The following is a 288,358-nucleotide window of genomic DNA, read 5'->3' as shown; positions in this document are numbered from 1 at the left end:
ACGCAATAATTATAATAATTATTCTCGTATACAAGAGATTAAAAAAAAATGTATACTAAAAGTTTTCGAGTTTATATAATATTATTTCGAGATTAGAAATTATTCTTTCGGACTTTCTAAATATTCAAGATTAATTTCGACATTCAAAAAAAAAAAATTATTTTCACCTTTTTAATATTATTAATTTATTATAATTTTTTTTTAAATCTTTTTTTAATTTATTATAATAAATTAATAATATTAAAAAGGTGAAAATAATTTTTTTTTTCTTTTTTGAATTTTTTTTTACTGGAAACAATTTTGAATAAAAAGAATTTCGTAGAGAACTGATTGATTTAAATGTAAATTGTAAAAATAGGGTTAAAAGAATATTTATCACATGCTAAGAACGAACTTCCTGATAGATTAATAGTGATGCTTGTGCGTGATCCTAAAATTGGATGAGACGAACCCTTTCGGAAAAAATGTGGTTTTTAAACGTGACTTTCTAAAATTTTAACCATAAGATAAAAATAAATCCAGTACATTTCTTTTTTCATTCTGTTAGGCACTGAAATATATTTAATTTTTGTAAAAATTTGATTAAAAAAAACGTAAGAATGCCAAAACTGACAAATATTGAATTTGTACTCTTTAGTATTTTTATTACTTACTATTTTCACTCTTTAGATTTTTTAATCTTTAAATTTTTTCTTTTTAGTATTTTTACTCTTTAGTATTTTTATTCTTTACAATTTTTACCCTTTGCTATTTTTACTGTTTAGTATTTTTACTCTTTAGTATTTTTATTCTTTACAATTTTTACCCTTTGTTATTTTTTTTCTATTCTTACTCTTTAGTATTTTTACTCTTTACTATTTTTTTCTATTTAGTATTTTCACTCTTTAGTATTTTTACCATTTAGTATTTTTATTCTTTACAATTTTTACCCTTTACTATTTTTACTGTTTACAATTTTTACTATTCTGTATTTGTATTATTTACTATTTTTACTATTTAGTATTTTTACTATTTTCTTTTTTTATTATTTACTATTTTTAATCTTTAGTATTTTCACTCTTTTCTATTCTTCCTCTTTAGTATTTTTACTCTTTCCTATTCTTACTCTTTAGTATTTTTACTCTTTACTATTTTTACTCTTTAGTATTTTTATTAATAACTATTTTTACTATTTAGTATTTTTTATTACTTACTATTTTTTTCATTAGTATTTTTATTAATTACTATTTTTTACTTTTTAGTACTTTTACTATTTTCTATTTTTATTATTACTATTTTTACTATCTAGTATTTTTATTACTTACTATTTTTACTCTTTAGTATTTTACTTACTAATTATGTTCATTTGTCATTTTATTTATAATTTTTATTCTAATTAACTATTTATTTAGAACATAATTTATTTTTAATTAATTTCGATGTGGTAATTAGAGTAATTTTAATTAATTAGAGAATTATAGTTAAAAACCAAAAAAAGAAAAGATCTTTTTCACTAATTTCTCACTTTTAGAAAAATTTGTTATTTCATCATTATAATAGAAAAATTGTTTAAACAAGAAATATACACATTTCTTTGTCACACTTCTGGAGTTACAATCTAAACAGATAAATGTTTTTCTTCTTTTCCATAAACGCAAAAAAAGAAGTTCCCCTTATAGAAAAAATCTTTCTATTTCACTGAAAATGAAGCGTAACAAATGTTTAAAGATATATCGTCCTTGTGTTGGGACCTGAGTAAACATCTGCTCCACAGATTTATCTATAAGTGTGCGCAGCCCTTTGGAATTTCAGAACTTAAGCAGCCCTCTTGTTATAATTATCATAGACTCGTTGTAAAACGGTAGTAGAAAGATTCCTCTCAAGTCGACCTGTCTTGCGTCACGTAGACATTTTTCCTTTTTTACTTTCCAAAAGGAAATAATTTTGAAGAAAAGACATTTCCCCCTTCTTTGTCTCTTTTTTTCCTTTTGTACTTCTCTTTGATAGAAATAAATGTATTTTCTTTTTTAAAGTTTCCTTTTTATTTCCATTTTATAGAAATAAGTATATTTTCTTTTTTAAAGTTTCCTTTTTATTTCCATTTTATAGAAATAAATATATGTTTTCTTTTTTAAAGTTTCCTTTCTATTTTTATTTTATATAAATATGTAAATAAATAAAAAAATAAAAAATTTTAAATAATAAAAATTATTATTTACTATTTTTTCATTTAGATTATTTTTTTTTATTTCCAACGATTTTTTCAATTTGAAAAATTCAATCCTAATTTGACAATATTTTTGTAAATAGAGAAAGTAAAAAAAAATTTATTGTTTTAATTTTCTAATAAAAAAAAAATTTGACTCGAGTTTTGTATCTTAACCGTCATTTCCTGTTTGACGGTACAGGAAATTTGTGCTTTGACTCTTTCCTTTGTGAATAGGGAAACGGAACAAAGACATGAACAACTGCGTCAAGTTCATTCAAACCAACAATCGTATTACACGCATAACTTGAATAAATTAAAAATTATTATAAAGAAAAGAAAAATCACATTAAAAAATATGAATCATTCAATATAATGCGAATTGAAAAGAAAACACATTTTCAAATTAACTTTTCTAACGTAGTGAATAATAAAAAAAATAATAATTTTTCTTTGCGATTTTTATTTTTACCCCTTTTTTTATTTCAATAAATAAATAAATAAGTAAATTAATAGTAATAATAATAAATATAATAATAATGTACATCAAATAATACAAAAATAGAAATAAGAAAATAATTTTTTTTATTTGCCCTATTCGTAGATGTTTATAAGTAAATAAATAAATAATAATAAAAATAAAATATTGCTTTGTCCCTTTTCTATAAATAATAAATAAATAAATAATAAAATACAGTAAAAAAATTAAAAAATTAAAAAAAAATTAAAATAATAAATAAAAAAATTAAATATTATAAATAAACAAACTAACTCTCCGAAAGAATGAAACAGTGATTCTCTCATCGCGATGTAACGTCCCGATAACAATAAAATATACCTGAAAAAAATTTTTCAAATTCCATTCGACTTACGTTTTTATTATCCAAGGAACTATTTGTCATAAATTTTGCAAGGAGTCATTATTTTTGAGAAATTTCAAAGGTCAAATGAAAGCAAAAAAAAAAAAAAAAAAAAAAAAATGTGCAATAATCTCGAGTTGTAGTGCATTGTCAAGGGAGTAGAAAAATTATAAACTTACGTCACTTCCACTTTAAAAGTGAATCAGTTAATTGAGGAAGTTAATGGAGCTTCCACTTGCGCAATGCGATTCCAAAAAGAGAATAATCGTTAAGCAGAAATACATATTCAATTGTTGCAAAAACTTTTTTTTCTCCCTCTCGCATATAAATATAGACAAAAAAAATCTTGTGTTCTCATATTCATAACTATGTTGGTAATTAATTTGCTCACTGTTGTATGAATGTGTGTATTCTTTGTTTGATTTCTTTTTTTTATTTAGTGCATCAAGTTGATTGTAGTAATTGTGGGATTTATGCTACTATTTTACTACTAGTTTGATACTATTTTGGTTTTTTTACTATTTTTTTACTATTATATTTTTACTACTATTTTACTACTAGTTTGCTACTATTTTCCTACTGATTTACTATCAGTAATATTATCAGTATTTACTATAGTTTGCTAGTAGTTTCCTACTATTTTAGTTTTTTTTACTATTTTGCTCCTATTTTATTACTAGTTTGCTACTAGTTTGATAGTATTTTTCCTACTATTTCGCTAACAGTTTGCTACTATTTTACTTTTTCTACTGTTTCGCTACTGATTTTTTTTACTATTTTACTACTGTTTTACTACTAGTTTGCTACTATTTTACTACCAGTTTGCTACTATTTCCTACTATTTTGCTATTAGTTTGCTATTATTTTACTTTCCTTACTATTTAACTTTTACTACTATTTTGCTATTATTTTACTACTAGTTTGCTACTATTTCCTACTATTTTGCTATTAGTTTGCTATTATTTTACTTTCTTTACTATTTAACTTTTACTACTATTTTGCTATTATTTTACTACTAGTTTGATACTATTTAGTAGAAAATAGTAGCAAACTAGTGGCAAAACAGTAGTAGAATAGTAAAAAAAACTAGTAGGAAAACAGTAGAAAAAGTAAAATAGTAGCAAAAATACTATCAAACTAGTAATAAAATAGTAGCAAAATAGTAGTAAAAAAAAGTAGTAGTATTTTACTACTATTTATCCTGCTTTAAATAAAAAAAAATGTTTGCAACTTTTAAAAAATTAGATGAATTTTTCTATTTAGAACAAGTTTGTATTGAATTTTATAATTTTATAATTTCCCACTTTTTTTATTGTTAACAAACAACAGGAAGTGTTTTATCAAAACTGTTTTCCTTTGTTTTATGAATGATATATTGATATCGTTTTTCTTGGAAAGAAATAATTTACCGATGTACTTTTAATTTCTAGTATAGTAATGAAATGCATATTTTGTTTGATTATTCTAAATTTTTTTATTTCTTTTCCTTTTTGAAAATTGCAAAAAAAAGAGTAAAAAAAAAATAAAAGAGAATTATTTTATAAACTAAATAAAAATATAGAAAAGGAAAAAAAATTAAATTAAAAATAAAAATGGAGAAATAAATAAATAATGAAAATTTGTTTATAAATTTATAAATTTTTTGTTTTATATTTATAGTAAAATAAAAAATAAAGTTATTAAAAATAAAAATAAAGTATTAATAGTAAAATAACGAAACGAAGAAAAATACTCAACCGCAATAGTAAAATAAGGTACTTGTAATCATTTTTCCGTGAAATTTGTCCCTGAATTATTGAAGTACCCATCATTATATGATCGTAACGATTTAACAATCCTAAAATAGGACACATCACGCTGATTCTCGAAAATGTGGAGTGCATATCGACATTGAAATAAGTGCGATTATGAAAAATTATCACGGGGAAAAGAAGTGAGATTCGTTAAGTGAGAGTCATTATATTCATTTTGTTATGCGATTAGGGTTAAAATGTATAAATATAGTCGCCTATTAAACCTTATCTCATTATTTTATAGTCCCTTCAAATCGATTAGACTTTAATTACCACGAGAGTTGTAAATGCAAAATGCATTCATAATTCATTTGTTCCTTCGCATTCACGCACCTCATAAAACTATAAAAATTTCTTCCAACTATAGAGTCATTTATTAAAGAAAATAACTCTTATTTTTTTAAAAAATTGTTTTTCGACTCATTTGTGAAAATATTTTTTTTTAAATAATAAAATCTGAGATTTTAAATAAATAAATAAATATAAATTATAAATATTTGATTCAAACTAATTTACTTAAACAAAAAAAAAATTGTTTTTGCTGCAAATTAACTGATTAAAATTTAAATTGGTTCAAATCAATTTATTTGGTACAGATTAAAATTTTATTTGGTTCAGATTCAAATTATAATTGGTTCAAATTAATTTAATTCATAGAAAAAAATATTTTTATTTGATTCAAATTGATTTATTTCGTAAAAAATAATTTTATTTGATTCAAATTAATTTATTTTGCAAAAATTTTATTTGGTTAAAAAATCTTATTTGGATTAAAATTTTATTGTGGTTCAAAAAAAATATATTTGGTTTAAATCCAAATTTTAATTGGTTCACATCTATTTATTTCCTAACAAAATATTTTTGTTTTGATTCAAATTTATTTATTTGGTTCAAAAAAAATTCTTTGGCTCAAATCTAAATTTTATTGTATGGTTCAAATTAATTTATTTGGTTCAAATTAGTTTACTTCGTAAAAAAATGAATTAGATTCAAAAATCTTATTTATAATGAATTTAAATTTTATTGTGGTTCAAAAAAAAAATTTATTTGGTTCAGATCCAAATTTTAATTGAATCATAATAATTTATTTTGTTAAAAATAATTTTATTTGGTTCAAAAAAAATTTATTTGGTTCAAAAATCTTATTTGTAATAAATTTAAATTTTATTGTGGCTCAAAAAGAATTATTTGGTTCAGATCCAAATTTTAATTGAATGATAATAATTTATTTCGTAAAAAATAATTTTATTTGGTTCAAAAAAAATGTATTTGGTTTAGATCCAAATTTTAATTGAATCATAATTAAAATTTTATTGTCATTCAAAATAAATTTATTTCGTTTTAATCCAAATTGTAATTGGTTCAATAATTGATTTATATTTCTAAAAAAAAAAATTTTTTTGTCATAAATAAATTTTTTTTCCAAAATTAATTTTTCGTTCTGAATAAATTTTCTTTCAACCAAAACAAACTCTTTTTGGTAATAAAAATAAATATTATCACAAATCATATCTTTAGACATAATAATATCAATATTGTCCCTATTAAATAATCATTTTTTAAAAAGAAATAAATTAACATACATATCTAATAATGCCATTAATAAAGTGCGTTAAATTTAAAATAACTCAGTGAATCCACTTTTATTCTAAATTTGAAAATAATGTCACGTGTTGCAAGAAAATACATTTTTTTATGTTATATGGCAAAGTATAATGTTATCGCTTTGAAGATCTGTCATTTTATTTCTGGGTCAAGATTTTCAGTGATACTCATTGTCACACACAGTGTAATACAGTGAAATCTTCATAGGTTTTTGTTATAAGGAAATAGAGTTGTTCTTCTCAAGGTTTATAATTTTCTTAGAATCATTACTTAACAATATTTATGATACTTTGTTTCATTTAAAAAAAATTATTAATTTTACACCTTTTTTTTATTTATTTATTCAATATGGAAAAAAGTATTAAAAAAAATTGAAATAGCAGCTTCTAGAAATAGATTTATATTATTATTAACAATATTTCTCTGTAATTTTACAGTTGTAAATATTAATCTTTGACAATATATGAGGAAAAAAATCTTTCATTGATTGTAAAAATAAAAATTTTTTTATTTATTTTTTTTGTATTCTTTCTGAGTTACAATTTTTCAATAATTTTTTCAAAATCTTTTTTATTCTTTTTTTGTATTATTAATTTTATATTCCTTTTTATTATTTTTTAATTATTACTTGTTATTTTTTATTCTCTTTGATCACTTTTATATTTTATTTATTCATTTATCTGAATATATAATAATTTTTTAGTATTTTTTTATCCTTTTCTTCCCTTATTCTTTTCAATTCTTTTTTATTATTTTTTATTCTCTTTTATTCTTTCTCATTCTATTTTTATTCCATTTTATTATTTTTTATTCCTTTTTCTTATTTTTTTTTAATTATTTTGTTGTGTTTTAACTTTTTTATTCTGTTTTATTTTTTACTTTTCTCCTTTTTTTATTATTTTTCACTATTTTTTGTTCTTCTTTCTATTTTTTTATTATTCTTTATTATTTTTCCATTTTTTTTCTTTTATTCTCTTTTATTAATTTTTAAATTTTTATTAATTTCATTCTTTTTCAATACCTAATTTTTAATTTTTTTATTTTCTTGTCATCTTTTATTCTTATCTTTAATTGTCAATCCTTTTTATTATTTTAAATATATTTTTCGTTGTTTTTTCATCCTTTTTCATTTTTTTATTCTTTTTCACTTTTTTTATTTTTTTTTTATTTTTATTTTTTATTCTTTTTTAATTTTTTAATTTTAATTTTTTATTCTTTTTCACTTTTTTTATTTTTATTTTTTATTCTTTTTTATAACTATTTATTTTATTATTTTTTCTTCCCTTTTTATTCTCGTTTATTTACTTTTCATCTTTTTATTCACATTTTTTTAATAACTATTTATTTTCATTTATTTATTTAACATTTTTTTTCAATGAAAAAATACAAGAAAAAATTGTCGTACTGGTCATGATTTTGAATAATTTTCTTCTCATTTGTCGTTAAAACTGTGAAAATAAAAACTTGAATGACAAAATGCTATTCAAACTTTACATATAATTAGCGGTTAGGGCATAACAATTTTATCTCTAAGTGATAAAAATTAATTTCAAAGAACTAATCAGAGAAAAAATGTATACAATTCCAGAGTATAAGTGACATTTTAACTTCATTACATTGTAATCACTAGTTAAGTCGTCTCATTACTAAATAATAAGCGAAGAATGCCAAATTTTTTTTAAATAAAATTTTTTTTTATTATTTATTATTTGTAACAATTTTAATTATTACTACAGGATAATCTCAGGAAGAAATGTAAAAGAAATAATAATTAATATTTTCTTACATTAAATAATTAGTAAATAATTATTTAATAATAGAATAATTATTTATTAATTAGTTATTAATTATTAATTATTATTTATTAATTATTAGTTTTAATAATTAATAATACAGTTAATAAAAAATTTTTTTCATAAACTCATTATTCTGATTAAATATCAAGTGAAAAATAATTCGTGCCAAATTAAATTACAGAAATAAATTAAATTACACAAAATATACCTTCAAAATTCGAAAAAGGTAGAAAGAATTTTTCGAAACAAGTTTTGACGAAAAAAAAGAGAAAGATTTCCAGGTCTCTGAACTCCATTTGAATTTTTACCTCCTACACGTTTATGGCACTTAAAAGAAGTCGAAAAATTCCTGAGATAAACGACAATTCGCTTTCTTAAATTTAAAATTTTCAATTAACAATTTTTTATTATTTAGGTAAAAGAGTAAACATTTCTTTTAAAAAAAAAAGAATAAAAAAATTTTTTTATTAGGTAAAAGAGTAAACATTTCTTTTTTAAAAAAAGTATAAAAAAATTTTTTATTAGGTAAAAGAGTAAACATTTCTTTTTTAAAAAAAGTATAAAAATTTTTGTTGTTAGGTAAAAGAGTAAACATTTCCTTTTAAGTAGAAAAAAAAATATTTTATGTATAAAATTTCCATTAATTTAAAATTAAACACAATTTATAATAGTACAATAGTTAATTAGGAATAGTATACTATAGTTAATTTTCACAATTTTTTATTAATTAATTTTAATTAATTACTTCTTAAAATTTTATTTTTACCTACGCCTAAGAAAATTAAAAAAAAAAATGTAGATTTTTCATTTGGAAAATAAAATCAGAGAAACGTGTTTCCTTCCGGATTCCTTAGCGTTCTAATCACACACTATACTCACGTTGAGTTTTGAGAGTAAAAAAAAGAAGAGCAGAGAAAAAGAGAAATAATGTTTATTTTAATTTTTCTTTAAAGTATCAAAATCCTCTTGTGGGATAATATTATACTTGGCTTGTTTCCGTTCCTCGAGGTCTTCCGCCAACTGGTGCAATAACTCCTTGAAAACGTAATTGTTTAGGTTCTTTGCTATGTAATAAAGGAAGAGCCAGTCGCCAAAGTGATAGTCGTGTGTAACCCTGAGCATATTCCAGGGATTATATTTCCCTGGACAGGCCATTGAGAAAACTAGTCTGTTAAAATTGAGGCTTCTGTAAAATAAGATCGCATTGTTTTCATTTAATTCCCAATTTTTTTTTTGTTTCCCCTAATTTTTAGAATTTTAATTTAATTTTTTTTTATATTTTGGAATTTTTTCGATTTCTCTTTATTTAAATATTTAGAATTTTGTTATTTATTTAAATTTTCGTTTTGTTTATTTATTTTTTGTTTTGTACTTCCCCTATTTTAATATTTCCCTTTTATCTATATTTTTATTTTCTTTCTTATTCATTTTTTTTATTTCTCTTATTAAAATATTTTTCTATTTTTTTCTCTTTTACTTTCTGCTTTATTTACTGATTCTATTTTTTATTTTTATTTCCTTTAGCGTCAGGCCGATAGAAAGAGACAGCTAGTGTACTCAACGTCCTTTTTTCTCTCTCTTTCTAGAGGCGCATGCGCGGGAATGTTTTTTCCTAGAAAAGCGCACGTTTTTCTAGGAAAAAACGTTCCTGCGCAGGCGCGCATCGGCGCGCATGCGTCAAGCGACGAAGACGAAAGAAGGGACGTTAAAAAGTGTGAAGAAAAATAAATAATAAATCGAAGTCGAAATAAATAAAAATATAATGTAAATAAAATTAAAAATAAACAAAAAGAATCAAAAATTAACAAAAATAAATAAAAATAAATAAAAATAAAATAAATGAATAGAAAATAAATACTAAATAGAAAAAATTTTTTACCTTGCGTGCAAAATCATGGTGAGAATTCTCCATATTAATCCAAGTCCAGTGAGAATTGCGAGAATAATTAGCCAATACCAGAGGATAAAATAAATCTTTTCATTGACAATATTCAACGCCATGACACAAAGAGCATCGTGAATTTGTATCGAACCGGAGCCACCATATTTGTGAAAAGTACATTTAGTGACCTGAATAATTAATTAAACGTTAAATGAGCCGTGAACTTTATAATAGGCAATTGATACTTGCAACGATTGATATTAAATGCCCTCGAGGCAAGAATTTCAAAGAGAAAAAAAATAATATACACTGATACAATCTAAAAGTAACATATAGACATTGCGTATAATATTATAAACAAAAAGGAGAGAAAAAAAATTACTATTCTCATGTTTCAATTGACTAAGGAATTTTCATTCGAGAAAAATTACATTTTTTCACAATGAAGAAATAACAAATTATTTTTTTTTGCTCGAATTTACCGAGAATAATATATAGTTTTCTAGACATTTTGAAAATTGTAAATTGAACTAATTTGTTGAGTAAGAATAGAATAAATTATAATTAAATTAATTAAATAATAACTAAGCTAATTAATTAATTTTAGTTAAGTAAATAATAACTAAGTTAATTAATTAATTAATTTTAGTTAAATAAATAATAGTTGAATTAAATAAATAATTATTATACACTAATTTAATTAAAATATTAATTAATTTTGATGAATTATTTTTTTTCGTTTAAAAATTAAATTTTCACCTTTGGAAAGACCTCGTCCAATCGATCTAATATGTGATTGAAGCCATTGTTTTGAATTTCAGTGCCAAGATTGAGAAAAGTCCCGCCCAAGAACCAGTCGGTGAAATAAAGTTGAAAGAGAACATTGATAAAGTTGAGCACCTCACAAAAACCTAAATAATAAGCCCAGGGTCGATTTAAGTGAAGACGATTTATGAATCCGGTTCGAATTTGTCGTATTTTCTCATCACGATCACCCTTTGTTGGTATAATCTTTCCGTCCACTTCAATTTTTTCCTCTTGTAGTGCCAAAGACGCTAGATTTAAGCCCGATACCAGCAACTTTAATCGGCCACCTATCAATTAAATTTCATTCTCAAAATTAAAAGAAATAACAAATTTTTTTTGAAAATTTTTTTTATCAAGTATTTTTATTAATAAATAAATAAATAAATAAATAAAAATTAATATTCAATTAACAGTTTTTGTGGTTTAATAATAGAATTAAATTAAAATAATTTTCTGTTTGTATAGATTTCATTGAAAATGGTAAAGAAAGCAAAAAGTCGAGGAGAAGCGTCTCCCCACCATGCGGACTCTGGACCCTCCCCTTTAACTCTCTACCTGACGGTAGAGTGTTAAAGGGGAGGGGCCAGAGTCCGCGTGGTGGGGGCCGCTTCTCTTCGCCTCATACTCACAACTTAATTGCAATTTATTTATTTTCTCAAATTTACCAATTTTTGTAAACTTATTTTTAAGTTTACGAATTTTTGTTCGTCGATTTTATTATTAAATTTACTAATTTAATCATTTACCCAATTTGTTTTTAAAATCAACTTAATTTGTTTTCTAATTTACCAATTTAATTATTTAATTAATTACTAAAGACACAAAATTAATTATTTTATTTGTCATATTAAAATTATCAATTTTGTTATTGAATTTACGAAATTTAGCAATTTTAGTTGGTGGGGAAAAAAAGGAAAGCAAAAAATGAGAATTTAAATTCTCAATTTACATTCATACCTTCGGCCGATCTCCATAAATAATGAGGTAGATAGAAGAGAATGGCTTGAAAGAAAAGAATAAATGGCACCCATTGATAATAGGCATGATGAACGACTTCATCTCTTTTTGTCACTGGACCAACGCCGGGATGTGGCACTTCACCTTCGAGCACTGAAGTCAAATTCATATGTTTCACCTGGAAAAAAACAATCTTTTCGTTTCGAACTATTTTTCTCAAAAAAAAAAAAAAAAAAAAAAAAAAAAATGTAAACTTACCACCGTAAAAGTAGAAGTGAAAAAGCAAAAAGTATTTATCACATGTTCAGGTACGCCGGCATCATTAATGCATCTGAAAAAAAAATTTTTGTTACAATTTTTTATTGTTTATAATAAATAAATAATATCATAAATAAAGAAATAATAATAAATAAAGAAATAAATAATAAAAAATAAATAATTGAGTTAATATTATCCTAAAAGTTATGTTTACTTATTGTTATTTGCATTCATGTTTTGTTATATTTGAATTTCGCGCCATTGTAAATCTGTAAGTTCCCGTCCAGATGGCGAAAAAACTCGCTCGCAAGCAAGATGAAGTGACCGGAGTATAAAAACAAATTTGAGAAACGTTCAGTTTTAATAGGCACCAATGAAAATTGACAAATAAATAATAATATAAATAAAAAAATAATTAAATAATAACAAATAAATAAGTAAATGATAATAAATAAATAATAATAAATAAATAGTAATAAATAAATAAAAAAATAATAAATAAATAAATGGTAAATAAAGAAATTTAAATACTCTCCGATCAAAAAATATTCCCGTTTTAAAATTCGAAAGTGGATTTTACATCTTTCGCGAGGTATGCATCAGCGATGTAAATCAAAAGTTTGAGTAAAGTATACAATTTTTTTTTTTTTTTTGACTCAACCAAGTCTGTTGTTTACGGTTTGAAATTACAGTTGTGAAGAGTTGATATATAACTTTTGTTAAAGTCTGCGAAACATGATGTTACTTTGTATACCTTATATGTTCTCCAATGAATTGCCTCGAACAAACGAGAAGCGTTGCTGCCAAGAGAACCAAAAATGTGGCTCTGTAGTGCAACTTGAAAACTGAGAACAAAAAAGTTTAAAAAATTATATACATTTCAGTCAAATTTCCTTTAATAACAAAAATGGCTTATTTGCCTGTCAAGATAAATTAACATTATTATTGCTCAGAAAAACAAAAAAAAAATGTCTATGAGAATTTCGAAAAATATTTCTGGTATAATAATGTGTTTTCAAAGAAACTAGTTTTCAAAGAAATAATTGCAATGTAACCAGAAATTTAATAATAAATTTTAATAATAATACATTTTTTTAATAATAAAAAAGTTTTTGAGGGATAAAATAAATGTCTCCACTTGAGAACGCCAGGGTCGTCACCAGGTGGCGTGGAATCTGGTTTTATCAACTGCACTGCCATCTAGCGGTGACCTTGGCGTTCTCAGGTGGAGACTAGCATCTCCTGAATCTCAACTTCGTTTGTAATTTTATAATTATTTATAATCAGAATCTAGAGAATTAAAAATTAATATAAATAGAATTAGATTTTAAATTCAATTTTATTTTGCTATTTTTATGGTCTAATTTTTTTTAGATTTATATCTTTAGTCGTATAGAATTAATTTTTTTACTATAAATAAATTGCTATTTATAATATCGATTAAAATACTAGTGATACTAGTGATATTAGTGGCTTTTTTATCGAAATAAATGTCAATTAGTAATTCATTTATAAAAATAGTGGCTAAATAATTTTATTTAATAAATTTTTATTATTTTCGAAAAGAATAACAACTGTCGCGTTGGTCACAGGCCAGTAATTATTATTATCAAAATTAATATTCTTTTAACTATTATTATTATTTTTATTAACATTATTATTATTCTAATAAAAATCAGAATCATTATAATCGTAATTATTTTAATAATAATATAATAACGCAGTCGTCAACAATATTTTAAAATTGGAATATTCTGTTTAGTTTTTGTTTAATTATTATTATTTAGCAACTGCATAATTTTTACATATTTTGTTATTATTTTATCTATTATTCACTATTTTTATCTTCATTATTTTTATTATTAACATTTTTACTATTTTATTTATTTATTTATTTATTTATTTATTTATTTATTTATTTATTTATTTATTTATTTATTTACTTACTTATTTATTTATACATTAATATTAATATTATCCATTACTTTTGATATTCATAATTCTTATTATTTTTATTATTATTAATTTTTTTATTGTTTATTTATTTATTTAAACACTGAACTTGGAATATTATTATTCAAAGCTTACAAATGAAAAATTCACTATTTTTAATATTCATTATTGTAAATAAATAAATAATTAAATAAAATTATTACCACTTTTGCTTTAAATACTACTCTTTTCTTTATTCAAATTCAAAATTTAAAATTTAATTTAAAATTTAATTAAAAATTTTTTTTCAAATTAATTCATATTCGAAAAAGAAACTATTTAGATAAATGAATAAATTTCCCTTTATTCGTTAAATATATACTCACTTATATTGTCAATTGCTACATAATCTGGCGAAACTTTTAATTTAATATGATTTTTTAAAACGGCAAAAGTTGCAAGCACTGTCGTCATTTTTTGAACACTTTTTTTGTTTCTATTATTTTAAATAAGAAAAAAGAATTATTTAAAAAAGGAAAATTTTAAAAGTTCATAATTTATAATTAAGAGAGAGGGAGAGAGTGATGTACACTAAGAACTTTTGTGCAGAGGCGATGACCTCATTGTGCACTATGGTCCATATCACAATTATTTTCTTAATAGACGATCTCAGTTGTTGAGAATTCGATTTGACACTGAAGAGTTTCCAACTAGAAAATCAACGTATTCTTATCATTCACTGTGTTCTATATGTTTTTCATATTATACTGCTCGCATAAAGATATGAATTTCGTATCATTACAAGTTTACTTGCTTCTTCCATCATTTTTTGAGAAATGATAAGAAATTGTGTGATAAAAGCGTTTCATTCTTCTTTAGACGTTTTCGGTTTTAAATTATGCCAACGTTGGTTTATTCGAGTAACAGAACTGAAAATATAATAATAATAATTATTATTATTATTATTATTATTATTATTATTATTATTATTATTATTATATTTTCAGTTTTGTTAGTAATAACAATAGTCATTATTATTAATTAATTTAATTTTTAATTTTTACTCAGGGTAAATTTTTCGTTCGAGTTTCCACTCTATGTTGTGTCGATAAAGCAGATTTCAAATACTCTCCATTTTTTGCGAAAGAAAAATAGAAACGTTCCAAAAAGTATTTTTTTTTTTGAATACTTAAAATCATTTTTCAATAAAAAATTTATTAAATTTTAAAAAATGTATTAAAAAAATGTTTCAACAAAAAAATTATTTATTCAACATCAATATGTTGAATAAATAATTTTATTGTTGAAACCTTTTTAAAAAAAAAAATATGTTGAATAAATAATTTTTATTGTTGAAAATGTTTAAACAAATGTTTTTAAATGTTTTTAAACGTTTTAATTAAATGTTTCAACAAATGTTTGTTGTTGAAACATTTTTTTTAAATGTTTAACATTAAAAATATTAAATGTTGAAACAATAATTTTTATTGTTGAAAATGTTTCAAAAAATGTTTTTAAACGTTTTAAATGTTTTTTTAAAGGTTTTTTTTTAATGTTTCAACAAATAATTGTTGTTGAAACATTTTTTTTAAATGTTAAACATTGAAAACATTAAATGTTGAAACATTAAAATGTTTCAACAAGAAAATCATTTATTCAACATATTGATGTTGAATAAATAATTTTATTGTTGAAACATTTTTTTAAATGTTAAACATTAAAAACATTAAATGTTGATACATTAAAATGTTTCAACAAAATATTATTTATTCAACATGTTGATGTTGAAAAAATAATTTTATTGTTGAAACATTTTTTTAAATGTTAAACATTAAAAACACTAAATGTTGATACATTAAAATGTTTCAACAAAATATTATTTATTCAACATGTTGATGTTGAATAAATAATTTTATTGTTGAAACATTTTTTTAAATGTTAAACATTAAAATCATTAAATGTTGATACATTAAAATGTTTCAACAAAATATTATTTATTCAACATGTTGATGTTGAAAAAATAATTTTATTGTTGAAACATTTTTTTACATTTTTTTCTTATCAACATTGCATTGAATATAGAAAGAAAAAGAAAAAAAAAACAGAAAACTGAAAGAAATTGAAAAGAATTTTAATATTTCCAAATTGAAAAATTGAAAAATTGAAATAAAAACATGAGCTTGCAATAATAAAGTAAATGTATAATAAATGAATTACGTGATTGATTATACGTTGGGATTATATTGACAACGCAATACATCACAGGTAGCGATCGATTAATGATTATTTCATAATTTCTTCCTTTCTCCGTATAAGATAAATAGAAAAAAGTATACATATATATTTATCTTTTGCTTTTTATTTTTCTTTTCTCATTTTACAACTTTTGATAGTAATCTCAGATAAAAGACAATTCAAATTGATATTCTTTTACAGTATATAAATGAAGAGAGGTGTGTCGAAAGGACGTGATTTAAGTACAAGAAAAAAAGAAAAAGACAAAAAAAAAGTTTAGAGACAAGCAACTCTCAAAAGTGACCTGAATTTCAATAAACCCCTGAGAGTAGATTAAAAATTTACATCACGCATAATTTCTTTCTTCGGGGCATTTCTGTTCTCATTTATTGCTCACAAGGTGATTTTGAATTGTAAAAAAAAAGAAAAAAAAATTCAATTACCATATACACAAGCTTTGAGAATAATTTTTTTTTCTTCACTTTGAATAGATTTCCCAGAATAAATAGAGAGACAACTTTTTTTTTAACTTCAAGAGTATGCGAATGAGTATTGAATTTTTAAGACGAATTTTTTTTTACCAAATCTACAATAATGTTCATTAGCAAAATTTTTGAATTTTTTTTTTCAATTTAAAAAATTAATTAATTCTAATTAGTAAATTTCACTAATAAATTATAGTAGAAATTACTATTTATTACAAAAATTTACTAATTCAAAAACAAAAAATCAGTAAATTAGTAGAAATAATTATTTACCTACTAGTACAATTTGCTAATTAAAAAATAAAAATTCAGCCATAAAATTCAAATTAGTAATTTTTACTAATTAAAATTTAGAGAGTAATTTCAAATTTTATTGCGCCGGTGTTTAATTTTCTTTTTTTTCTAAAAGACAAAAAAAAACGTATTTTGTTGTCCTTATAGAGGAATTATTTTAAAAATAGTATCTCTCTTTTATAACTCCATCATAAAAACGAATAATGTTTGTTTTCAAGAATAACAAAAAAAAATATAACAAGAAAAGGAAAAAACTGTCAAAGTTCCTCTTATCAAAAACTTAGATCTTGTTTTACAATATTTGACAAGAATTTTATCATATAAATACATATAAGTAGTATGGATATTTCCCGAGTGTGACTTCTATATAAGTCCAGATGTTGCAGTAATCTATAAAATAATTCTACCTTTCATTGTTTATTTAAGAAAAAAAATATAATCATCATAAATATGTATAGTGATCCACTATCAATAAAATGCGATAAATCATTATTCATCATCATAAAAAATTAGGCTACTTCGATAATACGTGGTTTATGAATTTCTTTTTCATATTTAGTTATAAAAAAATTTATAAACGATTGTTTATTTATTGATTAAAACAAATTAATTAACAGTACTGTACAACTACAATAATATCACTACTATATACTATATTAACTACTGTTGCTATAATAATAGTTATTAATAGTAGTAATAATTAATAGTACTACTTATTAATAGTAATTGCAATTAATATTAGTAGTAATTACTAGTAGTAGTTATTAATAGTAGTAATAATTAATAGTAGTAATAATTAATAGTAGTGATAATTAACAGTACTACTTATTAATAGTAATTGCAATTAATAGTACTACTTATTAATAGTAATTGCAATTAATATTAGTAGTAATTACTAGTAGTAGTTATTAATAGTAGTAATAATTAATAGTAGTAATAATTAATAGTAGTGATAATTAACAGTACTACTTATTAATAGTAATTGCAATTAATAGTAGTAATTATTGATAGTAATTGCAATTAATATTAGTAGTAATTAATAGTAATAGTTATTAATTTAGTAATAATTAATAATAATATTAATAGTAATAATTAATAATAATATTAATAATAATAATTAATAATTAATAATAACTATACTAGTGGTATTATACTAATATTAATAACTACTATTATTAATTAATAGTAGTAATAATTAATAGTATTAAAACTCAGTAGTAGTAGTAGTAATAATTAATAGTAGTATTAATTAATAGTACTATACTTTCAATTATTAATTTGAATTAATAGTAGTAAATATTAACAGTAATAATAATTATTATTATATTAATATATTAATGATAACTATACTATAGTAGTAGTAGAATACTACTATTAATATCTACTAATTAATTCTTATTTTTACTATCAATAAAATTGATATAATTTATTAAATAAAAATATAAAATAAAAACTAAAAATTGGCATTTTTATTGAACTTAATAAATTAAAAATCAAAAAGTAATTAAATAGAAAAAGAAGCATAAAATTAAAATAGTAAAATAGTTTTCTGCTTTTTCAGCATATTTTGAAAGTGATTTACATAGTTGATTATCTCTAATTTGATAAAAATTAAATTAACGTCAATAGAAATTTTAAATTGGTACATTCACCTATGAACTCTTATTGTCTCGATTGTACGTAGAGTGGGATTATGTAAAGCAATAATAATTATCATTATATATCTATCTATATATACATATATTTATATTTAATCAGTCGTGTATCATATATGTTCGACAGGATTGACTATAATAGAGCAATCGATGCGATTACTATTCGCGTAATCACTGGCGCTAATTACGACACGCTTGTTGCTATATTACAATCCACTATAAGTGGGAGTGTCCCGTGTGAAAAAAATACCGTTTGAAAATGTAACCGGTCTTTCTTACGTCAATAATTTTTTAGATAAATTTTATTTTATTTTCTGTTTTTTTTTTTTTTTTTTGGTAAATCGTACCTTCTGTATTTGATAACTATATTTTTAATTGCTTTTTTATGGAGTATAATTTTTTTTAATTACTAAAATTAATTATTATTATTATTATTACTTTTTACTACTAATTATTATTACTATTAGTAACTATCACTATTAATTATTATTACTATTGGTAATTATCACTATTAATTACTATTACTATTAGTACGTTTTACTATTGATTATTATTACTATTGCGGTAATTATCACTATTAATTATTCTTACTATTAATTATTATTATTATTAATTATTTTTATTATTAATTATTACTATTTATTAATACTACTATTTGTCATTGTCACTATTAATTACTAACACTATTAGTAAGTTTCAATATTAATTATTATTACTATTGGTAATTATTACTATTAATTACCATTACTATTAGTAAGTTTTACTATTGATTATTATTACTATTGGTAATTGTCACTATTAATTACTTTTACTATTAGCAATTGTCACTATTAATTGTTTTGAATAATTATTACTATTAATAGGTAATGATTACCACTGTTAATTATTGCTACTATTAATTATTGATACTATTAATTATTGATACTATTTATTATTGATACTATTAATTATTGCTACTATTAATTATTGCTACTACTAATTATTGATACTAATAATTATTGCTACTATTAATTATCGTTACTATTAATTATTGATACTATTAACTTTTGCTACTATTAATTATTACTACTATTAATTTAAATCACTATTGACAATTATGAAAATAGAAATTTAAATATTTCTTCTGAAAGTTAAACGCAACCGAGAACCTTTTATCCTATAATTTTACATTTTCATGTTTGACTTTATATACATTTATGTAAAAATGTGCCGTACCTTTTTTTTATGAATAAATTATGAAAATGAACTTTTACTTGATATTTAGAAAAGCGCACCTGAAAAATCATTGAGAGAATTTATTTCTTCATTTTATGTATAAACTTAAACTATTCATGATGGTTTTTTTTCTCTTTTTTTTGAAAAAGATTTGGGTCGCTTCTCAAATTATCGTGAAAGTTAAGTTGCTTTTTAAAAAAAAAAGAAACATGTATATTACTATTAAAAAAGAAATTAAATTCAAAATGAATGTTAAAAAACAAAATTTTCACTACTACTGTATTCTGAAAAAGAATTTCTTCTTTATGGAATTTATTCCATAAAAATTTAACTGGTCTATTAAATATAATTTTTATTTAAAAGACGAGAATTTGCCACAAATACAGAAATAATATTCATTTGAATCGTAAAATTTTTTTCGATTTACATAAAAATTTATTTGGTTCAAGGAAATATTTTTATTCATTATTTTATCAATAAAACATTTTTTTTAAATTAGTTAACTTTTTTTAATTAAACTTTTTTTTTAATTAGTTAAGATTATTTGAATAAAATAAATAAATAAATATTAATATTGATATCCAATAATATTAATTGTCAGTCATAATAATATTATTAACAATAATGAATAATTAATTCCATATTAATGAATAATTTAAAAACTCGATAAGAAATTTGTCATTTATTGTTCATTAAAGGATTAGGTGAAAAAAATTTCCTCATTGTGTTGATTTTATCCGAATTGTGATATAAGAAGAATTTTCATTATATTTTGTAATATTAAAGGTATATGACTCTAAATGTATATATTAGTCACAATAAAAAAAATTAGGTGACGACACTCGAAATTCGTATATAAGATAGGGATTATCACGTGGATTGATTTACAACTCGAAAAGAAAATTGAATTTGGGTTTTATTTACATCGACACGTGTGTCTCTTTTGATAGACTATTTTTAAAAAATTTTTTTTTCTATTTTTTTCCCTCAAATTTAAAATGTAATTCTTCTAAATTTGTTCTTTCGCATTTTTTTTTAAAGAAATTTGGTAATAAGCAATTTTTTTAAGAAGTTATTTTTTGTATTTTATTAGTAAAATTAAAATTTACTAATTCAAAAAAAAAAAATTAAAAATTAAAATAAAAATAAATTGAACAAATTAAAAGTAAAATCTAGAAATTATTATTTATTTGTAAAATTAACTAATTCAAAATAATAATAATTAATAAATAAATATTAATAATTAATAAATAAATAATTATAATTATTAATAACAGAATAGTAAATAAATAATTAATAAACAATAAATATCAACAGAATAATAAATAATTACGAAATAATAAAAAAATATATCAAATTTGTTTGCAAATGTAAATAAAAATGTATAAATTCAAATTCATAAATTAAATGCAATAAATGAATGAAAATAAACAAAAGAAGTAATTAAAATATAAAATAGGATTATTTAGGGATGACAATAAAGTAATAATAACAGTTCTATTGAATTTAAATGGAATTAGAAGAAAACAAGAGAATTTTGAATAGAATTTTGAAATTTGTTTTTGAGAAAAATTTTATGTAACCAAAAACATTTCCAACACTGTAAAAGCACCTGTAACACTTTCTTACCTGCCTATAGTCTCTTTTGACTGTAAGTATCTCTTAAAGTCAAGAATTTCTAAATTGTACAATATAATCCTAGGGCGGTCCTTTCTCAAGGTTTTGGAATTTTTTTTTTCTTTGAAACTTTTAGAGCACATTATACCACCATCATTAAGGCAAACGTGTTTTCCTTCTGGGAAAACGGATTTCCTTTCGAATGGCCAGATTTTAAACTCTTAAAATTGCTTTCTTCGAAAATCAGAATATATTATCTTTTTCAAAATATTTTTAGGGGAAAAAAAATTTCCCTTCAAAAAAATTTGCAGAAAATTCGTTGAATAGTAAAAAATTATACTCTTTAAATTTGAATTAACAAAAATTTTTAATAATTAAAATTAGTGACTGACTTTTTGTTTTTAAATTAGTAAATTTTACTAAATAGTCATTTCTACTAATTTTTTAATTTTATTTTTAATTTATTTAATTCAATTTTAGTTGATTTTTAATTTTTATGTTTTGCTTTTGAATTGGTGAATACTAAATTTTTTCTAATAAATAGAAATTTCTACTAATTTACTTGTAAAATTTACTAATTCAAAATCAAAATTTCAGTCACTAATTCAAATTAGTAAATATTTTTACTAAATCAAACTTAGATAGTTTAATTATTCTTACTTAACGAATTTTTGCAAATTTTAGTAATAAATAGTAATTTGTATTAATTTATTCGTAAAATTTACTAATTACAATAAATTTTACTGATAAATAGTAATTTTAATTTACTAAATGTAATCGATTTTCTTAATAATTGTTATTAATAATTTTACTATTAAAATTTTATTAAAATTATTTTATAGAAAATTTAACTCTTAAACAATTTTATTAGATTTTTTGTAAATAATTAAATCCTTTGAAAATAATTGAAATCCTAAGAAGAATTTTATTATTTAGAAAAATTGTAATCCTCCTTATTATTTATAAAAAATAATTTAATTTTTGCCATGAATTTTACTTAGAAAGGATTTCTTGACAAGAATTTGTTTCAAATTTTTGAAAATAATTGAAATTCTGCAAAGAATTCAATTATTATTATTTTTGAAAAAAAAATTGAATTCTTGATAAGAATTTGTCTCAAATTTTTGAAAATAATTGAAATTCACCGAAGAATTTTATTATTAATACAAATAATTGAAATCTTCAAAAGAATTTTACTTTTTATGAAAATAATTGAATTTTTAGGAAGAATTTTGTTAAAATTTTTGAAAATAATTGAAATTCTCCTTAGAATTTTATTATTTAAGAAAATAATTGAAATCTTCAAAAGATTTTTATTTTTTATGAAGATAATTGAATTTTTAGGAAGAAATTATTAAAATTTTTGAAAATAATTGAAATCTTCGAAAGAATTTTATTTTTTATGAAAATAATTGAATTTTTAGGAAGAATTTTATTTAAATTTTTGAAAATAATTGAAATCCTTAAAAGAATTTTACTTTTTGTGAAAATAATTGAAATCTTCAAAAGAATATTATTTTTTATGCAGATAATTGAATTAGGAAGAATTTTATTAAAAATTTTTGAAAATAATTGAACTCTTCAAAATAATTTTATTTTTTATGCAGATAATTGAATTTTTAGGAAGAATTTAATTAAAAATTTTCAAAAATAATTGAAATCTGTAAAAGAATTTTACTTTTTATGAAAATAATTGAATTTTTAGGAAGAATTTTATTAAAATTTTTGAAAATATAAACAATAAGAATTTTTAAAATTTTGATTAGGTAATTATTCAAAAATTTATATTTAAATATAAAAAAAACTTTGTAATTTGCATATAGTGAATAACATAAATTACAAAAATAAACAAATTGCAAATAATCCTTAAAAATAAAATTTTGCAAATGTTAAAAAAATGAAAATTAAAAAACAATTGAATATTGTAAGAAAAAATTGAAAATTGAAAAAAATTGAAAATTAAGAAACAATTGAATATTGTTAAAAAATAAATGAAAATTGAAAAAATGGAATATTTCAAAAATAATTGAAAATTAAAAAACAATTGAATATTGTAAGAAAAAATTAAAAATTGAAAAAATTGAATATTGGAAAAAAAATTGAAAATTAAAAAACAATTGAATATTGTTAAAAAATAATTGAAAATTGAAAAAAATAATTGAAAATTGAAAAAAATAATTGAAAATTGAAAAAAATGGAATATTTCAAAAATAATTGAAAATTAGAAAAGAATTGAATATTGTAGGACAAAATTGAAAAAAAATTGAATATTGAAAAAGAATTGAAAATTAAAAAACAATTGAATATTGTTAAAAAATAAATGAAAATTGAAAAAAATGGAATATTTCAAAAATAATTGAAAATTAGAAAAGAATTGAATATTGTAGGAAAAAATTGAAAAAAATTGAATATTGAAAAAGAATTGAAAATTAAAAAACAATTGAATATTGTTAAAAAATAATTGAAAATTGAAAAAAATGGAATATTTCAAAAATAATTGAAAATTAGAAAAGAATTGAATATTGTAGGAAAAAATTGAAAAAAATTGAATATTGAAAAAGAATTGAAAATTAAAAGACAATTGAATATCGTTAAAAAATAATTGAAAATTTAATAACAATTGAATATTGTTAAAAAAATAATTGAAAATTGAAAAAAATTGAATATTTTAAAAAAATTGAAAATTAGAAAAGAAAATTAGAAAAATTGTTTTAGGAATCTTATTTTGGATTCGGTAGCCAAAAAAAATCGCCTCTTTTCGAATTTTAGACCGCAGGCAGAAATATTATTGAAAGGAGATACAAAAAGTGATGTCAGCGGTAAAAGATGATGAATAGGAAAGGAAAGATTGAAATATAAGATTTTTTTCAAAAAAAAAAAAAAAAAAAAAAAAGGAAGGATATACATTATAGTATACATATAGAATAGGTACTTTGGTCTTGTGGAATTTTAGACTATAGTTGGTATATACAGGATTCATGTATAAAAGGGACTTTGACCGGACGTTGCCCTCGCACGAGTCTCTCTCGAAGCAACGGAGCAACTTTCATCTCCAAAGGAACCCCGCACGCCGTGTCCATTCTTTTCCCTCTTGGACACTCCGGGCTCTTTTATCATTTCGATACAGGATCTTCGGGAACCATTTTTAACATTTTACCCATCTCTCTATATATACGTGACCAGTACCACGTTCACCTTCAACTTCTCTTCTCTTCTCTTCTATATTATTCTAGAAGAGAGGAGGAAGAAGAAGAAAAAAACAAATAATCTCACTCAACTACTTCTTTGCCAGAAAAGGAGGCATTTTAAATTCTCTTCGAAAAATTCCTTCACACCAATAAACGAAAATCCGTTCTTTATTATCTTTTGCTGATGGAACAAGTTCTCTGCGATTAATATATTTTTTTTAAAAAAGTTTTTATAGGTTATTTTTTATTAGTTAATTTAAAAGAAAAAATTTTTTTTTTATAAACGTAATTAATAAATTATACAATTATTTAATTCATATAATATATAAACAGATAGTTTTTTTTAAGTTTTTATAGGTTATTTTTTATTAGTTAATTTAAAAGAAAAAATTTTTTTTTATAAACGTAATTAATAAATTATTCAATTATTTAATTCATATAATATATAAGCAGATAGTTTTTTTTAAGTTTTTGTAGGTAATTTTTTATCAGTTAATTATAGGTTTATTATTTTTTATTAGTTAATTTCAAAGAAAAAATTTTTTTTTTATAAATGTAATTAATAAATAATACAAATATTTAATTCATACAATATATATGCAGGTCTCGAATCGACTTTAAGACGCAAAAAAAACTCGATTAAAAATAAGCAAAAACAGTGGAAAAAGTCGTTTTTTAATTCAGTGTTGTCACAAAAATTTTATTTTATTTCCCTGACATTTCACTGATTTTTAAATTCAATTTTTAAATTTTTAAATTCAAAAATAGAATAATTTTGTTAAATAAATAGTTAAATACTTCTCAGGATTTCTTTTTCCTGGACAAATAAAATTATAAAATTTTCATTTTAAATCCATCTAAAATTTAATAATTTCTAAAAATTGCAACTATAACTCTTGAAAATTTCAATTATTTTCCACAAATTTTAAGTAAACTTTATCTCTGAATAAATTATTTATAATAATTTTCCGAAAGCTCTTCGAGAATTCAATTATTTAAAAATAAAAATTATATTTTTTATAATAACTATAACAGTCCTTGTTTCTTTTAAAGATAATTATTTTCAAAAAATTATAATAAAGAAATTCTAAAAATTAAGTTTTTTAAAATATTTTAAAATAATTTTTGAAAAATAATAGTTTTTCAATTATATGCCTAGAATTAAAAAATTTCCAAACAATTAAAAAGTGGTAAAATTTTTTTAAAATAATTAAAATTTGGTAAAATCTTTTAAAATAATTAGAATTTGCTAAAATAGTTTTAAAATAATTGAAATTTGCTAGAATCTTTTGAAAGTATAATTAAAATTTAGTAAAAATTTGATTATAATAATTGAAATTTAGTAAAATAGTTTTAAAATAATTGAAATTTGGTAGAATCTTTTTCAAGTATAATTGAAATTTAGTAAAATCTTTAAATAATAATTAAAATTTGGTAAAAATTTGTTTATAATCATTTAGTTTTGGTAAAATCTTTTAAAAAGAATTGAAACTTTGCTAAAATAGTTTTAAAAATAATTAAAATTTAGTAAAAGTTTGATTATAATAATTGAAATTTAGTAAAATTTTTGAAAAATAAATAAAATTTGCTAAAATAGTTTTAAAATAATAGAAATTTGGTAAAATATTTTAAAAATAATTGAGATTTGGTAAAATCTTTTAATAATAATTAAAATTTGGTAAAAATTTGTTTATAGTAATTTAGTTTTGGTAAAATCTTTTAAAAAGAATTGAAACTTTGCTAAAATAGTTTTAAAAATAATCAAAATTTAGTGAAAATTTGATTCTAATAATTGAAATTTAGTAAAATAGTTTTAAAATAATTGAAATTTGGTAGAATCTTTTTCAAGTTTAATTGAAATTTAGTAAAATCTTTTAATAATAATTAAAATTTGGTAAAAATTTGTTTATAATAATTAAGTTTTGGTAAAATCTTTTAAAAAGAATTGAAACTTTGCTAAAATAGTTTTAAAAATAATTAACATTTAGTAAAAATTTGATTATAATAATTGAAATTTAGTAAAAATTTTTAAAAATAAATGAAATTTGCTAAAATAGTTTTAAAATAATAGAAATTTGGTAAAATCTTTTAAAAATAATTGAAATTTGGTAAAATCTTTTAATAATAGTTAAAATTTGATCAAAATTTGTTTATAATAATTGAATTTTGGTAAAATCTTTTAAAAATAATTGAAACTTTGATAAAATTGTTTTAAAAATAATTAAAATTTAGTAAAAATTTGATTATAATAATTGAAATTTAGTAAAATTTTTTAAAATTAAATGAAATTCGCTAAAATAGTTTTAAAATAATTGAAATTTAGTAAAAATTTGATTATAATAATTGAAATTTGGTAAAATCTTTTAATAATATTTAAAATTTGGACAAAATTTGTTTATAATAATTGAATTTTGGTAAAATCTTTTAAAAATAATTGAAATTTGCTAGAATCTTTTTAAATTATAATTGAGATTTAGTAAAATCTTTTTAAAATAATTGAAATTTGGTAAAAACTTTTAAAAATAATTAAAATTTGCTAAAATAGTTTTAAAATAATTGAAACTTGGTAAAATCTTTTTGAAATAATTGAAATTTAGTAAAATCTTTTAAAAATAATTGAAATTTAGTAAAATTTTTAAAAAATAAATGAAATTTGCAAAAATAGTTTTAAAATAATTGAAATTTGAATAATTGAAATTGAATCTTTTAAAAATAATTGAAATTTGTTAAAATCTTTTAAAAATAATTTAATTTTTGAAAAATATAAAAAAATACACAAATTTTCAACGAATTGTAATTATAAATTTAATAAATAATTATTAATTAGTAAATTAATAAATTTAAATATTAATAATAAATAATAATAAATAAATTTATTAATAAATTAATAAAATAATTTTTGCAATTGAAGATGTTATGCTATACAAAGTAGGGAGTTGAAAAAAAGAAATAGTGATTTTTTTTAGTTATGAAAATTTGTCCATGGAAAAGATAAGTAAAAATAGTCATTTAAGATTTTTCAGTCATTATCATTATCAGTATTATTCGATATATATATACAATATGATTCTCGACCTTCACTGTGTCTAATCTTATGAGTGCGATAAACAAAATATTTCCAGTGAAAGCTTTAATTAACCCATCAATTTGTATTCTATTATTTTAAACAATGTGTTGTCACTTTTCCTAAATATTTAGAAAAACTCATTTTTTTATTCTTTCTCTTTTAGCTTCTTATATCAAATATACACTTATCAATATTCTTCTCCATATTTTTTTTGTTAGAAACTTCATTATAATTATTATATAATTTAATTAATATTTAATTATAATTTTTATTAGTTAATTTAATTAATATTAATTATAATTATTTTTAGTTAATTTAATTAATATCAATTATAATTATTATCAGTTAATTATTAAAATAATTATTATAAATAATTACAATTCAATATCAGTTACCATTTTTCTTTTTATCTCTAAACATAAATAAATAATTAAAATTTTTTATTGAAAATTACTTTTACTGAATTATTTAAATAATAAAAATGTCAATTAATAGTAAAAATTCAATAATAAACCAAAGTTGTTATCGAATTTGTTTAGAATAAAAATAGTTCGAAATTTTCTAATGTAGAATCCGGAAAAAATTACTCCAATTAAAAATAAATTTTTTCAATGAAACTGTCACTTGGAACCCCATTGGAATGATTATGCTGAAATCAATTGAAGGTCATGTCATTACGTCTAATCCGGTGGCTAGTCACAATTTTCATAAAGATTGGGTCGTAAATTAAAGGCACGGAATGTCTATAAAAAGAACATTGCACTTGAATTTGTTCTTTTAAATCTAAAGAAAAAAAAATAATAATAATAATAATAGTAATAAATAAAAAATAGTATTAAAAAATAGTAATAATAAAAAATAATAATAATATTTCTAAACTCAATGAAAAAATTCTTTTCCGCTCAAACTATACTTACAATTAAATATTTTTCAATTTTTACTTTAAATTTAATTTAAAAAATTCTATTTATATTTGCCATTAATTTATTTTAAGAAAACGAATTTATTTTGCAAAAATTGTAAGTAAAAAAATTTTGAACACCATAGACGGGAATCGAACGCAGACTTACCGCATAGAAGACGATGAATAATTCCACTGGGCTACAAGTTATATTATAAATTTACTGATCATTGTAAATTTTTTTTTCTTACTATACTTTATTTTTATTTGTTACAAAATATTTTTGCAAAGAATATTATTTAATATTTATCCAAAAAGTATTGTTTACTGTTTTTCATGAAGTACCATTTACTTTTGTCAAAAGTATATTTTTATTTTGCCCTAAAAGTATTACTCATCTAAAAGTATTGTTTACATTTGGTCCCAAAAAGTATTTTTTATTATTTATCCAAAAGTATTGTTTACTTTGGTCCCAAAAAATATTTTTTATTATTTATCCAAAACTATTTGTTTACTTTGGTCCCAAAAAGTATTTTTTATTATTTATCCAAAGATAAATTTACATTTATTATAAATTCTTAGTTAATAATAGTTAATAATTGTTCAAAGAATCAAAAAATTACTAAATAATTAACAAAAATAATAATTTATTCATTTTTAATATTTATCCAAAAAGTATTATAAAATTCTTAATCAACAACAGTTTCTTAATTAACAAAACTGAATAATTATAATAGTTAATAATGGTCCAAATAATACAAAAATGATTAACAAATTATCAATTATTAACAAAATCGAAATTGAGGATTGAAATAAAAAATATCAAAATTCACTTGGAATTGTTTATTTTATTATAATAATAACTTTCGTTCATACAAAATTTCATATTTTTTTTTTCATTTTATTTTATTTTACTAAAATGCTAAATCTCACTCTTTCTCATTCCCTTTAAATTCTTCGCACTCGTGTATATACTGTTCCTATTAAACAATGTACTCGACGGAATGTGCAAAAAAAAATAATAATAATAATAATAATAAAAAATTGTTAATAATTGTAACTATATAAATGTTCGTCGAAACTATATGACAAAAGCAAGAAAGATTAAACAATAATTCTCATATTTAAAAAATAATTAACATCTCGTTAGATGTTAATTTTCAATACAATACAACCTTGCGCATTTTGTACTAAAAAAAGCAATAAACCTTATACATTAAATTACATAACTGACGCAATTTTTTGCACATTTTTTTTTAACAAGAAAAAAAATTTTTTTTAACAGTCGAAAATTTCTTTTTTCGTTGACAAATTTCGTCGCTTTATCAATTTTTAGTACAATTTTTTCAATTTTTTACCATTTTTTTTTAAAATTGTTTATTTATTTTATTGAAATAAATAAAATAAATAAATAAAATTAAGTTGTTATTTTTTTGACATTTTTTTTCTCTCTTACATTCTCTCCTCTCTCTCTCTCTCTCTCTCTCTCTCTCTCTCTCTCTCTCTCTCTTTCTCTCTCTTGCAAAAAATCACCACACCTTTCGTCTCAAGGGTGCGAAACTCCAGGTATAATATATTTATTTCGCTAATAAAAAAAATAATATTTATTAAGAAACACGAAAACAATATAATTATCCTGATTTACGCTCGAGTTCGCTCTCCTCAAGTGAAAGGAGTGAAATATATTTTTTTTTCGTATTTAATACAGTGCTGATATGGTTTATTGTTATAAATCACTTTTTAACAATTGTATAAAATTGCAAATATGCAAAATAATGATAGCAAAAATTTTTTTTTTATTTAATTCAGCAATTTAATAGTTGTAAAAAAGTTTTACAAAAATAGTTGTATTGTCATTGTCTATCACTTTCTGCTGAACGCATATATATATATATTATATTGTTATACGATTTAATCGCCGCAATCTGCAATTTTCTTATCTCTCGGTTTAAAACAAAACCGTTGATTTCTCGTGATTTGTAGACTAATTAATTTTTATTTTATTTTTTTCCGCTAATGTTTCATTTTTTTAGTTTTCTTCAAAAAATATTATTTAATATTTATCTAAAAAGTATTTTTAATATTTCTCCAAAAAGTATTTTTAATATTATTTTATTTAAAATTTTTTTCTATTCTATTTTTAAAAAAATCTTTTTCGTATTCAATTTCTTTTTAATTAATTTTTTTTCGCTTTTGAATTAAATTATTTTTAGATTAATAGTTAATTTAATTAATATTCTTCTTGCTAGTGGATTTTTCCAATTAATTTCGTTTTTCAATTAATATATTTTCTTAATTAATATTTTTTTTTCACTACTGCAGTTTTTCAATTAATTTCGTTTTTCAATTAATATATTTTTTGAAAAAATATTTTTATCACTTCTGTATTTATTTTCAATTAAAATATTTTTTCCACTGCTGTATTTTTTAATTATTTCTGGTTTTCAATTACTTTCGTTTTCAAATTAAAATATTATCAAATAATATTTTTTCAATTAAAATATTTTCAAATATTTTTTCAATCAAAATATTATTCAATTTATATTTTTTCAATTAATATACATTCAATTACAAATATTATCAAATAATATTTTTTCAATTAAAATATTTATTCAATTAATATATTTTCAATTACAATATTTTCGAATAGTATTTTTTTTCAATTAAAATGTTCAATTATTATTTTTTTAATTATTATATTTTTCGAATCAATATATTTTTTCAATTAATTTATTTTTCGAATCATTATATTTTTTCAATATATTTGTAATTAATATATTATCTTAAATAAAATATTTACTCAATTACTGTTTTTGCAATTACTAAATTTTTCAATTAACATATTTTTTTGTTTGATATGTTTTTTTAATTTAATACCTTTTTGCAGATAAAATATTTTCTTTAAAATTCCTTTAAAAATATTAATTAAACTATTAATTAAAATTAAATAAATTAATAGAAATTAAACGTCAGTAAATGGAATGAACTTTAACGAAATTAAATGAAATTAAAAATTAAATTAAATTAAATATTAAATTAAATTAAAAACTTGATATAAATAATTCAATTGAAATTTGTTTTCTAATTTCATCAAAAAATTTCTGGAATATTTTCGAATATTTTCGACTCAAAAGTGAATAAAAATTAATCAACGAGAATTATTATTTGCAAATGACGAGGATTTCTCGAAAATAAAAAAGGACAGGCACTTTTCTCGCTTGTTTCTTTTTTTTAGAAAAAAAGGAACTTATAGAATACAGCTAAGACTTAATTTATTTATCGCTCCTAATTTAGCTTCTGTTGCACAGTTGGAAAAAATTTCTTTCTCTCTCTCTCTCTTGATTTTTTTTCTCTCTCTCACTCTTTTCAAACAATAAAGTTGAAAGAAACGCATAAATAACGTCCAGTATAGATTTTTTATTCTCTAAGCAGTAGTAAAATTCGAAACAAAGTATAAAAGTTAAAATAAAACAATCGCGAACGAGTCTCGATGCTTTTTTTTTTTTAGCTTGACCCTTATTTCTCAGTTTCGAGGACGACGAGTAGAAAAGATATTTATTATGCACCTCGTCGTGTTTTAGTTTCTGGAATGTACAAAAAATTGTTAAAAATAATAAAAATAGACAAATTTTCTACTTTTATCCTCAACATTATTTTTTTCCAGACAATTTTTTTTCTTAATTAAAAATTGACAATTAAAAATTAATAATTAGAAATTAATTAGTTTAAGAAATTCGAATATATTGTAATAATAATAAATAATAATTATAATAATAGTCTAATTGTTGTAATAAAAAATCGACTCTGTACGTTTGTATCAAAAAGAGAAAAGAAATAAAAGAGAGAGAGAAAAAAATTATTGTAGAAAAAAAAACCGCGAGTATGCAAATTGGCAGTCTTACTTTGAGCATCAATTTTCAGGGAAAGATATGATAATAATTCATAATAGTGACACATTCAAATTAATTCATATAAAATAAAAGTATAGCGTACTTTTATTTTTATTGTCTTTCTAAGTTCACTTCTCCTACTTTCTAATAATCTATAAACACAAATTGCTTTCTCGAACTTGAAAAATTCACGAATTCCTTTCGCTTTAATGTTAAAAGTATTTTTCTTTTTATTTTTAATTAAATATTTATAATAAAATATCGTCTACACAAAAATAGAAAAAAAATTCATCAAAATAGAATTTTTCTTTTTTGTATTAAAAAAAAAAAATTCCTATTTTCTACGTCAGAAAAAATTCGTCAAAAGTAGAATTTTTCTTTTCCATGTAAAGAAAATTCCCCAAAGAAGAATTTTTTTTCTCTACATTAGAAAAAATTCTCCAAAGTAGAATTTTTTTTCTCTAAATAAAAAAAATTCACAAAAGTAGAATTTTTCTTTTCCATAATAAAAAAAATTCGCAAAAGTAGAATTTTTTTCCCTACAAAAAAAAAATCAAAGGAAAGGAATCAGTCGTGAAAATTTCACAAAACTTAAAATACAATTCGCAGAATCTATTCATGATTTTTTTTTATTATTACAAAAATTGAATTAATCATGACTAAGAACTATTAGAATTATACATTGAATAAGATTGTTGCTAAAAAAAAAATTAGAAGAAATCTTCTCGAATTGAAGATTTAAGTTAAACTCTAAAGAAGCTCGTTTTTTTTTATTTAATGAAGGAATTTTCTCCCAAAAAGCACTTTTTTGCTAGTTTCTTGCGCAAATAATGACATATAATAATAAATCGATGAAAATTTGATTATAATTATTAATTATTATAACTTGCATACTATAAATTAATAGTTTTATCATAATATTATATTATTATCATTATCATAATATTATAATTCTATATTACAAATTATTATAATCATAATTATACATAACTATAATTTATTATATTTATTGCAAAATTAATAATTATTCAATATTAATTACTAATTATTGCAATTAATAATATTTGCTAATTACTAATTACTAATTACTATAATTAATAATTATCCATTAATTATCACAATTAATAATATTTATCAATTACTGTAATTAATAATTGTCCATTAATTATTACAATTAATATTTACCAATCATTAATAATTATCTCAATTATTAATTATTACAATTAATAATATTTGTCAATTAATATAATTAAAATTGTCTATTAATTATTGCAATTAATAATTGTTTATTAATTAATATAATTAATAATTATTTACTAATTAATACAATTAATAATTGTTCATTAATTATCACGAGAGTAATAATTATTTATTATTTATTGTAATTAACAATGAGCGCTCGTTCGACGCTCGATAAATTTTTGGGCGTCGAACGAGTTGTTGCATTGGAGCGTTCAATTACTTCTTAATATTTTGTGATTAATAATTACTTCTTACTCATTGTAATTGATAATTTATTAATTTCATTAATTTTATTAATTTTTTTAATTGTGACAATTAATAATTAATAATTATTTAGCAATTATTATTTTTAGAATGCAGTGTTGAGAGCAATATTTTATTTATTAAAAATCACTATAGCGAATAGTCATTAATTTATAGACGACAGTTATATTTTAAAATTAACTAGAAAAATTATTCTAATTAATTTTTTTTTACTTTGTAAATAATTCACCTGTAAAGCCGGTAAATTCTTACAGATATAAATTTTTCACATAATTAATTAGTGGGAAAAAAATGTTTATACAAAATATGATTACGATTTATCAATATTGGCCCCTTCGTACATTTTGTGCGGAATGGAAGAAAATATTTTGTTTTATAAAAAATATATATAATGGTATATATTTATATATAGTATATAATATTGTATATACAATAATATATAATTATATACCTTTATATCTGATATCTACACACTTTTTCACTCTTATTCTCTCACTCGCTCGTTTTTTTCATCTCTCTCTATTTATATAATATATTTATATATAATATTTATATTTTTCCTATTAACTAGAGTATAAATTGCAATAGCGAAAAAAAAAATTGGTGCAGGACGAAGAAGTTACGCTACTTGGGAGGACGGCGCGCAATCTCGTCCCTTTTTTTCGGCAAAAAAAAAAATGAAAAATAAATAAAAAGGGGGGAAAACGAGATTGTTCTTTATAGATTTTACTGTCTTTTTTTTATTTTTTATTTTGAATGTTAATTCGGCGAAAGTAACGCCCTTGCGGCGATTTCGTTTAAAAAAAATGCTTTTAAAAATCCAAGGGCGCACTTCGCGGGGCGTCTTTATTTATTATTATATTCCTAACAACGTCAGGATCGGGTCGTTCTTCTTTTATAACCAAACAATTGCTTTTTCACCTCGGGAGCTTTCCCACAAAATGCATAGAGAATTTTTTTTTTCCTTTAAAATACCGTTTTTTTCATTTTTTTTTTTTTCAAAATTTTATCACCTCAACAGAGTCTTGTTAAACTGTATTTTTATTTCTCATCATCAGCTACGCTAATGAATACCGGTCCAGAGTTCAAAGACGTGAGGAAATTACCTCATTTTTTCCTGACATAAATAAAATCATTTCTTTGTATTTGCATTTTTTTCGTATTATTTGTACTTTTGTATTTTTTTTTAATAAAAATATATTTTTTATAAATTTACTGTAAATTAAGTCGTTCAAATCTTTTTAGTTAGAAAAAAAAAATTATTAGCGTCAACACTAAATTTAGGGACGAAATTCAATTTAAATCAAAAACCAGGATTTAAAAAGAATTTTTTCAAAAAGACAATTTAAAAAAACAAAAACGAGACATAAAAAAAAAGTTTTTCAGAAAAACTTGATCAAAAATCCGAATTCAATTTTTATTACTATATACAGTTTTTGCATTTTTTTCGGACACATGGAACGAGAGAAATTGGAAATTATAAGAAGAACGCCGTCCCCCGAGTTTTTTTTTTATTTTTTTTTATCACACAATTAGGAGTCTACGAAGCTTTGGTCCATAACCCAAATGGGCAGTCCCTCCTACACGTCCATCGAATGAGAAAAGACAAAAACCAAAAATGAAAAGAAAAAAAAATTAAAATTAAAAATCGTGATGTATTTTTGCCAAAGATGGACGCATGCATGGATCATATGGTTGAATGGATGAGCGCGAATAATCGATGAACACATGAGTATGCATGGAGGGGAATACAAAGAGGATGGAAGGTTCTCATTTGGAAGCGGTTCTTCCAAAAAAAAAAAAAATAAATAAAAATGGCAACCGAGGAATCTACTCAATTATATATTGACGCCACCTGTTGGCGTCGATTCCAACTTTAGTTTCGGACAAAAGATTTATTTTCCCACGAAATCAAAATTGAGACAAAAAAGCGAATCAAAAATGTTGCTTCGTAACACTTTTGATTCGTTTTTTGTCTCAATTTGTGATATCTGCGGAAAAGCTGTGCTTGTTATTAAGATCTTAAGTCATAAAGTGACTTAATTTGGTTTTAAGATTTTTTAGTTTGGATTTTTAATAATTTTGGTTGTAAGATATGAACGGTTTCAGTCTGTTGCTTTCTCTGATGGTTCTACAATTTTTATCTCAAAGATAATCTCAAAGAAATCAAAAATAATCTCAAAGATATCGAAGATAATTTCAATGATCTTTAAAATCTGCTAAAATCATCCATTAAAAAATTGCTATTCGAAAACAAATTTATAGTTTTCAAGAAACTTGAGATCATCTTTGAATTTTTTATTTTTGGAATCATCTCTGGATTCATCATCTTCGAGATTATCATCCTTCAAATTATCATCCTTGGAATGATGATGATTAAGATCTTTATTGTTACATTAACATCTTTAAGAAATTTTTTATTAGCTTTTCTTAAGAACTTTGAAATCATCATTATTATCATCTTTAAGGTAATAAATAGATAACATAATAGATAATCTGATAATCTCATTAAGGTAATGATTTTTTTTAAAGATATGATCCTCTCAATGATGATAATTTCCAGGATGATAATCTTAAAGATAAAGATAATCATTTAGATCATCTTTTTTAAAAACATCTTAAAGATGATGTGAATAATCTCAAAGATTTCGAAAAGCACCAACAAGAAGATGTTAAACTTGATTTCAGTTTCAGAAATGCTAATCTCTTTAATAATCTTAAAGATGATGATTTTAAACAAAAGAATCAACAAAATAATTTTGTTGTTAAAGATAACAATCTCAAATTTGATCTTAGAGACGATGATTTTGAACAAAAAAACCAACAAAACAATTTTAGAGCTGTTAACTTCAAAGATGATAATCTTAAATTTGATGATCTTAGAAAAGATGATGCTAGAGATATTAAAACCCATAAATGATGAACCCAGAGATGATGATAATCTCAAAGATGATGTTCGCAAGATTATTCTTCTCAATGCTGATAATAATTATTATTACAATTATTATTGTAATTATCAGTCCCAAGTTAACCATACCAATGATGATGATAATGATCCAAAAGATAAACTCAAAGATGTTCTCAAAAATAGATCAAAGATCTAATTAAAAAATGATCTCAAACATAGAAGTCTTAAAGATGATATCTTAAAAATAACATAATCTCAAATTGTTCAAGATCATTTTGCTGAGAAATACCATTGGTCATCATCATCATTATGCCCAAAACACAAGATCCTCTAAAAATCCTTTGTCCTCAAGAAAAGTCAGCTTGTTCTCTCTTTTCTTTTTTCTATACAAAATAAATTCAATATTCGAAAATATTCCCATCTAAGAATTAACAAATCAAAAAAAAGGGGTTAAATCGGATATCACACAGGATCCAGCTGACTTGAGCCACGTTTCCTTTTGTCTCCGATCACTACCCCCCTTTTCCCCCCTCTCTGTATTCCCATTTTTCCTCCCTCCCCCTAAATCCCTCCTCCTCAAATCATGTAAACAAATCTCATTAAATCCACGCTGCTAATTTACGACCGAAAAAAAAAAGAAATTCTTATTTTTAATAAGACCTTTTTCTAAAATAGACCAAAAAAAAACTTTCCTTAACAGTTTCTTTTTTTATACATTCTGCAATCCTTCCTTCCCGGTGAGTTTTGATGCAAGTTCCGCGATGAGTTGCTTATAGATGAGTGGATCAATATTTTTACCCAATTGATATAAAATAAACCAATCACCAATTTGGCATTTCTCCGAGATAATTTCAATTTGATCCTTTGGCGAGAGACGTGATCTTGCTCTCAATAAAAGAAGACGTAATTTTGGTCCAGCAACAACGGCAGCTCTATAGGTGAGACTGAGTCCACTTAAAATTGATAGAAAGATAAACCAAAACCAAAGGAATACGTAAATTTTTTCATTGACAATATTTAATGGCAATACACAAAGACCGTCGAATTTTTGCACTGTACCGGAAGCACCATATTTATGGAAGGTGCATTTTGTCACTTTTGGAAAGACCTTTGACATTGGATCGATTCTTTGCTCAGGTTCCATTTCGGTGAATTTCAGAACGTCCGAACCGTACGTTGAAAATTCACCATCGAGAAAGAAATCAACGAAATAAATTTGTCCGATGACGTTAATAAAATTGAGGACTTCGCACAAGAAGAAGCGAAAAGCGTAAAAATTCTGTGTATGTAGATTGGTGGCGAAATATTCGACGAGGAGTTTACGACGTTCGGATTTACAATCGTCGGTCACCACCGGGCAATTGAGATCTAGGACCAACATTTTTATACGACCGCCTTCCCATGTTTTCCATAGGTAACGAGGCACGTAGAAGAGGATCGCTTGGAAGAAGAGGGTGAAGCATACCCATTGATAGTACTTGTGGTATTTGACTTCTTCGTCTCGATCCGATTGCGGTGATGCTACACCGGGATGAACAACATCCTTACCAATGATTCCCACACGATTCGGAATTGTGAATGTCGAATAAATCCAGCAGTACGTGTCCATGACATTTAGGGGAATTTCATCAACGATACAATCAATTGGATCACCGATGTACTGTCTGGATGTGACCAGAAGTGAAAAGGCAATGAGAATAATAACTGTTGCTTTGTAATGCAGTCTGAAGACATTGTTGTCAATGCAGACTGCATCGAGCTTTAGTAAGCCCTTCACCGAGCCGAACACGTCAAACATGTCTCTTTTTTAGCACACAACACAACAACAAAAAGACTATTGTCCTTATTTCTAGCCACTATTTCTTTCCCTACTGCTCCTTAATTTTTGTCCCAATGTTTGGTCCTTAGGTTTAGTCCTTTTTTTGGCACTATGTTCCAATGTTGGTAGGGTCTTAATTTCTTAGGGGGGGTGAACCCACAGGCTGATTTTTAATTCACTAATTTATTCACTGGCACTTTTTTTTCGACGATCTTCCTGTTGAAGAAAAGCGTTCAATGGCCGAGTAGACGGGACGCCACACGCACTATACGACACTCGCTGCACGGGCTGTTTTCGTGTACTCTCGGTATATAGAAGAAGGCAAAGCTAGCGCTTGGGGACCGTGGTATCGTGGACACGGGACTTCCCCTTCTCCTCGAGTTGGAAACTTCCCCTCGAACAGCTTTTGTTCCCCGCACTACGCGCCGCTCTCTTCATCAGGCGAAAAAAGACAACGGCTCTCCTGATCTTCCCCCTCCTGTGGCTCTATTTCTCTCGCTCCCAATTTCTGTTTCTCTCTCGCTCATCATATCTCTGTTCCTCTCTCGCTCATTCTATTTCTATTCTTCTCTCACTCATCCTATTTCTGTCCCTTTCTCTCTCGTTACTCTTATAAGAGGCAGAGAAGCAGCCTCTCTCTCTTTCTCTCTTACAAGAGTAACAAGAGAGATAGAGAAAGAGAGAGAGGCTGTCTCTCTCCCTCTTACAAGAGTAACGAGAGAGAGAAGGACAGTATGAGACAGAAAGAATAAGAGAGTAAAAGAGACAGACAATGACCATAAGGGAGAAAGAGAGAGCAAAACAGTAAGAGAGGAAAATAGAGAGATACCATAAGGGCGAGAGAGTAAGAGAGTAAAAAAGAGAGAGAAAGACACTAAGAGCATAAAAGAGAGAAAGAGAGAGCAACCCCTCGATTTTATGTTCGTTCCAGGTTCTTCGCTCGCGAAACATCGGGGATTCCCGCTTGAAATCGGATGGCGCTGTGATCGCTACAGTGTTGCCAATGGTCGTCATGGTAACCGAGTGTGTTGGCGCACGTGTGGTCCCTTTCGCGCGATTTCTAATCTCCTTTACACTGCCTCTCGTCGGGGTTTGTATATTCTGGTCTCTACTCCCACGATAACTCTCAACAAGCTATATACCACCTGCGAGGATTATTTCTCTTTAAGACTATACCATCCCTATTGTTTATACAGACTCTGAATTTTTTTTCTTTTTACATAAATTTGCATAAAAATTTCTATTTTGTATTTCGTATTATAGAGAATATTATTTTGGAGTGATTCGGTGATTAATATTTAGAATTTTATTTTACTCGCAGTTTTTCTAAGGATGCTGATGACGCTGTTGATGTTGATCATCATTATCATTGTTATGGTTAAACTTGGGACTGATAATTACAATTTATTATTATCAGCATTGAGAGCAATATACTTGAGATCATCATCTTTGGTATTATCATCATCTTTGGGTTCATGTTCTTTTGGGTTTATTATCTCTAGAATCATCCTCTTTACACTGTAAAAAGAAAGGTACTAATTTAGTACTAACTTTTGTACTAAATCGTCGTTTGGTTCTATTTTAATACCAAAAATCAGCTCTAATTTAGAACCTTTTATTTACAATGTAGGATCATCAAAATTGGTATTACTAAATCTTTCAAGTTAGCAACTTTGTTTTGTTGGGATTTTTGGTTAAAATCATCAAACTTGAAATTAGCATCTTTAAGAACAACATTGATTTGTTCGTTTCTTTGTTTATAATCATCATCTTTACGATTGCATCAAATTTGAAATTATCATTTTTAAGAACTGTTGTTGAACTGCGCTGTTTTGTTGGTTTTATTGTTTAAAATCATCAGCTGTAAGATAAACAAAATTGATATTATAGTGTCTTTGAAGTTAGCATCTTTTAGAACAACATTGTTTTGTTCCTTTTTTGGTTTTTAATCATCATCTCTAAGATCATCAAATTTGAAATTATCATTATTAAAACTATCATCTTTAAAAACAACATCTTTTTTATGTTTACAATCAGTAATGATGATGAAACATTAGTCAAAAATTTAATAAATTTAATGAATCAGATCCTGTTGATATCGAATCATTAATTCAGTATATTGAAAATGATCTAATTTACTATCTACAAATTCAGATTTGCAAACATTTCAAAAATCAAAATTCAGACGGAGATTTCTCTGGATGTTTGAATTTTGATTTAAGTTCGAATAATTAATATCAATTTAAAGGATCTTGTGCTCTTGGGCATAATGATGATGATAACCAATGGCATTTCTCAGCAAAATGATCTTGAACAATTTGAGATTATGTTACTTTTAAGATATCATCTTTAAGACTTCTATGTTTGAGATCATTTTTTATTTAGATCTTTGATCTATTTTTGAGAACATCTTTGAGTTTATCTTTTTGATCATTATCATCATCATTGGTATGGTTAACTTGGGACTGATAATTACAATAATATTTGTAATAATAATTATTATCAGCATTGAGAACAATAAGCTTGAGGTCATCATCTTTGAGATTATCATCATCTCTGGGTTCATCATTTATGGGTTTTAATATCTCTAGGATCATTTTCTCTAAGATCATCAAATTTAAGATTATCATCTTTGAAGTTAACAGCTCTAAAATTGTTTTGTTGGTTTTTTTGTTCAAAATCATCATCTCTAAGATCAAATTTGCGATTGTTATCTTAAACAACAAAATTATTTTGTTGATTTTTTTGTTTAAAATCATCTCTAAGATTATCAAAGAGATTAGCATCTCTGAAACTGAAATCAAGTTTAACATCATTTTGTTGGTGCTTTTCGAAATCTTTGAGATTATTCACATCATCTTTAAGATGTTTTTAAAAAAGATGATCTCAATGATCATCTTTATCTTTAAGATTATCATCCTGGAAATTATCATCATTGAGAGGATCATATCTTTAAAAATATTACCTTAATGAGATTATCAGATTATCTATTATGTTATCTATTTATTACCTTAAAGTTGATGATGGTGATGATTTCAAAGTTCTTGAGAAAAGCTAATAAAAAATTTCTTAAAGATGTTAATTTAACAATAAAGATCTTAATCATCATCATTCCAAGGATGATAATTTGAAGGATGATAATCTCGAAGATGATGAATCCAGAGATGATGATACCAAAAATAAAAATTTCAAAGATGATTCTCAAGTTTCTTGAAAACCATAAATTTGTTTTCAAGTAGCAGTTTCTTTTTATTGATGATTTTAGCAGATTTTAGCAGATTTTTAGAGATAATTGAAATTATCTTTGAGATTCATTACACAGGTAATCTTTGCTATAATTTTTTTGTATTCTTCTGGATTTTTTCAATTTAAAAGCTCTTTTTCTATAAAGTATACTTGATTTGCGACAGATGCGTATAAATGCAATAAATGGGTATCAAAAGTAAGATAATTTTGAGTCATAATAGAGTCTAGATAGCTCCTTAGAAATACTTGAATCTTCATCTATAGCCTCCGTTGTGAGAATAGATTAAGTATCGTGAATGTAATCTCTCCGCAATGTCTTCCAATAGAAAAAGTCATCCAACAAGGTATGACGCATCCAGCTAACACTGGATCGCAATCGCAGTTTTATACCCTTAAACGGCGCTCATGAATTTAGCGCACACAACAAGAGAATTGAAAATCAATTTCTCAACTGTACCCAAAACTGAAATTTTGCTTTCGAATTCCTAAATTTTACTAATAAACTAATAGAAATTACTATTTATTAGTCAAACTATTCCATTCGAATTAATTATGGAATTCTAATTTTCAAGAACCGAAATTCTATACACAGAATTCTATAATTTTGAAGAACCAAATTCTATGCGCATTACTAATTTTGAAGAACCAAATTCTACGCGCAGTACTAATTTTAAAGAACCAGAGATGTATGCGGTTTGTTGAAAGAATAATTTTTCTTTTCCAATATAAATGAGTTAAAATATATTTTTTTCTGCACTATTATGTGCGTGATGCGTATTAGAAATTTCGATCACGTCATCATTATGTCCTTCCATTTATCTTCAAAGTCGATCCTTATCCTGCGATTGAAAAATTTTAATGCAAGACATTAGTGCTGCTCCTCGGAGCTGAGAATATGCACCTTGACTCGTATTTCGCGAACTGATCCCTCTCGATATTATACTCCTTGTAGTAGTTCAAACCGCATATATAGTGAAAGGATACGCGGAATTATGCATGCAGTGGCGTCGCAGACCAGAATGCATAAAGTGCATTTTATTCAAAATCAAAAGATGACTCCAAAAATAAACTTCATCGCGCTCAAGTTTATTCAAATGCTAATTTCTTTTTTCTCCTCTTAATATTCAATTTATTTCTCGCAAAGAATACAACTGAATGTTGTGTCTTATGATCATACTGCTTTTGTATATCCAATTGCAACCAAAAATATGGATTAGATAATAAATTGTGATCCAAATATTTGATACCATTTTTATTCAATTTGGTATCAATTTGGTACCATTTTGGTACCATTTTTATTCAATTTGATTCAATTTGGTATCAATTTGGTACAAATGTGGTACCAGTTTGGTATCAATTTGGTATCAATTTGGTATCAGTTTGGTATCACTTTGGTACCATTTTAATCTGAAGAGAGAATATATAGATAATACACTTGACGAATTTATTTTTAAATGACTTTTCAGACAAGAGGACACGAATGTAAATTTAGAGATAAAAGTAAAGACAGTAATTGATTGTATTGTGATACTAAGACCGCACACATTTGAAACATTGAATATAGTATTACAATATGATAACTAGGATATTGGAGAGTGAAACGTTTAGAATTTGAGTATATATTTAGAATTCTCCGCAAACGCGATTCTTGATTAAATTTATTGTCAGACGATATGTAGATATTTATAATTTATTTCTATATTATCATCGGGAGATGATATTCGTTACTATAATAATACAAAAAGGGAATAAACTTCATATTTGGATTTTTTCCCTATTAACTAAATGGAAATTAATTTTAATTTTAATTTCGAATTAGAATTGTTTATATTAGCTATCCAAAATTCTTGTCACAGTTTTCTTGAAAAGCATCAAAATTGATACTAAAGTGGATCAAATTGATGTTAAAAATTTGGATCGCAATTATTTATTAGATCCACAATTTTGGCATCAATTCGTTGCAATTTGACACTTTTATGTTAATAGTGGTTAAGCAAAGAAATGTAAATCAAAACAGTCATCATTTCTATTGACTGCTAAATGATTTTGCTAATCCATTTCCTGTAATTAAATTCCATTATTCAATACAAGTATAAATTAAAAATTATTAATTATAGATTATAGATTATAGATTATAGAATTATATATTGTTGCAATTACAGGAAAATTTAGCGGGTGCTTATATTAATAATTTTTCTTTCCTCATTTTTTTTTTTTTAGATAAGTACTGGAGCGCCTTCTCTACAGTAATTATTTTAACTGTATATAATCACGACGGTTACCCTTCGTTGCATGTAAGACAAGGCCAAAAATACTATATGCACATACAGCAAAGAAGACCTTTTACTCTTTGTAAGTATTTATTACACATATATTTCATTGCGCGCATTGTACAACGATTATTATTTGCAATAGAAGGTAGGCGTTGGTTATGACGAATAAATTCCACAATAAAGGGGAAGTCAGTACACTCGGAATTGAATAAATCGAATAATCTAATAGTACATCCGGATTTGATTAAAAAAAAGATAAATAAACACTTGGATTTATTTTACTCGCACTATTTCACAAACATTTATGTAAAATTTTTCTTTTTCAGTAACTATTTATATTTTACAAAATTAAATAATTAGTCATTATTATTTTTCCATAGGAATTAAAATTCTTCAAAAAATTCAAATTCGAACCTTTTTGGAATTAAACTTATAAAAAATTGTTATAAAACATGAAGAAATCGATTGATTTGTTAAAAAGTTTTTAAAATTCTTTAACAAATTTAATTATTTTCAGTTTTCAAATTTAGAGAACAGTATATATCTATAAAAATTGATATAAAAAGCGATTTTTTAAAAACAAATTGAATTTCAAAATTTACTATTTAAATATAGATAATTAATTTTTCCATAAGTATAAGAAATTCCATCTTAATTGATTTTAATTTGCTGTGTGCGAAAATTTCGTTGAAAACAATGAGACTTATGCAACGAGTGATGTACAATGCGTTTATAGAATATAATCTTTACTCATTTAGAAATTTTCTCCGCGACAAAGCAATAAGTCAATCCTAGTTTTACAAAGTTACCGACATTGTTTAAACTGCTTTTCATAAAAGAGAAAAGAAACATTTTGACGCGCAGCATAAATTATTGCCGCTAAAAGATAACTTAATTAAACACGAAAATATCTCTTTTCATATGTGAACAAATACTGTCATTAGAGATATTGTACAGAATTTTCTCTATCTTATAATGTAAAAAAAAAAAATTATTAATATTTCCAATAATTTAATTATAATTTATAATTATTTAAATTATCTTTATAAACAATAAAAAATAAATTATTTTTATGAATTCATCTATTTTCATAAATAACAAAACTCATCGGAGAATTTCAATTATTTTTAATACAATTTTCATCAAATTCCTCGATAAATGTATTTTTTCTTAAAAATTTTATTAAAATTCGCCAAAAGAATTCAATTATTTATATATAAAAGAATTAATGCGTTAATGAATTTATATTTATTAAATCCATTAATTATCTGTTAACTAATTGCTATTAATTAATTAACTAAATTAAATTAATTAACTAAATCAGATTAATTAACTAAATGATAAATACAGTTATTAAGACAATAATTTTCTTTTCTTTTAGTGAAAACGAAAATAATTTTCTTTTTCTTCTAAATGAGAAAACTGTGACTAATGTATAATTGATTCTTATGTACTTTTATCCGCGGAGTGTATATGTGAACTCTGAAACTTGACTAGTCATTCTGATTAGTAAATGGGACTCACGTTTATGGATTCGCATAGTGTTTACAGTTTACAGTTTTATACATATAACATGTTTCGCAGAAGAAATGTGACTAACTTGTTTGATGATAATCTCAATTTTACGTGCTTTCAAAATTGAATATCAAAAAGAGGACGAAACCAAATGAAAAATCGTGTAAATTGAAGAAATATTTCTCCAAAGAAATTTATTTTATGAAATTTTTTTTTCTTTTGCTGCCTCTTAAAGGAAGCCTTATAGTGATGTCGATTTCCGAATTTTTTAGAATCAATTATTTTTACAAATTTCCAAGTGTAGTATATATAATTCGTCGAGAGGAACAAATGTACGGATGTATGTGTGTATGCGTGCGTGTGTGTGTGTATGTGTGTGTGTGTCTGTCACCGATTCTTGTGGACAAATTTTCTCTTACACGTCTTAACGGATTTTGATGAAATTTTGTAGGTGTATTACGGTAACGAATACCAAAAATCAGAAAGATTTTCAAAAATATCTAAAAAGAAATTTTTTTTAACAATTTTTTAATTTTTGAAAAAACTAATTTTTGGATTTTTTGAAATAACTTTTTTCTATATTAAAATTTTCATTAATTCTTCTCAAAATTGCATTCCTGACATAAAAACGAATCGATTCACGTATATAAAGTTTATATTTTATCAATATTTATAGAATTAATAAATATTTTAATTTTTCACAAGAAATTAATTTTTCGATACCTCCGTGCAAAACTAACCACTCTCACGTTGGTTCTCTAAAGTAACGGAACTACTTTTGTTTCCTAACCTCACCATATTCTCTTTCATTCATATTTCATTAAAAATATAAAATATTTACAATGAAATATAATAAACATTTATTCTCTATCAATAGTGACTGATTATAAATTGTGTTAAGATTTTCTAGCAAATAATATAACCTTTAAATAAAAAATGTATAAAACAAAATATTACCAGGTTATGAGAAAAAATACACAGTGGTTACTTTAAAGAACCAACGTGAGAGTGATTAGTTATGCACAGAGGTGTCGTTTTGTATTTTTTGAAATTTTATCTTAACACTTTGAAATATTTATTCTAAAGTAAAAAATTAAACAATTGGTATATATTATATTAAGAAAGCTTAATGATCATGAAATGAACAACTTGTTTGTACTTTTTTCGAAAAATTGTGATAACTTTTTTGAATTTTGTTATACAAAAATGTGTCTGAAGGAAAAGTTGTTTGTTTTAGCCTTAAATAATAGGAAAAAAACAGAAAAACAGATTTTACACAAAATTCACAAAGATACCAAAGTTTGAATTTTTCAAAGGGAATAAATCTCTGTTTTTTGTACTTTTTTTGGAAAAGGGCGATAACTTTTTTGATTTTTGTTTTTCAAAAATGTGTCTAAAGGAAAAGTTGTTTGTTTTAGCCTGAAATTATTGGAAAAAAACAGAAAAACAGATTTTACACAAAATTCAGAAAGATACCAAAGTTTGAATTTTTGAAAGGGAATAAATCTCGATTTTTTGTACTTTTTTAGGAAAAGGGCGATAACTTTTTTTATTTTTGTTTTTCAAAAATGTGTCTAAAGGAAAAGTTGTTTGTTTTAGCCTGAAATTATTGGAAAAAAACAGAAATACAGATTTTACACAAAATTCACAAAGATACCAAAGTTTGAATTTTTCAAAGGGAATAAATCTCGATTTTTTGTACTTTTTTAGGAAAAGGGCGATAACTTTTTTTATTTTTGTTTTTCAAAAATGTGTCTAAAGGAAAAGTTGTTTGTTTTAGCCTGAAATTATTGGAAAAAAACAGAAATACAGATTTTACACAAAATTCACAAAGATACCAAAGTTTGAATTTTTCAAAGGGAATAAATCTCGATTTTTTGTACTTTTTTAGGAAAAGGGCGATAACTTTTTTGATTTTTGTTTTAGAAAAATGTGTCTAAAGGAAAAGTTGTTTGTTTTAGCCTGGAATTATTGGAAAAAAACAGAAAAACAGATTTTACACAAAATTCACAAAGATACCAAAGTTTGAATTTTTCAAAGGGAATAAATCTCGATTTTTTGTACTTTTTTAGGAAAAGGGCGATAACTTTTTTTATTTTTGTTTTTCAAAAATGTGTCTAAAGGAAAAGTTGTTTGTTTTAGCCTGGAATTATTGGAAAAAAACAGAAAAACAGATTTTACACAAAATTCACAAAGATACCAAAGTTTGAATTTTTCAAAGGGAATAAATCTCGATTTTTGTACTTTTTTTTGGAAAAGGGCGATAACTTTTTTGATTTTTGTTTTAGAAAAATGTGTCTAAAGGAAAAGTTGTTTGTTTTAGCCTTAAATAATAGGAAAAAAACAGAAAAACAGATTTTACACAAAATTCAGAAAGATACCAAAGTTTGAAATTTTGAAAGGAATAAATCTCTGTTTTTTGTACTTTTTTTGGAAAAGGGCGATAACTTTTTTGATTTTTGATTTTTAAAAATGTGTCTAAAGGAAAAGTTGTTTGTTTTAGCCTGAAATTATTGGAAAAAAACAGAAAAACAGATTTTACACAAAATTCAGAAAGATACCAAAGTTTGAATTTTGCAATAGGAATAAATCTCGATTTTTGTACTTTTTTTTGGAAAAGGGCGATAACTTTTTTGATTTTTGTTTTACAAAAATGTGTCTAAAGGAAAAGTTGTTTGTTTTAGCCTGAAATAATAGGAAAAAAACAGAAAAGCAGATTTTACACAAAATTCACAAAGATACCAAAGTTGGAAATTTTGAAAGGAATAAATCTCTGTTTTTTGTAATTTTTTTGGAAAAGGGCGATAACTTTTTTGATTTTTGTTTTACAAAAATGTGTCTAAAGGAAAAGTTGTTTGTTTTAGCCTGGAATTATAGGAAACAAACAGAAAAACAGATTTTACACAAAATTCACAAAGATACCAAAGTTTGAATTTTTCAAAGGGAATAAATCTCGATTTTTTGTACTTTTTTAGGAAAAGGGCGATAACTTTTTTTATTTTTGTTTTTCAAAAATGTGTCTAAAGGAAAAGTTGTTTGTTTTAGCCTGAAATTATTGGAAAAAAACAGAAATACAGATTTTACACAAAATTCACAAAGATACCAAAGTTTGAATTTTTCAAAGGGAATAAATCTCGATTTTTTGTACTTAGGAAAAGGGCGATAACTTTTTTGATTTTCGTTTTAGAAAAATGTGTCTAAAGGAAAAGTTGTTTGTTTTAGCCTGGAATTATTGGAAAAAAACAGAAAAACAGATTTTACACAAAATTCACAAAGATACCAAAGTTTGAATTTTTCAAAGGGAATAAATCTCGATTTTTTGTACTTAGGAAAAGGGCGATAACTTTTTTGATTTTTGTTTTAGAAAAATGTGTCTAAAGGAAAAGTTGTTTGTTTTAGCCTTAAATAATAGGAAAAAAACAGAAAAACAGATTTTACACAAAATTCAGAAAGATACCAAAGTTTGAAATTTTGAAAGGAATAAATCTCTGTTTTTTGTACTTTTTTTGGAAAAGGGCGATAACTTTTTTGATTTTTGATTTTCAAAAATGTGTCTAAAGGAAAAGTTGTTTGTTTTAGCCTGAAATTATTGGAAACAAACAGAAAAACAGATTTTACACAAAATTCACAAAGATACCAAAGTTTGAATTTTTCAAAGGGAATAAATCTCTGTTTTTTGTACTTTTTTAGGAAAAGGGCGATAACTTTTTTGATTTTTGTTTTAGAAAAATGTGTCTAAAGGAAAAGTTGTTTGTTTTAGCCTGAAATTATTGGAAAAAAACAGAAAAACAGATTTTACACAAAATTCACAAAGATACCAAAGTTTGAAATTTTGAAAGGAATAAATCTCTGTTTTTTGTACTTTTTTTGGAAAAGGGCGATAACTTTTTTGATTTTTGTTTTACAAAAATGTGTCTAAAGGAAAAGTTGTTTGTTTTAGCCTTAAATAATAGGAAAAAAACAGAAAAACAGATTTTACTCAAAATTCAGAAAGACACCAAAGTTTGAAATTTTGAAAGGAATAAATCTCTGTTTTTTGTACTTTTTTTGGAAAAGGGCGATAACTTTTTTGATTTTTGTTTTACAAAAATGTGTCTAAAGGAAAAGTTGTTTGTTTTAGCCTGGAATTATTGGAAAAAAACAGAAAAACAGATTTTACACAAAATTCACAAAGATACCAAAGTTTGAATTTTTGAAAGGGAATAAATCTCGATTTTTTGTACTTTTTTTTGGAAAAGGGCGATAACTTTTTTGATTTTTGTTTTACAAAAATGTGTCTAAAGGAAAAGTTGTTTGTTTTAGCCTGGAATTATTGGAAAAAAACAGAAAAACAGATTTTACACAAAATTCACAAAGATACCAAAGTTTGAATTTTTCAAAGGGAATAAATCTCGATTTTTTGTACTTTTTTTTGGAAAAGGGCGATAACTTTTTTGATTTTTGTTTTACAAAAATGTGTCTAAAGGAAAAGTTGTTTGTTTTAGCCTGGAATTATTGGAAAAAAACAGAAAAACAGATTTTACACAAAATTCACAAAGATACCAAAGTTTGAATTTTTCAAAGGGAATAAATCTCTGTTTTTTGTACTTTTTTTGGAAAAGGGCGATAACTTTTTTGATTTTTGTTTTTCAAAAATGTGTCTAAAGGAAAAGTTGTTTGTTTTAGCCTGAAATAATAGGAAAAAAACAGAAAAACAGATTTTACACAAAATTCACAAAGATACCAAAGTTTGAATTTTTCAAAGGGAATAAATCTCGAATTTTTGTACTTTTTTGGGAAAAGGGAATAAATTTCAAAGGGAATAAATCTCGATTTTTTATACTCTTTTCGTAAAATTGTGATAACTTTTTTGAATTTTCTGTTACACGTCTTGACGGATTTTGATGGAATTTTGTAGGTTTATTACGGTCACGAATACCAAAAATTAGACAGAAAGATTTTTAAAAATATCTAAAAAAAAAATTTTTATAACAATTTTTTAATTTTTCAAAAACTAATTTTTGAATTTTTTGAAATAACTTTTTCGATATTAAAATTTTTATTAATTCTTGTCAAAATTGCATTCCTGACATAAAAACGAATCGATTCATGTATATAAAGTATATATTTTATCAATATTTATAGAATTAATTAATATTTTAATTTTTCACAAAAAATGAATTTTTGTATTTTTTGAAATTTTATCTTAACACTTTGAATTATTTATTCTAAATTAAAAAATTAAACAATTGGTATATATTATATTGAGGAAGCTTATTGATCATGAAATAAACAACTTGTTTAATTTATTTATTAAATTTAATATAAAAAGTTTATTTTTTAAATGTAATTTAATAATATTATGTTTTTAAATTTGCTTGTAAGCAATTTAGTTATGAGCGGTTAAAAAATAGATAAACTAAATACTTTGGATAAAATTGAGTTTAGATAAAAAATCCACTATAAATGATTTTAAGCGAAGAATTTATTCTTTTTTGTGTGCTTTAATGCTTTCGACATATGCGCGTTATGCCATCAAATTATGATTTCGATTTTAAATATACAATTTTTCTTCTTTTTTTAGGTCAAACCTGATATGTGCTTTTATGTATATAGCAGAGCGAGTCGTAAAGCAAAAGGTATAAATAATGAGATACGATGATCTCTATGCAACGTGTGTAGGCATTAAAAAAACCACGTGTCTTCATCTTTTTTTTATTATCATTTTCAATGTAAACGAAAGACATTTGGTAATAATTGCTCTACATTTTACCCTATGAATTTTAATCGCACTCGTCGAATAAATCCCTGACAACGCAACGCCTCTTAATGATAAGACGTACTTAATGATTTCTTTTTTTTTTTAATTTTACACTCGATTTCGCGGACAAAGACATGAAAAACATGATAATAAAGTATACAGCCTTATTAAAATTAGACTCGTAAGGAGATAAAAACCGAGTCAATGTGTAGTAAAAATTCTTTTCTAAACTAAAGTTCAATTCACTGAGAAACAATTTTTATTTAATCCAAAAATATGTTTGTGTTAAATATATAATATATTTTATAACTGAATTCAATGGAATTGTTATTGAATCAAACTTATGTATTGAATCAAAATTATTGTGTTTAATTTAATTGAAAAATAATTTTTGGTTGACTGACTATAAAAAAGATAATTTTATGTTCTGATTCAAATATATTACTGTTTTCTCAGTGTTTACTCAATTTTTATTTTAAATACGTATAAAATTGTAAAATTTCATAAAAAACATTTTTAATGCCAATTCGTTGCAATTTAATACTTTAAAGTTAACATAACATTAAGTTAACTAACATTAAAGTTAACAGTGTTAAAACAATGCCTTCTACATTTTTACGGAGTGGAATTTAAATAAAGAGAAATTAAGACACTAAAGTACATTAACGAAAGAAGAAATTTTAGAAGAAGAATATTGCTTTCAATTATAATATTATATGCTGTAATTTAAATTCATGGTCGTATCAATAATATCATCCTCAGATTCTTTAATAGAACCAACATTGTAATACCGCACATATTGTCAATTAGAATTCTTTTTTCGACCATTCTATTTATTGTTTCAAATATTTGACATTGCCTATATTATAGTCCTAAAACTATATAGATGTATAAAAATTAAAAACAAATATATTTTATTTCCACTTGTTGCTCGCCCTCGACATTATAGATACATATTTGAATTGTAAAAGGGGACAAAAGAATGTACAACCTAGAAGGGTTAATTTATTTGACCTAGCAGCCACGTTTGTTCTCAATTAGTCTTGGAGACGTTCGGATTATTTTCCATCTCTGATCAGTGGAAATCAAAAAAGGGCGTTGCTTTTATTTCTTAATCCAACCGCGGTTAAATTGTTTCTTTAGAAAACATTATTGTGATGCTCCAGATTTTATTCTCAGAGGTACTTGAATATTTTCCGCATGAAAATTCAAAAAGAAAATCGACTTTATTTCCTATTTTGGATTTGAAGAAGAAGAATCTTCTTCAGATTTATCTCCAAGAGAAGAAATCCTAGAAATTTTTCTTGCTAGAAAAATTTCTTCTCCTAAAATTTCTTCTCCAAAAGAAAAATCTCTTAGGTTCTGAATTTCATCTATAAATAATTTTTGCTAAAAATATTAGAAATTATTGAAAGTTTTTAAAACTAAACTAACAGTTAGTAAAATTTTACTATTTTCCCGTAGTACAGAGAAAAAACAAAGTATTGTTTTGTATTCCATTGTTTTGTATTGTTTTATATTGTTTTGCATAATACAAAGTGTTGAAAAGTATTTTTAAAATTTAAAACAATGGTTCAAGTCATAACTTAAGGATTACTTAAGATAATAGACTGAGAGTTAATTCTCGTATCATCTTATCTTCGCAGAATCGAGATATAATCTTAATTAATTTCGAAAATTCGTTCGTAGAAAACTTTTTGGCAAATCTCAAGTAACATGGTCCTGTGGCGCAACGGATAACGCGTCTGACTACGGATCAGAAGATTCCAGGTTCGAATCCTGGCAGGATCGTTTCCTTTTTTTCTATTTTTTTTCTCTAATTAAAGATTTTTGTTTGCTTCATCAACTATGAATTTATCATAAATTCTGATACGAAACCTTCAATTTTTTCTATTTCTGACAATAATTTCTTTTTTAATAAATTAATTCTTGAAGAACTATCATAAAATTATTAATGAAAAATTATTCATAAAATTATTACTTATAAATTATTTTATAAATAATTGAATTTTAAAAGAGTTACGGTTTTAATTTGGAATTTTGGAAAATTTCAATTTTGAATGAATTTAATTAGAAACTTTAAACAACTTAGATTTTAAAAAAGTTTTAATAATTCAAATTCTTCTGAACTTAATTAATTTCTTTAATATATATTTAATTAATTGTTAAAAATAATGAATCTATAGAAGAATTTTAGTTCAAAATACTAAAAAAAAAATTGAATGTTGGAGAAATTACAAATTATTGCAGAGATTCAATTATTTTTAAAAGTAATAAAATTTAATGACTCGGGTTTTAATTAATATTTATTTTTTTAGAATATTGAAGGAGAGGAAAAAATGTTGACTAGCTTAAAAAAATGTATTACTCCATGGGCCCAATATGGGGACTTATATAAGAAAGGACTGTGGAGAGACGGTAGCTGATGCCAACGTGGCTGTAACCTCCAGGTGGGAGGAAGTTTAAACGAATAGAGGAGAGGAAAATAGTGGGGTAAAGGGACAACCAGGTGGGGAAAGAGAGAATGGCCGGTTTTTCTGGTTTCAACCATCACCATACAGGCCCCTCTCTATAAGTATTTCAGGGGTGCGATTCGTCCCAGCGATTCTCATTTCAATTTCATTTTTAAAGTCAAAAAATCCTACGATTACATATTACTGAAAATAAATTATTCAAACTCTCCTTTATATCATTCATTTCATCTCAAATAATCTTTATCTTTGATTTATTCAGTAAAAAAAAAAGTTCAGTCAAAAATATATTCAGAAAAAAGTTTATTCCACTGAATCCAAACTTTTGAATATTATTTTATTTGTTGGGATCTTATTTCTTGATTGAAAGAAAAATTTGCTTTATAGAATTTATAAGAATTAAATTAATAATTGTAATTAATAATTTTACTATTAAAATTATTTATAGAAAACTTAACTCTTTTAAACAATTTTATTAGAGTTTTTATAAATAATTAAATCCTTTGAAAATAATTGAAATCCTAAGAAGAATTTTATTATTTAAGAAAATAATTGAAATCTTCCAAAGAATTTCATTTTTTGTGAAAATAATTGAATTCTTGCGAAGAATTATATTATTAATTGAAATAATTTAAATTTTCCAAACAATTTTTTTTATGAAGATAATTGAATTCTAGCGAAGAATTTTATTAAAATTTTTGAAAATAATAATTGAATTTCTCCGAAGAATTTTATTATTTAAGAAAATAAATGAAACCTTCAAAGAATTTTATTTTTTATGAAAATAATTGAAATCTTCAAAGAGTTTTACTTTTTATGAAGATAATTGAATTTTTAGGAAGAATTTTAATTAAAATTTTTAGAAAATAATTGAACTCTTCTGAAAAATTTTATTAAAATTTTAGAAAATATAATTAAATTTTTACAAAGATTGTACTATTTTAAAAAATAATTGAATTGTTTCGAAGGATTTATTAAAATTCTGTTGAGAACAATCGAATTTTTGTAAAAAGAAATCTATTATTTTTAAAAACAACTGAATTCTTCCAAAGAATTATATTAAAATTTTGTGAAAATATAAAGAATAACAATTAATTATGCACTTAATAAAGGAATTTTCTAAATTTTGGTTATGAAATTATTCAAAAATTTATATTTGAAAATAACATTTGCTAGTTTAATATAATAAAGTGTATAGTGAGAGGCCTAATTACTGTGTGATAAACCATAATATTATTCCTGTAAGTTAGCTCTGTGGTTAGGAGCATTGTTAACAGAAAAAGAAACCAGGGTTCGAATCCCGTCCCGGGAATGGAATTTTTTCATTTCAATAAACCATAAAAGTAATGATGCTTCACATTCAGTAAAATCTCTGTAAGAATAAACCGTAATAACTTGTAATAACCGTAATACTTTGTAATACACCGTAATAATTGTAATTTTTTTTTTAGATAAATTGTTTATTTATTTTTAGATCAGTAATAAACCGTAATAATTGTAATAAACCGTAATATTGTAATAAAGCGTAATAATTGTAATAAACCGTAATATTGTATTAAAGCGTAATAATTGTAATAACCGTAATAATTTAAGTAACCGTAAGAAAAATACCGGAGTGACTATAATTGCCGGAGAATTTTTCAGACAGTCGAACAAAGCTCATTCTTTCGCATATATGTTAATGATTCTCTTGAAAAAAAAAAGTTTTTGAACAGCTCTCAGGTCTGATTTACCTAGTGACGCATTATTTCGTCAAAAGGCGGCTCAAACGAGTTATGTATGTATTACACAGGTGCTCCTTTTAAACCTTCTCTTATCCATGTCTTCCTGTTCTGCAATGAACTTTTCGAAAAAATTTTGTAATACTTTTTTTCAATAAAAAATTTTTTCTATCAAAATAATTGTCATTTTAATTAAATAATAATAAAAATAGACCACTTTCACCTATAATAAAATAAATTATTATTATTCGCATATAATCTGTCTGCAAATATATTATTTATACTATCAATAATTAAAAATTGTCAATTTTTTAATTTTAAAGTAATAATAAAATAAATTTTTAAATAAAACTACATGTTTATATATTTACCCAATTTACATAATTTACACACATGACCTATTATAATCATTATTAAACTAATATTAATTCAATTGCATTTATATTAATATTTATTTATTTATTTAAGTAGTAATATAATATTATTTATATTTTTATATTTTTTTTATTTAATTTTGTTTATTTAACAATATTATTAATTTAATAATAATAATATTAACTAGATAATAAATTTAATCAGAAAATTCGAAATTTTCGATACACAAAAAATTTGTTGAAAAAAATTATCATTTTTGTCTATACATGGAATTTTTTTTTCAATTAAAATTTATTGAATGAATTTGTAAATAATAATTTTGAGATATTTACTTTGCCGACAGAATTGAAATATATATTTAAAGTTACTTTATACGAACACTAGATGTAGTGTTATATAGGGTACAAAAATTGATATATAAAACATTTTTTCCTTTTATCAGGCTTCGAGGGGAAAAAAATCTAAGATTCAAATTACAAGGTTCACATTTTACTTTCACTTGCAGAGTAAAACAATATAAACTTCACGTATCGTTATTAGTTTACTTGAAACATTCTTGCTTGCAAACATACAAATAATGGCTCAAACTGTGAGTAAAAAATAAAATCAATCAATTTCTAATTGAAAATTATTAATTTGAATAATAAATAATAAATAATAAATAAATAAAATTAAAATTATTAAATAATAAATAATAAAGAGTAATTAAATAATAATTTATTTACTAAAAAAGAAATTAAATTAAAATTATGAAATAATAATAATGATAAACAATAAATAATAAAGTAATAAAATAAAGTAATATTATAATAAGAATAAAAATAATAAAAATAAAATCATAATAATATTAAAAATTTAAAGTATAATTGTAATGGAATTATTAAGATATAATTATTTTAAGTATCAAATGGTAGACTATAATCATTGTCAATTATCATATTACTGATAATACTCGCACTTTTATTTTCTAAAAATTGAAATAAAAAAAATTAGTTATAATAATATTGAAAATAAATTATAATTTATTAAAAATACATTAAAATGCACAAATATCTTATTTTTGTTATTAATTTATTATTCAATTATATTCATTATTATATTAAAAATAATTTATATTTACAATTATTACACTGAAAAAAAATTTAATCGATTTAAATAACCGATTAATTGACTATTATCAATTAAATATTTATTAGAATCAAATAATATTTATTGGAGTCAATTAAATGGTTCAATTCATATTTGCTTTAAATACTAAAATTATTGGTTCAAATAAATAGAATATAAAATAATAATAATAATAATAATAATAATAATAATAATAATAATATAATATAATATAATAATAATATAATAATATAATATAATATATTTTTCTATTAAATAAATTAATTAAATTAAATTAAATTATTAATTATAAAAATTTATTTTCAATGAGGAACATGAAAGAGCATATTTGCCAAGTTGCTGGAGCAAAAGATGGGATTCGGAACAACTTTTAGAGCGTTATTTTAAAAAATGTGCAGAAAGTAAGAAAGAATAAAGAAAATTTAATTTTCAAGTCAAAAAAAAAGTGAAAGAGAAAAAAATGTGAAATTAACAATTCACACGTTTTTTAGTGACAAAAGAAGCTCGAAGTTCCATAAATTGTGAACTGGATATTCCTTATGGTAAATCTGAGAGGACAAAATACGATATTTACGGAACTAATTTACCCAAAGGTAAAATAAACAACAACAAAATTTAGAAAAAAAAATTTTTTTTAAATAAAAAAAATAATAAAAATAACAATAAAAAAAAAAATTGGTAATTTATTTATAATTTTCATTTTCCAATTTATCTCTTTTCAAGATGCTCCAATTTTTATATTTATTCACGGCGGCTACTGGCAGGAATTCACAAAAGATTTATCTGCATTCCCAGCGTCTTCATTGGTATCCCAAGGGATTAAAGTAATCATTTGTGGCTATGATTTGTGTCCGAACGGTAAATAAATAAAAAATTAATTTAAGAAAGACATATAAAAATAAATTCGAAAAATAAATTCAAAAAATAAATTTAATAAATAAATTTTTATTATTAAAATGTTTAAATAAATATTTATTTATTAAAATATTAAATTAAATTATTTATTAACTTTTAAAAATGACGAATAAGTAGGTTGATGAATAAACAAATTCAATAATTCTTTTAAAAAGAAGGACTTCCCTCTCGGTCTATATTTTATATTTATAATTACAATGGATATTTATTATAATAAAATAATGTTCTTCCTTAATAAAGTATAATACATATAAACTTTTCCTTAATTTTTAATTTTTTTATTTCTTTTCGTTAAATTATTAATTCTAAAGTAGACGATATTTTTTTAAAAAATAATCGTATACTTGTCTTTATATTTTTTTTTTCTTTTTCAGTTTCATTAACCGAAATTGTGTCAGAGATAAAAATTTTTTTGGAGAAAATTCTAAGAGATGCACACAATTCTGGATCTCGGTATACAAAACATTAAACTTATTTCCATAATTATTATTTATCTATAATTATAGATTAAGTCTATTTTTCTTTGTAATTATCTAACAAATAATATTTTGTAATTATCTGACAAATAATATTTTGCAATTATCTGACAAATAATATTTGTAATTATCTGAAAAATAATATCTTGTATTTTATCTAACAAATAATATTTGTAATTAACTAACAAATAATATTTGTAATTAAAATATATAATTTTCCATATTAATTAAACCATATAAATAATTAACATAATTAAATTATAGTTTTTTTTTGCAATTTTTTTCTCTCATTGAAAATTAAAATAAAAAAAACTATTTTACAAATTACAACTATGCGATATTTATATATATGTATATATATTTATTTATTTATATATATGAAAATAAATATTTTGAATTTAATGAATAAATTTTTTGTACATAAAATTAAATTTTTCTCCAGAAAAATTTTGATAGCGGGTCACAGTGCAGGAGCGCATTTGGCAGCAAGTGTTTTGCACGACAATAATTGGCTGAATTCAATGACTGAAAAGGGCTATCGTAATTTATTGAAAGGATTAATTTTAATCGCCGGTGTTTATGATTTAAAGCCCTTATTGACGACGAGTATGAATGACGCATTACAATTAACTCCGTAAGTATTTCAATGGAAAAATAAAATAAATCGTAATTATATAAATAATTAACAATTATAATTATTATAATTAATCATTATAATTAATTATTATAATTCATCATTATAATTAATTATTATAATTAATTATTATAATTAATTATTACGATTAATATATTATAATTAATCTTTATAATTAATAATTAATAATTACAAATACAATTAATAATAAAGAAAAATTATTTTCAGAGAAGAAATAAAATTGTACAGTTTCGCTCCAATCGAAAAAAATGATTCATTAAAGGAATCAATTATTGAAGATTTAAAAGTAATCGTCACCGTTGGAGAATGCGACTCTCCGATATTTATTGAAGAATCAAAACGTTATTCGCAGGTAAAAAATTAACAAATTACTATAGAAATTATTTTCTATTATAAAATATTATAAAGAAAAGTTTAGTTATTTGTCAAAATTAATTTTAATGCACTATAATATATTTCCAATTTGTAAAAAAATATTCCTTTTCATTCAAATATTCGTGCGATTTTTATACTCTTTTTTTAATTACGATAGAAAACTATCAGCAAAAAAAAATTTATATTATATAATAATACCTGTAATTTTTACTATCACAAAAATGTAAATAGAATTTAAACATCTGTTTAATTGAAATGTTTTCATATATGATTGATATTAATAATAATTAATATTAATTATTATTCAATATTAATGAATATTAATAAATATCAATTTGTAATTATTGATAGTAATTAATGTAATTATTAATTACTAATTTCTAAATTATAATTTTTTTTCTGTCTTGAAACTCTTGAAAATAGTCTGTAATATTTATTCATTAATATTAATTATTATTAATTAATTAATAATTAATATAATTAATTATTAATTACTAATTTCTAAATTATAATTTTTCTCTCTCTAGAAACTCTTGAGATTCGTCTGTATTTATTCATTAATATTATTAATTAATTAATATTTTTCTTTCTAGAAACTGTTAAAATTCGTCGACCAAGTGGAATTTCTTTTGCTACGAAACAATATCGATCACTTTGACATTGTCGAAAATCTCGTGCACTGTGACTTTCGACTTACAAAATTAATTCTCCAACACTTCAAATCGCAGTGATAATGAGAAACAATTTTTTCTTTTATTCAAAAAGAATTTAATTAATTATTTTTCAAAATTCGAAATAAATGTTTTAATTACTAAACCGTTTGAACTTTAATTAAAAATCGTACCTTCACTAACTAAATATTTTTTCTAGTCTCTGATTTTCGTTTTCTTTTCTTTTTTTGTTCAAATAATTTGTATATATATATATGTATATATAAAATATCACTAAATTGTGCGCAATTTTTTTTTTCAACAATTTTTCCTTTAAACAAAACACAATTTTCCGATAAGTCAAGTTTTTTTTAATGTCACCACTTTATCTAATTGATCCGTGGGTTTTATAATTCGAACGATATTGTTAACAATTTTTTTCGAATACTGATGATCGTACCTCGATATTTTACTTGCTTGTTCATTCACTTGATTTGAATTGGAATTTATTGGATGTTTTTGTGTCACTCGTGGTTTTTGTACAATTGGTTTCATTGGTATTACCATTGACACCTTTTGCGTCGCTTCATTTAAATTCAGGACTTTCATCACTTTTGTATCGGAATTCTGTGGGATTTTCAATCGAACAATTTTACCCAATGGATTTAAAATTTTTCCATTACCATTCGAATGATAGATTATTTGTTTGTTGCCGACAATTTGATTGGAATTCACTGTTTTCGGTATAACTTTCATTGGTATTATTTTTTCCGGCACTTGATTAACGCGCACATTATAATTATTTGTTATATTTTTAACACTAATTATTTGCTTTCCCTTGAAATTCGATGGCAGCATAACGGTTTTGGATTTATTGATTGTTGTTGATAATTTTGATTCGTCTTTTTTCTCTGATGTTAAATCGACAAGTGCTGGAGATGCTGATGATGAGGACGACGACGATGCTTTTAGAATTGTACATGCCTTTGGTGTTGATGTGACGAATTTTCTTATAATTGGAGTTGTTGTGGGTGATAATTTTTCGGTTATAGTGACATATTTTTTCAACAATGTTGAACCATCGCCTTGGGAATCTTTCCAGGATGTTGGGGGTTTGGCAAATGAACGTAGACGAACTAGTGGTTGCTTGTCCACATTTGACTCGTCATCGATGTCAATTACATCGGCATCAGTTTCTTTAACTAAAAGAAAATTATCTTTTAAAAGAAAAATCAAATCATATTTTGTTTTGTTTCAAAATTCACTTTATTGTATTTTTTCGTGCATTAATTTCATTAATCATTTTCGTCATTTTCATTAAAAAAAAAAGAATTACAACTGCTTTAAATTTGACACAAATACAAACCTTCTGATAAACTACTTTTAGAAATACTTTTGTTTCCAGTTAATGATTGATTGGAATTTATTTCGTCTGCACTCATTGTTGATTCGTTGGTTAATATTTCTTCATTAGTTTTATTTTCCTCGATAATTTTTTTTTCATTATTCGATTTATTCGAATTTTTATCTGAATCTTCTTTTCCCGCATTCTCCTTATTTGAACTATTGTTCTCATTTTCTTCTTTACTGCTGTCGTCATCGATTTCTGTTTCGGCTTGATCATCTTTTTTAGCCGAATCATCAGGATTTTCTTTGTCATCTTCATCGTCATTTGAATCTACCGATTCACTTTCACTATCGTTTGCATTTTTCTGATCGCCTATATTATTTTGTTTAGCGGCAAATTCTTCGAAAAGATTTTCCATTTTTCGATTTCCTAAAGCTTCATTTTGATTCAATTTTTCCAATAATTCTGGATCTTTTAATGAAGGATCGTCATCTTCTTCATCCAAGAAAATTGAAAACGTATCCCAATAGTCTCTTTGACGACATCTTTGCAAATACACGCCAATCTTCTCGAATGCTTCTTTCGCTGAAAACACATATTTTCGTTAACTATTTATTTTATTTAGTTTTCTTTATAAAAAAAATCGAAAATATAGAAAATATATTTTCTGTAAAAAAAATATCGTCGTTTATTTGAACGTTTGAAACTTTGGGAACATTATAAATTCATAATGAAAATTTTCCTAATGCAGGCTTCGCACTCAATAATTTTTTTTACGAGAATTTAACTAACTTCACAAAAGAAATTTTAATTACAATTATTCAAAAGACTAATTTTTCTTTTTCATAACTTCTATAAATTAAATTATTCATACTAGAAGAATTTTTGTTAAATAAATATTTCTAATTTATTTATTAAAGTAGTAAACGGAATTAAAAGATATTATCATTTATTTTCCACAAGAATTAAAAATTTGTTAAATAATTACATTTTTTGAAGATTTAAAAAAAAATTGCATTTAACAATAAAAAATTTATTAAAAATAGTTAAAATCCTGCGAAGAAATTTATTATTTATGAAAATAATTGAATTCTCACGAAAGAATTTTATTAAAACTTTTAAGAGGAATTTAATGAAAATTGATTTGAAAATAATTAAATTTCTGCGAATAATTTTTTTATTTATTAAAATAATTTGTAAAAATAATTGATTACAATTTTTCAAGAATAATTTAATGGTTTTCAAGCATTTTATTTCAATTTAAAAGAATAATTAAATTCTTATAAACAAATAATTGAATTTTTAAAAAAAATTTTATTGACATATGAAAAATAATTGAATTCTTGTGATGGATTTTATTATTTATTTATAAAAATAATTGAATTCTTGCCAAGAATATTAATAACATTTTCCAAAATAATTAAATTCCTGCGAATAATTCTTTTTTATTTATTGAAATAATTGAATTCATATGAAGAATTTTATTTGTAAAAATAATTGATTAAAATTTTTGGGAATAATTCAATTGTTTTCAAGCATTTTATTTTAATTTAAAAGAATAATTGAATTATTTCGAAAAAATTAAATAAAATTGTTTTAAAAATAATAAACTTTATCAGTTTTGGAAAATAATTGAATTTTTATAAAGAATTTTATTGAAATTTTCGAAAATTATTAAATTTTTTTTCAAGTATTTTATTTAAATTTAAAGGATCTATTAAATTATTTCCGAGTAAATTAATTAAAATTGTATTTGAAAAATAATTGAATTCCTACGAATAATTTTATTACCTATGATATTAATTGAATCTTTGCCGAGGATTTTTAATATTTTTTTTTTAAAATAATTAAATTCTTTTAAAATGGTACTAGATATTCAAAATTATTGAATATCAGCGAACAATTTCATTATTTCTGAAAATAATTCAATTCTTGACAAAAAAAAATGTCTTAAAATGTTTTGAAAATAATTTGAATTATCTCAAAGAATTCTATTTAAAATTTTTACAATTGCTTCTAGATTTTTTCTAATTGTTTCTTTATTGAAATTTTTGAAAATAAATATTTTATTTCAACAATTAGCGAAAATTCTCAAAAGGAAAAAGAAATCTTTTGGTATCAGAAATCTAAAAAAAAAGTATCCAAATTGTAGCAAATTAGTAGATGAGTGCGAAGCCTGATAATGTAAAAAAGAAAAAATATTTTACCTTTCGTTTCCTGCTCACTTCGAGTCAATCTCAAATTTTGTTTCTCATTACATTGTGAAATGCAATTCAAAATATCGACATAATCAGGAAAAATAATAGTGTCCCTAATTGACTTTCCCTTCTTCATAAGTTCATTACGTCGACTAATTTTCGAATTAATAAAATTCATTATTGCTTGATCGACTTTTTGAATTTGTGTCGCTGAAATATCTCTTGGTCGTAAATAAGTGCGTCCCGCATCCACTGCTTTTCCCGTATATTTGCAATAAGCACTCCAAAGTTGCATCAATTTTTTCTTATAACGATCCTCGACTAAATAAGTACTTTCTGATTCATCGCTAAATTCAACTTCCTGCATCTCCAGTTGTTTTATTCTCTTCTTAACTGACTCTATACGACTCAGTATTTCACGTGCCTTTCTTCTCTTTCGTTTTTCCTCGTGTGAATCTTCTTCATCTTTATCTTCATGTTCATTATTATTGATAATAATTTTCTCCTCTTTCACATTTTTACGTTCCTCTAAAACATTATTTTTCTCAGCATTTTTCATTTCGTCGTTAACTTCCGTTATGTGACTGTACAATTTATCGTCATTGAGATCAATTACTTTTTGCTTATCAATAAGTAATTGTTTGAATACTGGACCATTTAGGAATGAAGGATTTAGACGCTCGTGACGATTTTTTAGTTTTTTGATAATTTTTTTCATATCCTCTGTACTGTCTTTTTTCAGACAAGTTTCTAGAAATGTTGTAAATAAATCGAATTCATCGTCGTACAGTGATTTTTTTTCCTTTATTATCAATTGTGGTTTTTGCACTTCAGGAAACCAGGAACATCCGGGAGTTGGCGATGCTTCTCTTTCGGTTGTTTTGGAAGTATTTTCATTTTCTAGTTTCTTATTGTCATTGGATTTATTTTCGGCATTTATTTTAATATCGTTAGTTATTTTTTCATCTGATGAGGTTCTTTTTATTGTTGTCGTGGTAGAAAGAGTTGTTAATTTTATTCGTTTTACTGTTGGTGTTGATGTGTCCGAATCATCATTAATTTTTCTTTTTATTATTGAAACCTCGCCGGTTTTAAAAATTGGACTTTGAACTATAGGAACATTCATTTTTGCCTCTGTATTTTTATCTACGACTTTTGTTTCCTTGGCAGCTTGCAAAACACCATTGGTTTTCAATATTTGATTCACTTTGTCTTTGGTTAAATTACCAGCACTTTTAATGGTGTATATCTATAATGGAAAAAATAATTAGAAACATTAAATTTTATACTATACAATAAAATAAAATAAACAGGGTTGCCAGAGGTTTTATTTACAAATTAATTAAATAAATTTATTTTATTTTACAATTTTAAATAAATTCCTTGAAAAATGCAATTATTCTTCAAAATTTCATTAAAACTTGGGGAAAGAATTCAATTTTAAGAAACATTCAATTATTTAATGAAATAATAAAATTCGTCGTAATAATTCAAATATTTTCATAAATAACATCCAATTCGTCGCAAAAAATCAATTATTTCAAAAATTTTTTAAGCAATTCTGCAAAAGAATTCAATTATCTTGATAAACAACAAAATTCTTCACAGAAATTCAATTGTATTCAATTGTAGAAAATAATTTTTTTTTAATTTTGAAGAAATTTGTAAATAAATTTAATAAAATTTGTAAATAAATTTAATACAACATTTTTTTGAATATCTAATAAGTTTTAGATTAAATCAGAATATTCTTTAGGGTCAGGAAAAAGGACAAAATTCTGTCTGGAAATAAGTGAAAAATAAAGTTAAATTTTTGTCGCAACCCTGATAAAGTAAAGAATGAAAGTAGAAAGGCAATTTAAAATAAAAATAATAAATGCAAATACCTTATTTACTCCATTACTCGATATTCCATTGGTAATTTTATTTACTTTGTTAATCGGAGAAATATTCTCTATTTTCTCCTTAGTAACCTGTAAAAATTAATATTCGTTCAAATATAAAAATGAATGTTAAAATTTTTTGTTTCAACACAATCTGAAGCTAACTTCTCTCGAAAAGTTTGTTTTTGTTCGAAAATGTTCGAAAATTCTGCTAAAAACCAAGTATTATAAAAAAATAGAATTTAACTGTTATTAGTATTTACAATTTAAAAAAAACAGTTGAACAAAATTTTCCTTTTCTTTGATTTCAAAAATCGAGTTTAAACAAGTTTAAACTCTTTCACAAAAATACTTGTAAACATCTAATAAAATTATCATCATTTACTAAAATAATATAATTATAAAGATTATAAAGAAAGAAATTTTAAGGTTAGAGCGGCAATTCGAAATAATTATGAGATATATATATAGAAAGTTCAAAACCTTTCGTCGTGGTTCACTTTTCTCATCTTCTGATGATATACAAATCACATCAGACTCCATTTTACTGTTGTGAATTTAAACGGAAAACTTTTAATTGAAAATTCCCGAGGTTATTATCATCATAATCGCACAAAATCCATAAACAATCATAAAAAAAACCAATAAATTCTTTCACTATCGATATTTTCTGTAACTTAATAACTTTTGTGAAATTAGTGTATGTTGCGTATAATCAAAAATAACGCAATACGCAATTGCAACTCACGGATTCTCTTCTCTAGAACTTCTGGAAAAACAAAAGAATCGATCCTAGCAAGTTTCCAATTTGATAAAGCATTTTCTCCTCCAGCTATTATTGGTTAATCAAATTTGTATTGAATTTTGATTTGTTGACTAATAATAACCAGCCAATCATTGAAAAGTGGACAAGAAAATTGTCCATTAACTTGTCCAATTTCTTTCATTGGGCGTTGCTGTCCAGTTTTTATGAAGACTTAAAGGTTTGTTCACAACACGTCACATGTAAACACTCAGCGTTGGGTAAGTAAATAAAGTAAATGAAGTAAACTACGGAAAAGTAGTAATTTACCATACCATTCACAGTTGCAAATTTTCTTTACAACAAAAGTATTTGTTTTATATTTGTGTAACAAAGGCAAACAGTGAATAATTCCAAAAATTGTGCAAAACACTTTTCGTACAGTTTGGAATTTTAAAGGGCAAAATGGCGAGCGTTGGTAGGTGATATGTTTTTTTTAAAAAAAACAATACAGTTTTTAGATAGAGATAATTATCAATTCATTTTTCATAGAAATATGTGATAAAAATGGAATGGAAACGGTGGAGATTCAAGGCGAAAAAGAAAACGAAGCCATAGATGATTCTGACAAAATCACCATTATAGATCCAGACACTGAAGTTTGTACATTTTTTTTTAATAAAAGCCTAGAATTGTATAAAATTAATTTGTTCTTATACAAAATTATAACAAAACTAAATAATAAATACAGGAATTGGATTTCAATCATTCGCGAGTGACAAAATTGGAGAATTTGGAGCCTTTGACGAAAATTAAAAAACTATGCTTCACATGGAATCTGATAACGAAAATAGAAAATCTCAATACTCTCGTTACACTTCAAGAATTGGAATTACGTGATAATCAAATAACAGTTTTGGAGAATTTGTCCGCTTTAGTCAATTTGCAGTAAGTATCATTTTATTGTTAGAATGTAAAAAATTTTATTGTTAAAAAGTAAATTTATTTTTTATTTGAAACTACAAATTTTATTGTTAGAAAGTAAACAATTTTATTGTTAGAATCTATAAGTAAACAATTTTATATCTCGTGTTTATTTTAGAGTTCTCGACTTATCTTTCAATCGCATCAAAAAAATCGAGGGTCTCGATAATTTGCTGAATTTAAATAAATTATTCCTCTCCTCGAATAAAATATCACAGATTGAAAATATTTCTCACTTGAAGAATTTGACGACCTTAGAATTAGGTGATAATAAAATACGTGAAATTGAGAATTTAGAAGGTTTGGAGAATCTTGTCAATCTCTATTTGGGTAAAAATAAAATCAGTAAAATCCAAAAACTCGACACACTCGTTAATCTTCAATTATTAAGTCTACAGAGTAATCGAATTACGCAAATAGAAAATTTAGCCGAACTGAAAAATTTGGATCAACTCTATTTATCGGAAAATGGAATCACTTTAATCGAAGGTCTTGACAATTGTCCAAAATTGTTGACATTGGATTTAGCAAATAATAAAATCAAGAAGATTCAAAATATTGATCATCTCAATGTCCTGGAAGAATTTTGGGTAATTTTTCAAATTTTTCTATAAATAATAATTAATTCCTGTCAATAATTTTATTATTTACGAAAATAATTGAATAATAGTAATAATGATAATAATAATAGTAACAATAATATTCTTTATAATTATAATTTTTTCTATTTAAATTTATTTTTCGAAAATTCTAGGCGAACAATAATTTAATAGAAGATTGGCCAACGGTGGAGAATTTGGCCAGTAACAAATTATTGCAAACGGTTTATTTGGAGAATAATCCGATTGCAAAGGATTCGAATTATCGAAGGAAAATTAAATTAATTTTACCCTGGTTATCGCAACTGGATGCAACTTTGTGCAGATGAATTAATCAACAATCTAACAGTTAAACAGAAATTTCAAAGTACGTTCCTTTTAAAGTTTACTTAAAAAATAATTAATTTTCCATTATAAAATGGATTTTTTTAAACGTTAATTTTTATTATAAATACTTTTAATTTCAGGATTAATGTTCTTACATTAAGAACACTTTCGTAAAAATATTGAATGGACAGAATTCATCCGATGTTAAGTGTTTTCCTTCGCAAAAAAAACCAACAAGTAACTCATATTTCAATTTTTAACCATAAAAAAATATTCAATTTTACTGTGAAAAAATTTATACCTATTGTAGAAATATAGTTCAAAAGCTCAATATATTTCTGTCATTTTAATATTTTTATTATTCATAAATTAAGAACTGAATCTTTGTAAGAACTTTTTCAATACGGTCACAGTTTTACTCCTTTTTTAATGTGAAATTTATAATAAGAAAATAAGCTACGTTTAGTGCTTGCTATATTTTTTAAAAAAACAAATATTAAAAAGTATTAATATTCTAATTAAGACATTATTTAATTATATGAATGTTGTAAAATAAACTTCCATATTAAATTAAAAGACGTATTTGTTACTTTACCCCCTGCGCTCTTCACTTTTTGAAAAGCATCGAAACATCGCAATGTTTATTTTCATTCAAATGACAAACTTTAGTTTCTCTTTCAAATCAATAAAATTAGTGTAATCGTACACAAAACTCAAATCTGTAAGTAAACAATTCTGTAAATTTACAATACTAGTAGTACCAGTGGTAGTATTTTGAATTTTTCATTTCTTTTTTCCTTAATTTAGAAAAACTTATGTCGTCAACAACGTCAACAACAAGTGACTCATAAATTAACCTAAAAATTCAAGTTTACAAAACAAAATCAAAACACTCACCTTCTATTGGTTGGCAATTTCTCGCCCGCCAATCAAAAACTGTAAAATCTAGTACCCTAGAAAAAAAGGAACTAGCCGGTAAAATAAACAATTTCTAGTCTGTAAACAGAAGAAATAGTTGAATTGCCTAACGTACATTAGTATTTTTTTCCCGACAAATTAATAACAATATAAATAATTAAAATTTGTCAACGTTTTCAACAACAACAAAATTTAACTATCTCCGGATTTTTTCACTAGGTTTTTTTTTGTTTGCGCACGCGTATTTAATAAAGCATGACGTCACAAACGGCAGCGAGCGGCCATTTTGTGAGTGTATTCTCAATTGGGATATTTGTGTTGAGGGACTGCCGGAGCAAAAATCGAATGATTTTAATTTAAAATCGTTAGCTCCCAAATAAAAGTACCGAAATTACATGTGCTTAGTGTAAAATTATATTAGCTAATATTTACAGATCCATACGATGGAGGAAAAAGCATCCCTCAAAGAACTTGACCAGTGGATAGAACAGTTGAATGACTGCAAACAACTGACAGAAAGCCAAGTGAAAACCCTCTGTGACAAGGTATATTTTCATTAAATTTTTCAATTCCAAAAAAAATTTCATTGTCCGTCTCATGTTTAGTGGGTGTTTTCCATTTTGCAAATTGAAACTTCAACAGGTACTTGTCTCACGATTGTTAACGATCGACTGATGATGAATTTTAGCCGTTCCCCTAAAAGCATCACCGCACTTGAGCCACACACACGTTATTATTGGAATATAGCTAAAAAAAAAATTTTTTTTCTCAAATCAATTCTCAAAGTGTAATGAGGAATATTTTCGATTTATCCATTATTAGCACGAAAATAATAATTTTCTTCTAAAGTGTATTTTTTATGTTGAAAAAGTATTCCATTCAGTTGGGAATAAGGAAAAAATTGTTCATTTTTATTTTTAAGGCAATTTTTAATTAGGTATTTAATACTTAATTGGCATTTTTGTATCATTTCATTGAGAGGAAAATCGTATTTCATTTCTTAAAATTCTTATTGTTTTTAATGTTTATTCATTTTTAATATTTATTTTAACAATTCCCGACAGATTTTTATTATTTTTTCTCAATCATTTAAAAGGAGCAATTTTGCCGAAATTATAAATAAATTTTTGTAAAATTACAAATAAGGGGAAAAATTAATTCACTTGACAAGAAATAATCTTCATATTCGAATAAAAAATAGTTTAGATTTAAAATGTTTTTGATTAGGATAGTAAACAATTTATAATTTTGCATATTTTCAACAGATTTTGTTATTTCAATAAAAACTGATTTTTTTTACAATTGGGAACGATTTTTGCAATATAACCTATAATTTAAGAAATTTCTAATTACTTTCTTAATTATTTCTTGCTAAGTTAATCTTTATTTAAATGACAATTTTAAACGATTTAAATTTAATATTTCAAAGTAATGTAATTAACAATTTTACATTTAATTTTCAAGATTTTATAGTTTTTTTCTAGTTAAAAAAAAAAAAGAAACGTTTAGATTCGATTGTTAATTAAAAATTATCTACAAGTTTTGCAGGTTCAAATGAACGAATTATTTGTTATTAAAATTATTGTCATAAATTATTGATTGCAATAATTAAATATAAAATAAAGAAAACATTAAAATTTACATTTAAAAACTTTGCAATTAAATGTTTTTTAATACTGACGTAGATTAATTTTAATAAAAATTTAATTTCAAGAAGAAATAAATGTTTCCTTTATTTTAATCTTTAAAAAATTATAATAAAATTTATAAAGTAAAAATTGTTTTTTCTTACAGTAAGATTTAAAAATTATTTGATTTTTATGTCTTCAGAATAATTCGGAAGTAATAATTTAATAATTGAAATTAATTAAATTTAGATAAGTTTATAAAAAATTTTGTGATTTTAATTTAATTATGAAATTTCATTTTTTTTCCAGGCAAAAGAAATTTTAGCCAAGGAATCGAACGTACAGGAAGTGAAATGTCCAGTAACAGTGTGCGGAGATGTTCACGGGCAGTTTCACGATTTAATGGAACTCTTTCGAATAGGTGGCAAATCTCCTGACACAAATTATTTATTTATGGGAGATTATGTAGATCGTGGTTATTATTCGGTTGAAACCGTTACACTTCTTGTAGCACTTAAGGTAAACAACATTTTATTAATCAAGTGTATGTAAACAATTTCACTTTCAAAAATTAATATTTTCAAATATTTGGATTTTAAATTACGAATTTCAACTTTGAATTCATTGAATTGATATTCTTTTATTTATTTTTTATTAACAAATTTTCTGCTAGAGGGTTATTTTTAATCTGGAATAATTACTTTTCGAATTAGTTTTTATAATGTTGGTATTTATTTTTTATTTATGCTTTAATTCCAGTTATTTGTCTTGTATTCTGTTTATTTATTTTACATTGCATGTTATTTGTTTTATATTTTATTTATTTTGTATTTTATTTTTTTTTATTGTATTTTATTGGTTTTGTGTTTTATTTATTTTGTATTTTAATTGTTTTGTATTTTATTTATTCAGTATTTTTATTCGTTTTGTATTTTATTTATTTTGTATTTTTTGTTTTCTATTTTATCCATTTTGTATTTTATTTATTTCCTATTTTATTCGTTTGGTATTTTATTTCATTGGTATTTTTATTAATTTTTTATATTATTTATTTCGTAGTTTATATAGGTATTTTGTATTTTTATTAATTTTTTATTTTATTAATTTCGTATTTTATTCATTTCGAATTCTATTTATTTTGTAGATTTCGTTTATTTTCTATTCTTCATTAAAAACGAAAAACAATATAAATTAATTTGTTTTTGAACTTTCGTTTTCGGGAGTGTGTGTTTATTGATTTGTTTTTCTCTTGTTTGAATGTAGGTGAGGTATCGCGAGAGAATAACGATTTTACGTGGGAATCATGAGTCGAGACAAATCACACAAGTTTACGGTTTTTATGATGAATGTTTGCGAAAGTATGGAAATGCTAATGTGTGGAAATTCTTCACGGATCTTTTTGATTATCTGCCATTAACGGCCTTGGTAGATGGACAAATCTTCTGCTTACACGGTGGTCTTTCGCCCTCGATCGACACTCTGGATCACATTCGTGCATTAGATCGTCTTCAAGAAGTTCCTCACGAGGTGAATATTAATATTTATTACAATAATTCAAAAAATTGAAACAAAAAGAAGACCAATCAAAAATTCGTTGCAAGAATTCAATTATTTATATAAAAATAAATAATAAAATTCTTCACAGAAATTCAGTTATTTTTATAAACTTGAATAAAATTCGGTTGAAGAATTAAATTATTTTCAAAAGTAATAAAATTCCTCACAGAAATTCAATTATGTTCAAAATGTAAAAAAAAATTCTTGTCAAAATTTTAAGTATCTTTATAATTTATAAATAATAAAATTCTTCTCCGAAATTCAATTATTTTAGAAAAATTTTTAATAAAATTCTTGGGAAAATTTTAATTATTTTCATAGATAATAAAACTCATCGCAGGATTTTAATTATTTTTGATACAATATTTTAATCAAATTCCTCGGAAAAATGTAATTATTCTTAAAAATTTTTTTTAAATTTGTCAAAAGAATTCAATTATTTAAAAATTTGTTGATAAAATTCTTTATGACAATTCAATTTTAACAAACATTCAATTATTCAATAAATTATTTATTTTTTAATTTAAATAATTGAATTCTTCTAGAATTTTTTTAATAAAAATTGATTTAAAAATGAATTACCGAATAATCGATTTATTATTTATGAAAATAATTGAATTCTTGCAACGAATTTTATTACATTTTTTTTTTAAATAATTGAATTTTTTTTTTGAGAAAGTTTACTACTTGTAAAAATAATTGAATTCTAGCGAAGGATTTTATTAGAATTTTTGTAAATAATTAACTTTTTTTTGAAAAATTTTATGGCAATTTAAATTATTACAAAACATGAAGAAGAAAAACACATCATGTTTTGTAATAATATTCTTATAAGTTGTTGAATTTCAAAACGGTTTCAATTTGAATGTTTTAAAGAATTTTAATTCCTACAGAAAAATAATAATGATTAAATATTTATTTAAAGAAGAAGTTATTGATGTTTTCGAATAATTTTACTTTTCAAGAAATTTGCAAATATGTAAAAGTATTAGAAATTTTTTTTTGAGTATCTAATAATTTTTAGAGTGAATCAGAATATTATTTAGGGTCAAGGAAAAAGTGAAAATTTTGTCTGGAAATCAGGGAAAAGTCAGGGAAAAATAAAATTAAATATTTGTGGCAACCCTGTAGGAGAAAATAAAAAAATAGAAAAATAGAAAATGAAGAAAATAAAAGAATTTTGCTAATAATTTTGATTTATTTACAGGGTCCAATGTGTGATCTATTGTGGTCAGATCCCGATGACAGAGGAGGATGGGGCATCTCTCCTCGTGGAGCGGGTTACACCTTTGGTCAGGATATTTCCGAAACGTTTAATCATTCGAACGGCTTGACCCTTGTTTCACGAGCGCATCAATTGGTTATGGAGGGTTATAATTGGTACGTATTTAATAAATAATTAAACACTTTAACATTTTCGAATTCTTTTAATTTTAATTTAATCCTCTTCTTTTTTTTCTCTTTTAAGGTGTCACGATCGAAACGTTGTGACAATTTTCTCCGCTCCGAATTATTGTTATCGCTGTGGCAATCAAGCTGCAATTATGGAACTTGATGATGCATTGAAATATTCATTGTAAGTTGAATTCTTTTTCTTCCTTTTTCTAGAAATTAGATCATTTTGAAAAGAAAATAAAAACATGTTCTATTTTTGTCATAGAATGAATTTCGAATTCATTCTATATAATAAATTCTATTTTTCGTTATAAGAATGAATTTCAAATTCATTCTATATAATAAATTCTCTATTTCGAATAGAATGAATAGAAAAAAATGTTCCTAGCGAAAAAATTGAAATTTCATTGAATTATTTTCTGCGAAAGATAAGAAAAGTAGATAAATGAAGAAATTTAATATTGAAAGAACTAAAAGAAAATTATTTTTCAACAGCTTGCAGTTTGATCCAGCACCAAGACGTGGTGAGCCACACGTCACGAGAAGGACGCCCGATTACTTCATGTAAAGTGGTCAGAGAAATCAGTCGATAATTTTTGAGGTAGGAGATGGAAAACAAATCTGATTTTATAGCGATAATACGGAAACAATTAAGACACAAGAATAAAAAAAAAGAACATCGGGATGAGTGTAAGGACTCTTCTTGAGTCTTGCTCGTCATATATAAATAAATATATATATATATATAAATATAGTCACCAAGTATTATATGATGGCTCGCGAAAAAGGTGCGTCCTCTCATCAATTGTCAAAAGGGAGCATTTACAAACAAAAATTGTTCGCTAAACATTTTTTCGCGTGCAATACGTTAACAAAAAAAAATCCAATACCATGTAGAGACTCAACAAGATATTTACGCCAACCGAAAAAAATAATACAATCGTTTCACTAAAATAAATTTCACACACACACACACACACAAAACCACAGAACTTGAGTCTTAATAATGTTTTCAGTGTAATGCTTGTAATTCGATCGCAGATAGACACACACATACAAACACATTTAAAAACACAAATCCATGAAAAATTTTCATTTTTCATTCAATTTACGAGAATGGTTCTCCAGTGAGAAATAAAATTCGAGATTTGGAATCTTGTATATTTAAGAGCGTTTCGCATTATGCGGTATGAAGAAACAAAAAAAAAGCGGAGCACGTATTCCGTAAGTGCAGGTTTAAAAGAAAAATAATAATAATAAAAAAAAAGAAAAAAAAGAAAGAAAGATTAAAGAAATATAAAACAAAATTGATGGGTTGATGCAACAGTGAAATTAAAGAGTGTGACATACAATTCAAATTTGTTCTCCACTTGTCATAAAAAATAATACTAGATATTCACTATTATATTTATCAAAAATGTGATGCAATTTTTTTATCCATTTTTTATTATGAAATAATATTCGAATTTTCACCACAAAAAAAAAACAAATAGAAAATAAGATTAAATAAATTTGTAAACAATCTGATATTAATGAAATCACAATATTTATAAACTAATGAAATGGTCTGATATAAAATAGTAATTTATAAATAATTAAAAATTATCAATAAAAAAAAGACACTTTTGCATCAATCCTAGATGGCAAACTTTTGTTAAAAAAAAATACGCACCTAAATTTTTGAGAACAGATTCGTGACGATACTGATCAACTTTTTACTAATTGCTAAGTATAAGTGAAGCTTTGATGAATAAACATATGTAATGCAAAACCCAATTTCTTTTGTGTCAAAATTGATACAAGGAGGCACGGACTTAAATGTTTGGCTATCTTTTTAGACCAAAAGTTTAAAGAAAAAAAAGCATGCAAATCGACTATATGCATAATGAATAATTACAAGTAGTATTTCTAGAGCGGTGGCTTTCTTATCTTTATTATAATTATAATTATTATTATTATTATTATTATGATTATTATTATTATTATAAGAAAAAATGGACGTGAAAGGCATAAGAAAAACAAATACACGCAATAGTGACGCAGACTGAGCATTTTTTTTTTACTCGACTCGAAGTGTAATTTAATTCAAACAATACTTTGAAAAATTTGTTTGTTTTTTTTTTATTTATACGAAAATATAAATTCTAATGACAAAAAAGAAAACAGACTGGAATGCATGAGAGGTTTAAATTTTGAAAAAAAAGTTTGAGTATTATAAATAAAAAAATCGAATGAGTTGAAGAAAAAATAGTTTAAAAAATAGTCATTAGAAATTGTATAGTTAATTTTATATTTTTGCTCTATTTATTATTAATAATTCAAGAGACACTTTACACTTTCAAAATAATGAATTTCACGAGAATTTTTTTTTTTGCACATTTAAATCTTTTTTTTTAGCAAATTATAAATATATTTAGAATGTAAAATTCAGATTTTACGTGTTGAGAAATTAATTTTGTGTAAACTTTTTATATATGAGAATTTGTAAAGTTTTATTGTGAAAGGAATTTGCGCACGTAAGATAATAGACGCGATTTAATTAAATTTTTTCCAATTTTAGTGGAGAAAAAATTAATACGGCTTTGTTAATTTTTCAAGAGAATGTAAATTTATTTTTTAGGGGGGAAAAAATGATTTTTTGAAAAGAAATTATATTCTTTTTCTTTTCGAAAGTATTAAAATTTGTTTAATTATTTTTAATTTCCGAAGGAATTGTACTTCTTTTTAAATTTTTGATTAAGTTCGCATTTGTAATAAATTTTTTTAAAAAATGTTTATATATTATCTAAAAATGTTTATTAAATTAGTTTATTTTTCTAATTTTTAATTTTTTAATAAAATTTGATAAAATATTAAATTTACATTCTTTGGCAGGTGTTTTTAAAATTCAAGTTGACAAAAGAATTAGTATCGGATTTTTATAATAAGAGAAAATTTATAACGATGTGTCTTACGTGCGTTTATTAATTTTCAAATTATTTTCATTCGAAGGACATTTTTTTGTCATATATGAAGAAAATATTGAGTGATAATTTTCTCGTGTTTCTGATTAATTCATAAAAAATCTCCACACACACACACAATGTAGGTAAAAACTGTATAATTTTTATTATTACGATATGTGTATATTTCAATGTACAAGGTAATTATTTTCTAAAGGAACTTAAAAAAATAAATTCTCTTAAACGAAATTGTTATCGTTAAAAATAATTTGTAACATCTGAATGTATTTTTTTAATTTAGTTCTATTATTTAATTACTTTGTTAATTAATTTATACATATTTTCGCGTCTTTTTGTCAGTTTTCAATTTTGATGAAAAAAAAAACAAAAAGAAAAAATTCACAAATGATTTTTGAGCTTAGAATTATTGTCACTTTGCCGAAATGGAACAAACAAAAAATAAAAGAAAGCTGTTGTACTCGGACTTTGATTAATTTTTATTCACAACAATTTTTTTTTATGTATTTATTGAGATTGTTAAACAAGAATGTTACATTAACATTAATGTTGAACAAAATAATTAAAAATGTTGATTAGTTAAAAAGAAATTTTCACTTTACGAAGTGGTGAGTATTTTTTTAAAATTCTATTTGAATTTATATTTAAATTTTATTTTGAATTCTAATTATTTTTTATATTCTGATTTTTAGTTCTTTTTAAATGAAATTATATTTCGATTATAAATTTGCCAATTTATCATTTGCTGTGTCATTAAAAAAACTCAACTATAGGAATTTACAAAATTATTGCTGACATTGTCAGCGAGTTTTCAAAGCGTTACCATTGAATTTTAATCGACAAGTATTCTTCGTCCTTAGCGGAACAATTTATTCGTTTTTTATTATTTTAAAGTTTAAACAAAATTAATAATGAATTTCAAATTTTTTGCCAGTGCTATTTTTATTTGTATTAATATTTTTGTGATTGAAATATCAGGTAACAAATTTTAATCATTTTTTTACCCTTGTAAGAAATTCAATTTTTAATTTAATTGCTATTAAATTTTATATTTGTTTTGGAATTTTTATCTAATTTTTAATTTAAAAATGTTTTTTAAAATTAAATTATTAATTTAAGATTAAATTAGATTTTAAAAATTTTTTTAAGCAAATTTTTAATTTTTTTTATGTTCTTTTTATTTTATAGGATCAGAAACTAGAAAGTATGCGCCATATTATCCTGGACAAATGGTAGAAATAATAGACGGTTCATTCAAAAATACACTTGCATATTTCAGTCATGAGAATCCAAAGAAAACTTACAATGTTTTTATCTACATTCCAAAAGAAGAAAATGGAAATCTTAATTATTACAAAGAAGAATTATCAATTGATTACATTAAAGCAGCTCCGTATTATGAAAGCATAGACATTTTTAAACCAATATAAATAATTTCCCTTTCACCTTTCAGCATTAAAAATGTTTAATTTTTCCCGATAATTGTGAATTTAAAATTAATTTAAACTTTTTTGTCTTGTGCCTAAAATTATTATTCAAATACAATTTCTAAATTTATATCAATTTTTAATTATACAAAAATGTATTAATTTTTAGTCGATTTAAATAAAAATTGAAAATACAATAAATTCTTGAAAATATTTTATTTCAATAGTACTTATTACCATTTTTATACTTAAAAAATTTTTTTTTTTCAATACTTTTTTTTGTAATTTTTTATATAAATATTTCGTAAATATTTCGTTAACATTTTGTAAAATTTTCGTTAACAGTAAACATTTTGTGAACACTTCGTTAACAGTAAAGATTTTTGTTAATTTTTTTTTTTAACTTTTTGTAAACATTTTTGAAATATTTCGAAGTAGCTACAAACTAATTTTGTAGCGTTCAATACTAATGGAAAAAAAAGTACAAATATAAAAAAATACCTTAAATCAATATTCTGAAGAAAAATATTTTAAAAAATATCTGTCTATGATTTTATTTTTTGAGAAAAACTCGTTTGTCACCTTTGACTTATCGCAGATAAAATCTGATGACATCAGAATTGGTACACGTTTCGTGTTACACAATCTTTTTGAATTTTAATAACTGGCCCATTATTTACGCACACCTTTAGAGACACACAAGTATAAATATATAAAAAAATATATTATGAATTATGATAAACATGTTTTTTTTCATATTCTATATGATACAAGTTTCTTTTTTCTTTTAATTCTGTTTTTTGATTATTTTTTCAGTCAACTTTTATCACTTAATTATTCTAAACGCAAAAATAGTTTTTTTTAAATCGATATTCACTAGAACATTTTTGGAAAATTTTATATTTTGCAGAAATTTCTTCAAAGAATAAATTTTTCCCTTCTAATTTTCTGATTTTTTTTTTTTCTTTTTCTTTGCGAGTATTGTCGAATAATTAATTGAAGAATTGTACTATTAATTGAATAATTATTAAATAATTGTATACTATTTTTGAATAGTTGTTAAAATATTTGTACTATTATTAAAACTAAAATACTGTCGAATTTTCAAAAGTATACTGAAATTCGATATATTGAATATTTAATAATATAAATATTCAATAATAGTAAAATTATTAATAATTATTATTATAACAAATGTTAAAGTTTAAATAATTTTTTCCTGAGAGACGTACAAAAGTGTTAATTATTATTTACTAAATAACAATTAAAAATAGTTATTACATCAAGAAAATTGAAAAGCCTCGTGATTATAAAAATTGATATGTAGTATTTTAAAATAAATCGTTTCGTTAAATTTAAATATTTTTCAACGACAACTTTTTCACTATTATTATTAAAAATTTGATGAGAAGAAAAACAATTTTTAATCCTCGTGTTTGGATTTCATTAGGTTTATAATAAGTATACACATTTTCACGGTTGTGAAAATACTTTTCCTATGGTCTTTAAAATTTCTTTTAAAAAAAGGAAAAAAATTGCAATCTACTGTATAAAAAAAATTGGTTTCTTTAAAGTGTCTATTTTTTTTTGTTATGCTAATTAAAGCTTCATTCCTGTATCTAAGTTAAGCAATTGCTTCATCACTTCATATGTTGTGAAACTCACAGCAACCATTGGAATCGCTCGGAGATAATTTATCGACATTCCTCGATAAAGTCCTTTTGTCAGTCCATTCTCAAGGTAGATAATCTTCATCGTTGATAACATTCCGGATCTAAACATTTTTTTGTTTCTCATTATTAATTCATTTTCATTATTTTTATTAATAAATTAAAACTAAATTAAAGTACTTTAATTAGTATTATTTTTCTGTAAGAATTAAAATTCTTCAAAAAATTCAAATTTTTTTTTAAATTCAATTTCAAAACAAAGTTATTTATTTACAAAAATCCTAATAAAATCCTTCGCTAGAATTCAATTATTCTTACAAGTAGTAAAATTTCTCAAAAAAAATTCAATTATTTAAAAAAAATGTAATAAAATTCGTGGCAAGAATTTTATTCAAGTTTATAAAAATAACTGAATTTCAGTGAAGAATTTTATTAGTTATATAAATAATTGAATTCTTGCAACGAATTTTATTCATTAATATATTAATATTTAATTAAAACTCTTATTTTATTCGAATTACTTAAATAAAATATGTAGTTTTAGGAAAAATTTACTATAAATTATAAAAAATAGGGAGTATTTATAATTATTGTAAATTTAAGTAAATATAATGTAAACCAAATCCACTTCTGGGCCAATAGACCAAAGTTTCAATAAATATTATTCTTTAAATAAATATCAAAAGAGAAAAAATACTCCACGAGGAAAAATTTAAAAATTAAATAAAAGTTTAATTTAAAGAAACAAACGTGCGAATTATTTATATTAGCTAAATAAAAATACCCATATTTGTGTGTTTCCGGATTCATCATCGCCAATTGCATTCGTCTACGAGTGACGTCCAATGGATAAGAGAAACTTTGTGCAATTGCACCTGCAACCCCACCGCATAATAATTTTGCCGGCAATTTCAAAACCAATCCACCTGTTGAATAAAAATGTTAATTTTATTTCACTTTTAATTTAAACAATTACATATTTTAATATTTAACATTTTTTTTTTTTGTTTATGCATATGTATTTTTTTTTAATAAAGTAGAAAAAACTTACCAGTATTTGTGCTACATTGATCGCAAAAATAATCAGGTGCATATTTCATGCATAAATACTTGAGTTGTTCGAAACTGTAAAAAGAAAATCCTGCGTAGGGTATCATTCCGCAAATTGTGGGTACAAATCCTCTATAAAGACCTTTTGCTCCTCCTTCCTGTGAATTTTCATTTTTAATTTATTTATTCAATTTTAATTTAATTTATTTCTTTGTTTTATCATTTATTTCTCATTGTTTCTTTATTTTATTATTTTTTGTAAAAATTATTTTATTCTTTATTTCTAATTGTTTCGATATTTAAAGAAGAAACAAATTATATTTTCATTCGACATATTGCTTCATTTGATATAAAATAAATAAAAATAGAAAAAAAATATAAGTAGAAAAAAATAAGAATAGAAAAAAATAGAAAAATTCGGTAAGAAAAAAAATTTTAATTTACCTCTTTGAAAATTGTGACTGCCGTATGTGTAATACCAGAATAAACATGCTCGCCAGTTACTTGAAAAGCTAATCGAGCCCTTATTGTATCAAGAGGATAAGTTAAAGCAACTGCTGTTATTCCTGCTCCAGATCCAGCCAAGAATTTGTCAATTTGACTTTTATTTCCAAACAGAGTTCCTAAATACTGTTTGAAAGAATAATTTAATTAAAATACTTCATTTAAGTTTTCATTTTCATTTTCATATTCATATTTTCATTTTCATTTAATTAAAATACCTAATTTTCTAATTTTACTTTAATCTCAGTTTTATAAAAAAATTTGTCACTAGACTTCAATATTTTTAATTTTCTGGACAAATTTTTAAAATTTATTTCGAAATTGCGTGAGACAAAAAAAAACATTTCGTAAGAAAGTAAATATTTTTCCTCCTGTCACCTTTTTATAAAATTCAAATGATGTAAATTGCGCGGCTGCATATGGGAAAATTCTAATCATTTGCGCTAGATTTCCTTTGTAGAGAGCTATAAAAGTTTCCTTATGAATAATTTCCTTCAGTCCTGAGAAAACTCCTGCGAGGAAAAAATTTAGAAATTAATTTCTTAATGCATTAAAATTATAATTGTACATAAATTGAAATTATATAATTAGAAAAATAGAAATTATAATTACAAAAATAGAAAATGTAATTAGAAAAAAAAATTATTGTTCGTTTCAGTAATAAATAATTTCTGAGGGAATATTTCTTACCTAAATGTTTATAATGTGAATTGTGTGCTTGTAATAAAATTTTTATCCTATCGAGAGGAGCTACTGTGGTTTTCGAACACATACCAGCCACACCTGTATTAAGAAAATTAAGAAATTAATTTAGAAACTCAATACAAATATTACTCTGGTAAATATAATATCGATTAATAAAAATCTTCTCATGTTTATTTTATACGTTTTTAAAATAAAATGGAAACTTCAAAAATTTATATTTTGACTGTAAGAAATAAAAAAAACACACAAAAAACGAAACTAAGATAAGAACAAAAAGTACAAAACTAAAATTAATTTTTATTTTATACGTTTTTAATATTAAAAAGAGAACACGAATAAAATAAAAAACACAAAACTAAAATAAATTTCTATTTTATACTTTTTTAAATTAAAAAGAAAACTCAATTCAAGAATTTTTAGTTTATAAGAATTTAAAAGCACGAATAAAATAGAAAATACAGAAAAAACAAAAGTAAAAACAATTTTTATTTTATATTTATTAATTTAAAAGGGAAAGTTAGTTCAAAATTTTGTATTTTGACTGTAGAAAATCAAAGACTAAAGAAAAACGTGTAAATATTTAAAATATAAAATAGTAAAAAAATAATACGTGAAAAAAATAAAAAAAGCTAGTGAAAAAATAAAAATAGTAAAAATACTAAAATGCAAATTTCGAAAATATGAATTATAAGTTTTCTAAGAATGAATACGAAAAAAAGAAAGTGAATATATGTTGAGAATCATTTTAGAAAGTTAAGTTGACACTCTTTAATAAACGGAAATAACTGTATATATAATAAAGACGATACACGTGAAATTTTTCATTGATGGACAAATGGACCACTTACCGCCAGCAAGTAAACTTTTCATCACAAATTCCAAATTTTTGTCACTCATTGTTGTAATTTTTTTAAAATTATTTTTCACTCTTGATTAAAACACACTCTTTTATCCAGCAAAAGGAAGGAAGGTCCAATTTTCAAATTTACTCTCTATAACTGAATGGGGAAAAAAAAATTTTCACAGAGAAGTGTTTTTTGATTCTTCGAATGAAGTCAATGGTAGACTGTTAGGTCTTTCAGCTGTGTATTCCTGTTTCTTTTCAAGCATCAAGAAACATGAACAAGGTCAGTGACCTTGACTGACGTTTCTACTGAAGAGAATGTTTTAAAGAATGTCAAAAAATGTAGGTTATATCTATTATATTTTTTATAAATGTGCATGCGTATAAATATAAACTCACCTATATTTATCTTTCTTATGAACTTAATGAACTTAATTAACCTTTTGCACTGATTGCTTTGTGTCTTCTCTAATGAGTTTTGTAAACGTTTTCATTTTATTCATTTTTGAATTCAAATTTAATTTAATGCATTCGCATTGTAAAACTGAAACAAAAACCCAATTTAAAAATTGACTTCTAAAAATATAATCTTCAATATTAAATTTTAATATAAATTTTAATATTAATTATAATTTTAACTTCTCTTTTAATTAAGTTTTCTTCAGTTTGAAACATGAAATTAATTTTTAGCAAAGAAATAATAGAGTTTATAGTATTCTTCTCAAAGTTCATGATAAGTTTACACTTACTTGAATTTTTTGAAAATTGTTTATAGCTTTTAAATAAAATTGTAACCTTATTAATTATCACATTGATTAGACGTGGTATTTATAGCAATTACTTATAATTTCTATCAAATAGAGATATAATTTGAGATTTTTGTCTCAATTTTCTTTGACGTATACCATTATACTTTCTCACGTGTTATATTTAGAATTAATAAAATTTGATTTTTTATTGCCAATCCTACTGTCTTGCTATCTGTCTTTATTTTTACTTAGTTTGTAATTCATAATCACCGAATAATAATAATAAAGTAATAACTAATAAGTTTTTGACGTTTTTAAAAAACTCCTTTTGTTTACATCCACCATCTTTAAATATCAAACTGTAACGATAGTCTCGAAAGACTCGAAACTTATCGAATCGGTCCTCTCGTTGCTAACTTCATTGATATCTAAAAATTATAAGTAAAGAGATAAAAGCAGATTTGAAGGTTAAAAAGTGTAAATTTTTCTCTAATTTTAAGATAGGAATGAACTTTTGGTTTCTGAAAATATTTGACATTTACTGGTGAAGATTTAAAACTTGAAAGAAAAATGAATTTAGCTGATGGGGCAGGATTTGCGTCACGTTATGAAGTTATATTAATCGTCGCGAGGGTCTCCATCGTTGCGGCAATTGGATTTTTTAGCATGCGATGGATTATGAATCAATTGGATCCCACTACACAAGCTAAAAAACAGGCTAAAAAGAAGGTAGGTAGTTTAAAATTATTTCGTAAAAAATCAATTTCGAAGAAAAACCACGCGTGAAAAAGAAACACAAACCTAACCTAACCTCCACTGGTGATGGCAACATTTTTACAATTTTTATTTATTTTACTTTTTGGTACATTTACCAAACTTGAAAATTACATTGCTGCCTATTGTATTCCATACTTTTGTTAAACAAACTTTTTACAGGCACAAGATCAACTTCGTCGACTTGCGGAGTCGGATAATGTTCTCACTGTTGACAGTGAGCATTTAACTGATTATGAAATGATGATCGCCAGTCATTTAGTTGATCCACATGATATTAAAGTATCCTGGCAGAGTATAGCGGGACTTGAAAATGTTATTCAAGAATTTAAAGAAACTGTGATATTACCAATCCAAAGAAAAGAACTTTTCGAAGATTCACAATTAACACAAGCACCAAAGGTTAATTTTTTTGACAATTTAGTATTGATATATTTTTTCTACTTTACTAAAATGCGAAAAAAACTTAATGTTTTCTTTTCTTCAATAGGGAGTATTATTACATGGACCACCAGGTTGTGGAAAAACTATGATAGCAAAAGCAACAGCTCGTGAAGCAAAGACACGTTTTATAAATTTGGATGTCAGCATTCTCACTGATAAATGGTACGGCGAAAGTCAAAAATTAACGTCTGCTGTATTCTCACTTGCTGTGAAAATTCAACCCTGTATTATTTTTATCGATGAAATAGGTAAATACTTAAATTTGGTAAAATATTAATCTTAATTTTTTTAAATATTTGCTTCTATTTATAAAATATTTAAATATAACAAAATATAATTTATTTATTGAAATCAAGTAAAATATAATTTTACATTTTTTAATAAGTTGTATAAACATCAATTTTTGAATAATTTCAGATACAAAATTTAAAAAAATCACTTATTAAGTACATAATTATTCTTGTTTAAGTATTATTTTCAAAATTAATTTCAAATTTATTATTTTTATTTTTATAAATAGTCAAATTTTTCGCAAGAATTCAATTATTTATAAAAAAATTAAAAATTTTTCTATAGAATTTAATTATTTTTATGAATTGTAAAATTCTTCGCGAGAATTAAATTATTTTTATAAATAATAAGAATTCTTCCTAGGAATTCAATGATTTTCATGATACAATTTTAATAGAATTTCTTAAACGGATTTAATTATTTTTGAAGATTGTAATAAAATTTTTCTGTGAAATTCAATTATTCTCAAAAGTTTTGATAACATTTTTTGTAAATTTCAATTACTTTCAAAATTTACAATTAAATTTTTTAAAAAACTACATTATTTTTAAGAAATTTAAAGAAATTCTTCAGAAAAAATTAATTATTTACGAAAACTTTAATAAAACTGTTTAGTATAATTTAATTTTCTATAAACAATTTTAATTTAATTATTAATAAAAGTTATTAATAATGATTATTTTAGAAACAAAAGCAGTTCTTCATAAATTTCTATTACTTTTAAAATTTTTAATAAAAATTATTTGTTCATTATTTTCAAAAATTTAAATAAAATTCTTTAGAGGAATTCGATTATTTTCATAAATAATATAATTCTTTGTGAGAATTCAATTATTTTAAAAAAATTTTAATAAAAGTTTTCTAAAGAATTAAATTATTCTTCTAAATTGAAATCAAATTTTTCTAAAAAATTCAATTATTCTCCAAAGTTTTGATTAATTTCTTTGTACATTTCAATTATTTCCAAATTTTCAATTAAAATTATTTAAAAAATTATTTTTCAGCAGAAATTTAAAAAAATTCTTCAAAAGAAAAAATCAATTATTTACGAAATCTCTAATGAAATTGTTTAAAGAAATTTAATTTCTTAATTATAGTTATTAATAAATACTATTATTTTAGAAACTTAAAATTTTCAAAACTGTTAATAACATTATTGGAAGAATTCGATTATTTTCTAAAATAATACAATTCTTTGCGAGAATTCAATTATTTTCAATTAAGTGAATATATTTTTTCGATTATTTTATTTATTTAAATATTTTTATTTATTTTAATATTTTTTATTATTTACTTATTATATTCTATTTTCATAGATTCATTTCTTCGTGCACGTAATTCTCAAGATCATGAGGCTACTGCAATGATGAAAGCGCAATTTATGTCATTATGGGATGGTTTAATTACCGATCCTTCTTGCACAATTATTATAATGGGTGCAACAAATAGGCCTCAAGATTTAGATAGAGCTATTTTAAGACGTATGCCTGCTACTTTCCATATTGGATTACCAGTAAGTTATTATTTTTCTCAAAAAAAAAACAAAAAAAAAATATTAAAGAATAACTAAAAATGAAAATCTTTATTTTTCTTCCTTTTTACAGGACGAGCAGCAACGTAAAAAAATATTACACTTAATTTTAGATAACGAACCGATAGCAGAGGATTTGGATATTTTAAAATTAGCGAAATCAACGGATGGTTTCTCGGGATCAGATTTGCAGGAACTTTGCAGAAATGCGTCAGTTTATCGTGTACGAGACTATCTCAGAAATCACACCACGTAAGGAGTTTTTTTTCTTTTATAATTTAATTATGAAATAGTAATTTTTATAATTTTGTTTTAAACATTCAATTTAATATTATATCTTTAATTTCAATTTAATTTAATTATTTTATTTTTCATTCAAAATTTCATAGAATATAATTTCTAATTTCATTCTTGAATTAATTTTCAATTTCAAAAAATACTTTTAAAAATTAAAATAAAATAATAATGTATTTGGTGCCTGGTACCATTTTAACTAACGATTATCATTTTGTTTTTATTGTCATTTATTTTTAGTTTCTGGAAATAATTATTCCCCTATTAAATTATTTAAAAATTTGAATATTATTACTATTTAAATAATTATAATAATATTTAAATGACTATAATTAAATGATTAGAATAATATTTAAATGACTATAATAATTAAATAATTATAATAATGATTTATTGTAATATTTCAGAGATTTGAATACTACGCAAGGTACAAATACGGATGACGAAGAATATCACGATGCAGTGCGTCCTATAACAATGGATGATCTTTTGACATCATTAAAGAAAATGAAAACATCGAAAATTCATACAAGTGGTCTACCAATGACTAAATTAGATTTAGACTAATGAATCGGTAGTTAAATTATTTATATAGTCTATAATGCATTTTTCTACGAGAGAAAATAATGAATCTTTAATTAATTCAAAAAGAATTTTTATTTTTTTGTTTCGATTTTTTTTTGAGAATGAAAATGTATTGTATTTTTTGAAAATTGAGAGAATGTTTATTAAAAAATCAGTTTAAAATCAAAAATCAAAGTACTTAAAAAAATTTGATGGGAAAAAATCAATGAAAGCGAGAAAAGTATAAGTATTTTCCAGAAAAAAATTAGAGGGGCAAGCAAAAGAAAAAAAGTACAAAGCAAATTTAATTTCTCAAATTATATACAAATTGAAAATATTCGCTTTATTAGAAGTGAAAAATCGATTTTATTTAGTAGAGAGAAAAATATTTACGAAAATTGTTGAATGAAGTATATAAAATGCTTCATTGAAGAATAGATTTTATTGCTCTTTAATAGTATCTTCAATTTTATAAAATAATTTAAGCAAAGTAGCGTTTTATTGTAGACTAAAATTTAAAAAATTAGAAAAAGACTAAAGAAGAGGGAGAAATACACAAAAATAGAATTAAAAATGCACGGAAAATTTCAATTCAACACTGTAAATACATCAAAGATCTGTGTGTAAATACATTTAATCTTATCATAAATGTTAAATGTAAGAAAATTCATTTTAGTTAAAGAAAAATTGTTACCATTTCACATTATTCTGTATTATGGAAAATAAAAACTATTTCTATCATGAAATTTAAATTTAAATTTCCCGCCAAAGTACTCATGATATACAACTTTATTATTTTATTTATTATTATATTATTTATTCTTTAAATACAAATTAAACAATGAGTAAATTAAACATTTTTCCTTTTTTAAAAATTCAAAAAAAGAAAATCCTGGAAGTGGAAAAATGGAGATTTTCCAAAAAAGAAAAAAAAAAGTAGAGGGGGAAATAATGGATGCCCGTTCGACCAATAAAAATCGAGTGCTCAGTTGGACATTGAGCGCCATCTTTGTTACTTGTGGTAAACCTGCAACGAGAGAGTGATGCCGCAGGAGGGCCGGAAAATCAAAAATTTCCCGTGACCAAGACTGAGAAATACCGTGGTCTCACAATTTTGGAAATGTTACATCAGGTGAATTTGTGTGAATTGAATTGTTCGTTCAGCCAACAAGTGATTTGATTAAAGTAGACGCGCTTATAAGTGGGGATAACTTCTAATTAACGAAATTCCCCTACCTCACTTTTCGGGGGGCTATATCCAAAGAGGCATTCAAGTTATATTTCCAGACATCCTGACAATAGTAAGCATTAATTTCTTCCTGATCATTTAATCGCGAATTTATTATAATTGTTGTTCATCTTCTATAAACAACACCTGCAGTTTCAATTTTCCAAAATGCATTGTTTCAACAAGAAAGAGTGAGGGGTGAATATATATGTATATATATATGTGTCTCTCATCTCTCTCAATTGTCATGTGTGTGTGCGCGCGCGTGTAAGAGAGGTAATAGAGAGTTGCAAGTGCAGATTTTGACACGCTGACACGTTGAGTAACGCGGGACACTGCATTTCAATTTTCACAAGGATAAAATCAGGAGATCGGGATTATAATATAAAAAAAATGGGAGTATGGAACTGTCGCTAATATCGCGAATCACAAAACGACTCGGTGAACGATTAAGTACACGATTTACTTTTCGGAAACTTTTGGAGTCTGTCCTTTTGTCTGATCCTGGAAAAAGATCCTTTTATCAATTACCCGTGAAACTGTCATTCTAGTTGTCAATTTCCTCGTGAAAATTTTCAAAACACGAGTAATTTTTAACATTTTCCGGCTTTGCAGTGAGACATAACCTTACTTTCTTTTTCCTTTTTGAAATCTTTGTTGTCCCTGCGGTGTTCCTGATTGATTTTTATTACTTATTTAATGGTAAGACTTCAAATAATATTAAATTTTAGTAAATTTCATAGATTTTGATTTTTTGAAATTTATTTCAAAGTGTTTTCAATTTTTGCATAATTGAAGATGAGATAACGGGTTTTTGTGGTATAGTTTCAATTCTCCCACTGTTGGAGAGATTTTCTGCTCCTTTGTTTCAAGGCGAAACCTTTTTATTATACAGAGATCAATTTTTCTATTCATAATTGATTTTTCCACATTGACAGAAAATCCGGTTGTCAAATTTATAGAGCAGTACAAGTATGATTAGTGATTTTCACACGTTTCTACTTGAGAATTGAATCGATTTTTGGCAGTGTTTGTAGGTAAATTATTACCTAAGTATAAAAATTATTCGAAATTTTCTGGAAAAGTGTTTGTGAGAAATTTTTTTTTATGTACTTTTATGATAAAATGAAACTTATGTAAATGACCTACTTTGTTTTTTTTTTTTTTGCAATATGTGGTAACTGATGATTGATAGGATCGTTTTCATTAATCCGAATAGTAGTAGATTTATGATTAATATTTTTTGATCTATTTTATGAACATATTCTTTATTTACATGACGAGTCGTCAAATTTGGAATTTTTAGGTTAGGTTTTCTGTGTATACTCCAAAACCAGAAACCCCAGAAACAAATTAGGAGATCTAATTGAGTTAATTGGTTGGAAGTAATTTATTTTGGTACCATGCTCTTAATTACATTTTAATTTTTAATAAATTTACTGATTAATAATAAATTGGTTATTTTGAATTTTAACAAAAAATTAAGGGGAAGGTACATCGATATTTTTATCTACTAACAAGAAAATAATTTCAATATACGACAAAATTATTTTTGAGAAATTTAAATAAAATCGATCGGAAAATATTTTGACTCTTTGAATTTTTATTCTACTTAAAAATTGGTAGAACTACTTTTTTCTATCTTTAAGCTACTTTTTGCTACTTTATTAAAATTAATTATCGAGTACAAAGCCTGAAATTTACAAAAAAAATTTGCCAAAATGAAAAAAATGATAATTAAAAATATCGAAGTTCAAACTAATTATTGACTAAAATTTTCTTTTTCAGAAAAAATGAAGTCTGACGTCTATTCCTGATGATTTTCTGGTCTTCCAAACACGAAATCATGTAAAACAGCCATGACGGAATTTTATTAAAAAGTATTGTTTTTTGTTTTTTTTTCTGTGGGAGAATTTTGTCAAGTTTTTGAAAATTTATGAACAATCAATTCGTTTTGGCAAAATTATTTGCCAAAAAAAAAAAATAAATAAATTTTAGCGGTGGTGATTTAATAGTGAATTTAGAAATCCGATTTTCGTCGGAGGTTTAAAGGACACCGCGAGATGGATAACAAAAAGGACCTATGTTCTACGAATTGATGGGTATATGCTTTTCCTGCAGGAGACCCACGAGTAGTCGCCTTAACAACAAAATCTCAGAGCACATCTCGGCGTCGGTAACACCCCTCCATGTTTGTCTGGAGGAACAAAGAGGACCAGAATTGGGTTCGTGTAATACCACGGCTCGAAAGCCACAGGTTCGTCCTTTTTTTCGAAATAATTTTGAAATTCTCTTTTTTCTAACGATTAAATTCTATTATTATATCAATTTCTATCTTTTAGATAATAATTTTTCTATTTAGTAATTTTTTCTCATCCTTTTTGCTTCCTAATAGAGGAAGGATTTTATTATTGAATAGTTTTTTTTTGAAATATCTTTTTTAAATAATTTTTTTTTTAAAGCAACTAATTTGTTTTTTTGTTTGCAGATTAAGGCTCCCCAGGAAAAACGGGAGGATAGAGAGGAAGGTGGTGAGGAGGAAACCGAAGCAGATTCGGTCGGAAGTGAAGCCAGCGAGGTAAAACAAAATCAACCAAGCATGGCAAACACCATCAGCAACATTAAAATGACCAACCCCATAAAGGGGTTGGTCAGTAAACGGCGAAAGCGTTTTACCGAAGATGGATTCGATCTTGATCTCTCATGTATCCTTTTTAAAGAGAAATTTCAAAAAATAGCCTCGAAAAAAGGGGAAAAATTAAATTCATTCATTTGGAACATTTACCGAGATCACAGACTATCGCCTTTTCAACTTTTTTTTTAAAAATGTTTTCAATCTATTTCGTTGATTTTCACCTATTTTACCTATTGTATAAAATTTTTATATTTTTAATCAAAACTAGTTATTAAAAATTCTAATTATAAATTCTTTTTATATTATTTTATATTTCAATATTTTATATGAATTTTATATTTCAATTCTAAATTATCGATTGAAATCTTAAATTCAAGGTGTCTATTAACTGGAAAAACGGGGAAATAGCCCGGAATTTGACCCGGAAAAACCGGGAATGAGCCAGAAATTTTATGCCAAACCGGGAATTTTTGTACCAAATTAGAAAAAGTTTTATTATTTTAATTTAATTATTCATAAAAACTCTAATAAAAATTTTGGAAGTCATTTTGAAATTAAATCAATTTTTATTTCAATTTTTTGAAACTTTAATTCGTTTTTCTTTTATTTTTACTTCTTATAGAAAGACTTTCACAAAATTTGATAAATTCTGGATTTTTTACTGTTTTGTTTAAAATAAAAATTAATTTTTGTAAATTTTATAATTTTGAATCTGAAATAATTGAATTTTTGGTGGAGAATTCTACTAAAATTTTTGAAAATAATTAAATTCCAGCGAAAAATTCTATTGAAAATTGAATTCTTGCGAAGAATTAAATTACAATTCTTTGAAAATAATTGATTTCCTTTAAAGTAATTTTAATAAAATTCTATTGAGAATTGAATTCCTGCGAATAATTTTATTAAATTTTGAAAATAATTGAATTTTTGAGGAGAATTCTACTAAAATTTACTGAAAAAATTAATTTGTATTGTTTTTCCTTAATATTTGTTTGTTTATAGATATAAAACATAATTTAATAGCTATGGGATTCCCGGCTGAAAAGCTCGAGGGAGTTTATAGGAACCACATTGATGATGTGGTTAAATTATTAGAGTCCAAACACAAGGATCATTATAAAATTTATAATCTGTAAGTACCGGCATTATTAATTATTCCAATATTTATATTGATTAAAAATATGTATTTTTTTCATTTTTTATCTTATTTATTAAAAGTAGAGACAATTTTTTATTGAATAAAATTCAATTGTAAAGAAATTGATTAAAAGGAATGAAAATAGAAAAAAAATTGAAAATGAAAAAAATTGAATCAATTGTGAATTTATTTTGAAAATGAATAATTATTTTTCCATTTTAGCTGCTCTGAAAGGTCGTACGACTGTAAAAAATTCAAGCAAAGAGTGGCAACTTACGCATTTGATGATCACAATCCACCAATGTTGGAACTTATAAAACCATTTTGCGAAGATGTTCATAAATGGCTGTCAGAGGATAAAGATAACGTTGCAGTTGTTCATTGTAAAGCAGGTAAAGGACGAACGGGTGTTATGGTATGTTGCTATCTTCTGCATAGTCATCAATTTCCATCCGCAAATGAAGCCCTCAAATTTTATGGAAACAAAAGAACCACTGATATGTAAGTAAAATTATAACATTTTTTTCTTTTTTACGAAATAATGTCGATTAGAATTTTCTAATTCTTTTTTTCTATTTTGCAGGAAAGGGGTGACAATACCTTCGCAAAGAAGATACGTCGGTTATTATGCGACATTAGTAAAAGAAGGTCTTCATTACGAGCCAGTAACTTTAATTTTACGTCAAATAAAACTGGACCCTGCACCTATTTTTAACGGAAGCCAAGGCTGTGAGTTTTCTATGAAAAAAATTACTATTACAATTTTCTCTCTTTTTCAATTTTCTTTAAAATTAATTTCTATTTTCAGACGTGCATTTTGTGATATCGGAAGGTAAAAGAAAAATATTTACCTCTGACCCGTTCGAAGTACGAAAAAACACTAACTCCTTACCTCTAGTAATGCCTCTAAAACACAGTGTTCCTGTCACTGGTGACATTCGAATAGAGTTCTTCAACAGGCCAAAAATGAAGAGAAAAGTATGTCTTTTTCAATCGTATTTAAATAAGAAAATAATTTTTTAATATTTAAATATTGAAATATTTGCAAATATTTTAATATTGAATAAGAAATGTTAATAAATAAAAAATTTTTTTTTTCAACAGGAAAAAATGTTTCATTTTTGGATAAATACATTTTTTGTACGAGATCATTTGACGTCGGAATATGACAATGGAGAACTTCCAGTGGAAAGATCGACGAGAGCATTGAGTTGTGATGGAACTGCGATGGAGCTTCCCATGGTTACTTCACACACAAAACAGAGAACTGGCAGTTTAGCGAGTTTAGGTCCTACGCCACCAACTCTTGTAGTCAATATAGACAAGTGGGGCTTGGATGATGCCCATAAGGACAAACATCACAAACTCTACGATGCAAATTTCAAAGTAATCAATCTTTTTCTATTACTATTTTCTTTTACTATTTTAACAACAAAATGAAAGTAGAATTGCATTTTAAAATTAGTTAAGATTTGAAAAACATTAAAACTTTAAACAATTTACAATTATAAATTCCAATTTAAAACTATTTTCGATTACAGTTTTTTAAATTAAAAAATTACAATTTTGAATGAATTAAATTATAAATTTTAAAGAACTTAGATTTTTGAACAATTTTAATAATTCAAATTTTTCTAAAATTAGTAAAAAAATTTAATAATATATTTAATTCATTATTAAAATGAATGGTTTTGTAGAAGATTTTTAGCTAAAAACACAAAAAAAATTGAATTTTGGAAAAGTTAAAAATGATTGCAGAAATTCAATTATTTTTGAAAAATTTTATTAATATTCTTCGTAAACATTTCATTATATTCATAAATAATAAAAATTTCATAGGAATTCAATGATTTACAAATTAATTTATAAATTTCTTCGCAATAATTCAATTATTTTTAATATAATTTTAATCAAATTCCTCGAAAAATGTAATTATTCTTAAAAAATTATTATAAAAATTACATTTTTTATTTTCAAATATAAATTTTTGAATAATTTAAAATTCAAACTTTAAAAAAATTCCAATTAAGTATTAATTAATTATTCTTGATTATTAATTTCAAAAATTTTAATAAAATTCTTTGCAATTATTCAATTATTTTCATAAATAATAACATTCTTTGTGAATATTCAATTATTAATAAAAATATTAATATTTTTTACAAAAATTCAATAATTTTCAAAAAAAATTTCACGAAAGAATTCAATATTTTTTAAATTCGTTACAAAAATTTAATTACTTTCAAAAAAATGTCATGAAAGAATTCAATTATTTTCTGAAATTTTAATAAATCCTTTGAATCAATTCAATTATATTTATAAATAATAAATTCATTCCAAAAATTCTATTTTTCTAATTAGTTTGTGAGGCAAACAAAAATTCAGAATTTTCCGAAATTTTCTTATGAATTCTAAAAATTTAATTTTTTTCAATACTTTTAATAAATATTTCTGACTTTTCCCTGAATTCCCTGTGTCAGAATATATAATAAAGAATTACAAATTTTTATGTTCTATTATTTTTAACATTGCTAATTTTATTGAAAAAATTGAGTAAAAAGTTAGTTAATTGTTGCTAATTTAAATTAAAAAATTACAATTGATATTAAAAAATGACAATTTAAATATTGAGAAAATTTGAAAAAGAAAAGAATGTAAATGAACTAATTGGATGTTAATTGTTTTTTTGCAGGTAACTTTATATTTGCATCGTGTAGGTGGGAACATTCCGTCTACAGTGCCAGGAACAATGAGCAGGGAAGGTGAGAATGTACAAATTGGAATGGGAGGACAGGAGACGCCAAGTGAATCGAGTGAAGCTGACAGTAGTGAGTGTGACACCACTGGTGACGAGGATGGTTGGGAATCGGGTGAGTCTTCTACATCTCTGATGGCAAATCACATTCATCTTACACACAGCAGTAGCCAAACACAAACCAATACTCACCACAGAGCTAGTCTCAAAGAAACTGTTAAGGGTTTCACTTGGAGATAATGGGTAGAAGTAGTAAAAAGAAAAAGAAAAAAAATATTATAAATACAATAGAAAGCACCATAATCAGTGTTAAAACACGTTCCTCGGTATTTTGTATTTAAGATCTGCCACCTTCGATAATTAGTTTTGCTCTTGGTACTTATTCGCTTCCTCTTTCAATTTATTTGTTTTTCTCGTAGTTTTCCTCATTTTTCTTTTTTATTCCCTGAAATTTCGCTGAACAAAAAAAAAAAAAGATATTCAATTGGCTGAACAAAAGTTGTTATTTTCTTTAACAAAAATAGCCCATTCAATTAACTGAATTTTGGTGATTAACTAAATGAACTGAATTTACTGAATTTTGTTGATTAACTAGATTAACCGAATTTAGTCAATTCACAAATTTTTTATCTTATTTTAAGTCGTGACTGTTTTTATACTTTTTCACAATTTCTCGATTTTTTTTTATACTTTGCGTTCGATTTGAGAAAACAAAAAAGTATTTTTCCCTATAAAAATATAGAATTTATTATACAATTTTGCGAAAATTGATTTGGTGAACGTGAATAAAGATCGAGAATGAAATTTTTTTTTTTAATAAAGTAGAGAATTTTTTGTACGATATAGTAGATAGTGAGTTTTCTTTTATTTTTTTGGAATATTTAAGACGTGTATTGAAAATTTTTAACCTAGTCGGTGTATTTTTTTCTATAAATAAAAACAAAACTATTTAATAGTTGTTTTTGTTTTGCAAAGGAAGAGAATTTTTAAATATTGTACAAAAAAAGGAGAGAATTTTTTTTATTAGAAAATTGTAATAATTAGCTGTAAATTGTTAATTTTTATTTGGAAAATCGTTGTCGTTGAATTGATAAATTATTAGGAAAAATTTTTTATTTCCGAAAAATTAGTTAGCTTGATTTCTACTTTTGCGTGATTTAATTTTTAATGTTTATTTTATTATATTTTTTTACTACTTTATTATTTTTTTAGTATTTTATTCTCTTTTATTACTTTTTATTTTCTTTTTATTATTTTTTATTTTCTTTTTATTCTATTTTATTACTTTTTATTTTCTTTTTATTATTTTTTATTTTCTTTTTATTATCTTTTATTACTTTTTTTTATCCTTCAGGCTTTTATACTCTTTATCCTTCGGATAGATTTGTATTTAACTATTTAGAAATTTTTTAACCTTGAATTTGGATATTTTTTTTACAAAAAAGAAAAGTTGATAATTTCAAAATTATCAAGTAGAAGGTTTTAGAAAAGTTTCTCGTTTTTTTTGGAATCAAAATTGTTCTTTGACAATTTTTTTTATGGAAAGAAAGGTTTGACATTGTGATCAAGGAGGCAATTTTTTTTTTTTGTTGGAAGGCTTAAAACGAACTGAAAATTTGAGTCTGACGAGTTTTTTTTTTGTTTAGAAATTTCAAAAGAGCAGGGCTTTAATTTTCAATTTGCCATTTGCTTCTTTTGCAATTTATTTTTAATCTTTTTGTATACTCTTCTTTCCTTATTCATTGCAATTTTCTTCATTTTCCTCTTTACTTTTTTTCGATATTCTTTTCACTATTTTTCCTTTTTTTTCTCTATTCTTTTTTTTATATTCTTTTCTCTATTTTTTTAAATAAAAAAAAGCGTAAATTCTTTTTCTTAAATTTTAGGTATTTATTTTCCTTTCTCATTCTTGCTAATTTTAATTTTGTAAAAATCTTTTTTCTCTAAATTACACAATTCTTTGAGTAGTATTTAGAAAAAGAAACTGATAATAAATTGTGGTTAATGAATTACTATCTTTCTTTTTTTTATAACGACTAGACCGCATGATATATGTCGATTACCTAATTTCTATAATTAATTATGAAAATGGAACTAGAGGAGATAATTTGAATTCTTAAGTACTTGTTGAGATGTAAGAAAATGAAAAAGATTAGGAATTTTTAAAATGTTTTTATTGTGTCATCGCATGTTGATAAAAGCGAATAAATTATTCGTTACTCGAAAGAAAAAAATTCAAATGCAGTTATGATAAAATGATTTTTGCATTTGTGTACAAAAAAAAGAAAGAAAGATTATTTTTGTGATATAGTTATTTTAATTGTTATTGTTATAAATACTGTCATCGCTAGAAAATTATCATTGCTACTACTTCTATCGCAGTTATTACATCTTTCACTTGTAACTATTGCTACTGATTTTTTTTCTTCATTTATTATTATTATTATTATTATTATTATTATTATTATTATTATTATTACAACACTTATCATATTTATCAGTATCACCCAACGTCACTACTATTATTATTATTAATAGTTTTTATTAATTTTTTATATTTTTTTAAAATATTCTTTAAATATTTTTTTTAAGTATTTTTTTAAATCATTTTTTAAATCATTTTTTTAAATACATACATTTAATTCGTATCATTAAAAAAATATGTATTTCTGTAATTGATATTTTTCTGCAAAAAAAAAAATTATACGCACATATTGTAAGAATATTCAGTATCTTCTGTAAATCACCCCGCTTCTTTTGGAGAAAAAAATGTGTACTTTTAGTTTCGATGTGTGTTTTTTTAGTCGATCGTTTGCGTTTTAGAATATTTATTGTATTCGTTTATTTTTCCTGTCGAAGATTTTTTGATTTTAATTAATAATTAAGCCGCATGTTTGCTGGATGAGATTTTTGTCAGTTTTTTTCTGATTTCTATAATAGATTAAGTAGAAAAAGGATTTTCAATGCCAGATAATTAATTGGAAAAATGGGGGAGGAGGAGGAAAAATTAAAGAAATGGTAAAGTTTCCTTTCCAATAAAAAAACTTTTTAATTCTTCGAAAATATGGAAATTATTCTTCTGGTATTGAAAATTCTCAAAAAGTTGTTGAGTGTTTTAGGAAAGAAAACATTTTTTTTTTATTTTTGTGTAAATCTCGAGTATCTTGAAATTTCTTGCTTTCATCATTATTGTTAATTTACTATTGAGTGTTAATAATTCAGGGTTGCCACAAAAATTTGATTTATTATCAAATATTAACTTAAATTTTTTAATGATTTCAGGAATTAAATTTAAGAAAAATCATTTGCTAACTAATTGATTATTCTTATTTATTATTTTTTACAATATTTTTTAATATTATTTAAAAATATTTTTTATTCAATTATTTTCAAAAATATTAATAACATTCTTTGCAAGAATTCAATTATTTTCGTAACTAGTAAAATTTCTTAAGAGAATTCAATTATTTTCAAAAATTTGTATACAATTCTTTATTTAGAATTCAATTATTTTCAATTCAATCTTAACTTAATTCTTCGAAAGAATTTTAATAATAATAATGTACAATTATTTTTCGAATTTTTAAGTAAAATTATTTCCTAAATAATAAAGTTTATGATAATTCTTTAGGAATTAAATTATTTTCAATAAATTCAATATCAATTCTGTAAAATGAGATTATTTTTATAGAAATTGAAAGAATTTAAAGTTAAATTAAACATTTTTTTTTCTTTTAAAAGAAGACTGTTAAACAAAAAAGTTCAGAATTTTCTTTAAAATATTCTAAAATTTAAATATTTTTTCAGTACATTTGAAAAAATCCTCTGACCTGTGGCAACTCTGTAATTAAATTTTTACGTAAGAAAAATGTTGATCAAAGTTTCCGGAACAAATATTACAAGTATTTTCTAAATATTAGTGTATTAAATTTTCAAAGTATTAATTTTTGTGTTAATTTATCGTCGACTAAAATTTAATTTCTTTTTTTGGAAGAAATTCCTATTTGGAAAAAATGATGAAAAAGATGAAAAGCGAGAAATTTCAATGTGAAAGAATCGATAGCGAGATTGTTCCGGAATCGAATTGATTAAAATCAAGAAAAAAAGGAAATTCTTCAAATTTTCTTTTTTTCCGAAAGAAATTGATTTGATTAATTAATCGACATGTTTGTAAAAGTTTTTTTCTTGTTTTTTCTTTGTAAATTGAATTTATTTCTTCTCTATATAAAAATATTGTCTTGTTCGCCACCAGTGGATCAACGTGTGGGCCGATACCGTCTTCTGTCTGATGGAGGGATGATTAATATTATGTGAGTTCATCGCCTATCACACTCGCACATTCATCTCTCTTTCTCTCTCTTTCTCTACTTTTGATGTCATTTTTTTTTTGACATTTTACTGATTCGATTAACAATCGATTCTGGTATTCTCTCGGAATCATTTTATTTATTTATTATTTTTTTTATTTTCGACAATTTTTTTTTTCATCCGAATTGTGTTGAATTTTCAACGTGATATGATCCGAGTAACCCAGAGAATTATCACCCAACGAAAGCTTTTGTGATAAAGAAAAAAAAATGATAAAATATAAGTCTTTCTTAATCTCGACTATGATTTTTTTTCGTTTTTATTAAAAATGACGACCGTGATTCTAATTTTATTTTAGGAAATATGTTGTAAATTATTTTTTTTTAATAGTTTCTCGACAATAAAATCATTCGAAATGTTTTTAATTGAAGATTTTGTTTTGTGATAAAAAGGATATTTTTATAAAAAAGAATAAATTTGAAATTATTATTTATTGTGATTACGAAATTCTCTGGTAGTCTTCGATTTTTTCGAAATTTTTGGCAATTCTCCCAAGTATTGTCAATGAGGAACATGAAACATTGTGATAATGATAGAAAGAAAAAAAAGAAACTTACACAGATATTAATTTATTTTAAGCTGAGAAACAATTTGACCTGGGGAAAGCGCCTGTTCTAGATATTATCGAACAGTTTTTTTTATTCAAATTTAAACAATCCGTAGTCGACATATTGGGCCCAATAAAAAGCAGAAAATATTTTTTTTTTCAAACTGAATAAAATTTTCCTCTTTTTACTACATACTAATTTAATGTAATTAAAAAAATGCTCTTAGAGGCGATTTTTTTTGTATTTTTCAAGAAAAATTAATTTTACGCATAGAAAAAATAAACATCTGACGAGATAAAAAAAAGAGACGAATACTGAATTCCCATTTTTAGAAAATGAGAATTTCTTGTAAGAACAAAAAAAAGAAGTACGATTTATGTAAAGTACGGACTGACAAAAAAAATTATACTGTAAAGAAAAAGCGACTATTTTCATAAGGAGTAAATTGTAAGTCAATAATTAGAAACTATCATTGATATTCGATTTAATCTATAGTGTATATGATATCGTTTCGATTTCTATTTATATTTAAATTCTTTTTGGAATTTCGCACCCCAAAAAAAAGAAAAGAATCTTTTTTTTAATTATGAAATTATTAATTTAGAATTTTCGACAAATATTTGCACAAAAATGCAAGAACGGAATTCGATTTAAATTACAAATTTTTATACCATGTAAAGAATTATTTCTCTTTTTTTCGAAGAAACTTATGTAAAGCATATCTACGAATTGAAGAAAAAATTGTACACTAACGTTAGATTGAGTTTTTTTTTTAGAAATGAATTTTGTTACGAGAAATCGAGTCCAAATAATTAAAAGAAAAATTTCCCAGTTATAATATCGTTTTTTGTATTGTAGTTCAAGTACCTAAATGTTGGTAGAATTATAAAAAAGGAAGAAACAAAAATAAAGATTCTCCTACGGTTACGATTTTAAAAAAAAACTACACTATTAGCTCGAAGAATAAATGTTAACAAATTGTATAAGAAAAAGAAAAGAATACTTCACAAGCGTATAAATATACAAATATCTTCCTTGCATTTTGTATAATGTGCGCGTAAAAAGTGTATCACGAAAAGTTATGAATGTTAAAAAATCAAAAGAAATTAAGAAACGTAGGAAAATCGAAATCTGTGCAGAGAGAGCGAATCTCAAAAAAAAAAAATAATAATAATCAGTGGAGATTCGTATTGAATTCAGAAATTCGAAAATTTTTAAATTCATGGTTCAATTTATTTTTCAAATTCTTTTTGAAGAAAAGAAAAAAAAACCCCACTGGCGGTCCAAAAACAAATATTACATAATTTTTCTCGAATATTTTCTCAAAACTAAACTATAACGAATTTATAGAAAAAAAGTATATATATAAATGAAATTTATAGAGAGAAAGGAAAGAAGTGTTTGTATAAAAATTACTTAAATATATATTTCAATTTTTACTGCTACTAATAATAATAATTCAGTAATTTTAAAATATACACAAAATTTCCAATTGGGGAAAAAATTTTCTATTTTTAAATTTAAATTTAATGAAATAAAAATGAAATGAAATTTAATTTATTTAATTAAATTAATTAAATTAATTACTACTTGACTCGGAATGATCCCTCATCTCAATGTTTGCAAATTAAGACAAATTTTTCACCGAGTGATAAAATCAAATATTTTTTCTAAATTAAATTTGATTTAATTAAATAAAGAAATTTAAATTAAATTAAATATAATTTCATTAAATAAACGGAAATTAAATTAAAAAGGAATTTAAATTTAATTAAACTTAATTAAATTTTCATTTGAGGAATTAGTAATAAAAAATGAAATTCAAATTAGATTTTAGTTACTAAGAGAACAATTTGAGAAAAAAAGGCCTTCTTGGACTGTTCAAAGAAAATGTTTGTGTTTTTTTTTCATTTGAACCTTTTTTAATTTATTTTTCTTTTTGTAAATAACTTGTGAATATATAATATGGTTAATAATAGGAATCTTCGCTGAAAATTGACACTCAAATGATGAATGATGAATCCAATAAAAGGAAAGAAAATACGTAACACCTGTCAATTTGCACTAACAAGTTAATGATTCCTCTAATACCTCATTATCCCCCCTCTAATAAAAACCACTTATTAGTTTTTTTTTAACTCTCGTTGAACGTATTTTTGAAAAAATATTTTTTTAATTTTCGATATAGAAAATAGTGACGTGAATTTTCTATACAAAAGAGAAAATTTGACAGCTTATTTCACCCAATTTTTTTTTCTAATTTCATATTTCGAAAGAAATAAAAATTATTTTTTCTCTACTAATTACTGCACAATTCAATTTTTTGGTTTCTATTGTCCTTTTGTTTTTACTATTGTCTCCTTCTTTTAATTTTCGACGTGAAAAATGTTACTTTTGTTTTTTCTTTTCATTTCCTCTTTGCTTTCTTTTTGTGAAAATTTCTGCTTCATTCTCATTTTTTTTGTGCTAATTTTGGAAACTTTCTGCTGTGTGTATTGGTTTCATATTTTTCATTTCTCATTTATAATGTTCTAATTTTATTTTTTCCATCCAAACGATTTTTTTTCCAGCAAAAATTTCTTTTTACAAACAAGAAAAAAATTACAAAACTGCATTTGAATTACAGTGTGTGTAATTTATTGATTTTGATTGAACAGGGTGTCTATTTGATCGAAGACCTGAAACAGAAAAAAATGTAATTAGAAAACAAGAAATATTAAAATTCTACATAATTACATTAAAAATTTTATAATTTATTTAAATTAGGGAAAAAGTGCATTTTTAAAGGGAAATAAAATTTTTGAAAATAATTAAAGACTTTAAAGGAAATTAATTAAAATTTTATCAAAGATAGTTGATTGAAATTTTAATAAAATTGTTTGTCAATAATTCAATTATTTTCAACTTAATTTTCAATAAAATTTCTCAAAAGAATTCAATTATTTTCGAAAAATTAGATAAAATTGTTTATAATTCAATATAATTTTAATTAAATGTTTACCTAGCAAGAATTTAATTATTCCCAGAAAATAAATTATTTCTAATAAAATTTTTAGAAAAAACATTAATATTTCTTACAAATTTTGATAAATTTGTTTAAAAGAATTAAATTATTTTCCAAAATTTAGATAAAAATTTTTATAATTCAAATATTTTCCATATAATTTTAATTCAATTCTAATAAAAAATTTTATTATTTAAAAACAGTCTTCAAAGCAATTCAATTATTTTTAACAATTTAGATAAAATTCTTTATTATTCAATTATTTCCAATGGCATTTTAATTCAATTCTTTGAAAGAATTCAATTATTTCCATAAATAATAATATTTTCAGCAAGAATTTAATTTTTTTTGACAAATAATATTTTTCGCAGGACTTTAATTCTCAATAGAATTTTATTAAAATTTCTAGAAGGAATTCAATTATTTTCAAAAGATTTTAAATAAATTTTTCTCAAGAATTCAATTATTTTCATAAATAACAAAATTCTTTGCAGGTTTTTACTTATTTAAAAATATTTCAATGAAATTTCTCGTCAAGATTCAATTATTTTTAAAAAAATGTAAATTAAATTCTTTATAATTCAATTATTTTCATTACCATTTTAACAATTTGTCGAAAAAATTCAATTCTCTTTAGAAATAAAAAAAAATCTTCACAAAAATTCAATTATTTTTACAAATAATAATTATTTTTATAAATAGCAAAATTCTTCGCAGGTATTCAATTATTTAAAAATATTTCAATGAAATTTCTCGTAAAGATTCAATTATTTTATAAAAATTTTAATAAAATTGTCGAAGCAATTCAATTATTTTCAAAAATTAAGACAACATTCTTTATAATTCAAATTATTCCAATACAATTTGAGTTAATTTCTTAATAGCTTGATTATAAGCAAATTTTTCAAAAATTCTTTTAAAAAAATAAATTATTTTCAAAAATTTAGATAAAAATTTTTAGAAAGAATTCTAGAAATTTATTTTTGCAAATTATAATAAAATTCTTTCGTGAAATATAGTTAAGATTGGATTGAAAATAATTCAATTCTAATTTCTAAATTAAAAATTGTATAAAAATTTTTGAAAATAATTGAATTCTCTCAAGGAATTTTATAAAAAAATTTTAAAATAATGCGGAATTCTTTCGAGGCATTTTATTATTAATGAAAATAATAGAATTCTTACAAAAAATGTTATTAACATTTATAAAAATAATTGAATTCCTGCAAAGAATGTTATTAACATTTTTGAAAATAATTGAATAAAAAATATTTTTAAATACCTAATAAAAATATTGTAAAAAATAATAAATAAAAATAATTAATTAGCTAGTAAGTGAATTTTCTGAAATTTAAAATCTGAAATCATTTTAAAATTTAAGTTAATATTAATGATAATAAAAAAAATTGTCATTTATTGAACTGCATTTTTATCGGGAAATTTAATTTTTCGTGAAAAAAAATATTTGGAATTTATTTACATTTTTATCGTAAAATAAAATTTTTCCAAAGAGAAAATAAAAAATAGACACCCTGGGAGTGAAATTATCTATAAATTACTCGAAACTTGCTGATGAAGCAATTTCGTAATGAATAAACAAAATAAAAAAAATATAGAAAGAAGAAAAATATATATATTTTCATGAAAAATTTGATTATCTACTGATTGCGATTAGAAAATAAAATTTAAGAAAAAAAAGAAAAGAAAACGGCTTGACTGACGTTAGGTCTTTTACAGGGGAGTCGACGTACTTGTGACTTTGTGACTTGACTGATGGCGGGCCAATCAGAGCTAATCTCCTCACAGACGATCAACTCCCAAGTGCAACGCACCGCTTGATTATCAATCAATTGTTCAATCGATTGATCATCGTCATCCTGCTGTCATCCGCCAAGCATGCAAAACAAAAACAAAAAAAACCCCGCATTCTCCCTTATAAAAAAAAAATTCTTCGGACAAGCCTGTGATGCATTGTCAATTTTATGACTATTAATTTATAGACCATATAGTTAATTAGACCGATTGTAAGACTTTTTTTTTTCTCAAACGATTATAACGTCGGTGTCAACCGCTAAATAGTTTTTTTTTAAATTTTTTTTTCCTATTTAAAAGTGTAGTTAAGAACTACTCAAAAAGCAATGTTTTAACTTAGTTAGACATTGTTTCTTTTTAAACTACAGTTAGAGGCTAGAAAATTATTTAATTTTCATACATATTTTTTTTTGAGTAACAATAGTTCATATGTAAGTTTTCATCAATCTTTTTTTTTTTTTTTAGTAGAAAAAAAAACAATCCTTACCGACTCTTGTTCTAGCTTTGAATTTTATACTTTTTGTTGCAAGAAAAAAAAATTAGGTTTAATACTTTATTGTACAGTATTACAAATTCAAGGCGAGTTTTATCTCGTGGGTTGTACATATATTATATTTTCAAGTATGTAATTGAATTTAAACAATTATGATTTTTTTTCACACAAATTTCTTGTTTTTTGAAAAAACCCTCATTTTTTATTTCCAAAGCATATTTATTTTCTTTTTGTCTCGCATGTATTTTTCTGACGTTTCTGCAGTTCATTCGTGCTTTGTCAATCCAGAGTTGCGGGGAGAAATTTTTAAATTTTTAAAAAAGAGAATTTTTTTTCAACGAAATACTACGACATGAAATGCAGTTCAATGGTAAGTTATTGAATGGAATTTTTATTAAATTTTTTTAAACGAAATACAGTCAGGTAAAAAAAATTAATACTGTATCTGGTTGTAATTTAAAAAATAGAATTCATAAAAAAAATGGTATTTGAAATTATTATTACCTTCCTCTACCTCGACCACGATTGAAACCACCTCGTCCTCTTCCCACTGATTTGCCCTTTGGCGGTGGAGATTTTGGTCGCAGTGCTTCTATTCTCTCAGTACAGCCTGTCGTTATTTGTCCATTATTGAAACAACTTGTGTAAATGTCAGAATTAAAATTTGTATTTGTCAAGGAAGGTCCAACTGTCAGCCATCCAGGTCGTATTGTACTGTCCCGACCAAAAAGGTGGAGTCTAAAAAATTACATACATTTTCAAAAGAAAAGAAAAGAAATGAAATAAAGAAAATTTTATTAGAGTTTTTATGAATTCTTTTGTGGAATTTTATTAATCTTTTATTGAAAATAATAAAATTTCTGCAAAGAATTGTATTATTTATAAAAAATAATTGAATTCTTGCCAAGAATTTTATTAATATTCTAGAAAATAATAAATAAGAATAGTTAATTATACCGTATTTTAGTAAAAGATTATTTATCAAGAGAATGAAATAATGTAAAATACCTTCGTCTACCAAGGCAAAAATGTTCAATAATATGAAAAATTTCCACGGGCTTCTCAATAGATCCATATTCGGGCTCCTCGGATATAATAAGATCGATATCAACATTTGCGTGTATAAAATCCCCGTCTGTCGATCTTCGCACTGTTCCCTTAATGCCCATCAAACAATGTTCTTTAGTTCTCTGCAACGCTGCTTTACTATCCAAATTTTTACTATGACCTGGATTATTGATATTCGTCCGAATCCAACAAATATCCTCACAACGTCTAAAACCCCATTTACGTAAACAATAACGACCCATATCTAATCCATCACTGCTGCCGCACCAGAGGAAAACAAAACTACGATTTGCTGCCACTTCTCCAATATCCAAATCCATTATCTATTGAAAAGAAGAAAAAATAAATCAACAAATCGATTTACTATTTAAAATTTGAAAATAGAAAATAACTTTAAAGTGACTACACTTTCTAATTCTAATATTAATATATTCTTTTAATTTTTTTAAATTTAAATTAATTCTTTAATTTAATTCTTAATTCTTTAAATTCTATAATTAATATATTCTAATATTAATAATAATAAATTAATTGAACCTGATCCCAATTCCAGAGCTGAACATTAGTGGCACCACATGTCCTTTGATATTCCTCGAGTGGTGGTTCAATGAGAATAACGTCAAATTTACAATTAAGATCCTTGAGATTATAAGTAGCGAGATCTGTCTTCAAGTACATTGGCGGAGTTGCAGTTTCCGATATTAAATCATCTTTCAATTTAATCAACTCACGTAATTTTGGATACTCTTCAAATCTATCGGCTAAACCCACGTCACGAATAAAATTCTGAGGTCTTTGACCCGTGTCAATAAAATGTTGGCAGTAATCGTTGTGTGGATTCGAAGATTGTGTACCCTTGAAATAATTCAAATTAATAAAAATAAATTCTCATATCAAAAAAGTCTAAAACAACAAATTATAAAAAAGCATAAAAAAAATTTTGCTATGTAAAAAAAAAATTAAATATTCACCGTGCGAAGAAAACATTTAAATAAATAAGCCAAAGAAAAATAGTGTTACTTTTAAAAAAGTTGATGAATCCTTATAAACAATCTCATCCGTAGGAACGGACTCGTCTTTTGATCCTTGAATTTCCTCCTCGGATTTTGTTGATAACAGTCTAATTTTCTTTTTATTAATATCATCGATATCAGTTCCTAAAATTTGTCTAAGTTCAACAGGACTTGCAACTCCCAACTGTAATAAACAAAAAAATGTTACAGAACAAAGAAATTCTAAAAATTCTAACAAAGAAAATCTAACCTCAAAACTTTTGTTCCAACAATAAAGAATATAAATACTAACCGTTTGTGCCAATAATTTTTTACGCTTTTGTGAACGTTCCCTCAGAGTTTGTAACATATTGAAAAAGAAATATTTTTTCTAATATGTTACATTAAAAAAGAAAAGTGAAAACAATTTCACTGCGATACCGGAAAATTCACATTAAGGATAAAGTTTAAATTTTTATTAAATAGACTGTATTTTAGTAAAAAATTAGAATTCATTTGGAGGACAATTCAACTATTTCTTAATTAACAGTTAACTAGTGCTTTTTTATATTAATTTATACATTATTTGCAAATATATGAAATATATTTATGTTGATTTGTGTGTCAACATCGTCAACAAATTTCAACTATATATATTTGACAGCGGCAAATGGCGTCTTTTTTCTGCGCATAAACGATCGTACGCATGCGCTTGAAATGTCAATTTTATTATTTGCGGGAATTTTAAATATTCAATTAAAGAAAAGCAATTAATTAATTAATTTTCTAATTACTAGTTTTAAACTATTCTAATTGAGAACTCATTCTAATTAATATATAGAAACTACATTTTTACCGAGCGTGAAAATTCAATGGTTCAAACGCTCGTTCAAAAAATTAGAGAAGTATGTACGCGCGCAAATTTGAATCTAGCCAATGAGAGCTTTTTTAGAGCGACATCTACCTATTACTCTTGACAAACCTGGAATGTTTTTTTTCATTTAAATCATTTAAATTAATTAATTAAAGCAATTATTAATTACTTTTATTATCGTTTTACGTTTGTATATTATTTACAAGTATTTAGTTAACTTATTTATCGTAAGATTTTAATAATATACTGCAAAATATTATATATAATCATCGAAATCGTATTTTTAGGTTAGATTGTCAACGCATTGTTTTTGTTTACAACTGAATTGTTTATTTACGAAAAAATATTTTTACTTTTATTTTAATATTGCAATTAATATAATTTTAGTTTCCTTTCCTAATTAAGATCACTTAAAGAAACAATTGATTTCTGGATATTAATACATTTGTTTTAATTAAAATACTTTGTCAGTGTTATAGTTCACAACAAAGTTCAATTTCATTAATACAATGTCGTATATTCGATTTTGATATACTGAGTAGACTTTTTATGTTTTCTAAGATAAGATATTGCGAATATAAATAAAAATAATAAAAGTGTATTACAAATGTATGCATATTAAGAAAAGAAGACTGATAAAATTTCCGCATCAAGTGCGTGGACACACGTGATTTCTATCACGTCTCTCGTGATAAGAAAATTGGTGAGTAAAAAAGGAATAGAAATTTTTACAAACTAAAGGGAGAATATAAAAATAAGTATAAAAAGTATTGAGTAAAGTAATTTAAATTTATTTCAAATATACATATTAAAAACACTAGTTGACAAAATTCTTTCTATTTTATTAATATTTTATCAGCAGGTGATTATTGTAGTAGAATCGTGTAATTCATCAAAGAATGGACTTTAGAACTTAAATAATCGATATTTTAGTTGTCCCTTAAAAAAAGACTGAATATTTCGAAAGATAAATAATCTTTTATTCTCGCGATCGCGAAAATTTGTAACATTGTTATCACACGATTATTGATAAATTTATAAATCAATTATATTTATAATACGCACAAAAGAATATAGGGAATTTTTTTCTAGAAAATAAATGATCTATTTTGTGTTAGTGGGCTATAAACATAGAAAAGTGCATTGCGCTGCAGCACGCACAATCATTTGTACTTTGTGCCACGAACTCAGATAACCTTTTAGAATAAAAGCCCCCCCACTGTTTCTGAATCGCAATGATAAAACATCAAAACCTAACGAGTTATGAATTCATTTCGTCTTGACAAGTGATCCCGATATCGAGTATATAGAGTGCCATTGTTTATTTTTTTAAATAACAAAGTTACTTTTCATTCCCGTACAGTGTTTTGTTTGTAGTGCGACTAAAAAATCGTCAAGTGAACAAAAAGAAAACTCATTTCTCCTTTTTAAAAGAGAAGTTCCTTTTTTTTGATTTTTCAATCTGTCAGCACACGGAGGAATGCAAAAGGACTGCCGAGATTGTTTAGGTATCAGGTACCGAATTAATTCGCTGGACCAAACTTGGAAGTGGTTGCACCAAACGATTGCCCTCCACGACTATCTCATATCAATCACCTCCAATCAATCCGATTTTTATTCTTGTTTTTGTCAATAAAGTGACAAAAAAAAGGAAGTGATCAAGACAATTTTTCCAAAAGGAGGTCGGTCCTGATACCTGTCAAAAAGAATCCGTGTCAACAGAAAACCTAACCTCAAAATTTCATCAAAACAAAGCGAAACTTGATCTTTTTTTTGTCACTTGAAAAACGTTGTTAAAAGAAGAAAAAATTTTAACAACACAAAGACTAGTGTAATATAATCATATATCGTATCGATAAATATAGTGACTATTTTTTATTTAAAAAAAAATTAGAAATTAGTGTTAGACTGACAAATGACCTTGACTCTCTTTTCATTGTTGTCAACCGTTTTTAATTAGTGACTATAAGGTATTTGAAATATAAAAGACTGAGACAGAAACAAAATGTCTGTAATTCATCAAAGAAACATTGCTAGAGTATTCTTAAGAAATTTGATACAAAATACAAGGTATATTTCAACTGACGTACCTGAGGATGAAATACAAAAATCAGTCTTTATTTCACAATCAACGGACATTCATAGAAATTTAGCACTGGAGGATTGGTTTTATAGGAATTATAATTTTCGTAATCATCATCTTTTATTATTATGGAAGAGCGATCCTTGTGTTGTTATTGGAAGACATCAAAATCCTTGGATTGAAGCCAATATTTCGTCTTTGGAAAATAATGGTATTGCACTGGCAAGAAGAAATAGTGGTGGCGGTACTGTTTATCATGATTCGGGAAATCTTAATTTGTCCTTTTTCACACCGAAAGAACGTTACAATAGACGATACAATCTGGACATTATCACTAGAGGAATATTCAGAGAATGGGGTCTAAAGACAACTGTCAACAAAAAAGATGACATCGTCGTTCAAAATGAATTTAAAGTATCCTTTAACAAATCTAAACCATCTTTTTGTACTTCTACAAGGAAAAAAACATTTCCTGGAAAAAATTGAATTTTTTAGTAGATATTATTTATTTTTATTTATAATTTTAATATTATTTCATTTTAATGATTATTATTTTATTTCTATTATTTTATTTATTTAAATTATCATTCATCTTTTTTTTCATTAGAAAGTTGCTTCTCTTTTTACTTTTTAGTAAAAATAATAAGAGTATAAAAAGTATGTTTGCAATGATAGTTTCCTTAATTTCTAAAAAAAAAAAGATTTCTGGAACGGCTGCTAAATTAGGACGACCCAATGCTTATCATCATTGTACTTTACTCGTGGATGCGAATAAACGAACTCTGAGTTTGGCTCTGGAGAGAAAAGAGGTAATTAATAACTACAAAAATTTAAAAATTATAAATAAATCTTTTGTATATATATTTGTCTATAGAAGATACAATTCTTAGTATTCGTTTAGTTTATCTATCGTTTAGTTTACAGAAATAAAAAAAATAATAATTTCTAATCAGTAATTGTTTTTAGACGGGAATTACGACAAATGCAACGCAATCGATACGTTCGCTAGTGAAAAATCTGACAGAAATTAATCCTCATGTTAGAATTGACAAATTAATGAATGCAATTGGCTGGGAATTTTTACGAACAAAGCCACTTATCGCCGAAGACGGTGGTTATAATTTAGTTCAAAAACAAAGAGGATTTCAAATGATAAATCCCACTGAGGGCTGGTTTCCAGGTATTATTATTATTATTATAATTTTTCGTAACTTTCGAAATTTAAAGAAACTATTTTCAAATTATTGGCTAATTAAAAAATAATGAATTTCAAATAAAAGATGATTAGTATTTGTATTATTATTTTATTGATAAATAATTTTCGTCTCTAGACGATATTTTTTCTGATAAATTTTCTTTGATTATTTGCTGATATGATAATTTGCTGATTGTTATTTCAGAATTTCTATTATTATTATTTTTTACTAGAAAATATTACGCTCGAAACGTATGGTATTCGAGTTCTCAATATTAAGCAAAATATGTAAAAAAATTATTTATTTCAATACTATTTCAATAAAATATTTTGATTAAATTTAATTAGTTTTAAAGATATAAAAGATTACAGAATACTTTATTATTGTAATTATTATTTTCTTTTAGTCTTTTTAATATTTCAATTAAAAAAGAATAATTTATTTACAGGTATTGAAGAATTAACTGGAGAATTTCGTTCATGGCAATGGATTTATGGCAAGACACCAAAATTCACAGTGACACGTCACATTGAAATGAAGACGCCAAATACTTCTAGTCATCATCGTTTAAAATTGATTCTCGATGTACAAGATGGAATTGTGAATGATATTCAATTAATATTGCCAACAGATTTGGTACCAATTGGCTGTAATGAAAATGCAAGTGTCATTACAAATCTTCGTGGTTCAAGGTATAGTCCAGACATTATTGATAATATAATTAGCGCAATTGGGGGCAAAGTAGTGCATACTGATAGTTCCCAAAACACCGACGAGGAAGACGCCGTCGCCACTTAGTTGATTATTATTACTTGTCAGTCAATATGGAAAAAAGGATGACGATACCTGATTAGAGAGATATAATGCTTTTATCTATACATAAAAGGTAATGAGGGGATTTTCGAAATTTACCTCCTTGCATTAATCTATTTTTAATATTAAAACAAAAAAAAAGTTTACTCTCAATATATCTGCCAAAAGAAATTTAAAGAAACCAAAATTCGAAAAATTTGCGAGGAACTGCAGATTTTTTACTTTTCTTGAAATAAATTTAAACTGGAAGTACTTTTATTTTCTTTTCTTTGAATTATAAATTCAGGCTTCGTACACAATATAATTTTAATTAAATTGCTCGAAAAAATGTTATTATTTTCATAATTATAATAAAATTCTTCACAAGAATTTAATTATTTTAAATAATTTTCTCTAAATAAATAAATAAATAAATTCTTGGAAACAATTTAATTATTTTTATAAATAATACAATTTTTGCAGAAATTCAATTATTTTTAAAACAATTTAAACAAAATTTCTCGATTACATTCAATTATTTTAAAAAATTTTAATAAAATTCCTTGAAAAAATTCAATTCTCACAAATTTTTATTAAATTCTTCAAAATATTTAATTATTTTCCATAAATTTTCATTAAATTCTTCGTTACAATTCAATTATTTAAAAAAAATTTTATAAAGTTCTTTATAAAAATTTAATTTTAAGAAATATTCAATTATTTAATAAATCATTTATTTTTATATTTAAATAATTGAATTCTCGTAGAATTTTCTAATAATAATTGATTTAAAATTGAATTTCAATTTAAATTTTAGATAATAATTGAATATTATTGAATGTCGTGTGAATTTTTAAAAATAATTAAATTTCAAAAGATTTTTAAATTGAAATCTTTGAAAATTTCAAATTGTTGTAAAACTGTAATTTTTGTTACATTTTTAAAATTAATTATCGAGTACGAAGTCTGTAAATTAGAAAATTTTGTCCCTAAATTTCTGAAAGTTCAAATGAACGAAAATTATTTATTTCTTTTTCTTCTTCAAATTTTATTTGTGACAATATTGTGTTTCTTATTAAAGAAAAATTAATCACAAAGATTCAAAATGTTATTTTTGTTTTTGCTTTTTGTAAGTCAGTAAGTTTTGAAAATAATGATATTGGAAAAAATTTCGTTCATTTAAAGGTTCAAAATTTGAATATTACCAAATTATAATCAAAATAAATCTTGTTGACTAAATTTCATAATTACTTTTCATATTAAAAATTTTAAATTCAACACTAAAAATATATTTGGCAGATTTTTCGCTATAAAAGAAAGAAATTAAAAACACATATTTTAATATATATAAATAATCTATTCCACTTCTAGTGTCAAATTTCAAGTGTGAATAAAGTGTAAATTAACACTTAGACTGTAAATATAAAAATAACTGTAAATTCATAAAAAAAATTAAAATTTTTTTACTAACAAAAAATGTTTATTATCAACATTGAAAACTTTAGTTTTCAAATAACAGAAAAAAAATGATTTAAACAAAGTATAATTTTTAATAATAACTTTTTATTCAATGAACAAAATTTACACGCTCGAAAAATATTTACAATAAAAATAAAGGACTAGAAACTTATCTCTTAGAAATACTATTTGTAAAGAACTAAAATATTCATCACAATAACAGTGGGTGTGAGACATATTCAAAACACTGGTCAATTTGAAAAACAAAACAAAATCAGTTCCTTTGGCTTAAGATAATCGCTTTTAAAAGATTATTATCGGCTGTGATTAGACTTAAAAAGAAAATAATTTTTCCCCAAAAAACGATTACACAAAACAATAATAATGTACAAAAATCTTTTAAGAATAAAAATAATTTGTTGATTTGTTAACAAAAATTTGTTTACATCTTACAAATCTTTATAATAGAAAATAAAATCGGTAAATTGTATTTTTTTATACATAAATCAAAAACTTATGTCAGCAAAATTTATGCTTGTGACCAACTCGATATTTTATCAAATGTCGAATTTTTTTTATTCAATTAAAAGAGAGACGCGGCTCTTTTAATCTTTGCGCCTTTGTCTCGAGACAAAAGTCACACTCTCGGTCGAGAAATACAAAAATTCGGGTCCGTTTAAAAGAAATTTTGTTAAAATGTTATTTGTTAATTAAGACAAAAAAAATTTAATCTGTATTAATAAACGTTGTATTATATATAATCGTTATAAACATTTTTTTCACTTTACGAACGATTTAAATTGAATTTATTCGTTCAAATAACATTTTTTTGAGAAAATTTTTTAAACGACCCTTTTTTGGGATAAATTTTTCATCGTACAGATGGATATAAACTTCTGTGTAGCATTACTTCTCGATATGGTGGCGGTGGAGTACCGGGACAAATTGACAATGCATCATTTTGATCATCATTTTGTGACCAGAGATTTTGTAGAAGAGATATTCTTTGCGATGATGAGGAGGTCGCTGAGGATGATGTTGCATTTGTTCGATCGAGATCAGTTTCACGTGAAAATCTTAATAGTTTACACGATATTGCAGCGTAGAGCCAAAGATAAGTTGCAATTAATGTCGAAGCACTGCCGAGAAGAAATCCAATTCCAATGAACCAGTACGGCGATGAATTAATCATATTAGACGATAAATTATAATTTCGCGATGTATTTAAAGCTTGAAGGGTTTTAAAAATCTCATCATCATCATTATTTTCGTCATTATCATCTTCGTTATTTTTAACCATTTCCCACGGTTCTTCAAGTTCGGTTGATTTATCGGGAAATGTTAATCGAATGTCGAAGGTTTTTTTAGGTGGCGATGTTGGTGTTTCTAATTTCATTCTCTCGAATTTCTTCACGCCAGTTGTTGACGACTCGCAGAATTGGGCGAATTTCACTTTTTTACTCTGGAGATAATTTTGTGTCTCTTGCATCAATCGATTGCACGACCAGGGGTTTCTGAAATTCAATTAAATAATTAAATTAATATTTTATTATTTTTCAAAAATTATTCAAGAATTCAATTATTTTTAATATAGTTTTGATTAAATTTCTGGAAAGAATTCAAATATTTTCAAATATAATTTTGATAAAATTTCTGAAAAGAATTCAATTATTTTCATAAGTAACAAATTTCTATATAGGAATCTAATAATTTTCAAAAAAATTTTGATAGAATTAATCTGAAAGAATTTAATTATTTTCATGAATAAAATAAAATTCTTCCTAAGAATTCAATTATCTTCATAAAAATAAAATTATTCGCAGGTATTCAATAATTTTCAAACAATTTAATAAAAGTCTGCTAAAGAATCAGTTATTTTCATAAATAATAAAGTTCTTTGCAGAAATTTAATTACTTTCAAAAAATTTGATACAATTCTTCCGAAAAATTCAATTTTTTTCGAAAATTTTTAATAAAATTCTTCCAAAAAATCAATTATTCTCATAAATAATAAAAATCTTCTCAGAAATTTAATTATTTTCATAAATAATAAAATTCTACCCAAAAATTCAATTATTTTCAAAAATAATAAATTTCTGTGGAGAAATTCAATTTTGTTTTCGAATATTTTAATAAAATTCTTCCAGAGAATTCAATTAACTTCCAGAAAATAAAATTCTTAGCAACAATTCAATTATATTCGAAAATTTTAATAAAATTCTTCCGGAGAATTCAATTATCTTCCAGAAACTAAAATTCTTAGCAAAAACTCAATTATTTTCGAAAATTTTAATAAAATTCTTCCTAAGAATTCAATTATCTTTATGAAAATAAAATTCTTAACATAGAAATTCAATTATTTTCAAAAAATTTAATACAATTCTTCCCAAAAATTAAATTTTTTCGAAAATTTTTAATAAACAATTGTTCCAAAAAATCAATTATTTTCATAAATAATAAAATTCTTCACAAAAATTCAATTATTTTTATAAATAATAAAATTCTTTAGAAAAATTCAGTTATTCTGAAAAATAATGAAAAATTTTTCCCATGAATTCAATTATTTCTAAAAATTTTAATAAAATTCTTCGCAAAAAATAATTTATTCACATAAATAAAATTCAATTATTTTTTTAAATGACAAAATTCTTCAAATGAATTCAATTATTTTCATGAATAATGAAAATTTTTTCACGAATTCAATTTCATTTAATACATTTTAATTTAGATTTTGTTACTCAAGAATTTAATTATTTACGTATAAAGAATATAATTTCAATAATTATTTTAATAAAATTGTAGGAAAGAATTCAATTATTTTCAAATACAATTTTACTGAAACAATTTAATTATTTAAAAAATTTTAATTAAATTCTTAATAAGAATTCAATTATTTTTAATAGAACTTTCATTAAATTCTTGGAAAAAATTCAATTATTTTCATAAATAATAAAATTCATTAGAAACAATTAATTTATTTTCAAAAATTTCAATAAAAAAAAGTTGTATTTAAACGATTATCGAAAAATAGGGAAAAAAATTTATTGATTACTATTATATGATTATTGTGATAATTATTAAAAAAAATTTTACTACTATTATCAATTAATAATCAGATTAAAATAGAACTTGAAAACTTATTGAATCGATTATAGGAAAAATTTTTAAATAGTAAAATAAATTTCAACTTACCCTTCAAGGGAAATAGTTTCCAAAGTTGGAACTCTTTGCAACGCTTTCATATGAAGTTGAATCATGACATTTTTCGAAAGATTGACATTATTTAATTTCTTCAAATGCTCGAAGGCGTCCACAGGCAAATAGCTAATTAAACAACTACTGAGATCGAGTTCCTGAAAAATAATTAAAGCCCATAAATTTTTTTATTCAAAAAATCCTAAATTTTTACATTACGTAGAATTTCTTTCAAGTTTTTAATAATTAAAATTAAAAATTTGATTATTGAATTTTATTATATAAGTTAAAAATAATTATTTTTGGAAATAATTGAATTATTTACAGAATTTAATTACAATTTTTGAAAGTAATTCAAATCGTCCCAGAATTTTATTCCAATTTTTGAAAATAATTCAATTCTTGCCAAGAATTTAACTAAAATTTTTGAGAATAATTCAATTCTCGGAAAGAATTTTATTAATTATTGTAATTATTAAGTAGGTAATGATCACAATTGTTATTTACATCTATTTGTTATTGATTTGTTTCCAATTATTGAATTATTTATTTATTTATTTATTACTTAATAATTAATACTTATAATAAATACAATAATGTAATTAAAATTATTATTATTGATTATTTTTTTTTAATGAAAGATAAATAAATACTTACAGTAATAGACGAAGACCGTAACTTGGGCACGTGAAGATTAAAATTATTATGTTGAAGTTTTACTATTTTCAATTTCAAATTTGTCACAAACGTGTCGGTGGAAATATAATTCAAATGATTTCGAGATAAGTCCAAAACAGCCAAATCGTTCAATTTTCCAAAAGCAGCCAAACCAATTTCGTTGATTCCATTCCTCGATAGATTGAGATATCGTAGTTTTGATAAACTTGCTGCCTGTGGAAAGAAATTAGTTTTTAATATTAAATAAAAATAATAATTATAATTTTTTACCTCTAAATTTTACATAATTTAAATTTTAAACTTAAATTAAAATTTCCAATTTAGTAACCAATTAATTACTGTAAAAATATTTTTATTATTTTTTTGTTCATAAATTTTTCAATTTTTGAAAAAATAATTCACGAGACCAATAAAAACTTGTTTGCGTAATTTTATGTAATGAAAAAGTAGATTTTTTTTAAATTTCCGCTTTTTTTTCATGAAACAGGCAAAACATTTTTATAGGAGAATAATAAAATTAATAATAAAATTAATAAGACGAAAATTGACACTAAATATTTAAAAAAAAAATGGAAATGAAAATAAAATTTAATAAAAATAAATGAAAATTACTGAAAATGCATGTAACTGGAATTGACAATTTTTTTTCCAAGGTTTTCTGAATCATTTTGTAGCACTGCTATTGTCATGAGTCAGAATATTTATCTTTTGATGGAAAGACAAGAGATAAACCGAAAAGCAGTGCAGACAATGTTATACAGAAAAAAGGCATATGTAACGAAAAAGAAAAAATTTATCAAAAAAAAAATTTGTGACATAAAAGCAAAAAAGAAAAAAAAAACGTGACAAGTAGGATAGCAAAAAAAATTTAACCATTGACTATCTTTAACAGTAAATAAGCCGGTTGGAATAAAGTGTCAATAATAAAAAAAATTATTCAAGAAAAAATAATTAAAAACATTCAAAAAAATTATCAAAATAAAAAATTTTTGAAAAGATTAAAAATATTATAGAAAAATATTATTTGAAAAAATTTGAAATAATTATTTGAAAAAATTGTTCGAAATAAAATTATTTAAAAAATTTGTTCGAAATAAATATTTGAAAAAATTGTTCGAAATAATTATTTGAAAGAATTATTAGAATGAATTATTTTCGAGAAAAATTCGAATTATTGTAATTATTAAATAACTAATTATTAATTAATAGAATAATTTTCTATGCTTGACATAATAATTATAATTTGAGAGGAGTATGTAAAAACAAGCAGAGAGATCAGGGACCAGAGAAACTTTATCCACTCATGGAAGCTGTGCTTAAAAATATCTCACAATCGTCAACTGGCACTGATAAAAAAAAAAATATGAACAAAAATAAAAAAAAAACTTACCGCCAATTCATAGTTAGACAATGAAGAAATGGAATTACTCGAAAGATCAATTGCCTCCACTACTGAAGAAATATCAATTTGAATACTGTATAATCGTCGATTAGTGCACGTCGCACGTTTGAGGTCATACCAAATATCGCAAACACAAAAAACGGAGCAACCATATTCAGCATTGATATTTAATGAAAAAATTTGTAAACTCGTCAAAACAAATGTTAATAATAATGAGTCTTTCATAATTGTTGACTGTCATTTGACAGAAATTATTGATTATGTAATTCTTTTTTTTTGAGGTAAGAAAAAAATTAAAGCGGGAACAGAGGTTTTATTCTGTTCCGACGTAACACATTCTTATGAGTTGGAGAACGTTTTGAGACTAACATCGTCCACTGACAGAGTAGGTATTTCGTTATTCATTGAAGAAAATAGAATCGACGCAAGATGGCTGTTGTAATTACCAATAGTCGTTTTAATCTTATCAAGATCGTATCTTGTCTGTCGAGACACGTCTTTATTTCCCTAGTTGTTCGTCTACCTTTTTTTCTCTCTCTCTCTCTCTCTCTCTCTCTCTCTCTCTCTCTTATGTCAGGTCTAGTCAAATTTCAAGTGAAACTAAAGGCGCCTGTTGCAAAGTCGATTATCCCACCTGCTATCGCCATTCAACCCCATAACAGTTTCCATTTCCATTCGTCGCAAAATGTTGAGACAAAAACCATCTGAAAAAGTCGAAAAGCATTAAAATGACGATTCATTAAGTTTACATATTTTAATGATCTCGATAATTATTTTTACAAACTTTTTACAATTACTTTTTCGATATTTTGACAAATTTACATAACATTTTCGTAATATGAAATTAAATTTTTTATTTATAATAATAATAATAAATAAAAAATTTATTATTATTATAAATAATAAATTTTATTTTATTCAAAAATTTAATTCTATTTATAAATTTAATTCTATATTACGAAATAAATAATTAAATATAATAATAATAAATTATTATTATTTACAATAATAAATTTAAAAAGAAATTGTTGTCACAAAATTATTAAATATTATTTTCATTATAAAATTTAAATAAAATTCTATTAATAAAATAGAATAAATAAATTACTTTTCTTTGTTTTCTAATTTTTTTGATAATTTTTTTGAAATTTTTTGTTTGAAATGTTTAAATTGTAAATAATTAAATTATTTCAGTAAAATAATATTGAAAATAATTGAATTCTTTCGTAGAAATTTATTTAAATAATTATTGAAATTTTATTCTTTATATGTTAATAATTTTAATTCTTGAGTAAAACTTAAATTAAATTGTATTAAATAAAATTGAATTTCTGCGAAAAATTTAATTATTCATGAAAATAATTAAATTCATTTGAAAAATTTTGTAGTTTAAAAAAATAATTGAATTTTATTATTTCTGTAAATAATTGATTTTTTGCGAAGAATTTTATTAAAATTTTTAGAAATAATTCATTTTATGGGAAAATTTGTATTATTTATCAGAACAACTGAATTTTTCTAAAGAATTTTATTATTTATAGAAATAATTAAATTTTTGGGAAGATTTTTATTAAAATTTTGAAAATAATTAAATTTCTGTAAAGAATTTTATTTTCACGAAAATAATTGAATTCTTAGCAAGAATTTTATTAGAATTTTCGAAAGTAATTAAATTTTTGCAAAGAATTTTATTATTTATGAAAATAATTCAATTATTTTGAAGGATTTATTAAAAGTTTAGGAAATAATTGAATTTTTTCATGAAATTTTATTAAAATTGTATTAAAAATAATTGAATTTTTGCAAAGAATTTTACTATTTGTAAATATAATTGAATTTTTTCAAAAAATTTATTAAAATTTTAGACAATAATTGAATTTTTTTGAATAATATTATTAAAAATTTTATTAAAATTGAATTCTTTCATGAAATTTTTTTGTAAATAATTGAATTTTCGCAAAGATTTTACTATTTACAAAAAATAATTTATTCTGCAAATAATATTCTTTTATTAATAATAATAATAATAAATCTCATTTTTAATATTGAATTTCTAAATTTACCTGATAATTAAATTAATTGTATCATCAATTAATTATTTAAATTGATTAATATAATTTATTTGAATAAATTGAAAAAATCTAATTAATTTAGTTTAATTCAATAAATATATAAATTTTAATAATAAATTTTTTACAATAATATTTATACGCAAATGAATTATCAGAGAAAAGAGAAGTTTGAAATTATTTGTAAAATACATAAATATATATAAGCAAAATAAGCTGAATCTAAAAATACTTTATATTAAAAACAAGTTTTGTGCAAATTTATCTATTGAAATTAAAAATAAAATATTGTTGATATTTTTAAATAATAAATAAAGTTTGTAAGTTAATCTAATGGATGGCGCCACAATGACAATATTTCAAAACGAGTCGATAAAGTCAAGAATTGCAGAAGGAAATTTATTATTTAAACAAGAATAATTTTGTATAGCGAAACTGTCAGAGTTTGTCGGAAGTTTAATTTAATTAACATTTTTAATTTTTAATTTACAAGTATAAAAAAATTTATTTCCTTTATTATAATATATTTTCATTATTTTATTATTATTATTATTTTATTATTATTATTATTATTATTATTTTTATTATTATATTAATACCTAATAAATTTATTAATTATAATCTTATTTATTCTCCGTGCTAAATAACTAATTAATTAATTGTTTCGTTTACTAAATAATTAGTGAAATAATAAATTTAAATTATATTCTCGAAGTATTATTAATATTTAATTCAATGTTAATAATTTATTTATTTATAAATTCACAGAATAGCAAATTATTATTATGTATTATACAGAAATTATTTATTTAATACATTTCATGTAATTATTAATTTATAATATTAATTAAATATGAATTTTCAAAAATAACAATATTTGTAAATTAATAAATAAGTAAACAAATTAACTAAATTTTTTAAATCTATTTTTAAAATAAACCACTATATTTATTTATCGAGAATGCTCTCATATTATCAGAATATTTTACAAATGTTGAAAAGTTAATTTATTCTCTCAGTGAATAGTGCACTTTTTTAATTTACAATTATCAGAAAGAAAAAAAAGTAAAGAAATTTCCAACAAAAAAGAAAATGAAGAAATTTCCAACAAGAAAAAAAAAATGAAAAAATTTCCAACAAAAAGGAACTTTAAATTTGCCATATGTTATAAAGGTAAGAGTAGTAAAATAAAAAACAAATTTTTATCTACTTTCAAAAACACAAAAAAAGAATCTAAAAATGGGTTAATGTATGTTACGTATCTCTAATTATAGTACATTAACAAAAACGGTAAGTTCTTGTAAACTGCCCCTCACTTTATGGACTAGGAGTCATAAAGATGCAAAAGTTCTATTTCGAAACTATACACTTGTAATTTTCTTCTCACAAAAGTTCCAAGTAACATTTATAATTATTTCAATCTTCATAAAATAAAAACTCCTCTTAACAATCTAATGATCCATTATCTTTTATAAATATGTACATTTCCCGCTCATATAATATTCTAATTCAGATAATAATTATCTTCTTGGAAAAAGGAGATTTTTATCTCAAATGGAATATCAAACTTCATATAAAGAAACTACCACAAAAAGAATTAAAAAAATTTTTTTTTTAAATTCCTCTCAGTATAATAATTAGACGAAAAAGTGGAAAAAATATTTTTAAAAATATATAAATTATTAATAGTAATAAATAATTAATAATAAAATAATAAATTATTAGTGAAAAATTCAATAATTAAAAAGTTTAATTTTTTCCCCACTGATAAAATTTACAGCCAATGGATTTTTTCTCAAATAGATAATTTAGTGTGTAATTTTACTTCGAGTGTATAATTTATAAATTTACTATTTCTCGAATTATATTTAGCAAAAAAAAAAAAACAAATTTCTCGGCTCATTAAACAAACGAACCAAAAACTTGTGTATTGAATTATAACTTACCAAACAAAAAAAAAAGTTTCATCGACTCAATCGTTTCATTCTCCTTTTGCTTTTTGTCTTGAAAATAATATATATTTTACGAAGTCAATTTCATCTAAATATTGTCGCAAGGACTATTATCATAGCATGAATAAATTGATCCATAAAATAGAAAGTTAATTCATATTGGGAAATTTCTGATCCAAGAGATTATATTATTTTTCATTCTCTTCTTTTGTGCTTTCAAATAAAATATCTTTCAATTCTTCATAACGACGCAATTTTCAGCGATCATGATCATAAAATATGACACGGATATGTGTTGTCTGAATCATTTTTTTCTTCATTTGAATTCTTATATATAGTCGAAACAAAATATCCAAAAATGCATTTATAATGTCTTGCGCTCATTTTCCCATTTGTCTGAAAATTCTGAAACAAAAGCAGAGAAAAAAAACCATTAGAAGAAATATCACAATTATTAAGATCAAAGACATTTTTCAACAATTACTACGTTCTTTGTTTCATTTATAAACTTTCGTATATAGTAAAGAAATCTTTATAACAAAATATACTTTATAGTTACATTTCACAAATGTATTTCGATTTTAAAATTCAATTATTTTTTTTTGGTTGAAATTTATAAATAAAATTATTCAAAACTTTAATCATTTTATTTTATTCAATTCAAAATCAATTCTTATTAGAAACTTTCACGAGAATTCAATTATTTAAATACAAAAATAAATTTATTGAATAATTGCGAATATTTCTTAAATTTGAATTCTTTTAATGAACTTTATCGACATTTTTCAAAATAATTGAATTTTCATACGAAGAATTGCATTAAAATTTTTAATAATTAAATTCATTCAAAAAATGTAATTAAAAATGAATAGAAAATAATTATTACACTCTAAGAAAGAAATTATATCAAATTTTTAAGAATAATTGCGTTTTTAGAGGAATTAATTTTAAATTATATTAAAAATAATTTAAATTCTACGATTAATTTTATTATTTATAAAAATAATTGAATTTCTATTACAGAACATTAATAAAGTTTGTAAAATAATTGCATTCTTGAAAAGAATTTTAGAAAAATCTTTTTAAAGAAATTATTTTTTTCAAAAAATTTTATGAAAATTGTGTTTTAAATAATTGAATTTCTTTGAAAATTGTATGTTGTTAATGAAAATAATTGAATTCTTTCAAAAAATATTATTAAAATTATATTGCAAACAATTCAATTATTTTTAAAGAATTTTATTAAAATTGTATTAAAAATAATTGAATTTTTGCAAAGAATTTTACTATTTATGAATAGAATTGAATAATTTTTCATCATCGAATTGTTTTGAAGGATTTATTAAAATTTTAGAAAATTTGAATTCTTTCGAAAAATATTATTAAAAATTTTTTTAATTTGAAATTTTTTTGATAATAATTTAAAAAAAAATAATTAAATTTGAAATTTGAAATTTTTTTGATAATAATTTTAAAAAATAATTGAATTGTTTCTGTAGGATTTATTAAAATTTTAGAAAATAATTGTATTCGTTCGTGAAAGTTTATTGAAATTTTGTTCAAAAAATAATTTAATTCCTGAGAAGAATTTTATCTATTATTTATAGAAATAATTGAATTCTTGCGAAGAATTTTATAAAAAATCTATTTAAATAATTGATTTTTTTCGAAAAATATTATGAAAATTCTGTTTTAACTAATTGAATTTCTGTGAAAATATTTTTATTTATGAAAATAATTGAATATGAGTGCGAAGCCTGAAATTATAGTAATTAATAATTAACAATTAGTATTATAATAATTAATAATTTTACAGCTAGATTTTCTATTTATTCTGTATTGTTAAATTTTTAATTTAAATATTTTTTTATTACTATTTTTTTTTATTTAGTTCCAGTATTTAGTATTTTATGTTTAGTATTCTAGTTTCCATTTTATTATATTCTTTACCAACTTTATTCTTATTTTCTATTTTATTATATTTTTATTTTTTTAACCTTCTATTTTTTCCTATTTTTCTAATCTACAAATTCCTTTCTATTCCTAATTACGATCGTCTATTGATGAAAAACAGTCCCGAGTTTGTTTTTTTGTCCGAAAAAGATTGTCATCAATTAAAGAGAGGAAAACCCGTAGAAATACAATTTCGTTGTTATATAAACAATAATAATCTGAGAAATTACGGGAAAAAAAGGTAATACCAAAATCGATATAATAAAAAAGGAAAAATAGAATAAAAGTTGAATTCTTTGTCACTCTAAAAGTTATTTATCACAAAGGAGGAAATAAAGGGTCATTAACCGTTTTCATCGCACCCTCGATGCGATTCATCCTCTGAAATCACGTACCTCCACAACCCCTGCTTCTCTTCATATTACAATAAAAACGATGTGCCGCTTCTTGCCCTATGATTCCTTATTATTATCTTCTTCGTCTTCTTCCTCTTTTTTTTCCCATGAAGAGATAAAAATATACCTATAATGAACAATGGTTAATAATAAATTACTAAAATGCGTTTACTAATCTACTTTAATTAACTATCCTAATGTTTTCTTTATTTTCTATTTAATTATCAGTTTTGTTAATTATTATATTTCCAAATGGAAAAAGATTTCTAAATATCCAATTTATAAATAAAAATTACTTTTGTTTGCTTTATTAATGTTGTTCTGATTTCTTCTTCACGAAAGTTTAATATATTAATAATTGAAAAACATTTCTTGAATTAAATTACTTTTAATATTGATAAAGTTCGTTGCTTTCAATTTTTTTTTAAATTATAGATTAAATTTATTGTATGTACTTATTTTTATTTATTTATTTATTTATTTGTTGTCAAGAATTTAGAATAATAATTTTAAGTAAAATAACTAAAAATTTTCTATAATACATAAATAAAATAAATAAATTTCAATTAGAAAAGAATTGAAAAGAATTTTCCTTTTGTCATTAATCGGACAATAATTGTTTACTAAAATACAAAACGATAAATTGAAAAGAAAGAAATTCTTGCTAAATAAAGTAAAATTTAAAAAAGGACTTTTTACCTATTTTTTAATTTTTATTTTATTGTTAACGATTTTTTTTTTCTTGTTGCTACTTTTGTCAGCATGAGTAGAGGAGAATTGCGCAACATCTCTCTAGGAGTTCCCTCTCTCGCCTCGCCCTTTTCCGGCATGGAAAAGTCACAGTGACCGTGACAAAATCTATGGCGTATATATCCATGCAATATTCAATGTTTCGATGTGTCCATGTGGCACGGAGAGGAGAGTAGGAGAGAAGTTTTGCAGTGTTCAACCTCTGGTGCAACCTACTACCCTACCTCTCTTTTCATTCGTTTAGAATCTCGCTCGTAATTTTCATCCAGGATCTGATATCATCCCGCAAGTTGTTTTAAAATCATTCGCAAAGAAACAAAGGATATTTTCTTCTTTTTTTTTATTCTTCCAAGAGCTCCTTTTCCTCCCATATAAATTGCATTTATTCTCCTCTTGAATCTGAAAAAATTTAAATATTATCAATATTTATTTATTTTTTTTTTTAAAACAAATTTTCTATTTTTTTTTACTATTTTTCCTTTTTGGAGAATTTTGAATTTTTTCCAAATTTTCTTTTTGTAATTATTATTCTAATTTTGAAAAATATTTTTAATTATTTTTTTTAAATATATTTCCCAAAAATATATTGTTAAATCTAAATAAAAAAAATTTCGCGAATTGGAGTTAAATAATCTTTTCAAATTCTTTAGCGCATTTATAAACGACTCAGCCCAGCGGGTTTTTAAATAGGTCAATCGATTCATTTCGTTAAAAGCTTTACATTTGGAGTTTCAAAGTATATAGACATATTTTCTGTAAATGAAAAAGAAAAAAAAATTGCAAAAAAAATATTTATGTATTAAAAAGAAGAGAAATTAAAATACAATGCAATATTTCCTTTCACTTCTATTGATTTCTCTCGGGTCTACTTTTTAAAACATAAAAATTGTCTAGATCTTTATAAAAACCTTTTTACATAATTTAAAATAATAATAATACATTTTTAAAATTAAATTTTAAATAGAGAAAAATTATTTACAAAAATAAATCAATTTTCACGTAAATAAAAAATTTTTTTTCGAAATGTGATAAATGAAACCATTTCCTGTCCATTTGACAGAATGTCTTTTGGAAATAGATGCCGAAGTATTGATCAGTGAATGAATAAGACAAATGTTCTTCGAAAGATATACTTTTTCAAATAGTTGATCTTGATTAATGAATTACTATTTCCGATTTTTTGCAAATAAAAATAGTTTTCATATTAAAAAACTAAGAGAAGTAAATTTTAAATATGATTTAATGACTGAAAATCTTAAATAAAAAAAAATAAAATGAGTAAAACAACAGAAAAGAAAACAAATAAAAAATAATAAATAAAACGAATAAGAAAAATAAAGAATAAAGAAAAATTAATAAAATAGAAAACGGAAAAAAATAAAAGAAGATAAATAAAATAAAAGAAACAATAAAAATAAAGAAAAGCAGAAAAAGGAAAATAAAGAAGAAAATAAAAGGGAGAAAATAATTAAATTTCTGAATACGAATTAAGAATAATAATAAAAATAGTTTCATTAAATAACTCTCTTTCTCTATTAAGAAACACTTGTAACTTAATTTTCTTTTCATTTTACTTTTCAATTATCATTTGACTTTCTCTTTATTATATATGAATATTCATCGAAAACTTTCAAAATAAAAAGTTTATAGATCAATCAATGTCGACAAAATTTGTCAAAAATTGATAAATCTTTTTTCTTTTAAAATTTATTTTTGAAATTACAAAATTTTTTATTTTTAAATATGAATTTTTGAATAATATCAGATTCAAACTGCAATTATTAACTATTTTATTAATTAATTATTCTTGTTCATTAATTTCCAAAATTTTTTTTAATTCTCCACAAGAATTCAATTATTTTCATAAATAATAATATTCTTCGTAAGAATTCAATTATTTTCGTAAATAATAATATTCTTCGTAAGAATTCAATTATTTTCGCAAATAATAATATTCTTCTTAAGAATTCAATTATTTTCGTAAATAATAATATTCTTCGTAAGAATTTAATTATTTTTTACAAAATAGTAAATATTTTGCAAAAATTCAATTATTTTTAAACAAAATTTTAATAAATCCTACAGAAACAATTCAATTATTTTTTTAAATAGTAAAATCTTTGCAAAAATTCAATTATGTATTATCAAAAAAATTTCACAAAAGAATTTAATTTAAAAAAATTTTTAATAATATTTTTCGAAATAATTCAATTAATTTTAAAAATTTTAATAAATCCATCGAAACAATTCAATTCTATTTATAAATGGTAAAATTCTTTGCAAAAATTCAATTATTTTTAATACAATTTTAATACAATTTTATGAAAGAATTCAATTTAAAAAAATTTTTTTAATAATATTCATAAATTAAAAATATAATTGAAAAAATTCAATTATATTTATAAATAGTAAAATTCCTTGCAAAAAATCAATTATATTCAAAACAATGTCACGAAAGAAATCAATTTTTTCTTAATTCATTATAAAAAAATAAATCCTTCAAAAGAATTTAATTATTTTTTTAAATAATAAAATCTTTGCAAAAATTCAATTATTATCAAAACAATTTGAGTTTTAAAAAAATTTTTTATAATATTTTTCGAAAGAATTCAATTATTTTCTAAAATTCTAATAAATCCTTCGAAACAATTCAATTATATTTTGCAATAATTCAATTGTTTTGAAAAAAATTTCACAAAAGAATTAAACTTTTTCTAATTCGGTACAAAATTTTTCAAAAGAATTCAATTATTTACTAAAAATTTAATAAAATTCAATAATCAAATGTTCAATTTCAATTATTAACAATCACGATTATTTTAGAAACTTGAAAGAAATTGTTTATAAAATTCAATAATATTTTTCAAATTTTTAATTAAATTTATTAAAGAATCGCCATTATTTAAAATAAAAAAATAAAATAAATTCTTGAGAAAGAATTTAATTAGAATTTTCAAAAAATTTTTTAAAAATTCTTAGCGAGAATTTAATTATTTTCCTAAATAATTAAATTCTTCGAAGGAATTCTATTATTATCAAACTTTTTGTGCTAACTGCGAAAATATTATTGGAAATTCAACGATTATTAATTTTAGAATATATAGAATATAGAATATTTTTTTGAATTAATTTAGAATCGTCTTGAAAATTCGAGATGAGAGACGCTTGACAAATTGAAAAGCTCTTGTCCTTATGGGAAACCTAAGAAGAGAAAGGGTTTTATTAGACGTTATATGACATTTGTTTACCTCGGTGGATATTTTTTTCATAAAATATAAAATAAAAAAAAAATCTATGGCTTCCATGAAGAATAGCATATGTAAACGTATTTCGTTGTATAGATTCAAAGGCTTTTTCCCACGCCTATATACACGCGATGTTGTATATTTGCTATTTGAACTTTAAAATACTTGGCATTGAGATATAGACAGCACATTGCACAGACTACATACTGAAACATATAATTTGTTCATGGTTAAATTATCATCAGAATCCGAAAAAAAATCTCTTCTTTTTGTATTAATATAAATGACACAAATTTTTTTTCTTTTCATACGAAAAATGTTTTTTTAAACTTAATACTTTTAATTCAAAACTGCTTTTTTCAAAATACTTTCAATACTTTTACTTAAAACTTTTTAAATTAAATTTTTTATTTAAAAGAAAAATATAAAATAATAAATAATTTATTTAAATTAAATTTTTTATTTAAAATAACTTTCTATAAAAACTAGAAAATATTTTTAAAAATTATTCACTTGGAAACAAAATTTTGTTATAGAGATAAAATAAAAATATTTCGAAATATTTAGTAAACTTACGTTTATAGAAATAAAAGGAGAAAAAAGTTTCGAAATTCTGACAACTCCTATATAGGACCATTCCTAATTTGAAATCTTGTTTTGTAATTATAATGTAAAATATAATCAACTGAAAAAATTTTCCATGGTCGAGGTCTTTTTTTTTGACTTAATAAAAATGACTTTGTAGCAATATTGCATTTGGAATATGCCGGCCTACTCACGCATATTGTTTTTCTTCTATTACTTTCATTATCACTGGTGTCGATCCTGACCCACTAAGTTATAATTTATGTCATAATTATATTCTAAATTTTCTCTTAATGTTTATGTTAATTTTTCATTCAATTTATCCTCTTTATTTATTTATTTTTTGTATTTTAAATACTAATGAATTTTTCCATATCCATAATATATTTCTCTCCTGTAAAAAAGGAAATCTGTAACAAAAAAAGCAACGAAAAATTAATAATTAAAACCATTAAAACTAAAATAAAACGAAAAAATTCGAAAAAAAACTATGTTTAAATGAAATCAGATCAAAACGTTGATATATATTCCAGAATTAAATAATTGAGAAACAACAATTCGTAAACAAGTTAACACGAAAAAATGAAATTATTAAAATTAAAAGGAAATATTTATGTTATTTAAATGACCAGAAATTTCTGGGGATATCCAAACAACTCTGAAGTTGTCGACGAATTTTGAAGGTTAGGACAGGTTAGGAAACGATTTACAGAGATGGGCAGAGAAGGAAAACAAACTATTGAAAGTATTCGAATAAAAGTAATTTCTACTTGATTATTTAACATTTGATAAAGATGGAATACTGTTAATTTATGAATAGTTTATATCAAGTATACTATTTTACAACAATTGAATCTAAAAATTACTGTTATTTATTATTCGAAAAATGTAACAAATAATGACGTCACTTTCCCAACTTCCCATCCTTGGTGAGTGATGCATCATCCGTAGCCAACTTCACAGTACATCATAGTATGTTTATGCAAAAATCTGTTTGACAATTTGTGAATATCTCTGTTTTTATTCAACAAAAACAATCGTTTTGTGTGAAAAAAGTAAGTGATACATTAAAATAATTTAAATCTTAATCTTTCATTGCCGATATAAAGAAAGTAAATCCTTCTTTTTTTCTTGTAAAATCACTAAAGTGTAAACTAAAGAGCTAACCTAAAAGTTGCATCATTGCATTGGTATAGAACTTTTGCAAATTAAATGTATTAGTAATAGAGTCAATTAATTGTAATAACAGAGTGATTTATTCGTTGATTTATTATTGTCGAAGTAGATTGTTTTTTTAACATTTAGTGAGGTTTAAATATTTTTTTTTTCCTCAGAATCCACTTGTGTATGGTGTCGTCATACTAAAATGGCCGCAGTCCAGTGAATGTTTCGTTTTAAAGGTACTGTTGCATTTTTAGTGTAAAAAGAATTAGCAACAAAACAAACAACACATACGGTTAATAATTAGTGCATTATGATTCATTTTATTGGTAGATATCATTCTTTGTTTCAATCTTTTCCCGACTCAACAACAAGACTTTCAACCTTTCGTCTTTCGTCACCGGCGAATCCAGCTGATGACAAAACAAACGTCTTATTTTCGTGTATTCAGTGTAACTACATGTAAATTCAAGAGTAATTTTTGCTATTTAAACGAAATCAAATGATTGAATTAGTGAATAATTTTGTTTCGGAAAATTTGATGAAAGTTTTTGATAAATTTATAAATTTTTCTAAAGCATGAGAAAAGCAACAACATCAGTGCGCAGTTAGGTCGGAACAAAGCCTTCTCGCGATCAGCCAATGGGATTAAGTAGGTCAGAGTACAGCCAATCGGAGGTTTGTTGTTATCATCAGCTGGCGGGTAGCCGGCCGGCGCAGCTCCTCAGTACTGCTCGGTTCGGCCAGCTGTAAGGATCTATTTGATTTTACGCGGCGGCATTCTTGTCGTCACAGTTTACGGCCGACATTACAACGCATCAATTTTCTGTATTATGCCCTCAGTAAACTTCAAGTATCAAGTTAATGACAAAAAATTATTTTGTTTTTATGAAAATGATGAAGTGACGAATAGCGCCGTATTGCGCTTGCCGCGCAAACCTCCGCGTCCCTCCAGCAGACGCTCCTCCGGAAAACAATGACCTAAAAGTATTTGAAAATTCGGGATTCAATTTTCCTCCACGCGATTGAATTTTTTGGTGACGTGTTCTTTTTTTTGAGTGTTTGACGATATTTTACGACAATTGTGTTTTTGGTTGTTACGCGCTGAGTGTTTTTTCCGAGAAACGATTTTTTGGCGTCAGAACTGTTGCTTTAACGCCACGAGTTTGTGTGTCGAGAGGTTTGGATTAAAAATTGCGCTGTTTTTACAAACAATTGATAAACAAAGTGTCGGGAGTTTTTTTCGTTGACATTATTTGAAATTGTGAGTGAAATTTTTGCAAAAAAAAATTCTCTAATGAATCTGTCAAAAGTTTCTTAAGCAGATAATGTCGACCGGCAAAAGGTTAGCTAAACGTAGTATTGTTGGGACAAAGGTGTGTGCACCCGGCGAAGATGGAATGTACTACAGTGGATTTGTATATGCAGTGAAATCGCCATCTTCTAGTGCTTACGAAGCTGGACTTAGTCTTACATCGAAAACGCGTTTTATTGTGAAATTCGATCCAATTTTAGGACAAGAGAATCGTCCTATGAAAGAATATTCGGAACGCGAAATTATTGGACCCGGCTTTAGTACAATTACAAAAACAAAACTTGTTCGTGGGCAAAAGGTCTTTTTAACATATAACGGACGAGAAATTCAAGCCGAAGTTACGGAACATAATTTCGATACAGACGAAGTCCATATTCTCATCGCTCCGACGGGACATGAGGTGAGTCTTTCTATAGTTTTTAAGGTTATGTTTCTCTTGAAAACAAACGCCGGAAGCCGGTTATCATTATTATTTCTTAAAAAAAGTTAAATTTTCTCGTTAGTGGTGAAATTCAAATAATTTGGGGATATGTTTTCAAAATTTGTGGTAAAAATATGAATTTCGAGATTCGAGGGAGTGGAGCAAAAGCAAAATTGTTTGCTTGCCACATGGACGCGAGCACGTTTTCATTTACCGGAAAGACGCTTTCAAAAATTTTCCCAAAGTACGCACGATGCGGAGTGCTTGAAAAATGTGTTAAAATTAATTTTTCGTGATAAATTTCGGTATTTTAACGGAAGTGTTTTGCTTAAATTAAAGAGAAGTGAACGTACAATAAAAAAATGGAAAATTTAGACAAAATTTTGAGGTTATGAGTTTTTTTTGTTTTTTAATTGTCATTCTAAAATTGTTGCAAATATTGACAAATACAGTGCGTAGTGAAATTACAAAGTGTAAACAATTTCTTAATTACAGAATTGCATTATCTCGAGATAAATAACATTTTTCAATTTTATTCACTTTATTCATTTTATTTATTTCATTATTGTGGCGTCATGCCTGTTGGTCAAGTTTCCAGCTTTTTCTAGCGTCATAACGATTTTCTAATGATTTCCTCTTATGCTCCTTGTGTTTTTCTCGTTTTTCTTCAACTTTTTGAAACAAACAAATTTTCCATTAGTCTTTATTTATCTTAAACTATTTACCAAGTATAGACCAAGTTTTTATAGTAATTAAATATTCTTTTATAAATTATAATTCAAAAAAGTATATTTTTCAAAATAGTGAAAACTTAATAATTTCTTGTACATTTTTCTTTATTGTTGTCAGTAAAATTATTTACTTTACTTTATTGTCGTCAGTTCTCTTTTGATTGTTTTTTTGGTAATCTGATTTTCAAATTAAAGCGCCAAATTTCGATTATCGATATTGCGACTGTCCCCTGACTTTCGATTTAAAAAACTTGTCCTCCGTCGGTAAATTACAGGCCCTGACGGTAACGAATTTCTCTCCAAAATTAAATTCTTCCGGAACAAATTAATCTAAATTGTTTGTTGTGTATAGTTCGAAAATGTTATATTTAACAATTATTTTGTGTAAAAGTACTTCCAGTGTTGTAGTTTACACGTGTAAATCTACCGCCTTGTGGAATAATTTTAATTCGATAATTCCCGTGACAAGTAAGTTGAAATCTTAAAGTTGCTTGAAAATCTTGAAATGATTGTAACATAACCTATTTTTTCAATCCTTGATCTTTAGAGAATTATTTCTATAATCGATAATTTGTAAAAATATCTTTTAATTTCGCTTTTTTTTGCGGTTCGGAATTGGAATGTTTTATCGGTTTCATAAATATTCGAAGGATTTGAAGGATTCGGAGAAAAACGATTGAGAAATAATTGTTTAAACATGAACGATTGTATTGATTACATTTTCAAGTATTTCTTTTGTGAACTCTTATCCGTGTCATTAAATTTGAAAGCCCTATGTAAATTTGCAGTCTTTTTTTTCTTTTTCGAAATCGATAAAGATTTATCAGATTTCATTATATTGTCAAGCACAAGTTTGGTAATTTTTTTTTCTGCTCTCTGTCTCTTGTTTGCTTTAGTAATTAACAACTAAGTTGAAGTGAGTCAAGGCTCGTATTATCTCTCGGAAAGGTAGTCACAGGCAATAATTTTAACAAAGAAAAGCAGGCGCGATCTCTCTCGTTTAAACTATATCTTGTTGCCTCTTGGTGTGTGCACACTGTCAATGTCCGACTAATGCTCGATTTATTCGTCGAGACTCGTTCGTTACAGCATCAATAAACCTTATCGTAACTCGGACACTAGAGAGAGAGTTAATGTCACTAGCTTATCAGGAAAAGTTACAGTGTAGCAAAAAAAAAAATATATAGAAGAGAATATAGAAATCTCGAGGGCAATCAGGAAATGATTCTTTCCTCCCATTACGTGTATAACTACTTGTAAATAATGAAGAATTTCTTGATTGGAAATTACCACTTGTGTCATCAAGGTCATATGTTTCAATTAATTTTTACTATTATTATTATTTATAATAAAATAAATATAATATTTATAATTTACTGTAATAATAATAATTATTATTATTATTCAAATAATTTTACGTCCGTTACTAAATATTTTGTCAAATTACTTTTTAACAATCCGTTTTGACAATAATAATTACTATTATTATTGTTAATACTATTATTATTTTTTTTGCTATTATTATTATTACTAATATTATTTTTTTGCTATTACTATTATTTTTCTGCTACAATTAACAATGTTGGATTCTTTTTTTTCCAAATTTGGAATCCAATCTGTGAATTGATCTATTTTTATGATTCCAATTATTGAGTATTTTTCGTTCGCTTCTAATTGTTTTCTTTTTCTTCTTTTAGTGTCTCGTTTTTGTGGAAAGTGAGTGAGGTTCTTGTTTGTTATGGAAATAATTTTTATCACCAATTGGAAATGAAAGAAATTGTTCTTCTTCTTCTTCATCTTGTTTCTTTAAAGAAAAAAGCAGCTCACACGCATACATATGCTTGACGACGTTAATCTCAAAATTTAATTTTCGTGACCTCGTTTTGAAAGTGTATCGTCGTGTGGATGGCCCATTTTCACAATGCGCATGAGCATGCGCCTCGTGTGTTTGTCCCCTTCTCGAGAAACCACTGGAATAGGAGAGACAAGAGAGAGAGAGAGATGGAATTTATCTGCATTTACCATCATTTTACATTGGAGGAGAAAATGCAAGAGATATAGAGGAGAATCATGGAGAGAGAAAGAGAGAGAGGGTTGGTGATGATGATGATGATGTCCCGATCCAAGTATCATTGACTGGAATTTCAGCTCCGTCCTATATTTGACGTTAACGAGTGTTTCAATTTGAACTTGCATCACACACATATGTAGACTCACAGGGAGTTTAATTGACGCAAGATGCGACCCGCTTTTGTAAATTTGTATTTTCTTTTTTTCTCTCTCTCTCTCTCTGGATAGATTGACGAAAAAAATAGTCATTTTTACTAAATTAATTTTCATTTCGAGTAGATTAATTCTAATTTCTATTCTGAATTAGTTTCAATTTTTGGTAAATTATTTTCAATTTCGGAGTAATTGTTTTCAATTTCCACACTGTGGAGTATTTTTCGTTTTCAGAACACAGGAAATTGTTTTCAATTCCAACAGAAATGGTTTTAATTTCCATTGCGTTATTTTCAATTACCACTGGTGGTTTTCAATTATTTTTCAAGGGATTATTTTGCATTTCCACTAAATTATATTTTCAATTCCCATTGAGATATTTTTAATTCTCATCGAGTTTTTAATTTCCAAGAGACTATTTACAACTTCCATTAAATTAGTTTCAATTTTTAGGTACTAAATTATTTTCAATTTCCACTGAGATATTTTCAATTCTTACTGAATTTTCAATTTCCACTGAGATATTTTCAATTCTTTACTGAGTTTTCAATTTCCAAGAAGGAATTATTTTCAATTTCCAATAAAATTTTTTTTTATTTTCTCTACTAAATTACTTTCAATTTTTTACGAGATCATTTTTCAATTCCAAAGAATTATTTCCAATTTCAAAATAAATTATTTTCATTTTTTACTAAATCAGTTTTATGCCACTAAATTATTTTCAATTTCATAAAAAATTACAGTTTCATTTTTAAATTTCCAAAGTATTATTTTCAATTTTTATTGTATAAAAAATAAATAATCAAATATTTCAACATTTATTTTTGATTAATTTTTCTAATTAAATTTTCGAAATTTGTAATTTAAAAGTTTTTTAATAATTGAAATTTGGTAAAGTTTTATTGAAAATATCTTCAAAAAAAAGAATAAAATTACATTTAATTCGTTTAAAAATTCAAACTTTTTAGAATTATTATCAAAATTTTGAAGAAAATAATTATTTTCATAAATTTTAATTTAACGATTTAAAAAGCAAATCAATTTTTCATTCTTCAGAAAATTAATTTGCTTTTTAAATCGTTCAAAAATTGTTTTATGAAATACAATTATTTTCGAAAAATTGACATTAACCTTGATTATTTTTTTAATACTTTCCAAAATTTTTTTTAAAAAGTTAATTATTGTCTAAAAATTTTGCTAAATTTCAATTACTTTGAAAAATTTTTCAACAATTTTAAACTATTTTTAGAAAACAAATGTTAAGAATTATTTATTATATTTTTTAAAGAATTTAATTATTTTCAATATTTTTGATTATTTTCAATCAATTGAAATGGCTATTGGCTATTAATTAGAAACTTTATCCAAGAAGTTTAGTTAAAAATTCTTGAAAATAATTAAATTTTGGGAAGGTTTGCGATTGTAATTTTTAAAAATAAATAATTTTCAGATTATTGGAAATTAAAATTTTGTTAAACTATCTTTTCTGTGGAAAAATAAATAATTATTTAAGTATTTAATCAATAAAATTATTAAAATTTTGAATAATTGAATTAAAAAATCAGTGAAATGTCAGGAAAATTTTCACGTAACTATTTTTCATTTCTACTAAATTGCTTTGAATTTTCACGCGGGATTATTTTCCATTTTCACTGGAATAATTGTTTTTATTTTCAATTCCCACCAAATTATTTTTAATTCGTACTAAATAATTTGTTTATTTTCAATTCTCGCCCTAAATGTTATTTCAATTTTTAATAATTAGAATTGAAATATTTCAGGAATCAAATTGAAGAAATCTTATAGGAATTGAATTCAGGGTGTCTAGCGAACCGGGAATCCGGGAAAAACCGGGAAAACCCCGGGAATTTTTTTTTCCCGGGAAAAACCGGGAAACCCCCGGGAATTTTCTTTTAAATCCGGGAATTTTTTTATGAAGTACTTTATTATGTTGTTGGAAAAAATAGTTACATTTTTTCAACGCTTAACTTAATTTTTTTTCAATTACGAATTGTATATTGATTCTCTTCGTATATTAGACAATGTTTTATTATTGTCCAATTAAGACCTAACTTATATGGGAAATGATTTTCGATGTGACAATCCAGTGGGCAAAAAACCATCATTGTTTTAAAAACGTTCCAAAAATGTTTTTAGAACGTTTCATGTCTGCCAAATAATGTTCCAAAAACGTTCCATTGCTTTTAAAACGTTTTAGAAACATATAACGTTATTGGGACGTTATTTGGCAGACATGAAACGTTCTAAAAACATTTTTGGAACGTTTTTAAAACAATGATGGTTTTTTGCCCACTGGGAAGCTTGTGCCAAATTTTTACAGTGATGCGACACCTGTTTTTGATTTTAAACATGAAATTACCGTCAAGTAAATCACAATACAATTCTTATTATAAGTTTTACAAATATTACGATTAAATTTACTGTAAAATTTTAGTTTTCAATTATCCGGGAAAATTATTTACATACCGGGAAAAAACCGGGAAAACCCCGGGAATTTTATATTTCTAAATTACTAGACACCCTGGAATTGAAATATTAAGGAAATGGAATTGAAATGTTATAAGGAAATGGAATTGAAATATTATAAGGAAATGGAATTGAAATATTAAAGAAGTGGAATTGAAATATTGGAGAAATGGAATTAAAATACTAGAGAAATTTAAATATTAAGGAAATAAAAATTGAATTGAATTGGAAATTGAATTGAAATATTAAAAAAGTGAAATTAAAATATTAGAGAAATGGAATTGAAATATGAAAAAAGTGGAATTGAAATATTAGAGAAATGTAATTGAAATACCAGAGAAACGGAATTGAAATACTGGAAAAATTTATTCGAAATATTCAATAAAAGCAAGTAAAAGTAAAATATACCAATTATTATCAAACAAGATTATGAATTAAATGATTTGAAATAATAATCGAATATTAGGAACATGTCTTTGAAAAAGATCGTGATAGAATCTTTACGGTACTTATATATGTGGTATAGGAACGAGTACCGGGTTCTATTAATTTTATTCGAGCATCCATCCATTGGCAGTAAACCGCTATATAGGAAATTACGACGCGCCTAGAAGATTTTCTTCTTCGTGATTCTCGATGAAGGTGATGGTGAAATAAAAGGATAGAAGAAGAGTGAGTGAGAGAGAGGGGGGAATCTGATGGTCTTATAGAATCGTTCGATTGTTGTTGTTGTTTTTCTTTTTTGTTTTTTTCTTCTTTTTCTCTCTCTCTCTCTCTTCTTTTTTTTGAGGTCATCGTTGAAAGTCGTGAGCCGGCTAAACACGCCGTGAAAATTTCTTTGAAGGGATTGCATTACATTCGGTGAGGCGTAGCTCTATTGGATACACGAGGGTTAACGGGGAGTGGGGGAAGGGAAATTAGATAAAGAGTGAGAGAGAGAGAGAGAGAGAGAAGAAATATACACGGCCTCGGTCCCGCTATACGTGGGCGCGGCTAGATTCATAATATCTACACTCGTGTTGCACGCTGTGACTATATAACTACCGGTGCACCGGCAAACAGTAGCTCCACGTGGATTCTTGCCACGATTTCTACTCTCCCAACTCTTAAACTCACAATAGAACTTGGCAATGTGACTTTTGCCCAAAAGACTATATCGCCTTACATACATATATTTATCTTTTTTCTTTCTCTCTCTCTCTCTCTTTTTCTCTCTATGTGTATATTTATTTTGTTTGTGTGTGGAAAAACACCATGAGAAAGTTCCCTGGATTTCTATGCAAATTAGGAAAGCAGTATTATTGTTCCGTTGGAAATGAAAAATAATTAGGCGAAAGTTGCTCTTCATTTAGGATTTATTATTTACTGATGATTGAAACAAAAATTGATTCTTATATTTTACGATGGTACTTGTCCACAGTCTTGGACCTAGGACTCATACAACTATTTTTATAAAAAAATATAATTATTTATTAATAATAATTAGTAAATAAATAAATTTTTTATATTGACGAATATCTTGAGATTCAATATGGAGACGAAATTCTCCACCTGCGAACGCCAAGGTCACCGCCAGATGGCAGTTTGATTGATAAAATCAGATTCCCCGCCACCTGGTGGCGATCTTGGCATTCTCAAGTGGAGAACTTCATTTTATTCCTCAAAAATTTGTTTATAATTAAAAAATGTTTTTGTTTTAATTTAATTTATCAAAGTTAATTCTTTTTACTAACTTTTTTTGATTTATCATCAATATTTTGATTGAAGTTTATTTGAGAGCTAAAGTTAAAAATCACAGCACTTTTTTCTGAATTAATTTCTTGGCCCCACATTTTCGTTTTCTAATTTATTCGACTACATGTTATAGATATATTTTGTTATGTCTAGTTCCACACTTGAGGGAGAGGGAAATAGAAAAATATTTTCGTTTCTTGTTTTTGTTTTGGTTTGAATATTGCGTGATTCATGATTGAATGGATTTTTTGGCGGAAGATCCGGTTCATCGGGAACGTCGCTATCTATGGTTGTCTCGGAAATACCTGGCGCATTTGAATTAAGCGTGCCACGAGTACAGACTGCCTCGGATCGATTGAGTAAGATCCCACATTGGACCCTACTTTCGTGGATCCAAAGATAGTTTGCTAGTTTGCCGGCCGGTTAACCTCACTTCTTCTTCATCATCATCTTCTTTTCCTGATGTGTAAATAATTTTTTCTTTCCCCCTCAGATTTAAAAAAAAGACTCGCAAATTGACTGATGAACAAACAATGTTCCTTTGAGACAGTGCTTCCGTTTGTATAGTGTCGCGGCTACTTATTGATATTCCAAGAGAGTATTTAATTTGACGGTCATTCAACTCCAATTGGACCTGTGTTAATGCTTTTCAATGAGGCGCCGAAATGTCTAACCGTTATTCGCACCAGGGACGCTGCTTCTTCTTTAATTGACAATTTAATCTTTGGCGCGGCAAAAGGAGTGTAAAATGGGGTAAAATAGGCGAAAACGGGGGAAAAGGGTCAAAGAAGGTGTAAAAGAGGTGAAAATGGGGTAAAATAGGCGAAAACGGGGGAAAAGGGTCAAAGAAAGTGTAAAAGAGGCAAACAAGGAGTAAAAAGGTGTAAAAGAGTCAAAAAAAGCTGTAAAAGAGTCAAAAAAGCTGTAAGAGTCAAAATAGCTGTAAAAGATCCAAAAATGGGTAAAAAAGGCGAAAAAAGCCATAAAAAAGGAAGAGAAGGAGTAAAAGAGTAAAAACTGCAAAAGAAGGGGAAAACCGGTATTTTAAATTGTAGGGAGGAAATATTTAATTGTGTAAAATTAGCATAATAGAGAAATTGAGATGATCGTCCGCTAAATCGAGATAATCCTATTGACTATTAAACCACATCGCGTCATCAAGGATTATCAACGTCATGAACGTTTCATTAACGTGGGTTAATGAGTTGTGGGTTGTTAACGGCAAGAGTCAATCTGAAACGTCTGATTAGTGCACATTTGCAATTTCAAATAGCATTAAATTCTCAACTTGTTAATTTTCATCAGAATTTTTTTTCTCTTTTATTCTATAGAACTATCGTTGTTGTGTTTACTCTTTTACTCCACTCGAAGTATTAACTTTTGTGTACAATTTGCGGAATAACATTCCATCTTCACTACTGAAAATCTTTTCCACTTTTTACTAGTGCTAACACACTTTAGTGCTAACACACTTTTCTTAAAGATTTCAAATTCAGACGAAAATGGTATCAAAACGTTGGTTCGCGAACAATTTTGATACAAGTTTTGTTTTTTTTTGTCTCAATTTGATATCCTTGGAAAAACTATTTTGATTCCGAATAAGTAGCAACAAGATTCCGATAAGTAAGAATATTTTGTCGAGAATTCGAAGCACTCGAGTAAAGAATTTTCCGTGGGTGTTTATGGACAGGACGTGTAAGGGGAAAAACAGAATAGAAGAAAATAAAGACATGCTGTAATCATTATAAATCATAGTATCGGTTTTGTTGGAATAGTAGTCGCGTCACCACAAGAGTGTAACTTTCTGCCCACATATTTTTGCGTAACATGACGAGTATGCTCTTCTGAAAAAAAAAAAATATTTTTTAGTTGTTAGCCACCAAAAATACAACAGAGGATTGAAACTCTTCTGTTGTATTTGGTGGGGGAAAAAATGTTGTTTTTTGAACTACAAAAAGGAAGGCTCTTCTTTTAATTCGTTTATATTTTAAAAAGAAGAGCGCACGCGTGAAAGCGGCGCACGGTCTATTTAAAATGGCAACCAACGGCGAATTGAGGATGTACAATATGTAGGTACCATGTACTACTGACTGGCTCTTGTATACGAGATAGAGGCAAAGATTATGTCATACGCGTTGTACCACTTTACTCGTAAATAGGTTACGCAAGATAGATCGTTGATGCTCACATACAGTATGTGGCCTCTCAGGTCCTCTTTTCTCATAATTTCCATCTTGCTGTATTAATTAAACATCATGACTTTAAGTTTCTCAATTTTTATCCATATTGCAGGAAATGAAGTCTTTACTCTTCGAAAGAATGTTTTCCTTATTCAGTCCCAAAATCTGAAAGCTTTCACTAATAATTATATTTCACTAATAATTTTTGGAGTGAATCAGAATATTCTTCAGGGTCAGGGAAAAAGTTAAAATTTTGTCTGAAAGTCAAAAAAGAAAATTCAATTTTTGTGGTAACCCCAATTCTATCAAAATTGATACCAAAAATATGGATCATTGTTACAATTTTATTTACTTTTAAGTTAACAGTAACACTGATCCAAAATCTACAAGAGAAGAAGTTGAAAGGAAAAGAAGCTTGTTTTGAATCTTGTTTGGAATTAGGAATCAAGGCAGGAATTTAAGTGTCTCATGTGTGTATTGTTAAACGTTGAGGAATGCAAAGAGGAGTGGAGTACAAGGAATGTTGATTGAGGGTTTAAAGGAGTCGAAATTCAGAACAGTGGGAATTGATATATTATTAATGGAGGGGATGAGAAATTAAGAGGAAATTATAATCGTCAAAAGTTGTTTCTTGTATTATATTTGATCGTAAGTGGGTCAAATCGACGTAGGTCAGTCGCGAAGTGAGGCAAAAGTGAGAGTAGGTGGCTTCGAACTAGAACGGGTTGCTGCATCAGATGTAGGCACGTCATCTTGGAGGCCGTCGAGAACTTAGGGAAACTTTTGCATTGCCTAGGATTTTAATATTGGCACACGCCTTATTTCTTACACAACTGATGTTGGAGAATCTGTATTATACCAAATTTATCCTAGTAAAAACTTGATTTTTACCAAGTTAGGTTCAACAACAACTAACAGAATTTTCTTAACCTTTAGAGGTCCGGTAAATTAGCAGAGAATCTGGGCACTATAGTGCCCAGTCCGGCCCTTTAAAAATTAAGTATTAAATTCATAGGAAAGTGACTCAAAATTGATATTCGGTCTTTATGGCATAAAATTTGTTAAATAAATGGTTGGTATTTTGACGAATCTTTGGGCACTATAGTGCGCAGCTCGGGCCTTTAAAAATTAAGTATTAAATTCAGAGGAAAGTGACTCAAAATTGATATTCGGACTTTATTGGTATAAAATTAGTTGCATTTTTGATCAAGTTAGTGATGCAAGTAAAGAGGATAAAAGAAGTAAGTAAATAATAGGTGATAAATGCAGTAAATGATAGATATTTTGTTTCTGTCTTTCTTTTATGTAATGTTGATGATGATGGGGGAAAAATAGCGGTGAACACACACGACATTGGCGGGCCGTGGCACACCAGGAAGCGTTGACGTTTTATATTGCCTGGGTCCTTATTGGGTCCCCTGTTATTGCGTATGTATCAACGTGCCTCGGGGTCCGGAGGCATTACGGGACACGAACGTGACCACGGTTACGTTCGTTACGGAGCCTTAGTTACCGACAACAACGACGAACTTAACCATCTCGTGCCTGTAAATGGAGAACGAAAGGCACGAATCGCTGTATCGCGATTTCTGCTCGGCCGCTTGCTGAACACGGCATTCCTCTTAATTACCGGACCCCATTACATTCATTTTTTTCTCAATTGTAGATTCTACTCTATATATATGTATATGCTACATAAAGGCCCTGTATATGTGTTGTTTCAAAACAAAGCAATTCATTTGCACCAACTTGAACACTTTATTTAAACATTCCGTTTTTTTAAATGCTTCCTTCTTTTTTAAAAAAAGATTCTCAGGCCCCGCACTCTTCTACTAAAACCTACTATCTACTACTTTTTTTTGCTACTATTTGGATATTTTTTTTATTTGTAAATCTTTAAGAATTGAGAATTGCGGCAACAATTCGAAATTCTAGTAAAGTACTGTTTTTCGTTATACCTGAAAACTGGGTTGTAAACCAGTTTAGAATTTTTCATCTTCTGAAAGTTTTAAAGTCCTCCATAGTGATCGTTGTGAGTTGCAATTCCTGTTGAAATGGCTCGCGCTCGTAAAATAGTTTTTTTTTTGGTAGGAAATGGCAATATTACCCAGAAGTTTACTTGCAACGTGAAATTTAATTACAGTCATGTCTCGAGTTCTTAAAGGGAAATTTTAGAAAAATTTTTTGCTGTAGCAATTTTTTTGAAAAGAAGTCTTTTGCTTTGGAGATTGTTGAAAAAGGAATAATAATTTTGATACAAGTTTTGTTTCTTTTCAAATTTATCCTGTGTTTGTTTTAATAAAGCGACAACAAGAAGTGTTTCATTCGATTTCCATTGTTTAATTCCAGGTTGAATATCTATACAGTTTTTAGAAATTGCTTCATGAAAATTCGATGAGTAAGCTTTGAATTCGTGATGCGGCCCTTTCTTGAGCGTGGTGCAATGGTGTCGTCGCTTGTTGCTGCCACGAGTTGCTATGCACGAAAAAGCGTGTGGGTGCAGCAAGCTCCTCGTCTCTCTGTATTCATCATTTCCTCGCTCTTCTTCTGATCGTCCATATTTGTTAGGGCGCAGATATCACGCATGCGCCGCAAAAAAAAAAACAAAAAAAACAGCTCGAGGGGAAAACACTAGAAAAAAAGTAGAAAACCAGAAAAGTTAAGCATAATAATAAATCAAAAAACTATTCTCAAAAATTAAAATCAAATTCTTTAAAACCGTTCAATTATTTTCAAAAAATATTCGAAGTTCAATTATTTTCAATATCTAGTATTTTGATCATAATTATTATTCATCATAATTACTCAATTTCTCGTTAAATAACACTTGTCAAGAAATGAAATTGTAGCATATGTTTCTCTTTCTAGGTGTGCGGGTAAAAATTTGAATCTCATTAATATAAGTAATTCCCCTCGTAGAAAACCGGAATCTGAAATGTTTGATCAGATGAAAAAGCAAACTCTGTGAATATTTATTAATTGAAAATCCAGCGCGTGGAAGTAATATACTTGACAAGTGTCTTGATCGATTTGAATATATATTTTTTTTCCTCATGAATTCAACTTGCACTTTTTTAATATAACATTATGCTAATTTTGTATATTATTGTTTTAAAAAGTTTGTCTCTTTTTTGTTGTTTGGATATTCGTGCAATCTCTTTTGTAAAATGGAAATTTTTTGAAGAATAGTGAATTTTTTTTTTATATTAAAAATTGTTTGTATAAAAGAAAAATTTGGCTGACGTTGGTGATACGTGATTTTCTTAGAAATATATATGACGTGTTTGCGCAACAACTTTCGATCTTGTCAACCGAGACTTTTGAATCATTCCTATACCATAAGTTTCGAGGCAGAACGAGTTGCTATCGAAAGTCGAGAAAGTAGTGCAAGCAACGGCGGTCGCTTTTCACGCGGCTTATACTCCTTTCAGGTAACTAATGCTGCTGCCGGGTGTCGCAATTACTATGGCAATAAGCGCACACGACTTCACATATGTATTTTATGTATTCAAAAGTTAAATATACGAGTATTCGAGGAATTTAATGCGCGCACTCGGCAAAGGCTCTTGAGAAATAGAGATTTGTTTACACAAAAAAAAAAATGATAATGATCTGAAAAAGTGTTGGCGAATGGGAAAAAAAATTGGATTTGGCTGTACAGTAATTCGTAAATATCTGGAAATAGTCTAATGCGTCCGTAGATTTATTTCCGGATATAAAAGACAATTTTGAAATAAGAAATTTTTTTCTATTCCGAATAGGAAAAAATTCGTTTGTTATTTGATTATTTTGTAACATTTTTTCGTTCTTAGTCCGTTTGCCCTGTGGCTTGTAATTTCCGTTAGTTTTGCCGGAAGTTCAAGCATGGTGCATGCCGGAAGTTCCCTTTGTGCGCGATCTTTTTTCAATAATTTACGCCCGTCATTGACCCCGTGCACCAACTACCAATTGGAAATGCAAATGAATTTTTTCCCCTTTTTCTTCTTTTGAGCGAAAATTTAGAAAAACGGTGCACTACTCTAAAAAAAATCTGCAAGTGCTTTAAGATATCTTAACTATTTTATGTCATTTTTAACAGTTTGATAATTATTTTTAGTGACCATTTGATTATTTGATTTAGTGATTATTTGCGGTAATTTAAAACTTGAAGTTTCTATTTTTTAGAAAAAGTCCGTCTTTTCTAAACAGATTTAGATTTTTTCCTTCCTCTTCTTTAGATTAAAATGCGTATTTTTCACAAAAATAGTAAACATGTTTTTTTCACACTATCACTCTTTAGCGGAAAGATTTTTTTTTGTATTGTTTGAATAAACACACCACAAAAATACAAAAATATCTGATTAGGAAAGTTTGTTGACAAAAATTTGTGTTTCTTGATATGATGACGTTGGTGTATAGTTTTTTCGTCAAGACTAATTGGACTTGTACACACGCGGAAATAATAATATAAATGAAATCGAAGGTTCACCGATGTTGTATTACACGATTCGTGCATTTCATTCTTTCTCCCACGCATAGATATTGGTCGTAATCGAGTTTCAATGACGTAACGGTGTAACAGCATGCAGCAGTTGTAAATTGCAATCGATAAGGTGACCTTGCACGTTCAGAGTTAATGTATTTGCATTATTTGCCTAACGCAGTTTTGCCATTACCGAAAAATAATAAAACTAGTTTTCTTCGCCAAATAATCGAAAAATCAAAAATCAGTGCCTCAAAGGAATCAGTGTCAAAAATTTTTGTTGAGGTTTGAAGCTAAAAGCAAAGGATATTCTTCTATGAGCCAAAAGCCCTGAAGTTCGTCGACGCTTATAGATAAAGAATACCAAACATGAAGTCTAATTTTCTTTTTTACGTATTCGAAAATTTACAAACATTGTAAACAATGAACAGCTAGCAGTGACCTTCTTCCTGACATATGGAAACATTTATATTATTATTATTTGAAGATCGCATCGAAGTTTTTCCGCAAAAGCGTTACGGTGATCGAGTCACAAGGACGGTAGGAAAAGTGGCGCGTATCTGTTAAGAGAAAAGCGAGGTCATGCCTTTCCCAGAAAAGTAGGTTGAAGTATGTGTACCTAACGTGTACACACACAGAAAGAGAGGCAAAGAGAGAGAAGTCAGGTTTTGATAGATACAAGTCGTAAAGTCTAGCGCCTCGCAGTCTCATCGTCGCGGAACAAAGAAAGAAAACTCGGTACGCAATCAAGCCTCGTCACGAGCACCGCAAACTCACAAAGAACAATAATAATGATAATAATAATTCTCTCATACTACCGCAATTCACCAATACCGCGCGTAGAATATTCTATTTCTCTTTTATAATGATAATTTTCTTGTATCGGATTTTCTTCTACTATATCGTGTCTTTTTTTTTATTTTTATTCGGTGCAATGACTTTTTTTTTCTTCTTTTTAATACCATGATTCTGTATTATCTTATCGTTTATAATGATCTTTGTGCTATGGATGATGATTTCTTTGTTCTATATATCATACAGTTGATGCTATATGATCTTTTATGACGATTATACTATGATTGATTGTTTGCTCTTTTATCTACTCTTTTCTTTATGTTTGATTATTTGCTTTTTATTTGCCCTTTGAGATGATTTCAGTATTAAAATCAGGGAATTCAGGAAAAGAAGAAACTAACATATGTTAGTGTTACTTTTTTGTTGATTGAAAGTTTATTTTTACTTATTGCAAATTAAAATCAGTGTTTATTAAATACTTTAGTTGTAATGATGACTTAGATATCAATGATTTATATTTTTGATCCTATTTTTGTATTTTCATTTTGAAAAATTGCAAACATAACATAATCATTTTTAGAATGAATCAGAATATTCTTTAGGTTCTCAGGGAAAAAGTTAAATTTTTTTTTTTGGAAATCAGGGAAAACCAAAACATGGAATGTTTTTCGAATTTGAGTACAAAATAATTTTGTTTAATAAAATTAAATTTGCATAGCATTTTGATAATTATAAAATTATAATTGTTGAAATTCTTTTCGAAGTTTTCAATTTTCATTTCATTTTTTAACATTTATTTCAATAATTACAATCAAACAATTATAATAATTATGTTTGAAATGCTGAAAAGGATTTGTTAATTTTCTCGCGATGGAATTAAAGATCCATGTAAGGAATGTGGAATTAATGCTAATTGATATATAGTCAGTATGGCAAAAAAAAAAGAATATAGAAACCTTCGCTTTCTGCTATCGGCTTCAACCCTGGCATTGAATTTTTTTTTCTCGTTTAACAACCGTCTGCGTCACTTATCGCAATGGTTACGAGGATTTTTCAAGTTCAGTTTTGTAGGAATATCAGGTTAATAGGAATCGATAATTTGCTGCATTGTCGCTATAGCATAAAAAATAGAATTATTATCCCGCGTGCTTGCAGAAAAAAAGGGACTAAAAAACCGAATTTGCATATAAATATACTTATAAGAAATCGATAATTTTATAGGAAAATGTCGATCTTTAATAATGGTGAATTACTTGAGGAGATAAGTAAATCACTTGGTTTTTTTTTATTTGTAATTTTTAAATGATAGGTTTTAGAATAATAATGTTGAAATAGAGAACTGCTTTCTTCAAAGCGAGTGTAATATTCGTGATCGCGATGCTGAAGATAATGGAGCGCGAGGTGGCATCATCGTTGAAAAATTGCACGCCAACTGAAATCGCGATTCCGCCTCTTTTTATCTTTTTCTCTCTCTTTCTCTGCTATTGCAAACGTCGAATTACACGATAGTTAAACTGGCGAGCGATACGGTCCAATTGTTCGTAAGCAACGTTATTAAGATACGTTTGAAATCAGGTCACTGTGTCACGCGCGCAGTGTCCGGGCTATAATTCTTCATCTCGATTTTTCCCCTTTAAAGTTGTACAATCGGTTGTGACTCGAATTGCATAAGACAAGAGTTCGCGTCTCGAGAAAGTGTATCAATCTCAAGACTGCCAGATGCTATTTTCCTCTTGTTTGTATAATCAATTTTTCCCCTATGGTATTTATAGTATTACTGTTGGTATTGTATTTTTAGTTCTGCTTAGTAGTTCTTAACCTTTAGAGGGCTGGTAAATTTGCACAAATTTTAGTTTTTTATTTTAAAAAAATTTATACATAAGAAGTCAATTCGATAAAAAGATTCGTGGAAATAAATGGTGGCTACTATAGTGCCCAGCTTGGTCCTCTAAAGATTAATGTTGTATTGTACTTTTTAGTGTTATATAGTTCTTCCTAGTGTTATAGTACTTTAGTAGTAGTTTTTAGTACTGTCCATACTGTCATAGAGCCAAGACAACAAAAATAATTCTTTGTTCCGTATGGCAGAAATAGTGGCAACACTTAGAATCAATGTCCATATTACAGTTTTTCCCTTTTTCTCAACGATTTGCAAATTTTTCTTTTACTCCAGACTTTAAAATTTTCTCTCGTATTTCAAATTCAATTCTCATTTGTTGGAGAGGAGAAAAAAGAAATCTCATTTACACTTTTACGCAGCTAATGTAAAATACGGGGCCTGCACTTGTGAATAAAAATGCAGAATGCCAAGAGTGAAAGTTAGAAAAGCAATTCTGAGGGAAATGGCGATTTATAAGCGATCACGTGTGTCGAGATTTAAAAAAAAATTCCCAGGTCACCCACCTGGCGATTTTTTGTAAATTCTCAACAGTAGAACTAAGGCAGAAACAAAGGAAAACAAAGACAACAATTTACAGATGTAAGTTGTAGCGAAAATACCAAGAAAGATAACTTTCTCTCTTAAGAAAAGAAAGAAAAATTAATTTCCAATTTTTAGGGAAGTTCTCAAGTCACTTTCTATGAAAAGGGCATCGCTGTGATAGATATAATATCTTATGGTATAAATGATTTGCGCAACGCATGTCATAGACTTAAATATTGCAAAATGCAGAGTTGACTCGAGAGAGAAAGAGTGCGTACGCGCATAGGGCACCACGCCACTATAGTCAGGAAACAAGAAAGACTTATTAAATGCGCAATAATTGAACATGTGTTAATGGAAATTATATATTTTAGATAGAGTTGAGAAATGTTACTATCGAGGTTTAATAATAATTGTCTCTTTCGGCTTTGGTTTTCTCTGCTATGTCAAAATTTGGTACGAAATTCCCCCTATTGGAAACCAATTTCCGATTTCTGTCCGGATTGATCGAAATTTCGGAAATGGTCTTCAATAAGCGAAGTTTTTGATTGCTGTTTGCCAATTTCTTTCCCGATTTGTCGAAATTCCAAAGTTTGTCTTCAATAATCGTAGTTTTTGTCTATGTTTTGATTCCCGATTACCGATTTTGGTTGAATCTACGAAATCAGTTTTTAATAAGCGAAATTGTTGCCCAATTATGATTGCTGTTTACCGATTTCTTTTCCCATTTGTCGAAATTCCAAAATTTGTGTTTTGACGAAATTTTCGAAACTGGTCTTCAATAAGAGAAGTTTTGTGCCAAGTTTCGATTTCTAATGATGCATGTGGAGCAAATTGATGCCTTATGTGCATGATCAGAATTCCGAAATTGTTCTTTAATAATCAAAGTTTTTGTCCAAGTTTCGATTCCCGATTGTGATCAAATTTACGAAATTAGTCTTCAATAAGCAAAGTTTTTGGTCAGTTTGTGAATCCTAATTACCGATGTCGACTAAATTTTCGAAACTGGTTATAAAAGTTAAGAGAAGTTTTGTGCTAAGTTTCGATTTCTGTTTAACGATTTCTAGTGATGCATGTCGAGTAAACAAATGTCGAAATTTTGAAATTGGTCATCAATAAAAGAACTTTTGACCTAATTTTCGAATCTTGAGCATCGATTTCAGTCCCAATTGATCGAAATTCAATAAATTGTTGTCAAGAAAAAAAGTTTTGGCCCCAGCGTCATGGAAGTCCACTAGCGAATAAATTAAGTACTGCAATAGTTATAGAAATGCTCGATTAGAGAGTTTGATATTAGAGTTTTGATTTAGAGATTTTGATAAACAAATTCTGCTAATTGAAAAAATTTACCAAAGTTCGAATTCAGACCGCATTTATAAACCGATCTTTGAAAGAACCTAAGAAATCGGATCTACAATTGCAAAATTCATTGTCTACCACTTAGCGATCGTTATCGTGCAAGAAATTTCAAAATTAATCCATAAAATTATTGTTGCAATAGTGCAGAAAATTATGAAAAAAAAATATCCTTGCGTTAAGGACAAAACACGGCATTGTTGCGACATTTTTTTTTCTTCTCTCTCTCTCCCCAAGTGTTTGTTGCATATTGCGCACATGTTAGAATTTCACTGCGTTTGAAACGGGCCTAGGTTGCGTTGAAGTGCATGTGCATTGGGCCCGCACGAGAGCCCATTGACCCGAATTGATAAAAGCTAAGCGGGTCGTAGCCTAGATTCAAGTTGTCGTTACTGTCGTTGTCATCACTAACTGCGTAGTTGCGCGCCTCCACCTACGGATAATATGTAAGAATTTCACTTTCATCCGGCGTAGGAACGACACTTTCTACGATTCATTTCGATATTGTCTCTCTGAAAATGGTTGATAATAATGCTCTCCTGTTGGTGAGAATTCCTCTGGCACGGTGCCCGTTCTAGTGATTAAAAGTCTGGCATATGTCTTCTAGAGAATGTCCTTTTGTTGTGAGGAATGTCCGTTTGGAGGTATTAGCGAAACTCTTGGTGTTTGCTGATGTTCTCTGGTTCTCTGGTGATTTCTCTGCTTTGTCGATTTTTTGGTAGCCTAAATTGTAGGTGTAATTAAAAATTGTTCTATTAAATTTGTCGCTAAAGATCTCTTGACACTTCTTATGGTTTCGATCAAGAAATCTGGTCAGTGTTTGGAACTTTTGTTTTCTCGAAAGGTTCATCGGTTGTGGAGAAATTTGTTTGGTTGAAGAGAAGGGGTTTATCAGAAACAGGTATCAGTGAAACTTGGCGAAATAGTGCTTAGGATTGTTGGGGTCCTGTGATTAAAGAGAATGTCGTGAGTGGAGTTGGTGTTGCACAGGGTCACACACAACGTTCTCCAAGAACGCGTAACAAATCATTTCTTCTTGCGTCACGTATAGGCAAAGCCCACTTTTCTCTTCGTACAGTTAGAGAGCCACGTGGACGTGGTGGTTGCACTGCCATTGCATACGGATAACGGCTATCTCCGCATTATGACCTCGTTTCACAAACGTGCACACACGATTTCTGTATGTTTATTTCTCCATACCCCCCTTTTTACATTCTCAATTTTTTTGTTATAAAAAAAGGCACTCTCCTCCTTTGAGATAAGCAAAAAAAAAAAAAACGTAAAAGTTTTCTTATCTTCTAAACAGTCCACTTTTGCTTTGTTTTTAAACATATCGCGAAAAGAAAAGACATTCTTCTTTAATCTACATCGGAACGATATAAAATGATATTAAGAAGTCACGTTCATTTTAGTTTGTAAATTATTATTTATTAATATTTATAAATGCCTGTTGGGGTACTTTGAAAACTCTTTGTTTATAAAAAAGGGAAAAAAAAACTCCTTTCAACATTAATGGCGTCTCATTTTCAATGCAATTTGATAAATTACAAGACAGTATTTTTGAGATAAGTGTAGCACCGTTTATAGTCATTTCAATTTTTATAGGTCGTAACTCGCTTAAGTAGTACTTAGACACCTGGAGGTGAGATTCGATTGGCTGATTACAGTTTTAGGTTCCACTTGAATTGCAATATAAATGTTGATGCAACCGGGCGTAAGAAGACTATTAACTTTTGGGGCGCGAGACACAAGACAAAGGACAATGTTCGCGACGATTATTCAAATTGTCGCTAGTTAATTGAGAGTCGTAAAACTAACAATCCTTTGCTCGTGGTTGCATTTTTTTCATACATTATCTACTGTTACTAACGGATAATACAACTATCTATTAGAATAAAAGAAGCATGAATAAATTAGAATAAGTAAGTTTTAGACCAATATAGAGAAATTTGATAGAAAAAGATAAACGATTTTACATTTATTATTAAGAAGGGGAGATTGCAAAGGTCCAGTGATGTCATCAGTTTACTCGACACAGTGACACCGATCACTGGTTGGTTCCGGCCTCATCTCTCGCAACCGTGTATAAACAAAATAATTCCCCGCGAAATAAAACCGTTTCTTTCCTGTTTTCAAAAGGAGGCGAGGAGGAGGAAGAAAAGAAACCTTTCAGTCCAACCTTATTTGGAATTTCATTCAAGGCACAAAAATAAATCCTCCTCACTAACGAGCTAACTTTTGAAATAATTCTCCGTCACGGGAGGAAAAAAAAGGGTCTAAATTCTAAAATAGTCACCCGAGGTATTTAATTTCAGAAAAAAAAGTGTAAATCCAATTTTAGACCATAGTTTTTAGTCCCTCACTGAGAAGCGCACAAAAAACAACTAAAAAAAAGAAAAACAATTTATGCAATCTAGAAGTGGGAATTTGTGTGGTGCTTGAGACGATCGAACTCCTGGGTATTTTTATCCGATATAACCATGGAGTCTATTTTTGAATGATGAAGGGGTTTTGTTGGGGTATATTGGAGAGAAAAGAGTGAAGCGTGGGTGCAAAAATATCGGCTACCTAGGCAGGAGAGCGAAGATTCAAACTGGAGACAGGTTGAATCTTCACTTTGAAATTCTCGTCTTGCAGTGGTCTCGCTTTTAACGAGACGCCCGCGTAATCCGACCTAAGCGATCGACCGTGGACGGATATAGATAGCCCCGATGTTGGCCAGCGCGTCGTCGTCTTCGCCATTCTTCTAGATACGTTTTCTGCGTCCCAATGCGTCGTCCAACCACGAATCATTGCCTTATTCAATCTACTTGTCACCACCTTGGACTAAAAGCTGTATAGAAACACCGATTTAAACATTTATATCTACCGCTTTTTTATTTACTTGTTTACCATCTTCATTTTCTGTGGATTTTCCTTTATTTGTGTACTATTATTGACAATTTTTTTTTACTATTATGTACCCTCTATACTTGATTTCGTTGTTGACGATTCTGAATTGGATTTGAATTTAGAAATCTTTTTGGATTGTAAGTAGGAATAATTTAGAACCAAATGACCTTTGAATCAGTCTTTTATCTTGAAAATCGGGGGAGAAATTTTTATTTTAAATCACCGAGGACGAGCCTTGCTTCCGCGTGAACTTAAAAGTTTTCTAAAACCGGAAATTCGGTTTCTTTTTAATTATTTCTTCTTGAAACAGTAAGTGGCTATTTTTTGAGAAAAAGGAATAGGAATAGAAATCGACAAAAAACTTGAGTAAATAGAAGAAAATATTTTTCTTTTTGCAATGTTTCACTTCGTTTTAAAGGGTGGATTTACAAATTGAGTCGTGCAACGCCTTTAGGCAGAAATAATGCACATGCATTATCGATGACACGGCAAAGGAGATTGTACAGAGTCCCTGGCCGCTAGCAATTATTAATATGAAAATGACCGCGAAAACAATGGCTCCGGGTGTATAGGCCTATCGCTCTGCCTATCTTTCTCTCTCTCTCTCGTCAATTTTCAACAAGAAAAAAAAGAGAGAGAGAGAGAGAGAGAAGGAACACGCTTTCCATTTCTGTACTATCGTTTGATCTCCTGATATACAAGAGCTGCACACGACATTAAATTCTTTTTTGTTTAACGACATGCCGTTTAAGACAATTTGCTTTCGGGCTTGTTTAATCCGATAAATACGTGTTGTTACTTTTGTTCTTTCCAATTTTGTATATTATTGCAATATTGTTATGGATCTAGTATAAGCATCGAGAGGCGGAAATAGAAACATTTAGACTTCTAACTTTTGGAGTATATCAACTATTGATTGATACTATTTGTATTTAACCGGAAGTGATCGATTCGATCGAAATTGTTTAGTAATTCAGGAAGACCCTGTAAACCTAAAATTCGTTTACCACATAAAACAAACCAAAATGGGATAAAAGAACAGATTTCCTTTTCTTTTTGGCGTGAGCGCAAAAACAAGGCATAAAACCTCGAGCCTGATTTTCTTGTTTGATTCGAATGTGTGCGCGGATCTAACGGGGGCAAAAGCAGTTCGAATCATGTCTTGTGTATCTGGTCTCGCGAGTCTCTCTCTCTCTCTCTCTTTCTCACTCAAGGATTTCTTTGTTCCCTGGACCTCCTCTCGCGTCTCTGGTGGACTTGTCCCTCCACCACCTCCCCCACTCACTATACAAATCCGAGGGCCGTTATTGCCGGGTGGTAATGGTAGAACTGCGTAATCGTCGTTTTCCACGTGCAAAACTGCACCTGAACGTGAGTAATGAGCTTCTGCTAGGTAACTAGGAATCTAGGAACGGCTCGAGAACACGAAGCGTGTCTTTTCAATACACAAACTCGTAACGAATCCGTACGTGTAAGGACAAAAAGCAATAATACTCCGAGACGATCCGGGCACATAATGTGCTTTTTTTCTTCCTTTGCCTCTAAAGGCATTTTAATTCCTTTTTACTTTTTTACTTTTTTTTTTTACTTTTTTCGATGATAATTGTTTTGCTTGATTTTGATCAATATTTATTGTTGCGGTAGTATTGTTATTACTATTTCTGTTGTTATTGATGTAATTACTGATATTTTTGTTGTTATTATAATAACAACAAAAATATCAGTAATTACTAGTATACTAGTATTTCTGTTATTACTGCTATTTCTGTTGTTGTTGCTGTAATTACTGCTATTTATGTTATTGTTGCTGTTATTACTGCTATTTCTGTTGATAGTGAATTTATGAATTATGAATTTCAAAAATTCAATTTTTTCCAGTACTTTTACTAAAAATCCCTGACTTTTCCCTAACGCCAACTTCAGGAACCTTATTAGTGGAAGAAATGATAGATATTGTAGATTATATAATGTATAATATTTACCGATAATTACTTATAGGGATGTGTGACGCCTTCACACTAAAAAAAAAGTTTTACTTTCAGCCTCTTTTTGAGGCTGAATTTATAATGTAAACGGAGTCAGCCCCGTTAAACAAGGACAGACTTATGTGAAATACATGGGCTGAATTTAAGGTGTAAACGGAGTCAGACTTTTTTTTTCCTGTGTTCTACTCAATAAATTTACCCTAAAAGCACAAAATTATAGGTTGTTTTTAATGATCCTTGATTAATGACTTCTTTTTCAATTTCGGTTCTGTTTTCGGTGTTCACTTCAGGTTATAATGACGGACCAATCAACGTTTACATTCGGTTAATCACGATTAACCCCGAAAGGTTGAAAAAGTCTTTTTAAAGACTCAATTTTTGTTGAATGATTTTCATTTATTCATTTATTATTTATAATAATTTAAAAGTAATAAAAGGAATAGTAAAGTTTGATTTTGAATCAAGAAAAATTCAGCACTTCCAAACTTTCTTTGGATCCAAAGATTCAAAAATCACTAATTATTACTAGAGGATTGATTAAATTTTCAAAGAATGGTTTTTCTTTAGTGATTCTTATACAGAGGGGAAAAATAATTGAAAGTTCATTATACATTGATTTTTTTTCACCTCCGTGCCTCCATTTGCTTCTTTAATAATGTTCGCCAAGTTGTGAGTGTAAATTTTTATGACCAACAATTTTATACCAATTTTTTTATTTTTCCACCCGTTTCTTTTAGTACCAATAAAAGAAACGTTTCACGCGTCGTTGACTTGTTGTTGAAAAGTCGAGTTTTTTTTTCCTTTTTTTTTTTCTTGTATGAACTGAAACATTTGTGGTAGTTTATCTTTGTACTTTTGTATATAAGGAAAGAGGGGTTTTGGATAAATTCTTGGAAAAGCAGCATTCTTGTGACTAATTTGGAAAAAATCAACTTTGCCACTTTCTGAATAATGGGTTTTCTCGTTTACGTCATGTACCATTAAAAAGTGATTAGAGCAAATCCTAATTGAGCAATGCTCATTATCTTTGTCTCTCTCTCTCTTTCTCTCTTATTCAGAATTACGGATAAATACAATGAAATACTTGATTTCGATTGTAATGTTAGGAAATTATTTTTTTCAAACATACAAATCTGATATTCAAAAATGAATTGAGTTCCAAATATATTTTGAGTTTCCAAATTTTGAAAAATTTGAATTCCTGAAATTTTAAACAGTATCAACAAGTGAATATGTAATGGAACTGGCAAGCAAAAGTTTCAAGTTCGAATTTCCTTTATTTCCGCGCCAAAAATATAAAAAAAGAAAAAGTATATGTGTGTGTAAAGAAAGTGGAGAAACTTTTTTCAAGTTCTCCAAATGCATTGTGTGGAAAGAAGACAAGAAAATGCAACTTTAAGAGAGTTGCATGTCTGCTCATGAAATGTTTAGTTCAAGGATGGCCTTTGTCATTTCAGCAGGATCTGGATGAATCAGAGTTTAGTTATTTTGTCGGTTCATAAAGTGCTCTTAAAATCGCTCAAAGTGTGATTCCTCCTCTCTCAAATCATCTCTCTTTCTCTTTATCTCTTTTTCTCTTCACCACCGGAACATAAATTGCCCGCGACTTCACATTTTTTTTTATTTGAAAAATTCATTTACTAATACATAACTCAAGATTTTTGCGCAAGTTTAAACCTCTCCATTGTGCAACAACTTTTATGATTTCACAACAAAAGCGATCGCTCTTGTTCTAAACTTTCTATGAAAAAAAAAACAAGAGGTAATATTCACCATTCCTTTAAAAATGCATTTGTAGAATTTTAATTATTCTTGTGGATAATTAATTTTTCATTTACAGTCTTCTGTCTGTGTGTATGTGTGTGTGTGTATATGATTAAGAAGCAAACTTTACGAGTCCATATAATTCCAAATGGGGGGATAATCAAAGTTCTTTAAACCGCGCTTTGCCTCGAGGCTATTTAAACTCGAGACACAAACGTGACAATTTCAAGCAACAGATAAGAAGTGTTTAAATAATGCTTTTTTTATCGCACGTGTTCTTTTGTTCGTTCTCTTTTTCACTTCACTTGAAAAGAAAAAAAACCTCACGGGTGACATTAACACCGACACTGCTCTTTTTTAATTTACTTTTCTTTATGCAGTAAACCTTAAACTTTTGCGGTCAAATCTTATGGATAAAAATTCTAAACTGTTCCATTTTCCTATATAATTAAATTATTTTCAATACAATTCTTCTTAAGAATTCAATTATTTTCATAAATTCAATTATTTAACAAATTTTAATAAAATTCTCCCCAAGAATTCAATTCTTTTCAAAAAAAAATTTTTCACAAGAATTCAATTATATTTAAAAAAAACTTAATAAAATTCTTCGTTAGATTTCAATTATTTTCAATTTTTTAATTAAATTTCTTGATGGAATTTAATTGTTTTCAAAAAGTTTCAAAAAATTCTAAGAATCTCAATTATTTAGAAAAATTTAAATAAAATTCTTCACAAGAAATTACTTATATTTTCATAAATAATATTTTTCCCCAGAATTCAATTTTTTAAAGAACTTTTTAATAAAATAAAAGAATTCAATTATTTTTTATACAATTTTAAATAAACTGAAACTGAAAAACTAAAATTACTTTTTAAATTCGTAGAAAAAATTCAATTATTTTTAAAAATTTTGATAAAATTCTTCATAAAAATTCAATTTTAAAAAATATTCAATTATTTAATTAATTCTTTATCTTTCTATTTAAATAATTGAATTCTCGAAAAATTTTCTAATAAAAGTTGATTTAAAAAATGAATTTCACTTAAAATTTTAAATTATAATTGAATATTAAAAGCATTACAGCGTGAATTTTTAGAAATAATTGAATTTCGAAAAGGGTTTAAATTAAAATCTTTGAAAATTTGAATTTATAGTTACAATATTTAATTATTTTTATAAATAATAAAATTTTTCACAGGATTTCAATTATTTAAAAAAAAATTCATAAAATTCGTTGCAAGATTCAATTATTTTCATAAATAATTAAATTCTTCTCAAGATTTCAATAAATTAAAAAACAATTCGGTGCAAGATTCAAGTATTTTCATTAAAAGTAAAATTTTTCCCAGGATTTCAATTATTTAAAAAAAATTAATAAAATTCGTTACAAGAATTCAATTATTTTCATAAATAATAAAATTTTCCACAGGATTTCAATTATTTAAAAAAAAATTCGTTGCAAGATTCAATTATTTTCATAAATAATAAAATTCTTCTCAGGATTTCAATAATTTAAAAAAAAAATCAAAAAATTCGGTGCAAGATTCAATTATCTTCTTAAAAAATAAAATTCTTCACAGGATTTCAATTATTTAAAAAAATGAAATAAAATTCGTTCCAAGATTCAATTTTTTTTAAAATAATTAAATTCTTCTCAAGATTTCAATAATTTAAAAAAAAAATTCAATAAATTTGGTGCAAGATTCAATTATTTTCATAAAAAATAAAATTCTTCCCAGGATTTCAATTATTAAAAAAAAAAAAAATAAAATTCGTTACAAGGATTCAATTATTTTCGTAAATAATAAAATTTTCCACAGGATTTTAATTATTTAAAAAAAAATTCGTTGTAAGATTCAATTATTTTCATAAATAATAAAATTCTTCTCAGGATTTCAATTATTTAGAAAAATGCAATAAAATTCGTTGCAAGATTCAATTATTTTTATAAACAATAAAATTCGTCTTAGGATTTCAATAATTTAAAAAAAAATTAATAATATTTGTTGCAAGAAAATAATAATATTCTGAAATCAGGGAAAAACCAAATTAAATTTTTTTGACAACTCTATATTAAATCGCTTTAATTTAAAGATACTTTTGTTTTGAACAAAATTTTTTTTTTGGTTTAATAGAAGTAAAAATAAAAATAGAAATAGAAATAAGGTAGTAACAAAATACAATATGAAAATTAAATAATAAAATAATAATATTAATAATGATGATAATAATAATACGGATTGAAATTTGAAATTTAAATTTTTCGTATAAGTTCCAGCACCAGGAACTCATTGAACCGATGAAAAGTTGTATATATTGGAAAAAGAAAAGAGAACCGAAAAAAATATTACAGCACTAAAATATCGTTAAATATGAATAATTTATACCCCGGCGTTTGTATATGTATATAAATATATAAAGCAAAGTTCAAAAACGAGTTTGGAAATTGGGTTAATTTTATTAAATACGTGAGGCGGTAATGATTGAGTGAACGGTCAAGTTGTTACGTGTCCGCGCATTTGACACGATTAAATGGTTGTGTTGAGCGCAGTCAAATGTTGCGGATGATCTAGTTTGACTTGTTTTGCAACGCAGACAAGCAATATTTACCTGAGAGCTCGAGTTCCGTTTACAGTTATCATTTGTTGGTTGGAATGCGGCCGTCCTTCCTTGTTTCCAGTTCGTATCATCGCTTCTACGATGTCGAGCTTCATCATATGCACAATCACGAAAACGACCTTATCTTCAAAAAAAGAGAGAGAGAGAGCGAGAGAAAAAGAAACCGGTACCCTCCTCTTCTTCTTCTTCTTTTTCTTCTTCTTCTTCTTTCTTTTAATGAAGAAAACTCTCCATATTGAGAGAGATAAGAACTTCATTTTTGTTTACGGTTTGTTGCACGTCTTCATATCCAAAACGAGTCAGAATTATTACCTCATGTCCTTTCTTGCTGATTTTATCCATTTTTAATCGTACGTGTATGTACAATAATTGCGAGTTGTTTATTTTTTTTAATTGAATGTAAATTTTAATATGATGTCTGAAAAATTAATTCCAATTAGAAATGTTTATTTTATTGTTGGGCATTAATTTCGAAAAAGCAGACTGTAAATTATGGTTCTCATGCTTTTTTTTCTTTTCGAGTATTTTTTAAGGTGAAAAATTTGAATGTTCAGGGCTGCCACAGGTCAGGGAAAAGTCAGGAATTTCTATTAAAGTACTGGAAAAAAATTGAATTTTGGGGCAGTTACAAATGATTGCAGAAATTCAATTATTTTCAAAAATAATAAAATTCTTCTCCAAAATTCAATTATATTTTCAAAAATAATTAAATTCATCTCCAAAATTCAATTACTTTCAAAAATAATTAAATTCTTCTCCAAAATTCAATTATTTTCAAAAATAATTAAATTCTTCTCCAAAATTCAATTATTTTCAAAAATTCTTGATAAAATTTCAATTATCTTTAAAAACAATAAATATCTTCTTCAAAATTCAATTATTTTCAAAAATAATTAAATTCTCTTTCAAAATTCAATTATTTTCAAAAATTTTAATAAAATTCTTGGCAAAATTTCAATTATCTTTAAAAACAATAAATATCTTCTTCGAAATTCAATTATTTTCAAAAATTTTAATAAACTTCTTGACAAAATTTCAATTATTTTCAAAAATAATTAAATTCTCTTTCAAAATTCCATTATTTTCAAAAATTTTAATAAAATTCTTGGCAAAATTTCAATTATCTTTAAAAGCAATAAATATCTTCTTCGAAATTCAATTATTTTCAAAAATAATTAAATTCTTCTCCAAAATTTAATTATTTTCAAAAATTTTAATAAAATTCTTTATGAGAATTCAATTTTGAAAAACGTTCATTTATTCCATAAATCATTTATTTTTGTAGTTTTAACTAATTGAATTTTCGGAGAATTTTCTAATAAAAATTGATTTAAAAATGAATTTCAGTTAAAATATTAGATAATAATTGAATATTGAAAACATTATAGCATGGATTTTCAAAAAATAATTGAATTTTGAAAAGATTTTAAATTGAAATCTTGAAAATATATCTCTATAATTATTTTTTCGAAAAATTTACTTAAAATTGTATTAAAAATAATTGAAATCATGTGAAGAATTTGATTATTTCTGAAAATAATTCAATTCTTGCAACGAATTTTTTTTTTTAAATTATTGAAATTCTCAGAAGAATTTTATTGTTTATGAAAGTAATTGAATCTTGCAACAAATTTTTTTTTGAATTTTTTTTTTTAATAATTGAAATCCTGTAAAAAATTTTATTAATTTTTTTTAAATAATTGAAATCCTGTGAAAAATTTTATTATTTATGAAAATAATTGAATACTTGCAACGAATTTTATTACTTGTAAAAATAATTGAATTTTTGAGAAGGATTTTATTGAAATTTTTGTAAATATTTTAATTTTTTTTTCATTATTAATTTTATGGAAAATTAAATTAAATATATAAAATTAAATATTTTATAAAATAATTCTTATAAAACAGGAAAAATAGAAAAAATTAAATCTTATTTTTCTTTTTTTTTAACCAGAAAAATAAAATACTTCTTCATGAGGAAGCAAAAGAATAAATTCAACCTTAGGAGTTGTAAAAATTCGTTTTTTTTCTCGATATTCTGTCTTCTTGCGTTTATCTTCTTGTTTAAATTCTCATAATTTTTGTAACACTTTTGTTTTTCCAGTAGTCTTTTATTTTCTTTGGCAAATTTTTTTTTCCTTCTTCGATAAAACTTTGATAATGGAAATACTTTCCTTTTTTTTTATTTTGTAAAAATTTTTATATTCTATTGTATATACTTGATATATTTCCGGAAAATTTTTTTCCATCCAGTGAATCTGAAACAAAAATGAATTATTTATTACTATGAGTAAAAATTTAATTACTGTAAGTAAAGAAATTATTTGGCGAGAAAAGTGGAAACTTTCCTTTTTTTATTTTTGTAAAAATAATTTTTACTTAAAAAAATGGAAACTTTCCTTTTTTTATTTTGTAAAAATAATTTTTACTTTACAAAAATGGAAACTTTTCTTTTTTTCATTTTGTAAAATTAATTTTTACTTAAAAAAATAGAAACTTTCCTTTTTTTATTTTGTAAAAATAATTCGTACTTTAAAAAATGGAAACTTTCCTTTTTTTTATTTTGTAAAAATAATTTTTACTTTACAAAAATGGAAACTTTCCTTTTTTCATTTTGTAAAATTAATTTTTACTTAAAAAAATAGAAACTTTCCTTTTTTTATTTTGTAAAAATAATTCGTACTTTAAAAAATGGAAACTTTCCTTTTTTTTATTTTGTAAAAATAATTTTTACTTGCACTGGAGATATTTCTGGAAATTTTTACCTATCTAGTGAAGCTGAAACGAAAAAAATTAATTACTGTGAGTGAAATGAATTTTTTACTATAAGTAAAAAATTATTTTATTGGAAAAATTTGTTTTACAAGTAAAAAATTTGTAATAATATTTTATAATAAGAGAAATAATATATTTTTTTCAAAACTGAAAAATAGTTTCGAGTCGTTAAATTTTTATTCTAAATAACTTGGTTCGAAACAAGTTAAACGACGATTTTCATATTGCCAACTTGTGTGGAATATAAATATATATATATGAATATAATATTTTTTTTTTAACTTTTATTTTTAATAGAATGCATTAAACTGTTGAAACTCGAGAAACCAGAAGCCATAAACGTTTCAAGTCGAGTTTCAATGACCAACGTTTGTTGTAATATATGCTCGCGCGCTCACTGAGGTAAAATGGTTCTCCAGGGTGTCTACGTAACTATATCTACGTATATATGTATATTTATATTATATATGAAAAATCAGTTCCTAGATTCTAACAAGACATTGTTTCAATTGGACACACAGAGATTTTTTTCTTCCTTTTTTTTTTGCTTGTTCTAAATAACAATTCCGACAAACATTGTGTATGGCGAATTGCTAAAGTAGCAAAGTATATATTTTGCGTCAAGAGAAATTATTATTGATTCGGGGAAAAACAGTATAATTTCAGCTAGTTTGCTTTATTTATTTTTGCAAATATTGCAATTTTCACATTATAAGAGTTCTTTTTTTTTTAACATCATGAAAACTCGTGAAGGAAAATTGTTTTTAAACAATAAATTTTTCATTACTATTAATTAAGCAGGGAATTTATTCCCAGTAATTATAGGGGGGTGAGAAAATATTTTTCTAGGAAAATTTGAAAATATTGTAGTTTTTTATCCCTGTCGTTTTCTTTAATTACTTTGCGATTTTATTTTAAATTCAATAAGAACAGACTTTGCACTCGATAATTAATTTTAAAAAAGTAGCAAAAAGTAGCTTTCAAACTAAAAAAAAAGTAGTAAAAAAGTATAGCTATATCGAAAAAATAATTGAATTCCTGAAAACCATTTTATTAATTAATGAAAATAATTTAATTTCCAAGAAGAAATTTATTACTTTTAAAAATAATTAAATTCTTGTGATAAATATTGTTATTTATGAAAATAATTGAATTTTGCGAAGAATTTTATTAAAATGCCTCAAAATAATTGAATTTTCGGGAATAATCTTGTAATTTATCGACATAATTGAATTCTTTTGAAGAATTATTTATCAAAAAATAATTGAATTCTTGGGAAGAATTTTATTAAAATTTTCAAAAATAATTGAATTCCTGAGAAGAAGTTTATTATTTATGAAAATAATTGAATTTTGCAATGAATTTTTTTTTAAATAATTGAAATCCTGTGTAAATTTTATTATTTTTGAAAATAATTGAATTTTTGCAACGAATTTTATTAATTTTTTTTTAAATTATTGAAATCCTGAAAAGAAGTTTATTATTTATGAAAATAATTGAATTCTCGCAACGAATTTTATTAAAATGTTTAAAAAAGAATTAAATTTCTGTAAAAAATTTTGTTATTTTTTTTTTTTAAATTTAATTTCCATGGAAAATGTTATCATTAGTGAAAGTAAATAAATTATTGTGAAGAATTGTATACAAAAATTTGTTAAATAATTGATTTTTTCTAAATTTTTATTAAAAATTCTATTCTAAAGTAATTGAATCTTAATGGAAATTTTATTATTTATGAAAATAATTAAAGTTTGGATGAATTTTATCAATTTTATTGTAAAATATATAAATTCTTTTGCGAAATTTTATGTAAATGTTAGATATTGAAAATACTTGAATTATTGCGAAAAATTTTAATAAAATGTTTAAAAAGAATTAGATTTCTATGAAAAATTTTGTTATTTTTGAAAATAATCGAATTTCTATGAAAAATTTTTGTTATTTTTGAAAATAATTGAGATTTTTATGAAAAATTTTGTTATTTCTGAAAATAATTGATTTTTTCATAAGAATTTTATAAAAATTGTTTTAAATAATTATTTTTTCGACATTTTATAAATATTATGAAAATTTTTATTTTAAATAATTGATTTCTTATGATAAACTTTATTTGTTAAAATAATTGAATTTTTTGAGATTAACTACTTTATAAAGAGTATTAATAATAATTGAATTTCTTCGATGAGTTTTATTATTTTTGAAAATAATTGAATTCTTGTTTACAATTTAATAAAAAAAAAATTTTTTAATTGAATTTTTATGAAAAATGTTATTATTAGTGAAAACAATTGAATTATTGTGAAGAATTGTATAAAAATTTGTTAAATAATTGATTTTTTCTAAATTTTTATTAAAAATTCTATTCTAAATTAATTGATTCCCTGTGAAAATCTTAATTATCTATGAAAATAATTGAAATTTGGATACATTTTATCAGTTTTTCTTCTAAATAATTGAATTCTTTTGCGAAATTTAATGAAAATTCTAGATAATAAAAATAATTGAATTTCGAATATTTTTTTTTTTAAATAAGTGAATTTCGAATATTTTTTCGAAAATAATTGAATTATTTTGTTGAATTTGATTATAATTTATAATTTTTGAGAATTGAATTGGGGAAAATTTTTCTCAAAAATTTGATCGATGGTGAATCTTATGAAGTGAAACAAATGCACTTTCACCTGACGTTTTTGTTTCATAACATTCTCTCATCAATTCCTGGTGTTTTTTTTTCTTCTTTTCGAAACGCGATTTATTGATATATATAAAGTTCAATAATGATAGAAAATAAAGGTTTGACCTGTGATTACTTTCCTTGACCGACAAGAAAAAAAAAAAGAGAGAGAGAGTCATGAAAATCCTTCGACAAGTGTTTATAATGTTTGCCATTCATTATACGACCACCAGGTGGACAGAAGAAAATTCACGACAGGTTCTGTGTGTTGAAAAAAAGAAAAATTCTAAAATTGAAAGTAGAAAGTTCTCTGTGTACACGAATTTTTATCCCTTTGAATGAGAAATTTTGCTAATGTAAAAATTTATGGTAATAAATTACTATTTTGCTAATGGTAATTCAGTTATTAGAAATATTTAGTGAAAGTATGAAAAAAAGTTTGCAAAAATGATTTTTTTTTTGCTAAAAAGAACATATAGACTTTTTTTTTTGAAAAGGACGTAATTTTTAATATTTGCCCTTCTTGCGATGTTGTTTCCAAAGCCGTGGACAATTCTAAGGCATCACAGTCAGGATTCACCTAACAGACTGGATCAAGTTTCGAAGAAGGTAAAAAAAAACCTGTCCCGCATCTTCTCCTTCTCATGCGCACCCTTTTGCTGATCTTCTTTCCCTCTGACACCCATGTCAATACAGAGAATCATCACCACCAACTGTAATCCATCCTTACTGTGCTGGAGTGTCGTCTAGACTCCCTGATTTTTCAGAACTTCGTCAAATTATCCCCTTTTTGTTTATTTCAAACTGAAAAAGTAAAAAAAAAAAAAAAATGGTTATCATTTTGTTTACATTTTTTTCAAGTTTTCATGCAATTTTCACACTCGATTTTCATTTTTGGAGAACTTTCGTCCCGAGGAAAATTTTTCCTGACTTCCTTGACCTGTGGCAACCCTAACTCTTGCAAAAAATATTCATTTACAAACATAAACAAAAATACACATTTCTTAGAATGAAATTTTATTTTTCCAATTTCGAAAATAAAATAATTCGTTTTTTTAAGTGTAAAGGAAAGGAGAGCAATATCGGTCGTGTTTTCGCTTTTCATGGAGAGCAAGTGAAGGTGGTGCAATGGAGCCTTTCAGAAAAGTCCATGAACGCACGTATACAAACTTATCCTCTTGAGTGTATAGTTTATAAATGTATAGTGATAGTGGCGTGGTATATAAAACGATGAACTATTCCACGTGACGTGTTGTACACTTTCTCCGACTTTCAAATTTCTTTTCGCTTGTGTATTTGTGTGTGTGAGAGTGTGCATTTGCTAGTATAACATAGTATAATAATCGTGTGCAACCTAAGCTGTTTAAAACCGCTCGCATAAGTCCGGACTTAAAGTCGTTGACCTTAGGCTCCTTACCTCGAGGTCGTCGGGTGGGATTTGATTTGACGCGATCGCAAATCGAGCGTTTTCCAATTGCATAATGAATCACTGTGCTGTTCATTAAAACAAACTCAATATTCATCAATTGTTTCGAATTTCCATTAGAATACATTTTTTTTTATTCTTTATTATTCAGGGCCCAATTTGTGTACCTAAACGATTTTTTCCTCAAGTTTGCTATTTTTTATACTATTATTCATTAAAAATTTATTTTTTTTATCAACGAATCTTTTGATAAACAAAATTCATTGTGTAATTCATGTGCAATTCATATGCAACTCTTGCACATATTTAATATATTTTTCTAGAATACATTTTTCTATAATAAGAAATTTATTTTTAAGATTTTCAATATCCGATCTTTACTCACCAAACTTTTCATCTAAATGTTCTTTTTAACTGAATTTTAAATAAAATTCTACCGTCAACATTTAATTATTTTCATAAATCATAAAAATTTCACAGGAATTCAATTATTTACAAAGTTTTTTTTATAAATTTCCTCACAATAATTCAATTATTTGCATAAATAATAAAACTTTTTATAGGGATTGAATTATTTTCAAATAAATAATAAAATTTAGGAATTTATTTAGGAATTCAAATTATTTTCATAAATAATAAAACTCATCGTAGAATTTCAATTATTTTTAATAAAATTTTAATCGATTTCCCCGAGAAATTGAATTATTCTTGAAAATTTTATTAATATTCGTCAAAAATATTCAATTATTTACAAAATTTTTGATAAAATTCTTTATGAGAATTCAATTTAAAGAAACGTTCAAAAATTCAATAAATTATTTTGATTTTGTATTTAAATAATTGATATCTCGAATATATATTTAAATAATTAGTAAAAATAATGGATTTATAGAAAAATTTAGTTAAAAGCAGTAAAAAATAATTGAATTTTAGAAAAATTGCAAATAATTGAGAAATTCAATTATTTTCAAAAGTAATAAAATTCTTGGCAAAATTTCAATTATTTTCAAAAATTTTTCTCTATTCAATCATATATTAAATATCTACCTATAGGCTATTTTAATAAAATTTTCCACAAGAATTTAATTATTTAAAAAAAGAAAATTTGATCAAATTCTACGCAAACTATTATTTTCATAAATAATAAAAATTTCCCAAGAATTTTATTATTTATAAATTTTTTAATAATTTCTTCGCAAAAATTCAATTATTTTCATAACTAATACAATTTTTTACAGAGATTCAATTATTTTCATCAATAATAAAATAACAATTTCAACAAAATCTCTTGATTAAATTCAATTATTTTCAAAAAGTTTAATAAAATTCCTTGATAAAATTTAATTTTCACAAATTTTTGTAAATTTCTTCAAAATATTCAACAACAATTTAATTATTTTAAGAAAAATTTAAAATAGTTCTTTACAAGAATCCAATTTTAAAAAATATTCAATTATTCAATAAATTATTTTTTTTTATTTAAATAATTGAATTCTTGTAAAATTTTTTAATAAAAATTAATTTAAAAATGAATTTCAGTTAAAATTTTAGATAATAATTGAATATTGAAAGCATTATAGTATGAATTTTCAGAAATAATTGAATTTCAATTATTTCTAAATTTTTTTTATAAATTTCTTCGCAATAATTAAATTATTTTCATAAATAAAAAATTTTTTTTTCAGGATTTCAATTATTTTCATAAATAATAAAATTCTTCGAAGAAATTCAATTACTTTTAAATTAATTTCAACAAAATTTCCTGTTTAAATTCAATTATTTTCAAAAAGTTTAATAAAATTTCGTGAAAATATTCAATTTTTAGAAATTATTATAAAATTCTTCAAAATATTTATTTATTTTTCAAAATTTTAATGAAATTCTTTGCAACAATTCAATTTTTTTAAAGAAAAGTTTGATAAAGTTCTTTACAAGAATCCAATTTTAACAAATTATTTTTTTTCTATTTAAATAATTGAATTCTCGTAAAATTTTCTAATAAAAATTGATTTAAAAATGAATTTTAGTTAAAATTTTAGATAATAATTGAATATTAAAATTATTGTAGCATGAATTATTTCAAGTTTTTATTTTCTAATATATATTTAATTGAAGAATTTCCGAATAATCGAAATTTTTGGTAAAATTAAATTGTACAAATGGATTTGAAAATTCTCAAAAAGAACTTTTTCGAAAATTATTAAAAATAATTTATTTAATGAAAAATTTTAGTCAACCCTGATTTTTTGAGTTTCTAAAAATTTTTAGAGTGAATCGCCAAATATTCCTTAAGGTCAGGGGAGGAAATCAAAATTTCATCTGGACATCAGGGAAAAACAAAATTAAAATTCTTATATTGCAACTCTGAACAGTTAACTACAAGTTGATTAATTAGTGATTTATTGTTATTACCTAAATAGAGTAATAAAAAGTAACGATTGTATTAATAAAAGATTTGTAAGAAGCTAATTAATTTTTATAAAAAAAGGAAAAGGAAAAAAAAATTTTCTCCATATTTCCTAATGATAATATTACACAAGGTTTTATAGAGATTTTTATCTACTATGATATATTAACTTGATTAGGAAATCAAGTTCGAAACGCGCAGGGTCGAATGTATATCTAAGAAAGGAACGATCTAATGATTTATTTAAGTTTTTGCGCTCTTATAGAAGAAGGGAGAGAGAGAGGGGAGGGGGGCACTTTGTAACTAAACGTTGAAAGCGAGGGACTTTCATTTTTCCCACCCGGTGCAACTATTGCAACATAATTGTAGGCATTATCGAATTACGTATAGCATTCGCTTTGAAACTTCTATATGATGGCAAAACGATTTTGAATTTTAGAAATGAAAACAAAAACAAATTGTCTCGTCTCTCCTTGAATTCTAAACGGATATCACTCTGTGAATTAAATTTAAAGATTTTTATTCCGATAGGGCCCGAATTTCCGGAAATGAGAAATTTTGACCGCAATAATAAATGGAGACGGAGAAAAGAGTTGTGAAGTGGGGTGTTCACTGAAATGGAAAAATGGGAATTTTTTTTCTTCTTTTTTTTTTTTTTTTTTTAATTCGTAATTTGTGATAAATTTGTGGCTATATTATTAACAAGAATGCCTTTTGTCGCTGTTGAATTATTAATCTTAATGGAGAAGAAAAATTATTTACCCGAAAAAAGATTGAGGGGAGAATTATTTTGGTAAATAAAATTGTTGTGACGTAATCTTAATATTATTTTTGTTAATAAGTTGGGTAAATTTTAGTTTTTTTTTTTAGGAAATTAATTTACGATTTTTGTTCCATTGAATTATGAAAAAAATAATAAAAATTAAAAATCAGAAGAAAAAAATAATAAAAATTAAAAATACGAAAAAAAATAAAATAAAAATAAACAATAACAAAAAATGATAATAAAAATAGAAGAAAATAAAAAATAGAGAAAGTAAAGAATAATAAAAACAAAAAAAAAATAGAAAATAAAAAAAAGATTAATGAAAATTAATATTCTATGGCAAATGTTTATAATTGGAAATTATTATTTTTTACAGGTGTCCATGAGTATAACGAAAAAATTGGATGAAGTGAGACTACTCGAATCAAGGAAAAGCGCACGACTTGCTTATTCGGATACTGATTTTGCCAGACTTGCTGACATGGCCGGGGATAGAAAACGATCATCTTCAAACTCTATCGATGTGCCAAATGCCAATGGGTAAGATTAGTTTTCTTCAATATTAAATTTTCCCCTTTCCAATTTTAATGAAAATGAAAATATTTCACTCAATTGTTCAATATGAAAATTTCATTTCAACCTTTGTCGCATAAATTATTATAGTAAGAAATTAAAAAAAAAAAAATTAGTCTGCAAATTTCAACATTGATAATTAATTTATATTTCAATAAAAATTCTCAATTAATATTAAATGAAAATTTGAAACTTAATTTATAATCGAATTTTAGAGATAATTTTGAATTTAATTTCAAGGAAAAAATTTGGAATTTAATCTCATTACAATTAAAATGTTTAAATGAATAAATTTTATTTAAATAAAAAATTTGAGTTTAATTTTATTCAATTTAAAAATTTAAATACGAATTTGAAAATTTTAAAAATTTAAATATGGATTTTAATTTAATTTTATGCAATTTTTAATTTCTAAGAATACATTCAAGAATTTTATTTATAATCAAAGGAAGAAAGAAATTAATAAAAAATAATGTAATAAAGCTCGATAAAATAATTAGAGGGTGAAATATTTTCCCCTTTTTTTTGTCTCGAACAAGCCCTTTTTAAAATCTAATATTTTTTTGTATTATTGTTTTCACATTCCCTTATATCAAAGTAAATATTGAATTTTTTCTTTTTTTTTGCTTCTGTATATAACAAAAAAGAAAAAAAATCTATTTTGGTTACAATCGCGCTACGAAGCGTGATTTGAGCCCAAGGGATCAAAGCATTGAATAAATCCGCTTTTGCTCTTATCCAGCACTCCTTTGTGTCCCTGTCACACATACTTGTCCATAGATTATCCTTAAAAATTTTCCTTTAAATAACAAATCACCGAAGGAAAGTAGTTTTCGCAAAAAAAAAAAATATTCCTCTGGAAAAAACGCGAGAGTTAATTGAATTATCTTTCAATTGTCTTTTGCATTCAGATTATTTTTTTTTTTTTTTTGAATTTGTTTGATATTTTCCAATATTTATTTTTGATTGTATCTGAAATTAAATTGAAATTAAAATGAAAGGAGTTGAAATTAAAATTAAAATTTGACTCGGAGTGATCGTTCAATACAGTAAATATTTTAACTAAGACGACCGAGTGAATATCAAAATTCTTTCCAGAAATTCAATTATTTTCAAAAAAATTTTCTTAATTCAATCGTTTTCAATATTCTTTTTTAATAAAATTCTCCAAAAGAATTCAATTATTAAACAAAAATTTTGATAAAATTCTACACAAAAATTCAATTATTTTCCCAAAAAAAAAAAAATTTCACACGAATTCAATTATTTAAAATAGAATTTTCATAAATTTTTCCCAAAAATTAATTATTTTAAAATTTTGTCATTAAATTCTTCACAGTAATTGAGTTAGTTTCCAAACTAATAAAATTCAATTATTTTAAATTTTTTTTATAAAATTCATGGAAAAATTTCAATTATTTAAAAACAAATTTAACAAAATTCTTCATGAATATTCAATTATTTTCTAAAATAATGAACATTTCACAGGAATTCAATTATTAAAAATGGAATTTGCATAAATTTTTTCGAAAAAAATCAATTGTTTGAAACTTTATATAAAATTTTTTGCAATAATTTAATTATTTTGTTAAATAATAAAACTCATTGCAGATTTTCAATTATTTTTAATACAATTTTAATCAAATTCATTAAAAAATGTAATTATTCTTTTTTTTTTTTTAATAATTCAATTCTTGGAACGAATTTTATTACATTTTTTAAAAAATAATTCAATTCTTGCAACGAATTTTATTACATTTTTTTAAAATAATTGAATTCTTTTGAGAAATTGTATAAAAACAGTAAATTTTGAAAATATTTTAATTTCAATAAAGAATTTTATTATTTGTGAAATGTAATTGAATTCTTGCAACATTTTTTGAAAATAATTCCATTTTTTGAGGAATTTATTTAAATTTGTATTAAAAATAATTGAAATCCTATGAAAAATTTTATTATTTATGAAAAAAATAATTGAATTCTTGCAACGAATTTTATTACATTTTTTTTTTAATAATTGAATTTTTTTGAGAAATTGTATAAAAACACTAGATTTTGAAAATATTTTAATTTCAGCGAAGAATTTAATTATTAATTTGTGAAATGTAATTGAATTCTTGCAAAATTTTTTGAAAATATTTTCATTTTTTGAGGAATTTATTTAAATTTTGTAACCTCAATATTTTACTCAACAATGATTTACTTTCCAAAATTCAAACAAAATAAATTTAGCAAAAATTAATAAAATTTAAGGTTACTTAGGAACGATTAAATGTGATGCAAAAGGGTGGGCGCCAGTCCTAAAAGGACACTCAACAAAATTCACAAAAGGGACAAAACAGATTTCTAAATAATTCCGAATAAACGAAGGCCACCAGGCTAATTACCGGCAATTATTTAAATTGAATTTATTTATTATCGGCACACGAGGCCACCAGGCTAAGTGTCGATCAATAAATACAAAAAAAATAAACATAAACAATATTCTCAAGATAATTTGATTGGCGATACACGACGGCTACCAAGCTAAGTATCGACAATCCCACACTAATCTCACAATAATAATATAAATCACGAATTCAATCTTCCTAAAATGTGTCCGGGCTAACTACAGTCCCATTACTTGGAAAATAGTAGAGGGGGTGGCTCGATGTCAAGTTTCAATTATTCATTCAAGAAAGAAAAGACAAATTAAATGAATTTCCATAATGACAATTTATTAATCAAAACATCAATTGAATTTAACATAATAATTTTAACAACGATTCTTAACAAAAAAGAAAAATTAGAAAGAAAAAGATTCTTTTCCTTTCATGATTCGAGTTCTGAATAGCAAAAAAAAATAAATTTGAAAAAGTGAGGTTATGATTAATTGATAATAAAATATTCAAACATTGATATCCAATTTTCCTCTGTAGGAGATCAAACGAAGAATTTTAAATAATACCGTTACAAATCATCAAGAAATCTTACTTTGAAAAATTGTTGACAACAAATTCCCACGAAACGGCAAACGACTCCCTCCTCGGAAATATATTCCTCGAGAAATGAAACCAAGATCTCCGAATGAATGGCCCAACAAAATTAATTAATTTTTATTTAATTATTATTGAAATTTAAAAGATTAATTAAGCAAAGATAAAACTTTTTCAAGACAAAGCGTCCTTCTATCAAGAAACCCAGAAAAAGAATGACAAAATTACTATTGTTTATTATCCCTATGGAGATTTGTTGCCAACCAAAAAAAATGAAAGTTACTCTAGTATACAATAATTCGCGATCATAATACAGTCTTCTGATTGGTGGATATTTCAAAAAGGAATCTTCCGATGAATCTTGATGGTAATTGAAAGTAGAACGAAATTTGAAAAGTAGAAACTTGATTATAGACAGAATAAATAGCTTGAAATGTTATTTGGAATATTTCTTCTAAAATGATGAATTTCTTCAAAAGAATTTGACGCTCGATGTTAGATCATTATTTTTCTCCTCCAATAGAATTATTTGTTGAACAAGAGATTAATGTTGAAATTCAAAAAGACTAATAACCACTTATGCATAAAAAGCTGGACTATGACGATCTTTCAGTCCCAAACTGACATAAAATCTTGAACAGAAACAGGTAATATGGGCCTTGTCTTCACGTAGCAATAGGAGTTTCAAATAAAGTTTGAAATATAATGAAACCTTCCAAAAGTAGAATGTTCTTGAATATTCCTCCAGGGAATTAAGTCAGTGTTATTTTCTAGATACTTGAAGTAGAGCTTGAGAATAATTGGCATTCCAAGAAAAATCCAAACAATTGGGTACGTCAGAGATATAAATTGAGAATCCAAAATTTAGGTTAGGTCAAATTATCCAAAAATTACTGTCCAATCACCAGAATAAGTCTTCACCATTTTCAATTTTCATAAAGTTGGCTCGCAAATTACATAAAACGAATAAAAAGGAACAAACAAATTAATTCTAAATTATTTAATAAAATAAATATTTTCAGAATCTCGAATCGTTTGGGAATTTTTGATTTAAGGAAGCTTTTATCATAAAGGTTATTCAATGAATTCAATAATAATTAAAAATACTTGTGAATTGTAAAATATCAAATTTTACCACGTCACAACTCTCCCCTTTTTAAATAGACCTTCAAGGTCTCAAAAAAAATTTTTAATCAATGAATCTAATTATCATCAATATAATTTGAACATATTTTTTTTTTTTTTTTTTTTTTTTTTTTTTTTTAATTTTATTTTACAAATAAAGATTTCAATAAGATTCAAAAAGCATTAATCAAAACTCAACGATTCGAAATTCCATCATTAGAAAAAGGTAAATCAACAAAATAATAAATTGAAATAATTGGTTATTGTGACATAAAAAAAATATCAATCTCAAGATCTCATAACCAAATCAAATCCATTAAATTTACAAAATCAATTACTTATTTTATTTTTAATAAGAAGGGTAAATCAACATTATTTAACAAACTAGAAAATTAGTAAATTCTTTATTCAAGATAAGAATAAAAAAAATAGTAAGTGATATTGACATTTCGAGTATTTAAGAACTAAACATAAATTTTTTTTTTTTTTTTTTTTTTTTTTTTTTTTTTAAGAACTAAAACAGATTTTAAAATGTCAAATGAATAAAAAAAAAAAATAAAGAATTCCTTTATTAAATGAAATAAACGAAATTAAAACATTTTTTAATATTAATAATAATATCAATAAAAGAAAAAAAAATTTTAAACATCTTTGAAACGCGAAGAATCTTAATTAGTTTCCTGAATCTTGTCTCTTTTGGCGAGTAGATAAATAGCGGCTGGTATAAGGACCATATTTATGATAGTCCTCTGAGCAAATCGGACAGTCAGCAACAGTGTAATATTTCAAGCCACAATTAAAACAGATGGGAAAATAGATTGGTTCCGGACAATCTATAATGAAATGGTCAGATGCCATACAACGCCAACATCCATTCCATCCATTTTTTTTATACCAAAATAACATCTCGTCAGTCACGGTAGCAGGTCTTTCGATGTTAAGAGAAAGGAGTGAAGGAATTTGTGGGGGTTGATTATTTAGAGAAGGCTGTCGGTTAGGGTAAACGAAATTAGCAGCAAGAATTGGATTTTCTATTGGTAATTTTTGATAATTAGGAGGTGGCGGATAGATCATGATTATTGCAGGCTTCTCGATGTCAAGATCGATCTCCTCGGAAAGATCATCGGAGTCGGAGTCAGAGGAAGGAGAAAGAGAAGGAGCCCGACAATCATAACCGATACATGAAGAATTAGTGGAGCTTGATTCGTCTAAGTCGGGTAAAACGTCAGAATCAGATGTCTCGTCATGAGCAGATATCTCGGCTCTATCCTGACTTTTAGTTAAATTGAGTGTTTCAATTCGTTTCTCGATGTCGACAAGTGTATTAACGGTAGCGGGTGTCTCGATGGGAACAGATATTCCAGTAGAAGCAGTTTCATTAATCTGATCGAGTGTTTCGGCAGGACCGACAGGAAAAGAATCGGTAGAATCCGAAGAAGAATCAGAATCATTAGAGGAGTCAGAATAGTCCTCTAATTTTATTAGTTCGAGAATTGGCGGTAATTTATGCATTTTCCGCAATTTGGTCAATTTTTATTCTAAAACAAATAAATCACAAAAAAAAATTATTAGCAAATATAGGGTTTTAGGTCTTGAACATGTGATTTGAAATTTTTAGTTTCATCGAAATTGGAGATTAGGTAAACAGTAGGAGAAAGGACTCTTAAGACTTTATATGGACCAATATATTTAGGATTTAGTTTGGCTGAGACATGTTTTACTTTTGAAGATAATTCACGATTACGAGTAAGAACCAAATCACCAATTTTATACTTAAATTCACGTCTCTTATTATTGAAATATTTTGATTGTTTAGCGAAAGATTCATCTAAATTTTTAATTATCCAATCTTTTAAATTTTCGATCTTTTTCATTCTATTTTCCCATGATTCTATTGAAGATTCCTCTACATTTAAATCAATATTTCCCTTTGATTTGTTTAGACAATTTATAGGTTTGGGGTCTCGACCGAAGTTGAGGAAAGCAGGACTAGTTTTTAAGGACGAGTGATGAGAACTATTGTAAGCGAATCTAAAGTCTGATAGATGTTCATCCCATAATCTGTGGTCTTTTCCTATATATGAAACAACCATAGTTTTGAAAATTCTATTTACACGTTCCACAGGGTTGGATTGAGGATGATACGGAGGTGATGTAGTATGAACAATTCCGAATTCCTTTGTTAAAGTTTCCATAATATTATTGATAAATTCGGTTCCGTTATCCGTATGAAGAACTTGAGGAGTTCCCCATCTATTAATAATAAGTTCTTGGAAGGATTCTTTAACCTTTTTACCATTAGCTACGCGAAGTGGAATACATTCTACCCATTTTGTAAATAAATCCTGAAAAATTAATATATAAAGATACCCAGATTTACTACGAGGAAAAGGGCCCATAACATCCGCAGCTACTACAACCCATGGTTCATCAATCACCCTATGACCCATAAGACCAGGTGGAGCTTTTTGATCAACCTTACACATTTGACATATTTCACACTTCTTTATATAATTTTGTACATCTTGAAAACATCCAGGCCAATAATAATATAAAGATATCCTTTTAAATGTTTTCTCGACACCTAAATGACCAGACTGTACAGAATCATGACATTCGACAAAAATAGAATTCCGCTCATCATCATTTGGAACTAACTTCCAAGCGTTCAAATCACTTACTAAAGCTGATATAATCTGATTTGGTTTATAATGATACAACTTTTCATTTATGATAATCCAATTTGGATATCTTTCCGGATAATTTTTTACAGAAATAAAGCGACGAATATACCATGAATCGTTCGGATTCTTGACTAAATTTATTCTCTCTTTAGGGACTTCATAAATTCTAGAAAGAGCATCGGGTACACAATGAAATTTACCTTTCCTATGAACTATTTCAAAATCATATTCCATTAACGACAAAGACCAACGAGCCAATCTTCCGGTGGGATTCTTGAGATTCTGTAACCATTTTAGGCTAGCATGATCTGTAACCACCGTGAAGTGATAACCCTCGAGATATTCCCTATACTTTTTAACTGCCCAAATTATTGCCAAACATTCCAATTCTGTAGTAGTATAATTCTTTTCAGCATTTAGAAGAGAACGACTACCATATGCAATTACTTTTTCCTTATCATCAATCCTTTGTATGAGAACAGCACCTAAGCCTGAAGTACTGGCATCCGTATGTACTTCGAAGGGATAATTAAAATCCGGGCATGATATAATTGGTGCATTAACTAAACAATCTCTAATTTTAGCAAAAGCTGAATTTTGAGACTCAGACCAAATCCATTTTTGAGATTTCTTAAGCAATAAATTTAAAGGGGCTGCAATAACAGAAAAATTTGGAATAAATCTCCTATACCAGGAAGCCATGCCAAGAAATCTCCTGATTTCCTTAACATTGCTTGGAGTGGGGTATTCTAGAATTGAAGAAACCTTGTCAGGATCGACACCAAGACCATTTTCATTGACAATATAACCAAGATATTTAACTTGAGAACAACAAAATTCACATTTACTTGCATTCAATCTCAAGTTAGCATTTTTGATTTCTTTCAATACTTTCCCTAGCCAAACCAAGTGATCCTCAAAAGTTTCAGAAATTATAATTACGTCATCCATATATACAAAAGCATGAGGTTCCATTTCTGGTCGAATTAAGGTTTCCATCATCCGTTGGAATGTTGCAGGCGCATTTGTTAAGCCAAACGGCATTCTCTTAAATTGGAAATGTCCTTTTCCAGGAACTGAAAAAGCGGTCTTTTCCCTACTACTTATTTCGAGAGGAACATTCAAGAAACCTTTATGAATATCAATTTTGGATATAAATTTAGCCTTATTTAACTTATCAAGAATCATATTTATTTTTGGAAGAGGATAAGCATCCTTTTTGGTGATAGCATTTAATTTTCTAAAATCCAAACAAAAGCGATAAGTTCCATCGGGCTTCTTAATCATAACAATGGGACTGGACCATCCACTATTCGAGAGCTCTATAATATCATCTAATAACATTTGATCTATTTCTAGAAACATGAGTTGTAATACTTTAGGTGAAACTGAATAGAATCGCTGCTTAATTGGCGGATGACCATCTACATTTATGTAATGTTCTGTAAGATTAGTTAAGCCGGGTTTTTCTTCACAATGAGGAACTTCATCTTTAATAAATTGTTCAAGAATTTTGACTTGTTCAGGTGTTAACTCACTTAAACCACAACACACCTCAGGTTTTGAATTTTCAAGAATGAAATCGAATGTCTTAAAAGGATTTGAATTATACATCCATTTTCTATTTTCATAATCTATCGAGACTCCAAATACTTTAAGAAAATCCAAACCAATAACAAAATCTACAGGTAAGGAATTGAGAACCCTAACTTTCATTAATCTGGCCTTTACTCCAAGTTCCATTGGAATAACTATTTCTTCAGAAACAGTTTGAACTGAACTATCCGCGATTTGTACTAATCCAAAACTTTCTTCAACTTTTAGTCCCAATTTACTAGCTAATTCAAGTCCCTTTTGTCCTATAAACGATCTAGTAGCACCACTGTCCACTAATGCTTTCACTTTATTCCCAAGGATATGAATATTAACATACATTAAGGGTTCTGAACCATACATACATTCGGGAACATACGAGACATCAGAAACATTGAAAAGATTAGATTTATTGATTTTTTTATTTTCCGTATTTTTACTTTCATCAAATTTAATATCATCGTCAAGAAGAGTTTTCGATTGAGAATCCACATCAGTATTAATTTCTAATTTAGTTTGATTTGATAATTCAGATTTCTCGGAAAAATCAATTAAATTATTTTCATTTTTAGAGGAAGAATTTACGAAAGAATTGAAATTCTCGTTTTCTGATTTAATTCTAATAAAGTCACAATCAATAATTTTATCTAATTCATTTTCATTTAAGAAATATCTTCCATTTTCACAGAAAATTGTAAAATCGAAATCTTTAGGCATATATGCTCCATTAAATTCGGACAAATCAGAGGATGAGTCTAAATACAAAATTTCGATTAATTTGAGAGCTACCAATTTTCGACATTTGTTTCGCTTTTTAATTACAGGAAGTTTATTAATCGAGGGCTTTACAACATTATCTAGAGACGTATTCGCCCAATCAGACGACTCTAATTCTAGTTTTCCTTACACTTAGGACATTCTGTACGAATTACATCTTTCTTTCCACAACGAAAGCAAAACTTTCCCCTAGTTTTATCACATTCATCAAATCTATGACCGGGCTCATCACAATTCCAACAAATTAGTTTTCGAGATTCCTTTTTCTCCTCGACGTTAATGAAAGGATTGTTCGACGATTGAACTTTTTCAGTACTTTTTGGATTATTTTGATTTTTAGATTTATTGTTTTTCGAGTTTGACTGAGAATTTTGAAGATTTTTCGGTTTATCATTTTCTTTAATAGAAAGAACAAAATCTACTAATTGATCAGAGTTCGAATAATTTTCGAGATTGACTTCATCCAAAAGATGAACTAATTCCCTTTGTCCTTTATTTCTATTACGAGGGGGTTCTCTATACGCAAGATCAGGTAATAGAGATCTCTCAGGTAATGGTGGAGGTTTATACGATTTACTAACAAAATGACTTTTCTCGATTGAAATAGCCATTTGTTCGAATTGAGCGATGCTGACAATAGAATGTCTCGGGATGACTAATTGAAATCTAGGCAGAAGGTTCCTATGAACAAAACTAATTTCTTCATTTTCCGATAAACGCGGTTCGACACGATCGAAATAAGATATCATACATGTAAAGAAATCAGCAACACGTTCAAATTCACCTTGAGTCCTCTTATAGATTTCTTGACGCAATTCAAACTGAAAATCTATATCCCCAAAACGTGATCTAAATGCTCTTGAGAAATCAATAAAATTTCTCCAATTATTCCGCATTCCATAAAACCATTTGGAAGCTATTCCCGTGAGAAGAAAAGGTATTACTTTAATTAAAGTATAATCATCTACGCGGAAAATATCTCTTCCATCTTCTATTTTAGTGATAAATGCCTCTGGATCTTCAGATCTAGAGCCTGAAAATTTCAAACCCCATTTTTGCATGATTTCGAGTGTTTTAGTGGCTGAATTATGATAACCTCTATAACCGTTTGAGAAACCTTGTCCACGAGAATTATATTCATAATTCAAATCAGAATCATTATCGCTATCAAAAGAATTTCGTAATTTTTGTCTCGGTTCATAATATTCATTGCGAGGAATATTATACTTTGAATCTTTTTGAAGTCTATCTGTCCTGTTATTATCAAATTTTGAATTATTATATCTAGAATCATCAAATCTAGAATCATCATATTTTGAATTATCGAATCTTTGATTGTCATACCTAGAATTGTCAAATCTTGAATCATAACGAGATTCATCAACAATTCTTTCTCTATATCGAGAATCATTCCTATCCCAATAATTATTTCTTTCCTGAAAATTACTTTTCTCTCTAGATTCATTTTTATCCTGATAATTACTTTTCTCTCTAAATTCATTTTTATCCTGATAATTACTTTTCTCTCTAAATTCGTTTCTATCCTGATAATTACTTTTCTCTCTAAATTCGTTTCTATCCTGATAAGTACTTTTCTCTCTAAATTCGTTTCTATCCTGATAATCATTTTTCTCTAAAGAATCGTTTCTATTTTGATAATTACTTTTCTCTCTATATTCATTTCTATCCTGATAATCATTTTTCTCTAAAGAATCATTTGATTTAGAATTTGTCCTGTCACGATTTTCCTGATATTGATTAAAATCGGAATTGTTTTTGGGAGCATTATTTTCGGATGTAGAAATTATATTATTCCCTACAATGTCTTGTCTAGATTGAAGAGGTTCTGAAATTTCATCTGAAGGACGAAATGTTACTCTACGTCTATTTTCATTTTCGATAAAATAATTTCTAGAAATCGAATTTCCAACATTATTTGGAGTTAGATTTGGTGGAACTAAATTCTCATAATTTCTATTTCCAAAATGACTCGAATGAAAAGAATCATCTCTAGGGTAGAAAATTTCAGATCTATAATTTACATCCTCACGAACAATTAATCTTTGAGGATTCCTATTTTGATTGATGTTAGTCGGGGAACGAATTTCATTCGAATCTTCATTTAATGAAATCAATTGAGAAGAATTTTCGTTATTTTCTAACCTATTAATGTCAGAATTATTTGGTCGTTCGGAATTCGAAAAATTTCCCCAAGAATCAAGAGTCCTAATACTTTCTAAATCATGTCCGTCATGATTTTCTGACTGATTTAAATTTTGTCCTAAATTTGGAGATAACAAATCTTGTCGTTGCAAAAATTTTAAAAGTCGATTTCGTTTTGCAGTAATGGCTCCGACAGCAGTCAAGCCTCTATCCCTCAACTCATCGCCAAGTTGATAATTGTTTAAATCATAGATCCACGCGTGAGGATCGTTTGAAGCCATTGTTAAATAAATTTAACAAATCTCAGCCAAATAAAATCGAAAATGATAATTTAAATAAATTCCCCTGAAACAAATTTACTTTAGAAAATATATCGAGATTTCTAAAATAATATGAAATTTTGTTTCAAAAGAAGGAGCAATAAGGATAAGGACAAACAGTCAGTTAAAAAAAAAAATATTCGAATTGTCAAATTAATATAATCAATTAATTATATTATTAATTCAATTTAGCTTCTTGAATAATATTAATTTATTATTCAAATAAATTTTTATTTATGAATAGTCATTTCTTGAAATTCAAATTTTAATTCCTTGAGCTGTCAAAATAAACAAAGAATTACATAACCTCAATTTCACAAAATTAAAGTCTTTTCTTTTTGAATGAAATATTTTATTAATATATTTTAATTGGCTATGCCCCCACGTTGGGCGCCAAATTGTAACCTCAATATTTTACTCAACAATGATTTACTTTCCAAAATTCAAACAAAATAAATTTAGCAAAAATTAATAAAATTTAAGGTTACTTAGGAACGATTAAATGTGATGCAAAAGGGTGGGCGCCAGTCCTAAAAGGACACTCAACAAAATTCACAAAAGGGACAAAACAGATTTCTAAATAATTCCGAATAAACGAAGGCCACCAGGCTAATTACCGGCAATTATTTAAATTGAATTTATTTATTATCGGCACACGAGGCCACCAGGCTAAGTGTCGATCAATAAATACAAAAAAAATAAACATAAACAATATTCTCAAGATAATTTGATTGGCGATACACGACGGCTACCAAGCTAAGTATCGACAATCCCACACTAATCTCACAATAATAATATAAATCACGAATTCAATCTTCCTAAAATGTGTCCGGGCTAACTACAGTCCCATTACTTGGAAAATAGTAGAGGGGGTGGCTCGATGTCAAGTTTCAATTATTCATTCAAGAAAGAAAAGACAAATTAAATGAATTTCCATAATGACAATTTATTAATCAAAACATCAATTGAATTTAACATAATAATTTTAACAACGATTCTTAACAAAAAAGAAAAATTAGAAAGAAAAAGATTCTTTTCCTTTCATGATTCGAGTTCTGAATAGCAAAAAAAAATAAATTTGAAAAAGTGAGGTTATGATTAATTGATAATAAAATATTCAAACATTGATATCCAATTTTCCTCTGTAGGAGATCAAACGAAGAATTTTAAATAATACCGTTACAAATCATCAAGAAATCTTACTTTGAAAAATTGTTGACAACAAATTCCCACGAAACGGCAAACGACTCCCTCCTCGGAAATATATTCCTCGAGAAATGAAACCAAGATCTCCGAATGAATGGCCCAACAAAATTAATTAATTTTTATTTAATTATTATTGAAATTTAAAAGATTAATTAAGCAAAGATAAAACTTTTTCAAGACAAAGCGTCCTTCTATCAAGAAACCCAGAAAAAGAATGACAAAATTACTATTGTTTATTATCCCTATGGAGATTTGTTGCCAACCAAAAAAAATGAAAGTTACTCTAGTATACAATAATTCGCGATCATAATACAGTCTTCTGATTGGTGGATATTTCAAAAAGGAATCTTCCGATGAATCTTGATGGTAATTGAAAGTAGAACGAAATTTGAAAAGTAGAAACTTGATTATAGACAGAATAAATAGCTTGAAATGTTATTTGGAATATTTCTTCTAAAATGATGAATTTCTTCAAAAGAATTTGACGCTCGATGTTAGATCATTATTTTTCTCCTCCAATAGAATTATTTGTTGAACAAGAGATTAATGTTGAAATTCAAAAAGACTAATAACCACTTATGCATAAAAAGCTGGACTATGACGATCTTTCAGTCCCAAACTGACATAAAATCTTGAACAGAAACAGGTAATATGGGCCTTGTCTTCACGTAGCAATAGGAGTTTCAAATAAAGTTTGAAATATAATGAAACCTTCCAAAAGTAGAATGTTCTTGAATATTCCTCCAGGGAATTAAGTCAGTGTTATTTTCTAGATACTTGAAGTAGAGCTTGAGAATAATTGGCATTCCAAGAAAAATCCAAACAATTGGGTACGTCAGAGATATAAATTGAGAATCCAAAATTTAGGTTAGGTCAAATTATCCAAAAATTACTGTCCAATCACCAGAATAAGTCTTCACCATTTTCAATTTTCATAAAGTTGGCTCGCAAATTACATAAAACGAATAAAAAGGAACAAACAAATTAATTCTAAATTATTTAATAAAATAAATATTTTCAGAATCTCGAATCGTTTGGGAATTTTTGATTTAAGGAAGCTTTTATCATAAAGGTTATTCAATGAATTCAATAATAATTAAAAATACTTGTGAATTGTAAAATATCAAATTTTACCACGTCACAATTTATATTAAAAATAATTGAAATCCTTTGAAAAATTTTATTATTTATGAAAATAATTGAATCTTGTAACGAATTTTTTGAATTCTTTTTTAAAATAATTGAAATCCTATGAATAATTTGATTATTTATGAAAATAATTGGATTTTTTTGAGAAATATTGTATAAAAATAGATTTTGAAAATATTTTTATTTCAGTAAAGAATTTCATTATTTGTGAAATATAATTGAATTTTTCCAAAAAAATTTTGAGGAATTAAATTTGTATTAAAAATAATTGAAATCCTATGGAAAATTTTATTATTTATCAAAATAATTGAATCTTGCAACGAATTTTTAGAATTGTTTTAATTGAAATTCTGTGAAAAATTTTATTATTTATGAAAATAATTGAATTCTTACAACGAATTTTATTACATTTTTTTTTTAATAATTAAATTAAAGTAATAAATCAGAATTATAAGCAAAATATAATTGGTTTTTAAAATAAACTTTTTTAAAGCAAATTATAATTGGTTTTTAAAACAGGAATGAGTAATTTTAGTGTCGAGTGTTTCTTTCTGTAACAAGTGTAGAATTGTTTTTAGTGTTTCTTTTTTGTTTTGGTAAAACTGAAGGGAAGTTTGTGCTCGATGACTGTCCCTGCGATTGCTCACTGCTCTGACTCAGTAGACTGTGAACGCACCCTCGCTGCACACCTGTCCTCACCTTTACCATGGAACGCATCTCCCTGTAAAATCATAGCTTTCTCGTGTGAATCGACTAAATCCCAGTCGACCTCGGCCTCCCTCCTCTATTTAATACACAAACACACACACACCTTGTCAATTCTCTTCATAGGGCACCCTTCTTCGGACTCTATCGTTATTTCACAGTTCTCAAAGGAAAAACATATTCCACAATATTGTTAGGAGATAAAAATTATTTTTCATCAACTCTTTAATTGACCTTTCAAAGTTCCTTCCATTTTCTTCGTTGTACTCAAATTGATAATCCTCTTTTGAAAATTTCCCATCTCGAAGGAAGCAATTATTTCGTCTTTTCACTGCGGGAAAACGAAAACAAATTATTACTTTAATTTCTTGTTTATTATTTTTGGATTATTTCAGGTTGTAATAGTTTTTAAAAAGCAGGAGTCGAATACTATGTAAATGCTAGTACAGCGGGAATTAAAAAGAAAAATAAGGAAAAATTGGACATTTTTAACATACGGATACGAATTTCTTAGTCGATTATCGAAAAATGAATTTGGAAAGTTCGCCTTGCGAAGATATACCTGAAAAAAAGAGAAATAGGGAAGAAAATAAAAACTCTACCTGGTCAAAGAACTTGAATTCTTGGTGGGGCTCTAAAGCTCTAACCCACTCCCTGATTCCTATCCTATACAAGTCTTTTTTTCTCTCTCTCTCTCTCTCTTTCTCTCGTGTCTTCTCTCCCTCGCTCTCTTTGAAATGCCTACTCGCCAAGGGTGGAACGGCCTCCCAATGTCTGGAGCTCGTAGCAACGACCTAAAAACTCGACGTTTCGGTTCTCGTTCCATCTTTTATTTTCGGAGAATCACACAGTATTTTGTATTTTTCACTTTTCCACTTCTGCTTTCCAAAAGGAGCATCATCCAACTTTATATTCTTTATCTCGAAACGCTAGAAATAAAAGAAACATTAAAGTGCTTTGCAAAAAAGAAAAATTTCTCCTCACACAAATTTAGCAATTTTTTCTTCTTCTTTTTTATAGTTTTGAATTCGTAAATTAGTTCTATATTAATAAATAGCAAAGTGAATTTCTGTTTATGTTAATTAATAGCAAAGCTTCGAATTCGTAAATTTTTTTTCTATTTCACAGTATTTACCAATTTTGAACCAATTCAACAGTTTGTTGAATTTAATTTTAAAAAAAGTCAAGGAAAAAGAAAATAAAATTTTTCTGTCAACCCTGATTAGAGAAGACTCTAATATGATTTTTGAGACGAGGAATTTAAAAGGAAAAAAATTGCATAGGTGTGAAGTTTTTTTTTCGTGAGTCAAAGGTAGAATGTATGTGTGTGCAAGAGGAGATGAAAAAAAGAATGTTTTGAGAGAGAAAAAAAGAGCCACCCTTTTTTTTTGAATATACGGGTTTGAGTTCTTCGGACACACACACACTCTTTTTGGTTCCTAAGTTGGCAACAAGAATCTCTACACAAAGAGATATTCGGGCTTTCAAATAATGTTAGTCCTTTGCTGCTGTCTGGCCTCAGGTTAGTTACCTGTCCATGGGGCCCGACCAAGTCTGCACCTGGCCTTGCTTGACCTACCCCACATGAGTTGGAGGGAGAGAAATCACAAAGGAAGGAGAAATCCTCTGTTACCCACAGTCTCAAAACATACGCAGTAGTTTTACTTCAAATCGCAATCCCGTTTTATTAGCGTCAAATCCATTTTCACATTCCTTTTTTGCTATCATTTTATTTTTTTGCACTATTTCTCTCTTATTTTATCTATAAGTTTCTTTTGTTATTCCACTAACAGTACTTACACTACGTGCCCCTTTGATTTGAATTCTAATTTGAATATATTTCTCCCGATGTTTTTATTCCCGTTTCACTTTATTTATTGATTTATTGTTATTGAAAAGTATACGAAAGATTTTCGAAAACAATTTGACAGTTTGTTATGGTGAACATAACCTAGAAACTTTGAAACCGATTTCGATTCGATTTTCGAATCGATACTTCGAAAGAATCGATACTTCCAAAATCGATTTAAACTCCCGGAGTTCCGGACGAAAGGAAAAGATGGAAAAGATTATCAACGAACATGAATGAATTAAAAATTCTTTTATTTATTTAGATTATTTAGTAATGTAATGTTATCAAATTTAAAAATTTGTAGGTTAAATAAAAAGTCGAATTATAAATCTCAAATTTAGAATTTAATTGAATTGGATTTTTTCAAATTTGAATTTCGCGCCAGTTAGTTAAAAGGAAAAAAATAGTGGCAGCCCTTATGTCAATTGCCAACTTCAGGTAGTAGTGCTAATTTGTAAACTTTGTGAATACAAACAATCATAATTTGTCTCGAAGCTCGAAGGAAACAAATTATATTAATTAAAAACTGAAATTACATTATTCTAAGATGAAAAAGTGGAAATATCGTTAAGTAATAAAGCTAATAAGTTGATATTATGTCAAGCAGACATTAAGTAAGATTGAAATTACAGTAATTGACAGTTTCTCTGATGAATAGAGGTTATGTTGGCTAACAATTCAATTAAAATTGTTGTGATGACAAGAATACGTTGATCACGTTGATGATTGTCGCTTGAATCTAGTGATAGATTGGATCAAGAAGACTAGTATTTTCGGGTAATATATATTTTTTCTTTTTCTTGTCAATAGTTTTTTTAAGGGCATTGGGTGACATTGAAAATATTTCTCGATTGTTTTGCTTTTTAAACCCCCATTTTTTCTATATACTGTGTTGATTTGTGGTCGCTCGTCATGATTCCGTTATAATAAACACTTGTAGCTGAGTTCAACAGCTTGTGAAAGAATATCAGGAGAAAGAGAGGAAAATGTATTTGTGTATGGTGTATGTGTTTTTGAGAAGAGGGAGGTTAGAGAGCATAGAACGAGTTGAGTTTAATTAGTTTCCCCTGCTTACGTACAGGGAACTCGTTACAGTATCAACTTGACGTCAAACCATTGCTTACGACTCACCCAAGCACTACATTAGAGAATAATATGTGCATCCAACACTTATGACTCTATTTTACTTGCTGGGGAAATTATTCTGAAAATTTCTATACTCTTGGTTAATATCTCATTTTTTTACAGTTTCTCCTTTTCTTTAATGGAAAAAAAGTTCAATAATCATTTTATTTATTAGGTAGGAAAAAATTATTTTTTTAATAAATAATAATTTTTCTTTCTTTGAATTTAATTTACTAAATAAAATTTAAAAAGAAGGAATTTCTTTTTGGTGAATAGATGACAAAGTGTGAATTTTTTTTATGGGTCAAATCTGAAAATTGAAATGGAAATTGTGTTGGGAGTGTTCGATGTATAAATTTTTGCTAAAGTGATTTGATCGCGTGGCAAATGGGGGGTAAAAATTTGGATTTTTTTTCCATTCTCATAAAGTTGTACACACACGCAACGTGGTGAGCCAAATTGCCTGCTCATATATGCCCTTACGGTAATTGGCGGCGGCAAATTGAGCAACGCACAGTGTTTCTTTCTCTCCCTCCCTCTCTCTTCTCACAACGTAATTGTATCCACTCTCCAACAGAATACCTGTTTTACCTTTCTTTTCTGCTCGAATTACCTTTCGCTTCCATATGGGCATTTAATTTAACCAATTATAATATTTTGATTTCAGTGAAAATCAATATCTCCCATTTAATTTATGATCTCTGGCCATTTTACTTTTTATCGCATCTGTTTTGTATTTTTTTTTTGTCGCATTCTTTTTTTAGTCTTCTGTACTATTTTTCTCTGGTAAATTAAGTAACTAATTTTCTATACGAATGATTGAAAAAAATGAAGGAATAAAATAAATAAAATAAAGAAATTAATAAAATAAAAAAATAAAAAGAATGAAATAAATAAAATAATAAAAAAGTAAATATAGTAGTAAAAATATAGTATTAAAAAAATGAACACTAATTTTTCGAATTATCGACTAATTTGAATTTATTTATTTTTCAGGCCCGAGGAGACAATGACAAGAACAAGGTACATAAAAATATTTCCAAAAATTATAATAAAAATATTTTTTGCATACGTACGTGTTGGAAAATTTAACATTGATTTTATTTTGGAATTTTTCGGTTTATTTCCTGAAAATATTATTTATTGTATACCGGAATAATTTATAATTTGATTTTTAAAACAATTATTTTACGGATATAAAGCGATTAAGTAAAATTTTTTTTATTCGTAATTCAAGTTGAATTTTTTCTTTTTATTTGAAATAAATAAATTCAATCATAATATTGAAAATAAATTTTAAAAAAATAAAAAATCCATTATTATTGTTACGTAAATTTCGTAATTCAATGAACAAAAAAAGTGATGTAAATTTTCCAACAGTGTCAAATATTGAACGTAAACATATAAGGTAAATGACCTAGAATTTTATTCAATTTCAAAATGTTTTCAAAATAAAAATGATAAATGTAGAATTCAAAAAATGTTAATGAATTTTTTTAAGTTCGTTATTTTAGATACTGAATTAATTTAAAATTTATAATTGAATTTATTCTTTTTATATAAATTCACATTTTCTTTTTTGTAATTTAATATTTATTTTTATATACGTAATTATTTTATTTTTATTCTTATTTATTTAATTTTATATTCGAATTTAAATAGTTTTAATTTTATATTCAAATTTAAATAGTTTTAATTTTATATTCGAATTTAAATAGTTTTAATTTGATACATAATTAAATTTTAATTTATTAATTGATGGAAAAATTATATAATTCACTGTTAGTGGGTCATTTACTTTTTTACGTTTAATAAATAATAACGAATATTATTGCGAACTTTTGTTAATTTAAGGATATATAATGAGCAAGTGAAATCTGAAACAGTTGGAGAAACGGCGAACGTAGGTCTTAATAATTATTTTTTATTAATTTTTACATGAGAAAAAGAAAAAACGTAAGTTTAAAGTATAATCTTGATGGTCATCAGATAAAAGAGAGATCTTCGAAGGAAAAACAATTAAAAACATATCACCAACACTATTTCATTAACACAATCAAATTTCAAAAAGTCGTTTAATTTTAAACAAAGGTTTTAAACATTTTCCAGTTTTTTTTTTAATAAATAACAGTAATAAAAGTGAAAAATAATTATAATAATAACAGCAATTATATTTAATTTACTTTTTTAAAAATTTTTTCCAAATAAATGAATTCAATTTCTAAACATTCTTGTTCTTAATTTGTTATTATTGTTTTTTACTTTTAATATTTATTTATTAAAAGTTTAGATTAATTTTTTTTTATTATTTAGTAAAATTTGTAGAATTTTGTTAAATTTTCGTTATTTCGTTGTTGAGAAAAAAAAGATTATGAATTCGTTGCGCACGTCCAAATGTCTGAGGTTTTTCAAAATTTGTCATATTATTTCTTAAAAAATCAAATTCAAAGTTTTGCATCATTCAAAATTTAAAAATATTTTTTGGCCAAACAATAAATTCTCTGACATTTACGCGATTTTTCAGGAAACAAAAACGCTGTACATGTTGTATCGAGCGCGAAGAGCCTCTTAAAAATAATGTGCCAAAAAATGGCACTAAGAGGTACGTAAATTTTTTTCGATCAAAATTTATCTTTACTTTATTTTTTTTTCTTTTTTGGGTTCTTTTTTTTGGATATAGTAATTTTATACAAAAAAAATTGTTTAAAACCATTTTTATATCTATAAATATATACACGTAGTAATAAATCCAGGCATCAAACTAACACAGACAATATACTGGAAATATTATAATGTGGAGAGTGAATTTAATTCTATTTTTAGAATTTCTCGAGGGTAATTTCATCCCCTATGAATGAATCCATTAAGATAGAAGCGCACTATTGACTCAGAAAACATGAAACGGTTGTTCTTTGACATAGAGTGGGAAAAAAAAGTGGGAGACAATGTGTAGGAGAACTCATTGTCAGAATGAAAATAAGGTCGAATGGAAAAAAGAATTGTATCAAAAATTCATAATTGGGTTTTTGGTTATCTTTTATTGGTACAGTTTTAAGGTTTTTTTTTTGGTTAATAATCTTGCTGCTTTTTTCCTTTTTGAGTTCAATGAAAATTGAAATTTGTATTTCTACTTTTAAATAAGTATTTTTTACTTAAATGGTGTTTGGTTAAATTTTCCAAATATTTACAGTTTTTTGGAAATAATTTTGAATTAAGAAATATTTATTGCAATCTGGAAATTAATTTTCTTATTTATCAAAATATTTCGATAAAAATTAATCAATATTACTATTATCGAAAAAAATATTTATTTGGTGCAAATAATTTTTATTGACACATTTTTTATTAATAAATTATTATTAATTATTATTAATAACTCATTAATAAATTAATAATAACTAATTTATTTAATTATTAATAATTTATTTATTTAATTAATATAAAGAAATCGGAGTTAGTAAAAAGTCTAGTAATTTAAATTAGTCAACAGTTTCACTAACTTTTATTAAATAGTTTTAGTAAAATTTTACTTTTTCTCTATTTTATGCTAAATTTATTTAGTTGAAAATGTTTTTATACTAAAATTTAGTGGGAAAAAAAATTTTTACTGATTTTAATAAGTGAACGACGTTTTACTAATTCAGATTTACAGAGAAAAATAAACTTGAGGTAAATCAATAATTTCTGCACTTGAAGAAAAATATGATTTGACTTAGAAATTATTTGTTACAAATAAATATTTTAATTTGAAATTCTCCTAAAGATTTGAACGTTTAAATGAACAAAAAAAATTTTTTTCAAATATTTTTAAAAATTAGTAGAAAAAAATTAAAATAATTAGGTATATTTAAATATTTAGTTAGTTTAGAATAAATTTTTTTTCACATATATGAAATCATTTTTTTTTTTTTTTTTTAGTAAAATATAAATTAAAAAAACGAAAGAAAAAAATGTCGTTTATTTGAACGATCGATTTGTAAATAATAAAATTCAAGTTTTGAATTCGGAATATTTCGATTTAAATAATAAATATTTGAATTTTATTTTATTTAAATTAATTTTATTTAGTAAAAATAGATTTTATTTGTTTGGGAATTTTTTAATATTGCTACGTATTCATATTGAATTTTGAATATTTCAATTCGAAATATATTTTCATTTAATTATTTATTTAAATTTTTATTTTGGTCGAATAAATTTTATTTGCTTCAAATTTTCTAAATATTTTGATTCAAATGAACTTTTGAATATTTTTAATGGAAAAAAATTCGATTTTTAATTATTAATATTTCAATTTTGTATTCAAATTAAATTTCGAATTCGAAATATTTCAATTTAAATATCTAGTTAAAATTTGAATTTTATTTTGTACAAATAAATTTTATTTGTTTTAAATTTTCTAAATATTTTGATTCAAATAAACTTTTCAATATTTTTAATAGAAATATTTCAATTTTAATTATTAATATTTCAATTATATTTTCTAAATATTTGAATTTCGAAGTATTTCAATTTAAACGAATATTTGAATTTTTGTTTAAATAAATTTTATTTGAAATATAGATTTTATCGGTTCTATTAAATATTTTTTTAAGTTTTAGTAAATATTTTTGTTTAAAGTAAACTTTGACGATTTTAATTCGGAATATTTCAATTTAAGTAATTAATATTATATTTCTATTTGATTCAAATAAATTTCCATTTGGTGTAAATAAATTTTACTTGCTTCAAATACAATTTTACTCGCTTTAAATACAATTTTATTTGATCAAATTATGTTTGATTCAAATAAAATTTTTCTCTCAGTGAAAAATTTTTTTTTTCCTATTCAATTAACAGGAAATATTTTCATTTGCAAATTGTAAATTATAGTAAAAATTTTAACTAATCTGAAATATTTTTTTTCTTTCATGGAAAATAAATTTTTACCTGGAACAACGATAAGTTTCTCTAAAATAACGAAAGTGTTAATTGTATTAATTGTAACAACTAAAAATTTCGCTAATATAGTAAAATTTGTAGCTGTTTTAGATAAAGATTTTTTTCCTTGCTCCTAATATTTTATCTCGTGAATAAATTTGTTTTCCCGCATAAGTTGATTCCCTTTTCTTATATACGTCACTATTTTTCGCTCCCTTATTTCTATGAATGAATCCAATTTATTGATCTAGAAAAATGAGAAAAGTCTTGTCATGACGATCGAAGAGTTTTCTTCTTTTCTTCTCCCCTTGACAAAATGTTGATGATGAGGGTTTGGTGTATAGAAAATAGGAATTATAATAATAAGTATAATAGGGGAGAGAATATTTTTTCCACCCGAGCGTTGACGTAGAAATAAATTCTTGGTCTTGTTGGGGGCTCGTCGTCGGCGTTCTCGTCGTTTGTCGTCTTCTTCGTCATCATTCAGTCAGTCACTAGGTTAACTTACGTAATTTCAGTCGGCTCTCACTCTGTTTTGTGTTGGGGGCAGTGGAGGCGGTTATAGAATAGGCGAGGTGAAGGTGGCAGAAGGACGAAGGGGGGGGTGAGCGGCCGGCTTTACGAATTGGGTCAATCAATACCACGAAGCTATATGGGTCAGGTGCACTACGCTCTGTATATGACCAGGCAACCCCCGGAACACTTCCGCCCACCACCCCTTCACCCTCCTCTCTTTCTCTCCCACGACCCTTGCTTACCTCCCCTCTCGCCCTCCAGTGACCATCTCCTCTAGATTCTATTCTCTCGACGGTCCACCCTCGCCTCCGGGTTGTACTGCTCGCCTCACAATCAGTTTAATCCAATTTCGGTGTTAAGAAACTGTTTCCAAGGGAGGGGGAGTATTTTACCTTTTTTTTTTGGTTTGGAAAAAATTATTTTTATCCTTCTTGGATTCATTTACTAAAAATAAAGGCGAATTGCAAAAAAGAGAGAGAGAAAAAGAGAAACAATTGTTCTATTTGGAAAATTAAATCGATTTTTTGGTGTGCTACTACTTTCGCTGACATTGGCCGGGAAAGAAACTCTCGGATTCAAGGCGGCGCAGCACAGCGTTTGTAGGTTTCGAGGTTGAGGTGGAAGTTGAGATTAAAATGGAGGTTGGATTAAAATGAAGAGTTTTAAGGTGAACGTCTCCTGGAGTTGGGCAAATTAAATCAGAGGAATTTTTCTTTTTTGATTTTCTTTATTATTTTAGGAAGTTTTTTTTTTTGGTTTTTGAGAAAGGAGGGAAAATTATTATTTTTGGCAACAAAAAAAAATAGGGTAAAATCCCAGCGATTGATAAATTCGGGCCCTGGATAGTGTGACTTATTTTAGTAAAATTCGTCGAAACAATTAAATTATTTTCCTTAATTTTAATAAATAATAATATAAATGAAAAATAAATATCTTCGTTAGAATTGAATTATTTTTATAAATAAGAAAATTCCTTGCAGAAGTTCAATTATATTCTAGAAAACTTTAATAAATATCTTCGAAAGAATTCAATTATTTTCAATACAATTTTAATAAAATTTCCTGAATGAATTCAATTATTTTTGAAAATTTGAATATTTTTCGAAAGAATTCTATTATTTTTTGAAAAATTTAATATTTTCTAAAAGAATTCAATTATTTAAAAAAAAAAATTTAATAAATATCTTCTAAAGAATTGAATTATTTTTGTAAATGAAATATTCTTCGCAGGAATTCAATTATTTTTAATACAATTTAATTATTTTCAAAAATTTTAATATTTTCCAAAAGAATTAAATTATTTAAAGAAACTTATTAATAAATATTTTTCAAAAAATTGAATTATTTTTATAAATTAAATATTCTTCGTAGGAATTCAATTATTTTCAATACAATTTTAATTTTTTTTTAAAGAATTCAATTATTTAAAAAAATTTCATTAAATATCTTCGAAAGAATTCAATTATTTTTATAAATAAAATATTCTTCTCAGGAACTCAATTTTTTTCAGTATAATTTTAATAAAATTTCTTGAAAGGATTCAATTATTTTTGAAAATTTTAAACTTTTTCGAAAGAATTGAATTATTTAATAAACTTTCATTAAATATCTTCGAAAAAATTGAATAGTAAAAGTTTTTGTTATTTATGAAAATAATTTAATGTTTGCCTAGAATTTTATCAACACTTTTTTTAAATTATTGAATTTCTTTAAAAAATGTTTATTAAAATAGCAGTTATTGAAAATCATTAAGAACTGAGGAAAATTTTTGAAAATAATTAAATTCTGCACTATAAATTTGAATTAGTAAAAATATTTACTAATTATAATTAATGACGGACTATTTGTTTTTAAATTAGTAAATTTTTCTAATAAATAGTAATAATTCTTTGTAAAATTCAATTATTTTTTGAAAATTTCTTCATGAGAATTCAATTATTTATATAAATAATAATTTTCTTTGAAAGAATTCAATGATTTTTATTAAATAATAAAATATTCTTCACAGGAAGTTAATTTGCTTTTAGAAATTTTAATAAAATTATTCGAAAGAAGTCAATTATTTTCAAAATAGTTGAATTTCAAAAAAAAAAAAAAATTATAATTGTAATTTTTAGAAATAATTAGTTTTTTTATTATTGAAATAGAATTTTATGTTGTAAAATATTTTTATTGTGCAATTTATAAAAATAAGTGTTTTTTTTTAAGGAAAGAATATTGTTTTGGAAATATCAAAAAAATTTTTGAATATAATTGAATTTTGCAAAAGAGTTAAAATTCAATTATTGAGATAAGGGGAATAATTTTAAAATGTTTCTGTAAATTTATGAATTATGAAAATTTTGGGTTTTACTAAAACTTTAACAAAAACAAATTGCAACTACTATTATAGGAGATAGTACATAATATTTTACTAAAAATTAATGTTGAATTTTAATATTTAATTTATTAGTTCTATTTTTATTTTGTGGTTGATGGTTTTGGTTATTGACGTATGCTCCCCTCGAGAATCAAATTAGTCAGGTGATTAATATTGACAGCGACAGTAGCTAATTAAATTAGTGAATAAAATTCAGTGATTTTAGAATTTTACTCCCTAAATCTGAATTAGTGCGGATTCGTTTGCCAATTTGAATTAGTAACATTAGTTGAAAAATGTTTATTAATTTGAATTAATGACTAAATTTTTGCTACTGAATTAGTAAAATTAACCAAAAAATTAGTAGAAATAAGTATCTATTAGTGAAGTCTACTAATTCAAAAGCAAAAATTGAGTTACTTAGTCAAATTAGTAAACATTTTTACTAATTTGAAAATTAGTAAAATTTGAAGAGTAGTTTTTTGTATGAAAATTCCGTTTTCTTCTTTTGGTTGTTCACTAATCGCTGTAATGATGAGAAATAAAATTGCAAATTCCAGGGATGTAGAGCGACCATGAAGAAATTTCATGGTCAGTTGTTTCATGTACTTGTCAGTCTGAACGCCTATTACATGGGCTTTGAGCCGTTACAAGAGGTGAGCACCGACCTAGCCCAATGCGGATGTCGCCAAATTCGTCGAATCCTTGAAAGTCATGCGATAAACTGTCTACATATATACATACAAATATATGTATACAATCACCATCAGTATAGTGACGAAAAACATATGGAGTCATAGAATATTTATTCAAAGCAAACACTAGGCAGGCAGGACCTTGAGTGCGAAAAAAGTCGCCAGCAGGCAGCGTTTGACAAACGATCTTGAGCCACTGGCGACAGAACATATTATAGAATATTGCAATCCTTGCAGAACGAATTCTATTGTATTTTATATTGAAAGCTCCGCGAGACCTGATTTTTAATCAGGTTGGAAATAGAAGCGTGAGCCATTTGCATCCAACTGGGAAGTTGTAATAAGGTCGACTGTTTGTCAATTGTCATGTGTCTGTGTGTTTTTGTTTTTTCCGTCCGTGATTTATTTCTCGATAATAATGATAATGATGATGATAATCTCTCTAAATTTCAATCTGGTAAAAATAACTGATTCAGAAGCAAAAATTCAGTCACTGATTGTTAAAACTGATTTTTATTTTTAACTGATTCGAATTTAGAGAGATAAAAAAATTATGGTGCTGATGATGATAATACAGGGTTGCCACAGGTCAGGGAAAGTAAAATTAAAAGTTAAAAAAAAAAAAAATTAAAAATTAAAAGTCAGGGATTTTTATTTTCAAAAAATGAAAAAATGGAAAAAATTGAATTTTGGAGAAGTTACATAAATGATTGCAGAAATCCAAGTATTTTATCAAAATTAATAAAATTCTTGACAGAAATTTAATTATATGTTCAAAAATTTAAAAAAAAAATCTCGTCAAAATTTAAATTACCTTTAAAAATTAATAAAATTTTTCTCCACTCTCTAAATTTGAATTAGTAAAAATATTTACTAATTTGAATTAGTAACTGACTTTCTGCTTTTGAATTAGTAAATTTTACTAATTCAGAATCAAATAGTCAGTCACTAATTCCAATTAGTAAATATTTTCACTAATTCAAATTTAGAGTGCAGAATTCAATTATTTAAAAAAAAATTTAATAAAATTCTTGGCAAAATTTCAATTATTTTCCAAAATTTTCCTCCATTCATAATGATCTTCAATAACTGCTATTTTAATAAAATTATTCATAAAAAATTCAATTATTTAAAGAAAAAGTGTCGATGAAATTCTAAGCAAACATTAAATTATTTTCATAAATAACAAGAATTTTCAGAGGAATACAACAATTTAGAAATTTTTTATACTTAGCCATAATTCAATTATTTGCATCAATAATCAAATTTTTTTTACAGGGATTCAATTATTTTCATAATTTCAATTATTTTTAATACAATTTTAATCGAATTCCTTGGAAAAATGCAATTATTCTTGACAATTTTATTAAAATTCATCGAAAAAATACAATTATTTAAAAATTTGTTTGTAAAATTCTTTATGAGAATTCAATTTTGAAAAACATTGATTTATTCAATAAATTATTTATTTTCGTATTTAAATAATTGAATTCTCGTAGAATTTTCAAATAAAAATTGATTCAAAAATGAATTTCAATTAAAATTTTATATAATAATTGAATATTGATAACATTATTGCATAAATTTTTAAATTCCTTTCAAAGAATATTATTATTTATAAAAATAATTGAATTCTGGTGAATTTTATTAAAACTTGGGAAAATAATATGAATTATTATAAAAAATGTTATCAAATTTTCTGAAAATAATTGAATCCTTTTAAGAAATTTTATTAAAATTGTACTGAAAAAATTGAGTTCCTGAGAAGAATATTTTATTTATAAAAATAATTGAATTCTTTTTAAAAAAAATTATAATTTTATTGAAAATAATTGAATTCCTTCAGGAAATTTTATTAAAATTCTATTGAAAATAATTGAATTTCTAGAAAGAATTTTAATATTTTTAAAAAATAATTGAATTCTTTCGAAAAATGTATGAAAAATTTCAAAAATAATTGAATTCCTGAAAAGAATATTTTAATTATAAAAATAATTGAATTCTTTCGAAGATGTTTAATGAAAATTTTTTAAATAATGGAATTGAATCCTTTCAGGTTTTATTAAAATTGTCAGGGAAGAACAGAACTAATTTTTTTGGCAATCCTGTAATACTATTTTCAATTTTAACTGATTTAAATTTAGAGAAATAAAAATGTTGATGATAATGATGATAATAATGATGATGACGATTATGATGATGATGATGATAATAATGATGTTTATAATAATAATTATGATGATAATAATAATAATGATGACGATTATGATTACGATCATGCTGTTGATATTGATGATGATATCATCTAGTTTTCAAGATCAGAGTGTAAAAACAAGGCTTTGGAATTAAAGAAAGTTGTTTTAAACAAGTCGCGAAAGGAAGGTTAAGCAATTCTATAAATGATGCCACTTTTTCTACAAACACACAGATATATATGAACAATTTTATTTACTGTTAAGTGTATAGAATTTTTTTTTCCTCCTTCCCACTGGGGGCCGATAAATCCAAACTAGTTTTGTCTTTCGATAATGTGAGTTGTACTTTCATTCATACCACAACTTTTTCTCGCTTTGAATTCTTCGCAATTTTCATCATCAGTCGAATTTCGAAATCAATTAATTTATAATTTTCAACAACAACAAAAAAGTTGGCTTGTGAATTTTTTATAAGCATTGACAGAATTTTGATGTTTGTCAAAAAATTTCAATTTGGCAAAAAGATGATGTTTTCTGATGAGTTTGTAAGTTGCAACTTGCAAACTCATCAGAAAACATCTTCTTTTTGCTCCAGGTGTGTTTGAGTTTGCTGTATGCTGAAATTTTTCCTGACTTCTTACTTTACTATTCCTTTCCCTTTTTCTATTTCTTCTTTTTTTTTGGTATTTCCTTTTTTTCCCCAGTTTTACACTCTACTCCTTCTTTATTTCGAAGACTCCGGTTAAAAATCCTTCTTTTCCTGCTTTCACAATTTGAAGAATAGGAAAGAGGAAAAAAAAACTAATTCGACAATGGCTAATTATTGTGAGAGAAAGTTGTAATTTTCTTTCTTCCCAATCTCCATCTCTTCGTGGTATAATTGACATAATCACAGCTCAATTACATCTCATTCGTCGGGTAATTTTCTGATCATTCCTAGGATGCATATAAGTAGTCGTTTTTTCATTATTTTCATTAAATTCATCATAACGGGTTTTCTCATATTGAAGAAGTAAAGAATTCCTTTTTCTCTGTTTTGTTCACTATTTCTAGAAACTAGGTCAGGTGCGAGAATCAAATTAGCAAAAAAAGTAGAAATTATTGTATGAAAAAAGAAAAATCGAGAAGTGTTGGGGGGACTGTTAATGAATTTGGGTTTTGTTGACAGGTATCATTAGCATCATCAGAATTTTGCTTTTATAAACAAGCGCTAGTAATGTAAGCACTAGTATTTAAGGAGATAAATAATAAAGATCCGATTGGGAAGAAAGGTGAAGGCAGTAAATAATGATTTTGAATATAAAAATTGTTGCTGATGGGAGTGGAGAGGATGTAGTATAAGACGGAAAGAAACTTGGCTCCGTGTACCTGACCCATTTTATCTGCCACGAGTCTGCCTCTGGCTGTACGTAGCTGCATCGATCGACCCCGATCCGTGGCCCCAGCCTGGCACCGAGCGACCCCACAATTTGTCATTCCACCCTCTCTTCCCTCCCTCTGAGTTGAACCGACGCTCACTCTCTTACTCTCACACTCACATGTACATTGATACCAGAGACCGCTACCAATTTTCCCCGTGAGCCATGTCTGGAGTTTGAAACTAAATTCAACGGAGGCAATGGCTGCGCAGAAGCACCTCTTTCTCTCTTTCCTTCGTGAGGATACTTCCAATTCCCTCCAAAATGTTCACAGACTTCTCACTAATGTCAAGGGTAGTTGAAATATCAATTAATCATAGCGTCATAATAGGAATTATAAGACAAAAATTTTAATATCATTTTAATACCGAAAATATAATCCTCAAGGATTTTAATCACAAAAATGTAATCCTCAAGGATTTTTCGAAGGAAATAATCCCCAAGGGTTGAATTTTGAAATGAAAAATTCGTCATATCATTAATTTTCTTTTTGTCAATAATTAATCATAAGTTGTCGATTATTTCTGGTATTCCTGCTATACTTCGTAATATTTGTCGTTGCAAGTTCGCTTATAAGTATTTTTTCTGACATAGGCACAGGTTTCATATATAGAGAAAAGTCCACTTAAATAGGAATTGGAAAATTCGGCTCATTTTACAGTCCGTTAAATAAAAATCCGTCTAAATAGAAATTAGCAGAAGCAGGAATTGTAGACATTGAAAATTCGGCTCATTTTACATTCCGTTAGATAAAAATTCGTCTAAATAGAAATTAGCAAAAGTAGCAATTGTAGAATTGGAAAATTCGGCTCATTTTACAGTCCGTTAAATAAAAATCCGTCTAAATAGAAATTAGCAGAAGCAGGAATTGTAGACATTGAAAATTCGGCTCTCTTAGTGTTCCATTAAGTAAAAATTTGTTTAAATAAAAATTAGTGTGAATAGAAATGATAAAAATTTGTTTTTAGGCACATTTAATATTTCAATGCATAAAAATTCGGCTCAGATAAGATTTCATTAAAAGAAAAATCGCTAAAATCGGAATTTTTAGATTTGAAAATTCGGCTACTTTAACACTCCGTTAGATAAAAAATCGTTTAAATAACAATTCGCTAAAATCGCAATTCTGGAATTTGAAAATTCGGCTCATTTAACATTTTGTTAGATAAAAAATCGTTCAAATAAAAATTCGCGTCATTAGAAATAATGAAAATTTGTTTTCAGGCACATTTAACACGTCGATGCATAAAAATTCGGCTCACTTCAAATTCCATTAAAAGAAAAATCGCTAAAATCGGAATTTTTAATTCTGAAAATTCGGCTCTTTGAAAATTTTTGTCAGATAAAAATTCGTTGAAGTTGAAATAATAAAACTTTGCTTTTTCTGCTACTTTGACATTCTGGTAGATAAAAAATCATTTACATAAATAGAAAATGTCTAAAGTAGGAACTCTAGAATTTGAAAATTCGGCTCATTTATGGTTTAATTAAGTAAAAATTCGTTTAAATAAAAATTCGCGTAAATAGAAATAATAAAAATTGGCTTTTTCCGCACATTTAACACTTCGTTAGTAAAAATTCGGCTCACTTTAGATTCTATTAAAAGAAAAATCGCTAAAATCGGAATTTTAAATTTTCAAATTCGGCTACTTTAACATTCCGTTAGATAAAAAATCGTTTAAATAAAAATTCGCTGAAATTGGAATAATAAAAATTGGCTTTTTCGGCACATTTAATACTTCCGATATCTGAATCAAAATTATAGTGTTGACTTTTGATATCGTTGCTGGTAACAAAACAAAGCAAAATGCTTTTTTGATTCAGGTGTTGCAATTGAAACTAAAAGCTGATTCTGATATCAAAATATAAAGAGAATTCATAAACAGAATTTTGATTTAAATATCCAATTCGAAATTAAAGAGTTGATTTTAGATTCCGGTAACCAAAACATAGTTTCGATTTCGTGATGGTTCCTAAATTCTTTTCGATCGCGCAAAAAAGGATTCTTTTCGGCACTGCGTGTCGAACCTAGAAAAGCTGTCAGAAGTGGTAAAACGAAATTGTGGACATTCTTTAGTTTCTAGTTTTTAATGTTTCATACTGCAGTTATGATTTTTTTTCGTATGCAGCTATTATTTTGCTGGCGATGGAGCAGTGTAGAAAATAAACTAAAGTGATGAGGAAACTAATAAACCATAGAGAGTAGTGTATAATAAACCATATATCGAAGTTGGGAGGACCCTACTTGTTGAAGCGGCGTCTTAACATAATAAAAGGGGGTGGTTTTCGTGCATTGGAAGTTTAACTAGATGTGTGGGTTGCAATGTTAGGTATATAGGAAGGTGTTGAGAGTTTAGTGCCAATGGTTCTAATCGATGTGTGTGTAAACGTGTATGATAGTGGTGGTGGTGGTGGTTGTTGCTTCCTTCTGCGCTTGCTTTCCGTCCACTGGTGAAACTGGGACAATGGGTCGAGTGCAGGCAGCGTTATAGCTAAACTGCACGTGTACCAACACCAATGCACATTGCCACGTGTCGATATAGATTGCACGTACGTGTTTCGGTACAGTGTATCGCGCTCTCGAGGAGCAGCTTTTCTTTATAGCTTATTCGAAGGACGGTTTGCATATTCGTGCACAAACCGACCTTCGGATGACCTTTCCACACCATCTATTCGGCGGAGGGTGGACTTCACTTTCACCATTGTCTTTTTCTCTTTCACTTCTTGCATTTTTTTCCTCCTCTCGCAGATTTTTTTCCCCCCAATCCCTCTCTTGAAACTTAATGTTTTGGCTTATAGTTTCAAATCAGAATATTTTTCTGATTACAATTTCTAAAATTCCATCTCTTGGGGGCAGTTTCACAAACTTTAAAAGTTAATCATTAAATCCTAAAATGATTTCACCAACTCCGTTTAAAAGTTAATCAATGATTAAATCCTAAAATGACTTTAATGATTGATTAACATTTAATCGGAGTTGGTGAAACTGGCCCAGATTCAGTTAAAATTTTGAATATTGTTTTGGTTTGGTAATTGAAATTAATTTGGTAATTAGAACGAAAGATCCAAGGTTTTATGCCTTCTTTTGTTTTAGGGCATGTGTTGTGGGAATTGCGATCTTTTTAAACGATATAATTGTATGGCTCATTGTCGAGAAGTGGAAAAAAACTGGAATACTAATGTTAACCAGGAAGAGTCAAGGATTCTTTTTTTTTTGTGTAAATTGAGTAAGAATGCGGGAATTCTGAGTAATATTCATAAGTTTCGAGTATTTAGAAAACAATGGTTGTTAATCTTGACAAAGGATGCAAAAAAGTGTTTTATAATTTCTAAATTTGTTACGTAACATAGTTTTTCTTTTTAGTTAGGGGGTGTCCATAAATTACGTAACACGTTTAGGAGGGAGGGGGGGTTCGAGAAAATGTTATCATATGTTACATGGGAGGGGGGGTCAATCATCATTGTTACGTAATATTTATAAGGAACTTAATCTCTTTATAATGGATAAATTTTTGAAAAGCTGTCCCTTGTCGCCACTTCAAAATAAGTAAAAATCGAATCATTTCGCGAATCGATTCTTGGGAATAATATACAATTTTTATTGTTAAAAAATCAATGTTATATTTTTGGTTGTTCAGTATGATTAATAAAATTATTCCTCTAAATGTTTTTTATATTTAACTTAATTTTGTATTGCTATTTGTACAATATAAATACTAAAAATAACAGTAATAAACAAATTTGTTTCGAAAAACGTTAGTAAAAAAAATATTTTTAAAAATTACGTAACATTGATAGGGGGGGGGTGTAAAACGATTTTGTTATAACTTGTTACATAGGGGGAGGGGGGGTTCAAAATTTCACTAAAAACGTGTTACGTAATTTATGGACGGCCCCTTATGTGTACTTTTATTTAGAGTTTTCCCTCCTCACGAGGAGTGTACTTTTACCATACCGTACAATTATTTAAAAATTCGGTCTTGTCCTTAAATATTTTTCATTTGCTCCTGCCTTGAAGGAGCATCTTAAGGACTACAATTTTTGGAAACTAATTTGTAGTATAAATGTATAATTAAATTGTAGTGTAATTAAATTATAGTACAACTAAATTGTATAATTAAATCATAGTACAATTAAATCATAGTACAACTAAATTGTAGGCCAACTAAAAATTGTGGACCTGGGTAATAATTCCAGTCGGAACTTTGTCCAATGATTGGATTCGTACAGAAAGTTTGATGCAGTTTTGTGAAAACTGTATATATATTGTAATGAGAATCTTTTGTTGTAATATAATATTGAAATAGAGAGAGAGATAGAGGTGGGAAAAGCGAAACTCCGTGGAAAGTGGAATATAATATACGCGTTTGTGTATATATGTATTGCGAACTTGAAATTAGGACAGTCCAGGAGCCCTCGGGACAGGACTCGGAAACTAGGTTGTTCCGGGTCGTACCAACGGAAATCGGGTCGCTCGATTCAGGTCGTTCGACTCCTGTACATCTATGTGGGTTAAATAGACCCTATATTTGACTTCCTAACCCGGATGGCTATGAAACTGGGTCAATGCTCCTCCCGATGCAAGGGGAAAATGCATTTTTTTTCTTTTATATTCCTGGATTTTGTTAAATTCAAAAATTGTCTCACCACATTTTGGTAATTTAATTCATTGGAAGAATGCAATCAGAAAGAATTCCAGGAAAGAGTACACAAAAAATTCCTCCTTCCTCAATTTCAGTGTGGTTTGAAATGTTCCGATAGCATTTGTTGTGAGGAATTTTTTTTTGTGTATTTTTGTACTCTTTGGTATTATTGGAATTGTAATATTGAAAGGAGGAATTAGATCCTGGATCAGTAGATAAGAGAATAGGTCAGATGCATTCCTTTTTATAAAAGTGGACAATGGATTTGAATATTGCTGTCGTGGTTGTTACACGGTTCGATTAACGAAAAATTCTCTCTCTAGTGGACGCCCACTCTGTGACCTCCTATTGTGTCATGTATTGGTTTAATGACACGGGATTCGATTACGAAAGAAAACGTGGGCGCTTGATTGCAATGGTATCATTTTAGAATTTACTAGTATACATATTTTGTAGCTGCAGGTTCACTTTTCATTTCTCGAAGGTGACAATTTGCTGTTTCATCGACAATTGTCGATTTTCCGATATTTAATTAATTGACTGTTGTTGTAATTGTCGATTTATTGTCAGGATAACGGCGGTTAGAAATGTTCCGATAGCATTGTTGTCAGAATATTGAACACATATTGTCCATGACTTCTCTATGACTTCTCCATAGTTCACATTCTCCATAGACTTGTCTATGAAAAATAACTTGTAGATTTCTTGAAAAATTTGTCAAAAAAGTTACGAATTGATGAAATTATCGTCTAAGTGCAGAAGGGAAGAGATATTCCACAGATTGAATTGAAAATTTCTGTTTTTAAATATATTTTGTGTTTAGTAAAGTATTTTGTGTTTGGTAAAATATTTTGTGTTCAGCTCGCCTAGAAGATGGTTTGACCTTTCGCTGGAGTTACAAAAAGCCCGTTGGCGATTTCTTGTTGTTTATTCGGTATTATTGCCATATACGCCTTCATTGAACATACTCGTCAATGTCGTGACAGTTGGTTGCGCAAGGAAAGATGACGTTCAAAGAGAGGGAAAAGTCAAAGTGTCCTTCTAGTCTGGCTAATGTCGAGAGATGATCGTCGACAACAGACTCTTAGGCTATTTACAACTTTGAAATTATTTAGTTTTATCTATAGTTGTACCGTTTGATTTTAGGATCATTAGCCATTTGACCGTTAGTATTCAGAATCATTAGCCATTCGTACCATTTGTATTGAGAATCATTAGCCATTTGTACGATTTGTATTCAGAATCGTTAGCCACGTACACTTTGGTATCGAATAATTTTGGTGTTCAACGGTTCTATCAAATGGTTTCAGAGTCCACAGACTCTAAAACCATTTGATAGAACCGTTTAACACCAAAATTATTAAATTCCAAAATCCTTAAATACTGCAGAATATGATGATAATTTGCCTTGCTATAGTTCAACTCCACATAGAATTATTCAAAAGCAATTTAGTGATTCTCATTCGGAATCAAACAGGTAGTCTGAATTTTATTTCACCACCAAGACATTGCTTCCTCGAAAGACTGTTAAAGTTCCAACTTGTAAAAATTACGATTTGAATCGGTAATAGTTTCCTCTATTGTCGATTTATGTTCGACCAGTGGATTCACAATTTTATGGCTGAATAGCCAGCACAGTAAAATTGAATCAATCTTCTGTCATGATTCTCGTTTTTTGTTCCTCTTTTTCATCATCATCATCATTGTATATCTGAAAGTAATGAAAACTAAAAGTCGGTCAATGGATAGTTGCCACTTTGTGAGAGTTTTGCAGTATTAAAACATTTATTGTTGATTGCAAATCGAGACTGTTGTATATAATTATTGGTGATTTTTGTAGCATTTTTTTCTTTCAGCTTCTCTCCTGAATTGTGGTTGTAAAATCGAGAGAAAGAGAGAAAGAGAGAGAGAAATGAAGGCTCAACAACTCCCGATCGTTGTTGCCAACTGGGAAAATCGATTTTCACGACGAGTGTTGCCTTCCGCGTCATCTTTTTGGGCAAATGGCAAACCGGGATATATAGGTCACGAAGCGTGTCAGCTCGTATTCCGGGCGGGATCCCCGGGTAACTGGGTCATCGCGCGTTCTACTCGCTGGAAAACTGGGTTACTATTTACTATTTGCCGTGTTTATGTTTCATCCTTGTAAATACAATTTACAAAGGATGATTCCTCTACTGATTCATCTAGTGATTCCTCCAAGTTGATATTCGACAAAAAGACAAAAAGACAGAAAGAACTTGACAAAAAGACCTTGAGAAAAATTAATTTCAAATATGTTGATGTGTGGAAAAAAAAGAAATGAGAGACGTAGGTGAAGAATCGTGTAGGTTTGACGATGCGGTAGGTAGCCTAAGTCAGCCATGGAATATGCGGTTATAATGTGTTGAATGTTTGTATATATGTAGGCTGCTTGTGTGTACCAACGTCGTTTGTCCTCGTGCTCTTTAATCACGGGGATACAATGCGATTGGACAACTTGGAAGGGTTTAGGTTAACTGCTTACACGCACCATGTTCCACTGCCAAACGGAGAAATAAACTGCAAACTCTAGAGACTCTAGTTTAGTATTTACCTACTCTTTGCTTCTCCTTGCCATTGTGTCCACTCTTGGTATTTGACCTCCTACTTTCCTGCAACTGCAACTCGCCAATACTTGGGCCGTTGGGGCTTTTGAGAAATTCACAATATTCTTCCTTCTTTAGAAGAGTTGCTTCTTTAACGATGTTCCTCCTTTTCTTAGCCTTTTTTTTCCTTATTTTATTTTCATTTTTCGTCTATACGGTGTGATGTTTTAATAAATCTATAAGGACGTCTTGAAAATCGCTCAGGGAAAAGTCAGGGGAAATTTTTTTTTTTGCGGCAACAATTTTTTGAGTTTATTCTGTTGCTTCTTTTGCAGTTTTTGATGTTCGTTTTGTAGTTTTTTTGTTGTTTTTTGTTGTTTCTTTTACAGTTTCTTTTGCAGTTTCTGTTGCAGTTTTTCTTGCATCTGCTTTTGCAGGTTTCTTAAGGATATTATACAAGTTGAATTGATTTCGACCTGCGATTGCAAAAATTTACAAATAAACATCCTTTTGCCATTGATAGAAATTTTTTGTTCCTGTTTCAAAGGGTCTATCACTCCCAGAAATACTCCCAAGAAATCGAGAACCTTTGTTCTCGAATCTTTCCTCGATATTTCGTCTATACCTTATCGTACAGTTCAAGTTTCCTCTTTCCCAAGATCTCTTAGTCTCATTTCGCCAAGTTTTCCATTGTCTCGACGTTAAATATTGTTTCCTCATTCGCCTACTGTTGCCTAACTGTATTTATTTCCATTTTTTTGGAATTATTTAGGTACAAAAAGTTTACAATTTTTTAATTTTTAATTTTCAATTTTCAAAAATTGATTATTCCTGTTGTGGATATAAATTTTGTTCCATAAAAAAAAAAGAGTTTTGTTCCACTGAAGTAGAGTACAAATTTTATTTCTAAATTTGGTTTGCAATTGTGCTGATGGAGTTCACCTTCATTAGCGCAAGAAGTATTTAGTCATTAAATGGGAATTTAGAGGAAAAAGAAATACCGCACAAAAGAAAAAGATATGACCCGATTCTTTTTTTTTCCTGAATTCTCGTTTCAATTTCATTCCAACAAACACTGCTAAATATTTCAAGTGTCCGGCGAATTTTAATGAATGTAAGATTCTTCGAAGAACGAGGAAATGATTTCTCTCGTAAAAATGTATGTCATTAAATATTTCGCAAACACTGGTTTATTCAAAAATTCGCGAGAAGAATGATGATGGTAAATTTCTTCAGAGAAAATTGATCGAATATTGTTTCAAGGCTGACGAGAAATTGACTAAATTTGAAAATATGACTAAAGTCATATAAATTGCGAAAGAGGATTTTTTGGGGGTAATAATTAATTTATAGAGAGGAAGAGACAAAGTTTTTATGATTGTAAGTACTGAATGTTTTGCTTACGCGACATGTCCTGGAGATGGGGGATTTGTTTTGAAATCGTAAATGGGGTCCAGGATGCAGAAAGTTTGCCGGATATGGTACTTTCGAAACATCGCATCATGCCGGTTTCACTTTCGACTCCTTCATGATGTACCGTTCCACCTGAAACGGTTATAAGCGATGGCCTTGAGATTCTTCGTTTCGCGATTCGTGCTCAATGTCCTCAGATTGAAAGTCCATAAATGGCCTCCCTCTCTCCGTTCTTGTATTTTTCTTTTCGTTTTCTTTTGCAGTTCCATTCGAATCATCTTTTTTGGGGTGGAGCTTCTTTTTTTTGCATGCTTTTAATTAAACGGGAATCGATTTACGAAATTGATTTTTAAATTTCCTGTTCTTATATTGCGGCTCGTTGGAAATAAAATTGTTCTTTTTTTTTTCTTCGCAATATGTGTTTTATATAGGAGAGTGAAAAGCAGGTTAATCCTGAAAATCGACCGGTTCGTTGGGGGAAAGAGAGTGAGGGTAGGAAATTATGGTGGTGCGCCTTAACGTTTTCTCGGAAAGTCCATAGTAATTTGCAACCACACCGACTGGTATATTGCAAGCTACCTCGAATCAACGTCGAGTCCTCGCGTGCAGGTCGATCCTCATCCACTGGGAAAAATTGCAGGGACGGATTTCTCGATTCTGCAACAATGTTACATAATATTTATATACATTGTTATCATATGAGAAAGTTTACTTTTTTATTTTTGACTTTTTGTTTTATTTTTATAATTTTATTATAGTTTTATTTTGTTTTTTATTTCCGCTGCAAGAAATTACGCTGGCGCGGAAGGATTGTCACTGAAAGCCTATTATTGTTAATAAAGGAAAAAAATTTTTTTTAAGTTTTTTTTTATTATTTTAATTGTCATCAACATTCCAATTATACGCGTCCTTAATAAAATCTGGAAAATAAACAGTCCACATCCTGTTCTGTTATTTCTTTTTAAAAGCTGCAATTTAAGGTTTAAGATTAAATTTTAGCGCCATAAATGTTTATGTGCCATCCATTAAAAAATATCCTTAAACTTATCTCCTCACTAATAAATTTTAAAGAAAAAATTTATTAAAAGTACTCGAAAAAAATAAATGATTAGAATTTATAACAAAATTTTGAATTTTTGTGTTATTGAAATTACCATGAATTCTAAATATATTCAAAATTCAAAAATTTAAAAAAAAAAATCTCGTCCAAATTTTAATTATCTTTATGAATAATAAAATTCTTCATCGAAATTCAATTATTTTAGAAAAATTTTAATAGTATTTTTGGCAAAATTTCACAGGAATTCAATTATTCAATTTTTATAAATTTCTTCGTTGTAATTCAATTATTTTCATAAGTGATAAAATTTTCACAAGAATTCAATTATTTAAAATACAAAATTTTATAAAATTTTTCGAAAAAAAAGAATTATTTAAAAAGATTACTATAAAATTCGCCGCAAGAATTCAATTATTTAAAAAAAATTTAACAAAGTTCTTTTCAAGAATTAAATTATTTTTATAAATAATATAATTCTTTATCGACATTCAATTATTTTTATAAACTTGAATAAAATTCTAAGCAAGAATTCAATTATTTACGTAAATAATAAAATTCTTCACAGAAATTCAATTATTTTTATAAACTTGAATAAAATTCGTTGGAAGAATTCAATTATTTTAAAAAATTTTAATAAACCTTTCACAATTAAATTATTTTTTTTAATAGTAAAATCTTTGTAAAAATTCAGTAATTTTCAGAAAAATTTCACGAAATAATTCAATTTTTTTCTTAATTTGTAATAAAATTTTTCGAAAGAATTCAATTGTTTTCTATAGTTTTTAAAAATTCTTCGAAACAATTCTATTTTTTTTTTAAATTTTTAATAAAATTTGTCGAAAGAATTCAATCATTTTCTACAATATTTTTAAAAATCCTTCGAAACAATTCTATTCTTTTTAAATTTTTAATAAAATTTTTCGAAAAAATTCTATTATTTTCTATATTTTAATAAAATTCCTACAATAAATGAAACTTGAAAAAAAATTGTTCATAAAATTCTTGTCAAGAATTCAATTATTTTCATAAATAATAAAATTCTTCAGAGAAATTCAATTATTCTCAAGAGTTTTTGATAAAATTCTTGTCAAGAATTCAATTATTTTCATAAATACTAAAATTCTTTTCAAGAATTCAATTATATTCATAAATAATGAAATTCTTCAGAAAAATTCAATTATTCTCTAATTTTTTGATAAAATTCTTGTCAAGTATTCAATTATTTTTATAAATAATTAAATTCTTCAGACAAATTCAATTATTCTCAAATTTTTTGATAAAATTCTTGTCATAAATTCAATTATTTTCATAAATAATAAAATTCTTTTCAAAAATTAAATTATTTTCATAAATAATGAAATTCTTCGGAAAAATTCAATTATTCTCAAATTTTTTGATAAAATTCTTGTCAAGAATTCAACTATTTTCATAAATAATAAAATTCTTTAGAGAAATTCAATTATTCTCAAATTTTTTGATAAAATTCTTTGGAATAATTCAAAGACTCGGAAACTCATAATTCCTATGGAAAAATAATAATAATTAAATATTTATTTAAAAAAGAATTTATTGGTGTTTTTGCATAATTTTACAATTAAGGAAATTCGTAAATTAAATAGAACATTTTTTTGACTATCTAATAATTTTTAGAGTGACTCAGAATATTCTTTAGGGCCAGGGAAAAAGTCAAAATCAGTCAGGAAAAAATCTGAAAATCAGGGAAAAGTCAGGGAAAATCAAAATTAAATTTTTGTTTCAAAAAACAAAAATTAATTTCTGTTTTATTACGACAACCCTGTAATAATAAATATATAGTTTATTACCGAAGGAATGCGATGATTTTTTAGATAAAAAATGGAAAATATTTTTTTCTTTTTTTTTATAATATCATTATTATCAATAATAAATTTTTGTTAGTAGTAAATTTAATTTTTTCTTCGTTTTTCTTCACTTGCACATTTTGTTGTTTACAATAATAAATATCCTGCTTTTTGCGATTGAATGCATTATACGATTCCTTGATATAACGGAACTGCTGTGTAGTGGATGCACTTTGCGAAAAGTGCTTGTGCGAAAGTGCGTAGGGGAGTTTATCTAGCGGTTTGGTCTAATCGCCTAACGGGAAATGTGACACGAATAACTTTAGGGAGAATCTAGGTCGTCAAGTATCGTGCTGCAACGTTAAGGTCGTAAATACACACGAACCTGCCCTTTAACTTATTTACTCGCCAGTTTTCTATATAACAATTCAGAGGACGTTAGCACAAGTCCATTATTCAGATTAATATAGCCACACACTGCTGGGGTTAATGGCACTCGTCCTCTTCTTCTTCTTGAATAGCGCAAAATATTTCCTTATTGCATCTCCAAATCGTCAATTTCGCAATTTATTTTTCACAAACTTTGTTATTCAATTACGAAAATTTAATTTCATTTATTTTCATATAGGACGGAAAATAATTTTTGCTTTCTTTCTTTCTTTTTTTCTTCATTCTTTTTTTTATTTTTTTTCTTTCTTTATTTATTTCCTTCTTTTTTCTCTTTTTCTTTTTTTTTCTATTTTTCCTTTCTTCTCTATTTTATTTTAAAAGTATTTTATTTCAATATTTTTTATTTTTGTTCTCCTTTTTTTATTTTACTACCGAATTATTATTCAGTGGAATATTATTATTGTTCGTAGTAGAATATTTAAAAGAAGTTAAAAATAAACTTGGAATTTACAAATGATTCTATTTTTGGTTTTACGGAATTTGAAAGAGTTGATTAAATCCGATGTTCTCATTTAAATCTCGTATTTTGAACTCGACACGAAAAAATTGGATATTTGAAAACAAGGAAAAGAAATTATTGTGAAATTTCGACAGTTTCGTGACTGGCGTAGTAAAATCGCCCGTCTTCATAACTAGATTCTTTAGAATTGTTTTTTTTTCGCAGTGACATAATTCTTTTTTTTACGAAAAATCTCGAATTTCATTCTAAAAATTTCAAAATCCGTATTTAAAATTTTTATTTTCTTTCTTATTTGCATAGGTAAAATATTTATTTACTTTTTTCTTCCTTGTACTTTTATTACATTTTTTCAACGAGTCGACATTTTACTCTTTTTTTGTTTTTTCGTATTAAATATTTTAATCTCATTAAATACTTTATTCGCAAATAAATATTTTATTCGTATTAAATATTTTATTCCTATTAAATTGTTTATTCTTAAATCGTTTATTTGGATTAAATCTATTTTGTAGTTAAATTTAATTTTTCATTCGATTATTTAACTTTTATTCGTTTACTCAATTTTTATTCGTGTATTTAATTTTTTATTCATATACTAAATTTTTTACTCCAATTAAAAAATTATTTATTCGACAATTACTGCAAATTTACTTGAAAATTAGCTTTTAAATTTACTTCAGTTTGTTAAGAATTAACTCGTTAATTTAATATTAATTAAATATTTTTAAAAATATTTTTAAGTACATAATATTTTTTTTCTCCTGTAGATTGTATAATGGTGATGGTATTTTTGTGGATATTATAAACTTTCTCTAAATTATTAATTTCTAATATCTGTTTTTTTCTCTATTACAGGAATCGAAAACGTAGAACTAGTTCCGGCAATGAATCTAATGATTGCGTTCCACATCATAATTGCAAAGACGCTGGAAATTGTCGCATCGATGCCAATGGTATTTGCATGAACGATACTGACGCAGCGAAATTGCTCATTTCATTTTCATTGGGCTCTGCATCGCCCTGTGCACATGGCCAAAAGCAACTACCGATCGGTGATCAAAATTACGGTAATACAACTTTTTTTCCCCTTGTTTTCTTCTTTTCTTAAATAGCAGAAATTATTAATAAAAATTAATTTTCCAAAATTATTTTTTGAACAAAAATAATTAATTTTCAGAAATAATTTCCCAAAACCAAATAATTAATCTCCAGAAAGTAATTTCCAAAAAATAATGAATTCCCAAGAAATAATTAATTTTCGGGAATTAATTCCCAAAGAAAAATTGATTTTCAAAAATTAATTTTCGAAAAATAATGAAATAATTAATTTTCAGAAATTTATTTCCAAAAAATAATTAATTTTCAGAAATTAATTACCAAAAAATAATTAATCTTTGGAAATTAATTCCCAAATATAATCCTTCCTCTATGAGGAAGAAAAAAATAATTAAACTTGAGAAATTAATTCCCAAGAAATAATTAATTTTCAGGAATTAATTTCCAAAGAATAATTAATTTTCAGGAATTACTTCCCAAAAATAGCTCATTTTTTGGAATTATTTTTCAAGAGATCAGAAATTAATTCTCAAAAAATAATTAATCTTCAGGAATTAATTCGCCAAAAATAATTAAACTTGAGAAATTAATTCCCAAGAAATAATTAATTTTCAGGAATTAATTTCCAAAGAATAATTAATTATCAGGAATTAATTCCCAAAAAATATCTCATTTTCAGGAATTAATTCCCAAGAGATCAGAAATTAATTTCTAAAAAATAAGTAATCTTTAGGAATTAATTCCCAAAAAATAATTAAACTTGAGAAATTAATTTCCAAGAAGTAATCAATTTTCTTCGATTAACTTAATAAAATTAATTAAAGAAAAAAAAATTTAAGAAAAGAATTACACATTTTTTTAAGACCAAAATTTTCATTTTTCCTTAAAATGTAATTAACAAACAATTAAATTTGCAATCAAATATGTGGGAAATTTAAGACAACAATTGATATTTAACAATTCGAGACAAAATTAGAAATTGGAACGAAAAAAAATTAGATAAAATAGATGTATTGCCTTGAGTAATTCTCGCGGAGTTTAAAAAAGAGAAAAAGAAACAAAACAAAAAAAAATCAGAGCAGATCTATTGTCATGAAATTTATTCCCTCATTTTATGATAAAAGATAAATCTCATTTCTGCGTTTCAAATGCGTTTGACTATTATAAAATGATGCAGTGATAAAATGACGTAACTATCAGCAATGAGTTTTATAAACATTGCCGTATCAATTATTACTATTATTTTATAAACGATGATTCCACATGGATGCTTAACACGATTAGCGCAAAAAGACAAAAAAAAGAACAAGAATTGAAATAAAGAGACAGAGAGAGGGAGAGAGAGAAAAAAGAAAAACAAAAGTGTCGATAATTCAAAAACATGCTTTTGTTGAGTGTTTTTTTTTCAAGATTCTTGTTTGTCGCTTTGACACGCGTTTTAATTGAAATTTATTCGAATTTCCATAAACACATCTGTGCGTGTAATCTAAAACGTGACGTTGATAATTTTTCACTTGACATTTTTTCGTTCTTGTTCTGCTTCATTTGAATCGTTCTTGCTCGCCATGAACGAGATTTTTCTCTCTCTGTCTCTCCTCGGAGGAGCCTTGTACAATAGATTTTAATATCAATTTGTCCCGCAATCTCGTTCACGGTAAACAAGAACAATTCTATTACAAGAAATCGAAAAACACTCAAGGTTTGGATATTATTCTGATATGTTAATTACCGCCACAATAGTTTCCTTTTTTCCCTTTTAGAATCGAAATCATTTTCTAAATATAATTTTAAATTAATAATTTATTATAAATTAACTAACAATAACTAAAATTAAAAATTATTTCAATATTGAATTAATTATTAATTAATTTCGAAAATGTTTTCGTTTTTGAATCGGAAAAAAGAAACTATTGTCGCGGTATTAATTAGTTAGTAATTATTAATTAATTATTAGTTAATAATTGCTAATTTATAATTAATTAGTTATTAGTTATTGTTAATTCGTTATTAATAATTAATTATTAATTAACTATTTATTAATAATTAACTATTAATTAACAATTTATTTATAATTAATTATTTATTAGAAATTAATAATTAATACTCTATTAATTAAAACTCATTGTTGATTATGTTAATGAATTGCCGACTGTTAATTATTTACTAGGAATTAATAATTAATTTTCAACTCTCTGTGATTTTTTAAGAGATATAGACGCGTGGATTTCTCATATAATACTCGCTGCGGGTTTTGTGCGCGCGCGATTATCGTTGACGCTTTTTGTTTGGAATAAACACGCAACAAGTCAATAAAATTATCGTCTCTCAACTTTTTGTTCTCAATTTTCTAGCTTGAGAAAATTCTACTACAGATATCGAGAGATTTATCAAAAGACACTTGGAATCAACGAGAGAGTTCCTTTGTCTCTCGTTTACACACACGGTGCTGAGCTTTGGTCCAAAGTTCTTATTACGGATGGCAATGCTGATTCACGCAAAATACACCGGGAGCAAAAATGTCCATCAAATGTGACGACGTTTCCTCTCATCACTCGGAGAAAATAAAAAAAAAATCAATTTTATTTATTTTCGAAAAAGATGACAAAAAAAATCTATCAACGACAATGATTTGAAATCAAAATCCTTTTTGTATTAAAAAAATTAATTTTTTATTTATTCTTTTTTTTGTCAAAAAAAAAAATACTGTTTTATCTATTAAATTCATTAAATTAATTTTTTATTTCTTTTTTCCTATCAAAAAGATGAAAAATCATTTTTATTTGTTCTTTTTGTAACGAAATTATCAAGAATCGTTTGTTTATTTATTCTTTTTGTATCAAAGAAGATAAAAATTCATTCTTTTATTTATTCTCTCTGTATAAAAAAATGTCGATTTGATTCAAAAATGAATTTTCATCTTTTTGATACAAAAAGAATAAATAAAAAATGAATTTTTATTTTTTTGACACAAAAAGCATTAAAAAAAAGGAATTTTGATTCTTTCCAAAAATTATCGATTTAATTCAAAGAGAATAAATAAAAAATGAATTTTTATCTTCTTGAAACAAAAAGAATAAATAATAAAAGGAATTTCGATTCTTTCCAAACAATTAATTTTTATTATTATTCTTTTTCTATAAAAAAATTTTTTTCCATCCTTGGGAATTTTTTATCTGAAAATTACATTTATAAAATTAAAATAAAATGCCAATATGAAAATAGATGGAAAATTGTGTAATTTGGTATTATTCAATGTCTCGCCGAGAATAATTGGACAAATTGTGAAGCAAAAGAAGAAGAAGAAAAAAAATTGAAAGTCAACCATTTAGACACCCGAGAGATTCAAGGAAAGTAATTTCCTTATGTATATATATATCTATAGTTTTGAAAGTTACATTGAACCATAATTCGAGTTTAACTGACACGATAGCAGTTTGAATCGGAGGGGAGGCAATAAATCAAGCGTTGATAACAGAAATAAAACACCAGAAGGAGTTTTCGTGATTGGTTTCACGAAACTGAACCGCTTTCACGTCTTCGGGGCAAAATGCTGCATCAAAACAATATTACCGGAGCACGAAGTGCCTCAATCGAGATTTGTTTATGCGATCAGCATGTGTATATGTATAAATATATCTATATACAAGTCGAATAAATTGTGCAATCTGCTCTCAATATTCTCCAGCGAGGAAATAATCAACGAAATTATCATCTCGCGCCCGCGCGACTCACGTTTTGTAATAAAAAAGAAAAATTATTCTTCAAAAATCGAGCGACAATATTCTCTTTTTACTAAATATTATGAAAATTTCCGGTGAGATTGGAATTTATTCTAGAGAGAAAATTGAGTAACAAAAAATAGTTTTTTTTTTAATTTTTGGCTAAACTTTATCTGATTTTTTTCGTTTTGATTTCTTATGGCTTGTAGCGATTGAATAATTAAAGAAACATTATATACAGTTTATCTGGTTTTTTTTTGGCAATTATTGAAAAAAATTATTATGAACTAGAGAAACTAAATAATTAAAAAAATATTCTCTACGCTTTTATCTGATTTTTTTGGCAATTACTGGAATTTGTCATTTTTCAAATTCAATGATCAATAATTATTTCTGCTATTTAAATTCCCATTATTATCGAAACTGATAAAATTGAAAATGATTAAAAACAAACCAAAATGTAAACAGTATTTTACCTTTTTATCTGATTCCCAATTTCTTGTCATTTATGGAATTTCCAAATTCAATTTCCAATTTCTTTCCTTGCGATTTAATTTCCATTTTTTCCAAATTCAATTTCCAATTTTTCTTTCCTTGCAATTAAAATTCCATTTTTTTCTTTCTTAAATTAAATTTTTAATTTTCATTAATATTTTTTCCCCTCTTTTTGGGATGAAAATTATTGCAGGTTCATGGCGTGGACGTGAGGATGGCGTCGTTGTCTCACCAGGAGTCGGTGGAACGTCCAACAGCAGCAGCAGCAGCGGTGCTTCCTGGAGAAGCGGGACTCCCAGTCCACCTTTGAGTGATGAGGGTACTTCCGCTAATAACGCCACCACCTGGTCCAATCAAGTTCATGCCTCACACAGTCCTAAGCCAGGATCAACACCCGACGACGGTCTCCTCACTGACTTTTTCATGTTGAATGACCTCCATCCCCGCAAGAAGAAGGTAAATCCAAATTAATCTGCAAAAAAAAAGAAAAGAAAAAAATTATTCCATTAAAATGATTCATCGAATTTCAAAACTCTGAAATTTTTCGAGTTCTAATTATAATTAGTCTGTAAATGGTCCGTAATTTTTTATTTATTTATTTTTTGACCGTAAAGTCAGTATTTTTAAATAATTTCACTGATTCGAGTCTTGTAAGTAGATAATTTATTAAATTGAAAACAATACGTAATAGCAAATTTTTCTCTGTAAGAAAATAATTTTTCTTAATTTCATTCCAATTTTGTATTAATTTGTAAAACAAAATAATGTGATAGAAAAATGCTTCAGCTGTATAGAGAGAATGTGAAAATTGAGTTTTTTTGGGGAGGGAAAGACGCGCGTCGTGTGTGCGGCATAAATAGTATTCAAAATTTATTTCCGCGTCCAAAAGAAGCTGCCGTTGCTTAGCACTTAATTAACATCAGTGCGAATGATAAAAGCAACGAGTTATGCAATTACACTGACACGCTAAGTCTGCAGCAACCTTGAAATGAGCACGTGTTAACTTTGGTATTTTGTAATCCCATTTAGAGTCACTTTCCACACACAAGGGGATATACACACGGAGAGTACACACCCAATTAAAATGCCCGATTAAATTCTTTTTGCGAAGAAATATTCAATTTTTTTCCTCCTCTCTCTCTCTCTCTGTCTTATAAATATATTTTTTACAACTTTGTATACAGTCGTAAATTACAAAATTAAATTCTTTTTTTATTATTTCATTGCTTTATTGAAATCAATTAAAATTTCTCGCAACATTTATTTTCTCTGCTGGATTTGAAATTTACGCTTTCAATTAGAAATCTAAACTTATGTTGATTGCTGTTTAAATGTCAAGAACATGAGATTTTCTTGGGGAAGAGAGGTATTTTTCCAAATGAATTGAAATTGGAAGAATTTCTTTCTATTTCTCATTTCTTGGAGTATTTGAAGTATTTCCGAGTTTTTATTTGTTTGTACGAATAAATTCTTTTGATTTCAAAATTAATTGATTAAGAATTAGTTAATTAAAAATTAATTAATTCGAGTTTATTTTTCTTTTTGTCGATTTTCAACTTCTTAAGATTCTGTAAATTTAATTTTTGTCTCCTATTCTCTTTTTTTCATTTAAACAAATTAAAATCGAAACTTATTTTCCTTATTTACGATTTTTTTGGTAATATTTCCAATTTCCGAATTTTAATAATTTGTTTAGAAAAATACTCTCCAGCTTTTATTAATTCGCATTTATTTCTCTTTTGTAGATTTTTCGTCCTCTTGAGATTATGTGGATATTAATTTTTTTTTGTCTCCCATTCTCCATTTTGATGAATGGTTCTCGACGCTCATGGTTGTTGAATTTTTTAAAAAGTTCTGACCCGCTATCAAGATTGTCAGTAAAAACAGTAATTGCAGCAGAAGCAGCAGCAGCAGCTACGGGGGTAAAAAAAAAAAGTTGAACAAGTTTTTAAGCTTGGCAGTGTTTCATAGTTGAAGCTAGACCCGGTTTTACGGCTGTTTGGTGGAAAAAAAAGAAGAAGACGACGATGATGATGAAGAAGAAGAAGAAAAAGAAGAAGGAAAAAAAAGAATATGTTTATATGGTAGCACAGGTGCCAGTGGGCGTTACACTTACACGCACGGAGAAACGGTAAATCAAGCTTCTCTCTCAACGATTCTTATCGATGACTTAGAGAGACTGGTTTTCTCTTTTCTCTCTGCAGTGTGTTGTCAATTCTTTTCAAGAGTGACAGCGCTTTCGTTCGTTTCGTAACGGTCGTCAATCGGACGAGTCGAAAAACGAAAATTGAATTCACAAATACACACACGTGGAATTCTCGATTTTTTTTCGATAAGAAAAGAGGGAATTAAGAGGACTTCTCTCTTGGGAAGAAATAGTTGTTAATTACTTCTCAAAAAACCTGTTGATTCGCCTCTTTCTCCTTTCTCTCTTTTTTTTCTCTTTCTTCTTTTCTCTCTTTTTCTTTTTTTTCTCTTTCTTTTTTTCTCTTTTTCTTTTTTTTCTCTTTCTTTTTTTTCTCTTATCAAGAGAGAGAGAGAGACTGGAGACGAGTGATTGAAAGAGAGAATTACTCCTAATGAGCAAAACGAAGATCATTATCATCTGAGGCAAATTGTGCACCTCTTTCTCGATGTAGTAACTTCTTCAAAAGAAGAAGATGAAGAAGAAGAAAAAAAAGCCGGAATTCACCTCTCTTCGGCATATATTTATATATATTTTAACGGCCCTGACCGGACAGCTTTTCCAAAGTCCTCTTGGTAAGTCAAGAGCCAAGTGCCGCGTCCTCGGAAAGTATTATACACGCGCTGACGTAATATATCAGAGACACTAGCCAAGAATTTTCATGTAGAAACACACGCCGAGGGTACAATTTTATTTATTTCGAAATTCGACTCATGACTTTTCTCACTTATTTTTATTGCATCGAGAAAAATAAATACCAATTCTTCCTTCCAGGTAAATTAGCCATTTTTCCTAATTTACGACAAATTTTCTAGCAGGAAAATTCAGTTAACGAAAAATTCTAATTAATTTAAGAAAAATTCAATAGCAGGAAAAATTATTGTTCGAAAAATTCAATAGCAGGACGATTGTACGAAAAATTGAATATCAGGAAAAATTAGTTTCCGAAAAGTTTGAGAGTAGGAAAAATTATTGTACGAAAAATTCAAAAGTGGGGAAAATTATTTTACGAAAAATTTGTCAACAGGAAAAATTATGGTTTGAAAAATTAAATAGTAGGAAAAATTAGTTTCCGAAAAATTTGTCAGCAGGAAAAATTATTGTCTGGAAAATTAAATAGTAGAAAAAAATTTTTAGAAAGAAAAATTTCGTAAAAAAATTTGATAGTAGGAAAAATTATTGTACGAAAAATTCAATAGTGGAAAAAGTAATTTTCACGAAAAATCTGATTGAAAAGTAGAGAAAAATAAAAGAAAGTAGAAAGTAAAAAAAAGAAAAGAGAATATTCCGTTTTGTTATCATTCCTTTTTTTCCGATTAAAAAGAAATAGAAATGCTCGAGGGGGGAAAATAGAGAAAAAAAATACGTCGAACCTAACGAGGGAGTTAATTAAAAAATTTTTTTTTTGTTTTTTCTTTTTGTGAATAATTTAATTACGGTCTTCGCTGCCTGTTGGTTATTTAATAAATACGCTTGACGAGTTGTGGGGGTTTCGGTGGAGAAAGGACCGGCTCATTACACTTTTGCCATAGTGGATGGAGAGTTTTATGACTTGGTGACACGAGAGAGGTTTAATAATACTATATAATATTGCACTCGAGGTCCTCGTTTCTCTTTTTTCTTCTCAAAAACTTCTAGCCAGGAAGTCATTGTTTCGATTTGGATCACTAACCACAAGTTCTCTTTTTAATGACCAAAAGGCGCACAGACCTAATCCCTCCATTATGAGGATTTTTATTATTTATTTTCTTTTTTTTCTCCTCGTTCTTTATATATTTATATATACGTAAAAGAAATGAAAGAGAAATAGCTGGAAATTAAATAATTGGTTGTAATTATATAAGATGCTTCTAGAGCAGTGATTGCAATTATTTTCCTCGGAATTATAATTATTTGAGGGAAAAATCAAATTACGTTATGGAGAATGTTTAAGGAAGTGTTGCTTAACGTATTATTAATGTTTAATTGAGTTGAATTCGATGAGGCATTTTTATGGAAATTTGAAATGGTTTTTTTTCTTATTTTGATACATTTTTTTCAGAGTTTCTTGAAAGACAATTTTTCTTTCTTGAAAGAGTTTTTTTTTCTTGACAAAAAATATTTTCTTTCCTAAGAGACAATTTTTGGTGATAGAAAAAATAGAAATTTTTTTCTCTCGATTTCAAAATAGTTTTCTTAAGAAACAAAAAAATTTCTCCACAATTACACTGTAAGAACAAAATATTTCCTATATTCGTTTTATAATTACAGACATACACATAGTTCTTAATGGATTTTTTCACATCGAGAAAAGATTTTTTTTTTTCTTTAAATATAAATAAGTGAAAATTTCATTTTTGATCGTTAAATAGTAGTGTTTGTCGTGAACAGCATTTTACAACTTATTATAGTAATTATCCTCTAACAATTATTGCAACAGTTCAAGTAATTGCATTTTAAGTTGCTCTTTATCAAGTTGCCTTGTAAAATTGCTGCATCAATTAACCTTAATGTACAGCCGAGAAAGACTTAATTATATCGGCGAAATTCTCTGTTTTAAAGTTCATGGTTATTTTTTTCTTTTTTCTAAATACCATAATCTTTATCCTTTATCTAAATATTATAAATATTATTACAATCAATTTTTCATCATTTTTTTTTTTATTTCGGTAAATTATTCTTGCGAGAGGAGAAAAAAATATTTTTATCTTCCTGGAATTTACTGTTATAATTGAAATAAATTCTAATTAAGTAAATAAATAAATCAATAAATAAAAAAGTAAAAACTGAAAGAAGTAAATAAATTATTTATTAATTTCTTTATCTATTTCTTTATCAATTTCTTTATCAATTAATTCCTTTATTAATTTATTTATTTATTAGTCATTAAAATGATGTGATTTTTTCCGTCCAGAGAATTAATTTTTGCTCTCTTTTTTTTCAACAGCGAACACAAGAACATAATGATCAGATCCATCCAGCAATGGCTTGGCATTTGCAGGTCCGATCAAAATCCAATCTTGTTGAGCAAAATCCAAATTCAGAAATCAACGTCAGCGATGAGGTAAGTAGAATATTTGTCTCTCTTTTCTTCTTTTTGTTTTTTTTATTATGATATTATTATTATTGAACCATTTCTGAAAAAAGCAGGAAAACAAGTCGTCGCTAATGTTATTTGCGACGAAATAATAAGCAAAGAATTAAAGACTGTATTTCCAGTTGACAACTGTCCGTGAAAAAAAAAGTTTTGTGTGCTGTAGGTTATAAGTTACCGCTGCTCTCAAGGTTTTGTCATTCTGTTGACCATGTGAATAGACATAATATCTTGTTTCGCTATAAATTGTAACCGAACAATATTAAATTCAGGTAACAGCTTTTTTTCTCTCATCAAACAAAAAAGAAGACAAATCGTAAAGTTTTTTTCTTACTTTTCGATAAAATATTATTTAAATATTACTGTTTTGGAGTAAATAATTTGTTTTAAGGCGAAAAATGATTTTTTTTTATAAAAAGAATTTTAAAGACGAAAATTCACATTCGGATGAGAAAAAAAGAATTACTTGAGTTAAAAACTGATTTTTTTTCTCAAAAAAAATCATTTTTTAAATCAAATAATTCTTTTTTCTTAGCCGAAAGTGAATTTTCGATTTGAAAAATTCTTTTTCAAGTCGAAAATTCACTTTCAGCTAATAAAAAAAATTGTTTGAGTAGAAAAATCCTTTTTTTTGCTAAAAAAGAATTTTTCAAGTCGAAAATTCACTTTCGGCTAAGAAAAAAAAATTGTTTTAGTCGAAAAATAATTTTTTTTTTGCCTAAAAAAGAATTTAAGTCGAAAAAGTGATATTTAAATAATTTGTTAAATTTCGTTCGTTTATTTTTTGAACAAAAATTGTCAAATAATTAACTAAATGACCATTTTCTAATTTTCTCTGTAATTTTCAGGTTTTGTTTGTTTGGCGAATTTTCACTCCAATTTCTAAGAGAATTGATTCAAATTCGGGCATTTAGATTCATTGTCGAGTTTTTGAATATCGACGAATTCTGGTAATTGCGTCCATGTGAGTACCAAAAGAGTTCCAGTAATTTTTTTTTGAATGCAGTGGGAGGTAAACACGTTGGAAAAAAGGAGAAGGAGGAGGCGAATGCGAACGATCCAGGAAGTGCTGGCAGAGTTGCCTCGTGGAGCGGCCACAACGAATTACCGCTTCCTTCACTCCCCTTTTCCATACTTTTCCCTCCTTCGCAGTTCCATATGCGCAATTGCATCAAAAATCTCCTCTCCTTCGTTTTATAGTGTGACACCATCACGCAGGCGTCGAGATCGTAAACTCACACTCGAGCGCACGTGTTGTGCCGTACTCTATATACGGGACATAAAATGATGGCAAAGAGTTAAGGTCGAAGAAGATGGAAAAGCTCGTAAAGAATAACCTTGTATCATAAGCGAAATTCACGTGAAATTACTCCTCGAAGGGGGAAACAAAAAAAGAAGACAAAGGGGAAACGAAAACGTTTTATTTTCGTTTTTTTTTGTTTCACTTTCGTTAAAAAGGAAACGAAAAGAAAACGAGAAGGGAACCAATAAAGATAACAAAAAGAAAACGAGGAGAAAAAAGAAAACGAGAAGGAAAAGAAAAAAAGAAATAGTTGTACAATGAGAGAAATTGATTTTCCTAGGACCCAGTTTGAAGGTGTACTCAAAAGACTCGAGGGATCACGGAAATAAACTCGCCCGTGCCTAAATTATATTTAGCCCTTGTGCTCCACTTACACGAATTCGAACCGGTGCAGAGATTCTCTCTTTCTTTTTATTTATACATATATATATAGTCGTCTCGTTTCAAGGGAGATAAAGATAGATAATTTTTATCGCTCAAAATTGCAATTGAAATTTATTATACCCTCGGGAATTTTCAATTTGCCCCATGGGTGGGAGGCAAGAAGAAACAGTTCGTTTCTTGCCTTTCGAGATATTCTTCACTGGACTTACACAACTTTTGATATTTCTAGAGAGGAGGGAAAAATCATTTCTTCTTCTTCTTCTTCTTTTGAATTTTCTTTTCGATTTTATTCGAAATATAATTTCTTTTTCTGATGTTTTTTCTTTTCAACTTTGGACGATTTTCGTTTCAATTTTTTTTTTGAAATATAATTCCTTCTTCTAATTTTTCTTTTCGAATTCGGACAATTTTCTTCTCGAATTTCTTATTTAAAAAATATTCTTTTTCAAGAAAGAGGATTTTCTTTTCGGTTTTAAAAAAAATCATTCTTTTTTTCATTTTGGACGATTTTATTCTCGCTTTTCTTATTTAAAAAATTTTTTCATCCTTTCAATTAGGACGATTTTTTTTCGATTCAATCGGCATTTCCTCCCATTGATAAATAATTAAAAATTCAAATAAAAAAATTTGCCAAAATTTGTCTAAAAAATTGTCAAAAATTATTATTTGCAATTTGTCTTCTTGGGGGGAAATCTTCAAAAATTGCGTATATAATAAATAAAAATCGATAGAAAAAAAGTATTGAAAAATGAAAAAATGGAGAAAAGGGAAAAATTTAGAAAATATTCAGTAAAAATGAAAAAAAAGAGGAAACGGAAAAATTTAGAAAAGTTTTTTGAAACCATCCATCAGAATTGAGAACCGGAAAACGAGTTTTCCATTTTTTTTCTTGCCGTTTCTGAAGATGTAATATAATTTTTTTTGCACAGTGTCCTTTCGTAACGATTGTTATTGCTCGTGTCGAACACACCGGGTCCAAGTATTATTCACGTCTTGTCTGTATACATGAGTTTGTGTTGGATTTGTGTTTTGCCAATAGCAAGAGTATAGATTATAAAAAAAAGGGGGTGAAGGAGGGAAATATATATATATATTGCGGTTGTAATGCGCGTGTGCAACGAACGCGACGTAAAGAGCGATGCAGTTCCTAGGACGTGACGTCACTTGTGGCACGTGTCACTCCCCTTACCTCGCCGTCTTCCCCGGTTTTCCAAGAGAGTTGGAGCCGATGCGGCTGCATTTGCCGGTAGCGGGTGCAACGAGGAACAACGTCGATTCGTTTTGATGCGGGGGCAAAAACGTGTGTTTGTAGTTACTGAGGGAGTGAGAGGGAGAGAAAAAGAGGGAGGGAGGAATAGGAGCTAAGGTCACAGCGGCCCTGACTGCACGCGCGCGCGAAATACTATCTATGTGCAATCGCCCCACGCGGAAGATTCATTTCTAGTTCCGCCTATGATGCAGCGTTATATTTTAAGTCGTATTAAGAAGCTTTTCGCGTGTTCTCGAGGTTAGACGATGATGATGATGATGATCATGATGATGATATGATCCGCCAACGTTGATTGCTCTGAAAACGAGATCATTTTCGTTTTTCTTCTTTTTTTTTTTTTGCTTTCCAATTAGGTATTTCAATTCGAGAAACAAGCTTCGATCGAATTTTTATTTTCGATTGCTCCGATTTTCTTCTTTTTGCTATTTGTCGCAATTTTTCCCAGAAAAAAATAATAATTGCTGACAAATTTTCCTTTCGTTGGTTCCGATTTGCCTTCTTTCCCCATATGTCGCAATTTTCCCCAAGAAAAAATAATATTAGCAGGAAATTCTCCCTTCTTTGGTTCCGATTTTCCTTCTTTTTTTTCTATTTATCGCAATTTTTCCCCGGAAAAAATAATAATAGCTGACAAATTTTCCCTTCGTTGCTTCCGATTTACCTTCTTTTGCTTTTTTATTTGGCGCAATTTTCGCCAAGAGAAAATATTAGGGAAAAATTTCCACAATTATCGAAAGAAGACAAATCTTCCGATTTTCCTTGAAAAATTTCCACAATTAGCGAAAGAAGGCAAATCGGAAGATTTTTTCGCTAATTGTGGAAATTTATCCCAAGAGAAAAGAATAAAAATTTTTCATCTGTTGGTTTCGATTTCTATTCGTTTGCTAATTTTCTTTTCAGTTTAGAAATTTGCTCCAAAAGAAAATAATTGAGAAATTTTCCTTTCGATTATTTTGATTTTCTCTATTTTATTGAAATTTGTGCAGAAAAAATCAAATTTCTCTTTACTTCGAATTCTAAAAATTTTTTTGGGGATAAAAAAATACAAATTTCGTCTAAATTTAGTGAAAAAAACAATTTTCTATTTCAAGATAATATTTAAAAATTTTTTTAAGGACTAAAAACTACGAATTGGGTTGAATATTGCAAAAAATAAAGAAAAATCTCCAATATTCGAATTACAAAAATTTTTGTTTGGGAAATTCGCGAATAAATTAGGTCAATCTTTTCTTCTTGCCTATAATGTAGGTGTGGCTCTCATCCTAATTTTCAAAAAAGAAAAAAAAAGAAAAAACTTATTTCTCGTCAAGTTTTTTGAACTCATTTTTATCATTATCTCACATATTATAGTGACTGATAAAAATTTATACAAGTGAAAAAATTATTTTTTAATTATATTTTATCTTTCTTTTTCTTTTTTTAAACCAGTTTCTGCTGGAGGTTATATATTGATAAAATATAGTTTACCTTAAAGCTGATGGTACGAACCATTTTTTTTTTAAATTCTTTAATCCAAAAAAAAAAGTAATAATTTAAAAACAATTTCTCTTTCGCATTGTTCTTTTTTTGGTCTTTATTAATAATTAAAGTCAAATTTTCTTTGTTTTATTTTTATCACTTCTATTTTTAAAAATTCTCTCTAAAAATAAAATAATCTTTACGTAAAATCTTTCTGAAAAAAAATTCAACAATAAAAAAATTCTTTTTTTTCGCATTTCTAGTTCAATGACAGTGCGAAATTTTTTTTTCCTTTTACTTCGCCGAGATATGTTAGATTAGGTTGTAAGTGAAAATAGAACAAATTTGACATTTAGATTAGAGAGGCGTCCCTGGGGTACGCTAAAATTGTCGCGTTTCTATTTCATCTCTCTTTCTCTCTCTAGGAGCCAAAGAAAAATATCAAGTCCCGTTTTAGAAGCGCGAGAGTTTGTATTTAAAGATTTTACGACATTCGCCGAAAAGTGCATCTTATTTGGAGTGTGTGACCTGCTTAAAAATGATGATGATGATGATAGCGATGAAAAAATTCAAGGTTTTCTCGATAAAGTTGTCAAGAGGTGATATTTTTTTTCTTTTTTGGTCAATTCTCCTTTTGGTTGAAGATCTGTCTCTCTGGCAATTTTTTTTTAGCACGTCGCTGTCTTACGTCTTTATTATGACACGTCCCTGACTCTTGCGTAATATAAACGTTGCGTAATCTTGTCAATCGTGTGTAAAAGCAGAATACCTTTTCTTACCCGGCAACAGTAGCCGGCTAGTAAATCAACATCTGGCATTGGTTTCTTATTTGTTTTCCGGGGAATATTCTCTTCCGAAATTTGTGCAGAGATTTTTCGAAAAGATTCTCTGGTCGATTTTTTTCTCTTGTCAATTTTTCCTTTGGTCGATTTCTTCTCTGGTCAATTTTTTTCTCTGGACAATTTTTCCTTAGATCGTTTTTTCCTCTGGTCGATTTTTTTCTTTGGTCAATTTTTCCTTTGGTCGATTTTTTCTCTAGTCAATTTTTCCTTTGATCGATTTTTTCTCTAGTCAATTTTTCCTTTGGTCGATTTTTTTTCTGGTCGATTTCTTTTCCTGGCAATTTTTCCTTTTGTCGATTTCTCCTTTATTCCGTTTTTCCTTTGGTCGATTTTTTCTCTAGTCAATTTTTCCTTCGGTCGATTTTTTTCTTATCGATTTCTTTTCTTGGCAATTTTTCCTTCGGTCGATTTCTCCTTTTCTCAATTTTTCCTTTGGCCGATTTCTGCTCTGGTCAATTTTTTCTTTTGTCGATTTTTTCTGTAATCGTTAAACCAAAGCAGAAATCGTCTAAAGAGTAAATTTCTGTTTTAGCCCCCTTTTCTGTGAAATTAATCGACAGATTAACAAAAAGGTAAAAAAAAATTTGAACGAATATCGCTGATTCTTCTTTATTTTCCCCCCACAAAAGAGAGAAGCGGCCTGACGTGTGTGTGCTCGGGAGGGAAAAATTGTGAATTTCTGAGGATAGGTCGGGGAGAAAAGTGAGCGTAGAATTTCGGCAGATGATCGTAACGGGCCTAAGTCGGCAACGGTTAGGTCGGGTTATGCAAAGATGAGCTCATCGTCGGCCTTGGCCGCGCGCAGAACATATCGAGAGAGCGAGAGAGAGAAAGCGCTCGCACACAGAATGGAGAGACCTGATAAATATAAATTGCAACTTGTCACGTCCAACTATTTTCGGTTTACAATACCATTTTCAATTCCTCTAATAATTAATTGCTCCAAAAAAACAAGAGAAACGAGCATTTTCATCTTCTCGATCGAAAAATAATTTTCATCAAAAATTATATTTATTCTCTTTCTTTTTGAATGAATCCAAAGAAATAAAATTTACTTTTCTATCTTTTTACTTAAATGAAAAAAAAGGAATTTAATTTTCAAAAAAAAAAAAGGAATTTTCTCTAATGATTTAGCGGAAAATAAAAGACCGGTTGATAAGATACCGCGTGGATTGTAACGTGACATGAATATTCGCGACCATGACATCCAAGTTCCGCCACTAGGAAATACTTGGCATAAGCCTCCCCCAAGTTTATGATCTTGCCTTTTCCCCCTGTCCCCACTCCCTTATTGTAACTTTTGTCTCTCATAACCCTTCCACTCTCTTTTTCTCCTACCGCGCAGCATCTCTTTCTCTCTCTCTCTCTCTATTAAATCTTCATTATCCTCATCCTCTTCGTCTCTCTCTCCCCCTGTCGTTCATAATAATTATGATTATTATTTGTCACATGGATTACGTTTCAACATTATGTAATTACAACTTTCGTGTTTATACATATATAGCTGTTGTCGAACCACGTGTATGGAATGTTTCATCTTCATGACGTTTTTATATATGTATATAGAGATATTTTATTGTGCGGTATATATTGACCTTGTTAGTCAAGTTCAAACACGTGGCGAATTTTCGAAAAATTCTCTTAAATGAAAGAGATTACGATCTCTTCTGTTTTTGCCGGGAATTTTTTTTTTCTTTCTCTCTTGTTGACTTTCTATTTTTTTCTCTTTTCTCCCTTTTTTCTCTTTTCTCCCTTTTTTCTTTTTTCTCTTTTTTTCCCATTTTTCTCTTTTTTCCTCTTTTTCCTTTTTTTCCCTTTTTCTCTTTTCTCCCTTTTTTCCCTTTCTTCCCTATTTTCTCTTTTCTCCTTTTTTTCTCTTGTTTTCCCTTTTTTCTCTTCTTTTCCCATTTTTCTCTTTTTTCCTTTTTTTCACTTGTTTTCCCTTTTTTCTCTTTTTCTCTTGTTTTCCCTTTTTTCTCTTGTTTTTCCCATTTTCTCTTTTTTCTCTCGTTTTTCCCCTTTTTTTGATTTCAATATTTTGCCAGCTATTAAAATAAATTCGAATTTACTCCAACTTTTTTCTCTCTCTCTCTCTCTCTCTTTCTCTCCCTTCTGTAAACAAATGTGTTTTGATTGGATTAAAGCACAGAGTTATTTGAAGATCGATTTTCAGGTTCTTCAATTCTCGTTTCCCGCAAAAAACAGAAATAAAAAAAAACAAGTTTCGATCGGCAAACAGTTTTATTCACCATGAAGCATGCCATGAAAAAGAAATGAATGAAAAAAAAAGGAATTTTATCCGTTGACTTTAATTGCGTTATCTTCTTTTCAATTCAAAGCAAAAAAAAAAAATTAAATATATTGACGATTTTGTTTACTCGCCGTGAATTCCGATATAAATATTTATTTAAATTATAATGCAGGAAATATAATTCATTTTCTTCAAAAGTTTTATTTTTTTAATTTTCGGTTCGAATTAATTTTTTTTTTTTTTGAAAAAGGAAATATTTTTTCTCGAGAAATATTAATAAATTAAAAACAAAACTCAAAAAATGAATAAATACGTAGAAATTATTTTATATAAATATTTCCATACAACATCACTCTTTGGCTTATATTTTTTTTTCCACATTCACGTAAGTGATTCATGCATCAATTCTCTTTTTTTCATTTCGCGAAACAACATACGTGCAAATTTACGAATTGCGTAATTGCTTTCCATGCAATTTGCACCATGTTTCTCCGGAATCCAATTCAAGTTTTGTCTTTTTATTTACAAATTTTTGAATTACGAAAGATAAAATATTTACATTTTTTTGTTTTCCATTCAGGAGGAGAGGAGGGACTGAAAATTTACTAACTTTTCATTTTTTGCTGAATATTTACACACGTGCGAAATGGTGAATAAATCTTTTAACAGTAAAAAAAAAATGGGAAATATTTTTTTTTTGTGACTTTATTAATCAATTTTAATTTAATTTTTTTTCCTGGCATAAACTGAACTATGGTCTGATTGAATTTATAATGTTTTTTTGTTTTTATTTGCATAAATAGTGTGTTGCCTGCCTGCCTGCCTGTTAACTAAGCATGAGCCGCCACGTGTCGTTTTTCAAACTAAAGTGAGGTCAGGGCCGTCTTTTAATCTTGTCAGTGTCCTGGGAGGTGCATAATACACTCCGAGCTTTTAATCGGATCAAAAAGCTTTTCAAACTGCATTCCAGAATATTTTTCATCGTGCCAATTTTTAAATCGAATCTCCCGAAAAAAAATTTTGTTATAGTCTCAGAATTTTTACAGCTTTTTTTGTCCAGGTAATTTTTATTCTAATTTTTTTCTATCTTTTTCCTTTGTTTTGTCCTTTCTGTCTTTTTTTCTTTTTCTAATTTTTAATAGTCAATTTGAAAAAAAGTGAAAAATTATTTTATAGCAGAAAGACCAAAAGGTCCTTCTGATAAAAAATAATTTTTCACTTTTTTCCATTATTCGGAAAGTGAAAAATCAAAATTAATTTATGTTATGGTTAATTTTCTGTTTTTTGTCAAAGAAGAAAAATGAAAAAAAGGACATAAATGCAGTTTAATAGTGCAAGTTGGTCTTTTGCCCAGGCCTTGAAAAGAGAGACATGAGAAGACTTTTTGAAAACATCCAGGCTCATTTCTCTCCTTGTCGACCTTGCATCGTTTGAGTTCACCGACAATCATTAGGAACGATTTAAAACTAGCCTGATGCTTGGCAGAAAAGACCTCTCTGTGATCAATTACTCTCGCTGAAATTAGTTTTTAAACAAAGACCTTAGAAAGTTCAATCTCGAGGAAAATTATACAAAAATGATAGAGAGAGAAAAAGAGGGGAAAAAATTCAAGATCCCTAAGTCAGTAAATTGTCATATTTCTCATATTCTAATTTTCTCGAGAATTACAATCTCTATTTTCAATTATACTCCAACTATTTGTTGGATTTCAATTATTCTCCATTTTTTTGTTTCAATTATTTTCTATTTGTTGGTTTCAATGTTAGAATTGAATTTTTCTTCTTTTTTGAATTTATTTTTATCTTATTATAAAAATTATATCTCTATTATGAAAATATTTATAACTTTTATTTTTCTAGAAGAAAAAATAATTCTAAAAGAGAGAAGAAAATTATTTTTAAAAAAAATAGAGAATTAGAAAAAGAAATTATTATTTTTGTATAGAAAAAAATATTTATTATTTTTATTTTCCTGGAAGAAAAAATAATTTTAAAGAAGAAAAGAAAATTATTAGAAAAATAGAAAATAAAAAAGTAGGTATTCTAGAAAAAAATAAAATTTAAACAAGAAGAGAAAATACTTCTATTTTTTATTTCTTATTAAATTATTATTTTCTTATAGAAAAAATAAATATTTTTTCTAATATACAAAAATAATAATTTTATTTTACATTAAATATTTTCTGTTCGGAGATGAACAAAAAGTTTTCAATTAAAATAAAAATTGCCGAATTTAACGTCAATGTTAAATAATATCAATTAATGTTAAATAAGATCAAATTAATGATTTAATAAATGTTTACAGATTTTCTCGAAAGAGAGAGAGAGAGAGAGAAAGGTGAAAGTGCGGGAATTTATTTCACCGGTGATTAATCAGAAAAAATTCGAAAGAGAGGCTCGTCTCGCTGCGTAACGTTTTCTGAGTCAAGGACACACGAAATTTTCAAGTGAGGCTAAGTGGGTCGTTTCAACAAGGATTCATTTGCCCTAGGTCTTTGACGGTTTTCGTTTCCATTTCATCAAAAATAAGAGAAATAAAGAAGGAACTTTTTTGTTTCTTTTTTCCTCTCAGACACAAGTTTCTTGTCTTTTCCTCTCTCTGAAGAGAAAGGGAGAGAAAGAAAGAGAAAAAGAGAGAAAGACGCAGTTTGAAAAGAAAATTGACTTTTGATGCGGAAAAATATATAAGAGAGCAATCCAGCTGCTGACGAACGGAAGCGATAAAGTCCTTTAAGGATCTTCTTATTCGATATAGATATATATACACTGGAAGGGAAAGAGAAAGAGAGAGAGGAGAGAGAGGAGAGAGAAAATGTGGTCGATCTTGCCCGCTTTCAGAGCCAGAGTTGCGAACTTTATACGCCTCACTTTACGAGTGCGTTAACCCTTGGATTTCCAAGGGCGAAGGACAGACTCTGCGAGAAGTTCCATCGATCCTTCGACAATTCTACCTTGACCTTGCAGAAGGTTCTTTTTATCGTATTATAAAATATTTCGCCCTTAAAAAATTCCCTTTTTATAATTCTTCTACTTCTTTCCACTCATTCCAAAAAGGTATTTCGAAAATATTCTTTACGAGCAGAAGTTTTCCTTTTTTCCCCCTTGGAAAAAAGAACTTATAGAAAAAATTTTTTTCGTAATTTTCTTACTCAAATTTTTATTTCTCGAAATGAGTAAAAAAAATTACTAAAAAAATGTTTTTCTTTTAAGGGGAATTTTTCTTCTTTCAAGGGAAAAAAAGGAGAAAATTTGTGTTTGTTGGAAAAATTTAAGGTGGTATTGTTTTTTTTTTATTTTCGAAAGGAAAAGAAAAATGTTGTCAACCCCTTTTTATTTCGTGTCACGACAAGGTCGAGGTCATCCAAAGCTTGTTCTCTCGCTTTTATACCCAGTGCCCTTGGCACGTGCTTCGATCCGACGTAAATTTAACCAATTTTGCCACATTTTACATTTTCTAAAGAATGAATTCTTGTGAAAAGTTTAAATTCCTTTCGATTTTTATTCTTAATTTCGAATATTTCCGATCTTTTACTCCTCGAATTAAATATTTCGAGATTTTTTTTCGTAACTGATTTTTTTTTTAAAACTAATTGAATTTTGAATTTTGCAGAAGAATTTTGATATTTATAAAGATAATTTAAATTTTGACTAGAATATAAAAAAATTTTTTGAAAATAATTGAATTTCTGCGAAGAATTTTATTACTTTTGAAGGTAATTGAATTTTGCAAAGGATTTTATCAGAACTTTTGAAAATAATTAAATTTTTAGGATGAATTTTATTATTTATAAAGATAATTGAAATTTTGAACAGATTTTTAAAAAAATTTTTAAAAGTAATTGAATTTTGCAGAAGAATTTTGATATTTTTAAAGATAATTGAAATTTTGACGAGAATTTAAAAATTATTTTGAAAATAATTGAATTTTTGCGAAGAATTTTATTACTTTTGAAGATAATTGAATTTTGCAAGGAATTTTATCAGAACTTTTGAAAATAATTAAATTTACAGAATGAATTTTATTATTTATGAAGATAATTAAAATTTTGACGAGAAATTTAAAAAAATTTTTGAAAATAATTGAATTTCTGCGAAGAATTTTATTACTTTTGAAAATAATTGAATTTCTAGGATGAATTTTATTATTTATATAAAGATAATTGAAATTTTGACAAGAATTTTATTAACATTTTTTTAAATAATTGCATTTTGGAGAAGAAGTTTATTATTTATAAAAATAATTGACATTTTAAAGAAATTTTTTTTAAAAAATGTTAAAAATACCTAATTAAAATTTTGCTAAGAATTTTATTAAAATTGTTTTCTCGAATATTTCGAATTTCCGATAGAGAAAAGAGAAAAGAAGGAAAAAATAGTTATTTCCCGAAAATAAGAAATAAACTATTTTTTTCATACTAATTGTTATCCAATTATATCGTTTGTCCCTTAAGAAATCTTGAATTCTCCATAAATGGAAAAACTAGGGAAAAAAATAATTTGTCCTCTATTGTAATCGTAATAAATCCTTGAACAGGATTAATTTGAATGCTTTTATGCAGCAACTGTTTTATTTCAACATTGGATTTTAATTAATATTTGCGCAATTTTTTCTTCTCTATTTAAAATTTTTTACGTTTCAAATCCAAAAATTTTCGCCGATTGCTTATCGACACAAATTTTTTCTTTAAACTTTCTCAAATTATTTTTTTGGCAGAGAAATTTTATAAACTCGTCTCGATTTTCTTCTTATTACGTGCGCGCACCATTGACAAGGTCGAAGTTGCACCGAAAAAGGTTCGATGATGCGTCTGCCTTCGAGAGAAAAAAAAAGTTTCTTTTATAAATGTCGATTTCATTCCATTTTTTTGTTCCCTCAATTAAAATTTCATCATTTTTCATTCTCGATCGTTGGAAATTTTGTACTTTAAAAATTTTGAATTCTTATTTCAATATTTCAATTTTCCAATTTTTAAATATTTCAATTCTAGTTTTAATATTTTAATATTTCAATAATTTAATTCTGATTTTAATATTTCAATATTTCCATTTTTTAATACTTCAATATTTCGATAAATTAATGAAAATAATTTTTATTCCTCAGTTATTATTATATTTAATATTTAAATCGCAGATTATTGCATATTTAATTTTTGAATTATTAAATTTCAATTTCAATACTTTAATTTATATTTCGCTCTAATTATAATTTATATTTTCCCTTAATTATTATTTATACTCGACCGTAATTTATTTTGAAAAATTAATTTAAAATTCGAAATAACTTTGAACTTCTACTTTTTCGCAATGAATTTTTTTTTCTACAAAGCTTTAAAAAAGAAATTTAAAAAAACAATAATTTCCCTCAATTCATTTTTTTTCTGCTCGTTATTCAGATTTTTCGAATATTCGACAGAAATTTATTGTTGGCAAACAAACTTTTTGTGGAGACGTAAAATTTTAACCCAGATCTGTAAACTAGCGTTCTACATAAAGTATTTTACGATGTAACACCTGTTGAATATTTTATATGTATATATATATTTTATATATACACACAGAGCCAAGATTCACAATAGAATTATATTCCAAGTGAGGAATAATTATTATCCGACAATGAATCAATATTGATGGCCTTCTTCTTTCTAGACTGAAAACTCAGCGAGACGAACAATTAAATTCGCACAGGCAAATTATAAAATTATCGTAAAATCACTAATTAGATTCATTTATTCGAAATTACAAGCTGTACATATATATATACGAAAAGCAATTAAACATCTGAATTAATCAGGCTTTAATTTAATGTTCTCTTGTTTGTTTAAATGTGAGTCATTTTGCCACGCTTTTTTCTAATTAGTCATGAAAAAAAATCCCTTTTCGGAGATTGACGAAAATATTGTCTACTTTCAACAAAAAAGAAAAATCGATTTTTTTTTTTAATTCCACCTGAGAGAAATGAATGAATTGAGTAAACATTGTGGTGTTTTAATAATATTTAACTACTCGGATCGTTGATAATTTAATCAAGTTTCTTGCTGTATTTTTTTCGTTTTAGATAGGGGATAATGTTTCATTTGTCATTGTGGAGGAAAGGAAAAAAATACGCACGCAAACAGAGACCAGCTGATTCGCACTCTGCAGCAGCTGTCGAGTGTATCGGGTAATTTGCGCACCACATTGCGAGAGAGAAAGAGGGAGATAAGTCGCGAGCGAGAAAGAGAGACACCGTTCAGAGGAAGAGAAAGCGAGGGAGGAAATGAGAAAGAAAGAGAGAAAGAGGGAGAGAAAGAAGAGAGAGAGAGATGAGAGAGAGAGAGGAATATAGGCCTGCCCTAGGGTAACGTTATCCTTCAAGCCAAGTCTTGGTACCCCTTCTTCACAGCTACTTTGCCCGGGCTTTATATCCAGGGCCGTGCTCTCCTCATTCGTTGCCAAAACAATAAGCAATTAATTTATCTACTTTTCTCATTTTTAAATAATTTATATTTAAAAAAAGTGTCAGTCGTTTGAAAAATAATTAATTTTTCACCCCCAAGAAAAGGGAAAAATTTTTTGCTTCTTAGCTCTTTAATTTTGTTTACTGCACTGAAAAAAATGTATTTGATTCAAATAACCGATTAATTGACTATTATCAATTAAATATTTACTTGAAACGAATAATATTTATTGGAATCAATTAAATTGTATTTGAACCAATAATTGCAGTATTTGAAGCAAATACCATTTAATTGACTTCAATAAATATTATTTGAAACAGGTAAATATTTAATTGACTCAAATAAATATTATTTTGATTCAATTAAGTATTTAATTGACTCAAATAAATTATTTAAGTTTTAGATAATTTTAATTAAAATTTTGAAAAAACTAAGTTTGGGAGAAATTTTTTTTATAATTTTCTTTCAAATACTTGAATTTAAAAAAATTATTAAGGAACTGTCAAATTAATGTAGAAATTTTGGAAAATTGAATTAAAAATAATTAAATTTGCCAAAGAGTTTAATTACATAAAAAAGAATTTTCAAAGAATTTTAATTTAATGATTAGTAAATAATTGAATTGAATTTTAAATGGATTTTTAAAATATTTTAATAAAGAGTTATTTATAATAAGTTAATTAAGGTTTCGTGAAATTGAATTGAAAATAATTTAATTTGTTAAAAAATTTCATTACAGATTTCAATTCCATTTTTTAAATATAATTCAATGTTTATAAACAAGTAATTGAAAATTGTTGTAATAATTGAAAATTGATGAAAATAATTGAACTTTTCTAAAATTCTATTGAAAATAATTGAAATTTTCTAAAATAATTGAACTTTTCTAAATTTCTATTAAAAATAATTGAAATTTTCTAAAATAATTGAAGTTTTCTAAAATTCTATTAAAAATAATTGAAATTTTTGAAGATAATTGAACTTCTCCAAAATTCTTTATATTTAAATTTTTGAAAATAATCGAGGAAAGTTAACCACAGTATTTACTTTTAATTTTAAAACAAGTAGACAATTTTAAAGTTTAAAATCAAATTTTTGCTTAAAAAAAATTATCTTTTTTTAAATAATTGAACTCCTCATGATTTTTTTTATTGGAGTCAGGGAAAAAGTCGAAATTTAGTCAGGAAATCAGGAGAAACAGAAGAAAAATTTTTATGGCATTCCTGAAGAAATTAATAAAATAATAATATAAATCAATTAATAAAAAAAAAATATGAAATATGAAAAAATTGATAAAAAAAATGAATATTTAGTTATCAAAATTAATTGATAAAAAATATACATTTCATTATTAATAAAAATTAATTGATAAAAAAATATATTTAATTATTACTAAAAAAAATCGATTAATAAAAAAATATATTTTTTTTTATTAATTATTGATAAAAATTAGTTTTAAATATAAATATATATATATTATATATTCTCATATATTTCTTTTGAATTTTGAACTTTTTTCTCAAGGATTCGAAAATTTTTGGCGAGCACTCGACCTTGACTTAAAGGAGATTCCTTCGTTTTGTATATTTGGCAAATTCAACGGTCAATAGACTAATTCTCGTTCCGTTCGCCGAACTGTCTGGCCTTTTTTTTATTGAATGTCCAAAGGATAATGACTTGCCGCGGGTCCTTAAACTCAAGAATCAAAACTAGAAGGTGACCGACCTCTCACTGTCGTCGATTCTTTTCTTTTTTTTTTCTTTTTTAAACTGACGCATCAGTTCTCGTCGCAAATGAATCACAACTCGTGTTTCTTATTCGCAAACATACCGTGAATTCTCGATTCGGTCAAATTCGGTCGCATTTGATTTTTGATTTTTTGTCAATTTGTCATTTTTAATTTTTAATTTTTAATTTTTAATTTTTAATTTTTAATTTTTAATTTTTAATTTTTAATTTTCAATTTTTAATTTGTAAATAATTTTTTTTTCATTTTTAGAAGAAAATTTCCAGAGAGAAATTCGAAAGAAGGAGAAAAGAGAGAGAAATTCGGAAAGAAAGATAATTGGAATGTTGAAAATTGAAAAGCTTTGAGAAGAGAGGATTTAAGAAACGAGAAAAGTTTTTTTTTTGGGAAAACGAAAATGAAAGGAGTATCGATCGAAGGAAGGGAGTAAATGATACGACGCCATGTCAGTTGTCAAGTCAATTATCCAGCCTTGGACGGAAGTAGAGGGAGATATTGAGCGATTGGATCACGTTCGTTTCGACGTCATCGTCAAGGCTGATGATCTTATCTCCTTTTCCCTGCACCCGGGCTTAATCCGGTTTCGAATCGGTTTAATCAGATATATCATTTTGTGTGTGCCTCTTATGTTGGTCAATTGCCTAACGTTTCATTTCTCATATGCATTTCTAATGTTGACAAAAAAAAAAATAAAAAAATTCCATCTCCTGCGGTCACACACATACAGCACACATTCTAATTTTATCAACTTCTTGAACTGCTCGATTTTCAGAAATGGTCAGAAACAGTAGAATTTAAATTTATTTTATCTCTATTTATTTTTATTTCTAATTTAAATTTAAATATAAATTTAAATTTTGAAATTTGAAAATAAAATTTTAATATTTCAAACAAAAATAGTTTCTCTATTTTTAATACTATTCCAATTAATATTTTGTTTCCTGTCAACTAACAAAAGTTTTCTTTTCTTTTCACAGGTACGTCCCTGGAATATTTTATTGGAACAATATGGAAAGACAGTGAGTTTTAAAATTCAATCTAATTCTACGATTATAGAAAACTACAATTATTCACACCTTGGAAAATATTTAATGATGTTGTGAAAAAAATTTTCTCAATTAGCAACATGTGACGTTGAGTATTTTTGTTGAGAAGAAAGAGAAAGAAATGTGCACGCAGATGAAAAGATTCGAGGGGGAAAAAATTATCTCTAGCCGGCGACAAAAGACCGAAAAAACAATCTTGTCAAAAATTCATTTTTACCGGCAAACAATGCAGTCGACTTGGCCTTGGCGTGGACGTTGAACTTTTATCCTCCTCGGTCGATGGATACAGGGTCGAAAGACGACACGCCGGTCATTTTTTGGTGATAATCAATGTCTCACGACATTATAACGAAAAAAAATAAAAAAAAAAAGAAGGAGAAGCAGAAGTCCGATAACGAAAGAGCGTCAAATATTTTTGTTTTTGTGCGTCATCGACGAGAGAAAAATACTGGCTCGCTGCCCGTGTTAATGTTTCCTTTCTTCGATCTCGATTTTATTGTTCAATGTCGTTTGATGGATTTTGTTAATTAGTCTAGTAATTAGTTCCTTAGTTCTTTAGTTCGTTAATTCTTTAGTTCTTCAGTTTTTTAGTTCTTTAGTTCCTTTTTTCTTTAATTCTTTCGTTCTTTTCTTCTTTAGTTCTTTCGTTCATTAGTTCGTTAGTTCTTTAGTTTTTTAGTTAATTTAATTCTTTAGTTTGTTAATTCTTTAGTTTTTTAGTTCTTTAATTCTTTCGTTCTTTTTTTCTTTAGTTTTTTCCTTCTTTCTTTTTTTAGTTCTTTCGTTTTTTTGTTCGTTAATTCGTTAATTCGTTAGTTTGTTAGTTTCCATTTCGGCTCCTTTTCGAGCTCAAATTTTCCCAGCATTATTTCGATACAGTTTGCTCTCAAACTTTGTTTTTACTCGCTTTTTGTTGTGATACGCTAGTGGTTTGATTTATTCATAAAGTTTCTTCATGCATTGAGCATATTAAGTTCTGATATTTTATCCTCTTAAACTTGCATATATCGTATCGCGACTGGCTTTATGAAACAGGAAATATTATGACAAACGGATCGGGAAAATTAAAATTTAAAGAAACAATCATGCGAAGAACTGTTCTCCGAGTTCTTTTCAATCGATTGCCATTTTATTGCATTAATCTTTTATTTTTTCTTTTTTTTCTCTTTTTTCCCCTCTTCTTTTATTTTTTCTCTTTTTTCTCGCCTCCTCCTCTTTTTCAAAATTAGAATTCTCCTTATTTCCACGCCTATGCTTGACAATAATCCAGTATAGTAGAACACAAAAGGAGAGAGTGGGCGTAATTCTTGCAACGGTACACGCACGAACCCGCGAAACACAAGTTTCTACTTGTCGCCGCAGTCCCGTGGCAAATTGTTTTCCTTCTCTCCGGATTCGTCACAAGATAAAAAGGAGGATGTTGAGAAATTCCACTCTCGTCGGAAATTTCAGCTTCTTTGCCGCAGTCAAAGTTTGATTTCCTACTTTTCTTGATTTTCAAAATTAGAATTTTGATTCTTTCCCTCTTTTCTCTTTATATTCAGAATATTTTCGAATATGTTCTTAACAGAGTCCTGCTTTTACTGCTTAGATTCGAATAAAATTTTGTCGAAATTTGAGAGAAATTCGTACGAATATAATCCGGAGGACAAAAAAAGTGTTCTCGAATCTAAAGTCTCTTTGTTTATACTTTGTTGAGGCTTTTAATGAAAGCAATTTCAATGTTTGCTGCGAGAGTTTAAACCGGACTTGAGATAGCGAGTGAGAAGTTGAATTCTCCGAAAGTCTTCTTCTTTTAACGGCAATAATCTCGCTCTTCAGCTTCTAGTAAAGTGCTGTTAGATGAACGCGCGCACACATTGCGTGTGTTATTTGTAATAAAAAAAAGGAAAAGAAGCAAAAGAAACGAGAACATTAAATATGTTTCAACTCTTACGGTATACGATTCAATTCGTCACTCTCCATTGTAAAAACAACCCACAATATTCATTAGCTCCCAACCATGAACCTCATTATATTTCCCCTGGTGGAAACTAATTTACGCATCTTCTCAATTTTTGCAATCTTCCAAACGTGAGAAAATTCACCATTTCTCCTCCTTTTCCTTTTTTCACCCTCTTTTTGTTTTCTATTTTTTTGTTTTATTCTTTCGATATTTACAAATTAATAGAAAAAAAAATAAATTTCTTTTAAGTATTGTTTTAGGTTTCGATATTATCTTGATTCTTTGCAATTATTTCGAAGAAGAAAAGAAACTGAATTTGTCACTTTAAAGAAGGAATATTTATCGGCTTCGAGATTGTACGATTGTATTGGAGATTTAAGAGAGAGAGGAGAGTGTGGTTGATGATACTTGAGAGCTTGACGTGACACATTTATAAAACAGAAAGACATCTATCTATTTGCTAAGGAAAAGGAGCCTTGGTCAATATTTTGTTCTCCATTTGACGAACGACGAACGTGTGGAGCATTCATTTGGGTACATCGCCAAGAGTGAATCCTTCTAAGGTCGATGACGACATTAACCCTGACCCACTGACGAGATACGCGATTCTCACAACGGTAATGAGTTAAAATTAGCGCAACTTGCATTTGCCATCATGTACCTGTTCGTTGCACTGGCAAATATTTCGACCACTTTCAGCTAGAAGCTCATTTATTCCGCTTCATCTTCTTCTTCTTCTTATTCAAAAAAAAAAGTACAAAAATTGCTCGAGAATTTCGCCAAATCGAATAAACAAGAATGTGGAAAATATTTATTTAGGAGAAGTTTCATCTAATCGAATTCTGAATCTAGAAAATTGTTATTTAAAAGAATTTTCATCCAATCGAATTCTAAATCTAAAAAATTTTTGTCAAATAGAATCTTCGTCTAATCGAAATCTAATTCTATGGATTTTTATCTAAAAGAATTTTTATACCATCGAATTCTCGTTTTATTCGAATTTTTAATTAAAGAGAATTTTCATCGAGTCGAATTCTAATTCCTGAGAAATTTTATCAAATAGAATTTTCATCTAATCGAATTCTGAATCTAGAAAATTTTTAATTAAGAAAATTAAAAATTAAAAATGTAGAAAATTTGTGTCAAATAGATTTTTCATCGAGTCGAATTCTAAATCTAGTAAATTTTTGTCAAATAGAATTTTTATACCATCGAATTCTCGTTTTATACGAATTTTTATTTAAAGAAAATTTTCATCTAGTCGAATTCTAATTATAGAGAAATTTTATCAAATAGAATTTCCATCCAATCGAATTCTGAATCTAGAAAATTTTTGTCAAATAGAATTTTTATTTAATCGAAATCTAATTCTATGGATTTTTTATTGAATAGAATTTTTGTACCATCGAATTCTGATTCTAGGGAATTTTTATCAATTTTTATTTATTAGAATTTTCATCCAATCGAAATCTAATTCTATGGATTTTTTGTCTACTAGAATTTTTATCAAACCGAATTCTGAATTCCTGGAATTTTTCTTTAAAGCGAATTTACATTTTCTTGAATTTTCATTCAGGCGAATTTTTCTTCATCCGAATTTCTCTTTAAAATCTCTATTTACCTAATTTATATTTAACGAAATTTCTATTCAGCCGAATTTGTAAATATTTCTTTGATAGAAAAATTATTCAGTCGAATTTTTAAATATTTCTTTGACAGAAAAATTATTCAGTCGAATTTGTAAATATTTCTTTGGCTGAAAAATTGTTCAGCTAAATTCGTAAATATTTCATTGACTTGAAAATTATTCGGCCGAATTTGTAAATATTTCTTTAACTGGAAAATTATTCGGATAAATTAGCAAATATTTTTTTTTTGGGAGAATTTTCCCAACACCAAATAGTAAATATAATATAAGAAAAAGAGGAAAAAAATCTACTCAGCTTTCTTCTACATATCAATTCCGTCAATTCGCGCAGTTATGGATCACTTTCTTTTCATGCTTTCTAAATCGTTAAACGATTAAACACTGCCATCAAATATCTCAAGTGTTAAGTTGCATTAAAGTGGTTTTCACTTTCGAGCCTATTTCCGACTTCCACCTTTCCAAATTAAATGACGTATAATCTCAATTTTTCATTCGCCTCCACCTTTAATACATAAAATCAGTAATTATTTCTAAAAAAAAGAAGAAAAATTCTCCTCGAAGAAAGAAAAAAAGCAATCGAGTATCGATGAGAAAATTTTCATCTTTTTCATTTTTGTTCTATACTTCCATATTTTCTTTTTGGGGAAAATTTTGATTTCTCTTTCCTTTTATATTCTCTTCTTTAATTTTCTCTTTTCGTTTATTATTTTCTTCTTTTTATTCTATTTCTCTTTGGATAGAAAATTTCTCCTTTCAATCTAGAAGAGAATTAGAGAAAAGTGATTAAATTCCTGAAGAAAATGATGATTTTCGAAAAAGAATTCTTTAAAATGATCTTTAAAATGTTTTCTTGAGAGAGGGAGAATTTATGAATCTTTCGAAGCTTAGAGGGCAGGTATTAATTTCAATAAATAAATTCCAATAAATTAATTAAAGAAGAAGAGTATAATCCTCTGGGGTATGTGAAGTACTAATCCATGAAGTAACGGGTTACCTCCAAGCGTTTTGCCGGTTTTCAAAACACAAGCCTCTCTAATGGCGACGTAAACAACGTCGAAGCGCTTGCGCCAAGTTTGTCTTCTTCCCTCGCGTGCAATCACCCTCCCCTCTCTTCTTCATCCACCCCCTACACCCACTCTTTTCGCGGTTAAGGCTCTGCATTCTTTTTCGGTAGATTTATTCTCGAATCCACTCACAAATCCATTTTCAAATTCTCAAATCCCCTCAAAAACCAAAACCATTTACTCTCAAAATTACTTGAAATTCACTCTTAAATCCTCAAATTTACTCAAATTCACTCTTTAATCCTCAAATTCTACGAAGAAGTAGAAATTAAATTAATTACTAAATAGAAATTAAATTTCTTTAAAAATTTTAATTAAAAATCATAAAAATAATTGAATTTTATGAAAAATTTCTCTCAAGTTTATAAAATGATTGTTTTATACATTTGAAAGAAATTGTTTATAATTGAAATTAAACATTTAAGTATTAAAATTTATAACAATTCTTGAAAATTCTTTTGAAAAATTTTATAACGAATTAAGAAAAAAAATTGAATTCTATCGTGAAACTTTTTTGAAAATAATTAAAAATTTTGACAAGAAATTAAAAAATTTTATTTTGTTTTTCAGAATAATTGAATTTTTGACAAGAATTTTATTAAATTTTTAAAAATAATTGAATTTCTATCAATAATTTAAAAATAATTGAATTCTCGTGAGTAATTTAATTATTTATGAAAATAATTGAATCCCTGTAAAAATTTGATTTTATTGATGAAAATAATTGAATTAATTTTGAAATATTTGAGAAAAATTAGATTTCAAAAATAAGCACAATAGAAAACAATAATTTTCCAGGATTTCGATCAAAATTCCCTGACTTTTACAGGTTTTTTCAAGGTTTATAAAATTCCCTGACATTTCCAGGTTTTCCAAGAAAGACTTTTCCTTATTAAGGTATTTGTCGCGTAAATTCGTTTTCGACAGTTTTTTTTTAAATTTCACATAATTATTCTTTGGATATTTATCTACAAAATAAGGCCTATTAAAATAAAATTGACCGTCTGTAAGTCTCAAAAAATGAAATCAAAGTTTCGATTTTTAACATGTACGGTATAGGAAAACCATATGAAAACCACAGATTTTTAATTTTTGCACTTATACTAATCGACAGATTTTTTAGAAAAACTAAAGTTTTATTTATTGAACCAAAATGAACTTTTATAAAAAAAATGAAAATTTTTCACCGTCTTGTTTAAAAGATATTTAACATCAAACTTGAAAATTTATTTTAACATTTATTGTAAATGACAGGTGAATTCGTAAACGTGGCAATAGCGCTTGTTAAATACTACAGCTCGTCTGCTACTTTTGGCGCGAAATTTTAAAGACGGCCATACGCCAAACTTGCGACGTTGCCACGATCGTTTTTCATGCGAGAGGTTATGAATATACATTGAGAACATCTGTGTGTCAAACTGTACGTCCGCAAAAGTTTTTCGGAAACTCGCATTCATAATCGTTTCATAAGTACAGTTAACAGATACAAACTTTTGAGAGTGACCAGTTGCGCGACAAATACCTTAATACAGAGGAAAAGTGTCTTCTCCTTGTTAACAAAAAAATTTGTCCAACGAATTCTGACAATTGGAAATTTAATTCCCCTTTGAAATTTTGAGGACAGAAAGAAAAATTGAATTTTTGTGTCAGGAAGAAAGGATCATTTCCGTTATTCTCTTTTTTTTGTGCCAGGAAACGTATCGAAGTTTTAGGGTCCTTGAAAATCGAGTTGTCAGCCAAGTTTGTGAGTGACGCTGTTGCATCGTGTGTTTGTAGGGACGCCGTTGGTGTATAGGGAATGCGGGATTCGGCGCAATTTCCAGGGGTCGACGACACAAGAGAATCGTCCCGAACGAGTGTAAGAGCAGCTCGGCGAGTTGGCGGGGCAAGGGGGGAAAAAGAGATAGAGAGCGATGAAGAGAGGCGAGAGGGGGCAATGATCGCGAATGAGTCACTACGCCACAGTAGCAGGATGGGTCTTTTCCAGGTTTTGAACGCGTCCCTCATGAGAAGGAAAGGGATCTTCCAATTCACTTTTTTTCCAGTTGAGAGAAATTCCTCTTCTTCTTTTTCCCTTTCTTCTCTTTTCTCCTTTTCCTTTTTTCCTCCTCTTCTTCTTCTTCTTTTCCCTTCTCTTCTTTTTTACTTCTCTATTTTTTTTTCGTTTTCCTTTTTTTTCCTTCTCCGATTTTCCTTTTTTTTCCTTCTCGGATTTTCCTTTTTTTCCTTTTCCGATTTTCCTTTTTTATTCTTCTCCGATTTTCCTCGATTTTCTTCATTTTTTTGTTCTTTAATTTTCTCCTGCTTCGCGTGTTGCGAAAATTGGAAAGAATTCTGTAAAAAGAAAATCCCATAGTGAAAAAGAGAGGGAATGAAATGTATCTCGATGTATTTTACCCCCGATATTTTCGATCGAGCGTCCTCGTCGACGACGTCGTCGCCGCGGCAACCGACCCGAGAGCCCTACAGTGTATATACTGAAAAAAAGCACTTTAACCCATGTTCGCACTGCACGAGCTTAAGTCAAAGGCACTTTTAAAAAACCTCACTTCGTCCTCTTCTTTCATTCGATATTCTAAATGTGAATTTTCTCCTTCACAAAACTGAAAAATGTAGGCGAAAATTTCCATTTTCGCCGACATTTTTCAGTTTCGTGAAGGAGAAAATTCTTCATAAAAAAAAGTAGCAAATTATTGATATAATAATATTTTTTACTGTCGAGACAAATACAGTTTGCAAAAATTCAATTATTTTCAAAAAAACAAATTTCACGAAAGAATTCAATTTAAAAAACTACTAATGTAGTTCTAAAAACCTGGAAAAATTCCGTTTTTAAGGGAAAAGTCGTAGGGAATTTGAAATGAGTAAAAGCGTGGGGCAACCCTGAGTGTATATTAACGAGGAAAAGTCTTTTCGAATTATCAATTCGAAGAACATTGTTTTTTCTTTATCGATAGGAAATTTAAACCTGGAGGCTTCTTATCTTACTTGCAAGGTCGTTAATCCTGAGTGCATACTCTCAACGTATGATTATCTGTAACGGAACTTCTTGCAAAGACAAAGCGAGATTGCAAACTCGGTGGTTTTGAAAAAAAAATTTATTTTATAAACGTTGCCATCAAGTCTTTCACGAGTTTAATTCAATTTCAATTGCCGCATTTATTCTCCATGTTGAAAAAATTCTACGATTTCTGTTATCAAATTATTTGCTTCTTTCTCTTGGGGGGAAAATTTTCCTGAAATTTTTTTTAAAAAAAGGTACAAAAAGGAAAATTCGAATAGGATCAGGAAAAAAAATAATTTTTTTCTAGAAGGAAAAAAGGAATTTTCCCCAAAAATGAAAATTCTAATATCAGACAAAAAATGCAAAAAGAAGGAAACGAAAAACGAAACTCTGATTTGGAAAATATTCTCAAATCCATTTAAACTAGAAATCTCGAATATTCTATTCCTTTCGACAATTTCGAGCTACAAGGGGGGAATTTAGTTTCGCCATTATCATCGTCTGGAGAATATAAAGAACCGAGACTCGCCTCGATAAGGATACGAGGCTTTGTCGTTCCTCCTGAGGGAAGATGATCTCGTCACAAGCGTTATGGAGCAGCTACCAAGTTGCCAGATTGGAAGGAATGAACTCTTCTTCCTCTCCCCTCGAAAAAAAGGAACGTTGAGAAGATCGTTTAAAGAAATTTTCTTCCTCTCGCTCTAAAAAAAAAAAAAATAAAAAAAAACTTCCCTCAATATCCCACTTGGACATTTTTCTCTGAAATTCAAAAATCCCAGTCTTACCCCCTGGAGTGTTAGACGAAATTTTCCCCCCTAAGTGCTGGGAAATTCCACTTTAAAATTCAATTTATGTCTGCGCGTGGATTTTCGAGTTGGTCGAGAGAAATGAATGTATGGACTTTCAATTACAGTGGGGCTGTAATTGTTGATCAATTGATGACAATTGCCGATTCTGATTCGAGATCAATTTTCTCTCTACTTTGCTTCGCTGGGAGAAATTTTTTTTTAGTTTCGTTTTTAGTGATTGTATTGGTGAAATTCTAAATTCGGAAACTAATTTTGTAATTTTAAAGCTAAAATTCTAATTTCGGAAAATAATTTTCGAATTTTACTTTTAATTGAAACCTTTTTTTCTCTAGTTACTTTTGAAGGACTTTGTTTTGTCTGGAAAAATTTCTCTTCTTTAATTTTCATTAGAGAAATAATTTATTGTAATTTAAAATTTCAATTTCAGAATTTTTTTTCCATTTTTACAGTATTTTCTGTGAAAAGTTTCCTGATTTTATGTTGAGAAAAGTTTCAAAAATCATTAAATTTCAGAAGGTTTCAAATTAAAATTGCTGAAAATTTCAATCGTAAAGAGATTAAAAATAGTAAAAATTCAATAATTATTTAAAAAATTATCCCAATTTTACATAATATTATTTAAAATTCAGAAAAAATTGTATTTCGATGAAAATTCAATTTTTTGAAGATACTTGAATTTTAAAAACAATTTTATGAAATATGTATCAAATTAATTGAAATTTTCTACAATTTTATACTATAAAATAATTAAATTCGTTAAATAATTTCATTAGATTTAAAAAAATCTAATTTTAATTTAATAAACGGTGAATAATTAATTTTGTTTTTACAGTTATAATTCAATTCAATTTAATTCAATTGTAACACAAATAATTTAATTGCAAAACAGTCACAATTACAATTTTTAATAATTAAAAAATTTAAAAAAAATTTAAATTAAAAATTTGTCTTCTAAATAATGAAATTTTGAAAAGTTTTTTTTTAAATTCTGAAAAATTAGGTTTTTTAAAATATTTTAATTCCATTTTCATTCTAAAGATAATTGAATTTTCATGAAACAATAATAATTTTGAAATTTTTTGAAATAATTAAAATTTTACAAAATAGCTACTTTTTAAAAATTTTTTAATTTAAATTAAAAATTTTTTAAATTCTATTTTCTTTCCAAAGATAATTTGAATTTCCACGAAACAAATAATTGGAACTTATTGAAATAATCGAAATTCTCTAAAATTCGCTAAAAATTATTGAATTATTCAAGAATTTTATCGAAATTTTCGAAAATAATCGACTAATTTAATTATTAACTATGTTGATTTTTAGAGATTTCAGTGAATTTTGAAACATTTGAAATTTTCTAAAAGTCTCTTAAAAATAAGTGAATTATTCAAGAATTCTATCGAAATTTTGGAAAATAATCGAATAATTTAATTATTAACTATGTTAATTTAGAGGCTTCTGGAAAAAAGGGAAAATTACATCTAAAAAATGAGGGAAAAATCAGAGAAGAGGAAAATTAAATTTTTCTCGCAGTCTTGATTTTCCCGAGCCGAATTAGGAATGAATTTACTAAAATGAAGATCTCTTTTTGCAGTTGCGTTTCGAGGAGCATAGGATTATTTTAAGAAAGTGATCGATCTTGCCCGGTGCGTTGGACTTATAGTCTCCTATGAATAATAAATTTCGATGATGATATAAAGAGAAGAATTTTCAATGAATATGTAGAGCACTAGTCTCTCTTGGAGAATAATTCAACAAGACAAAGAGGGAAGTAAAATAAAAGCCGGAAGTAAAGGAATCAATTTTTGGATCTGTATCCAAGATATCTTTGTCGCAACTCGCAATTTTCGACTCAAACGAAGAAGAAGAAGAAAAGGGGTTTTTCCGCATTTTTTTCGCCTAGAGAAAAAAAGAGAGAAAGAGAGAGAGAACCCCATGGATTTTTCTCGTCCCACCCCGTAGTATGGTTGTAATGCGTGAGCTTAGTTGTTATAGTGGTGTGTTAAGAAGGGTCAACGTCCGACCCTCACCACACTGCACGCTTCGACGAGCGTACGCGCCAACACATGGACGCCGGTTTGTTTTGGTTCCCCGGGCGTTACCCCGACCCCCACCCCGCCATTCAACCGGTCGAGGGGAAGAGGACCAAGAGGGGAGCTCTCCTCCTGCTGCCGCTGTTGCTGCTGCTTCTATGTATATGCTCTTGTCCTTCCTTCCCTCTCATCCTACCCCCGAGGAGAGTGAAACGAGCACTATATGCCCGTGAACCGCGTAGCCATGTGAAACACGCTGATGAGATCCCGAAACCTTGGTCTCGTCGCATCAGGATGAAGATGAGGACGAGGCGGAGCAAGGGACTCTGGCAACTCCAACGTTGGCCTCGGATCCTTCTCTCTCCACCTGCCTTTGTCTCGAATCCAGCGAATCCTTGTTTTCCTCTCTCTCTCTTTCTCTCTTACTATCCTAATTTCCAAATCCTGCTACCAAATTTCTGGAAAAATCTTAGTTACTTTCAATTACTTTCAATTACTTACAATTCTTCTTCTTCTTATCCTCATTTCCATTTTCCATTTTTTCACTCATTTCCAATTCTTCAGATTTTGTAGAAACTGAGGAGAACTCTTCGGATTCGATTCGAGGAAATTGGAAATCAATTCTTCAAGTCTGATGATGACAGTCCCAAAATCGCCAAAGTGTGAAAAACTCCTTTTAACAATAGTTATTACCTCCAAATTAATATTCTCCAGACACGATGGATAAATTAGGGCTCGAAAAGTCCGTAAATGTCCGTTTTTCTGAAAAAAGTTCCATAAAGTCCTTAATTTAATTCAGAAAAGACAAAAAGTTCGTAAATTGTATACGATATGATTTAGAAAATTTTAGAGAAATTACAAATGATTGGAGAAGTTCAATTATTTTCAAAAGTAATAAAATTCTTCGCAAACATTCAATTATGTTTAAAATTTTTTTTTAAATTCTCGTCAAAATTTCAATGATCTATAAAAATTTTCTCCGGAAATCAAGGAAAAACAAAATTAAATTTTTCTCACAACCCTGAATTCTAAACACAGATTTTATAATTTCGTCACAAATTAACGAAAATCAGAAAAACTCGTTTCTTTGAATTAGCAATTATCTTCAAATATCCTCCAGACTGGATTTGTTCAGACGGATCGATTTTGTAGAAATTTGGTTCGATTCTTTAACTTCTGATCACAGTTTGGAATTTGACGAATCTTCATTTCCATTTGCTTTGAAATTCCCTTTGAGAAAGGAATCTTCTCCAAACCGGTTGGATTTAAACTTCAAAATTCAAATTCTTCTCTCAACGAAATCCTCGATTTGAAGTTATTTGTTCTCCAAAAAAATGAATGGAAATCTTTTCCAAAAATAGATTTTTTATTTAATTCCCCTCGAGAAAGGCATCTTCCAAACCGGTTGAATTTAAACTCCAAAATTCGAATTCTCCCCTGAAGAAAGTCCTCGACTTAAAATTATTTCTACCCCAAAAAAATCTTTTACAAAAAATAGTTTTAGCAAAAGAAAAATAATTTATTTACATCCCTTCAAAGGAATTTTCCAATTTTTTTTTACTACTGTAAAAAAATTACTTATTTAATTCAACTCGAAGAAATCTTCCAAACCGATTTTAATTTTAATTCCAAAATTAAAATTGTCCCCTAAACAAAGTTCTCGATTTGAATTTATTCGCTTTCCAAAAAAATGGAATCTTTTCCAAAAAGCAGTTGTAATAAAATAAATTATTTTTTTTTACTACTGTAGAAAAAATTATTTAATTCCTCGCGAAGAAATCTTCTAAACCGGTTTTAATTTTAATTCCAAAATTCGAATTCTCCCCTGAACAAAGTTCTCGATTTGAATTTATTATTCGCTCTCCAAAAAATGGAAATCTTTTCCAAAAAGCAGAAGTAGAAAAAAAATAGTTTATTGAACTAAAAGTTTGTTTTTGGGAAAAAGGAAAAAAAGGACGAATGAAACAAAATAATTTGAGTTATTTCTGAGTTTTCCTTCTCGATTTTCTCGATTATTTTTCGAAAAGATGATTTAAAGAAGAGAGAAGAGGGCGAGAGTTTTTTTTTATTGTAGGGAAAAGATTGGGACCTGCACTTACACACACAGAGAGAAAAAAGAGAGAAAGAGTACCTGGAGAAGAGAGTCTGAGAGGCAGGTCAACGCCGTGGAGGCGAATAAGTGTGCGTAAGGCCGTTCTGTGCACCGATACGCCCAGGCCACTGCACCCGAGGCCTATCGTGACCATCAACACAGGGGGGAAAAAGCAAGAGAGAAACAAGGAGAACTAGAGAGAGAGAAGCAGAAAGAGGGAAAAGACCAGAGACTCACCACTCCAACAAGTGAGACGGAAGAGCCTTTGGCCGATCGATTTTTATCGGTCGTGTACCAACCGTTGCGACTCAAACTCCACCATGACGTTCTACACTCTGGTACCAGGAATCATCATCATCATTCTCTAATTATCTCCAGAACTATTTTCCATCCCCCCCCCCCGAATTTCGGGACCAATTTTGTCTCCGAAATTTTTTCGGAGCCAAAATTGGTCCCGAAATTCGGAGCGAATGGAAATTATAATTCTTATGTCGATTTTTATTTTCCAGAGGAAGGATTTTCCGAAAATTATTTCGCAACCAAAAAATTGATTCGTAAATTCGCAGTCTATTCGGAATAGAAATTAATTCTTAATTCAATTTATTTTCCAGAGGAAGGATTTTCCAAAAGAAGGAGAAAAAGAAGGAGAAAAAGAAGAGGAATAGAAAGAGAAGGGAAGGATTTACCAGAAGAAGAGAAAAGAATTGAAAATCGCAAAAGCTCCGAATGGAGCTCCGAAGATTATTTTCGATAGCAAAGAAGCAAACGGAAGGCGCGCACACAGAGCACAGTTTAGAGAGAGAGTCGAGGAAGATGGAAAAAGGCAAAGTGGGATATCGTTTGGTGTGTGTACCGGTTGGTTGGAAATCGTGGAGAACGGATACCAAGAATCGAAAGGGATGAGTTGAACAAGCAACAAACACAGGGTTGCCGGTTGACTGTGTAGAAAGAGCATCAAGGAAGACGCGGTGCAATGTTGCCGAGTGGAAATGCGAGCTAGGCGAACGCGTTGGGTAGGGATGGGCGATCTCGAAAAAAAAAAAATCGATTTAAAAAATCGATCTCTAAAATTTAAAATCGATTTTTTTGATTAATCGACAAAAAAAAATCGATTTTAGAATCGATTCATTTCGATTTTTCTATAAATTAATAATCAATGAAAAATATTTCTTTCTTTTTCAATCACAGGGAATTTTGTTTGCAAATAATGAACATTAAACAAATTCAGTCTTTAAAATGCACTGAAAGTGCTTTGCTTCTTTATTTTGATTAATATTTATTTAAATAATCAACAAAAATCATTCTGCAAAACCATTTTTTATACTATTATATTGATTATTTTACTTTCTACAACATTAAATATTTTTAAATAATTTATTAATAAAATATGAATAATTTGCTATAAAATGTACCTCTTATAGCTTTTAAACTATTTATATATTCCTTATATTCACTTGACGGTTAGGTTCTTAAAATAATATATGGAATACATCGTATAAATATTACAATATTATAGGTTTTAGTTTTATGTTTAAAGTTTCAATTAATTTTAAGTTACATACTTTAATATTTTAACTATTTTTTTACTTACTTGGGCTGTTTTCGGCATGGTCATGGATCGCGATCCGGATCACAAAGTAACCAATCACAGCATAGGAAAAGTGATCTGGATCACGATCCATGACGATGCCGAAAACGGCCTTGTTCTCAAAGAATAACAGCCCTTTTAGTTCGACTTCCTTGACGTATAATGCGTAAGTTGTAATAAGAATTGAAAGCCAATTAAATTCCTACTTTCTGTTATACTAATCGATCATTGGCTGCTAAGGTATTTAAAACGTTTGCTACATAGAGATAAGAATAGAGTTCATATAGAAAATTTATTTTGAATCGTTTGACAAGATCGTTCAACAGAATCGATTTTCCCGATTAATCGAAAGTTTCAAAAATCGACTAAATATCGATTAATCGAAAGTAAAAGATCGATTCACATAAAATCGAATCGAGATCGCCCATCCCTAAGTTGGGGATGCACACGACGCGTGGCCTGACCACCGCTGCACGACGATGACAACAACAACAATAACAACAACATCACGCACACAGCATTGGCAATCGACCTTATAGCCATACCAACACAATTTTCTCCACTCGTCCCTTAAAAATCGAAACTAAACTTCTCCACTCACCTCTATGACTTTAATCAACTTCGAAGAGAAGCAAGATTTTTTTTTCTTCTCTAAAAAGTCCATTTTCGCCTCGCCATTTACCGTTCTCTGGAAAATGGTTTCGATTTTCCGATTGGATCCTCGAAATTTTATTTAATTTTCCAAATCATTTGCTTCTATAAGGAAAAATTGATTTCTAAACATTGAATTTGGCTCTAATTCAATTAAACTGTTGATCGAATTTTCATCCGGACGAATTTTTTCCCCAGGGGAATTTTTATTTATTTATATTAAATTTAATTTCAAATTGCAATTAATAAAATTTTCATTTGTCAAAATTTTCATTTTGCAGCATTTCTAATTTAACAGATCTCTTATTTGGAAAAATAGAAATGAAAAGTAGAAATGAAATTTTCTGTTTAATGAATATTTTCTGGAGCAGAAAATTAGATGTCAAAGTACAAAAATTCAGTTAATTAAAAAGTTGACTAAAAAAATCTACTGCCTGAATATTCAGTCGATTAGATTAAAAATTGTCATTCATTGATGAATTTCAAAATATCTAAAAATTAAAAAAATTTTCCAGCTGAATAACTGAATATAGGTGAAAAAAATAGTTTTTTTTTCCCACTTTGTCAGGGGAATTAAAATTGAGGAAAATTTTAATGTTGATGATATGTTTACTTACAGAGCGGTGAGGAGATTTTGTTTTCTTTCCGCATTCCTCGATTAGCAAGTGATTTGTAAGTCGTGAGAGGATCCTCATTGAAACCCTGATCGACCTGTGGACAAGTTTGTGATGAATGGAACGATGAATGGTACACGCACAGTATTTACTTACGTGCAAGATTCTGTAATGTTTACATACATCGAAAATATTCTCCATCTCTTCGTGAACCTTCTTCTCCTTCTTCGTGTTCTTCTTTCACTAATTCTCTCTTTTCTGTGTCTGTAAACAAAATTATTCGAATTAGTCATCAAAATTTTTCTGAAAAATTGAAATTATTTTTTTTTCCAATAAAAAGAAATTCTCGAATAAAAATAATTCAGAAGTAATTCGAAAATATTTTTTATTCAGGATTTTACGCATGTATTCTAAAAAAAATAAATCAATTTTCTTTTTTTGTAATTTTTTCAACGTGGGATTTAATTTAATAAATAATCGAATCATACAGAGCGATAGAGAAGAGAAAATTTTTTCTTTCTTTCTTTTTTTGCTGAAAGGACTTGTTTTGTCTAGTTTCATGTGATTAATAGATCATCTCTTTACTTTTTATTTGCATGACACACAAGGAACAGAGTGTGCATGCTGCTGCATAGAAATTTTGTCTTGAGTGAGAAATAACGTATGCAACGGATCCTCGAGTGGGCAAGAGAGAAAGAGTAGTGAAGTCCTCCCTTCGTTTTCAACAACGTCGATAAGCGTGTGATTGACAACTCTCTCGAATGTTTTGTTTGTCAGGAAAAAAAAGAAGAGGAAGAAAAAGAAGCCCCCGTGACAAAAAATAGGTCAAATTCAAATTCTTCCACCGCACAATTTATCCGATCTTTTCAATTTTTTTTTTTTTCAAAACGATTTTTCCGAACTCATCATCTAATCACTCGTTTATTAATTACGAATAATGTAATTGATCAATTGTCCCGTTTGCATTATAATTAAATAAATGAATGAATAACTAAATAACTAAATAAAGGAATAAATAAATAACTAAATAAATATGAATAAATAAAAGTTGTGAATTCGGAAAAAATTTTCAACAATCATTATTTTTTTAATTCACTATTTTTAGTTTTTTTTGGTATTTTACTTCTTTTGTATTTTTACTATTTTTATTGTTTTTATTTTCTATTTTTACCACTTCTATTTTTTTAGTTTCTAAACTTTTGACTGCTTTTAATATTTTTTTTCTTTTTTTCCTATTTTTATAATTTTTTTAGTTTTATTTCTTTTATTTTTTGATTTTCTAGTTCTATTTTTCTTTATTTTCGTTAATTTTTTTATTTTTATTTTCAATACATTTTAATTATTTTCCACTTTTATTGTTTTTTATTTTTATTTTCTATTTCTTTATCTTTATTATTTTCTATTTTGATTATTTTTTTTTATATTTATTATTTTTCTACTTTTCTCTATTTGTATTATTTTCTATTTTTATTGTTCTCTATTTTTAGTATTTAAAATTTCTATTGTTTTCATTTTTATTACTTACTTTTACTTTTAATTTTGTTTGTTCAAATTTAATTATTTTCCATTCCTATTTTTGTGTATTTTTAAAATTTTGTTATTTTATTTACTTATTTATTTATTTACAATTTAAACGGGACAAGGGATTTGGTTATTTTCAATTTTTATTATTTTCTATTTCTATTTATTTTGTATTTTTTTTATAATTTCTGATTTTATTACTTTCTATTTTTATTGTTCTTTTTTTTATCTTTTTATTATTATTGTTTTTCTTTTTGTCTTTTTATTGCTTTTTATTATTATTTTTCTAGTTTAGGATTTTTTTATTTTCTATTTCTACAGTTTTTTAAATTTTACTACTTTTATTGTTATTTTTTTATTTATTTATTATTCTCTTTTTCTTTATTTTTATTATTTTCTATTTCTATTATATTTTATTTCTTTTTTATCTATTATTTTTTTTTATTTTTATTATACTTTTATTTATTTATTTTTTAATTTTTATTATTTTCTGTATTTCTATTTTTCTCTATTTTCATTATTTTCTATTTCTCTGTATTTTTATTTTTTCTATTTCTATTTTTCTCTATTTTTATTTTTTCCATTTCTAGTTTTTCTATTTTTTTCTATTTTTATTTTTTCCATTTCTATTATTTTCCATTTCCATTGTTTAATGCTTTTATTTTATTATTTATTTATTTCGACCAAGAAAACAAATTTTTTCGACCATTTCCATTGTTTATTGCTTTTATTTGATTATTTATTTCTTTATTGTTCATGAGAACAATAATTTTGTCCATTTCCACTGATATAATTGTTTCCGTTTTAAAGAGAAGAAGGTGCGAGACGAGGCAAGGCGATTGCGATCGTTTACGATAATGGAGAATTGATGGGGACAACAAAAATAAAGTTCCTGCCAAACACCTCGACAAGTGGAAATGCTCGAGTGATTATTTATAGAAGCTTTCAAAGTGGCGTCACATCTGGTCTCAGAGGAACTCTCGCGACTGTCGAAGATTCGAGTAAAGAGCCACGTTTCAAGAAAGGAGGAAAAGAAAAGATGATGACAAAATAAAGAAAAAAAAAAAGAAAAAGAAGAAGAAGAAGAAGAAGGCTCGAATAGGAGAAACACGTGTGGCACCCTGGATGTGTTTCACTTTCGAGATCATCGACTTCTCTCTTCCTACTCTCTTGCATGCAAGATCCTATAATCTGCATTCTACGTTCTTTTCCAGTTCTACACCACTCCCTACCTATCATTATTGAATAGGGGCGAGGGCGGAAGATATAGGAGGGGACCAGATGGGGGAGAGAAGAAGTAGAAGAAGAAGAAGAGCTTCTTGGTTCTTGAGGGGCCCCAAAGCGAAATAAGGAGGAAAGAGAGATATAGATAGAGAGAAGAGGAGAGGAGAGGGAGAAAATTGCCTGGCAGCCGGCAACACACAAAAGGTCTCTGACCTCGGCAATGGCTACGATGTTGTTATATGTACAAGAACTGCTGGACTCAACTGCGTATATATGAGGTTTCAGAAGAGGTGATGTCACGAACTGATCGTTAGGGGTCCTTGAAAAGGCAAAAGAGAGCCTACCTTACTACAAAATGGCAAAGAGCAGCAAATTGAATTATTGTCGACTTTTATCACCACTTACTTTTATCACGGCTGCCGCACGCGTCTACACGCTCAAAGATCCAAGCGATTTCATGCCTTCACGTTTAAAAGAAACTAAAGTCAAGGGAACGATTGTTAAACACTCCTCACGTCAATCTCCTTTTTTTCCCCTTATCTTTACTTTACTTTACTTTTCTTTTCTGACTTTTCGACAAATATTCGATTCCTCACTTTTCAACCATTTTTACAATTTCTTTACCCTTTTCTGCTTCTTCAAAAATGGAGAATAATAATTTCAACGCGTTTCCTTTGAAACTATTCGTCTCGTTAAAAAAAAATTCCCTTTTTGCTCTAATTTTCTTCTTTCTTTTTCTCCTTTTTCTTTCGTTTCCATTTCTTCTTAGTTTCAAAAAGAAAAAATTTCAAAAAAAGGAAACGAAGAAAGAGTTTTTCGTTTCCTTTTTTTTGCAAAATCCTTCTTTGATTTCTAAATAGTTTTCTATTTTGAAAAAGAAAATTGATAATGAAGGCAAACATTTCTTCGAAATAGAATTTGAATTTGTAACATTTTTCTTTGATTTCCAAATATTTTTCCATTTTGAAAACAGAAAATTGACGAATGAAGCAAAAAATTTCTACAAAATAGAATTTGAATTTGTAAAATTTTTCTTTGATTTTCAAATATTTTTCCATTTTGAAAACAGAAGCTTGAGGATGAAGCAAAAAATTTCTTCGAAATAGAATTTGAATTTGTAAAATTTTTCTTTGATTTCCAAATATTTTTCCATTTTGAAAACAGAAAATTGACGATAAAGGCAAAAATTGCTATATGAAATAGAATTTGAATTTGTAAAATCTTTCTTTAAATTTCAAATACTTTTCCATTTTCAAAACAGAAAATTGACGATGAAGGCAAAATTTCTTCGAAATAGAATTCGAATATCTAAAAAATTTTCTTTGATTATCAAATATTTTTTCATTTTTAAATTTAAAAAAAGAGAATCGACAATATAACAATCTTTTTCTGACTACAATTTTAATTTATTAAAATTTTCTTTGATTTTTAAATATTTTTTATTTTAATCAGTTTGAAACTAAAGTAAATTTATTGAAATTCGAATTTGCATTTAGAAGAAAGTTTAACATCGTCGATTTTTTCAAAATGGAAAGATATTGGAAAATCAATGAAAGCTTTTACAAATTGAAATTCTACTTTGAAGAAAAATTGCCAATGCGAAATTTTATTCTAAAGTAATTTTATTCTAATTAAATTGTAAAAGCATTCGTTGATTTTCAATTAGTTTTCCATTTTGAAAAATGAAAGTTTCAGGATGCAGGCAAAATTTTTTCTAAATAGAATTTCGATTTGTCAAAGTTTTCTTCGATTTTTAAATATTTTTCTATTTTGAAAGAAGAAAATCGACGATGTAAAATTTTTTTCTTAATAGAATTTAAATTTGTCAAAATTTTCTTCGATTTCCAAATATTTTTCTATTTTGAAAGAAAAAAGTCGACGATGTAAAACTTTTTCGAAATAGAATAATTTCATTTCGTCAAATTCAAAATCTTTCAAAAAAAAATTTACACCGTCGATTTCTTTTTGAAATAGAATTTCAATTTATAAAAATTTTCTTCGATTTTCAAATATTCTTCCATTTTTGAAAAAGATTATCTGAAATAAAATTTTGTAAATTAAATTTTTTTCTAAATAGAATTTCAATTTGTCATTGTCAAATATTTTTCCTTGGAAAAAAGAAAATCAACGATGCAAAAATTTCGAATTATAGAAAATTTTTTCCAAATTTCGAATTCTAGAATCGAATTTTCATACTAAGTTGACTATAAATATCGATTTTGTAATTAAATTGACTTTTCAAAATCGATAACAATCAAAAGAAGACTTTCCGAACAAGAAAAAAAGACCTTTTATTTTTTTTTTATTTTTATTTAATCAACTTGGAATATCGAAAACTAAGCCGGAAGTCGCATGGCCTAAAACGGACAATTTATTCCATGAATACAATTGCGCGGGGAACAAAAGGTGCATTTTCTCTGCTTATAATCCTCGATCATAAGTCGTTAAACATGCGCCTGACGGATCGTTTTAAAAAAAGGAAAATGAAAAAATAGAGAGAGAGCGAGCGCCAAACAGAGGAAAGAATGAAAAAAAAGGTCAACGACGTCTTATCAAAATGCAGGACGGAAGTCGAAATTGGACGTTTTCTTATTACTCCCTCTCCCCCCCCTTTTTGCCACGAGAACACCCACACATTTTCATTATCAAGGCAGGCAAACGGCCGCACGTCGATGATCCTTGCGTGCAACACTTGGACAACAATCTATAGACATTGGTCTCGAAATTTGCATAATGACACTTGCGAACAATGAAAGTCACTCGAGTAGAATTGAACAGCGAAAGGGCAGACGCACGCTACTTAGATATTTATAGGAAACAATATTTTTGCCCCGGAATTTCCGCCACAAGTACAAAATATTTCAAATTGAGGGAATTTCAATTTCATAATACAATCGAGCAAAAAAAAAGAAGAAAAAACCAAGTCTACTTTCTTCAATCGAAAGAAATGAAAATGTCGGAGGAAAAATGAGTCTATCATTATGCAAAAATTACCCGCACTTTAATCGATTTTCTTTCTTTCGCTATATTCAGTAAAACTCAATCTCCGAAAAATTAAAAAATTGCAATTGTAATTCTTTTTACAATTTGGAAAATTATTTTTCTATTTAGAAAAATCGGAAAGGAAAAAAATAGTTTCTATTCGAAAGAGGAAAGATTTTCTTTCTGTTCAGAAAAATCCTATTAATTAAAATATGTCCAAATGGAGAAAAATTGTTTCATCGAGTTATTTTTTCTAATAAGAAACAATCTAACTCCGAAACTTCTCCAAAGTTTAAAAAAAAAAATTCTTTTCACCGAATTATTTTTTACCATTCGAAATTCGTGAAAAAAAAAAATTTTTTGTAAGACAAATAATAATATTAGAGACAATTTGTACAATAATTTGACATAATTATTATTGTATAAATTGTGATTTTTTTTTTTTAATTACATCTAGTCGATTGTGTATTGGAAATTCAACCTTGACTTGAATGACGATATCGTCACTGTCAGGTTTTCCTTCTAGGGAGTTTCCAATCGACTCAAAACGAGAATGACGTCGGAGGAGAGCATCGTCATGAGTCTCTCATTACGTCATCCCCCATAGGGATCAGTGGGAGATGCTGCGCAAACAAATTTAATTTAGCCTCCCTACAATCAATTCCCATTACGTCATCGCTTTATATATTACACCGCCAGTCACTACTCGATATGTAAACAAAAGGCGCGAATAAAGAACATTTTTTAAAACAAATTTTTCATAAATATGAAAAAAATGTTTTTTTTTTTTAGGGAATTATTTCTGATGGGAAAAATTATATTCTATTGCTTATTGAATTATTTAATCGTTAAATCGTTAAGTTACTGGGATTAATAATTAGTTTTTGGATTTTTTCCCGACGAAAAAAATTATATTCTGTTGTTATTTGAATTATTTAATAATAAATTACTACTAATAATAAAAAATTAATTACTATTGATAATAAATTATGATTATTTGTTACTATAATTATCAAGAGTAATTAATTATAATTATTATTAATAATTAATTTATAAATAAGTTATTAACGTAATTATTATTGATAATTTATTATCAGTAATAATTTTTTTTTACCCATTAAACATTCCAATTAGATAAATTAGAAACCGTTTCCACTTTTTTTCCAACGCTTGAACTAAAAATTCTGGGGTTGAATTTTAGATTTCTGTGCAGTTATCCTGACCCATCGCACATGGCTTTGCGATGTAAACAAAGAAACGTGCGCGCGACGAATTTATGTGCGAACCGCATCGATTTTGCACACCGTCGCGACGCACAGCGTCTCCTTTTCGACGCCTACATTAAATTTCTTCAATGATCAATTCCCCAAGATCCTTTAAATTCAAAATAATGAATTTTTTGCGGCCACTTAATTTTTTTTCAGTTTCAGGAAAAATAATTTTTTTTTGCAATATTCTGTCTTTAAAAATTTTCCAAGGTGTTTTGAATTTTATTCATATTATGGACTTTGAAAATTAATTTTCAAGGAAACGAAAAATATAATTCAATTTTAGTATTTAACTAATTTTCGAGATTATTTATATTTAATAAAATTATAGAGAATAAAAAGATAATTGAAAATTAATTTCCAAATAAAAAACAAGAAATATAATTTTATTTTAATTTTTTGTAGTTATTTAATTAATTTCTGAAATTCTTATGGTGGTAAATTAAAAAAAATAATATTTTCAAATGATTGAATTAAAATTGAATTATATTTTTTAAATTATTCAGATAATTTTATTAATTATTCTAACTTAAAGAATGTTGATAATTAATGATTAATTTTCTTTATTTCAGGAAACGAGAAGTGTCTTCAAATGCTCATGGCCTAGATGTTTCGCAGTTCGCTCGACAATCGAAATGATTGAGAAACACGTTCGCGAGAGTCATTTGGGGTAAGATTTTTATTTGCCAAAAAAAAATTTGTGACAATTTTTTTTCTTCCTAAAATCACTTCTAGTTCACGCTATGAATTTCCATGACGTGATGAACATTAATTGCAAAGAACAACCTTGAACCACGTTGATAAGATAAATTTCCAATCGTCTAGACAAACTTTCCGTCAAATAGTTTCTTTTTTTTCTGTTTTTTTTTTTTGTTATTAAATATTGAAAGTGGCTTTTGATAGTCAATGTCACTGGGGAAACTTTTCTCCCAGACAAATTGTCTCAAGGCTAGAGAAGAAAATTAATTAATTCCTTTTTTGAATTTTTTTAAAATTTATTTTCTGAATTCCTTTTTATTTTTGTTCTGAATTATTTTTTAATTCCTTCTCTCAATTCTTTTTCAATTCCTTCTCTGAATTTATGTTTAATTCCTTTTTATCGAATTTTTTCACTTTTCTGAAGCTTTTCTTTAATTTTCTTTCTGAATTTTCAATTTTTCGCCTAATGGAAAATTTGTTTTTTTAGGCCAAGGAAGAAGGACGAAACTGATCACGAAGAGGAATTCTACTACCAGGAAATTGAAATGGACCTTGTCAGTTCACCTCCGACCATGTCCCATCGTGATATGGCAAGACCTCCACATGAGGATCCGGAATACCTTAAACAATTCCACGTAGAAGCTATTCCAGCCAGCATCTATGCTGAAAATGCTTTGCGTGGCGATCGACCTAATCCATTTTCAATTTCTTCTTCATCTTCTGTGAGTTTTAATTTTTTTTCCTCTCAAATTACTTTTAAAAAAATAAAAATAAAAACCCAGAAAATAGATTCAATAAAAAAAAAATAAAAATTCAATTGACAAATAAATAATTGCCACAATAATAAAAATATAATAATAATAATCACTTTTCATTTTTTAGATTAAAAAAATTGAAATAAACGATCAATTTATTTTTTACTAATTAAAGAAATGTACAATTTAAGCCAATAATAATGCGAGAAGTTAATTTAAATTACAATTTTTACATTGCAATTATTTTCATGTAAAAAGAAATTTTTTTTCTAAAATGCAATATTGAATTAAATTTTGTTATGGTGAGAGAGTCTATTAAAATCTCATTTCGAACTTAAAAGTTTTACGTAAGAGAGTCAATTATACCGCTTGTGCGTCGAATAAGGTTTTGATAGACAGTTTAAAACAGTCAACTTTCAGACAACCACAGTGCTTTTTATTTTTCTTTTTTTTACGAGAATTTTATTATTGAAGAAACAACATATTCGAATATGACGCTGTCTTTTAATTAACTTTTCAGTATTTTAAAACTGACTGTTTAAAATTTCAAATGTATTCTCTCTTTATTTTCCTTCTCTGTAGAAGTAAATTTGCCTTTTGGTGTAATCAAAAGATTGAAAATCTTTACGATTTCAATTAATTTTTATAGTTAATTATTTTTAATCAAAGAATTTTTTCTGAATTACTGATTCCTGAAAAAAATAATTTTTTGAAACACTGTTAAAAAATATTTCTCTAATTGCACCGTTGTTATTATTATTATAATAATTATTATTATTATTATTAAAATTATTATTATTATGATTTTTATTAATTATTAAATTAATTAATTTATTAATTAGGTTTGCCACGAAAATATAATTTTTTCCTTTCCTTATTTTTCTCTGATTTCTAGACAGAATTTTGATTTTTTCTCTGATTCGTATAAAAAAATTCAGAGGGAGTTCTCAATTACAAAAGAAGATAATTTTTAGAAACAAAAATTTTAAATTAAAAATTTTAAGAGTGTTTATTTTAAAAATAAATCTAATTTCCCTCGATTATTTAAAATAATTTCACTAGAATTCTTTTGAAAAATTTAATTATTTTTAGTAAAATTTTACGAAATTTCAATTATTTCCAAATTTTTCAATTACTTGTTAGTAACTATTATCTTTAAAAAACGGGGGAATTAAAATACTTTAAAACACAAATTTTTGCAGAATTTCAAATAAAACTTCAAAAAAATCAATTTTTTGAAAAAATTAAAAACAAATTTTTTCTAAATAGAATAAATATGACTACATTCGACTGATACTCTTTGACAAATTAATTTCTTTACGAATTAGTAAATTAAAATTCTTTGAGAATTCAATTTTCTTTCAAATCTCTAGTGAAATTCTATGACGAATTTAATTTAAAATTAAATTTTAATTTTTTTCCACAAAATTCTAATTAATAAGATAATTTATTTTAGTGAAATCTTTTTAAAAAATTCAAGTTGTATCTTTAAAAAATTGTCATTTTTATTGAACTAAAATCTTTTCAAAATTAATTAAAAAATTAATTTTAATTAAATTGTATATAAATATGTAATAAAAGTGAATTTTCATTATTTATTTTGTAAATAGGTAAATAAATTTGAAATAAATTTAATTATTTACTGAAATAAGAAAATTTTTAAGTATTATTATCAAATTCATTATGATGCACAAAAATTTTCAAAGAAAATATTTTTCAAAAGAAATCAAGAATTCAAGATTTTTGAGTATTTTAAAATTTTGTTTGAAAACGAAAACTAGAATTTTTATAGAATTTGCAATTTGAATAGAAGTTGAAATTTAAACAAAATTCCTTGAAATTCGGTATTTTTCCCGTACTTTTTGATAAAATTCCCTGAAAGTTTTCCCTGATTTTCCTGATTAGTGGCAATCCTGTGGATTAAATTTGTAAAATAAGTTGTCAATTGAATTTTTTAAATTAAAAATTTTTGAATTTCATTAATCTGACAGCTATTTATTTAGCATGAAATTTAAATAAAATTATTACTAAATTAATTCTCAAGACTGTGTTTGAAATTAATAAATTATTCCCCGAATCCGCATAAGTACCTAAAACTTCACTTAAATTGAAATTTACAAGTCGCTCTTTCAATCAATCAGTGTATCTACACTTAAACTAGTAACTTTTTCACTCAATTAATTTTTAAATCATTCAACTAAATACTTCACTTTTTGAATTTATTTAGTAAGATAATTTTTTTTTAGGATTTATTGAACTAAATATTTAATTTTTTCAATTTATTTGGTTAAATAATCACTTATTTAGATTTACTTAGTTAAATAATCATTTATTTGGATTTAATTAGTTAAATAATTATTTTCTAGGAGTTATTGAATTAAATATTTAATTTTTTCAATTTATTTGATTAAATAATCATTTATTTTGATTAATTTAGTTAAATAATTATTTTCTAGGATTTATTGAACTAAATATTTAATTTTTTCAATTTATTTAGTTAAAAAATTATTTTCTATAATTTATTTAACTAAATAATTCATTTTTTCGAATTTATTCAATTAAATAATCATTTATTTGGATTTATTTAGTTAAATAATTATTTTCTAAGATTTATTAAACTAAATATTTAATTTTTTCAATTTATTTGATTAAATAATCATTTATTTTTATTAATTTAGTTGAATAATTATTTTCTAGAATTTACTTAACTAAATAATTCATTTTTCGAGTTTATTTAATGAGATAATTGATGTTTTAAATTTATGAAACGAAATAATTAATTTTCCAAAATTCTTTAATTAAATGATTTTGAGTTTGAATTTCCCTTTTTATAAATTTGTTTACCGAACGCAAAAAGCGATTTATAGATTAAAATAAGTGAAAGTTGATTTATTCGGATTTGTCGAATTTTTAATAGTATTAAAAGTCAAAAGAATGAAATTAAATAATTTTTTTTCTTTTTCTTTCTAAACTATAGACAAAACATCTAAAATTATCATCGAGGTCCTTCCACAATTTGCAGCACAACGTAGGCCTTCTGACCCTTACCACCGACAAATTGACAGCATCACCACGAAGAAATCGTGGCGAAACGAAAAAGTGCCGAAAAGTTTACGGTATGGATCAGAGGCTCCTATGGTGTACGCAATGCCGATGGAAGAAGGCGTGCACCCGTTTTAACGACTGAATTGTGCTCATCGATGGATATCGATGTCGCCGAAGGCGGGGGTGTCTTCTCTCGCCGAATTAACCTCAGGGTTTGCCAGTGCTAATTCAACTTCTTCTTCTACTTCTACTTTCTTAAATTATCAACCGTCACAATCACAACTACCACCTGCCAACTGTCAGTCATCGTTTCCAATTATCAAAAAAAAAAAAAAAAAGATTCATTGTCTCATCATTGTCCACCTCATTTCCATCGAATCCATACATCAATCGACGGTCGTCAAGTCACTCCCGCAATAAATTATTAGCAAATGAATTTCGATGGAAACGTCAATCCCATGACGGATGACGGACAGTTGAAGAGTCAAGAAAACTGACTATTTAATTAAAAAAATATATTCTCGGGTAGGTCTACAACTCGAGATTCGAAATAGTTAAAGTATATAAAAAAAAACCAATCTAGATAAACCCGAGGACCGTGAAAAAAAAGCGATCGCAGGTCGAGGAGTTTATCAATTTTGGCACTTGGCAAACCACAAACGGGGGTTATTTTATTTATTTTATTTTTTTTTCTCGTTTTGTTTTGTAAAAGATAAGAAGATAGATAGTAAATATTGTTGAACGAGAACCGGCGTTTATGGACTGGAGCGTTCTAATCGAGCGCGTTGCGCAATCGTCCGGCTGTCGTTCAAAAAAAAAACCATGAGTGTCGACTTGTTGCAGCAGGTCTCCCCGAGAGAGGATAAAACGGAGTTTTCTGGTTTTCGAGAGGCTTTATGCGCAAGCAATTGACAAAAAAAAATAGATAAGAATTGAAACCAGGAAAGAAAGAAAAAATTCCGTTCGATTCTCAGTTTCAAAAAAAAAAAAAAAAAAAAGTGTGTGTGACCTGCCGCATCTGAAGCGATCAAAAAAGAAAACAATTCGGTACGTAATGGTACGCACTCACGAGTTTAATTCTTTGCTCGCTCTGGCCCGATCATCAAAAAGTGAGTGAAAATTGACGAACTCGGAAAGCGGATCGAATCGGTTGCCAAGCGATGCAACTTTAGAATTATTAAAGGGAATACATAGCAAATTGTGATATTTTCTCTAAATCAATTGGATCCCGAGGGTCGAAAAGAAAAAAAAAATAATGGCGGTTCGTTGAAAATTTGACGACAAAGTGGTTTTTAGAAGAAGAGAACAAAATTTTATACACCAATTCTATACTGCCAGACAAATAATTAAAAAAAAAAAAAGATCGTTGTTCGAGTTTCGTAAGTACCCGTACCTTCGAAAAAAAACTATATTACTTGTAAATATAATAAATGTGCGCGTAGGGCCCAGCGTTGATAGTCTTGGTATCTTATCCGCTAAAGAAAAAGCGACTCGTAGATCATGGAACGCGAGTAAAAATGCTGTGCAGTCGAATCGATCGATTTTTTACAAACTAGAAAAAATTTCCAATTTTCCCTTTAAAAAAAAACGTAATAAACGTAAAAAACGTAGTTTCTTCAGAATCAGTCACCCTTTTTTAAATATTTTTTTTCTAATCGAGAAATCAAGAGAAACAAACATTTGAAATTTGTTTGTAACTCTTTTTTTTAGTCAATGTGATCTCGATAACTTTTTTTTCTTTTTTAAGAGAAAAAGACGATCCTCTGCGATTTTTTTTTAATTTATTTCAAAGAGCTGCGATTTTATTATTATTATTTTTTTTGTTGTATATATAATTGTATAAATTATATATATAATAAAAATTATGAGAAAACGACGCTTCGGAATTCATTCGAGAAACTGGAAAAAGTTCTCGTTTGATGATGAATAACGCGTGCGTGTCGTTAAAAATAGAGAAAACAAATTTTTGTTTTTCCCTTGTTTCGACACGCTTAGTTAGAATAATTTTGTAAATACGTATATTTACCCTTCTCCCCCCCCACCCCATTCCTCTTTTTAAATGAAAGAGAATATTAAGGCCTCGATGAAGAGTGCTCTCTATTAACGATTAACATCGGAATGATTCTAATGCAGTCACTGTAATGTGAAGTTTCAGAATTTTACTATTTTGAAACTTCCAGTTTTTTCCCTTTCTTTTTATTATTAAAACTCAATATTATTTACTTAATAAAAATTTACAAAAATGAAAATTGCAAAAAATTATTGTTTATAGTAAATTTTTAAATTCTTTTGTAAAAAATGTATAAAAATTTTTCCCTAGAAAGTAAATTTTTTTTTTGACGTATATTTCATGAATTTTATTCAATTCGTGACAAAAAATTATGGCAGAGAAAATTATAATTTATATAATAAAAAAAATATATATATATTTAATCTATAAATTGATATTGAAATTATAAAGTATGTGTTAAATAAATAAATATATATCTATATATATACAAATATTAAAAAAGAGAAAAAATTTATAAAAAAAATGTAGATTAAATTGAGATTATAGATTTGCCTACTACTAGGTTTTTAAAAATTTTTCGAAAACTGGTAGTTTTTTTCGTTTAAATAACCCTATTTCCATTGATTGGAACAAAATTCTCAGTTTCCAAAAAAAACTGGAAAATTGTGAAATAATTTTAGAATTCTAGGATAGTTCTTAAAAATTTAAAATATTGGACTTAGAAATTAATATCGGGTGTTGAATAATTCAAAGACTTGAAAATTACGATAAAATGGTTAAGAGAAAATTTTAGGCTATTTGTAAAATTTTAGGACAAAATTTAAGAAATTGAACTTTTTGGAAATCAAAAAAGAAATTGAAATTTTGAAGTAGAAATAGAAATTAAAAATTGTAATTAAACTGAACATTAGGAATTTTAACTAATAAATTAAAAGAATTAAAAGTAAAAATTGTAATTAGAAAATTGAAATTAAAAAATTGGAATTGTAAAAAATTGTAAAATTGTAATTAAGAAATTAAGAAACTAAAATTAAGAAAATTGAACAAGACTTGAAAATTGAACAATGGAAATAGGGTAGAGACTGATGACATGATTTTACGAGTATCGCATCACAGATCGTGCCTTTTGGCAAATATGACGCCAATTTTAGACTGAACCTTGAACATTACAGTTTCTGCGATGTATTGACAAAAAGCAAAAAAAAAACTTTATTTCTAATACCAAAAAATGAAAATCCGAATCTAATTTTGTAACTGACAGTATTATGCCACTGATATCGTTTCAATGTTTTCTTTCTATCATCACACACACCGTACAAAAAATTTGATACATTTTCATTAAAAAAAAAGTAGAGTAAAAACTCGACAATTTTTTTTTTTGACTCAATTTGTTGAATTTGTTGTACGAGAAGTGAATTTTTCGAAATTGCACAAACGGAAACAATGAAATATTCTTGCGGCTATAAAGGATTATTCCCCTCTCCCTCCACGGGCTATATAGTTACTCTTGTTTTTGACAACCAAAGGAAGAAAGAAATTCATAATTTAGTCTTCTCGATTCTTGAAATAAAGTGATATCGAAAAACCTAAAGACGCTAGTACATTTAAGAATGTAATAAAAAAAATGTTTTTTTTTTACTCACTTTTCAATTGCCAGATGAAAACAAATTAGATTAATCATCGTGATATTTTTCCTTTTTTGGCTTGTAGATCTCAACCAAGTAAATCTGAAACAAAAATTAAAATTTACAATGTATTGATTAAAAAAAATGCTAATTTTTCGGACAAGATTTCAAGTTGGTCATTGGGATTCCAAAGGGGCATTTCGGGATCTCGATTATCCTGATATATCGTGCCAAAGTTCTGACTGCTTTTCGTTTTCTCAAACCACGAGAAATTAATTCTCGAAAAATATTCATTCATGAAAAAATGAAGATAATACGAAAGGAAAAAAATAAATAACAAAATAGCAGAGAACTCGCGAGTAGAAAGTAATTACCGTCCAATTAGGTACCTTGCCCCCTTCTCTTTTCTAGGTCAAATCCGCACAACTCTTTCGAGTCGATCAATTACTCGATCGATTAAAATTTCTCTTTTTAAGCACACACACACAACAAAATAATATCAATCTGCGAACACCAGCATCGCTGGCTGCAAAAAGACAATATCTCAGGGTATCTCAAAATATTTATTTTTTTACATTCCCGAGTTTTTCCAACTCGGAAAAATTTTAATTATCAAAACGAAAAAAAAATCCCCCGTCAGTCATCCTTTACTTTTGCAGTCGACGATTTTTTCCACTGTTCTGAACATTCAAATTTTCCACAAGTAAGAAAAGTAAAATTTTGTAAAATAAAATTTCGAGTTTCTCTAAATATTCCCATTGTCCAAAAAAGTTCAGAACTTTATTTTCCAGCGAGTTTTTCAAAATTTTTCATTTCTCCCTATCGCTTGAAAAAAAAAACATTCCATTTTCACAATTAAAATTCTGATTTCAGTGACTCAAGGCAAAAAAAAATTAGTAAAAATAGTTATAAAACGAAATCATATAATCGTAATATTTAAAATAAAGAAGAAAACAAAGAAATGACAAAAAAAATAATACTTTTACCAAAGTAAATAAGAAAAGAAAACATAAAGCGTCGACTTTACTGACGAACTCTGTGCACCATTACAAAGTACCTCAACACAACAAGTACCTTGTATCGCAAAAAAAACATATTAAACTTAAAAAAAAACAAAAAAGCAAAAAAAAAAAATTAGTCTTAGGTAAATGAAAAACGAAAAAAAAGAATCTTACCATGCGATACATATTTTCAAAACTCGGTATCTTTACTTAACGAACGCTTTTTCTCAGCGTCAAAAACAAAAACAAAGATATTTTTCGAAACTGAAATCAGACTTAGAAAAATAACGAGAAGACTGCAATCTTCTGTGAATTCTCCCCCGAGAAATAAAAAAAACATTTCTTTCCAAATCGAACTAAAATTTATTTCCATCGGGGGAAAATTGATTTTTATTATTAAAAAAAAAACTAAAAAACTAAAAAAAAAAATGCGACAACTTTTCGATCGATTCGACTCGAGGCTTCGACAAAACTATAAAAAATAAAAGTTCTTTTAAACCAAAAAAAAGAACAAATTTTTCTTTTTATTTTTTGGATCGAGAATTTAAAAAATAGAAAACGGGGGAAAAGTGTGTCGTCGCGGATACCTAATGGCCGGGATATATCATACCAAAACGATCTCATATCGATTTAAATAAAATGCAATTTTTCGAGATATGTACACACGACTTACGATCACAAGTTCAATGTCGATCGATAGAGGATCATTTCAAAACATTGATAATAGTGGCTGTTTAGTAAAATTCTATTATGATGAGAGAAAGAGAGTTATAGCCAATCTTTATTTACTTATAGGTGATAATTAAAATAATTATAAACGATTATTAAGTAATTAATTAAAATAATTAAAAATGATAATGATCCTTGTGAATCGCTTGAACTTTCATCGTTATTGCTCGTTCGTACTAAGCAAAGACATATTATATTATTATTATTAATTATTAGATATTAATTATTACCATCGTCATCGTCATGATCATCTTTCTAGAATATTATAATACCATTATCTTTAGAGCATTAGATTATTATCACCTACGTTGTCGCAATGTTGTATACACGCTAATTCTCTGCGAAACTTTGATTATTATATATTAATATTATAATAATAATATTACATCTATTAATTGCTATTGTCGATTATTAATACTATTATTAATTATTACGATGATGATTATTATAATTATCCTACGACCACTATTATTAATACTATAATATTATTATTATAATATTATTATATTATTATCATTAATATTATTATAGTTATTATTATCAATATTAATATTTTTAATACTATTAAAAATATCATTAAAAAAATATCATTGATATTATTATTAATATTACTATTATAATCATAATTATAATTATCATTACTTTGATTTTTATTTTTAGTTACAATTATTAATTACTATTAATTATTAATTATTAACTATTATTATTATTATTATTATTATTATTATTATTATTATTATTATTAATTATTAATTATTATTATTATTATTAATTATTATTATTACTATTATTATTATTATTATTAATTATTATTAATTATTATTCGTAATTATTATTGATTATTAATTATTGATTATTAATTATTAATTATTAATTATTAATTATTATTATTAATATTATTATTATTAATATTAATATTATTTATTATTAATATTAATATTATTAATATTTTTATTATTAATATTATTATTAATATTATTTTATTAATATTATTATTATTAATATTATTCTTACAATTATTATTATCTTTATTATTGTATAAAAATATATTAGGAAACTTGTTATAGTATTTCACAATACTCCACAAGGACGATATTGTAATCCGATTTAACAAGAAAAAAAGCGTTCGACGATCTCCGAGGGTGAAAGACACACGCTGATTTATTGTATATTTAACAAAAAAAAAAAAATAATGAAACTCGAATGAATTAATGTACCTTGCATATCGAGTGCTGCTCACGAATCGAATTTTAACATCGGACAAAGAATGGAGATTTTAAGGATAAAACGTAGATTTTAAATAAAAAAAAAATATATGACGCAAAAAAATACTTGACAACAATAAATAGAAATAGAGATGAGAAAAAAAAATGTTCTCTCTAAATCTAAATAAGCGATAAATCTCATTTTCAAAACGCCAAACAAGTTTTAATATTTTAATTTTTATCCAATAATTTAAATAAAACAATTATTTTTAATTTAATTTTTATTAAATAAAATTATGTTTAAGATTTTTTTCTTTTTATCTTTTCGATTTTTCAAAATAGAAAATTTTTCCACCGATTTTTCAAAAATATATTCCTATTTTTTCGAGAGAGAAAATTTGCTATTTTGCATTTTTGATTTATTGCTGATTTAAATTTAAAGAGTGTAAAAATTAAAAAAAGCAAATATATGCGAAAAAATAAAAAAAAGCGAGAAAATATACAATAGAGAACAAATATAAGAAAATATAAGAGAAATATATTGAAAAAAAGAAATGAAAGAGATGAAAATTAGTTTGTCGCGAAAGATATTTTTCTGAACTCCCCCCTTCGCCCTTTCTCCTAAAAAGTAAGAGATGCCCCAAAATAATAAAAAAAGAAGCGGTAATTATATTTTTTAATTATGAAAACAAAGGCTCTAATGACTTGTCCGATGTTTTGTTCGTGGCTCGTTTCTTCTTCCCTTTAAAAAAAAAAAAATATTGCGCTTGAGATTTTTTCCGAAAAAAATGCACCTTTGCGCGCATTATTGTGATTCAAGAAATCTCAAAACAAAAACTAAAAACTTCCATCGAGAAGAGCATGAACATCAGCAAAAATAAAAATGAAAAAACAAAAAAAAAAGAAACAAACAGAGAAAAGAAACAAAAAAAAAAATTGTACATACGCAATAGATGCCGAAATATATTATAGAAACTATAGTTTTACATTGGAAAGACAAATTAATTATAATTATAATTATAACGAAATAATAGAAAGCAATTGTATTTAAAAAAGAAAAGAAAAAACTATATAATGATGAATCTGATTATACAAAATTCTCGAATGTTTTTTTTTCCTCATTTTTAACGAAATGGAAAAATAAATGTTTCTGTTCATTCTCTTCCGTGCGGAAGCTTTTCAAAACAATTTTTTTTTAACCGTTCGGCTTACAATGCTGTAATCAATTATTATCGTAAGGTTCCAACATCGAACCCCGTAATTGTTTTTCGTGTATAATTGTGTGTCGAACAATTTGTAATTTTACAACAATTTTTATACCATGTGTGACATATTCTAATATTTAAACGTAGTGAGAAAACGAGTAGCATAATTTTTTTAAAACAACTCTCAAGTGTCCACAAGAAAATTTTCTTCTTCAATTTTTATGGGACATTATTTGCATAATTATCCAAAAGAATCAGAAAAAATTGTGTTACTTCGAAATTTATACTCAAATTTAAGTTTTTTTTAAGGGTTTTTTTCAAAGGTTTTTACAAAAGTTTTATTAAACTTTGTGTTTTGCTGTAAAATTTAACTAATTTTTGTTTATTTTTAACGGTTTTGGGTGAATGACAAATTTTCTTTTGAAATTTTAAACATTCTTTTTTTTCCTGGTTAGTTTTTAATTTGAGAAATTTACTTTTTCTAAACAAAAAAGAAATTAACTCGACAATTTTTAGGATTATAATTTCTAGATATAAAAATTTTACGATTCAATTTTTTACGATCTCACCTGTGGACATTTTTTTCGGAATTTGAATTATTAGACTTATAAGTAAATTGTCAAAAAGCTGAGGCGAGAATTCAATATAGACAATAGAAAAAAAATACTTTTGTTTATGGCATTGTAAACCGCACTGAAAATATGTCATTAACGATTAATGACTTTGAATTCTAATGAGCGTAAAAAAATATATTTAATAATTACAAAAGTTCGAGAAAAACGACAAAAAACAAATAAAAAAAAAGCGGTACATATTTATTCGTATTAAGCTGCGTTCGCTCGATCCGCGCAAATGCATAATAAAAAGAAAAATAAAGATATCAGTATAAAAAAAAAATAATAGTAATTTAGAGAGAGCTATAAATCTACGATCTACCCACGGAGCACGATGCTTACCGTTTACGAAAACGAATTTCTATATGTCGTAAGAAATCAGTCGTTTAAGTAGTGATAATTGTAGTCGATAAAAATTATATATCTGGAGTTGAAAAAAGAAAAAGAAATGAAATTTCAACTCCATCACTTAGAATCGTCAGCGATTTTTTATGTTCGTAGATTTTATTATGTTTTAATTTTTCTCCGATTTTTTTACACAAAAAATTCAAAACTCACTACTTCAGAATCATTGTAATACGATTCACGCTCTCAGCGGCTTCTCAATTGAAATCAAGTTTCAAAATTGACAACTCTACTTTTTAAATAAAATGAAAAAAAATATCAATGGGATTTTTAATTTTTAATTTCGCTATTTTACATTTTTCTTTCTAACATTTTTCTACATGAATATTTTAACATTCCGTTAAAATATTCGTTTTTTCTAATTCTCGTCTATTTAAAAAGAAAAAATATTTTAAAATTTGTTTCATTTAATGAGATTTGAAAAAATTAAAGAGTAAAAATATTCTATTCGGTTTTTGAGTGTTTTTCTAATTTTAATTTAGTTTTACAATTCTCGTATGAAACGAGAATCTTCTTTTAACAAGAAAATTTTTTTCAAAATTTACTTTTAATATAAATTCTTTTTTAAAAATGGTTTTATATTTCTTTTTTCAATTTGAAGCCACTGGGACATTATAAATTGATCACGTCACCGCTTTAATTGCGAAAAAGGCAAAATTCTTGTAAAGAGTCGAAATTTCTATCGCGAAAAAGAAAATAAATTTCTTTTCGGAAAATGTACAGCGTTGACTCAGTTGTGTTAAACGGAATATTTTTCAACAGTCGCGGTTCAAGTTCTAGAGAATGTAACTCACGGATGTGTTCTGACTTTTTTACCGAAAAATATTTCTCTAAGCAATGTTTAACACAGCTTTGAGACGAGGCAAACATTTTCCATTTTCATGCAGCAATTTTCGAAAATTGGCAATTTTTCCAAAAACCTTTCGAAAAATAAGACAAAATGTCAGAAATTGAAAAAAAGGTTCTTAAATCGAAATATTTCCACTTTTTGAAACTTGCCATCATTCATATTCATTTCTGAAAATAGTAATAATAAAATACAAAAGTTAAATCAAAATTAAATTATTTTGAATAATTTAAATTAAATAATTTAAATAATTTGAATATTTAAATAAATTTAATTTTGATTTAAAAAAATCCATTCTTTTCCTCGCGATAGAAATTTGACTCTATTCCAAAAAAAATAAATTTGCTGTTAAATTTCAAATTTTCTCCAAAACTATATAAAAGAAAAAAATTGTTCGCCCTCGTTTAGATGTCAATCTTCTCTACAATAAAAAAAAAATAAATTCGTAACCACGTCCTGCCGCGAATCAATGAGAAAATTTATCTATTTTCTCGAGACAAAATAAAAGTACAAATAAATAGAGAAGTGACACAGACACACATACACAGACGATAAATATTGCAAACGAGAAAAAAAAAAGTTTGGAAAAATTTTGAAAATTTCACGACACAAAAAATAAAAAGCGGAATTTTCACTAATGCAAAAAAAACGAGCTATATATCGTTACTCGGTAACATTGATTAATTTTGTCTCTGTTGAGCTATAAAAAAAAAAATATAAAAAAAAATCGCCAATCGTTTATTGTCACCGTCGTCATCGTCATCATCGTCGTTGTCAAATTCAGATTCGTCACGGTTAAACGAGTAATAAATTAAAATATAAAGAAAATTTTAAAGTTCCATAGAAAATTTATCATCGACTCAGTAAAAATTAATTTTACAAAATTTTCTCTCTTTTCTGCTTCGCCTAATGTATTTTTTGCCAAAGACAAAATTTTCATTTGCGAAGCAATAATTAAAAAATAAATTTTCCTTTCTGTTCTTTTTACTAAATTCCGTTGAATTTAGAAAAAAAATCCGAAAGAAGGAAACTTTTTACTAAGTCGAAATTGAAGAAACTCGTTTCCCTTGTCGAATCTTTTTTTCCGTTCAAAATACAGAAAGACAGCGATACGATTGATAATATTGAAATAGTATATTTATTATATTTACGGAAAGAAAAAAAATAACGAAAGATAAGATTATAAGCAAGCACAGAGTTATTTAATAAAAGAAATGAAATTTAAATTTTCGAATTTACAATTTTACGCTATAGGCACAGTTATCGTGCGTATCCTTTCGAATCATTGTTAAGATTATATTAATTGAAAAAGAAAAAAAAATGAACGAAGGGACAAACACAAGTTGTACTGGTAGTTATTATATTTATATTGAGCGCATAAATATATTTATAATAACTTTGTCAACGTATATATATTATTACTATTATAATATAAAAGATGATATATATAAATATATAAATATTATATATTCTCGGCGACGAAAAATGACAAGACGACGATGACGATTGAAATTGGCGAGATAATATATTGTAGAACATACAATTAATGTTATTAAACATTATATTTTATTAATTATTATATACATACACATATAAATATATAAATATACTTATATAAGTATCATGTTACATAGAATATATGTTACTACAACTTCTTCCGTAATTTTCCTTTCTTTCATTTATTCCTCTATTTCACCTCAATAGATTATTAAAATAAGTACAATAAGTTAACGAAAAATACACAAAATTAAAATTAATTTTAAAAGCAATTAAAAGGTTTTTACTATTGAATTAAAGAATAAAAAAATATTTTGCAGTCAAAATTTCTTAAGGAGAAATATTTCACCAGAGTAATTAATTCAATTTAATTAAATTGAACTAAAATTAAATTAAAATTGAACTTGAATAAAATTAAAATTGAATTTAAAAGAAATGAAAATTAAAAAAATATTTTACCTTAAAAATTAATTTAACCAAATTAAATTAAAATAAAATTGAAGAATTAAATTAACTTTCAAAAACGAGATAAAAACTAATGTTTATTTTTTTTTGCATTGATAAATAAAAAACTATTTTGCAGTAAAAATTATTCAAGGCAAAATATTTTAATAATTAATTGAAATAAATTAAAATTAAATAAAAATTGCGAATTAATTTCAACTTGAAAAACGATTTAAAAAAATAATTTTTATGCTTTTTGCAATTATTAATTAAAAAATAGAAAAATCATTTTGCAGTGAAAATTACTCAAGGAAAAATACTTTTCCTCAAAAATTAATTCAACTAAATTAAATTAAATTCAATTTGAATTAAATTAATTAAAAATTGCGAACGAAATTAAATGTGGGAATCAATTTAAATTTGAAAAACTATTTAAAAAACTAATTTTTACGATTTTTGTATCAAAAAATAAAAAACCATTTTTCAGCGAAAATTACGCAAGAAAAAATATTTTTTACCTCAAAAATTAATTCAACTAAATTAAATTAAATTCAAATTGAATTTAAATTGAACGAAAATAATTGAAAATTTCGAACTAAATTAAATTTGACAATTAAATTAAATTTTAAAAATCCATTTGAAAAACTAGAATTTATGATTTTTTGTATTAAAAAATAAAAAAACACATTTTACTGTTAAACTAACTCAAGGAAAAATATTATATTATATAAATAATCAAATTAAATTAAAAATAAAAATTGCGAATTAATTTAATTTCGAAAAACGATTCAAAAAAATTATTTTTTATGATTTTTGCTTAAAAAAATAAAAAAAAAAGTTTTTTGCAGTGAAAATTACTCGAGAAAAAATATTTAATTTTAATAATTAATTAAAATAAATTAAACTGAATTACATTAAATTAAATGAAAAAATGAAAAAATTAAATTGAATTAAATTGATTCAAAAAAACTAATTTCTTTTATTTGCGAAAACTATTTCATGAGTTTTGTATTAAAAAATAAAAAACTATTTTATAGTAAAAATTAAGTAAAATAGTAAAATAGTAAAAAAATTATAGAAAAAATAATAAAATAGTAAAAAAATTGTAGAAAAAATAATAAAATTGCAAAAATACAGAAATAAAATTGTAGCAAAAAAATAAAATTACTAAAAAATTAACAAAAAGAGAAAATAAATTTTTTTATATTCAGTTCAAAAATTACCGCTGACTCGTCACGTGACTTTAAGCAACCAATGAAATTCCAGACGTTTAAAGCATGCGCATTGACAAAAATGTCGTTGACCGTTGTTGTGTCAGTCAAAATTTTGACTGAATGAATCTTTGTTTACTAACGAAAAAGCATAATTTACTATAATAGTTAATTTTTAAAAGCACAAAAGAAATATGTCAATAAATGTGACTGTCAACGGTAATCCGGTGAATATACGAAAAGGACGAATGGTCCTGTCAGATTTGGATCAAATCAAGAAAAATGAACGCGATCGCCGAAGGAGGTTACGTCTCGAACAGGTGGAGTTTATAAATATATTTTTTAAATTCAACTAGTACTGTATTATTTAGAAATATTGAATCAAAACTAATTTAAAATTATACTATTCAGAATCTTAATATTAATATATTCAAATTCGTTTAGTCACTTCGCAATTAATTTTCAAAATCGACTTTAGAACAATTGTGTCACAAATTGTAAACAAATGTTTCCTTTTTAACCAAAAAAAACCTTTTTCTACCTTTTTCTCAAGAAAATTTAATCAAATTCTAACTTTCGAATATTTTAGAAATAATATCTGAAAGAATTGTTTTTCTTTATACAGATCATACAAATAACAATCGTGAAAATTTCGGTCTGGGGTAATTCAGTAATTTAATTTAATTTCTAAATTTTGATTATTTAATTTTAAATTAATTTCAGTATAGAGTAATTTAATAATTTTATTTTATTAATAATTAATTTCAAGAAATTTAATTTCAACTTTGTAGTGAAAATTACTGAATTGTTCTACAGAGTAATTAAGTAATTTTCCAGTAGAAAGTAATTTAATTTAATTTAATTGATAATACATTTTAATTATAATTTTAATGTCAGTATAGAGTAAATGGGTAATTTTTCAATAGAGAATTATTTTCTATTTCAGTCTCGACAGCAATCGAAGGAAATATCAAATAGACTCTTGGAGCGTGCAAGAAATGCGGCTCAAAAGGAATTGAGCCGTCTTGAGAAGGATGGCAAGTGTGAGCTTAAACAGATGCACGATAGAAAAATAATGGATATGCAGCAAAAGTATCAGGAAGATATGGAAGATATTGGTCAGGCTCATTTAGCAGCAACACTTCAACCAGATGTCGATGCAATTATAGAAGCCGAAGCTAGAAGAAATAGAGCTCTTGCTATCGAAAGAGGAAGAGAAGCTGCCCAGAAATTAAAAGACGCCGAAGTGGTAAATGTTTTTTCATAACATTTACTAGTCAAAAATTTCAAAAAAAATCTAAAATTTTCATCAAAATTTCAATTATTTTTAGAAATAATTAAATATCTCTCCGAAATTTAATTATTTTCAAAAATTTTCTTCAATTCAATCATTTTCAATATTTGCATAAAATTTTCCAAAAGAATTCAATTATTGAAAAAAACAATTTAGTAAAATTCATCAAATCATTCAATTACTTTCATAAATAATAAAATTCTTCTTAGAAAACTAAACGATTCCTTTACTAAATGACAATTAAATTCCAGAGAGAAGACGCTCGATTGTTACAACAGGAGAGAATGAAAAAAGTTCGTGAAAAGGAAAATTCTCGAGCAGCAGCTATGGTTGAAAAATCGAAACAATCTATTAATAAGGACGAAAAAATAGTTCCAGAGCCGTATCATCAAAGTGATGAGGCAATAATTGAAATTCACGGCGATAATTCCAGGAAAACGAAGATCATTAAATCTCCTTCTAAAAAATCACCCATCAAAGTTGTGACAAAATCGAACGTCAAGGTTCGGATTCATTTATTAATTTTATCTAATCAATCTTTTGCCTTTCTTTAAATAAATATCTAAATAATAGAAATATCTAAATAAAAGAAATATCTAAGTAAAAGAAATATCTAAATAAAAAGAGTATCTAAAAAAAATATTTAAAATAAATATCTATTTAGAATTTAATATATTTCCAGGTGGTCGCGAATCATTCGAAATTGAAAAGCCACACTGGATCTTCCGAAACACGAAGAAAAAGTAAAGAGAAAGAGCAAAGAAGACATTTTAATTCGAAAAATCGTGCGAGAACTCAAGAACTAAATTCTTCTACTGCTTCACGAATTGCAACCAATCCCGATTCTGATATTGACGATTTGGAAGAAACTCCCGCAATAAATATAAATATTCCCTCTACAAAATCTAGCAAATATTCCAGGTATTTCACTTTAAGAGTTAAAAAAATATCTAAAACCGCTTTAAAACAGTTTTTTTTTTGATTTCGCAAAAAAAAATTGAGAGACTTTAATTATTGTCTAATTTTGAAAAACAATTTTTAGAAAACTAAACAAAAATTCCAATTTTCAGATACAATCCACAAGATTATATTCACGAATCAATGGAATCGAGTAGCAGCAGTGTTGACGGTAGTGACAGTAGTAGTTCGAGTTCAACAGGCGAAGATTCTTCCTACTTTTCGGATGCTGCCGATCCTCCGATTATAAAGAGAAATCCAAAATATAAAACCTCAGAGAAAAGTAAAGTTCAACTCTATGATCATAATACAAGACAGAAGAACGCCTACGAAAGACCTGCGGGAATCGTTCAACGAATCGATTTTACAAACGAGGTATTTTTTCTATTTTGCCAAGTTAAAGTTTCCTTTCTTTTTTTCTATATTAAAACAAAATTATTTGTTTAAAACTTATTCTTTTCTCCTTTTTTTTACAGCCGAATGCTGAAGATTTAGCCAGAGAAGTTCTCGAATCGGAAAATGCGAATGCCGAATTATTGAAAAAGCGAAAGACAAATGCCGACCGTCGAGGACAAGATGCATTGCTCCGGGAAAAAATTCGTCGTGATTATCAAAATATGATGGAAAATTTGGAGCATCTAGCACGGGATGAACGCAAATTAAAAGCGAGTCAAATTCACGAACCTCCGGTAAATTATTTTCAATATCTACTATAATTCTAGTTTAAGTTCTAATTTAATCTAATTTAATAAATTCTAATTCTAATTCTAATTTTTCTAATTTGAATTTTTTTTCTTCAAGAATCTACACATGTCGCCAATGAGAAAAAAGGAGATGCAAAAGAAGCGTCAGAGAAAAATGAATCGCGCTCTAGAAGGAATTTTACGAGCCTCTGAGGAACCACCCTACACACTGACGGAAAAAATCGTCACCCTAAAACCACAAGACGATCATCAACAGGATTTACAATTTCATCCCGACGCTTCTTGGCAAGCTCCGCCATTCAACACTCCCACTTCGCCGCGATCGCCCGAGAGAAAAGATAGTTTCGACGAATTATCCCGCGAGGAGCAAATTCTCGAACTCCTGCAAAAAGTCGAAAGACAAAAGAGAATTTTACTCCGTGAATTTGGCGCTCATCTCCCGCCCGACGTATTCACGCCTAGAATTGTCGAAACAAAAAATCCCGTTCACAATCCATCGCCTGAAATTCAAGTTATAAACATGTCGACAAGAGAGGAAAACACACAGACGAAAATTGAGAAAGAGGACAAAGTAAACAAAGTGAATAAAGTGAACAATGTTGAGAAAGTGAAAACGAAACAGTCGGAAATTGCCGTACAGACTTCGACGATAGAGAACGAAACTGCCGAGGATAAAGGAGTACAAGTAGAACTGACACAAGATCCTAAAGAAACAACCGAGTCGACAGTAGGCGATAAAAGTAAAAAAGTCGATCAAGTTGTCGACAATCAAAAAACACATCCACTCGAGCCAATCGTCAAGATCGTCACGCCGGAAATCGACGACAGCAGCAGTGGATCCTCCATCATCACCGACCTCGTGATAAACTTCGACAAAAAACAAGTCCAAGTCACTCCAAAGCGAAGAAAAAAAGGAACACTAAAACTCCTCCGTAAATCCTCCCCCCTAACTTCCAAATCACGTCCAATAAATCCATCCAATAAATCCACAACACCAACAAAAAAACCAAAATCCGCCCCCGTGTCAAGACTCCCAACACCGAAAAAATCTCCCAAATTGCAGCAAAAACGAAAAGAAGAATTCCCCACCGAAGTCGATGGTCTCACCATCGACTCAAGTACAGACAATTCCCAAATGTATTCCACATCAAAAAATGAATCGTCCTCCATTGGAAAAGTTTACATCCAAACACGATCATCGAAGAAAACAATAAGAATTCGCGACGCCTCCGATACAACATCAACATCGTACGCAAGTCCACCAAATCCACAGGCAGCAGCACTTTTGAATCATGGCAATCTCACCGATATGACACCAATTCTAGAATTACTCGATTCTCGGGCAATTGACGCACTACATGTGCGTAAATCGCAAATAAGTCCCGTCTCAACACCCGAGACACCATCGCCAAGAACCATTAAATTACCATCAAATGTTCCCAATCCAGAGAAAATTAGCAAAATGTTAAAATTCGTGGACAATACGAATGAAGGTGATAAAAGGCCAAGACAACAAATTAATAATCAAGTTACATTTGATCGACGCCAATTATTTCAACCATCGTCAACATTAAAAAGTCCCCAGAAATCAATGCAGGCATGTAATTGCAAAAATCCAAATTGTAAAATGCATTTTGATGAAACTGATAATAATCAGGCTTTGAAGAATTGTCCCGAGATTCAGAAATTATATGAAGAATTGGAGAATGTTTGTGCCGAGAGAATTGCATCGTTGACGGATCTTATCAAAAAATTACGCAACGAACCAAAAAGTAAGTTTTTTATATTTCATACAAAATATTTTTTCATTTAATATTTGGGTAAAAAGGGGAATTTTAATTATGGTTGCCACGCTTTTGCTTCAATAATTTTGATAAAATTCTTTATAAGAATTCAATTATTTTTAAAAGTTCAATAAAATTCTATGTAACAATTAAATTCACCTTCTTTCAAAAATATTTTTTCTAAATTGCAATTACTAATTAATTTCTTTTTTTTCAGTTCTTTCAACAGGAAACGATTTTTCACTAATATCACCACCGCCACCACCACAGGATAAAACAAGTTTCCTACAATTATCAACATCAAGTATTCCCCGAAATTTAAAAGACGTTCGCAATCTAGTGGAGAATGTGGAAGCAATAAATAATCAACTCGCCAAAACACTTCAAGAATCGAGAAAAATAATAGCTGGAGAAGGAATTGATTTACCAAAACCACCATTGGACTTTTCGCAAATTCAAAAATCTCCCGATTTCAGCGATTCAAAATCAAAAGAATCAACATCATCAAGTAATGACGATAATGATAATGATGATGGTGACGACGACGACGATGATGACGATCCTAGTGAAAAATTAAAACCAAAAATTCTTAGCCAAGAAACAGTGAAACTGAATCTCGATAAATTTCGTTTGTTTCAAAATCCTTCGAAAATTGATTTAAAAAGTGGAGGGACAACAGGACACGAAGATATTGTTGAGAAAATTTCCAACGAAATTTTACAACAAAGTAAAAGTGTTGACAAGTCATTGGGTTTTGTAACACTTGAATCATTCAAAGAAACCGACAGTTATCTCGCAATGAAGGAGGAATTCGATTTCCGTGAATTTGATTCGATTGATGAACAAAATGACAGGAATGTCCTGGAGCGAAGGACTTCTCAAAGTCCCAAGGTATGGAAATTTCGATAAGTGCATTTAATTCTTAAATTTAGAAAACTATTTTTTATATTTAATTATTTTATCTACTTGACATTTTATTGTAAATTTTTTTGTCTCCATTAATTACTTTTATCGAATTTGATTTTTATTTTCTCACTTATAAGTTAAATGAACTTTCCAAAACTAATTTTCAAATGAAAAAAAATTGTTTCAATTGAATTTAGGTACGAAAAAGTAAAGGTTCTAAGGATTGATTTCTCAAATGTAAAAATGGTCTTGTTAATAATTCAAGAGCGCTATTTCGACTACCTTAAAGGTGTTTCCTTTCCAATTTTCTACAATTTTTTAATAATGAATCAACTGATTTAAAAATCATAATTATTTTGTTTACAGAAAAAAGAAGATTTTATTCCAATATTGGCCGGAATTCCTAAAACTCCACGAGCTTTGCCTAATAACAACAGGGGACGTCCTCCCGTTACTTTAACCGGTGGTCAATACAGGTAAAATAATTCACAATCAAAAATATTAAATCTCCACTAACTACTTCCCTATTATTATTTATTATTTTCAAAATTTTTAATAAATTACTTTGAAAAAATTTAATTATATTCATAAATAAAAAAATTCTTCAGAAGAATTCAATTACTTAAAATGCAATTTTTTTAAAATTTCTATGAAATTCTTTAGAAGAATTTCTTTAGAATTCAATTATTTTCAACCCAATTTGAATTAAATTTATCGAAAAAATTCAATTATTTACAAAAATTTTAGTAAATTGGTAGCAGTCAATTCAATTTTTATAAAAAATAATAAAATTCTTCCCAGGAATTCAATTATTTTCAATAACTGTAATAAAATTCTCGAAAGAATTTAATTATTTTCCAAAAATTTTTAAACAATTCTTGCTAAGAATTCAATTATTTTCAATAAAACTTTAAGTAAATTTCTAGAAAGAATTTGGAAGAATTCAATTATTTTCAACATAATTTTAATATAAATTCTCGGAAAAATTAAATTCTTTTAATAAATTTTAATAAAATCTTTGCAGATATTCAATTATTTTGATAAATAAAAAAATTCGTCAGACGAATTCAGTTACTTTTAATACGTTTTAAATCAAATTTCTCAAAAAATTTTAATTATTTTTAAAATAAAATGAAATTTTTTTTTCCATTTTTAAAAAATTATCAAAAGAAATCAATTATTCAAAAAAAAGTTACAATAAAATTACTGGAAATAATTTAAATTATTTTCAACAAATTTTAAATAAATTAATAAATTTTTTTCTTGCAATGAATTCTGCTAAAATTAAAGAAAAATTGAATTGTTTTGAAGATAATTTAAATTCTTTCGGTGAATTTAATAATTTATAAAAATAATTGAATTCTCGCGAAGAATTTTATTATTTATAAAAATAATTGAATTCATCTGAAGAATTTTATGTAAAAATAATTGAATTTCTGCAAAGAATGTAATTAAAATTTATTTAAATATTAAAATTTTGTTGAAAGTAATTGAATTATTTCGAGAAATTTTATTGCTATTTTTCAAAGTCATTGATTTTTTCGGTAATGTTTTTAAAAATTGTATTGAAAATAATTATTGGTTAAGAATTCTATAAAAATTTTAAGAAAATAATTCAATTTGGGAACTATTTTATTAAAATTTTGAAAAATTATTCAATTTCTGCAAAAAAATTGCAATTCTTATGAAAATAATTCAATTTCTGCAAAAATTTTATTAACATTTATTAAAAAAAATTAAATCCTTAAGAGAAACTTGATTAAAATTGTATTAAAAATGATTCTATTCTTAAATCGAATTTTATTCAATTTTTCGAAAACAATTGAATTTCAGTTGAGAATTTAATTAAAATTTATTAAAAATAATTGCATTACTACCAGAAATATTATTAAAATTGTGTT

At 26.2% G+C, this 288,358-nt stretch overlaps 15 protein-coding genes, 1 long non-coding RNA gene and 1 other non-coding gene across 30 annotated transcripts in view; 9 read left to right on the top strand and 8 right to left on the bottom strand.

The window, feature by feature from the left end:
- Window positions 1-9,153: 9,153 nt before the first annotated feature.
- LOC122507024 (innexin inx7) lies at window positions 9,154-14,829 on the bottom strand. Its single transcript, XM_043619519.1, has 7 exons — window positions 14,462-14,829; window positions 12,898-12,988; window positions 12,144-12,216; window positions 11,886-12,063; window positions 10,881-11,215; window positions 10,119-10,309; window positions 9,154-9,425 (listed from the first exon to the last, which is right to left on the bottom strand). The coding sequence occupies exons 1-7, from the start codon at window positions 14,547-14,549 to the stop codon at window positions 9,176-9,178; spliced, it is 1,206 nt and encodes a 401-aa protein (XP_043475454.1). The 5' UTR covers window positions 14,550-14,829; the 3' UTR covers window positions 9,154-9,175.
- A 19,821-nt stretch (window positions 14,830-34,650) lies between these two features.
- On the bottom strand, window positions 34,651-39,265 carry LOC122507027 (innexin inx2). The gene has a single exon (XM_043619522.1). The coding sequence runs from the start codon at window positions 38,832-38,834 to the stop codon at window positions 37,746-37,748; it is 1,089 nt and encodes a 362-aa protein (XP_043475457.1). The 5' UTR covers window positions 38,835-39,265; the 3' UTR covers window positions 34,651-37,745.
- A 14,082-nt stretch (window positions 39,266-53,347) lies between these two features.
- On the top strand, window positions 53,348-53,420 carry Trnar-acg. Its single transcript has one exon. It is a non-coding gene; the product is annotated as a tRNA-Arg (tRNA).
- Window positions 53,421-56,617: 3,197 nt separating this feature from the next.
- LOC122507020 (kynurenine formamidase) lies at window positions 56,618-60,561 on the top strand. 2 transcript variants are annotated; one of them, XM_043619507.1, is made up of 8 exons: window positions 56,618-56,785; window positions 57,635-57,725; window positions 57,816-57,917; window positions 58,048-58,182; window positions 58,614-58,692; window positions 59,158-59,349; window positions 59,578-59,722; window positions 60,339-60,561. In XM_043619507.1, the coding sequence occupies exons 1-8, from the start codon at window positions 56,774-56,776 to the stop codon at window positions 60,474-60,476; spliced, it is 894 nt and encodes a 297-aa protein (XP_043475442.1). In that variant the 5' UTR covers window positions 56,618-56,773; the 3' UTR covers window positions 60,477-60,561. The 2 variants fall into 2 exon arrangements, with proteins under 2 accessions (XP_043475442.1, XP_043475443.1); XM_043619508.1 differs by having other exon boundaries at window positions 56,621-56,785; window positions 57,646-57,725.
- Window positions 60,562-60,691: 130 nt separating this feature from the next.
- LOC122507019 (bromodomain-containing protein DDB_G0270170-like) lies at window positions 60,692-66,597 on the bottom strand. Its single transcript, XM_043619506.1, has 5 exons — window positions 66,308-66,597; window positions 65,828-65,914; window positions 63,951-65,190; window positions 61,762-62,328; window positions 60,692-61,597 (listed from the first exon to the last, which is right to left on the bottom strand). The coding sequence occupies exons 1-5, from the start codon at window positions 66,365-66,367 to the stop codon at window positions 60,756-60,758; spliced, it is 2,796 nt and encodes a 931-aa protein (XP_043475441.1). The 5' UTR covers window positions 66,368-66,597; the 3' UTR covers window positions 60,692-60,755.
- Window positions 66,598-66,868: 271 nt separating this feature from the next.
- On the top strand, window positions 66,869-68,826 carry LOC122507017 (protein phosphatase 1 regulatory subunit 7-like). Its single transcript, XM_043619503.1, has 6 exons — window positions 66,869-67,044; window positions 67,119-67,225; window positions 67,318-67,514; window positions 67,669-68,140; window positions 68,305-68,516; window positions 68,617-68,826. The coding sequence occupies exons 1-5, from the start codon at window positions 67,032-67,034 to the stop codon at window positions 68,476-68,478; spliced, it is 963 nt and encodes a 320-aa protein (XP_043475438.1). The 5' UTR covers window positions 66,869-67,031; the 3' UTR covers window positions 68,479-68,516; window positions 68,617-68,826.
- An 841-nt stretch (window positions 68,827-69,667) lies between these two features.
- Window positions 69,668-78,262, top strand: LOC122507018 (serine/threonine-protein phosphatase 2A catalytic subunit alpha isoform). 2 transcript variants are annotated; one of them, XM_043619505.1, is made up of 7 exons: window positions 69,668-69,939; window positions 71,332-71,541; window positions 72,286-72,549; window positions 73,787-73,959; window positions 74,048-74,155; window positions 74,470-74,575; window positions 78,123-78,262. In XM_043619505.1, the coding sequence occupies exons 1-6, from the start codon at window positions 69,838-69,840 to the stop codon at window positions 74,540-74,542; spliced, it is 930 nt and encodes a 309-aa protein (XP_043475440.1). In that variant the 5' UTR covers window positions 69,668-69,837; the 3' UTR covers window positions 74,543-74,575; window positions 78,123-78,262. The 2 variants fall into 2 exon arrangements, with proteins under 2 accessions (XP_043475440.1, XP_043475439.1); XM_043619504.1 differs by lacking the exon at window positions 78,123-78,262 and having other exon boundaries at window positions 74,470-75,362.
- A 1,403-nt stretch (window positions 78,263-79,665) lies between these two features.
- LOC122507016 (graves disease carrier protein homolog) lies at window positions 79,666-84,221 on the bottom strand. Of its 2 annotated transcripts, none has more exons than XM_043619501.1 (9): window positions 83,884-84,221; window positions 83,534-83,678; window positions 83,139-83,443; window positions 82,276-82,368; window positions 81,964-82,097; window positions 81,526-81,711; window positions 81,083-81,239; window positions 80,816-80,957; window positions 79,666-80,135 (listed from the first exon to the last, which is right to left on the bottom strand). In XM_043619501.1, exons 3-9 carry the CDS (start codon window positions 83,185-83,187, stop codon window positions 79,961-79,963), a joined length of 936 nt encoding a protein of 311 aa, XP_043475436.1. In that variant the 5' UTR covers window positions 83,188-83,443; window positions 83,534-83,678; window positions 83,884-84,221; the 3' UTR covers window positions 79,666-79,960. The 2 variants fall into 2 exon arrangements, with proteins under 2 accessions (XP_043475436.1, XP_043475437.1); XM_043619502.1 differs by having other exon boundaries at window positions 83,139-83,440.
- An 84-nt stretch (window positions 84,222-84,305) lies between these two features.
- Window positions 84,306-88,527, top strand: LOC122507015 (outer mitochondrial transmembrane helix translocase). Its single transcript, XM_043619500.1, has 6 exons — window positions 84,306-84,612; window positions 84,820-85,059; window positions 85,148-85,349; window positions 86,709-86,905; window positions 86,997-87,175; window positions 87,625-88,527. Exons 1-6 carry the CDS (start codon window positions 84,454-84,456, stop codon window positions 87,782-87,784), a joined length of 1,137 nt encoding a protein of 378 aa, XP_043475435.1. The 5' UTR covers window positions 84,306-84,453; the 3' UTR covers window positions 87,785-88,527.
- Window positions 88,528-88,763: 236 nt separating this feature from the next.
- On the top strand, window positions 88,764-105,932 carry LOC122507013 (phosphatidylinositol 3,4,5-trisphosphate 3-phosphatase and dual-specificity protein phosphatase PTEN). 6 transcript variants are annotated; one of them, XM_043619493.1, is made up of 11 exons: window positions 88,797-89,082; window positions 90,798-91,266; window positions 91,498-91,714; window positions 92,647-92,776; window positions 93,005-93,283; window positions 93,366-93,511; window positions 93,591-93,760; window positions 93,887-94,168; window positions 95,475-95,652; window positions 99,790-99,847; window positions 105,195-105,932. In XM_043619493.1, the coding sequence occupies exons 2-11, from the start codon at window positions 91,093-91,095 to the stop codon at window positions 105,220-105,222; spliced, it is 1,662 nt and encodes a 553-aa protein (XP_043475428.1). In that variant the 5' UTR covers window positions 88,797-89,082; window positions 90,798-91,092; the 3' UTR covers window positions 105,223-105,932. The 6 variants fall into 6 exon arrangements, with proteins under 6 accessions (XP_043475431.1, XP_043475428.1, XP_043475430.1 ...); XM_043619496.1 differs by lacking the exons at window positions 99,790-99,847; window positions 105,195-105,932 and having other exon boundaries at window positions 88,764-88,913; window positions 90,798-90,889; window positions 91,131-91,266; window positions 95,475-96,385; XM_043619495.1 differs by lacking the exons at window positions 99,790-99,847; window positions 105,195-105,932 and having other exon boundaries at window positions 90,798-90,889; window positions 91,131-91,266; window positions 95,475-96,385.
- LOC122507014 (N6-adenosine-methyltransferase non-catalytic subunit) lies at window positions 102,353-108,477 on the bottom strand. Of its 2 annotated transcripts, XM_043619498.1 has the most exons (6): window positions 108,136-108,477; window positions 107,851-108,027; window positions 107,368-107,685; window positions 106,771-107,153; window positions 106,267-106,500; window positions 102,353-103,131 (listed from the first exon to the last, which is right to left on the bottom strand). In XM_043619498.1, the coding sequence occupies exons 1-6, from the start codon at window positions 108,190-108,192 to the stop codon at window positions 103,116-103,118; spliced, it is 1,185 nt and encodes a 394-aa protein (XP_043475433.1). In that variant the 5' UTR covers window positions 108,193-108,477; the 3' UTR covers window positions 102,353-103,115. The 2 variants fall into 2 exon arrangements, with proteins under 2 accessions (XP_043475433.1, XP_043475434.1); XM_043619499.1 differs by lacking the exon at window positions 102,353-103,131 and having other exon boundaries at window positions 106,263-106,500.
- A 1,836-nt stretch (window positions 108,478-110,313) lies between these two features.
- On the bottom strand, window positions 110,314-110,927 carry LOC122506900. The gene is made up of 2 exons (XR_006302048.1): window positions 110,787-110,927; window positions 110,314-110,392 (listed from the first exon to the last, which is right to left on the bottom strand). It is a non-coding gene; the product is annotated as an uncharacterized LOC122506900 (long non-coding RNA).
- LOC122506899 (lipoyltransferase 1, mitochondrial) lies at window positions 110,384-113,140 on the top strand. The gene is made up of 4 exons (XM_043619314.1): window positions 110,384-111,193; window positions 111,481-111,588; window positions 111,746-111,959; window positions 112,424-113,140. Exons 1-4 carry the CDS (start codon window positions 110,702-110,704, stop codon window positions 112,771-112,773), a joined length of 1,164 nt encoding a protein of 387 aa, XP_043475249.1. The 5' UTR covers window positions 110,384-110,701; the 3' UTR covers window positions 112,774-113,140.
- Window positions 113,141-114,313: 1,173 nt separating this feature from the next.
- On the bottom strand, window positions 114,314-130,851 carry LOC122506903 (leucine-rich repeat-containing protein 19-like). The gene is made up of 9 exons (XM_043619316.1): window positions 130,441-130,851; window positions 129,868-130,070; window positions 126,569-127,018; window positions 125,870-125,996; window positions 123,516-123,926; window positions 119,489-120,204; window positions 118,078-118,311; window positions 117,418-117,578; window positions 114,314-115,739 (listed from the first exon to the last, which is right to left on the bottom strand). Exons 6-9 carry the CDS (start codon window positions 119,723-119,725, stop codon window positions 115,097-115,099), a joined length of 1,275 nt encoding a protein of 424 aa, XP_043475251.1. The 5' UTR covers window positions 119,726-120,204; window positions 123,516-123,926; window positions 125,870-125,996; window positions 126,569-127,018; window positions 129,868-130,070; window positions 130,441-130,851; the 3' UTR covers window positions 114,314-115,096.
- A 537-nt stretch (window positions 130,852-131,388) lies between these two features.
- LOC122506926 (zinc finger protein 704) lies at window positions 131,389-270,072 on the top strand. Of its 5 annotated transcripts, none has more exons than XM_043619357.1 (12): window positions 131,389-131,504; window positions 131,784-133,325; window positions 171,425-171,588; window positions 190,292-190,318; window positions 191,820-191,897; window positions 214,667-214,878; window positions 219,275-219,537; window positions 224,193-224,309; window positions 241,008-241,049; window positions 264,092-264,189; window positions 264,706-264,940; window positions 267,996-270,072. In XM_043619357.1, the coding sequence occupies exons 2-12, from the start codon at window positions 132,939-132,941 to the stop codon at window positions 268,158-268,160; spliced, it is 1,788 nt and encodes a 595-aa protein (XP_043475292.1). In that variant the 5' UTR covers window positions 131,389-131,504; window positions 131,784-132,938; the 3' UTR covers window positions 268,161-270,072. The 5 variants fall into 5 exon arrangements, with proteins under 5 accessions (XP_043475292.1, XP_043475289.1, XP_043475293.1 ...); XM_043619354.1 differs by having other exon boundaries at window positions 267,951-270,072; XM_043619358.1 differs by lacking the exon at window positions 191,820-191,897 and having other exon boundaries at window positions 267,951-270,072.
- On the bottom strand, window positions 252,030-256,777 carry LOC122506927. The gene is made up of 2 exons (XM_043619360.1): window positions 256,528-256,777; window positions 252,030-252,341 (listed from the first exon to the last, which is right to left on the bottom strand). The coding sequence occupies exons 1-2, from the start codon at window positions 256,723-256,725 to the stop codon at window positions 252,126-252,128; spliced, it is 414 nt and encodes a 137-aa protein (XP_043475295.1). The 5' UTR covers window positions 256,726-256,777; the 3' UTR covers window positions 252,030-252,125.
- Window positions 270,073-280,887: 10,815 nt separating the features above from the next.
- LOC122506886 overlaps window positions 280,888-288,358 on the top strand; it is a 9,479-nt gene continuing 2,008 nt past the window's right edge. The window contains exons 1-9 of the mRNA XM_043619292.1: window positions 280,888-281,132; window positions 281,759-282,061; window positions 282,358-282,609; window positions 282,789-283,027; window positions 283,177-283,438; window positions 283,540-283,752; window positions 283,865-285,539; window positions 285,769-286,442; window positions 286,824-286,933. Coding sequence (XP_043475227.1) covers window positions 281,007-281,132; window positions 281,759-282,061; window positions 282,358-282,609; window positions 282,789-283,027; window positions 283,177-283,438; window positions 283,540-283,752; window positions 283,865-285,539; window positions 285,769-286,442; window positions 286,824-286,933 — 3,854 coding nt within the window. The 5' untranslated portion in view covers window positions 280,888-281,006. The remainder of the gene's footprint in view (window positions 281,133-281,758; window positions 282,062-282,357; window positions 282,610-282,788; window positions 283,028-283,176; window positions 283,439-283,539; window positions 283,753-283,864; window positions 285,540-285,768; window positions 286,443-286,823; window positions 286,934-288,358) is intronic.

The sequence above is a fragment of the Leptopilina heterotoma genome, unplaced genomic scaffold, assembly GCF_015476425.1.
Source record: "Leptopilina heterotoma isolate Lh14 unplaced genomic scaffold, ASM1547642v1 Lhet_44, whole genome shotgun sequence".
Lineage (NCBI taxonomy): Eukaryota > Metazoa > Arthropoda > Insecta > Hymenoptera > Figitidae > Leptopilina > Leptopilina heterotoma.
This window is presented reverse-complemented; position numbering and strand designations above follow the sequence as displayed.

Bases quoted from the DNA above. Each gene is read 5' to 3' on its own strand.
- LOC122507024 (XM_043619519.1), bottom strand. From the start codon at position 14,549: ATGACGACAGTGCTTGCAACTTTTGCCGTTTTAAAAAATCATATTAAA. The intron at 12,217-12,897 runs GTATACAAAGTA...TTTTTTTTTCAG, and splicing joins TTCATTGGAGAACATATAAG to ATGCATTAATGATGCCGGCG. The intron at 9,426-10,118 runs GTAAAAAATTTT...CTTATTTTACAG, and splicing joins ACCATGATTTTGCACGCAAG to AAGCCTCAATTTTAACAGAC.
- LOC122507027 (XM_043619522.1), bottom strand. From the start codon at position 38,834: ATGTTTGACGTGTTCGGCTCGGTGAAGGGCTTACTAAAGCTCGATGCA.
- LOC122507020 (XM_043619507.1), top strand. The intron at 57,918-58,047 runs GTAAAATAAACA...TCTCTTTTCAAG, and splicing joins CGGAACTAATTTACCCAAAG to ATGCTCCAATTTTTATATTT. The intron at 58,693-59,157 runs GTATACAAAACA...ATTTTTCTCCAG, and splicing joins GCACACAATTCTGGATCTCG to AAAAATTTTGATAGCGGGTC.
- LOC122507019 (XM_043619506.1), bottom strand. From the start codon at position 66,367: ATGGAGTCTGATGTGATTTGTATATCATCAGAAGATGAGAAAAGTGAA. The intron at 65,915-66,307 runs GTTTTGAACTTT...TAATTTTTACAG, and splicing joins AAAGTGAACCACGACGAAAG to GTTACTAAGGAGAAAATAGA. The intron at 62,329-63,950 runs GTAAAATATTTT...ATGTGTTTTCAG, and splicing joins AAGTGAGCAGGAAACGAAAG to CGAAAGAAGCATTCGAGAAG.
- LOC122507017 (XM_043619503.1), top strand. The intron at 67,515-67,668 runs GTAAGTATCATT...TGTTTATTTTAG, and splicing joins TCCGCTTTAGTCAATTTGCA to AGTTCTCGACTTATCTTTCA. The intron at 68,141-68,304 runs GTAATTTTTCAA...CGAAAATTCTAG, and splicing joins ATGTCCTGGAAGAATTTTGG to GCGAACAATAATTTAATAGA.
- LOC122507018 (XM_043619505.1), top strand. From the start codon at position 69,838: ATGGAGGAAAAAGCATCCCTCAAAGAACTTGACCAGTGGATAGAACAG. The intron at 69,940-71,331 runs GTATATTTTCAT...TTTTTTTTCCAG, and splicing joins TGAAAACCCTCTGTGACAAG to GCAAAAGAAATTTTAGCCAA. The intron at 74,156-74,469 runs GTAAGTTGAATT...ATTTTTCAACAG, and splicing joins GATGCATTGAAATATTCATT to CTTGCAGTTTGATCCAGCAC.
- LOC122507016 (XM_043619501.1), bottom strand. From the start codon at position 83,187: ATGAGTGACAAAAATTTGGAATTTGTGATGAAAAGTTTACTTGCTGGC. The intron at 82,369-83,138 runs GTAAGTGGTCCA...TTCTTAATACAG, and splicing joins GAAAAGTTTACTTGCTGGCG to GTGTGGCTGGTATGTGTTCG. The intron at 82,098-82,275 runs GTAAGAAATATT...TTTTCCTCGCAG, and splicing joins TTCACATTATAAACATTTAG to GAGTTTTCTCAGGACTGAAG.
- LOC122507015 (XM_043619500.1), top strand. From the start codon at position 84,454: ATGAATTTAGCTGATGGGGCAGGATTTGCGTCACGTTATGAAGTTATA. The intron at 84,613-84,819 runs GTAGGTAGTTTA...AACTTTTTACAG, and splicing joins AAAAACAGGCTAAAAAGAAG to GCACAAGATCAACTTCGTCG. The intron at 85,350-86,708 runs GTAAATACTTAA...CTATTTTCATAG, and splicing joins TATTTTTATCGATGAAATAG to ATTCATTTCTTCGTGCACGT.
- LOC122507013 (XM_043619492.1), top strand. From the start codon at position 91,093: ATGTTCTACGAATTGATGGGTATATGCTTTTCCTGCAGGAGACCCACG. The intron at 91,267-91,497 runs GTTCGTCCTTTT...TTTTGTTTGCAG, and splicing joins CCACGGCTCGAAAGCCACAG to ATTAAGGCTCCCCAGGAAAA. The intron at 93,284-93,365 runs GTAAGTAAAATT...TCTATTTTGCAG, and splicing joins AACAAAAGAACCACTGATAT to GAAAGGGGTGACAATACCTT.
- LOC122507014 (XM_043619498.1), bottom strand. From the start codon at position 108,192: ATGTTACAAACTCTGAGGGAACGTTCACAAAAGCGTAAAAAATTATTG. The intron at 107,686-107,850 runs GTAACACTATTT...AATTATTTCAAG, and splicing joins ATTCATCAACTTTTTTAAAA to GGTACACAATCTTCGAATCC. The intron at 106,501-106,770 runs GTATTTTACATT...GTAATTTTTTAG, and splicing joins TTTTGCCTTGGTAGACGAAG to ACTCCACCTTTTTGGTCGGG.
- LOC122506899 (XM_043619314.1), top strand. From the start codon at position 110,702: ATGTCTGTAATTCATCAAAGAAACATTGCTAGAGTATTCTTAAGAAAT. The intron at 111,194-111,480 runs GTATCCTTTAAC...AAAAAAAAAAAG, and splicing joins TCGTTCAAAATGAATTTAAA to ATTTCTGGAACGGCTGCTAA. The intron at 111,960-112,423 runs GTATTATTATTA...ATTTATTTACAG, and splicing joins CACTGAGGGCTGGTTTCCAG to GTATTGAAGAATTAACTGGA.
- LOC122506903 (XM_043619316.1), bottom strand. From the start codon at position 119,725: ATGAAAGACTCATTATTATTAACATTTGTTTTGACGAGTTTACAAATT. The intron at 118,312-119,488 runs GTAAGTTTTTTT...TTCTTTCCACAG, and splicing joins TGTCTAACTATGAATTGGCG to GCAGCAAGTTTATCAAAACT. The intron at 115,740-117,417 runs GTAAGTTGAAAT...ATTGAATTTCAG, and splicing joins GAAACTATTTCCCTTGAAGG to AAACCCCTGGTCGTGCAATC.
- LOC122506926 (XM_043619354.1), top strand. From the start codon at position 132,939: ATGTCGACCGGCAAAAGGTTAGCTAAACGTAGTATTGTTGGGACAAAG. The intron at 191,898-214,666 runs GTACGTAAATTT...TCTCTATTACAG, and splicing joins CCAAAAAATGGCACTAAGAG to GAATCGAAAACGTAGAACTA. The intron at 264,190-264,705 runs GTAAGATTTTTA...TTGTTTTTTTAG, and splicing joins GTTCGCGAGAGTCATTTGGG to GCCAAGGAAGAAGGACGAAA.
- LOC122506927 (XM_043619360.1), bottom strand. From the start codon at position 256,725: ATGGAGAATATTTTCGATGTATGTAAACATTACAGAATCTTGCACGTA. The intron at 252,342-256,527 runs GTAAGTAAACAT...AACTTTTTTCAG, and splicing joins CAAAATCTCCTCACCGCTCT to AAAAACGGACATTTACGGAC.